Genomic DNA, 249630 nt, shown 5'->3' on the forward strand with positions numbered 1-249630 from the left:
CTTATTATCTGGAGTTGCTAATTATACAGATTAGCATCTTATCTTACTCTCTTGTTTTACTTAAATAAAAGCATAAAAAGGCTAGAGCTCTTGATATCCGATAAAACAAGACGACATTCTCAATCTCTCATATGAACGTCACCCTTGCTCGGATAGAGGGACAAGAATAACTTTATTCTCAGGTTAAGATCAGTTTGTCTCTATAAGGTACAAGTACACAGCAAACGTGACCTGGTCGGAGTGAATTTTCCTTGGACCGTCTAAGATGCACTGATAACGTGGTAGCCTAAATAAACCCCCATGTTACTGCCAAATTGATCTTCAGGCAATCAGTCTTTGGGGATAAAATAACCATTTTAATGAATTAACAAGCTGGCTCTAGTAGCGAGATGTAAAAGATACTTTCTTCTGGCATCAAAAAGATTGGTCAGCAAAAGAAAGCTCTTCTACTGATAAATGCAAAAACGGTTTCATTTTTCATTCCCTCCATCTTCATTATTTTAAATACTGAGCTTTCACAATTTTGTGACCTTCCTTTTGCTTCATTTGTAAAAGACGCTATAAAATTGATTTACCAAGAAAGATTTCTAATCTTTAGCCCAAACCATTTTGGGGAGTTTATTTCCTTGTTAGAGAACCTTTCCAATTCCTTTACAGAAGTGGATTTTTTAAAGCAAATACTTGCTATTGGGATCCAAAACCTGATGTCTAGAGATCCAAACAGTAACTCTCATTGCCTGTTGATTTCTACTCCTTCCTTGCCTTTATCTGTCAGAGTTGGCATGTGTTCTGAGGGAACATAAACTTACATATCCAGGTTTCAAGCAACTTTTATGTCAGTGCTGTTCTTCTGAATTTCTCTGCAGAATATCACATTAGAATAACGAGTACGTTTACTTCCCCCCTCCCCGCTACTTCATATAAAAGTTGGTGACGTCCGCTTGCTGTTCGTTTGTAAAGCCGCCGGCACAGGCTTTCGGGCGACCCGAAGCCGCAGCTGGCGCGCTGACGGATTTTGTATTTCCTGAAGCGTGCCATGGCGTGGCAGGCTAGAGCCATTACTGACATGAGCTTTCCTAATTGGGGCAGAGGAGCGGGAACACCCTAGTCCTTTCCTGCTCTAATCTCGCAGACTGAAGGCTTCACTCCTGCCATTCGAGCCAACGTGCTTGTATGATATCTATGTTCCTATACGTAGGAAAACATGCCTTTATAAGAGAATTTGCCACGTGCTGTACCTTCAGGTCACGAATGCATCATTCAAGCTAGAGAATCCCAAGCCTGAATAAACTTCCATCAGTTCAACCTATATGCAAACTACGGGCACTGAAAAGATGCACGTTAAAAACGTGGAGACAGCCATCCAGAGAAGTCCAAACTATCCATTAAGTTGTGCGTACTCCTTCAACTACAGAGCATGCGCTCTCCCGCCCCGCCATACGTTGCAAACCTTTAAACAACGATCAGGAAGAGAATCACCAGCACCAGTGGCGTCTTAATGCTCAGCTACTACGAATAAATAATATCAAGACCCAGACTGAATGTTTTCCTGCATTAAGAACAGATTTGAAGAAAGATGGAGAGACTTCTAAAATGTCATAGAGCTCCCAGAAGAAGTTTTGCAGAAATTTCTTTTTAATGTACTGAAGAACAAACTTTATATCCATTTTGCAGTAAGTAGCAGCAGCATGGAAAAAACACCACACTAATTTCTCTATGGTGATCTACCAGGAAAGCAGTATAGTCCTAAGATCAAACAAAATGTTTACTTTCAAAAACAGACATGAAAGTTCAAAGTCAAAGGAAATTAATAGAACATAAGATGAGCTGAAACCTAAGAATAAGCCATCCCTATTCTTAAAGCAATATTAATCAGAGAAGGAAATTCAATAAAACCTCTAGGATCAAGGAAATGTGTTTCCCTACCAGCTGAAAAATCTTACAGCATCGTGCAGACCTGAAGTGCATTAAAATACACAATTCTTACTTCCTCTAAAAATATCTGTCTTTGAAAGCCAGTAAATAACACAATTGTGAAATAGCCTTCAGTTTGAAAAAAACTCCATACTTTCTAAATAAAAAAATTTATCCTTTTTCATTCAGCTCTATTTGTATGTATGTATGTTATACAATGACCTAATGCTATAGATCCTGTAAAAGTTATTTTTAAATGTGAATTACCAATAGCTTTCTGCTTTTGGTGGTTTTTGGTTTTCAGGGGGATAGGATAAGGAGAAGAAGAAAGGTTATTCTTGGTTTCTTTCATTAGTTAGTTCTTTCTGCAGAATTACAATTTTTTTAAATGCTCTCATTGACATAACACATTATGAAGCATTGTGCTGTGAAGTGTAACATCAGCTTGTATCAGTCACACTGCATTACTTTACATGCCTAGCCTAATGTGTCACTGCAGAGAAACAGCAGAAACATCCTATATAACTGAAAGCGGCAATAGCTTGCTGATGAAAATACTGTAAAAAAATTTTCGTACATAGATATACTGCTTGTATAAACATGCTCAAATTCTGAAAGGTAACACCACTTAAGCGCAATTTCCCTGGGACAGTAGGAGGTTATCTGCAGTACAAATGCCACCAGAAAAAAAAAAAAAAAAAAAAAAAAAAACACACACACACACAAAAAAAACATTAAGCAGTCTGTATAAAAGGAAGCATCTCCTGCGGCTATTTTAGAAATATCTGCATATTGAAAAGCAGCTTTTTACTGTTCATGCAATCCTCTGATGGTCAATTACTTTGGAGAAAAAATGCTCCTCTTACAGATAAGTCTATCAGCATTTTGCTTAGAAAACCTTTTTTCATGTAACAGGAAATATGCTTTTCCTGTAAATTTGTAGATAGAAGGAAAACTATTTCTGGATTGGCTAACCCTCTCTTCCCCTCCTCCTGTCCTCACAGGCTGCAACAGGATTTATTTTTAGTTACATTTTTTCATCCTCAGTCTACAGCAAAGGATATGATTTAACCCTTTCATAGTTGCATATTTTCAAAGAAGGAGTAATTATTTTCTAGGCACACAAGTTTTAGTATTTTATCTACATACCATTATATAGATAGCCAAGTTCACGGACCATGCTCTTCTTTCAGATGAATACACAGAGTTACTAAAAATTTTTTTTAAACAAAGGTAAGTTACTGTCCTTTGGTTTAGTTTTGATATGCTCTGCTTTGGAGTTGCATTACTGATTGGTACTGATTGAAACAACATTTGGTGATAATCAGTGATGAGCAATGAAAAGCTCTCTCAAAACTCAGGTAAAATTAACAGACATGTAGGAAAGGGATTATGTTTCAAAGCGTCAAATAAGTTCCTCAGTGAGAAAACTACGTATCAGTTTTCAGGACTTTGTCATAAGCAAGGACTACACCTCCTTTTGTAACGTGTGGTTTTCCAACAGAGATGTCTCATTTAAGCACGAAGTCATATAGAGCGCCGTTTTATTTCCTTTCTCTGTTAAATTTATTCCTCGTATGTTTATATTTATGTTTCTATTCTTATGCACAACTCCTGTTAATAAAAAAACTTCAATGAAAGTTAAAAAACATCTCTGCACCTATTAAACAGTGTTGTCCCTTGCGGTAGGCTGAGGAGTCTGGTCCTGTCTGCTCACCTAAACTAGAGCAGAGGTGGTTTCCCAGCCCACTATTAGTGAGCACGTTCAGGATTGATTTTCCCAAAGAGACTGCCCTCGGTTCTCACCCATCCCACGCTTCGCTCCAGCAAGCCACCAGGAGACATTTCAGGTCCGTAAGAGCAGGAAGTAGCAAAAACCTTTCTTACACACAAGCAAAAGGGGCTGAAGCAACCAGGGAATTCAGACATGTTCTTTAGTCTGAATTTAGACAATCTTCTGGCTTTTCATCAAAATAAAGAGTAGAATAATTGCGCTATTTTAGATAGAGTTATTCTATAAGCACTTGAATTGTAGACAACTGTTCTGAGCACGGATAATGCTATTGCTAAATACTTATTTACTGTCCCATTTTTCATGGGGATAGAATTATAATTATAGCAGCCGGAAATTTTAGCAGGGGAATTCCGTGATTATAACAATTCAGACTGTGGCTGACTGGGAAACACAGATTTTGACTTTTTTAGGTGATTCAGTTGTCTTTACCCAAGCTACTGCTGCCCTCGCATAATCTGGTATTGCCAGATGCACTGGTTGGTAAGGGGCTCGCTACTGTGGCTGGCACAAGCCCATAGTGCTGCAGGTGTCCCTTGCAAGGGACAGAGATATTGGTCTCTCTTATCAGTTCATCGTTACTACACACTAGTGTCTGATCCTCTCAGAAAGCGAGTGCGTGCATGTATACATAGCAACAGTGCTTCATATTCTAACATACAGCTATTTTTTTCAGTCTTCATAAACAACGTGCGCATGTATCTTTTTCTCCATTTCATTTGCAGTTAATTAGATGTAGATAGTGAAAGAGTCCTGGCTGGGAGGAGGAGTGCACCTAGTGTTTTACTTTGCCCATCACTCCAAAGCTGCTTTGTGATGCATTCCTCCATAGAGGCAAAACAACACAAATGAACTTTTTACTTGAAATTTTATTTGACCTCTTTGCTAATTAGTGCATACAAAAATGTCAGTTTACCCAGGGGCAACAGTAACCCAACTAACAGCTGAATTACCAGAAAAATGTTGCTGTGTTTTCATTCCAATGTTTTACTTCAGTATTTTACTTTGTGTTTCAGTATATTTTTACTGTGTTTTTAAGTCGTCTTCTCTTGTCAATTCTTAACCAATTACTTGTCATATTCTTTCCATCAATAGTTCATTGAGAAAGTTATCCTAACCAACATGGTAATTACTGTGATCATAGGGGATTTTCCTATGTGGTCACCAAGGACAGCATGATTTCTTGTATACAGGCATAGCCTGGCCTGCCCTGAAAATATGTTGTGGAAAAGTGTGACAGTAATTTGACAGAGAGTGGAGCAATTTTTCCCATAAGAAATCACATAATAGAGAGAGGCTGTGAAAGCAGAGACTTAAAAAAAAAATATGCAATTTAAATATGTAGGAGATAATATATTTAACATAAGACCTTTCCTATTCATACCCCAATAACATTGCTCAAAAAAATGAGACTTCTATAGCATAAATGTAGAATAAATGCAAGAGGGCTGCTGGAGCACAGCCACAGAGAGGATGTTCCATGGATTTCAGCTAGCATCAATGTAAAATGTAAATAATACTGTTGAAAAATTTAAAATACTGTACTATATGCTGTATTTTTAGCAGGTGCTGGCATATGTACTTGGCAAGTGTATTTTTAATATGTACTTTAGCATAAAGTTTACATCTAGGAAGTTTTATGAAGTAAAGATGGGAAAACAGAGCAGTAATAATGCAGAGCAATTCTTTAATTGCGTGATGATGAAACTCTGAAATGACCGATAGACAAGAAACTACAGTGTTATTGTAGTACTTCTGGTTAAGGCTTATGAGTGATACTAGTAATAGCCAATAGTCTTCTCAAGAGAGAGAAATGTAGTAAGTGTGACCTGGAAAAGTCATTTTCAGTTATTTGCAATAAAAGATGCAGAGAAATGTTTCTGAAAGTAAAATATTAGTTCTGCTTCATTAGCATTTCATGGCACAACATACACAGCTAAAAGACATATGGCTTTCAATTTTTCTTACTGGTTCCTTCCCCAAATCATTAACATCCCTATTATTTAATTATCTGAGTAATATTTAATTTTAACTTCATGCAGGAATGTTAGGTAGTCTTTCTTGTTTTGTTTGGTTTGCTGTTTTTTAGCATATGGACTCATAACTGGACTACTCTGAATGGGCATTTTGCCATGAACTTCAAAGTCATGTCAAAGTCAAAGAACTTAATTTGTCTTCCGCTGATAAAAATCAGAGGTAATGTCTGGAATAGCTGTACTTGCACTTCTGTATTCCTAAATCAGGCACTATATTGTTTCATCTTCTTTCTGTACCTGGCCCAATTGCAAATGTTTTCTCCACAATTACAACGCTAACCTCTATAATTTTAAAAATGGCATTTCCAATGTCATCTGAAGACAATAAACAACAGCTAAGAAAGTCAGGGGATTCAGTACACAGGCTTTGCATCAGAAGACAGATTTTCAAAATTTACTCAATTATTATTCTAAAAGTCTGCTTAATAGAATACTCTAAATCCTAACTACTTTAGATGAAATACAGCATTTAATAATTTGTCAGGGATTTTTTTTTTTTCTCTTTTAACACTAGTTAGCTCAGAGAAGACACACTCCTCCTATTTCACCTTTCAGGAATCAAATGGATTCTTCAATTTGTGGTTCCCATCTGAATGTATTCGCTATAAAATCTGTTTCTTAAACAAAAATCTTGGGGGAAAAATATTAGTTTGGTATATTGTAAGAACAAGGATTACTGGTGGCATTCCAATAATTGTAACTTCCTTTGTTCCAGGCCATCTAAAAATGCAGAATACAATCATTCCTAATCTGAGCATCTTTCAGATAAGAGACTTCAGGTAAAGAGAGTGCATAAAGTCAGGTATTGAACTGAGCATGCCAAGTCCCACGCTGAATGCTTTAATCCCATGAATGACCATACTACCTTTCTTGGTAAGAAAAATAAATAAATCTGTTTCAAGTGTCAGAACGTCATCTTATAAAATCACCTGATGGTCACTTTCATGTTTCCTCCCCACATGCCTAGGCAAGCAAGTTAAGAGAGAAGTAGATGCGTATCAATTATAGATACAATGTGTTCATAAGCTGCATGTTACTTTCTTTACTTTTCAAGGGTCTGACCTAGCACTTCCTAACAATACTGCATGAGTGAATCAAGAACAGGTTAAATTAAAATATTCCATTGAAATCAATATAATAATAAATAGTCTTTCAAGACACAGACTACAGAAAAAAGGCATTTCTTTTCCTTTGAAAAATGATGTGCATTTGGCCTAGATAAAACTATGGAAGCACGTATCAAAGTAAATTGAGTGATATATACTCAATTTCATATAATCTCTTAGACTATTTTTCCATGAATTGGTGCAGCTACAGATATGACTGCTTAGCAGCAGCAAAAAATTCTATTTCTGGTACATTTTTAACGCAAGAACTATCTGTTACACAGTGTAAGTGGAAGAATGCATAATCGACTTAACAGCAGATCAAGACCATTAGCATAGCACACACTTGAATAACCAGTGCTTGAAAGGTTTAGTGCCTTGGGCCAGGAAAAAGGTACAAACTCTAAATTCTACCAATGATGAAACAAGTGACAAAGAATAATAGAGAGAAAATAATTAGGATCACTAAATGATTAACCCTTGGATATTTAAAATGCATGAAGGCTAAATATCTGTTATGGAACATACAGATGAAGTTAAGGATAAATAAAATGGCTAACAATGCTGCCACAGTACATTTAGAGCACCTCTCAAATACAAAATTTTTATTTAAAGATAGGGTAAGACTATGACAAGTATTGTTGGGAAGTGGTGACAGAGTATTACCTCTCCACCAAGCCTCCCTGCAAGGTACCTTCACAGAGCCCTAATGCAAATATAAGATACGTGGACTAAGATGTGAACCCAGTCATGTCAGTCAGAATGTGGAAAATCCCTGTCACTCATATGGGTATGTAGCCTATGATGAAGACATCTAAACTAGCTCTGAATTTGTAGCAACCTCACCCCATCAGTACAGAAGTGTAAGCCAATTAATTTCAGCTTCCTTCTAAATTCCAAACTTACCTTTTTCTGGTATAGTACATTCATACAGCAGGTAGGTGCACTTTGTCTCAAAGTATTAGTGAAAATTAACAAATAAAACAGAGAGTCCAGAAAGCATGAATTAAAAAGCTGCAGGCTCTTCACATACTTTCATATCTTTGAAACCATAAAAATGTCACTCTTAGGTATCAGAGCACACATCCAAAGCATTCAAAAGCTCCCCAAACTATTTCTGGCCCTCAGGCTAGAAGATGTATTTGTTATTTCTTTCACCTATGCTTTCCTTTAGGCAATTCAGTTCTGTGCCATCCGTTCTTGTCATTTTTCATGATGTTCTTCCCACCTACTGCTTGACTTGATGATGGCTAAGCTCAGGTAATAGTATCTGCAAACGAACAGCACTACCTAGGAGGAATAGTAGACACAAGATGTTTATTGCTGTAACAACTTTCAAGTGATATTCACCTGCTATAACTCTGTGAAATTATTTTACACACAGCTCCCGAAGGAATCTGTCCTCAGTGAAGAATAATTTGATATCAGTCTTCACACTTCTGCCTTCAGACCTTTGTAAGAATCATAGACTAGAAAACTAGATGGGAAAGAATTTATAATATCTAGTTTGATTTCCTGCGTATCAAGAATTCACCTAGTAGCTCTTGCAGCAAGCATGAATTTATAGTTAAAGCAAATATTTTAAATCTGATCATGACTGAAAGAGCAGAAAACTGTCAAGAGAGGGAGAATCCATCATGCTCTTGCACTATTTTTCCAAATAATTAATTTCTCTCACTGTTACAAAAATGCAGGTTATTTTTAGTGTTTGACACAGAATCTACCTAACTGTTTTTAACTGATGGCTTCCAATCATTGGAAGCTGAATTAGGCAAACATCTAAGCAAAAAGATTTTCTGCTAAACAGGCAAATGCTTCTAAAACATTTGAGGCAAGTAAAATGATCTACAGAAAGGCTGTGCAGCTCTCATCTCAGCAGGGTAAATGTTTAAGTAGAATGACCAGGGAAAGGCAAGACTATTCATAAGGAGGAAAGCAAAAGGGTAAAAGGCAGACTAGGCTACTCTGAAGCCATCTCTCATTATATGGAGACACTTTCTTGCAGGAAAGGGGAGAGAAGGGAATTTACTATCCCACAGTACAGCAACAGAAGCAAGGTTGGGACCTGACAACACCTCCCTGACTCCCACATCGTTCACTGGACCCAAACAGAGACATCATTAGTCTTCCACCTTCCCAACATCGTCATGAAGGTAGAGTGTCTTCAAAATGCTGAGATTCCCAATGTGGAAAGTAATTTTCTTTTTGTGGAACAAGAGGGCAGAGGCACTCCTCCTCCTCTTTTCCTTCAAAATGTACAGTCCTGTTAACAAGGTTAAGGGAGCAGACTCAAAAAAGCGCATTTATAATGTAGAGTTTTAATGATATTGCACCTTGCTGTCCTGATGTTCTGCATGGGACAAAGTCTAAAAGTAGAAGGTCCTTGGGATGAGCAGAAACTGCAAAAAACACCAGCAGGAATGGTGCTCAGGCCTAAACTTTTTCAGCAGCACCACTTTCCACTACAAATGAAGTGCAAGAGTACATGGGGCAGCTGAATTCCAGCACTGAAATGGAAAGCATTTACCAATATACTGATCTTAAAGCAGATGATAAATACTTATCTGAACAGTAGGTCTTCATAAAATTAATAAAGTTTAATATGTATAAGCTTGTTTGTTTTTAACAGTATCCGAGTTTTGTCCTGTAAGCCTTAATGATTGGAAATTCTTTCACTATTTTAGCTCTGGATGATGATTTTTTCAGCTGTTGTCACAGGATCATGACGATGCTAGCCTTAGTGTAAGTGGAGCTGTTCCTCATTTCACAGTTTAAAATTTATCATTAGTCAACTCAAAAAATATGTTTAAATCAAATTCATTAATGACTAGAATTTGTAGCTGCACCTAAATTGAACGTTAACCAGTTGACTGCCTGTCACTAACTTGTTTGTAAGGAAATTAGAAAGAAAAAAAAAATGTGTATAGTTTATTAATGACAATTCATATGACTGAATTGTTGACTGCTAAATTATATGCAGGTATTTATGGAATAAAAACACCTAAATATCCTGCCATTTTCCACTCTGCCTTTCCCAAAATGATTTTGCTTTTATTAGCTGAAATGTATGCTTTTTATTTTTAATTGGCATTTACATATGTGCTGACACACACACTTCTCTCCATAAAGTAGGAAAGTATTTTTTTCCAAAAAGACTAGAAATTTTTTTCCTTCTTTCTTTTCTCTTTTTTTATCTTCCCTATTTCCCTACCTCTATTGCTGTTTCTGAATTGACTGATAGCAAGAACACAGAATTCTAAGTCTGTCAGTTCTTTCAACATCAAAAGGCAATGCATGAAAGTTGACAACAGTTTTCTTTGATAATTAGTAACCAAGAATGAAAAGTCATCTGTCAACATTAACTGAAATAATTTCATTACTATTATTTGTTATAAACGTGTGCCAAGTCATGTCATTGCCCATTTATAACTTCCCGCCCCAATTCTCTAATTCCTCTAGCATCTTAATCTCTAATACCCCTAATATCCAAGTCTTTAATATATATATATCTCCAGCATATAGTATAAAAAAGCACACAGTGCTTAAAAAACCCACTAACTTATAAATACTATTTCCTTGTTAACACTACGCTGAAAAATAAATAAGTGTCTAAATTCAATTTCCACACGCTGAAAATAAGTTCATATGGTATTTTCGTGAGAAGAGACAAAAATGAGCTTGAGCTCTAAAGTGTTTTTTAAATTGAAATCACAACATAAGATAAATATTTAAGTCTAATGAACTTGTTCTTGGACTTTCTTGCATAACGTTGCTATATTAAAGTAACTGGAAGTAAAGATGGAGTTATTTAAACTGTAATATTGCAGAAACAGAACAATAGTAAATTTCAGCCATTTTAAATGTGTTGTCCGCCTCCTTCCAAGAGAAGTCTCATATTTGCCTAATATTTTCCTAATATTTGTAATTAAAATTTTACTTTATCTATATGCATTTTAAGATCACTTAAGCTGTAAAGAGTTTAGGAGCAAATGGGCAAGTAAAAGATTGTTGAATCTGAATTAACCAGAATATCGTGCAAGGCAGTGGTCAAAATTCAGTGACAATTAGACTTTCAGTTTAAACTGTTTTTCTTGAGAGAGAAGCAGTGTGGGGTTCTGAAGTGGTAGTTAGTTTGGATATAACTTTGTCCTGGTACTCTTACCACTCATGTAACTCCTTCTTTCAAGACCTACTTCTGGAAAAAATCATTCAGGAAAATTTATTTCTAGCCTATGTCTGCAGAATACATAACTCAGAATTCCCTATGACAAACACACAAAAGTATGGAAGTATAAAAGATTTTGTTTTGTTCTATGCTCACCGATATATATTAAAAAAAAAAAAAAAAAAAAAAAAAAACTTCATGAATATTGCAGACTCTGAAACTGTGATCTGATACCAAAAAGAGAAAACCTACCACTTTGGCTGCCATTCAGCCATAAGGATAACACGGTGCACTGTGGAAAAAGGTCTAAAGGGAGCAACACCCTCAAAGACAAAAATAGGTAAGAGGACCCATAGGATTTCTCTACATAACAACAAGCAACCTAAGTGGAAGATACTCGAAATGAAACGTGCTTAGTTCAGAAAAGTCAAATTACATATCTTTTGTTTATTGCAATTTAAAAACCAAAAACTTTCAACTTTTCATAAAATTTTCTTTTCTTTTTCCCCTACTTTTTGCTTTAAAATCCTTGGGATAAAAGTTGTACAACTCATTATTTGTTATTTTTGTTATTTTAATATTTTTCTATTAGCATTTTTTTCAAAGCAAAGATGATTACTTACTTCATGGATGTGATCAAGTAGACTATGATCTCAATGAAAACTTACTTATATAAAAAGCTATAGTTATGTGAAGAGACTGAAGGAAGTATAAAGATAAAAGAGGCAGTTCAAATATAGTTTAAAGATTATAGTTTTCACATTTCAGAGTCAAGGCCTGAGGGCTAAAACATCTAAACATGCTAAAAATGGGGAATGAACATATGGGGGGAAAAACACATCAGCAAGTAGGAATGCTTAGGGAAAAAATGGAGAAAGGACAGCTATGTGGGCAGTGTGGGGAAAAAAATCAAAAAAGAAAGAGAATTGCCTACTATGATTTTTTTCCTGTTGCAGGTGTAGGAAATTGGATGTATACATAGCCAGGAAATTAACAGTGAGAGAAGTGAAAATATCAAGCAAAAAATATGAACTGATAAAGGGTTACAAGTTTTTCATCCAGAAAGGAACTTCCCACAAACTCTGAAGTTTTAATTCTAATTAGCCAAAGGCCAGCAGATTGCTTTCTGTATCTTTATTCCATATTTTCATAGAATGAAAACGAGAATATTAATGCAAACACAGATGGAAAGCTGAAATAAAACAAAAACATTTAACTATGTTGATTCCTTGCTTTCACTTAGTAGATACCTGATCTCAGCAATTCCTAATCACTGTTAATGCATGTAAGTGTACATGTTTACTCACATTAGTTCTCTGCTAACAGTAAAGATGAGCTATATACATTATATTCAGTCCTGCTTCAGTTTCTAATCAGACAGCGTACAAAAATCCTCATCATAAGCCCAACAAATACACATATACGTATATATACATGTGTATATATATTTCTTGGGCTTATATATATTTATATATATATATAAATATATATATATTTACACACACACACACACACACTAATTCAGAATATCTACAGGAGTCAAGTCTTAAAAACATGATATCAAAAATTAAACCAGGAGAAGAATAAATTCAAGATAAGGTTAGAGGATATTCTTCAGCATTGCAAGACAATTCTGTGCAACAGTCAATTAAAAATTCAGAATTAAGATCTCACATGTGATTCCTGAAGGAGTTATGCTATCAAAATTTCATGTTGAAGTGACATTTTCATTCATGCTTTTGTTTAACTGAACTGACATCTCATACTTCTATCATTAAGTGAATAAAATACTGAATAAGGATAGAAATATAAGAATATTATCAGGATTTTTTTTAAATTTAAATGCAAACCTGAGAACATACAGTAACAACCAAACATGGTAGTGAAAATGATTACACTGCTTCTCATATGTACCTGCACTATTCTGCAGTACTTGCTTTACCTGTATATTCTTCTTTTCACTGACCATCTACTAATGCTATTAGTTTAAAAGAGAATTTAAATTAGTTTACATGAGCTTAAATTAGTTTAAATGTCTACTATATAGAAAAAAAATGATTTTATACAAAACTTGGAATTTACACTGAACATAAGAATAAAATAATATTCTTGTATAAAAGCCTCCTTCACTGAATTTAAAGATGATTACAGGAATTTTCCGCTTTTTAGGTTTTATATAGTTTGAAGAAATGAAGTAAAAGCCACCAACGTCAACAGACCGACCTGTCCAAAACCAGAACTGTGTGTTCTGTCTGTTTAGCAAAGGAGCTCCACCTTAGCCCAGTATTTCCAGAATAGTTACTGAGCAATAAGCAACCAAGGCTTAGTTACACCCGACTGAGAGCCAAAACAGTCACAAGCTTTGGTAGGGTTGCCTCACTTGGCCACGGATCCTAGAAGCGTCTTGACCACATGCATGACGTTGGCCTTGGAAACATATTAGCCTTCCGCACAAAAACCCTTCCAGAGTCCTAGGGAGCCCGTTTGCCAATGATTTATAAAAACCAAGATACTTTCACCGACATATTTTAGATTCAGGCGAGTCACTTCCCCCTCCCTCCCCTCTCGAGACTCAAACCTAGACTATGATCCCCTGTTATTCTTCCTGCAAAACCAGAATTTCATATTTTTTTTTCTTCCAGAAACATGCTTAACTTCATATAAATGACAGGTATATCTGTAAAAGTCAAAGCATTCTTTTCTGCAAATCTCCCTTCTGTCTGTTACGGAATAATCTGAATTTCTTTCTTTTCACATGAGAGCTCAACCTTACCTACCGGGTACAGACTGCATTGTACAACATAGCTCTTCTGCTAAGTACAAAGGGTTGGATTCAGCTGAGTCAGAGGCATAACCTGCCTCTCATGGATGCTCTAACATTTTGGAGGTAGAGTCATTACTCTTCCTGGCCCAGCAAATTACACAATATAAGACAGATAAACTTCATCAGGAAAGGCAAGTAGGAATAACAAAAATGGTGAGTTGCATCATTTTTAACTTTTAAGTCTGTCCAAAGTTAAACTTGAAAGCTGAGCACTGCTTTGCGTTTATTTTAAATGAGAATTCACTGAGTCATCTAATAAGCATCGCTGAATTTTAACTGATGCCAAAGTTGTTTCTGAAAATCAAAAAATCCTGCAGTATGTTACTGTGCAAGTATGTAGGCAGACATACGGAGAAATCAACAGGGCAGTTGTAAATCCTCCTGAAGTCATTGCAGCTTTTCTGATTTATACCAGTTATAGACAAGGGAAAATAAGAACGGCTTTCATCAAATAAAACTGCTATCAATTGGATTTTGTTTTTCCTGACAACTAGTTTCAATATGTTATTGGTTAGATTATCATGACTTAGTGAATTGTTCAAGATGCAGATCTATGTATAAAGAAAAAGAGGAGTTCCACATATTTTCTAGAAATGAATTCTCACATACAACAGTGAGATTGGTACGTAATAATTAAGTAATAATGAGCACTTACTTTAAAAACTTGCAAAACTAATGAATTTAAACATCATTAAAACAAGCTTTCTTGAGAAACTGGTCAAACTGGCACATACTGTCACAAGAATTTTCTCAATTTTAGTCCTATTTACTTGTCATATTATTTAAAAAATTCATTTGTTGTTGTACCAAAATAGATGCTAGCTTGTCTAAATAATTTAATCAACAGATTTTAATTTATTTAAATAACTAAGACCATCTCAGCAGTTTTTTGTTGCTTTACAGCGTCTGTGAGGAGATACTCTGTGGCTCTACAATTTGCTTTGATTCAATGAAAAATTTGGAAAATACGTTTGAATATATTTGTTAATGCCACATCCCCTCTGCATTATTTTCCTTCAAAAGGCAAAATTCTATCAACTTGCTTATTGATAGTTGCTGACCATTTTTTACAGTAAACACAGAGGTACAGTCGGACAGCTATATTTTTTATATAATTTCACCACACAGATAGTCCTGTAGAATTGTGGCCTGGCAATTTGCTACGTTCCTGTTTTTAGCGTTGCGTGAATTGGTCCTAGACAAAACCTAGATCCTTTCCAGACTACTGACTCCCAAAGGGCCGCCAGCAGATTTGGGAGCGTTTGCGTTACCCTTCTTGCCCACTTTAACTCCGACACCCGTGGCCGAGGCTGAGAGTTGTGCTGTTGGAGGCGATGCGTTTTTCTCGGGGGCGAGATGGAAATCGTCCTCTCATACCGCACAGGTTGCCGAATACAATAACTATCACTTACCCCGACGGTTACTAAGAGCTGAGCCAATGAAATGAAATGGAAAAACAAACATTAAGAAGCTGAAAAACATCACAGAACAGGAATAGATTATGTAAATAAAGAAAACAGCCTTATCACCAAAGATGACTGCGGAGGGAAATAAATATATTTTTGATATTAAAAGAACATGTAAAAAAACCCGCAAGCCTGCCATACCTATGGATAGAGTTCAGAGGGTGAAAAATGAGGGTACACCTGCAAATACCAGCATTGCAGCAAACCTCATTAAACTTTTCTTTCAGTTTCCATTAGACACAGTAAAGCTTAATACAATCACCAGCAACACTAGGCTAATTGTAACTGTGCGGATTACCTCATATTTTATCCACTAGCATATGCTATTTTCTTGCTTCCTACCATAATTGTAGCTTACGACATATTCTAGAAAGTGGCTGCAAGCATATACTCTAATGAAATACTTTCATTTTTAAGCAGTACCTCCATTTTGTCAATCTTTTGGTACATGAAACCGGTAGCTTTATAAAGGTCTCTACTTTTGCAAAAGAGAAAGCAAAGGGTTGATTACCAAGTGCTGATTTATGACAGCTCTAACAAAAGGTTTCCACAAATGAATTTCAGTAAATAATTTTCCCTATTCAGATGAGAAATAGAAAGAACAGAGGAATAAGCCTAAGCAAACGCACAGTAACAGCAGGGGAACTGTTATATCTCATCCCGGGACGGAGGCTTTTTTGCGGCACGCTTCCAGAAGCGACAACGTTTGGGCTTTGAGGGTAAACCCCAAAACCACGTATTTGAGATAGATTCAATTGCTGCCATTGACAAACTCAAAAACTCATATCCGTTCTAGCAGTGCATATGAAAATTTAATGCAACCACAGGTAACACAGCTTCTCCCACATTCTCATCCTTCTTTTGCCAAGTGACATTTCCTCTCGTTTCTTAACATTACATCATTTGCTGAGACAACTGTACCTCTGAATAATGCATTTTAACGAATCTATATATAATTTTATTATGACCAATTGGCAGTGCTCCACTACCAGTAAACAGGATGGCCAGAAAATTATTCTCATTTAAGTGAAAATAGAGATTATTTTGGATAACCTTAGACATATGAGGGAAAACATCAATTATCATGGGATTTAGGTTAAAAAATTACTATCACATATCCTAGATACTTAAAGCTTTCACTGTTCTCTACCATCTGTATCTCACACTTCCTCACACATGAAAGAAATAGCATTTAAACTATATAGTAAAAAAATGGAAAAGGAAATTTATCAAAATATAAAATACCCATATTACTTCATTACTGGTACCTCTGTCACACTCATGCACACAGTGAGAATGAACATTAAGCTGCTCTGTCATACCTTTTTTACCTTACACCGGTCATTAAAAAAAAAAAAAAAAAAAAAAAGAGTAGCCTAGGTTGCTAAGACAGATCAGTCCAGAATCTATGATGCTCGCACATCTCAAGAAATTAGAATCCTCAAACCATCACATTTTCACTGTGGAAGGAAGTCCTTTCACCTTTTGATTCAGTTTTTGATTTCACAACAGTTCCCACTACAGGATTTAAACCAAAGTGGAACCTAAAAACACAGCTATAACATAAGGAAATATTTTATTTAGACAAAGGCTTGAAAAGATAGATGTATATGTATATATAGATAGACAGGATTAACTATGAAATTTATTACATTAAAAAAGCTATTGCGGTCAGGTTAAAATGTAACAAATTGGATCACAGTATCCAAAGATTTGACTTATTAAATGACCATGAAAAGGCAAGATAGAAGATGAATAAATTAAAGTTCATGACTTTTAAAAGAAATCTATCTGAATCTATCATCTATTCACCATTAACACTGTGCTATGTTTATCTTAATAGCTAACAATTAAAGGGGAAGATTACTTATTACTTGTTAAGAAGGTGGTCGTCAGGGCCACCAAATTTACAAATTTGTCAGAACTATTAATATAATTGCTTGAAAAGTCATCTTAAGATATTTTATGTCTGAAATAGTCCTACTTTTTAAATATAAAATGCAACAACAATAAACTAGCCCTCAATAATCAATCGCTTTTTTAAATTATCAGATAGTGATATGATTATCTAAATACTTAATATAGTAAGAAGGAAAGTCATCCTTTAATATAATAGCTATTAAATTTTATATAAGCAGGTAGGTGATACATATTATCTAATTTATTGGCCACTGACAAATTAATTTCTTCATGGAAGACACATTCAGCAAGAAAATCTTTTATAATCCATAGAGAAAAAGGAAGGCAACTTTCTCGTTTGGATTAGTAAAATACTCCAAGGATGAATAAACAACACTATAAAAACATTTACCAGTGTGAGAAATGCCCACAATTCATGACACTTAGGGGTATGTCCGTATATCATCTCTGAAAACTACTGATATATGGGGAACTTGACAAATGAGGTTACTGATCAAATAATTTTCAATAACTTTTTGGAAGTTACTGTAGTGGTGCCTAAGAGATAATAAAAATGTAAGACCAGGAGGCAAAAAACCCCACAGTATTTACAACTAAATTTTAGCTGCCTGTGATATTGATTCTTTCTGCATGTTTTTCAGTTCAGTTTTCATTCACCAAAATTGTGACTGCAACAAAGGAAAGTTCAAAGTAACCCAGGAGAATAAATATGCCTCCTTACCCTCCTCTTCTCCAAAAAAAAAGTAGTTTACAGGTGTTAGAGTTCTCCTGTAACACTCTGTCCCAAGTACATAACGCCCTTTTCTTTATACGAACCACAGATGTTATATGAGACCATACAAGCAACCACAACAACCAGTCTAAAAAGTACATTCCGGCCCAGCATCCTGTAAATAACAGTGGGCAAAAGGGGTGCTCAGATAAATTTTAGTATTCTTTTCCTCTACTTTATCCAATAGTGGGCAAAAGGGGTGCTCAGATAAATTTTAGTATTCTTTTCCTCTACTTTATCCCAAATCCTAGAAAAATGGGTATTTTCTTCCTCTAAATTCTTTCAAAATTTCTTCTTCATTTGAAGAGCTAATTGGTTTTATGCTCACAGTGAACCAAAGAAGGAAGTTTGTGTGTAGACGTGTGCAAGCAGAAAGAGTAAGAAGATGAGAAGAGATCAGAGAGTTGCAGCCCACTAAACGCATTATAGCAATTGCAGCAGATCACAGGTTTCTTATTGGCTTTGCAAGGCCTGGGGACTGAGGCTTCTCAGGCTCTGTCTGAGCTTGTCTCAGCTTTGTTTTGCCCGGTTTAGCTACTATTGCTGGTCCCATTCTGTTAGTCTAATTTAACTGGCACCAATTCTTTTTTTTCCTAGACCAGCTGGCTATTGCCTAATTTGTTCAAGTTTTTCTTATCTTTGTAAAATCATATAGCAAGGACATAAGTTTTGTACAGATATAGTAGTTATTGGTTGCAAAATTAAATATTTAAGACAATAGCATAATAATATAGTATAATATTATATAATATAAAAGCCAAGTATGGAAGCAAAGGCCTTGAATATAGGAACGAAGGATGCAGTGCAGGGAAGCAGAGGCCCTGGATGGCAGGGAAAAGGGCAGACAGCAGTACAGGAAGCCCCAGGGCAATAAACAACTCACCAGTGGTCAGTTAAAGAAATACAGACCCAGGACACGGACAAAACCTGCATTCGTGATAACAAATAAGGTACACAGCATACATAAAACGTGCCCCTTATGCTAAATTGGTATGCAATGCGGACCTGCAGGCCAACAAAGAAAAAGGAAAGTATAAAAGCAATAATAAAAATAGCCCAGACTGAACCCTAGAACAAGGCAAGCATCAGCGTAGCCCTCTTGGCAGAGACAGCACAAAAGCCCCCGCGGTGAACACGGCAGCCCCCCACTCGACTCACGACACTGACAGCTCCCTCCTTGAGGAAGACTGGTGCTGTCAGCCTCGTGGGTAAGCATAAAACCAGGGGAAAGGGAAAAAAAAGTAGATATTAGTAAGCTTCTAAACAACAGTTTTTAACCACATTGCTGATAATATTGTTTTGTATTGATTAGATAATTTGGACTGTGAATGTTAGCAGTGCTGTAACTGGACTAATCACAATAGAGTTTTGCTGTACTGTACTCAAACTTTTAAGATTTTAATAATATTAGCAATAATTTTTGGCTTCCTGTATAAGGTCTGTTCTCTGTTCTGCCCATAATGACACAGCGAGTGCAAAGATAAGAGTTTTCTTATTTTGCTTTTGAGAAAGTTATCACATCAGCTGCCAAAGCAGAGCAGGCTGTTGTTTTGCCATTTGTGCTGTAATAGAGGGAAATACTGTTTCACGTATAGTTACTCTCATTGACAATTGAATTTTTATTTATGACTATCACTCAGCCAAGATTTATATTTCAAGCCAGCTGGTTAAAAGTTATGCCTATGAAAATAATCAAAAGTTTTATGATAAATTGTGATTTTATGTAGCTTAGAGCCATAAGAGAAGTAACTTCATCTACATCATAAATGGAGGGCAAGGCAGAACCAGAAATTAAACTTCAAATTGCTTATTTTCTGGTACATTGCCTTAATCGCAAGATCTTCTCTCTAAGTTCAATATCTGATAATAAAAGATATTTATATAATATGGATTTATAAGCTTCATTTGTGATGATTAGTCTGTAGCTAAGGTACAATTATATTGAGCGTGTCTTAAGCAACATTCTGACAATTTGTTTTGAAGTTCATAGATCTTTGTTATGCAACAAGTTTTTTGTTTTTTACTAGTATAGACTATTCAAAATCTGATCAGCAATGAACAGATATATTCACCTATTTATGGTATATTTCCATTTCTTGGCTGATGAAAGTCAAACATACCATCAAAAGTTTTATCACAGAGATATTTTCCTTTATAGATTCAATTTTCAGAGATACCACATTAGGACCAAAAGCAAATCTGATGAACTTTTTTGCCACTGACCTCATTAGATGGAATATTTATACAAATTGGATCACAAACTTTGTAATACTTTGAGGCACTCACACTTGCAGACACATAAGTACATTTTACAGACAATGTCCTCCAAGATCTTTACTTTTAAAGCATTATAGAAAGTTACAAAATGATAACTAAGTTTTAGCAATTTAGTTTTACTTGCATATAAAAACCAAGAATTATCTGTTCAAAAGATCCTTTCTCAAACACCAAAAATATTTGATGCAGAAAATAAATGCCTCTGTAGTTAATCGGTCTATTCCAAATCCCTTAAAACAGAGGACCCGGGGTCAGTAACGACCCCTATCAGGAGAAGGGCTGAGAAGAGAAGTGAGAGAAGACATGAGAAGAAGAGAATAAGCAGCAAGCATCACACTTAAAATGCTTTAAAGCGATTATGTCAGAGCTTTTAAAACTCCTTTCCACACCTAGGAATTACAAAGGTTTCACGTTATAGACACAGGATGAAAAGCAAAATCTACTCTTTGGCACACTCCTTTCAGAAAATTTATCTCGCCTGTCTTATCAGCTCTGGAGCTGTAAAGAGATCTATCAGCCCAAATCTTCAGGCTGCTTGAGAGTATTTGACTATAATTCAAATAATAATTCAAATCAGTCATTGATTTTCAACTCTGTAGGCACTGCATGTTTGTGCTAGTTTGGAGATTACTTTTCTATAATATCATTATTTGCAGAATATATTGATTACTGTAGTCATAAGTACTGCAAAATGGTGACTGCAGAGAAAATACATGCTTATGGCAATAATGTTGTTAAATGCAAATTAAAATTATTTTTTAGTAAATTCATTAATACTGTCCTTTTGAATTAAGCTGAGCAGAGTCATGACCCAGACTACAACGAACACCATCTTTTTCTCCAGTTTTAATAACATTTAAATATTCAGGAGTAAGAAACATAGCATCCTGTCAAGAAAATAAATTTTTCCTTAAGCATGCTATATTTACCACTACAGGGGAGCTCTTTGTCCTTAAAGGTCAAGACTTTTCTAGGTCTTAAATAACAGCAGTAGACCTAAAATTAATGACAGAAGTACAGCAGCTATGGTAAGTGGCATAAAGAGGCAGAAGATAATTGAAATAAATTGGAGTAATAGTTTTCTTTCCATTTAGTGGTGGAGCATTTCAAATGCTAAAATAATATTTTTGTTTTGTGATTTAAACTTTTATGTAATCTGTTAAAGTATATTGACCTAGAGAGAAATACATTCTCATAATATCTTTTCATCTTTAGAAATACAATAATGAAATCAATATAAAGCTCTTAGGTTATCATGGACAAGGGCCGATTCGAAGAACACTGCAGGACAATGGGTTTTGGACACCGAACTCTGTCAAGTTATATGCAAGTTAAAGGCTTCCCTATTTCGTTTCCGTGGATTTCATTTATATTATGAGGTTATCCACCTTATTCCAAGGTTATTTCAGCTCCTGCTCAACTTTATGTATCCAAACAGTTCTACACTAAGGTAAATGTTCCAGATTTGAGGCTTGAATCTTTTTGATTACAGTTTTAAGGTATGTTATTAAGCTCCACAGAATAAATAGCTATCAGTTATTCATACAGAGTGTCATTTAAACTGTTTTTGTTACAAATTACAATTTAGAGCTTAAAAATATATTGGTTCAGTGAAGAAGAGATCAATAACAATTACACAAAGACAATTAAAAGACTGTTCATCAACCATAAAATGGCAGATTTTTTCCAGTTGTTAAATGTAATTCTGTTGAATAGCTAATGAAAATTGGAAAGCCTCGGTTTTCTATTTTATAGCGCCTTCTGAAGGCTCTCACTTTTTGATTTTGTGAAAGAAATGGAACAGAAAAGCCTATGCAACTTATTGCACTAAACTTTTCTTATTTAGTGCTGCTGCATTCTAAGGAAATACAAGTAAGATGAGTTTAGCTTAAAGACAGGAAAAGCCCATCATAGGGTCTTATCTGAAAAGGCAAGAATTCATGCAAAATCTGTAGAATAGCAGAGATTTCTGTTATTGTGGAAACAGTCATTAGTTCCAAATTCAATTAGCTTTTTCATCTCCTTCTGTATGTGCTAAACAAATACTCGATAGTTCAAGTTTCTATATGGTTGAGGCATGGAAGATGAGATAATTACACCCCTGTATAAGAGCCCTCGTGTTGCTACCAGCACAGGCAAGTTCAGGCAACCATTTCTTAACTACTTCCAAATTTTTGTCGTAAGATCTTTCCCAGAGAAGCGACAAATATATGTTCATTTAGATTCTGTTACATTACTACCATATTCAGTTTATGTCAAAAGTTAGTTTCTTAACATTAATCCTAAAATATATGGTAATACATGGTAATACGTAGGAAATTAGAGGATGATATAGCCAGAAGACAAGAAAATGAATTTATACTCCTGAAGGTCCATGCAACCATGCATTTTTTTCTGTTTATGATGGTTTATGCAAATACTATTCTATAATCTTTACTTAGAAAAATCCTTTCTGTAGGTAAGCAAAAGTGAGCAAGTAGTTTTCCCTGAATACAAGCTGTAAGATAAGACTAATAAAATTGTAAAATACAATACACTTGCATTTTAAAAGTACACTCAACATATACAAGAATATAATACTATTCAGTTTAAAGTGTACTCTCATCTAGCTGCAAGTTCAGGTGACTACTTATCAGCCTTCCTCCTACTCACTAAAAGCTGTTTTGACTAAGCAACAAAACCTGCAGCAAATAAATTTTAACACATGCTTCATAAAAATGATATGGAGCCAGTACTGTATTCATTTGCCAAGAAGAACTGATAATAATGAAGAGCCAAAGAGATGCCTGTGGGTAGGCACCATTGCTTTAGATTAGAAAATATCTCCAACCTTTGTCAGTTCATTTTATAATGTTTTTCATCTCCTTTTGACTTTGTAGAACTGGTTATGGATTCTTTTTTCCTGTAAAGTTATTTAATTTTCATAAAGTGGTCCTCATCTCTGTTTAGTTTTATTATTCATTTTATTGTCTTTAGAATAAGTGGGTCTCTTTTTTTGCTCCTTTTCTGTCATGCCTTTCGTTTTTTTGCCATATTTATGGAGTAGACAGAATAGAACACAGCATATCAGACACAACCACAAGGTGAATTTACATAATAACATGTACCTTTTCGCTCTCTTGTTCACCACAGTGCATTGAGCAAATGCTTTCATTAAATTATTATCAACGAGGGACATGTCTTTTTCCTAAGAGATCACAATTAATTTAGTATCCTTCAATGTGCAAGCATAATTCAATTGGTTCCTTAAAAAAAAGAAAAAGAAAAGAAAAAAGAGAAAGAATACAATTTTTCAGAACCTGCTTTAAAGGCATTATCTGGGGCCAGAAAGGAAATTGGCTAGAAAATGCTGTAATATTTGACAAGTTAAGTGCAATCTTTTCTCAGCTTCAAAATGACATGCAAATTGGTCCTTCCTTTTGGAAAGACGGTGCATTATCAGCACCATCGCAGCAGAGGCTGCTGAGCCGAGCTCCAGTCCCAGCACCTTCCGAGGACGGAGCAGCCCACAACTTCTCCACACGTCTGTAAATTTAGCTGATCCCCAAGCGGAAACGTTTCAGCCCTGAATAGCTTTCACACGGCAAGTCCAAGCTTCTCCCTGCTAGGCCACTAAAGGGCCTTTTGGTAGGATGTAGAAGCTGAATTCAACAACCTGGGGAATCCCTTAAACTTCTACGAAAGATTTTTTCCTACATCCTCTCTTGCATCACCCAAGTGACCTAAAGAGAAATGTCACATGCCCTAAAGCAGCCTCCCAAGTGTTCTCTGTTCAGTCCTAGTATTTTATATTTGTATATTCTTCGTGTACTTGTAGATGCAATTTCTAAGCATTTCCTACAGAAAGATGTGCTGTTACTGTTAAACTAATGGCAATTATTATTTTTTATTAATAGAACTGTGACACAACCAGGTTCCATCAGGCTGACTATCTGTAGATTAATATCCCTTCTTTGTAGGAGAAATCATAGATTCAATATTCCCTACCTACTGTTAAATGATCTTACCTTGCCATCTTTTCCATATACATTTTAAAACAAATTTTTAGCTCAAAAATCCAAAAGATGTCCAGTATTTCTCAAAGATTTATGAATTATTCTAAATGATGGAGAAACAGTATCTGAAATTATTTCTGAGCTATTAACTACCAATTTCATCTCATACTATAAATACAGTATCTTTAATACATACATCTCCCAAGGTCATATGTATATATCTGCTTATATTAAAAAAAAAAGTTAAGAAATCTACACGTTTCTGTATCCATCAAGGAAAAACAATATTTTTTTACCAAAAGCTATAAGAAAGGCTCCATTCCAGCCATGACTTTCTGCTAAACGAACGATACAGTCTTCAGTTCACTTCCTTTAATGAGAATATCCCTCCTTCTCCACATCCCACGTCCACTGAATTTGTCTAGTGTGGCTCTAACAAAAAGTGACACTGAACTAAAACACATTTTACTGAAACGAGTAATGGCTCTTTTTTCCCCAGAGACTGCAGCTCATAACAGCCTTACTGTACTGCTGAAGGTTAAAGATGACATGTTAAATATGTGATTTTTCCAGAGAACCAAAAACCTTAGAAATCACATCTGGATTTCTTTGATAACGATTGCTTTTATAATTGGATCATTGTATTACCCTTATGTTACCGTTTGCATTTTTTTCCACTCATATATGTCCTTTTCCCTTCCTACCTTCTTTTAATGAAGCAGTTTTGATAGATTAAATTTGTAAACGATCAACTTCTTAATGGAAATATAGAGCTAAAAATCCAACCAGATACGTAGGCACTTTCCAGCGTTCTAATAGAGTTTGCCAAACTCTGGAAACAGACTTTCCAGACTGAAAACGAATTCTGTCCCTTCTGCCAGCAAGCGTACTGGCACAAGGTGGTGACTGTTTACAGCAGTGCTGGAATCTGTGCTACAATTTTTTTTTTTTTTCAAAAATAGCAAAAGTTACTTGCTTGTAGAAGGTTTTTACTTTTATTACCTTTGCCTCTAATTTTCTTGCTTCATAATTCATACGGCCTCTGATACTTTTATGTCAAGGGTACGCACCTCAAATTAAATAAAAAAATGTTACCAAAAAGAAAAATATGAAAATATTCTCACTATCACTGGGCTTGGGTTTTTAAAGAATAATTACTGTAATGCTTTCTACTTTTCTGATATGTGCCATATCGTATTTAAATGGTCACAACACATTCCGTAATACATCTTTATATGCAGCAGAAATAAAGGTTCATTTGCTTGCAGGAAAAAAAAAAAAAAAAAAAAAAAAAAAAAAAGTAGCTTATCCTCCTGAGCATGAGCAGGCATAAGTGTATTATATCAAAGACTCACGGTTACTGCTATCAACATTCATGAAATAGAAATCATATTTCAGTTGTCGAGTCCTACAATTCCCAATCTTTGTTCCAGGACAAGTGATCTGTGATACTTCTACAAGTAGCATAATTAATCAAAAATCCCTAGTTTAAAGTCTTTCTTTAACAACACGTTAGAAGTATCATATAATTTTACTAAGTGACAAATCTAAATGCTGCAAAGCATAATGAGTGTGAGAAAAGGTAATCTGGAATGTCAGGCTACACACACATTTGACCTCATTTATATCTGTCTTCTATCTAGCTCAGATAAAGCACATCTGGCATTTAATATTTTGTGCATGAAAGTCTTGCTGAGCCTCATCACAACCAAGTGTGTCTGATCCTCTCTCTCTGCATGAAGCATGTAGTAACAGCGTGCATCAAAACTTAATAATATTTTTTCAGCTCATAAATGTTTATCCTCTTCCAGCCACTGATGTATTTGAAATACAGGTGGAACAGCACTACAAGGATCACACAAATAGGTGCCAACACTTGAAGAAAGCATGCCTTTTCCTCTTTAAACTGCCATCCAAAATGTTTAGATTTTCCTCCCATATAACTGTAGAAATCACCTGAAACACATAAGCTTGTGACGTCCCTAACAACATTTGCCCTTGTACACAAGGGCAACACCCTGTTGGTCTCAATTACAGTTTGGATATAAAGCATACGAAGCTACAAGCCCACTTCCAACCTTTAGAAAGCAAAACCAGGAATTCCCTGGAGAGAACAAGCATTTTGTGATAAGAAAAGCCCTCACCAACAGCCTCAGCAAGATGACAATTCCAGGAGCAAAAGCAATCCTCTTCTGTATACAACGACCAGATCCACAAGGTGTTATAAGACCTTACTTAGGACATTTTTAGACCTCGCCAGGATGCTTTCGGTAATGTTACCATGCTGATGTTTAAGACTCAAGGAGCAGTGTTTGCTTGCTGCTTTTTCCACCTCTCCCTCTCCCCACCACTGTTTCCCCACTTTCTGCCCTCTGCTTCTCTGCTTACTTCCTACTACCACCACAAATACATATACGTAGGGAAGAAGAGCGAGTGAGCAAGTATGCATGTGTATATGTACTTACACATATAGATACAGACACGCATATATACATTTTCTGCCTCTCCCTGGATCTGTTCCCTTTTGTCTTTCTCACTTTCTTGCCTCCAGGGAACAACTTTGGACATTTCAGTAAATCTGTTTCTCCCTCAAACCTTTTCAACAACCTATATAAGATTAATTTTTTCAGGACAGCTAAATGACTCCCTGTGTGTGTACAATAGGGACTTAATTTGAGATATCTGCTTTTTATCAGAAATACACAACAATATTTATTTACACTTCACTCTTTTTCATTTAAGATAGCGCCAAATCAAAAAAACAAATTTAATATACTTGAGAAAGTAGCTCCCGTAGGAAGTAGGTACCCACAATAAAAAGGTAAAGCCTCAATCAATATTAAATTTTATGTCTGTCAGCTTTCACGCTTTAACTTGTGGGTTTAAAATTTAAAAAGCTATGCTAGAATGCTTCACTGTAGAACCGTAAAGTCAGCAGATCAAATAGCAGGAAAATATGTTTCCAAACCAATTGTTTCATTTCAAAGAAGATAGTTTCTCAAATTACATTACAAAAAAATCAAGTATCAGTATATAGTTTTGCAAGCTATTACTATTTCACGGAGTTTATTGTTGAGATACTAACTGTTTCTGAGGACACCTACTTAATACTTTTCAGTTTCCTATTCAATTTGCAAGAGATGGTAAAGTACCTTCTAGTGGATGGGCAGTGGAACGGAAAAGGTGACGTTTATTCTGGCCCTGACACAAACAACAGTTCTGCATGCATTTGTGCCAGCTCGCACAGAGGCGAAGCCTGCAGTGCAGAATTTGTGGTTAAGTATTGCTTGCAGACGCTCTCTTCTCTCCTATTACTCTTTGGGGCAAATCTGAGCCTTGACTCTGAAGTCTAAGTGATAATAAGTCTATCCTAAAGGATATATTTACAGATGCTAAAGCAACATGAGTAATAGAAAACATCTTCCTTCCCTCCCCTTCCAAAAAGGGCTCCTTGAATTGAATTCTGTGGTTCGGCCGCCTTTCACAGGCCACTTACAGCCCTATGGCAGCCAAAGACCCTAAGGAAAAAGAAAAACAAAGTGTAGGAAGCTAAAAGCGAACTCTTTACAGCTTTTAGGAATACCTTCTAACCAACTATACCTTCTTCGATCTTTATTTTTTTATCATCTTTATTTCACCTGTTCATTATACTGTAACAGGAAAAAATATGTTTATTTTATAAATTAGTATAAAGGATCAGAAGAAAAAAGAAACAAAGCACTTTGAAATTTGCTGTTAAAGGTCTGACCATGTATAGAACTGAAGGGGGCATCAGTTAAATGTCCTAGACTATATACACTACTTCATTACCTATGATATTGTGAGAGCATCACAGAACGGAGGATAGATAATAGATGACTGAAAATTCAGTATCATCAGAGTTATTGAACTATTTGGTGTAAAACCCAATTACGTGGTTACAGACTATTTCAAACTTGGAATTCACTCTTTATAATTCACTTTCTCTGGAAGTCAAAGCCAAATATTTTTCGTTTTCTCTTGGACTATTATACGTTTTTCCACCTGGAATTATCTCATCTTTCTGTTCTGCTGATCATTACACTCAGGAGTACTTCAGTCAGGACTTCAGCTAACATCCCATTGATCTTTCCTGATTTTGCTCCTCTGTGTTGTTAGGTTTATTTTCTTTTTGAGATTTTTTAAGATGACACCTTAAAATAGATTCTATCATAGCAGGATAACTCAGTCAAAGTGCTTTGGAACATAATGAGAAATGATTAATGCCAAACAAGAAAACATTTGAAATACATTGGACAGGAATAAAAACAAAAAATAGTTTCTTTACTATTGAAAACATACTATGCAATAAAGTTTTTTAGAAGGATTTCCTCTTTAAAAAATAGAATTTAAAACACGGCTACTGCAATGTTTCAAAGTCGCTAAATGCCACCTACTTCTATATGACTGAAAATCATTTATGTTACAGAAAGTTTAGTCACAGTTTGTATAGAAAGAAAGATAGCTAAAAAATCATAAACTATTTGAAAGCACTCGACTTAACTCTTGTTCCCCTGGTAGTTGGTTATTGTTATAAACTTCACAGTTAATTGGAGTTTTTCCATAAACTTAAACAGCATTAGGATTCATCCTTTGTATACCACAATGCTTTCTTTTCCAATGTAATTCAGCCCAAAGCTGTTCCTCAAAGAGGACAGAAAAAACATATAGGACTGTATTTGCTGCTGCTTTAGCATGTGCAAAAGGAAACAGCAGAAATTCACGCTTTACTTCATGCAGCCTCATTTGGAAGTAGAAGACACTAGTCATTTTGTTTGGAATAAACAGCAGAAGGGAATGTTTTTGATGTCAGAGTTACTTAGATGCATAGTCCTACTTAAATCAATATGAATTAAGCATCTAAATATGCTATTTGTGGATCTGGGCCTATGTTACTTATATATCAGAATAATCAAGAGAGATTTAGTATGCGTGGTTTGCTTCCCCGAAGGTTGAGCAAGAGCTATGGTCAGCCAGCATTAGAAATGACTCGGGATGAATGGGTAAATAAAATTTCACAGATCTGAGCTTTAGAGGACTGAGGCATTTGCACAGAAGGGCAACCCTTCTGTACCGATCAGTGATTCTCCCCTATCCCGGTTGCAGCAAGCTTCCTATGGGATTTACTGTGTTATTGCATCTCCATCTGCACTGGTCTCCTACGTCTTGAGAAAGCCGAAAAGTGCAGATATGAATGACAGTAACACTAAAACTCTAGTTTTTATAGGAAATATTGTCCAGATAATAGCATCTGGCCATGCTCTTATTATTCCACAGCTTCAACTACTCTAACACTAAGGAATATCCATTACACTGATATTAACTTACTTTTCACCACTGTCACAGATAGAGCTCCCCTCATGATCAAGAAAGGTAAAATTCAGTAATGAAAAAAGTTGTCCTTGTTTGACTACATTGTGTAGTTTTTCTGTTAATTGCCAACTGTAGATTACCGACTAAGCTATTTTACATGACTATCAAATATTGTGATTTTGACATCTTATTTGACTTAATTGGGAAGTACTACAATTTCAAAATCCTTTTCCATAATGCAACATAGTTTAATGTTAACTATTATTAACTTTGTTATTTAACCTTTAATATTTATTTTAAATTATGATTTTGTACAAGGCATTAATGGCCCATCTTAAACCACTCACTCCAACTTCCATGTACTACACTGTAAATGGAGTGATTATAATATGAAACATTTATGTTGTCATCATATATTTTTGCAGGAAATCAGTTCAAGTTACTGTGGCATTTTCAAAGAGATACATTGCGTCTTTGTGATTCCTGTACTTATAAAAGTATCCGCATGTCCCTTTAGTACTTTTTTATCCCTTCCACTCTCACAGCCTACCACGCTATCCAATAACCTGAGAAAGCTGAAGCCAGGCACAGTCCGAGTTTTCCATGCTTCTCCTCTCTCCCATTGACTTTGACATCCTAGAGCCAGGGCTGTGCTGAAGGCAAAGAGATGAAGCTTTCCTTGCTTCTGCAAAGCCATCTGCCATACCCCAGCCAGCAGAATGGTTCCAGGTGGCATGCAACCTGGTTAAGCCAGGCCCTCTCCAGCTGGATAAACAAATGAGATGTTTATGCTGGGAGGGATTTTCAAGCTACTCCACAGATGACTGTTCAGCTGGAACCCGCTGCCTCTTCACTGGTGGAGCTGAGACATAAGGCAGAAGAGCCTCCATCTTCCTGACCAGTACTGCTTAGTGTATTTTGAAGCTGTTTTAACATAGAATTCAGCTACACAGTGCAAAATGAACCTGTTTTACAAATAAAGACTAAAGTAACTGTACTCATATTCCTTCAACAGTTAGAAAGTTGTAGCAAGACCATTCTGCTATTCTGAAAGTATCTAAGATGCCTAAATCAACTTGTCAAGGCTATGTCTGTTCTAGGCACTCAGATTGCTGGTTGAAACATTAAGTGGAAAAGAGGAGGGAATTCTCCATGGGAAAAGTAGCAGAAACATGCAATGTGGCTTTTACTCTGGAACTCTTAGTCAGTATGATGAATACTTTTATTTTCAGTAAAAGCTATAGGCTGATAATATGGTGTTATTTGTAGTGATTCCATAAGCGAGTTTGCTACACCAGGAGGTCTGGTGCAGTGAATATAGGTCAAGGATAAATTAATGGAGTACTTTGAATTTTTGTGAATATAATGTACTGGCACAAAGGTGGAGGTATTCCAAAAGATAATAAATGTAGAATGCAAGACAACATGTAAAATGCAACATATTTCAAGTGACATGAAGAGCTAGGAAAAAGAAATCAAGAGACAAGCCTAAAGGAATCAAAAGGGAGAGAAAAGAAAAATCATTTCTTTTTCTCCAAGCAATGAGTTTCAGCTTAGCTTTTGCCAAAGTCATGATCATTTAGATCATCTTTTTCTTTTATCACATACTATGATAGTACATGAAAGTAACATTTATTTGCAATCTTAGTACTTGGAAGAACAGAATTAGAGTAAATGAAATCTTCCTGAATAATAGTAGGTACTTAAATACTACTGCTGTTATGAACTCATTATCTAAGCTGCTCCTGATGCTGATTTGCATTACTCCTTATGAATTTAAGTTTCTGTTGGTTCAATTTAAAAAAAAAAAAAAAAGGCATATTGGTAGAGAGAAGAGAAGGATACTGCAGTACCAAATGTTATTTGGCCTAGCTTTAGTTGTGCATAATGTAAATTACACCAGGTTTGTACACTGCAGATAAGTGTGAAAGCTCTGAAGTTTTCTATGGTGGCAAACAAATGTTTTCCATGTTGTTCTCAAGACCTCTTGAAATATATAAGATTTTTGTTAGGGTTTTTCCAGTTGCCATTATGCACTGAGATAACTGTCAAAGAGTCCAGGATCTCTTTCCTAAGTTGCAGCTCCTAGTTTGAACTCAATGTTTAATATGTTTTAGATTATTTTTTCCTAGATGTGTTAGTTTATATTTCTCCAAGTCTGGCTGCCCACCAATTGCCATCTAGAATAACTAAAGGCAGTTTTTCTTCTTGAATACTAATCATTTTATATAAATGGATGAAAATAATCGAGCCACACTTATTCTCTTCCATTCAAATTCTAAGATAGTATAAAATGCAGGTAATCACATAGCAACAATATCCTACATTTTCCAATTTACTTTTCCAATATATTTCAAGCTATGATCACAGAGTTCAAAAACTTTTCTAAATGTTTGAATTTAAGCAAAACCATGTAGCTCATGAGCTTTATATGCCATTAAGTTCCACAAATGTGCTTCCTGATTCAATATTCGTACATTCTTTTGTATTTTTAATTGCTGCAAAGGCAAGGAAAGCCTGGCCCACTGGAGAGGTGAAATAAAGCTGTACTTCAAAAATATCAGACACAGCTTATTCTCCCACTGGTTTGTTGTGATTTTTGGGGTAGGTCAATTCTGTGTTGCATTCAGACTAAGCAGTATGATTTCAGTTCTACCTCTAAGTTCAACCATGTATTAGTGGATCTATAAATTCAAGTTGGAAGTGTATAAAAATTTATATCCATGGGTATTAATAACTTATGTCTCACCATAGCTTACATTTTGGATGAGATGTGCATGCAATGTTTACAGCTTACCTACAAAGTACATAATTCAGAGGGAGACAAAAGATAAAGCAGAATAAGTGATAGAATGAAGCAAACATACTAATGAGGAAAAACTCTGCTCCAGAACTGGAAGCCTTTAAAAAAAAAGAAAAGAAAGAAAACAGAACAAAAATATTCCCCACGCAGCCAAACTCTGTTTACTTGGGGGTAGCAGTCACTCCTCACTAGCATTCTATATTAAGTATTATGCCTGCAGTGTAGTACCTAACTCCATTTCAAAATGTAGGGATTAAAACACTAAGTGAATCCAGTAATATAATCCTAGTAAATCTGCTGTTGTGTATACTGTACTGATTTAAATTGAGGTTTCAAATTCCTTCACAGCTGCATAACTCATGCTCCATCCCACTTCACACTTTGACCCAATGAGCCTGCATGAAAAAGTCTAAAAATTTGCTTTATCTTAGAAGACACCTGAGGAAAGATTATGCACATGTGCAAGCACACACACAGATGTGTGTAAATACAAGTCTGATACTGCAGCATAGGAGCTTAATGCAGGATTTCCAGATGTCATTTGCTAAGGCACTAGCTTTTCACAGTGGCAGTGGTGGCAACAGCAGCAGCAGCGCAGGAGCTCTGGTTTGGGGTTCATGCAATATCAGGAGGAGGCAACTCAGTTTCTGCCCCACTCTACAGTAGGCTGAAAACCATTCATTGTACGGATAAGGTGCTCTAGAAGCTCTGATTTAGCCGTTCATTTTAGCTGCTTGGGATATACACTTCCTAGTTCAAGGACTGGCACTTGCACTTGACAAATAGGTCCCTGAAAGTCTCTGAATTTGGGAATTAGGAAATAACTCAGTGTCTTGTGCTTCATGTGTGAATTGATCCTGAATCTTTTCTGCAAGCCTGAAATTGAAGCTGTGATTGATGATCAAAATAAGACACAGAAGCTTCTAAGCCACACTAAGCTACAAAAAAATTCAAATGAATTTGTTGAATATTTTTATTATATATAAAATATTAAAATAGTTAATATTTTTATTCTTGAACCCCCAAACACTGATAATTATAATGGTTGAAGGAAAAAAAGATGAAACCCAATGGTTCTGAATGAGTTTATGAATCTAAACTAAGTGTTTGTATACTAAGCACAACAAAGCAAAACTAGCCAGATTATTTCAGTTCCATTAAAGATTCTGTAACAGATTAATTGTTCTGCACAAAATCAAAATGATTCAAGGCTTTTGGATTTGATTCTCTACTTTGAATAAGAAGTATTAAAGTATCTTTGAGAGGCAGAATTGCCACCGGGGAACAACTCCTTCTTCTGAAAGGAACAGCTGGGTTGGAAGCAGCAATTCTGGCTCCTTTGCCCTCCTGTCTCCTCTCTCCCCCAAAGCAACTGGAGCCTTCTGGACACTTCTGGTCCATCTCTTGGCCATGAAGGACTGTTTCCCTACGCACAGTACAGAACCAGCCAGATTTCTATTTTACACTTCCAGAGTCCACTAACTAGTTAATAGACTTAGTATAAAAATCTAAAATTTTTTTTCCTCTTAAGTGACAAGACTTCTGTGGGCAAAATTTGGGGCTGGCATTAGACTAATCCCTTTTCTGAAATGTAAAGGCCACATTGATTGAGAGGACTAACTGTAAATCCACCCAAATAAACAAAAATCCTCAGAAAGTGTCACATGCAATAAATTTTGAGCCCTTTCAAGGCCAATCCTCAAATGAAAGTTTGTCTAGAAGGTTATCAGATTTTACTATTGCTTTGGGACTCTTAACATGAATTATGAATTTCTAATTCATTTCTTTCTTTCCTCTTTCATGTTTGGGACTTCACATATTAAAAACCTGAAGATATCTATGGCTGTGCAGCAGGTAATGGCAACAGCAGTTACTACCAAATTTCATTGCACTGCTTCTTGTAAATGTGATTAACACCTACACGGAAGTTTTCAAATAACTGACTGGAAAACACACTGTAACATGATACTGTAACATGTACTGTAAACCTCATATAATGAAGGAAAATAGATTACAGGGCAAATTGTTATTTGAAGCTTTGCTGTAACTTGCTAAGTTGGGGAGAGGGGATACCCAGAAGGCTAAAACAAACAAAAAGCCATCCATAAAACTTGTGCACCAAAAAAAAACCCCCAAAAGTCAAAAATGCCTAAAGATGATCAAAATGAGAGAATAGCTAGTCCAATAATTTTAATCAGTCAGATACTATACTGAAAGAATTACACTTCTGAAAATGGTCATGTTTACTAAGATAATGCCTTTCTGAATTTAATCACAAGATAAATGACCTCATACTATTCATGAATTCTAAAATACTTTGGACATCACTCTCAAACATTGCCAGCTGTATCTAACAGACTGTAATTTAACATGCTTAGGTGGGCAAAGTTAAGAATGTCCAGTACCAGCATATGTCTAGTAAGAGAGACTAAAAATAAATGTATTACATTTCATTTTAACATGTTCCTATATAAAATATTTACATAAATAAAAGTTCAAAAACCTATCATCCCAACCCATAAAATCTGAACACAAGATTTTGTGCAAAAATAAATCTGAAGTAGGTGGACACAACTATGCCAATTTTACTATCAAAAAAGCAGCTTTATACACATCTTCAGCATTTTCTGCCTGTTGTATCCTTTTCTACTTCTTGTTTTTTGGACTTGCCTTGTACATACAAAGATGTGAAGGTTCAAGCATAACAAAATACACAACAAAATTGACCCCATATCCTGAATAAAAATCTAAATAAACACTATTTGCTAGGATACTATTTGCTGAACTACAGTTTTGAAATGCTGAAGTGAGAGAAATGAAACCTCTAACCAGTCATGACAGAACAACCAAGCCAGCATCATTGCCAAGATGCATTTATCAATGTATCCTTAATGATATTTTTCACCAAATACCTAATTTGCTCTTCCTTTGTGCAGTTGCTTCTCCCATCCTTCCCACACCATGCAACTATTAAGATATCTAGACATTCTTCTGAACTTCCACTGTTGTTACTGTATCAAATTTAGAATACTCTAGATTCTCATCTTGCAGAGCTACGATCTTCATGGGGATCCCATCTGTTCTCATGGAAACTCTCAGCTTTGGTGGGATTGCTCACACAACTGGAGTGCTGCCATAGACACAGGCTCTGGCAGAAAGACAGGCCAGAAAGATGAAGTAGAGGAGTTGCCTTGTATGTGGTGAGCCACAAGGTGTGGGGCTCTGCCTGGGGATGGACGATGAGTCAGCTGAGAGCTTATGGTCTGCCCTCTAATCCTGACCCAAAGTGGGTCATGATGTAGTAGGTGTCTGCTACCAACAGCCTGATCAGGAAGATGAGGAGGCCATCTTCAGATAGCTGGAAGAAGTCTCATGTTCACAGGCCCTGGTCCTCATGGAAGACTTTTAAAAAATCTGATAACTGCTGCAAGGACAACACAGAGCACAAGCCATCTAGGAGGCTTCTAAAGCACATTGATGACAACGGCCTATAGGAGACCAGGAAGCTGGCAAGAAGAGATGCCCTGCTAGATGTCATGCTTATAAACAAGAAAGAAGTGGTCAGAGATGTGAAAGCTGGGAGCAGCCTTGGCTATAGTGACCATGGAGTTGAGGATCCTGAGAGGAAACAAGGCAAATAGCAGATCACAGCCCTGGACTTAAGGCAAGACAACTTTGGCATGTTGAGGAATCTGCTTAGAAGAATCCCATGGGATACTGCCTTGGAGAGCAAAGGGTCCAGGAGAGCTGGTTGATTTTTGAGGATCACCTCCTCCAAGCATGAGAATGATCCCAGTGAGTGGTATTAGGCTATACCAGACATTCTAGAGAAGTCCAGAAAACACCATTTGGCAGAAACAGAGAATACAAATAAAGAGGAACAAATACCATTTGAATGGTCTAGGTAGTTATTTTCTTAAAGTGACAACCCATCTCCTACAGAGATCTTAAGCCTAACATTTAATACTTTAAAAAACAAAACAAGATCTTAGAAGATAAATTCTGTTTTTAGAAATCTGTGAGTTAACAGAAGGGACTAAAATGCCAATTTATATCACATTTCTGCCAGATGCAACAAGCCAACTCACAAATAATCAGTAAATTAGAGAAGATAAGTCAGCTAAGGCAACCCAATCCTATGAGCATCAGCACAGAGGCTTGCAAGGTAGCAGGAGCAAGAATAGACTAAATGCCATCCAGAGGGGAAAAACTTTAGCTCTCAGTGAAAGTGTCCCTAGCTATTATTGCAAAACAGTAAAAAAACCTGCCATATTAGCCAGGTGAAATACGCAGCAATGAGTTATCAATGATAATATTTTTCAAAGATCATATTCTTTGAGTATGGGCTGTGTTGCTTGAAGTCTGCTTGGCTGGTCTGGGATGTCAGCAGTAATTTTAGAAATTGTCAGAGAAACCAGCACAGGAATAATACAGATATCCAAAAAATTGGATTACATCCACTTATAATACTGTTGGCTCTGAAGAGATGCATAACCTAAATAACAAACAACATTTCACACATTCAGTTGAGTATAAACCTGATTGAGCTGAATAAACTCCTGAAAACCAGGAGGGCAACTATTATAATTTGCAGAATACTTAAGTCAAAATGCCAAAGAGTTTATGTTCATTTGAGTGATTAATACCAATTACAGCAGTCTTGAAACCCTCCTGAGACCTTATTACATACACTTGTTCTATAAATATTAAGTATGAAATATCTACCTATGCACTTACCTAGGTATTGCTGAAAGTTGAAGCACCTTTAATGAAAAAGCATTGCATAATACACTGATCAAAACACTAGCCATGGAAAGATGTGCAAGTCTGCAACGGTAGTGCTGCTTACTACTAGAGGAATGATTTGTCCACAAAGGCTAGGTACCTAAACATTCATTAAAACCCCTAAAAGCCTTAGATATAGGAAACAATATAGAGCATCTAACAAAAAGGAAAGGAAGCGTCTCAGTCACCCTGGTTCAGAATCCCTAAGAAAATAAGTGTAAGGAGCCAGCCACAGTAAGGTGCAGGACTTTAAATGACCTCTTTCCCCCTCATTTCTTTTTCTCCAGGTTTTCAAGGATAACTCTTCCAATCCTTCAGTGCCTCAGAATCATTCATTCAAACTGAAAAAGTTTAAACTAATAAAATAAACATGTAAGACCTGTGAGCACTATGGGAGAACTCCTTCTCTAGAGTCTCACAGTTATTTTGCCCTCGTAACTTAGCTCTGTTTTTTTTTAATATATATATATAACTGTCTACATTTTTAGTATTCAGTTTTTAGTATTGAAACATTTGCATTTAACTGGAGAGAGAAGGTAAGTTATATTATACTGTAAGTTTAACTATTCAATTCACAAACTTTTCTAGTCCTGTCTGAATATTGACTGATTTTTGTTATTTGCCAGTATTCATTTATTTAAAATATATCAGTCTCAAAGGCTGCAATAGGAATCTAACCACCTATCCTGGCTAATATAGAAAACATGAGTGTGGGGTCATACAGGTTAACATCAGAGAAGTTAACAAAAATAGATCTAAATTAAATAACAGGATGCTAGTTGTTTTACTGTTCATTCAGTCAGAATGAGTTGATTCTGCTTTTTTACTCACAGTTTGTGTATTATTGGTTGAGCACAGTCCATCCTGCCAAAAATGGCACAAATAGAATCGATGATCAACTTAAATACTTATGTTTATTGTGCTTCTGGAGGATAATTCATCTTCAAAAGTTAGTTCTCTTATCTTCCTCTAGGAACTTAGGGGAAAAAATTTCAGTAAAGGCTGGTCTTTTTTTTTTTTTTTTTTTTTTTTTTAAATATGTGCTCCCTTAAAAATCCCAGTAGTCATGTCAGTAATATGCTCAAAATATACCGTTTAGCAGTCATTTTTTCTATTTTGATTTATTCTTGAATAAATCTAGATCAGTCATTTGTGGGACAGGATGAACCTCCAATCTGCTCTTTAATGCATAGCAGTCCACGTCTAAGACAACTGCAGTACACTGCAATGGTGAGAATTGGAAGTAGAGACCTAAATATATGCAAGCCTCCCAAACAGGAAAAGTTTACTACACTTAGTCGCGGCTTATCACTTCAGGATACACTCAGAATTATAATGAAAAAAAAGAAATCAAGTTGTTATTGGCTCTGAGCTTTTTAATGTGTTTCAAATATCTGTTAGAGGAATACAATTTTTTTTTTAATTTACCTTAGCAAGATGAAAAAATAATAAAAGTATTTGCCAGTCTTGCACAGGGATAGTCATTTGTTCAAGTCTCTGTACAGTTGGAACATTTAAATACATTACATATATCACCATGACAAAGAACAGATCCATTGCTGGGGGAAATACAGTAACCTGAAAATAACATCAGTTTGCATTAATCTGTCTCAAGAGGGATTTTCCTGTCTCACTTAGTGGCTTCAAAGGGAACTAAGCTCTGTAGGGAAAAAAAAAAAAAAAAAGTAAAAGTAATTTTCATAGAAGTTGGTAATTCTGAGCTAAATATAAAGCTGGCAGTAATAAAACAAAAAGCAAGGATACTCAGTGAATATTTCAAAATCTGACATTCAAAAATAAAAGTTAAAAAAAACACTCGCATCCTTTCATGGATATTTTCCTTAAACAACTTAGACATCTATATTTCAATTTTATGCAATTTTGAAACATTACAAAAATTTCATATAAAATATATTTAGAGGGGAAATATAGTATTACTAGGCTATATCAGAATCCAAACAAGTGATTTTAGTATGAATTATCACTAAAATGAGGTATCAAAACAAGAACTTGAATATATCGTAGCAAGGTTATTTCTTTTCACAGCATAACAGATGTATGTGTTACAGGCATTATTAGATTTTGTGGAATGGATTAGAATTCATGAAAAAATTGACTGCCTACATGAAAAAAGCATTTATTAACTGGAATAGTTTACTAAGGATCTTACAAAACAACTAAAGAGATAAGGTGTAATCATAAAAATTAGTATGTGTTCTTGTGCAAAACATTAATGACTAGTAAAAATATCAAGTACTCAGAAGAAAATGTTTCAGTTTTCTAGTATTGCTTTTACCACGTCTTTTTTATAACTTTTTGCACATTTCCTTTTGCTGAATCTCAAAAGGAAACCACCCTAAGCACCCATTATGGAAGGCAATGAAAAGCTGTTTGACATTCAGTTTCACATCACCTCCTAGCAAAGAATTGACACAGCAATTCTAAGCCTTGACAACTAATGCTGAAAAGCAATGCTTATCAAATATTTAAGGTCATCGCACACCAAGCAATTGCGTGACTGTAGAGTCTCTAAAGAGCGACTTCTATCCATGAAACATCCAGACAAGACTTTTACAAAAAACAGAACTAACCAAAACACTTATTCTTAAAGCTGGAAAAAAGTTCTTTACATTAAAGAGGTGTTCTTTGCTACCCAGAAGGTAAAGGAAAAAAGTATCAACATTACAAAAATAATTCAAACTGATTCAAAGTGCATAATAGCTGGAATTATGTTAGAATGTGCTGCATATCCAATGTTAAGTTCTCTCAATTTTAAAATATCACCTGAATTCCAGTAAGAAATCATTTTTCAGGGGCCTTTTCAACATCTGTCTTATTTATTCCTAAACAGCAGACTTTGTATATCTCCAGGTTAAAATATCAAGTAGTTATCTGACTGATAAGAAACTGCCAATTAACAAGTAGCACCACATATCACGTGCAAAGTTTCTCCAGAACAGACGATCCTCAAAAGTTCAGTTTCATACTCCGTCAAAAGATTTGAAAGAAGCCATTTTGAGCTCAAATCAAAATTCCTTAGAACCAGATCCAGTAAAGGACTGTTATTCCTCCCCTCTCTGTCCAAACATCCACACCTTGTACATCTGGTCTGCAGAGTAAAACTCAAAAGTCAAAAATAAGGATATATCTGAACTTGTCTGCATGGCTTTGGGCTGAAAAAGACTACAAGAGCTGATATAATTCTTTAAGTGCTATAGGTACAAACTGCAGACATTTTCCATTTTTGACTGGCTTGTATACACACAAGCACAGATGTCCATACAACTCTCCCTTTTTAGCAACCAAAACCCTAACATTTTAAGTTACCTGCTTAAAGAACTGGCTATGTAAAAATCAAGGCATCTCAAAACATGGTATCCTGAGGCTCAAAGAAAGAGTATTAAAGGTGCTTCCACATGTAGATGCCTGTGTTGCATCTACTGATAATGTTGCACTTTGTTCTGTGCATGCATAGGGACTCCCCAATACACACATGGTGAGTCCATTTTTACCATGCATAGGAGGTGCAAACCAGGCTTTCTTTTTCATACAAAGAGACAGTGCTTCCCAGAGTCTTAAGATACCCTCAAGATGCATCACCTACACTAAAATGGTATTATACAAGCTACAAAAAGAAAAATTTCTTTATTCTATGCCCTAAGCAAAGCAAAAAACATTGTTTTCAACGTTCTAGAATTCAGCATCTATCTCCCCAAACTGCATCTTCAGACTGTGACAAAAATTAATTATTTAGTATTTCAATAAAGACAAGTCTTCATTTTAGCATCCATAATGCAATGAGTAGTCAAAAACAGGGAAGATTAATATTAAAGATCTCGTGTTTCCATATAATTGGCCCAAACCAGCAGATGAAGTTCAGTTACCTGAATTCCACTTACAGTCATTATCTTTCCACCAGAGCTGAATTACTTCAGAAAAGTGAAGCAACTTAAAATCCCAAGGAGGCACTGTAAATTCATCAGCAGTTAGCTTGGTAATAGGTACAATATAGACTGTAAGAAATCACAGTTCCAAGGTAATTGCCTAGAAGGCAGTTTATATGAAGTGATTCCTTTAAGAATTGCTCAGCAAATACTACCTTAAAAGCTAACCTGGATGAATCAGAGCTGGAATACTGAATGTTTCCATGGATCAGCTCAGAGTCACACATATCAGTGGTTGAGGTGATTACATTACTAATTCATATTACAAGGATGACTTACTTGCTGGGTAAATACGAGGTTTGCTGTACTGTAACTTCAGTATGTCATACAGACCTTTTTTATAGAAATAGATACTTTATATAGATACTCTGACTCCTGCAACTCAGAAAATTAGCAGCTTTTTCTTGACCATTTATTCTTTTGCCTTGATTATAAAACAAATCCACACTGCTGTTGGAAGCTGTATTTCATCAGAACTGCCTGCAGCAAAAAGCAATTCAAAGGCAATTGTTATAACACAGAAGTCAGTAAAAAGTCAGTAAAAAGAATTTCTAAAAAATTCTATCTGAAACATTCTTATGCTAAATATCATCCTCATGCTTAGGCTTTTCTGTCCTGCACAGGGATTTGGCATGCAGGATGAGGACTGTACTTCATGGAAAACCTAAGTCAAAGTAAGTTTTTTGTTCCTGTGTAATAGTGTGGTGTCTGACAAACACCATTTCTCTAGAAGGAAAAGCAGAGATCACATGGGCAGGATGCCAGTTTCCCTGTTTATACCACCAACAAAAAAGCAAGTCTTGAACAATCATGTGCTCTGAAATCATTTGCCTATCTGAAACCAGGGAAAAAGGAAGAGATGCACTTGGCTGCATTACAAACACAAACTCGCTACAAAGCTCAGCAAAACACTGGTCTCACGCTGAACTAACCAAACACAGTGCCGATCAGCAAGCATCATCATTCAAATTCTTTAGGTACATATTAGTAAGCATGGCAGATTTTTGCTATATTCCTGTTTGTCAGAAGGCTACAAACCTGTCCTCTAACATTAAGTACTGCTAGAGTACTCCTGGTAAACAACTGGGGAGTTACTCAAACACTAGCAGATGGTTAACAAAAGTTTTTCTCTGTAAAATAATTTCTCTGTGATGCACCAAATCTATTAGTTTACCCTCTTTTGAGAATAATTATTCATTTTGCACCTTACAAGCCCTTTTTTTTTCCACCTTTCACCATTACATTTCGCTTTACGTCTCACTCAGCTACTAGGCTGTGCTGGGTGGCTTGATACTGCAAACCCTCAAAGGCCCCCCAACCCACTCAAGAAAGTGGATGCTCCATGCACAAAAACATTCTTTCCCATAACTATAAAAAGACTTGGATATTTTTTCCCCCCATAGAGGAGTTTAATATGCACCTTATGACAAAGTGCACAAGCAGATATCTAGTCAGCCAAACCAAACTGGTAGTCAATGCACTCAGGGAACCTCTGTGCTATCGTCTGAAGCTCAATACCACCACAGTTATCTTCAGTTCTAATCTTATTCTACAGGAGCCAAACATTTTTCTTTTTCCCCTAAAACAGAAAAAATTCTCTTAGCTCCTACAGCTAACAAGGGTTGGCCTAACTCAATATGTAGAGGGCTTACTAGAAAACAGAGGGGAAAATATCCTGCACTTCCATCTTCCTTAGCTACCTTTCTCTCTCCTATTTCTTTGTACGCCTCACATAGCACTAACAGTCCTCACCTTAACTGCCTCCAGCCCCCTTTTCCTCTCCAGTGCTCAAGTATCCACTTCTCCCACTCTCACAGCCCACCACAGCCCCCTGACAACCCTTTTAAAAGGTTGTTATTGGCATTTCAGGGACTTGCAGCTCATTACACTACTCTAGCCCCACTCAGGATCTACTGCTCAGAAACCTGCTGCTAGTTATCAGTACAGTTCTATTTATCATAAGAATAGTATGTCTGCCTGACCACTAAATTGAATACTCTGCTAAGTAGGAAATGTGGGTAGTTTCATATTCATGCCTAGCCCATGCCATGCAAAAAAAAAAAAAAAAAAAGTGGTGGCACTAGGAGAGGGATTTCATGATTTACATGATGGAAAAGCAATGCTAAACAGTTTGCTTCAAACTATTAATGATATTCAAAGTTATAGGTGATTTAAAGAGCAGTAAACATTAACAGTCCTGTGCTGTCTCCTGCTGCAATCAATGTCAAAGTTTCCAGAACAAAGTAACCCATTAACATCCTTGACAAAATACCATTGTCTGAATCAACCCTGCTTTTATGTGCGGGTGGCACTTGATATTTGAAGTTAAAAGCAAACAAAAAAAGTCTTCCACAAAATCACCATGAAATTCGTCATGCAGTTTTTGTAAGATTTTTAATAGTGGAAATAATGACTTACACATTACTCTAGTTTCTATTAAGCTAAAATGTCATGTGATAAGCTATTGCCACCTTTTTTCCCAGCCCATTTTGTCTGCATTACACTTCCATTAAAATATGGTAGCCCATTTTCCTCCTTTATCAAAGAGCATTAGCTCTTGCCTACATATTTTAGAAGAGAAGACTATAAGAAAATAAAAGCTGCCTAGAATAGAAGCCCAGATACTATTAGAGACAAAATACTGAGCTATCCAAGAAGTTGATGCTTAGGGTAAAGAATGGGAGAGGAATAATGATACTTTCCTTAAATACTTTCATCCTCCAACTGTTCCTGAATCAGACAATTTGTATGTGCTTGTAATGCTCAGTGAATGCATTTACCAAGCAGTTATCCACCCTGCCCTCAAAGCTTGTGTAAACTTTCACATCTATAGTAAACTTTTGCAAGGAATTTCAGAATTATGCTACCTGTTGCATGAAAAACCTGTCATTCATTACTTCTTTTGAACCCGTCTCCTGTTGCCGTAGTTTGATGGGTCTAGAGTTTGTTTGTTCAGGAAGAGATAACATCCTATCCATCCTCTTCACCACAGCTTTTTGACCTTTTCTTCATTGCCCCTTCATCTGACTCTTTTCTTAAGGTTGAAATCTGAAAGTTGTTCTTTGTACAGAGTTTGTTCCAAAGCCTTTGGTTCCCTGTTGAACTTCTCTGAACCCTTTGCTATACTACACCCATTTTAAGATGAGCAGCTGAAACCATACAGACATCAGCAAGTGACAAAGTAATTCTCTTCCTTTCTTTCCTAAAGCATCCTAGAGCTTTCAAGAGCTTTCTCTTTAGCTGTAGCAGTCTGTTAAGCACCTGTAGATATACCTATCCACATAAAAAAAAAATCCTTCTTAAGTCACTGCTCTTTCCTTGCACAGTGGCTGCATTTTGTCTAAGCTCCTAAAAATTCTTCCTGATTTTCTGTCATCTTTGCTACTCTTGAATTTTTCTACCTAGTCTCACAGAAGACTGAGCTGAAAGAATATCAGCAAAGGAGTATTTGAGAGATAAAGTATCAAAACTAAGTTATTTACTTTTTCTGCCAAAATACTAGACTTTTTGCCTTTTGCCATCTTCCCTCAGATTAGCATTACCTGATTCGCAAGGACATTAAAAATGGAAAAGTACTATCACCTTTTTGGATGAACTGCCCGAGTTTGTACAAGCAGCTTAGTAGCAAACTGAATGGGTATTATCTACTTGTGAAAAGAAATTATGAACTACTGACTGCAGCCAGAAGAAGCAGAAAAAAAGCACAGTCCCAATACAAAGCAGCAGTCCTGTTTTGTGGCACAAGAAGGAAGTCATTTGATAGCTCACTATGCTCCAGTGGGCTGTAAAACGCTGCGAGCGCCTCCTTGACTCTGTAGAAGAGGTACAACTATGGACTGGCAAATACATAGTGAGGCTGCAGAGGAGAAATATGTGTATTATAGAACACACAGAGCAAAACAACATACAAGGGCAGGAGTGGCCACAAGAGACATCCATCCATCAACAAAACTGGTCAGACAAGATCAGCAGAGTAGGTAAAATTCTTTGCAACCAGAGGACCCCAACAGGGAGGGACATTAAATCATTCAGTGAAGACTTCTGCAGCTGCTTTTGCTGTATAAGATATCCCAGACATCTCATACAAACACAAGTCAGCTCTGGCACTGCTCAACAGGTAACTAGATGACAATAAGTGTTTAGAACTTCTCGCGTAAATACATGTGAATACAAGCTATAATTGTCAGTAATATACCCTCATTGAAAGAAAAGGAGTGAAAGGGCCCAGGACTCTCGTTTTCTCTGTCAAAAAAAAAGAGAAACTGTGGCCACAATTGTTATGATACCTACACTTAAGAACTTGAAAGATGTCACTTGAAAGATGACAAGTGGTCTCACTAAATTTTTCATTTTTACAGTATTATCATTTTAAATTATCAAAAAATATAAGTTAGCACAGAACTTCACTCATACATTATAACACGTAAAATAAAATATGGACTATAACAAATTAATAACAAAACTTGTAAAAGCTACAAATAATTCATGCTCAACTCAGTAAATTTCCTGTCTTTTTTCCACCAAAAAAAGGTAACTTTCCAAAATGTTTGGATTTCTTAATGTAATGCTTTTTTGATCAAAACTTCGATTCCCACAAGATTTTTTTTTTTTTTTTGGGGGGGGGGGGAAGTGATGGGGGGAATACTCCAAGTGTTTTTGAGTATTTTAATTATCTATGTAGATCATCATATAAGCAATATTCTATGAAAGCACTCAATTCCCATACATACTCTCCAGGACTCCTCATGGACTTGCAGAAACTACACATACACAGGAAGTATTTCACACAGCAAGGTAAGCTTCAATACCAGTTGCACTATGTTGTTCCTCTTTTCTACAATTATTCTCTCCAGCTATCCTCTATTATGAAACATTTTATTAAAAAATATTTTTAAATATTAAAATAAGTTAATATTTTGGTTAAAATGGATCAAGATGGACTTACTTTCAGAAACCCTTCAGAGCCTAGACTTGTTTTCAGACAGAGTACAACTTCAACTTTACATTTTTTAAAAATGTAGTTGCATAACACTGAAGGAATAAATCCTGGCTATGATTTCAGATATATCTAAGAGATGGAAACTCTGATTAAATTTGTCAAATACTTTACATAAAGTACATGCTATTGAAACATGAAAACACCGCGGTATTAAATGCCACAAACCATTATAACAATTGGATACAATTTAAGTTCCTCTACTGACTCAAATCCTTCCACATTTTCTAGAGTCGCTATCCTGTAAATATTAACAGGAATAAACATCAGCTCTCAAAAGACCTGAACAAGACCCTAGACTACCACCCAGAGACGGTCTGTACCACCAGTAGTAGAAAATCAAGACTGACATTGCTAGTTAGCTAAGGAAAGCTGCAGCAAAAGCCAAATTGCCATTGTGCTTTGCCTCTGACAACCCTTATCGAATAGGCATTCGGGGCAAGACCGAGACAGGGGAAGAGTGGAGAGAGTAGTGACCAAGATTAAATCCAGGTTCCCATGTCTTAGCTAATTCCTCTTACTTTTTAATAACCTCTTCTGCCTTGACAAACGTACAGACTGTTCCTTCCCACTGAGGTCGACAGGAGTTTCAAATACATCACTCGGCCCTTAGAGATCATTAATTAATGTACAAAGTAAAAGCACGAGGACAGTGTTCGTTAATCTAAGGGATAAAGAGTAGGTCAGTGTTCAAACCAACACAGCAGTAACAATGGATTTTGTATTCATGTCAGTACTGCATATATAAACCTCAGGGAAGAGCTGTCATGGTCTGCTTGTCCAACCGTGAACGCTGGCCTCCTCGAGCTATGTTTTGAATAACTGTCACAGAGGAGCAAAAGCTTCTTATATAGAGCCTCAAGGTCTCCGACTGTTTAGTCTATCGTGATGGTGAAGACTCTGTAGAGGTATTTTATGTGAATCACATTTTTAAAGGTATGCCTACATGATTTTGCATAAATATAATTCCATTTTACCTTGGTGTCAGCAAAGGCCATTTCTGAATCACATATTTCAAACAACTTCAGCTATCTGAAGGGATTAAAAAAAAAACACAACAGCATGACCTACAGAAAAGCAATTAAGTCTTTAATTAAAAATTAATACTATATATAATTTTGAAGAAGAGTTTAATAATAAATTTTAATACAACTTACCAATTATAAAACAGTCCTTGCATGCCAAGTCTCCCCAAAAGATTTATCATCTCTAGTAAGGAGAAAACATTGAAGATTGACTAGTAGCTAACAGATTTGAATTGAATACTCATTTCAAAGCTCTGTTTTGGTGCATCATGTAAATTAATACAGATCCACATTTTACAATAAAGAGTGAAAATTCACTGCTCTTTATACAAAAGCCTGAGAAATTGCATTCATTTTAGGAACACAATAAGATCCTGGACAATTAAAATCAGAAGAATTGGGCTCTGAAGCTGCTCATTAACCTCTTGGTGGCTTTACTGGCAACCAGCATCAGAACTGTCTTTTATATACCTTCTAACACAGGAAGCCAACAGCTCCTCTTCAACCCTACACACGTTTCTCTTCTTTAGAGAGCAATCAAAGAGATAGGACAACCAAAAAGCTTCAGACTGAATACTTAGCATTAACTCCAGGGCACAGCCTAAATTTGGCAACTTGAAAGCTGAGAATTAAGATAAATAAGTGATAAGCACTAAACGTAGAGCATATTACCATACTGTGAATTAATCTTTTGCTGTTTTTTGAAGAGTATTTGAGTCTCCTTTCCCTCAGGAGGTTGCTGGCACATGTAATGACCTTCAGGTTAGGATTCCCTCAAACATTCCCATCAACCTAAGTTAGCTGTTCTGAAAATACATATGTGTGTGTGTATATATATATATATATATATATATATATATATACACACACACACACACTACACACACAGACTCTGAATATCTACATCTCACTCTTATTTAAAAGAGATTTTCCATTTTAAATGAACCTCATAAAGGATGTATTTTATGCTCACTTAAATTCATCATGCAAAATTTATAAATAAATTCAAATGAGACAGTAAAATGAGAGCACAGTGCCCACTTCTATTGCAGCCGTATCCAGAAAGAAAACCCTCAAAGATACCTCTATTCACATATTTGAAGATATTGTCATAGAAACAGTACTTTTTCCTTCAGTTGTGAACATTAATTGCTACTGCCTAGAACATTGTTCATACTACTTGAAAGTATTCTGCAAAATAAAAGTATTTTTTTAATATAATCTTGAAACACTGTTAGTGTTACCACTAATATTTACCCTAAAAACAGTCTTGAGCCTGTAACTTGACTGTTTTAAGTTATCTTTGTCCCTAGTAGATATGACAGCGGGAAGGTTCAAGAGCTGTCCAGAGCTTACATTTTTTTCCTGCCCACACTCAGCAAGGATGCCAGTATATAGATCCAAGGAAAGTTTTTCAAATTAATGTTTCAGCTGCTTCTGACACAGAAACAGCACTCTCCAAAACAAAAGTGCAGATTACATTGTTGGCAGGCTATTCTTCACTGCTGTGGTCAATGATTAATAACCACCAATTTATCTCCTGAAGCACAATTTTTCTTCCCTGTATCTATTTTCTAGTGATCTGATTCCTTCCAGACCTTGATTCCAAGCTTATCAAAATAGTAATGCATAGATTAGACTCACTTGCATTAGTCCTAGTGTCCCTATTGCATCTACTATTTTTCCTTTTTTTATTTTTTTGTTATTTTTTTCTTTCACTCTACTTTGGCAATTCTGCCTCCAGTGGCATCTGCCTGCGCATTGCCTGTACATATCATCTGAAGTAGGAATCATCTAGCAACAGGCTCTTATCTAAGCCTAGGGATACCTGTGCACAGCTTGCTTTTTTTTTAAAAAAAAAAAAAAGCATTTACAAAGTTTAACTGCTACAAACAATTGAGATGCACAGATCTATACATACACACACAAGCTGAAAACTAATGGTTGACAAACTATATACATATATACACATTTAGTCGCAAACAAGTTTTATTTAGTTATACATATTTTCCAGAATATAAGCATTCTTCACCTGCATATTATAACAAACTGCTTGCAGACTGACTATTCCCTCCTATGGCTGCCTCACCGTATGAGCTCCTCAGTGTACCGAGTTCTGCTTTAACTACACTAAGCCATACAGGAAGCTATTCTAATACTTCGTATACACAAGAACACCACCTCTTAGCCCTCATTCCCTCTCGTTTTCTAAAGGGACAGTCAACTGTCACTGCCAAGTTTTCATAGAGGCATATGTTAGAGATATAGGACCCGTAGTCCACACCAGCAAGGTACTGGTAAAATACTTAGTTTCCTTGTCCAATAGTATAGCTAGATGCTGGGCTCTAACCCCGCTGTCCACTCATTTCATTTACACAGTGAAACACTTGGCTGATGAATCATGACAAATTCTAGTCTCATCAGTTTCTCTCTATATTTATATATAAATACACACACATTTCTTCCAAGGAAACAGTGCTTTCTCAGGTGGAAGCCACCACAATCACCTACAGTTCACAGTTACAGCTAAAGGAGGATTTGTTGGAAGCAGCAATAACTGGAAGCAACTCTGAGCTACTACTCACTATCAATACTTTCCTCCCTCCCCAGTCCTTGTGCTTAGGGATAGCCACGTAAAACAAAACAAGATAGAAGTCAAACAAGCATTTTACTCCTGACACTGTACTGCCTGCATTGATTATCGCTGTATTGCTGCATGTCTCAATGGAAAAAACAACAGGATTCTGAGAAAATCCACCAACACTTTGAAAATAAGTCAAAACACCAAGTATGTAACCTCCAGTGCCCAGGTTCTTCTCTATAGCTTTTGAGATCTTCTCATAGGTGCACCATCATTGACCAATGACACCAATTAGGTGTGGATCACACCTAACAAAAGGGTGCTGGACATGACTGGGACACGTTAGGAAGGCTGCATCCTGCCTGAGGAAGCTACATGCCAAAGTAGTCCAATGTGACTGACCTTGTTATATAACCAGGCAGAGCTTGAAAATAATATAACAAGTAAATAGCATGTGGCAGAAGGTATGATAAATGCATAAACAAGAAATACAATCAGTATAAAAAGTACATAATCTCTTTGTGATAATTTGTGAAGTAATGAGCAATCAAGCAAACAAATATAAAGGGAATCGGCTAAGCCTACTGGACCACATAAAGCTGTTATTTGTCATCTGTACTAGCAGTAATCTGTGTCAAGTCTCTGCTTCATAAAAAAAATATGAATCAATTACTGAGCTAGCAGGATCCCTAGCAAATAAGAGGGGTAGATTCTGGTGCAAGAAAATACTTATAGCGTGGGTCCATCGGCTTAATGGCTCAATAGCAAGGAATAGTCAAAAATCAAAGGATGAAGTAGACTTCAGAAGAAAAAAAGCAGGCAACTAACTATTTACTGTTAATAACCACAGATCTATTTTATGGAGGAAGACCTTTAAAATGCACTGCTTACATCTGCAATGTAACAAAGGTACAAGGTAGCAAATTTTTGAAGTACATGGATGCATGTGGAGACTATTGTACTTCACGTGATAGAAACAAAGCAAGCAATTTTTTTAAAGAGGCCTTCTGTTATCACAAAACTAAATGCTATGGACTATTTTAGTCATTTCACTGGATGGTTCAAAACCAGAACATATGAAATGTTGAGTTAAAATGGATAACCCTTAAGAGCACTACCAGCACTTGCAAAAAAAAAAAAAAAAAAAAAAAAAAAAAAAAAACAATCAGAAGACAACCTTGAACAGTCTAATTTCACAAAGTTTAGAACTTTGAAGTTATCTTTAATTCAGAAGTCAACTTCTGATGAACCTCTTGGCTCAGAAAAGCTTCAAAAAGCAAGTGTGTAAACTTTTCCATCTGGTAAAAAAGATGTCCTAATATGAAATGATTAGCTGTTGAGCATCTTTAGTTTAAGCATTCTACATACTAAAGAAAACAGAACCAGCTGCAAGAATCTTGCAGTGTATTTTAGACATTCACCTGGAGTGAGTGTCTGGAGAAATATAAGACAAGTATATTATTTAAATATTCATTTGGCAGATCATCTTCCAAAGGCTTCTCAGACAGCTGCTAATCCTGCAGAGTCCAAACTTGAGACCACATATTTACCCAGCTTTGAAGTCTGCATTACTTTTTGCTTCCTGATATGGTAAATATATCCTCCAGGGATTGTAGGGACACATTGACTACAAGAAATTTAAGGAAAGTATTTAAAATATGAATCAGTTATTATAAGCAGTGGGGTTTTCATTGTGTTTTTGCTTTAAAAATAAATGAATTTATCTGCTTCAAAACTAGTAATATTTCTACAGAGTATGGGGTAGTTTTATTTACAACTCAAAGAAAATAAGGAAAACAATGGAAAAGGTTTCAAGCTGTATGAGTCACTGAATGATGAATGCATATTATTGTCATCCTTACTTCATAAGAATTATCCAGCATACAGTTAATGCTACCACTTACACGGATAAAATATTTTTCATCTCGATTGCACTGCTTAAACTGATCAAAGTGATAGTATAGTTAGTAGTATGAAAAAAAAAAATGTTCTCTTATATAGCAGTCTCTTTGTAATGCTTACAGATAAAAAGGATAACCTTTAGAGATAATCCTTTCCAGTCAGGAGCTCTTTCTTAGCCAAGTCTTTTTTTTTTTTTTTTTTTTTTAAAAAAAATCATGTTCTTACTCCATTGTTTACTTGCATCTCAATTTTATACTAAATTCTATTTTATTATTTGAAAGTAAGATAGAATTTCAGTGATCACATTGTGCGTGGTCATTGTTTGGTGCAAGACAATACTCTTTAAAAAAAGCATCAGGAAGATTTCTGGTCTACTAAGAGTTAATATGCGTTTACAGGAATGAGAATCAAATTCCAAATCAAAGAATTTCATACTTTATGGTAAATTTCCATTTAGTGTTATTGGAAATACATATTATGTAGCTTAAAGCTAGAAAGGCAGGCAACAGTAAAAACACACCAGTAGATAAGATAAAGTCAGGTCATTGACAAAAGGAAAACAGTAGGGTTAGATGGAATTTAACAAGCTTTAGACTTTTGAATAACTTTCACAAGGCTAATATTTAGCCTCAAGAAAAGCAAGTTAAACAATTCCTATACTGCTACACTAAATATTATTCAGTACAGAGACAGTAAAGAGGGGAAAAACTGATTATGAATTTGTTTTGTACCAACATTCACTGACAACAAGTACACAAAGGAAAATCAATATAAAGATAATGACTGAATAAGTATAATCACATCTTGCAGAGCTGTTTAATGATGACACGTCAATTCATCAGTTTAGACAAGACAATCTGTGATACAACACAAGGACGCACAAAAAAAAGGAAGAAAACCCCCTCTTGCTCTACAACCTTCCGTTCTGAAAGAATGATTCTCGGAAAACAAAAAGAAAAAATAACCACCAAAGCATGAAGATATAACTGAATACATTTAAGACTCAATAGTATATAAATCAGTAGCCTGTTTACTCTGGCACCACTTCAGATAGTGTCAGGTAATTCTAAATAAAGCCCTTTTTTGCTTTTTCTCCATAATGTTCAAACACTATAGTCTAGGAGAAATATTGCAAGCATCTCATTTTACTACTTTCTTACAAAGTGGGAGGTGGGTATAAATAGAAAAAAAAATAAGTTATTCTCTAGAAAGGAGGCTATTTGATCCAATTTGTTAGAAATGGTATGTCATTAATAAAATATATATAATACGTACATAGATATGTACACATCAAGAATAGAAGTTATTTTTCTGGCATTATTAGTTCATTGACGTTCAACTGAATTACATTCTGTAAGGTTTTGCTCAGTATTTATATCATTATTACAGCCCCCAAAATAGACTACTTGACACTCACAGATGTCTCATAGGCTGCATATCATGCTTAAAAGCAGCATATGTTTAAACAAGCACCTTTTAATTAGTCAATCATCAATTAATTGATAAAAGTTAGCCCTACAGCTTATTGCCATTCTACTATTTCCAAAATTCTGTTCCAAAAATCATATTTTTGTTTTTTCCTAAAATTTTAATGACTAGGAAATCTCCCACACACATTATCATTGTAAAGGCATTATAAAGAAAAAAAGAATTTTCTTATAGAAAGAAACAAAGTCAGAAATCTGTTCTTGTCAGAATTTGTTGGCTACGTTTGTCATAAGGAAAAATAGCTCAGCATAGGTTGCTTTATTGCATGAGTGCTAGGATATTAATTACCCCAAATTTAAACTCTAATAAAATATTCATACTGCTTTGCATGGGTAGGGAAATAGGCAGAGCAGAAAATTCTGCCTATGAACGTTATCTAAGCTTAGTTTAGCACAGGGGCATTCTTTAAAAATTTTAATCCTGAAATCAGTGATCAGTTGAGTACATGAAATATTAACCGGGGGGGCAGGGGGTGGGGGAAGAGGGCAGGGAACTTTCTTCAATAGAGTTGAAGAAATTGTTGGACCTCAAGATCAATATTTATGATACACATGCAAATTTTCTAAACAGAAACGTTCAGATACTTTGAAACTGAGTGAAATAGGATTGATTTTAATTTACATAATATCAATTTTGCTTTTACAGTCTAATATCTCTCTCAGGGAGAGTTTTGCTTCAGCACAATTATGTCAATAGCTTACAAATCAAGACTTAGCAAGCAAGAACAATGGAGATTAAAAGAACAAACATTTATTTAGCTTACACTTATAATAGTTCTCTATGACACCAACCATCAGGAGAGCAAATTGTGATCTCCATTTTGCATTAATAGGTGCCTTACTGTCACCAGTTTCAGAACACAGTACGTTATTTGACTTTATTCACTGCTTTACCATCTTCTAACCAGAAGAGACAACAAACCAGGGTGGCTGCATCTAAAATAATTTTTGGAAGGGAGCTCCGTATACTGAAGTAGGGGCTGGAGGAGAAGACAAGACAGAAGTGGAGTTGAAACCAAGACTTAAGCCAGGAGCTAGCTCAAAACTGGATTATACCACCAAAAAAGAAAAGAAAAAGAAAATGCTGAAGGCAGGTCTCGTTCTCACACGCCTAGGCCTAGGAATGTAGGTGCTCTGCTGAGCCACCTGATTTGGAAGTCCACAGTACTTGCATGACCAGTTATACAGCAAATAAAGCAAACAGTTAAACTAGTGATGACGGGGCAATCGTTCATCCAGTTCAGCTGGTAACACCTCTGCAGTTGCTCAGAAATCCAAAGGGTTACCTCCATGAATACAACCAGCAAAAAATAGTTTGACTAGATCTTGTTCATACTATGCTCCCACACATTGTTGTTCAAAGGATCAATGTACTGACAAAAATTGTTGACATATTGAACTGTTTAAGTCAACTGCATAAGTACGAGCCAGAGGACTCCACGGTGACTGCTGAGTGCTTGCTTTTTGTAACACTCAATAGCACAGACACCACGTAGCTCCTTTCAACAAGCATGCAGGGGCGGAAAACAGTTGATGCCCAAGCTGGACAAAAGTAGCTGGAAAGGTCATATTGAATAAAAACATGGTTGTGTCATATAGTATCAAAATCATATGACAGAATGAGGAATTGTCAAGTCAAATTAAGTCACAAGATGTCTCCATTGTGAGGACTTATGTCCAACAGTACTGCAGATCAGATGTTTCTGAAGATTTTCAAATACTTGCCCACAGAAACTTGTACAATACACTCACAAATAGAACTTCCTTGGTCATTCCTACAAGCAATACACTACTGTCTGAAGTCACCACTAGCTACTTTATGTCCTACATTCAATATCAGTCATTCAGGCTTATGGAAAGATCAACCGCTAATAATAGCGCAACTTAAAATTCTGCATTCTGCAGTTCAGGAATGGTTGTCTTCCCCTTCTCCTGAACCACTTTTCAACTATGCTCTTCTGTGTGCTGTAAGACAGCATCTCAGTTGAATCCTCTTATCTGAATGAGGGCAGGGGAGGGAACCCATGCCAAATGTCTACCTCTGCTGAACCCAATATACATTAAAGGTTGGATCCATCTCGCCCACAATTAATTATTTAAAAATTGAGTCCCTACTGCAAGTTGATCAAATAGTGGAACAAGACTGGAATTCCTCAATTCCTTGATTTTTCACAGCCTAATGTCCTTCTTTATGGTAAATTAACCTTCTGAGAATGCTTCTCTCCTCCAGTTAGAGAGGGACTAAAACACAAGCTTTGATAAGACCGTTAGCGTTCTGATGGCTGAAGTCAGAGAAAAGAAGTCCTATGCACAGTACTCATAGGATAAAACATTGGTGCAAAGAGTTGCTGAGTAGAAAAGTGAAATTTGCAGATGATGCAGAATTTGGGAGCAACAAACCACCCAGCAGAGGTCTGAAAATAATGGTAGGAAAATGAAACAAAGTTTAATAATTCATTTTTCCTAGAAGACCTCCCAAAATAGGTCTTTTTGTTCATCAGAAAAAATTTCTAAGGCAGCATACAATGAGAAATCTCAAACTAAATTATTTACCTGTTCAGATTTGAAGTTTTCCATTAGACCATGATCGTTTACTAATAAAATTTGTCTTTTCACTAAACTTATTTCCAGTGTTGAATATTGGAGGGCAAATATAGTGCAGGTACATCATTTCCAACCTCCAGCTTGCCTTTTTTCTTTTTTTTTTTTTTAAAAAAAAAGTGATTACAATGAACTGGCCCTAAGGTAGACTGTCTACACAGAGGAGAACACCACAGGCATTTCCAGACAGTCATGCTGAATTCACTACCTCAGACAACACCATTCCATGTAATTTTGTTATGGGTTACCACTGTGTTTCTGGGCATGTAAACAATAGCATAAAACTAGAGGAATGCAATGGTAACTACAGATCTGTACATCTATAGATTTTAGGGACACTTTTTAGTTATACTGGCCTCCTCCTCTTAGTTGTAACACAGGATTTGTAAACATGAATATTGCTTATACAATGAAGAAACACCACGCATTTCTGAAATGGCACACAAACACCTGGGAAAATGAAAGCCATGAAAGCCCAGAAAGCTATTTAAAATGTACACTGTCACACATTTCAGTATTCTGTTTCTCATGAAAACATGTTGCCTTTCTGCAGGATATTTATAAGGCATCATTAATTGTCATTTCAATGCTAGGGCATACAATATTTTCAAGTGGTTGCTCGGTGGCTGGATCAGACTTTGCTCATGCTAATCGCCATTTAAAGAGCCTCTGGGGGATGAGGTCACGGTCTCGGCACATCTGATGCGACATGAAAGCATTTTCTTCCCTTGTCCAACCGGCAAACGCAGCATCTATTCTCATCCTGGGATAACCTAGCAACAGCAGCATGTTCCCACATGACCAAAAAAGCACAATTAACTCCCATTTCACAAGGTTTACGGCTCAGCAACCTGCAGTTTATTTCAAATGCCACGGCATTTCAAAGCTGTTTGAGCAATTCTGATTGTTATGCACACTCTTCTTTATATTTAAAGCATTCCAAGATATTAATCAACTCTGACCCTCTGAATAGCTACTTACTGGATTGTTTTGCTTTTCTAAATGAGTAGTTTGTGCAATTACTTTTAAGAGTCTTTTCTCAGGTCCTTAGGTATTTTTAGGTTTTACTTTAAGTCTACATTCATTATCAGAGGTAAAATTGCCAACTGTCCACACTGTTTGTGAGTTGGTGCATCCTCAGAACATGGCAAAGGAAAGGGCACACAAGCCACAGAGCAGCAAAGCTTACACTAGCCAAACTCATGTTGTTGAAAGCATAGATAAAGCTCTTTGGCATCACCAGCCATTTGTAGTCAGGTTCCTCAGTCTTCTCCCCAAATCCCACCTGCTAAATGTAAGCTTAGGTATCCCTGAGTAGCTTTGGCTTCAACAGTTTTGTGCTGTTCCCAGCCATGTTACTCCTGCTCCCCAACACAGGGCCTCAACAGCAACTTCAAGTCTGCTCACAACTCATAGTGAGCCAGGAAGGACCTCTGGCCTGATAGATGGGCCCTGGCTGAAGGAAATTATGCAAAGATGAAATGCTTTTTGATTCCTAGAACAAGGAGAAAGCTAGAGAAGCTGGATGGGTTCAACTCTCCAAGATTTGATATGGAGAGAAAAGCAGTGCTAGCAAAACTCCTGAGAATTACTAACAGCAAATACAACAATAAAACACTTCAAATCCTTTATCTTTCCCTATTCAAATACAAGATATATGGGTAAACTTTTTTCCAGAAAGATATTTACATTTTCCCAATAGAGGCTTTGAAATAATAAAATTGGTGTGCAGAACACAATAACAGACCGTTCAGTCAGTCATGTTCGAGAGTGAGACAATTTACATTCAAATTGTTTAGGAAAACACATTAATTGACAAACTACTACTGTTGAACTGACAAACACGTTACAGTAGGGAAATGTTTGAGCTGCATGAAGACAAAAGTATGGGTCACAAACTAAGCATGCCCATAGCAAGTGAAGTGAACTGCAGGCTATTTGTGCTATGGCTGCAGCCCCAAAGGAGTATGCAGAATCAACAGGTGGAATCTACCTGTACAGGAAGCCACTCAGATGCAGGCTGATCTTGGAACATCCCAGGTGTTTCTTTGATGTTTATAGAAGAGTCCATACCAGAATCCCTTATGCAGTCCAATATTTTGTCCACAGGAGAAAAATGGAAAGACAAGGAGTGCTAATACAGATGCGGGTTATTTTTCTTCACTTTTGCTTCACTAACTATGGTTCCAGAAGGAATGGTGATTGATATTTATACTTCAGAAAACCACAGTGATAAGGAGCCAAATGCTCCACTAGTCTCCCCAGAAGATATGTCCTTCACCCCCAGATGACATTATCACATAGGCATACAGGCACAAGCATTTTGCAACACTGAGGGGTGGAGGGAAACAGTTGCCACATTTACTTCAGTCTAAAAAGTATTGGTACAGACAACATTTAGTAATTTAACTGCTATCATCATTTTGATGCAGCTAGTCTAGTGCAGGAACAACCTTTGAAGGACTGCTCTGTTCCCTCACCTCTGTGTAATTGTTGGAACAAGGACATGAAGTCTCTCCTTGCAGAGCATAATCCAGAACAAGAAGCTGCAACACGAGCCCACAAAGCCCACTCACAGCAGACGCCCCCGAACGGCACTGCCTGCCAGCAGCCTGTGTGGGCTCACAGCCACCTCTGCCTGCTGATGTTAGCCTGTATCTTATTAGATAAAGTAAATGCAACTAGCAAGGGCTGGTAATATATTAAAGTGTTGCTTTTTATATTAGCATCTCCTTTAGATTTATAACAGTCTAAACATTGGCAGCGGATTAGCGCTGGCCCACTACAACTGCCAGATTCCAAAAGAAGGGATCTAAAATCCCATATTTAACCTCTTCCATATTCTTCCAAATGCAACACCTCACATTCTCCAGAAATCAAAATAGTAATCTATCTTTTTTCCTCCTTTCTCATCTCAGTTTTCTTCCTTTCCTCTTCACACCTTTTGCAAGAGGCTAAGATTTTTCTTACATTTAAGAAAGTTTGGCTCAAAGAGAGCCCTATGCATAGAAAGTGAAAGCCTCATCTTGAGGTTGGACTTTTTTTTTTTCTTTTAAAAGTCAGAACTGCCTTAGTGCACTTACTTGAAAACTCTTCCTAATAACTATTAAATATCTATTTGACATTTATCACTTTTTTAGATAAGCCTGTTTTTCATATCCTGATATTATGCTGATGCTTTCTTAACAATCACAGCTAAATAGTTAATCCTTACTTTCTCCAAACATAAAAGTATATTCCAGCTAACATGATACTAAAAAAATTACAATAATTTTAAATCATAAGTTCCTGGTAGAACATAAATAGTTATTAGTCACATTATTACAGCATTAATTTTACTCTAGCGACAATGTCAGTTCTGTTAACTGATGACAATAATTGAAAAGTGTAAGGATTGCTTCAAGTTAGGTTCTTATCATGAATCATCCTTAACAGAAAATCAAGTATTCAGCTGGTATTCACTTGCCCAAGCAAAATATGTTACACTTGACAGCAATAAAAGTGAGTGTAGACTGAAGATAGTTTAAATAGTGTACTAGATAGTTTAAATAATGGGATATTTTAAAATAGGCAGCCTACTTCTTACATACCTATAGTAATAAGGCATCTGGCATCAATTTCAGAGTTAATAAAATCCCACTAAGTGCTTTCCTCTCTCTAAACTTCTCAGATTTTGATTTCATTTGGAAAACACCTAAGAATACTCCCATTTTTCTTCCAGTCTGCAACTCCTTATTTAACATTTAAAATCTCAGAAGCACTGCTGGTTTCCTGGTCTTGCAACCAATTTGAATCAACTCCCACTAGTGCAACTTTTACCACTTTAGATTTGTAGGAGGAGATAGTATAGTTATTTTTCCCTTCTATCAAAGCGTTAGCCCCCAAAACATGTACCTAAGTCTTTCCTTTTTCTTTTGTCCGTGAAAAACTATGTGCAGCAGAAAAAGCAATAAATGTGTTTTTACTTGTCATTAACTTTATCATAACTAACACAGGAAGAGTCTCTATTATCATACTCCTTTTTGATTATAGCTATTTTGCAATGTTTAGGATCCTCCATTTAATATAGGTTATATTTACAATATAGATGTGAATACAGGAAAAAAATCATTACAACAGTAACGTCATACAGACTCTAGATACACTTAACAGTCTAATATCTAGGTAATATTCATATATATGAGGGACATAAGACATCATATGGCAAGAGACAACTAGATAAAATTGTGAATTCAATAAGGCTAAACAATTGAAAGAGTCAAAATTATTTTCTATCAGTTTTCACAAGTCATGTGTGATCAGCACTTTACAGAAGACAACTTTAGCTTTCTGTTACTAAGGCTAGTATATTCTCCAATACACTCTAGCAACAGGACATAAGTTAAGAAATAGTGAAATGTTGCCATTAAAGGTTGATTTTCCTAACTTCTTCAGATCAAGTTAATAATATGCACATCTTGCTGAGAAACGACATCATGCAATTACTGAAAAGCGTTAAATAGCTACATTCATTCTCTAACTCATGTTAAAAAACGCATGCAAAAAAATGGCACACGGGCAGACCTTTCCAAAATTACTGTTTTGATTACATTTTCTTGGAGAGGTGGAAAACACCATGAGAGAACGAGACGCTGGGGAGTGAGGCAGAGCAGAGATCAAGTGAACTGGAAATCAGTGGCACTATCAAATCCGTGCTTCCATACAATTGCTCCAAATAGCTTAGCAATTTTAAAGGTAAGAGTGCCATAATTTAATCAGGCTACTAATACAGCTAAGAGTATTCAGGTCACCTGCAATCCACTAGAGTCGCTTTTCTAGAGGAGTAACAGATTAAGAGTCAATAACATTAATCAAAATGTTTCACTTAACATTTTGATAACTAATTTGCATATAGCAAACTACATCTTATATACAAATGATGCTTCAGTTTATTACCTTTACAGCACACTGTGAAAACTCTTTCTAGGATTTATCCTACACTTTCTGATTTAAAAGTGCTTCCAAAGCTCTACACCTTCCACAGTTAGGTACGTTTCAAATGTGTTGGTGATGAAGCCCTTTAATCCTACATCATCATTGTCCTAAAATAAATAAATAAAAAGTTTCAAAGGACAGAGGAAAAGATATTTACAGGTGGGTTAAAAAAAAAAAACACCTACTCTCTTGATTAGTTTAAGCAAATTATTCTTTCAAAATCTCATTATACCCCATCTCATTCTCCTAACTTTTTACCTTATTCTTTGCATTGCCCTTAGTTTGGTGGCTTTTCTTTTTCTTTACTATAAGATTCTCTACAATTATATTAAAAGGGAAGATAAGGAATGTCTCTTTACAGATCAAGCCCAATTCATTCAAGATCATTTAAAACATTGAAGTTTGACCTGTAACTATAGCATACCTAGAGTAGGCCAATTAATAAAATTCACTATGTCCAGTAGAGTTTTAAAAATTAATAAGGTCAAACCCAGCCCTCAAAAAGCCTCAGCTGTCACTGAAATTCACAAGATTCTTCACCAGAAATGAATAAAGCTCAAGGCAGCATCACAGAAAGCATCATCTAAAATCTTCTACTTTCCATGGAGAACTGTTAGAAAAGTGAGAACACAGTTACAGGAGTAACTTGCATTTATATCACTGATATAATACTACTCATTTGATCTTATTAATAGTGAATTTCTTCAGATGCTAGTCATCTTCACAAGGTTTTTTCTTTTTCCTCCCTTAGTATAGAAAAAAGGCTGCAGAATCGTGGATTTACAACAACTGCCCTCTCCGCTCTGAAAACCAAAAAGCATCTTCCCCCCCCCCACACACACACAAAAAAAATATCACACCTAAGTTCTAGCCATGGAAGCAGTCACAGTAACTACAAGGAAAAAATAAGCATTTCCACAAAAGCATACCTATCTATTAAAGCTTTTATTAAAATAGTTGCAAATGTGAAATGCAGCTGCAGAGCAGGTAGCTGGATAACACACAGATGCTGGACACAGACATGCTGCTTTCTTCTCCTCAATTCTTAACATGCAGCTGTAACTACATTTAACAAAAAGTCTAACAAAAACCATCATCCTAGACACTAGATTTCAGAAAAAGATGCATTTCAACTCTTATAAAAATAAGAATACTTCCAAAACCATCTCTAACATGTTATATGGATACATTTTTCTGCCATTGTATCTGACAAGGGAAAAAAAGCTGTCATTGACTTAATGACTGTTCTCACCAGGAGCACTGACAAACTTGTAGTCCCTCTTTTGAAATGAAACTTCAGCAAAAATAGGTATATTTTTGACACTACAGGAAACTATCACCACAGATGGAACGAACATTGAGCTCAAAGCCTGGGATGTAACCCGTTTCTTTTCTGTAGACAATGGGTATTTTCCCATTTCGCTGGCAGACAGTCAGACTCGTGATCAGGGCAGAGGCGACATGGCAGCAGAAAGCGCACTGAGCACTTTGATAGGGTTTTTGTTCTTATAAAAAAAAAAAAGAGAGAGAGATCTTTGTGTCAGCACATCATTTATGCCCTCTCCATAGGGCAACACTGTATCTACAGTCCTTTTCTGCTAGTCAGCTGTTCTGGAGAGATGAGACTTGGGGATGGGGGAGGACGTCAACAGAAGTCGCAGAGATTGCGGCGCAGACCTACCCGAAGGTAGGTGCATCACCGTAACTCACCCTGAGCTCAAACTAGAGCTCTGCACGCAAACAGTTTCACGAGAGCTCCACGCACAGCAGCGCAAACAGCTAGCGGCATCCACCAATTCCAGTCTCTGCTATACTTCCCCAATAAAAACATCATTTCTTGAAATAATCATTTTTAGTGTTTGGCAGCTGTTATAGTTTCAATATTAACCCTCATATCCTAGCTAAGCAATTTGGTTAAACACATTCAGACACATTAGCATAATTACTAGCTACAGCCCCTTTCCTGCAAACAGCTGCAGATAAAAGTATTTTAGGTACTGCTCAAACACAACAGGGTAAAGTTATTCACACTGGTTAGTAATGTCAGGATGAAGATGTTTACTTCTCCCAGACCATACTTCACACATCTGAGCATGAGGGATACATGATGATCCAATTTGAATATATCATAGAATCTAAAAGAAATTTAATTGCCCAAAACAAAATTTTGCTACTACAGTAAAAATAATTTGAGTACCAGCTGCAAAATTCTAACTACTTAAATGTGCTCCTTACTATCTGTTTAAGTACTTGCATGTTCTAAAATTAAATACATAAATATTTATTCTATTAAATTAAATCGTTTGTAATAGACCAGAAAAGATGACAAATAAGTTATATACTACTTAGCTTACTGTGAGACTCTAACCTATAAAAGATGAGATGTCATTTTTCTGCTTAGGTTTGCTGGGAACAGTATTGGAGATAACTGTTAGAAAGCCATAGAGTATGTAAAGATGAATTTACAAAGTCCAATATGTTAATGCACTCATTTTCAAAAGAAATTACATCTTCACACTAGGAAGACACTTTGATCTACAAGATGAGATATGGAAATAAAAGTCCACAGATCTATTTCTTTCAAACTCTGAAAGGAGAATGAGTATTATTTGATAATAGAAGACTATTGCCACAAAACCTGCCATTTTCCACTAAGATCCCCAAAAGCTTTGATTATTTTCTTTCATGTAAGCCATAGAAGATACCTATAGATGAATAAAGCAATAAGCTATAGTACTATAATTTGTTGAATAAAACGTAAGGACAAAAATCTCTCTTCCAAGCCTTTAATATGTTTGCGCATCAGGCAACCAAATCTATTGGTAAAAACAAAAAAGTGAAAACTGAAGTGTAAATTCTATACTAGATGAAACCAATCTTGCAGTTTCTAAAGCAAGCATTTTCAAGGAAAGGGAACCAGGAAAATTGTTTCTTATTTTCCAAGAGAAAAGTCTTAAATTATCATACCATTTTTATTTTTGCACTGGTTAAAAGAATTACCGAAATTGTAATTGAAAAGCTTTGTCATCTTAATGACATAGAAATTAGACCAGATAATGGAGGTTAATCTACACCTGCCAAATAAGTTAGGGAAATAAAAGAGGATTTGTTTTGGAACCTGGATCTATGAAAATAGTTTTCCATAAGAGACATTCTGCATACACTGTGTGTGGGGCATACGTAGACAAGAGCAGGCTTCCTTCCAGCTCGTGCTCTTCACACTTGTGTGCGCTTTTATACACACACTTGCAGTTCCTCATTGTAACTCTTCTTCTATGAGATATTGGAAAAGCAAAGTCAAATTCTGGAAAAATCCCCTAAGACATTCTAGCTACAAATGAACCACAGGGGATTTAACCACATAGGTTCAGTCGTCACTGTTGACTCCACTGTCAAATAAGAGGAGGCTTATTTGGTGAAGTAAGCTGACTTTGCCCAAAGCAAGAGCAAAGAATGGACATCAGATAGGGCTTTACTGTTTGTACCTTTAAATAACATTGCTGCTCAAAAAATAGGTCCTTAATAACACGAATGCTTTAAAAGCTGTTTAATCAGAAGTAAAAATAGTACTTTCTTATAATATCAAATGGTTTGCAAATACTTTATGGACTTTCAGAAAGTTTTAGCAGGAAGTACAGGTTCAGTCTCTGATGAGTTTCTTTTTATTCAAATGCAAGACAAAGAAAGGAGGCAGATTGAAAATCGCAAAACCATACCCACTAATACTCGTTAACCTCAACCATGTTAAGCCCCAATCACATACTCCGATTTCACCTTTAAAGCCTGAACAGAAGTAGTAATGAATCAAGGTTTTAAGTAATATAGCAGCATCTAGTAATACACACCTTATTTTTAAAATCTGCTAGATAAGAATTTGAGGTATTCTCTATAGGCACAACAATTTTATTACAGAAGAGCAGATACTGAATGAGCAAGAGTAAAAAGAAGAAATCTGTATAGGATGTTTAACTAATGCAAGTGCTCAGAAGATTAGAGAGATCACAATACTCTATTTCCCATACAGAACACAACTTGATTTACTTCTGTCAAGCTTTCATTCTTTGTAGATTGTAGAGCTTAGCACTGATGCCTTGTTTGTTATCATCTCCACCTTTAAAGCAAAGAATGCAAAGACCACAACTCCTCACCATTTAGAGTTCTTCAGAACAGCAACTTTTCTCCAAAAGGGGCTTTTGATCTTGTTTTCAATCTCTTAGACATTCTGATAAACTGTAAAAGGGAATTCTATTTACAGAAGAGTAATGAAAAAATAAATATCTAGTAGGAAAAATGCATTTTATTAGGTGCACTTTAGTTTGGCATTAGTAATACAAACTCCTTTTTACAAGACAGTCTCTATTCTCAAAACACTGATTTTTTTCAAAAATAGAAGATATTATTAAAAAGCAGCAAACAGCTTCGAAAAGCTCAGAAGTTGGCTTTCTTCTTCAGTGACATCTCTAGCAGCTTTATCAGAAATACCTGCTTTTTTGGGGAGTTGCATTTTGAATCCTAGGTTGTGGAGATGAGTATTTTAAAGCCCCAAAAGAAAGTTTAGTTCTAACAGCAACCCATCATTTGTAAATTTTGGTGTCACCAGGTATAGAAGGAACCATCAAGTTACCTTTCCTAGTAAGGCTTTAATAGCTTCAGAAACTTCAGCACTGAGGAGGAGTGAGGAGACACAGCAAGGGTGAGCTAACAAAGCGAGAAGAAAGCTTGCTTGTGAACTGGCAGAAGCATTCTAGCAAACTAAGAATTGGCTTGAGATAGTCACTTATATTTACCTACATTTTCATGGAAGAAGTTCTGAAAAACAAAACAAAGCAATCTATTAGTTAAAAGCCACGCTAACATTGCATTGAATATTCAGTTTTCCTGTGTTTATATTGTTACAAAGTTTAGATTCATGTTATTTAACTAATAGCCTTTAGAGTCATTCCTGCTATCTACTTAGTCCTTGGCCATTCTGTCTTTAATAGCTGTACAGAAGGCATTAAATTTTCCTCAAGCAAAACTACGTACCATCTTCAGTATCAGCTATATAGCTGTAGCTATATTTTTACCCATTTAACCCCTTTCATCTCTTGAAGATATTATATATTCAATACACAAAATTAGCTGATACAAACATCTTTACAGCTGGAACAGATCTGTTTTCTGCACTTTAAGCAGCATATAATTTTACCAAATTTGTTGCAGCTGGAAAAACAGATGTCAAAAAAGTGTTTAAGTAATTTTATAAACATAACTAGGTTTTCCTAGGTTGATTATATCACCTGTGGTCTGCAGACAAGAGATGTATTTTACCCATACACACTTTCATCAGCCTGAGTTACGGAGAACAGAAAAGGGGATCCACACAGCAGGGATTTAGTGGCACGTTATGCACTGCCACAGCAATAGCAGAGGTTACACCAGAAGTCCAGCTCATTCTCAGAATTCAATTGCGTTCCAGCAAAGGACTCGAAAGCCTCTCCCAGGGCTGATGTAGCTTCTGTTTCACCCATACAGTATGAAAAACCTAATTAAGTTACATCATTATGCTCCATCCTGATGCGTCTACTCAACTCTGTACTAACAGATAAGAAAATTTTTCTAATGAAAAACCAAATAGAGGAAAAAATTCAGGAGGAAAGTCAGACATTGTTTCTGAAAGCAACAACAAGAGACCGTATTAACATCTGGAAAATGCATTGTTTTAGCTATTCAAGCATAGAATAGTTGTGTGGAGAAGTCACTCAGGCAATTTTAGTCATCCACATATATTACTCTAATTAAACTTCTTTTCAGAAATATAACAGCATAAAAAACACAGTAGTCCAGTACATGCTGTACAAATATCTGTTTGAGCCAGTTGCTTTCTTCATTAGCCATATGATAATTTTCATTTTATAATTTCAGCCCATTCCATACAAACACAAGATTAGTGGCTTAAATAGTCTTCCAGGTGGATACTGTGCCATTTAGAAAAAGAACCAAATTTTCTAAAGTTTATCCATCTACACAGAGAGGACAGATGAAAAAAAGTTTTTTGGAAATAATATTGATAATACTACTAAAAAGAGATTAATTTCACAGCATTTTGGTGTTCTATCAAAACCGATCGTGTGCATTCCTTAACAAGCAATGAACAGCTGCATAGAAAAAACATCTTCCTCCAAAGGTTTCAGCTAAAACTTCATTGCAGCAACTGTTCTGTAAGATTCTGTTTACACATTTAGACTATACATTTGATGACAGGATTCGTTCTGTAGACAAAGTTCCACAAGAAGAAATAAAAGAGTAATGCAAAACAGTGACAGAATCCCTAACTCATCCTCATTTACCTGTTACTCTACCATTAACCACAGGAAGAGCTCTGGTTTTAAGCAACTACTTACTAAGTGAGAGTAAGTAAAGAGTGATTATTTCACATTTTATGAAATAGGTTGAAGATGGTAGACTAAAAGCTAAGTCAACTGCATTATTTTCTCTAGTCTAGCAATACACAAATACTACTTTGTGAAATTTGTCCCTCGTGATCCAGTATCACAGTTGTATTAGATGATGTGTCAATGCTTATTACTAGGAAGCAGTCATAATTCTTAAATGGAATCAATGTCTGGGCACAAATCAGTAAGTGTTCACATTAGGGTTTCATTTACAGACTTCAGGGCTTACAGTGCACGTTTGCTCCGACGAGGGCAAGATTCCTTTAATATTACGTGCACAGAAGACGCACAACAAAACAACTCTCCCCCAAAACCTCCCATACACAGAAAAAAGGTCTTTGTACACTGCTTTCCAAAGTTACACTAAGAAGTAGTATTTTTGAGTCAGTATGTTTCTATAAAAACAAGAACTTTAGAATCCAAACAAAGATTCTCAGTATAATAAAGTAACTTGATATATCCAGTCTCCAAAACAGTTACTTTGGTGAGGTAGGAGGAGATATTATCTAATCTAGTCCAGCTAAGTATTTAATGTCTCACTAGAATGTGTATCTTGACCATTATGACAGGTAAAATTAAGTCTGAGCACATTATAGAGTATATTGCAATTTCCTCCATAACAATCTAAATGAAAATGCCCCAGAAATAAAACAAAACTTTGTATATATATTATATATTATCATGGAAATACTTGAAATGGGAACAATTATTTTTATCTATTGATATGTTGACAAAACTGTTTGATCATAAAATGCTGACTTCAGGAAAATAGTGGGAATATCACCAAGATAAGCACTAACCCTAATGGTTAGCTAATGGTAGCCATGAGGACTGAACTTGCAGACTCAAAAATCACAAGAGTCAAACGATGCTTTTGCTGCATGAAGATTACTAGGGGGTATATAATTGGACATTACTAGTTTTGTTAAAACTAGGACCACCACCCACATGCAATCAGGATAAAGATGTGTCATGTTTACACCAGTCTTGGACAGCTATGAATCTACTTGTGCACACTTGCTCCCCTTTATTCCACTAATTTTAAGAGCAGCCTAAGGAAGGGAAGAGCCTGTTCAAACAGAGGAAGAAAAAAAAAAAAAGAAATCAGTTTTGCTTGCTACATACAAAGTTATGACCATAGCACAAGATTAAACTGTTTGTAGGATGTTTGTCTTGCATTGGTTTTTAGTCCTGGATAGGATTTCAACCCAGAAAATTATATAAAGTGCCTTTTCTTCCCATGATTCTTAAGCTACTACATCATCTTCTGCCAGCAATTGCAAACAAATACCCCAGTCACACAGTCTATTTTCAAGGCTCATTTATGCTCAGCAACAATCTGTCCTCTACAGCAAGCTTTAAAGAGCAAATGGTAGTACTCTCAAAGATAAGTTCAGAGTTTCCTACTTGGAACTAAAACAGAGAAATGCTCAAAACCCATAGCCAGTCAGTTGCCAACACACAGACATCCAAACCAGCATAAGATTTACAGTGCTGGAAGATCAAAAATTAAGGACCACAAAACAAAAATGTCTTTCTCCTTAAAGTTAAGGCTATTTTGCATTTTTCTGTATTAATCATCTCCCTTCCTTCATATCACAACTAGCAATTACCATGTTGCCAGTTTGTCTAATGAGAGGGAGAGCACACTGTCATGGGAGCTAGGTAGCAAAAAGGAGCTTCTCGAAGAGCTCCACCATAAGATCTGCATTTGTCTTAGTGCCTCAAAATCATGCTAAATATCAGCATTAATCACGCATTCCTCCGCCATTCCTGTTCTTGCCATCCAGCTAGTCCTGCTGTGTCAGGATGTTGTTCAGCTGGGCAACTTATTTTCCCCATCTCTAAACTCCAGTCACTTCCAGTGACTGAGGGTTCAGTGTATTCTTCAACCCTGCAGCCGTACTAAGGCAAGGCTGGCAGGACAGTGCATACCTTTCTGTCCAAGTTTCATGATGCTGAGATACAGGAGAAAGCCAAGAACAAGCTAAGCTGTAGAAGTGTGGGAGCTACCCTATATCATGGATTCACCCTGTCCTCTCTTGGGCTAAAGAAGGGACAGCCAACACTATTTCCCCCTTCCCCTGCTTCCAGGTCCAGAGAAGTAACAATGTAAAAAGAAGAGCTTCCACGGAAATAAATAACCTGCTGCATTTATGCAGCAAAGGTAGATTTTACAAGTTACCTCATGAAATCCCAACTTTAATAAAGGCTAGTCTTCAAGGATAAAACTTAAAACAATGCTCAGAGGAAGATTTTCCAGCATGACTGTAAACAACACAGACTAACTTACAAATAAGCAATAAGGTCTCATTAAGAGAATGTCCAAATCTGCACCGAGTTTCGCTATGACAAACTTTACCCTAAACTCATTTATTTTACCTGAGACATGTTGCAATTTACCCAAGCAGGTAATCATTCTTCTGCTTAAATGATGAGTCAGCCAAACCTACAGCAATGCTTTATAAACCTGCACAGCACAATGTTGCTAAATGCCTCATTGAGGATAGATACTCTGCTGTATTTAAAGTTATACAGACTAGTCGGATTTTCCTTATCTATTTCTAAACTGCTTATTGCACTTCAAAGAATTCAAATGTACACTTACAGGTTATCAGAGTTTCAAGAGTCCTGCTTTGTATTGCTTCAGAGTCAACAGAGGAAAGCTATTCTCTGCTACCGGGAACTATCAGTTGTGGGAGGGAGGGGGAAACAATCTAAGAATATTTAAAAACATATTCCATACATTTATACATTGTACTCTGATCATCACAATAACCTGTGTCTAATATCAACCTGGGGTGGGGGGGAACAAAAACAGAAGTAAATACATAAAAAAAAACAATTAACACTTCCTTATGTTTCCTTTGAAATTAAGGATATAATTTCAATTAAAATATTTCATACAACTTGTAACATTAAGGCATATATTAAAGTATTAATTTTAGATTTAAGAGGTATTAACAAAAAATTAAAAAATAAAAATAAGTTTAAAGGTTCTATCAATCATTTTTGTTAACTGGAATTCACACTTACTTTGGTCTCCCTAGCTCATTTACCTGAAAGGACAGGGGCACACTACGGGGTGGGGGAGAGGCCTCATTGAAGGAGGCCAAGGAGAGGGAAGAAAAAAAAGTCTTAGTTGAAAGAAATAAGAACTCTGCATTCACCTTGAAAAAAGGCCATGGGGTCAACACATTCATTTTACCGGGTGAACGTCCTAGTTTGTGTTTCAGATAATAGAATGGGAATACAATTCATATTCCCCAATTGACTAGAATGAGTTCTTTCTTCACAAGAGAAGACAGCAGGTTTTAGCCTTCCAGCAGCTTTTTGTCTCCCTTCCTCATGGGGGTATTGAGAATCGCAAATACAGTATTAATACTATCATCAGCCGCTCTCTCATCAGCTTTGCCTCTCTCCAGTAAGCCCTCATACAGATACACTGAAGACTCAATAAAGTCCTTATGGGACAAACTTTACTGTCTAACAAAATATCTGAAAGTCATACTTAAAGCCAATAACAGTGCAAATCTGATGAGATTTTTCACACAGTCATAATTTAAAGCAAGTTTTTTTGGCGCTGATCTTATTAATACTGCTTACAAAAACTAAAACTAAGAATTCTATGACACAACTAAATAATATGTAAGCAAAAGAATAAATGTAGGGTGACACTGTCAATGTCAGAAATTAAGCATCACCCATTTTGACAAAATAATTACATATTCTGTGAAATAGGTCTATTGTGTTATTTCTAGATAAATTTTAAAGTCATACTGAATACCTTTGAATATAAAGTCAATTCTGTAAGTTTCCATATTTGTGAATGGAAACAGTTATTCCCTGCAATAAAAATGGTTATTTTTTTTTTTTCCTCCCCTATCTTAAGCTTCCCACTCTGCGGAGCATAAAAACAGGAACTGAATCCTTCTAACAATGCAACTGTTTGAGCCTATGCGTAGTTAAGCAGTAGAAATAAGAGTCTCCAAGCATTTGACTGCTTCCTCTACATAGCAATTGTACCAGAAATCTTGCACTAGACTATACTGGTGTCTTCAATATTTTATTTATCACAAAGTAGGAGAAACTGAAATACCCCCTTGAATTTACTTGAATTGTTTAATGTTACTTACATTTAATATCAACCTTATTGGAATTATTGATTTTTGCAGGATCACCTGCAAAGTTGGACATACTTAAATACTTTGCTGGTCTCACACCCGTCAGCAGAGTGAATGTTAGTTCACTTTGTACAGTGTTCAACATCCAGGTCATGTGTTTTAGAGCTGCCAGATCTAAACAGACTTGTATTTGTCCAATGATTACTTTAAAAAAAAAAAAAATCCCAGATGAATTCATACCTTCAGAAAACAAAGAATCCACAACTTCCCTTTGCATATTTTATTCTATTGATATATTAATGTTGAAAAAATATTTTTTCAAATGTATGGATTTGTTTGCTAGCTTTATTCAACATCCATTTAAAGTGTGAAAGCAGAACAGCTTTGTGATCTAATATCAGTTTCACTCGTCCTCCACACAGCTCTGAGAAGGTACTCAAACCCACACAAAATTCACTGTTTCGACAAAATTTAGTAAGCTGCATAATACGAGCTGCACCATATGTTCATAGTCGCCGTAACTTAACATGGCTTTGTCTGAATGACTTGTCTTAGCTAGCGCTTCAGATTGTCATTCCTTTTACCGGTTATTTCCAATATTCTGCATTTTAATCTTTTCATATTTACCAGCAGTTGTTTTACAACTACAGAAGTATCAAACCAATTCTGATCCAAACAAAATACCATCAAAAAGTAATCCACAGTAATTCAAGTGAAAATTCCCTATTGACAACTTCTTAAGAGAAGGATGCACAAAATGGCAAGGAAGGACATAAGTGAAGAAAGTAGAAAAACAAGGCCAGTACCATCACTGAGGCAAAGAGTCATTAAACCAGCAACAAAACATTATATTCGTTCCACTGATAAGGCACCTTCAAGCAAGTATGCATGCAATAAAGTGCTTTTTTCTTTTTTTCTTTTAAGGTGGGGAGGGAATCAGAGTACTTTGAAAAAGGAAAGTCATCTCTCTCTTGACCTTTCCAAACTAGTTGTTTTTATGACGCTAATAAAGCACACTATATAGACATATTTTCTACATTACAAGTCATTCCTATTCACATCAGGGAGACTTCTCTTGCATTTAAAAGGTACAGAGGTGCTTATGCACTTTGCTGAATAGAAGCATCAAAGGATTTTTTTAAGGTAGGAGCAACAAGTTGTTTCTAGCTCACATGAAAGGCACCTTTATGTATGAGGGGTTCTCCAGAGGTTTAAATGGAGAAATGAAGAGATGTCTTGTTTCCTAAATTCCAGGGGGGAATTACTGCAAATGGTAGGGAGTAAAAGTTGATATTTTATAAAATAAAAAACACCTTCTATGTCTCATTAGCAACTATAAATTGCTTTAATTCAAAGCTGCATATCAGTCTCAATTTCAGCAGAAACTTTCCCATTTAAAAAAACTCTAAAAAAAAGTAGATTAAAAAATAAAATCAATATTTGCCTACAGATGCAACTCAGGCAACCACTGTATTTCCAAATAATCACTCAGCTTCAAAATTAACATTTGAACCCATAAACTGGACTTTAAGTCTTAACTTCAAAAAATATAAAAAATTTCTTTTAAAGCTTTATCAGTACAACAATCCAAAGTGGCAGTATGCTATACGAAGAGGGAAAGGAGATGGAAGTTCCAACAGAGAGTACCGAAAGGCAGTGATTACCGGGGGGGCGGGGGGGTAGATTTCCTTTCCATTGATTCCTTCAGAATTGTGAGAGCATACCGGAAAAACATGCACCTTTTTCTGCCAATAGCACTTCATAAAGACTGAAGTAAGCATTTATCCAGACTACAAAACAAATGAGGGGGAAAACAGTGACAAACAATCCTTCAGCAATATTCCTTTTAAGTGTTTTTCTGAAAGAGTAAGCTGATTACAACTGTTAGTTACAGCCATATAGCTATTTTGGTTAGAAGATCAATCTTTTTATTATAACAGTAAGCATTCACACGTTCACAGTAAGCATACTATCATATGACAATAGCTTCTGCTCACTGTAGTTATTCTCCTCCCCTACTCAAGGCTTCTATAAAAACTGTTCTCTCTAGTACTACAACTCTTCTTGCAGGCATTAGCGTAACTAAAGCAATGCCTTCAGACTTCATCCATATATTAGGTCTATTTTTGTAACTGGCTGGCTGGCCACAGAGTGGTCACGAGCTAATGCATTCACGCAGGACTTGGTCACTAGTTAAGAACTGCCTGGAAGGCACCAGCACTACTTTGGATAACATCTTTTAGTTTCTCCATAAGTCACATCATTGTAAGTTTTGTGCAATGCAATAGTATGCAATATAGCTAGTCACATGTTTTAGGCATTTAGCTCTCTGCAAAAGGCATCTTATGCATCAGAAACTGCAAGAAAAAAGGGAGTCTCCTCTTCAAATTCTCAAATTTTTTTTTGTCCCTGTAAGATCTTTCATCCAGTCAAACAAGAAATTAGAGATGTGCTTGGAAACATCAGAGCTGGCCCTGACTTTTGGGTGGACAGCGCCTGTCCTGTCTATACCCATGATCTGTCATTAGTACCAAAAACTCAGATTTTGCCCTTCAGCCACTGGCCAGTGGTCCTAACCATGGTGCAAAAAAGCTGCTCTTTCATTTCATCTTCAGATGAGAAAAGAACCAACTAAAATGATTTCCCTGCATCTCCTATTGTAACAGAAGTCTATTTAGTTAACATAACGTGGATTAATGGCTAAAAATGAGTTTGCCATTGTAGTAGACGGTAAAAATAGACATATCTTGCCTTATAAAGGCTAACCAAGATGAAACACTGCTATTTTAGTCTAATGCTGGTGAATATAAGCAAGAACTCATTATCAGACCTCAGGTTAGGAATATGGAGTACTAGTGTCGCCTCATCTTGCCAAGATCTCTGTGGGATTTTCAAACTAGTTTCATGATAGGCTAGGCTGATCTACCATATCAAAGATTCAATGATATGTCATGTAAAGGAAACAGCTACTGTGATATAAGAAACTCTCCTTTTATCACATTAGCCTATTTTAAAGCATTGTTTCCACTTGAAATGATACTGAGAAAGACTTCTTGCCTGAGGTAATGTGAATATTTTACCTTATAATAGCATGAAGAGAAACATATAGCACCTTTAACAGCAATACTTCTTTACTACCAAAGAAAAAACAAACAAGAGCTGCAAGCTATTTACTTTGAAAAGGCAAGGAACCATAGCAGTCTAGCAAAAATAGTGTAGGAAATAAAGTAACATGCTAAAGAGGTTAGATTTGAAGAGGAAGAAGCAGAGGGTCAGAGGGAAGAAAGGCATGCAAAGAGCAAGTTCCTCAGAGAGACTAAAGCTTGGTTAATCCAGGGTAAAAAAAAGTCTCCATGAATAAAATGAATTTTTAATATAAAAAGTCATACAAGACTTACTAAATAAATGTATGCAAAGATTTGCTGTAGGGAGGTCCTGTGTTAAATAGCTTCCTGTTTCTCACAGATTACTTGACTTCAGAAAAAAAATGCTACATGCTTTGGAAAAGTAAATCAGGCTGCAGTGAGTGTCCAAATACTCTAAAGATACAAGTGAGCGCATAGGAGTGTGTGATGCTCCTACTATTATGGATGACTGAAGCTCTGATGTGGTCCAAAGAGTCCAGATTTCTCTCCAATCTCTAATGTGCATGAATTTGAGTCTGCAGAGGAGGACTTGCTCTGCTAAGAGCTCTGATCACCAGTGCATGCCAGGCTTAGTGCAAGGCTCTGGTTTCCCTCCAGGTCATGTTACCCAGCTAATCCACTCATCAGGATCACACTGCTCTAAGTTTGCACCCATTCAGGCCAAGTTGCAGCCCTAAACCAGTTTCTCCCATCTGATCTTCTGTGGCTTATTTTTCCCATAGCATATAGGCAGAAATGTTTTGTTCACGTTTATTTTGTATTAAAGCAACATCTTTCTTTCACAGAGCTTTCTGTAATGACATGGCAGAAAAGGTCCATTTGCCCCATCCTAGATAGCAAAAGCACTGGATCTGTGAAGAATCCTTCTCACCACACTTCAAGTATAGCTGGATAAATATGCAAATTCTCCTTTGTTCCTTAAGCTTTTAGTCATCTGAGAACACTTATAAACTCCCCTCACTAGATTTGAGATGGGAAGAAAAGTTGTCTTCTGAGCTACTGGCTGAGAGTTATAGATCACATAATTCAGGATTTGAAAGGTTTAATTTCTAAGGAAAATCTTTCCCAGAAAAACTTAACATACCATTTGATAACATTATTCATTCTTTGCATTCCTCAAGTTTCCTAGAATTTCCTAAAGGCTTGAATATTAAAAAAAAAAAAAAAAAAAAAAAAAAAAAAAAAAAAAAAAACACACACCTCTAAGATGATAAAATCAGAAAACTTTAGAGGCTGAAGACAAGGACAACTCCCTGGGTAACTGGGCAATGTAGACTGATTCACAGCAGAGATTTAAGCCTCTAGGGTCCAGGAGAGAAGCATTAGAAACACACCATAAGTGCTTAACAATTACTGTTCAGTTTTGACTAGTCTGTATTTATGCATCTTTCTTTTACATCTTTATATAATACAGTTCTGGTGAGAGGAGAAAAAAAGTAGTGCTTTGTTTTACTTCCTAAAAATGGTCATGGTAAAAAGCTTTTCTCCAGGTGGTTAGATTTTGTTTGAGGTTTAACATTTAAAGAGTCAGTTCTAAAGCTCTTTGTCTCTCAACTTCCTGAATTAGTTGATTTGACTGATTTTAGTTAAAAAACAATACTTAAATATTTAAAAATCCAAATTATCAATAGATGTATAGAATGTTACATCATAATATCACACAAAGCACAAGCTTTCCAAGTCACTTCACCCTCATTTACACCTTTTATAATTTTGTGGAGTAGGCCCCACAGACAGATATGGAACCTATAATGTCTCTTGAATAAATTTAAGAAAAATCTGTTTTTAAATGTGGCCTGCTGCTCAGTTTGGTTCTCCTAAATAATAAACTTCAGAATTTCAGCTAGGAGTATTTGGATGTGGTCTCTTCATTTTTACTGTAATTATATCACAAGTCTTTAGCTATAGGAGGAAAGCGTTCTTAGGTCACATCTAGTGTTTTTAGTTGAACTGAAAGCTCATTACGGCAGTCTCCAAGAATTAACTCTTGATGTAATCTTTAATTGGAAGGTTCTCTTTCACACACACACAAAATCAGAACAATCCCAATTCAATCAAATAGTAGCATTCATGTTTAATGAACTTCTGATGGAAGCCTAAGGAGGCTAAAATTTAGAGGACATGTTACAAGAATACAGCAGTCCAAGAACCTAGAAAAGCCCTAGCAAGTCAAAACAACAGAAGTTCACTGCTGCCCACTGGTGGAAAGCATAGAATCTTTTCCTAGTTGTATTTCATTTTTGAAAAAAGTGAATTCTAGTGATGAGGATACGCAGTTACAACTTCTGCATATAGTACATGTTGTAACTTACAATGTTCAACTAGCCAAAATAGAAATAAAAACACAAGTATACAACACAAGCATACTTCATTAGCCACACCACAAATTCAAATCTGATGTTAAATTAACACTTCAAATAGTCAACTCACATCTACCAAAAGGGGATATTTTCTTGATAATTAAGAGGCTGAAAACTGAAGCTAGGGTAATAGCAGTAATACTCAAGCCATGCTCACGTGCAAAAACCCTGAGGTTTAAGGATCTATCCCAAGACTGCATTCAATCTTTGATTAGAGCAAGTCAATAGGACTGAGATACTATGGAAATCTTAGTTTGTTCGGAGACTACAATAAAGTAACAGTAGTAATTAAATTGACCTAAGTTTTAGTATCAAGACAAAACACGATTAAAAACAATTGAAGTGTACTGAAATTGTTGTTCCAACTTCAGTGCTAATTTCTGAGAAGCAAAGCTACTGTTTAAAAGCCAAAAAAAAAAAAAAACACACACACACATGTATTCAACTGCAAATGCCAGTCATACACAATCTGCACTTTAAGCAGTCTGGCAAATTTTGTGTTGTGATATCACCAACACTTTTGGAAGCCTCACCTTACACAGCTAGAAGAATCAAAGAACATTTCAGAACCCAAGTAAAACAGCATCTTCCAAGAACATAAAATGCAAGTTCATTCTTGACATTCTAAGGATCTTGACATTTTATAAATGAATAATTCTTTACAAACATACTAAGCTATTTTCTTTCTAAATATAATTAGACCAGAATATGTTGCAATTTACAGTGAAGATTTTTTAGTGAAGAAAAATGTGAAAAACTGAGCACAACTGAAGCCAAAACATGTTTAAATAAGCCACCTTTTATGCTGTGGTGAATATTTTTACATTCATAGTTTGTTCTGTCCAGGAAATCCACATTCCATTCAAAAAGACTCAAGTGAAAAAGCAGTTGCTTAGTGTTTGATAATACTACCGTTGTACTGTTTCTATTCACTAGTATCATATTACAGAAAGCATAAGACCAAAAGAAGAGATAGGCCCAAAAAACTGCTACGCATCTTTTGCTTTTGAGGTCATGCAAAGCAGTCGCATAATGAGTTGGTTTTGGTAGGTACAAGTACTCTGCAGCATACAAACTGGTATCATAATGCAAGAAACAGCATCCAACCATATTGTTGGGCAGTTGTATTATTCCAGACTCTAGATTTAATTTGTGGGTATAAATTCAAACATTCAAGTAAATAATTTATTCACTTTTCCACGATAAAACTGTCACTAGAAATTATTAAGTGAAACTGTCAAATATAGTAAGGTATCTACAAATCATTATAGATTTATGTACCCACAGAACTTTGGTTTATGCAATTTAGTCTTCTTGCACATTAACATTCATAACACAACCAAAGATGAAAGGCACCAAGTAAAGCAATGTAGCAATGTTTCTCTGCGTTTATGGCTCAAGTTAGAAGACTTGTAGTCTAAAGTAAAGCTTTGGAGAGTAGTTATTATGGCCACTTGCCTTAAAAACACAGTCATCACTTGGAGCAGGTTAGTAAAGGAAAAGGACCAGAAACTGAGTACAAAGCAAACATCTATTTGCAGAACTGATTTTATTTGCTATTCTTCCACTTATCTGCAGACACATCTCAAAAGCCACACATGCAGCTTGGCTCCTGGCGTTTTTCCGCACCCCCATGGCTTCCCCTGCTGCTGTCACTCCTGCAGCATCCCCCGGTAACACCCTCGGGTGCTCCAGCTGCTCTCTACTGTGAGCACCCGCGTCCCTTCACGATCCTTCCTTGACTTTGCACTCCAACCCAAGTTCCTTCTAGGTTGATCTCCCTCTTGTAGCATCTGTCTTTCAGCTCTGCATCAGTCACTGATGTTTTCTGGATTTCTTACTTCATAATAACCTGAGGCTTGCAGCTGCTCCTCATAAAACAACCTCCCCCCCCCAAACCCTCATGCTCCTTTCCATTTCATAACGTTATCGTCCCCACCATTTTCAGGAATTGCAAAAAGCAGCTTTATTATTTGTTGTTCTGACAGTTCTTTAGTGAGATACAGGTAGAAGACATCACCTTACGATCTCTGAATTGATCTTTAAATGCTACAGAAAGACCTGCAAACACATTTGCTAGCAACCTATAGATTCAATTAACCTGAGTAGAAATGCTTCCTCTGTGCTACTGTTTTTATGACTGTCTGAAAGCACCTTTTACATGTAGAATAAGAGGATAGCACCAAGTCTTCTGAATTATTCAGTTTTACTGATCTTTTCCCTAAGATCATGCATTCTTAGACTGATGAAAATAATTGTTTTAAATTAAAAAGCTCAAAGAATAGAACTTATATGAAAAGGACAGATGTCAGAACTTAACCAAGCTGCAAACTAATCTCAAAATACCAAGTATTTGCTTAGGCCGAAATGGAAAAAGTCTACACTTATTTCTCATATCAACTCTATTGTTTCTACACTCGTTTTCAGAGATAGGTAGTGAAGTAGAGAAGGAACCTCCTTAGAAAAGATGATCACAAAATAATACAAGGCTTTTTAATCTGACGCTAACTCATCACTAATACAGAGAATAGTGTATTATTCTCTGTATAATACAGAGATTGTATTATACAGGAAAACATTTCCATACATATGATTTCCATACATATATTTATATCCGACCTCATTTAATAATCAAATGATATGCTATACAAAACCCTTACACCTTCAATTATGCACAGCAAATGCCTGAGAGGTTTATTAGCTGAAAACCTTTCCATGATGCTGACTTTCAGATGAACATATAAGGTTAAGGGGGTAATATAAGGCTGAGATTTCAGAGAAGTACAGGGCTACTGAAGTTGAGTTCTGTTATTCAGACATTTACTCTAGAATGAGATTTGTTTATTCTTATTTTTGAGAAGAAATAGTAACAACAGTGTTTTTTCTTGAAAGCTGCTGGGGTAGACAGTTTAAGATTAAGGAAAGAAACCAGAGCTACCTGAAAGATTAGGCATATCTACATATTATATTCCATAGACCTGGCTTGCACATTAGTATTAACTACAGCTAAAATTCATCAGTGTTTAATTAGAACTAGGTTTTCTGTTTCTTCAGTACTATTATTTCCCAGCTCCACAAAATTTAGATTTTTTACAGTTTGTAAAATGAAATAACATACTACACTTGCACAAAAAAAAGTTTCCTAAGTTATAGGAAACAGTTCACAATAGCATTAGCATTAATACAAATGCATTTAAGAAGCCTGCACATCTGACAAGTTTAAGTCTTCTATAATGTTCATTCTTTTAATATTTTTAGTTCCACCTTCAAAAATATATCACTTCTAGATTAAGATTATATAGCACAGGTCACTAACATCTGGTTAAATTACATCTTGGAAGACCTTGTCAGTACCAAGTTAAGCTCTTAAATGAGATGGAAATATAAAATTTTCTATCATTAAGGCACTTTGTCCAGTACAGACCAAATGGAGACATCTATATGCTCCAATACCAGCTCTTACGTAGCAAAAACGCACACACAAACAACCCGCAGAACTACGCACACCTCTACCTTCTAGTCTTGTTTTCTTAGGAATAGCCATGCAATGACAGAAAAGTCTTTAGGAAGGGTAATGAAGCGTAAATACAATCAAAGTATCTTGAAATCTTCATTCTAAGGTGTACTGTTAAATATTGTCCAGCCAACCCTCTACATCACTTTTATCCATCACATAGGAAGCCTGAAAACAAAAACATTAATTTCAAAGGCTACAGACAAAGAGCAAAAGGAATTACATTAAGAGAAACTGCATTAAGAACATTAAAAGCAACTGTATTAAGAGAAAGACGCACACATTCCCAGCTATGCCCTTAATGTATTTGTTTCGGGACAGAAGAAAACTCCTCCCTGAACTTACGGTATCTATGTTCTGGCATGTGACCATAAACTTGCCAATATAATGTTCTCTAGCCTCATAAAGACTGTCACTGAACAACAGGAAAGCTCTGAAGAAACAGAGTATAAGACAGCTCTTATAGGACTTCTTGCTCTCAGATAGGACTTCTTGCTTGTTTTAAGCATAGTTTAAAAAAAAATCCACTGACAAATTTCAAGCAATGTAAAACCAAGTTATATAACTAGCTATTACTTTAAGCCTGAAGTTCACTACTTTCATAGTTCTTGTTACTCAGTTTCTCATCTTCCCCACCACTGTCCACAACTCTAGCAAAACACAAGAGTGGCATTTTCATAATGGTGTGCACTATGTATTCTCTCCCCCCTGCCCCTGCCTCAAGTAGGCCCTCTTGCACAAAACAATCTTTTTTTATGCTGCACATATTTCTTCCTTAGTAATAGATGAAGACAAGTATCAGCCAGGGAACACTAGAGCGCTGCCTTGCGTGCCACCATAACAGATAAGAACAAACACCGAAAGCAAGAAGCACACATACATTTAAGCCCTTCAGCCTTAATTTCCACAGAAACCACATCAACATACATGCTGCAACTTGAGCACAGAGCTAGCTATTTACTAGATGCATTCCACTACATAGCAATTAACTGAAGTGTTTACCTTACTGGTAGACCAAGCTTTTAATCAAAAATTTTTCCTAAAATTACTAAGAGGAAGAAACAGAAAGCAATTCCCACTCCAAGTACCATCTGTTATGGTCGAGTCAACATCATAAGCAGAGCCAAAAAGCTGTTTTTTGAAAGCTGGAACCTACCAACTAAGAACGTGATGGCAGCATTTGGTTTAAAGCTTCTGCCCATCAGTTTGAACAATTGTCTTCTGCAAGCTTAAGGCCCCAATGAAAACATGCAGTTTTCCATCACACATAGGTATAATCAATTAACAATGGTACACGAGCTTCTTTAAGCACAAACTGATTACTGTTTTAATCAAAGGGAAAGCTGTCTTCTCCAACAGAGCACAACTTTTCTGAACACTGACTCCATAAAACTAGGTATCCCAGAGTTTATGCTGAACTAACAGAATGAAGCCACAGCTCTACTTTGAGTTATGCTCAAGAGCACAGGTGGAGTCTCCACTCAGTTCCTTGCTCCTGTAAGTCATAAGCAGCCATAATTTTCCTCTTTGAAAATATGCTGAGGGGAGGGAAGTCATTTGCAAAGAGAACAGGATTTTTTAACTCCCCTTTAAAAAGTTTCCATCATCAGGGACCTGCTCTAGAATCTTAAGAGATAGTAGCGCTGAATTTTCCAACAAGATGCTCAGAGTAGCTTTCTTCAGTTCCTGAGTTAAGATGTTCTCTCCTTCCTACCTTGTATCAGTGTGATTTATACACTTCCCAGAGTGTCTGAAAAATAACAGCCCTCACTGCAATATATTAGGAAGAGCTATTGCTAACAATACTTGCAAATCTGATGATTAAGAGAAAGGCATACTAGACTCAGCTTCCAGATTTCAGCTCCGCTAAATCTCTGCACAAGAGTAAGGTTAAGTCTTGCATTTTCTCAGCTTCAGATATTATTCATATATTCAAACATCACTCACTGAATATATTCTGTATCAGAGGCTACACAGTATTCTACAGAAAGCTTAATTTACATCAAACTCTTGGAACAGATCTAACTTGGAAAGCGTCCATGTGACAAAATCCCAAGGAGGGTTACCCTTTATACCACAGAGCGGACGTTATGCTAAAGACTTGCAAAATCGCAATGAGGACTTATTTCAATGGCCGATTCTATCGCATGTACGGTATGCTGCAGGCTGACAACTGATTTTATGCACATACAAGTCTCCAAGCTAACAAGGAGACAAGAACAGACAGACTTGCCAGACTTTCTCTTCCCAAATGTTGCTGAAAATAAAAGACAGATAAAGCAAACCAAAAGAATATACCCAGTCAGCTATATTTACCAGAAAAAGAGAAATTAGCAAGGGAGTAGGGGAGCAGCAAGAAGTTGTATATATAAAGATGCCTTAGTTTTTCCATATACACTCTAAATTTAGTCACAAGTTCTCAGATTAACAGCTGCTGCCTGAAAGTAAGGTAAATAAGTTTCCTTCACCTGTTGCAAAATCCCTATTTTTGTATCCCATTTATTATACTCCCACTTCATTCACATTATGAAATCAGTAAGAGATGAGATGAAATCTTTACTTCAGTAAACCTTTACTTCTCACAGAATATACACAAAATGATCTCTTGCACACAATTCTTTCTTCCTAATACAGCTTTGACCCAGTGTAATACTTTAGTCTACCAATTAACACATATGAATTACCCCTTCAGTAATATGTAGATAACATCTGATAATGCTACAGAAGTTTTAGCTACTAGATTACTACGTATTTACTGTAATGTAATTATGACTTGATATTTTTAGCTGTTCTTGTGCTTCTGCCACAAGGAAATGTTCCAGAAAAAGAGCTAATTGAGTTTCACTGAAACTGTGTGTATTCCATTAACAGAACCTACACTTTGTTTTCTGAAATGCGTTTGCTGTGCCTTGATATCAGTGACAATTATTCAGGTTTGAATTTTGAGGTTTGACAGACCACGGCCAGATGATCTTAGATGCAAACTAGTTCCCCTTCCCTTGAAGGCATTACTAATGAGCACTGAAGACTATGGCAGTTCACTGAACTAGTATGAAGCAAGGCTCTTCTGGTAATGTTTTGGCCTTGCTTTTTCTGCAAAATACAAGTTTCATGTTTCCCTTTCACAATATTAAACACATTATCAAACTTAAATTTGGTAACATTAAAATTCACATTTGAATACTCTAAGAGCCAGGAATAATTACACATTTACTTTGCTGAACATAAGATTGCACTAGGCAGTGAAATCCATAAAGTCTTTATCCTGTTACCAATAATCAAAGAGAAACATCTTAGACAAAGTCCAGTTTTGCACAAGTCTACTATCAAAAGGAACTTCTCTATTCAACTTTCCCTTCTAGAACTTTGTATTTAACTACAAAATGACACTCAAGAAATATTTACTGAATAAAGACAAATCAAAATAAGCAAGGGGAGAGATATATCAAGCAAGTATATGCATTATAATTAACAAAGGTGGGATTACACATGGGTGAAAGGAGCATACTAAGGCAACTTTGAGTCACTAGGTGATTAAATTGAGATTCACCATCAGGAGCAGCAGAGGAATACCACAGTCACTTTGGCTTTATGTCATGAGCTCACTATTGACGAAGGTACAGTGCCCTTTCTACTCACACTCAATATTTCTGAGCACACTTTAAATTGGTATTTATAGATGATATCAGTGACAACAAAATAGAAGTCCTACAAAAAAACAAAGTCATTGATTAATATCATGTCTTTATAAGCAGATATGCTAACATGTTTTTCCTATCAGAATCCACTCTGGTAGTATTCCCTCCCATTCTGCAGATTAAGCATTTTGAATGGAAAAGCTTTAAGCTTCCAAAAGTAAACTGGAAAAAGCTATTTACAAACACATAAAAGAATTTGAGGACATGGCTAAAAAAATAAATAGAAGAAACACACCTACCAAAACAGGGAGGAACTGTCAACAAAAGCAAGCAAAACTCATGTCACTGAGTATTTTGCAGGAAAGTATAGAGAAAGACTTATTTTGCTTTTCCTTTTGCACCACCAAGCCAGATCTCCCATCCAGCCTGCCTAACAGCAAGGAAAGATGGACTTTTCTGTTTCTATCTTTGCTTCAGATACACCCCAAATAAGGCAAGATGGAGAGATGTCTGGACAAAATCTACTACTGCTTTTCAACCAGAAGCCCAAAGAAGGTCTTTTCTTTGGCTAGTCTGACCCAAGATCCTTACCCTTAAACGATACTCTTCCAACCTTTGTTGCATCAATCCTGATTAGACATGCCTTAAAGGAAGTGAACCATCCAAAAAACATTAAATGATACTTTTAGAGTATGCCCAGAAATACTCAAAATATATCACAAAACTCCTCACTTCTGCAATATTAATATGCAGTATTAATCACACACAAATTGAATTCCTTAAAGTTTAGACTGTTATGCTGACACTTCCTACCTGTACTTTCTATCATGTTCTACTTAGAGACACTAAACTGAAGCCTCAAATAGGTGAGAAAAAAAAAATCCATGACCTTACAGAAAATAAATAGTTAACATGAGCAGACTTAAAGCTCAAAAGGAAAAAGGAAGGGCACTCTTTTCTCCCTGAGCTGATAAGTGACACGCATGGTTGCAAAGCTCATAACTAATCTCCTTCTGAAGTTTGATAGTAAAAATAGACTAGTTCAGTTTGTCTGCTGCACATAAAATAGCTAACTACTGAAAAGACTACAATGTATTTTTTCAGTTCTGATATCACATCCAGAACTACATATGTGATACAGGATTATCCATATGCAAAGTTGAAAAAATAAAGATATTCTTCTACTTACAGTTTTATAGACCTGCAGATCACTGTTAGGCAAAGTTAACAACAAGTAAACCATCACAAAATGAGATTAGAAACTCATCTTAAAAAGGCAGACAACCCAAAGCCCTTTGAAAAAAGCCTTAGCTCACATTAACAGTATCCTTGTACGATTACCCTCCGATCATAGAAGTAAACAGGAATCAAGGCAAGTTTCTAAATGCACACATTCAGGTATTTCAGAAATAGATGCAGGGACTCCAGTTAAACTAAACTGAACACAAACTTTGTTTTTTAGCATCCACATGTTTACTGTAAACAAAGGTTAAAATTTTAACTCTGTAAGACTACGTGCAAAAGCTGATGTACCCGCACACTAACACTGCACCATCCTATGCATGCTGCCATGGTATGGAGCCTGTCTCATTATTCCAGTTCACTTCAGCAAAGAAAAGACACTGTTGAATATACAATAAAAGTTTTTAAAGTCCTAAGCCTAACCAAATTTCCCATAGTACTATTTAAGGTCAAACATGCTCTTCGCAATAATTTCTCTTTTTCCAATTATCCTTTAAAAACTTTAACAGTACTTTCCTTTACCTCAGGATAATCAGCATAGGAGAAAGCCATGCTCTAGTAACTCCTAATAATCCCTACCAACAGGAATCTAACCAAATTCATGCCCACACATCAGTGCTGAATGGTGATTAAATGGAAGGAAAAACAGCAGTAGACTTGGGCAAAGTATTCATAGTAGGTAAATAAAAGCCATGCTTCGTATTAGAAAGCAGTGTGGAAGACAAAGGCCTGCATTTGTTCAAAATATAGATGCTCCTGTGAACACAAGGGAGAAGAGAAAGATGTTTAAAATTTGGAAAGGTGGATAAGATCCAAAAAGATATCTGGGCAGAAGATGTGCAAGAGTAGTGTAATAAGACAAAGGTTGTTTCACTGTGCAGCACAGGGAAAGGAAGCTTTGGTCTTCATACCTTTTTATTCATCTCTTCCACCAAAGAGCATTAGACAGCTAGAAAGTATATTCTCCCATCATGTACACTACTGCAGCTTTAGTCTGGAAAAACAGTTTTAGGCCATCTCTATAGTTAACCTTACTGTACTCTGATGATGTTTATTGTAAAAGAAAGAATGTTTTCTCTTGAACGTACAAGCCCATGAGAGTTTGCCACTTGTTTCTTGCTTTATCATTCAAAATGAAACTACCACTTTTCAAGTTTGTTTTACACAAGAGTGAGAGAGGAGGGTCAGGAAGAAGGAAGATGTGGAGAAAGTGTTTATCCAATAGTAATCTAGTTTCTAGATCTATCCTCACATTTGTCCTACAGACATCTGCAAGAGGGATAATAAGCAGAACTGATTGAAAAATTCCAGATTCTCTGTTCATGTGTATTTTAACACCTAATGTTCACCTTAGTCCTGTTCATGCTCACTTCTGTCAGTCTTGCACAAAATTAAGCAACTGAATTTAACAAATGTCAAAGTAAACAAAATTAAAAAATAGAGGACAGTTTTCTATGTCACAAGTGACTTTTCTAACCACTGGGGCAAAGGATTGATTGGAGAAAATTCCACTTTATATATACACATATATAATATATATGCATTTTATTATATATTTTATATATAAAAAAATATATAAAAAACCCAACTTGTGCCTTTCTGTATTCCATGCACAGCTAGGTCTATTAAGGCACTTGAACTGGAAAGTATTGCCAGAGTTAAGGAAAAATAGTAATCAATATGTTTAGCACAGTCCTGAGAAGTACTTAGGAGAGCAAGAATCAGAGCTACTCATTTCAGCAACGATTAAGTATTTCTGTATATTTGCATAAGAAGGACTTTATGCCTTTCAATCATTTTAGTGCTAAAAAAGATACCAGTGGAACTAGGTAAACTTCGCAGGTCACAAATTTGACCAGAACAACTTCAAAATCTAGATTTTTTTTTTTTGGGGGGGGTGGGGGGGGGAGATCTGACCAAGTAGTTGTTATATTATTGCTATTATACTACATACCATTTGGATACTCCCAATATGATAAAATTGGACACATTTCTCCCTCCCCAATACAATACTGACCTGTTTAATAATAAGCTATTTACTTTTATTCATTGTATTTGGAAGTCACCAGAATGTATACTTCATGTAAAAGTAGTTTCAACACTGTCATTTATGGCATTTACAAACATAATGATTTCACAAAACAATAGACCATTACATACATTTCAATTAGCTCTGAGATTACCAGTGAATAAGCCTGAACCATTCGGAATTATTACAGCAAAATCAGCAATAAAACAAGACAGATTTTTGTAACTATCTTAGAAGCCTGATGTATTTCATATTACTACACTCCAAAGCTCTAGAGGAATTGCATATTTGCCTACTCTTAACAAAATTTAGTATTTTATATGTAATTATAATACAGGTATATCAAAACTGTACATAGTTTGCGTAAAAGTCTGCAAGAGTTAGTAGCACAACCAAATTTGACTAGAGATTCATCAGTTTTGTGCAACAGAAGGTCAGATGGAAGCAAGGAAAGACTGCATTTACAAGCATGTTTTAAGAACGCAGGCAGAATATCAACTCTGAGATAAAATAGACTGCATGTATCTGGTCCTCTAAGTTTTTTTAATAAAAACTCCCTGAAAACATTCTGGCAAAATAACTTCCAGAAGCAGCATATTCTCTGCTCCGTCTCATCCCTTTCTCACCAGTTCCCTAGGGTTTAGCAGTCTGTCAGAAACCATCTTGTCTACAGAGAAAGACTCTCTCTTCCCTTCCATAAAATAAAGACATTTTTGAGTCAGGCAGGTAGGTTAATGCTTCTGATTTATTACTGTTCCAGACATTCCAGCCTTTAACCACCGGTAGTATCTAGAAAGCAGACTATTAATCTACCAGCTTTATTACCAGCAGAAGAATGTGGTCAACACTAAGCAGCAGTTCAAGTTATTTTTCTTAAGTCTTTCTTTCCAACTAGTTTTTGTTGTTTCTTTCCAACTTTGAGTTATTTTTTAGTAAGACTTAATTGCTTGGTAACCCCATTGGTAGAAATATTAGCCCGAAGAAAGCTGCTCCCCTACTCAAAGCCATTACAAAAATTGTTTTCCCTCTCTAATACGAGGACTACCCACAACTGATCTGCCACAAGCTTCTTACACTTCAAATTGATACCCTCTCAAATGGTTAACTAGTTACTAGAAGTCTTAGAGGGCTTGATCAGAAGCTTTCATTATTTTTCCTTAGAAAGTACTCATGAATTTCAAAAAATAAACAGATAAGTGTTTAGTAGTAGCTATTAATATACAGTGAAGACATTCTTCTCAACAATCAATCAGTGAGCCTGACTCATACTATATATTCCTAGTAGAACTTGCCTTAGCTAGCAGGATAAAACTAAAAGCAACTGCTTTGTATCTTGTGTATTCATGCATTTCACTGCAACATGCCAAGCTAAAGTTTAGTCAAATAAGTGTTCACTGAATCCAGTATTTACTGCAAAAAAAAGTTGTGTGCAACTGAAATGCAGTGAGTGCTCTAACTCAAAATATTTGTTGGAAGGTTTAATTCTTCCTCACATACAAAACATTCCTGCACTCTAGCTGTATAAAGACATCTTCTGGAAAAAAAAGAAGGATGACATCATCATAAAAATACGTAATATTAAATTTAAAATCCTAAATACAAGTTATGCTTGCAGATTTAGGGCTGAAAAGCAGGAGTATCTTGATGCATTTCATCAGTTGTCCTAAAATTATGTCACAGTGAAGCTTTATCAAGAGCAAGATTAAAACTCAGGAACTGTCAAGAACTCCATGTATAGTTTAGAAGTTACACAAGGTTTCCCAAACTATCATAAAAAAAAAACACTTCCATTTTTCTTCTACAAAGAGTGAATGATTTAGTAGATTAAGCATCAGGCCAGCAGTTAGCCAGGTGTCATTTTTAAAGATATACAGTCTTCTCTGTTTATTCTATTGGACTATAAGCTATACATCACAGAAGGACTGCAAGGGTTTACACTGATGAACTATGTAGCAGCACTTAAAAGCCAATCTAGATTTTGCTGTTGTAATGGGCACACCTTTTAATAACTACTTAGATTCCACTTCAAATGGAAGGCAGTCCTCTTCAGTGCAGATCTACATCATCTAGCTGGAGAAAGACATAGCAGATATTTCCATTTTCAATCTGCCTGCAGCAAGCTATAAAACTCCCTCTTCTCCCCCTAATAAGGGCTGTGACCTAGCCTTGTAGCAAATTAGATCAGGCAATACAGAGAGACCATGACATTGTCTGCCTGACATACCAACCACATTTAATAACCCATATTACAGTGAAGTTCACTGTGCTGTTGTTGGTACCCCTTCAGATTATTTTGATCAGTCTGGATAAGATTAAATACAAGAATACATATATTGATATTTCTCTCCTTCTCCCTTTACTATAAAATGTAGCTCTTGTTGACTCCATTACTAGTTCCAGGGCTAAGAAGGAACAATAACAAATGCATATTCTAGCCAGAAAGCTGGTATGACAGTAAGTTACTGGTACTTTGAAACTAGGTAACTGTGTAAAAAGCCTCCTAGTCATTACTGTAGTATTTACAGTTCTTAAATAGTATACCTTAAGGTTCTGTTAAGATCAAGGCTTTTTAGTAAATATTTTGTCTACTCACTACAAGGTAACAGAAGAAAAATAGTGCTCTCACTGCTCTCATTAGCAGTTAGATATTTACATTTTTCTATTTTATTTTCCTGAAGAAACCCCAAAACTCTTATTATTGCAATAAATACCACTGATTTGCAACAACAAGGAGCATCTCAAACAGTTCAGGTTGGAAATGGTAACTGATTCTCTGAATATTCGTTTTGATCAAATACAGTAGCCACAAAAAGGTAATACTGTACCAAGATTCTTGCATGCAATAACATCGCTAAGGGCAATGCCGTGAATAAAGTGGCTTGCATAAATCCAGTTGCAAAACAGGCCTTACTTTTAGGAGCAAGTATGCCTGAGCTTGCTTATTAATTTGTTTACAGCTATATTCTATTTCATTCAAATCAATAGTTTAATATTCAGATACACAGATACAATCGTCATTTCAACCCTTTCCCTTCTTTGCTCTGTTAAAAGAAAAACTTCTGAAGGAAGTTTCCAAACCACAGCCTGCAAGCTTACGTTTCATGAACTTTTCTAGCTGCAAGATCCTTTTATGATTTGCTTCTTGCCAATTTCAACACCACATGGCACTACTCTGACCTCAGTGAGATGACCCAGAGGCTAAGTCTAAGTGCAATCTATTCTCTGTATCCAACACACCTCAGCATTCTGCTGAGAGCAAGGAACCTACTCCTTTAGACCCCATCCCCAGAGAGAGCACACAAATCACCACCATACAAACCCAGTAAAATTTCCACATAAAGTGAAGTTGCTTAACAAAAAAAAAGAAGCAAGACTATCTTCGTTGGGTTTTTTGTTCAAAAGAAATTTAGTTTTATTCTTAATAGAAGATAATTACTGCCATCTTGATAAAAAGCAGTTGACTGTGGGGCTGACAGAGCCCCACCAGTTAGCAGTCAAAACAGACTCCTCGCCTAAACTTTAAGTGTTGTTTTTTCAAGTTTAACAGCAGCCACACAAATTTCAGTTACCTAAAAAAGTTACCAGCAAAAAGCTAGATCAGTATCAACATGAGCACTTTCACTAGTATCACCATGGCGGTGATTCCCTTTTCAAATAAGGGACAGAATTTGAAAATTAATCAAGCACCCTCAGACTGAGCACCGATTCTGCTGAATTCTTACAGCTCTGAAGAATGTCAGATGCTCTGGAATTGTGTTACTTTTTTAGCACATCACAGGTGTTATCTTTTTGCAACAGTATGAAAGTTGTCCAAAGTGCATTCCTCCTCTTCCCCTTGCCCTCCCATCCCACAAATTCTTCATTGCACAAAGCAGATATTGATAGAGTTGTAATCTTGCTACTGGTCGTAGGACCCACTCACAGATAAAAGTTCTGAAGCAATCTAGGTGCATTATACTCAAATCACAAAATATGAATAATTCCTGATGAAATGAGGGACTATTTTCTAGACTATTTTCTCCAGCTAACAGTCTGCTAACATTGGGAAGGCAAAGAATCAACAGGACCGTGGAGTGTGAACTGGATTAATACTAGCCTCCTGCGTCTAAAGATGTGTAAGGAAAAAGGCTTTTCCGTTTTGCATCTTTCCCTTCATACAGGCATGTAAATCTAATCACAGTAACCTTACATTTGTACTCACTTTTGACAAATGGCTAAATTTAGTTGTCTATTTCTCTTCAAAGTCAGAAATCTAAACAAATGTCCGTAGAACTGAATTCTACTTCGTCTGTATTTTACATTCTGCACATAACAGCAATGAATATACTACAGAATGCTAGCAGAAACTAAATGATACAAATGTGCAAATACTGAGCATCCTTCAGTCCAGCAGTATTTTTACATCTGCTCTAACTTTTCAGTTTACTTCCTCAGGTAGCTCAACAGCAAATATATTGCATAATCCTATAATCGCCTGTATCTATTATTATGACTTTATATATGCTTTGTTGTTCTAGTTTGAGCTTTGAATGTGAAAATAAAATCAAAGCAATTGAGTAAATGTGCTACAAGAGGAAAAAAAGCAGTGGACATAACTTTCAAAATACTACAAAAATTATTGCTCTAAAGAATAATTGTGCAGTTATTTGTAATAAGTGCATCAGCCTCAGTGCAGCAACAGCACAATATTTTGCAACACATAAGCAATGCCTCAAGTTCTGTGGCATCTTGCAAGACTTCCACTGGGGGAAGCGTGCCATGCTTACAGCAGTATTACCAGTTAAGAATTAATTGGAATGATAAACAATCACTTCCTCCTTGGCACTGGAAGGACCTGGGGTACATAGAAGTATTTAAACTAATTGCTTTATTTCCCATCACTTCGTAGTAATATTATTGCCTATTACCTAACGTCCTTGCTCCCAGACCAAACAAAGCCATCGTGATAAGACCAGAGTTTTCACTCCTCGCACCACAGCAGGAACAGAATGAATGACGTTGCTATTCGCTTCCTTCTCCAGATAAGATATCAAAAGAGCTAGTGTAGGACCACTGGGTCAGACACCTTCCCTAGCCCTGCACATTGCTTTTATTCCTCTTCCCTCAATTTCCCCACCGCCACCTTCTTCCTTCTTTTTAATTAGTTTTAAATGTGCAGGTCAGTACTCAGGACAGAAGATATCTTCACAGAGAAGAAAAAATACTGACACAATGTAGCCGGCACATACACCATCCTCTCCTCTCCCCCTTCCTAGCGTGAAGGGCTACCTCACTGCCACTTTCAAGCCACAGCAGGCCAGACTGAGACGACCACCTCAAGTTTCTCTTCCAGTACAGCAGCCATAATAGAGATTATTATTAGAATTATGATAGATTATGAAAAAATATTCCTTCTCAAGGAGAGATGAGCACAGGAAGTAGCATCGACAGCACTGATATCTTTTCCAAAGCTATCTGTCCTATAGTCTTAAGGACTTTCCAACCAGTAATTCTGTCCAGTAATTCAAATCATCACAGAATCCTCAGGCATCTTCCCCACAGCCCTGATCCACCTTTCCCATCTCATCTCTTTTCAGATCTACTAAAAATAAGCATTTTTTCTGTTGTCATCCTACAGGCTAAAGCTCAGTTTCAAATTAGCACTGGTTGTATTTGTTACTTCCACAGACAGCAACAGTTGCAGGGTAAGACACTAAGCTAAACAGGGAGCACACACAAGTTTCATTGGCATAACAAGGTGGGGGGGGGGGAAAGAGTTGGTGATCTTTGCCTGTCTAATATGAGCAGTCAAATTCCTCAGGGAGAGGATTCTTCTCATCTAAGCCAAGCTATCTCCTTCCCTGACTCTTCTTGGTTTGATCTCCAAGGCTGTGATCCAATCTTAATCATCTTGAAAAAAATTTAAAATGTGGGGGTGTCCTCTCCAACAGGTCTTATCTCATAGTTACCAAGCAACCCTACAAACTACCGTAAAGAAAGAATACGTTGCAGCAAGACCCTTTTCAGCCCCGTTACAAAAGGATCTTTCAGCAAGAGCTAAAGCTTTGCATTTCAAATACTCATGTAAAAAATACACTTGCAGCCTGTAATGTTTTTACAATCCTTTCAATGAAGACGCTGTTCATTTGTTAGAACATCATCTCCCAGGAAAAAGCTTTAAAGCAGCATGGAGAAAAAAAAAAAAGAAAAAGAAAACAAAACATGATCAGAGGAAGCATCTCCACTGGCTGTGAGAAGCTCCAAAGTGATCTGTCTGGTCATAAAACAAAATTTTTTTGAAATTCATTAAGTCAGACACTATTAGCCCAGTGCTACAGTTCTGACTCTGGCAAAACTGTCACTGACATCAGTGAAAGCTCTGCCTTTATGGAAAAAAAAAAGTGAGAAAGGATTGCAGGAGTGGAACCCAGTTGTGTTTCTTTTCATTACCATCTTATTTCACATGTAAAGAAAGCCCATTAAAATCAGAATGATATTCTGTTCTAAAAGAAAAACTGCACATCCACAGGAAAACACAAAAACATAGTATGAACTGTAGTGGAATTTTACTGTGGCCTTTGTTTTAACTTTAAGTTGGATGTCAGAACAGTGCAGAAATCAACATATATTTTCTTTATGAGTGTTGGCTTCTCTCAAAGTGATTTATGAAAACAGATCTGCTACTAGAAGTGCTGTAGGGTAGACAGAAGGTTGTAGGGAAAAGATCAACACACTAAAAAGGCTAAGAAAAAATAGGCAAGGAAAAAAGCATTTAAGAAAAACTTGTATAGGAGTATGCAAGCATTTAATAATTTCTGCAAAATCTCACAAATGCTAAGGAACTCATGCCATTTATATTCAGTGGCAAAGAAAATTCCCTGTAGACTAGTAGTTATAATCAAAAGGACTTCATTCCAAAACCTAAGCCAAATCTAACTAAAAATTTGCCATGTCTAGTTTACATTAGCATTTACAGTTAGTGTAAAATTACATACTGCCTTATAAAATGAGGATTATAGATTAAATCCATACCACATATGAACACATCACTGCACAGAATTTAATGTCACATGGTCTTTTTTTAGTTAAAAACCAATAAATTACATATGAACTGGAATTTCATAATTGTTCACAGTCTACATGGAGCAGAATTTGGCTTTTCCTAATTCAAAGCCTTTAAAGTGCATATTTCAAAACACGAGTTTATCTTATTCACATGACATCAATGGAAACCAGCTTCAAAAAAAAAAAAATCTACCTGGAAGTATTTTGACTTCTTGGCTTCTTTCACCTTAAAGGGGAGGGGAGAGGGTAGCAAGAGAGAGAAGGAAGAATCTTCCACTCTGAGACACCCCAGGAAAGCCTATCTTTGATATAACAGTTCAGTAATTGCTCCTGAGTAGCAAACATTATACTACTGTTGAAAACACACACACAAAGATTGTATTCTCCCCACCACCACTAACTAGATAGATTTAGATTCCTCCTGGACAGAGTTATGCAGGACTTGTCTGGTAGAAGATCCATTGAATTTACCTTAAGCTGTAATGCAACTGCATCTGTGCAATCAACATGCAACTAGGAACTCCTGAAGCAGAGGTCAGGCAACTATCATTTTTGTCCCTCTAGCCCAGGAAAAGCACAGGGGTTTTTTTTGTATTATGTTAACATGTGCAATTAACTTTTTTCTGCCTCCCTTAAGAGAGGGAAAAGACATTGGTAGAAATACTTGGCTGGTTTGGAGCACACAGCCACTAAACTGTTGTAACAGTTAATTCTAATAATTCTGAATCACATGGAGTTAAATAGGATCCCAAAAACATTATGATTCACAGTTCTGGGAAATCATTGGGTTTTGCCTGCATAACACGGCAGTCCAGGGCTCCCATTCTGGGGACAGGAAGGCAGAGGCTTCAGTTACCCAAACAAAAAGTTGCTTCAATTTTGTTAAAAGTCTTGCAACCTGGAACTACGGTAACCCCCGCAGTAAGTTAAGACTTACCAGAGTTAGTCATTTGGTAAGCCTGAGTCCACATCCCTGCTGGTGGGAAGTCATTCATCCACAAAACTTCCACTTCTGTTTAAACAGTACAGATGCTAGTTAACCAACACCCTTGACCACACATCCTGCAAAACATATTGGAGAAATCACTTCAGATACACCCAATCCTTTCAAAGGGATTTTACAAATTCATAGCACATTAACAGCTTTCCTGTTACAGACTACTTCAAAATTGGCAGTTAGGCAACTTGACAGCAGTGATCTCAAGCGTCATACCATATGTCAGAAGTTTGTTAGAATTAGAAATAACAGATAAATGCTTACTACCTCCAAGATGCAAAGTTTTACGTGCAGAGAGAGCTGGTACATATGATTTTTTAATAGATGTTGAAGAATTCTCTCCAAGGCCTTTGTGAATTTTTGTATTAAGCATGACACCGCATGCACATACGCTTAACCATTCTGAGAAAAACAAACAACAACCTAAATGCCTTCCCTGTATTTTCCTCTCATTTCCCTCAGTTAAGGGGTTAATGTAGTGAGAATTCTCTTCACAGATCTCCTCACAAGCCACAAAAAAATTGCAGCACTGTTTCATCTTCAGGAAAAAAAGTTCTTTGAAGATGGCAGTTTTTTTTTTTTTTTTGTACAATCACATCTGCTCTTTGCGAGGATAATATCAAGTAGCAGTCGTCTTAAAGAAAGTATTCTAATGCCTGCCTTCAGTTGCTGTTTAACTTTTTTAGGAGGAGGGAAAAAAAAACTATCCAATATTGAGTGAAAAGACTACAATACAGCAAAGTAAGGAACTAGTCTGTTTATGCACATGTCTTTCTTCCAAAGTTTGATTTAGAAACACATACAAACTCTTGCAAGTTCCTCCACAGGCTGCCTCTGTGCTTAACAGAAGTAATAACTACACGTGTCAGAAGCGAAAGCCAAAAAGAATCTTCTTTGTTTCTTCACCTTCTGTTTCCCATTGAAGGGAGATAAGACTTTAAAGGAAAAACTACAGAGAAGACAAGTTATTTTCTGGTCAGTTCACTTTGGCAAGCACACAGACACTTGCTTCATGCCAGTTTGGTGTTCTCAGTAGTCAGTGAGAGAACAGCACAGCTTAAAGCAGCTTTCACAAAGCAAGCCTGACAGAAGTACCTGCAGAACCATCTGCCACCATCCGCAGGTTGGAGAGCACAGGTAGTGGGATGGTTGGGGATTTTTTTGATGCTTACCACTAAGTTTATTTAATAGATTTCTCACATCAAGCATATCTGTACACTTGCAAAGTTTAGATGTTTCTAGAAACATCTAATATCCCCCATAGCATAATAAGGTTTTAGATAGAGTTCAAGATAGAGAAGTCCAGCAGCTAGCTTGGCAAGTAGATGAGTCTAGAGCCTTTGACATCTCCTTTAAGGAGGGAGATTTTTTCCCCCCCCCTAAAGACAACACACAGAGGGAGCAGGGGAGGAGGGTAGGGGAGGGAAGCTTGGCTCATGCCAGACTTAACACTACCTAAAAGAAGTTCATATCATTAAGAAAGTTTTTAATGCTTTGCATTTTTCCTTCCCTTGCATGATAATCAAAGGAAGTCTCTCAGAGCAGAAGGATATCAAGAGTCTATTCATACCAATTTATACAAATGAATAATGCTTCAATACTTTACACAATTAATAAAGCAAATCCAGTTGAGAACATTCCACTAGACTAAGGAAGTTTAGATACTATATGTAAAACAATTCCACTGACTACTCAACTGGCATTTACTGGAAATTCATATAATATATGCAGACATAAAAGCCCTCAAGTCAGATTTGGGGATACTGAATTATTCTTATGGGAATAGACTGTGTTTTAGATTCAGATGAGAATTCATAGTAGAAGTAATGTAATATCTGAAGACTTAACTGTGAATCCTGAGCATCTCATTGTTAAATAGCTTTTTATTTCACAGGCTCTTTTGAAAGGCAACCTCAGGCTTTACATAGACTCATACAAGTGATCTCTTGTAAGGTATTTCAATTGCTACTAGCCAAAGTTCACTCTAATTTATGACAAGATCCCATTAAAAAAAAAAAAAAAAGGGATATTTCAAAGCCATTCTCTTAAAAGAAATGGAGGAAAAAATCCTCTAGCTCCAGCTGCAAACCACTAAACACAAATTGTTCAAAAGTGACCTTGACAAGAAGCATCAACATAAGCAAATGGTCAGCACAAACCCCTGTACAAGAGTTGTGTAAAGACTTTCACACCAAGACATTCGTATCTCTTTGAAAATCCCCCATTAATCTTTCTTCAATACTCAGAAAAAAACAACAAGCACAGAGCTTGAAACATTTATATGCAAGAGCCATATCTTAAACAAACAAAACAAACACCTTGAACATAATGCCAGAAGAGATCTGCGGGGTATTGCAGTCAGGAAGACTGCTTACACACTCCTGCTGACACAAGCTCCTCGGGAATGGCTTATTTTCTGAGGAATGTTTCAAAGATCTCACTTGTGCCTGTCTTATGTCCAGAAGAATAAAATGAAACCCAAGAAACCCATTTCCAATCTCTATGGGTCAGCAGGAAGAATTTTGCCAGGTTCCAAATGCCTTGGGGCTTCCAAAGGAAGCATAACTCTCCCAGCTCAGTTCACTTTTCTTCCTTTGACTTTGCAAGATGTCTGCATTATATTTAACTTATGGATGTCACTGCTATTTGCATTCCTCCCACAAAAGATATTATGGTTACCTACAGCCAATAGCCATCGAGGAGCTCTGTTATCAACTCTAATAATCCAGTTCTTTTTTTAATTTTACACTTGTTTCACCTTAAGGCCCTCACTTATTCAAAGCAGGCTTCCACAGGTATGTAGAAATGCATGACAGTTAGAAAGCGTTTTTCTGAAGTACTAAGCCAAAACATATACTATCTTCAATAAAGAGCATTATGAAACAAGAGTCACACTGAGCTGAAGGTCTTTTCAAAGCTCACTGCTTGATGTTACTTCTTGGCAATGTTAAATACAATGATTGAAGCAAAAAAAAAAACCCACACATGCACTGTAAAAACATAATTACTCAGATTGTCTGCTGTTGTACAACTGCCAAGTCTAAATATATTTCTAAAGCCTTCCTCCTTTCTCTGTACCCCTTACAGAATTCTGATTACATAGTTCACAAATACTTTGCCTGATATTTTAACGTTGAAAGAAAAAAAAAAATAACCATCATAGCTGAAGTCAGTATTCCTGACAGGTATTCATTGAAATATTTCTGAATGCAAATCTCACAGCTTATTTTTAAGTGTTCTCCAAGAAATCTGTATCTTCCAGAACAGCAACAGCATACTCTCACCACTGTACAATTTTTGTGAGATACTGAAATAGAGTGTTAAACAGGTAAGCAATTTACTAATGGCTGAGAAAATGTAGAATTGAGATGCTTTAAAGTCAACTAGCATGAATAGCTTTGGATCCATTTCATACACATCTTTATATTACCACTACTTTGTGAGTGCAGCATATAGGCATTTTTTCTCCAGTTGCAGAAACAGTACTCCTGACCTGTATGAAAGTTTATCTGCTACTGATGTTGCCAAACATTGTTTGGACTAAGTAGCAGTAACAGCCTTTTCTTAGATGCATAGCTGCTGTATCTACTGAAAAGACAGCTGAAGAAAATCCTTAAAAGCTGTTGTTGAATGAGCTATTTTTTTGCTAAGAGTTTTCTATATAGCAACCATACTTTAGATCTTCCTCTAGCAGAGATATCTTGGCATTCGGGTAAATTGAGTAATGCTTCCAGCTTGTCGAGTCTAGCTAAATATCCCATAAGTAATCCCTCACAAATGCGATCTAGAATCCTCACTAGAAGTGCATTCAACAAGCTGGCCTGATCTCATATCCATGTTCAGTCATGCCAATAAGCAGATTTAACAAAAAAAAAAAAAAAAAAAAAAAAAAAAAAAAAGAGAGATCTCCAATTCAGGTTTCAGAAAGAAAAAATAACAGTATTACTTAACAGATTTGAAAATAGCTATACAGACTCTCTAAGTTAGAGAACTCCACCTAGATTTCAGTATGCATCCTATTCCAGTATCTCTTACTAAAATATTATTCAGATGATTTTAAATATTACAGCAGTCAAATAGCTGTTATTTTTTTAAATAACCAATTCCACAAAATACATAGTTTCCTCTGAGAATAGCATTAAGTTTTGTTGACTGATGTACTTCATTTCATTTCCCTAAGTGGGCATGAAGCTGTGGCATAGATTAAGGCAAGAAAAGAACTGGCATAATATCAGTTCTAATTTGTATTCTTGAAGTCTGTTTTTAACTCTACTGAGCCACAGCTTAATTTGCTTTTTGCCATTAGTGCCTTTCTGGTTCCTTTACTAACAGGCCTTACACCGCTGGAAATCCTACCTGGGGAACTGACATGCTACACTTGTAATGCAAGGCTGTTCATACTGCACTTTTTCATTCAACTTTCTCTTATTCCCAGAAGTAGTTCACAAAAGCCCACCAAGCGTTACTCACCTAGCATAGACTGAATTCTATATATTCACACCTCAAAGCATGAATCACTCTACCTTATCACTTCTGTATATAGACCACAGTTTCCTATCAATAATTATAAACAATTTTGAAATTGGTCTGTCAAGGTGTCGTCTGTACCCAGAGCTTATGCCCAGTAAAAAGACAGACATATTTCTCATTCATCTCACCTATCTTCAGGGCCAACATACAGGATTTTCTTTCACTTTTCATCAAAACTGTGGCAAGCTGCACCATTAATGAGAATTAACAAGGGAAATGCCATGAAAGTTTTTTCACCTTTGATCTTAATTATGCTGTTTTTTCCTGCTTTAACATGGATCAACCTTTGCATCTTTCCAGTGATCATGACTTTGCTTCCCCAGGCTGCTAACATCTGAAGAAAAGACAATATGACTCACAAACTCTTGCACCATTTCTTTTGCAAAAACGGGATATAATTGAAGCAGTTATAATAAATTTATCTTATTAATTCCTATCTCTAGAATTGTGCAGGGTTCAAAGTCAGACTCTGGTATCACAAGATATACTAAAAGTACACTTTGAAAAGCAAGGGAGATGGGGAGAACAATGTTTTCAATTAAATTTGAAAAACGCATCTGTATCTGTAAATGAAACATCTTTCTCTCTCCAGAGAAAACTATGTCAGGAACATCAACCAAGATGAAGAATCAGGTATTTTCGATATTCCAGTCAAGATTTATGGACAGTGTATAAACATAACTGAGACATTGTCAAATGAAGTTAGCCTTTTGCTATGCCCCCCCCCCATAAGAGTCATGTGTACTAACTGTTCTGACACTATTTGATAGAAGTCTCTCCTATTTCTGCTGTAGTTTCAATAGACAATGTATTATGTCCCCACTTTCCTGCTTCCCATCCTATACAATCAAGGTAAGTAAAACAGTATTTTCATCCCTGACCTCTTCTAGAGAGGAGGCCCACAGCTGTGTTAAAGTAACAACTTGGAGATGAGCTTCTGCACCTGTTTTGTATTTTCTTCCTGGTCCTTCCTATTGGATATCACTCCATTCAACAAGTCCCATAAACTGAAGTGGGTATTTTAATATTCTCAAAACTATACTATACACATTTCCTATGTTGAGCAAATATACTGAAGAACTATCCCACATCCTGCATGTGCCATCTCTAGAGGGGTACACCTCAGAAGGGGGAGAGGCTTGTGCTGTGAAGTATGTGAAACAAATCACCTGAAGAAGCAGGTGAAGTCTCATTTGTTTCCATTTTCTAATATAAAGTGTTCCTTGTGCAACAGGTCCCATGCACATCTCAACATTGCTGAAAGTTTGAACTCCTGAAGACTTGCATAACATTTTCCAATTATATACACCTTTAAAAGTGTGATGCAATTACCTCCTCCACCCTCCCAAAAGAGCAAGGTTAGGAAAAGCTTCATTAAAAGAACTACAAAGCAATTGCATTAAGTGAATCAACAAAGCAGGGGAGAACTGTGTAGGACTGCACCTCTCAAACCTTTCCCCTCCCTCAACCTTTACACACAGGGTAACATACAATACCACACACAATAGCTCAACAGAGAGTAGTACCGCCTCCAAAGAAATCCTGTTGCAAACTGTTGAAATAATCATCCTCTCTCTCCCCTCGCTGTATTTATATCAAGTTACTCTTAAGCAGAACACACGTGGACAGGTGCATATGCAGCGGAGGAAGCACGTGTGCACGTACACACACAGACCGCTGTTCTGGTCCCATAACTGAAGTTCAGGCCACATCCTGGCTGGTCCTAGGTAAGCGCTTACACTCTCATATCACATTACTATTTGGTTGCATCAGTTCATAGGACTGCTCTCTTTATCAGCATTCATTTCCATATTATTTGCACTCAGTTTGGAGGAATAGTCATCTTAACACTCACCATTCGGAGTAAAATGAGAAAGGGAGCAATATCAAACAACTCCTAGAAACAATTTTAACATATAGGAACAAAACCAATACCAACTTAGGAAACATTATAGCTATCAGCCATACCACAAGCCCTTTTCAGAACGTGGCTCCTCTTAGAGGTACCTTGTATTTTAGTGATGAACAGCATTAGCTAGGTAGTAGCCATTACATAAGGAAAAAAGCAAATATCAGCTCAAGCTTCAGGGAAGATCAGAAGACTACACACATCTCATATCATGAATTAGGGATATTAAAAATAAGAACTTAGGTGCAAGTCAGTAGAAGCCAGGAGGTAGAATGATTTGAGAATTAACACAGTGAAACGAGTAAGTAGAAAAACAACAGTATTGCAGAAAGCTCGAAGATCACCAGTGCCTTTCTCATGCTCCTGGCCAGCCTGTTCTTAGCAGCACAGCCTCCCACAGCTGTGCTTCCACCTCACCTCCACATAGTAGGCTCCACGCTGAAGACTGCAACAGAAAGAAAATGCTACACGAAAGCAGAAACATTCTCCAAGTTCTTCCAAGGAATAATAATAATACCCAAGAGAAACACAGAGGAAACTTAAAAAAAATAAAATAAGTGTTTTCTGAAATCCTCCAGAACCAAAACCAAAATCTTTTTTTATTATTAAAAAAAAAAAAAAAAGATTTCAAGGCATCTCTAACAGTTGTCAGGGAAAGAAGTTATCAAGGAACTATAAGAAGTTAATTTCATCAGGCTTCCTGACCTCAGAAACATTACTAAACCTAGTAGTTCCCTGCACCTAAGAAGTTACCTAATTTTAATTTAATCATTAATTAAAATATTTAGCATAAGAAGAAAGAGAGAACAAATAAAGAAAGCTACCTCCTCCTAAGGCAACTTCAAAGAGCAATCTTCCAAAGGAAGTAATAACAACCACCACAACATTTCACTAAGAAATGAATGCAACATGGAAAAAAAAAACTTAAAAAAAAAAAAAAAAAAGAAATCTTAACAAAAAAAGCAGAGGTGAAGAGGGAAAACCTTTCAATTAATTACCTTTCTTAGGTCTTGAGTAGCTGTACTCCAGCAAGTTAGGACAGCCATAACAACCTATCTGACCTACCCCTTCTGAGGTAAAGAAAAGAGCAGCAGAAGCAGCTGACTCCAGGTTTTCTTGGTTACCTTGTTAAGCTTGAGTAATTTAATTCACCTGCTGAATGCCTGATGCCGTTTACAGTTACACCAGCTTCCCCCTGGCATGTGAATTAGAGCAGAATGGTGGGGGCTGTGTTTGGGGACAGTCCACCTAAAAAGACTAACTCTCCCACCTTCCACCCCTCTTTCCCTATCCCCCCCCCCAACTAAAGCGGTATTACTTGCAGGATCACTCACATGAACACATTATTCAGACTCCTAACGTTGCTCTATATTAATGCATCACTTGCTGCAAAAAGAGCTTAAAGATTAACAAATCAGGTGTGTTATGGCAATATATTCTCTGCATAAAATTGCACTTTACCTACTACGTCCATTTTACAAATTATTACAGCTTGCATTCTGAGCAAATGAGATAGCTCAGTTGCTGTAGAGAACAGTAAGGGAGGGTTTCACTTAGTTCTGTTGTTTAGTTTCAGGAATAATGTTCTTTTGTTACAGTTCTTGAAAGAGCTTTCCAGTGCAGATTCTTGAGTAGGCTAGTGAAAAGGGAAGGCCAGAAAAACAGACAATTACAGCTAAATGCAAATGATCCTGTGGTCCAATTCCTTATAAACTGGTCAAATTATGTAGTTAACCATTCACTTCACATAAAAGTAATATATATAAAAAGAATTTTATGTAATGAGTTATGCTGTAAAAATTCATTTTCCAGCAAATTAATTACCTGAAAAAGCATTTGGTCAAAAGATATCAAAATATAAGTATTTGAGAAGAGCTACTCAGGAAAAAGTGGATAAAACTAGTTTGGTTTTCTGACACAGCTCTGAAAAACAGTTTTGAATAGCAGTGTGTATTCAAAGTCTATGTCCAAAAATCCTTCTTCATTCACATGGCCAGTACTAGGAGATTTAAAAATCTGCACACTCACCTGGACTAGTGAGAAAACTGGTGTCAAGTACGGCTAGGAATCCTGGGGTGGACAGGTTTTATTCCTTCCTTTCACATACTCATGCTGTCACTAGGACTGCTGAATCTCTTTGTGGACACAGAGAGATGCTTATTTGAGTGTTTGTTTTTTTTTTTTTTTTTTTATTTTAAGGACTCCAGTAGAAACAAGGTTAGTCCAACACCAGCAGGTTTTGAAAATGTCATATCTACTCCCTGCCCTAAGCACAAACATCAATACAGCCTCAGTTACCACGCACCACACTGTGGTGCCCTCATAATCATTTTTAGATATTTACAAGATCTACAAATATTTTCAGCTGCATTACTAAAACTAACTCAACCCAAACTACATTTTACACATGCAATCATATTTCTAACATCAAAATCCATGAGTTAATTTATACCAGTACAATTTGCTTCTCTAAGTTAATTATGTATGCAATTAATTTATATTATTAATTTTATTAATTAATTCCGTACACAGAACTCTGTACACAAACCTATCTCACAGGCAAAAAATGTAGCGCTCAAAAAATAGAAGCTTCACATTGGGAAGATGGTAGGCCAGTCTGGATGTTTCAGCACTGCCCTGCTATGTTTACAAAGAGTAATTAAATAAAAAAGGCAAATGCTCACTACCTAGCAGGAACTGTCTCCCTTGGGGCTTGAGCCAGCAAAATATTAATAAGGCTGCTGACTCCAGTAGAACAGCTCACTTGCTTTGAGCTAAACACAGTGTTTAATGGATTGAAGCCTTGATTAATAAATGGAGCTAATAACAAAGCATGAAATTTGTTTGAAAATCTTGATACCTCTGTGCACTATGGTTCACCAGCATTTTTGCCCACTTTTAGATCAGTTTGTTCTCTTATTTTTCGAAAACAAAAGATGAAAATACTAAAATACTAGATTACTATTGAATCTCATCAGCAAATCCTACATTATAAGCACATAAAGAAAAGATGAGATTTTGCTTCAAGGCACTCAAAGACACTATGGTAAATACAAACATCTCAGTTCCACCTCAGTATTTCTTTTCAGTGGTGCCTACTTATAGAGAATAAATTTACCTTCTACTTACATCCTTTCTTAGTTGTCTTCATACAAAGTGAACACACAAACATACATTTTGTAAACACCATGATTAATATTTAACAGTAATTTTATATTTAGATATTAAACAATTTAATAGTGGTACTTTTATGTATATACCTGTTATGTACATGCCTATGAGTTTTTTGCTTGCAGTTTCTGATCTGTTCTCCCTTTGTTATTATATTTTCCAAATCATGCTGTAAATATATTTTATGTGGTATATTATTACCCTAAAATATACCACTGCTATTCATAATAGATCAGCTCTAGTAGTGAGAGTAAGGTATAGATCATCTATCTGTGTTTTAATTTCCTACTGCTGTGATTCTTCCCAGGAATTAGATTCGCATGTAGTTTAGCACAGATCTAAACAATGTGACGGTTAAGAGCATCACTTACCACTGGAACTGGGGGACTCCATCCACACTAGAGAACTAAGACTTAAGAATCCTTCTTATGCTTGGGAAGAAAAATTACCTCAATAACATTGTGTGCAATATGTTTGTCATATTTCCATTTGTTAAGATATTGGTAAATTAATTATCCATTAAGTTACTTTGTATGCACCTAGAAATTAAATGCAACAGCCAGCAGTTAAGCAAACCAAACTAACAAATCTACTTATTTTAGTCACCTCAAGTCTTGCTTGTGAGCTAATATATTTTGAAGACTATTCCATTACAACCTTGTGGTCAGCACCTGTATGTCTTACAGAGAAAACTGGCAAAAGCTCTTGAAAAGACTCCCCACTTCTTTATTTTCAGAGACTAAAATGTGTTGGTAAGCCTGTTGTTGCTTTTTGAGGTACATTGAACAATTGTATTTTCTTTTCAGTGACTGTTACTTACATATTTTAACATTGGCCCTTCTATTTCAGGCTTGCTTTTACCACAAAAAAATCTATTCTATTTGCAGCTTTGTATTTAATAATAGGTCAAAGCCTCTGGGGTTTCACACTTGAATGAGTTACATCCTGGGGAATCCTGTTTACAGAGAAAGCCCAATTAATTAACATAATCAAACATGTCTCAGTAAAACCAGGATTTAAAACTACAGTGATGTCATATTCCATCACAACACCCTCTTAAAATGCTGGAATGCCCAAATCTGGCAATATGTGTGTGGAAAAGACTACATACATGAGATCTTTATTTCTTACCATGATGATATATGTGGTTTTCAGCTCTGTCAGCTTGGAAGCCAATCTGACGTTTATAAGGTCATTTATTATTTTTGTACGAAAGAAAGTACTTTTAACTTTGTAGCTCAATACATCATGGTAAAAAAAATGATTTTAAAGATTCACAAGTTTTATCATTGGAACTTACATTTAGTCTGAACTCCTGAATGACAAGGCTCATCAAATTTTACTCAATGGTTTCTGGATCAGGACTCAGGACTTATGGTTGACCTAGATTTATAGATCTTGAAGACTTTAAAAGGTTCTACTTGTTCCTTTGTTGTTCAAGGGTCTAATTGCTTCTGTGTAGGATTTTCTCTATTCTGAATTCATCTTGTGTCAGACTAAATCACTACACCAACTTATTTAAAGAATTACCTCATAACCTTTTTTTCTCATATAGATATGTAAAGACACCTCTAAATCACTCTGCCTTTAATAGATGAAATTGCTTTAATCTGTGTGAGAAAGGTATCTCAAACTGCAATGTTCTTGTAGTCTTTGCAGAAAACTTTCTACTGAACATTGAAAATGTGTTCCAGGGTTGGGCACACCAAAAATGATAATAATACCTTCTCACTAATGGTATAACTGGATTGCACCAGAAAAAGACTAGAGATACAACATGCTGATTATGGCATTTAGCTAGGATACGGATAACTCTAATACACTTGTTCAAATGAAAGAAGAAGAAAGACTGTAAGTGAGATGCTTATATATTGGCTAAGTGGGCCAGTCTTCAGGGCTATCAGTTACACTGTGTTGTTAGACTAAGTATTCTGTAGTGGAGAATTAGAGATTGACAGAAACTAACACATTTTGGTGAAAACTTCATTTCAGCATACCAGGGTTTTCAATTTTGTACTTCAGTTAATTACAAACATTGAAATAATTTCTGACTTCCAACACTACTGTAAGTAAACTTACACATCTCAGCTTTTGTGTATATACACCATCATCGTGTTTTGAAGAGTGATATTTTATGATGTTCTTATCCACATTTGTGGGGTCTACGCAAATGAACAGCATTAACACTTGAGACAAGGTCATATCATGGTCAAACACTATGGATTTCAGTTTTAAAGTGGATGTTCAGACAAGTCTCACCTTTCAATTCACAAAACTTAATAGAAGTAGCAAGAGATACGATAAAGTTCTCCTAATCACTGGACATAGCAGTGTGTTCAGCCTTGTATAACAGTAGGTAAGTTTTCCATAAGTAATATGGAAAGAATAAAAATCTTGTAATTAAAACAACAGTGAATTAAAGCACTTAAAACAGAATATCTTATCAAAGCTTTCAATTAAATGTTAAGCATGCTTCTATGCTTCTAATCTCACTGAAGACAACAGCGTGCGTTTGAGTGCTTTGTTGAACTGGAACTTTTCATAGTCAAACAGGGCTGTTTGAATCCACTCAGAAGAGAGTATTTTAATATTCAACACTACCTGCATGGTAACTTTCCAAAGCACTGTAATCTTAGAAATAATTAAAAACTGAAGGCAGCATTTGTATCAAGGAGAAGAAAATGATGCAACAGAGAAGTTACCACTTAAAGCACAAGCATGTGTACGTTTTACCCAAACAGATTTCAAAAGTTTGAACCCTGCATATCTAAAGTAGAGCTTATATTTATAATTAATAGAACTGTTCATACTGGAGAACTGGAGAAGTCATGCCGGTAATATTAATTAATGGCATCATAAGAAAAATGCACTTGCCTCAGTGCCATGGGGAAATATAAGACCAATTCAATGTTGAAATATACAATGCACAAAGATAAGACACTGCCTTGAGAAGCAGCTTCACTAAATACTTATTTTAAGGGAAAAGATGAGAATCAACTGTTCTGAATGTACAAAGGAAGTACATTGATTCAGTACAGCACCTTCATTGCCAAATTGACCTTGAGCAGATAGAGGGATTCTTCTTTTTTTAATTATATTTTCAATTGAAAATTTAAACAGATTCTTGTCATTGTTGGCACCAGGGTGAGGAGTAGGGAGGGAGGAAAGGACAAGACCAAAAAGGTAAAATTCTTGCAAAGTGGCCAAGAACCTTACAGTACTGAATAGAGAGAGTCCCTGAATTGGTCTTGTTTTACAGAACCGCTAAAACAAAACTTGAGGAACATAGGAAGCAAGTTAGCAACATTCTAGCATCTTCTTCTGCATATACTTGTTCTAGTATATTCTTATTTATATGCTTGATGCCTTACAAAGAAAGCCAAACTGGATCTATATATGTGACAGGAGATATTATTTAGTTATTATGCTTACTAGAACAACCCCTAGAACAGTTTAAAAAATAGGAGTATAGTGAAAAAGGAAAACATAGGCTAAGGACTCAGTTGAATGCTACGTGTGGGACATTTTTTCTTTTTGGAAAAAGAAAAGGCAGTATTTTTGGAGGTGGAATATTTGACTGCCTCTAAAGATTTATAATGAAATAAACTATTTCTAATGCATCTGTTATCTGCAGATATACACAATGTATAAAATCCACATTTCTTACTTTTTTACTACGTCTCCTTTACTCCGTGGTCTCTTATCTCTTAACTCTCTTTTTATTCTTGGTAGAAGTTGTTCTATGTTTTACTGTTTGTCTTTCCATCTTCCCTCTTCTGTAATGAGTTTACTATAATTCCTCAATTTCGGTTTCTTTTACTCTTTGCTCATGTTCCTAATTTTGCTGAACCTTTGTCTTGTCCCCATGTTTCCCTCCCTGTTGTAGCACTTGCACTTCCCACGACTTTTTAACAGTTTAAGTAAGGCTCAGACTGAGACGATCATGTGGCCGTCAACATCAGGGGCTACAGGAAAAGGTAAGCCAGTAGATGCTACTGAGACAAACACTAATGCGAAGATATGTCCTGCCAGAAACATTTTCACATATCCAGAGAACTGTCCCTAAACTGTTTCCAGAATTCACCTTCTCTTGGCTCTCTCAGGCAGGAGGTAGGTGTTCAAAGGCTCCGTATCCATTGGCCTTATAAAAGACCTTTGCCATTTAGGCTCAGGAAGAATATCTCCACTCTACAGTCTCAGACATATTTTTCTCTTCTGCCCCATTCCAGATATGGCCCTTCCTCACACACCTTTCACCTTCCTTCATGCACAAAACATACTGATTTCTGCGTGATTTTCTCAAACAGTATTTCTCAGTATGAACTCATACATCCTTATCCTTTCTAAAAATGCAAGCAGCTCCTGGCTTGCATAAGATTTTCTTTTTGGTTTCTCTACCCACAGTCATGTCACTTCCCTATGGTCACCAGTACTTGAAAACTCATTCTCCTTTCCTCCTTCCTCTCCCCAGGAATAACTGTCCTGTTCTCCTATAATAGTCTTTCCCTCACTCCTTCCCAGAATCCCTTCAGGTATCCTCCCCAGGCAAACCTTCAAACACTCTCTGTTTGCAGTTTCCCTGTCAGTCAGTCTTATAGTACTAGATCTTCTCTCTTTCCACCAGGAGAGACAGAAGATACACTTTTCCGGTGCCCATGGGCATGTCCTTTCAAAGAAGAGTAAAATATGCAGGTGTTCCCCAGCCCCCCTGTTTCCTGAGAGGAACCATGTCACCAGTCCAACAGGAGAGGCGAGGCAGGAGAGCCCCCTGTTCCTCACCCTTTCCCCGTCCCAAGCCTCAGTGAATTCACCCCAGCTCCTGAGCCGTACCCCCCCGTGCGGGCATCACCCCCGACACACGGCGCTGTGCTCAGGAGGGAACCCGGAGGGCCGGGGCTAGGTGGAGCACACAAATTGACGAGGAGCTTTGCTGGCGGAGGGCCGGGGGTCCCGGCCGCAGCGCCGGTACCGCGTGCGAAGGCGGGGGCGCGGAGCGGGGGGCGCGGAGCGGGGGGCGCGGAGCGGGGGCGCGGAGCGGGGGGCGCTCCCGCTCCCCCCCCACCCGGGCTCAGCGAGGCGCCCCGGGCGGGACCGCGCCGCGCCCGTCCCGTCCCGCCCCGTCCCGCCCCGCCGAGCTCCGCTCCGCTCCGCTCCGCTCCGCCGGGCGCCGCGGCGCTGGGGCGGGCGGGGCGCTCCCGGGGGAGGCGGCGGGCGGGCGGGCGCTCGGGGGGCCGCGGCCCGGCTCCCGCCCGGCCTCCCCGCCCGCCGCCGGCAGCCGCGGCGCCCCCCGCGCCGGGCCGTGCGGCCGGCGGCGGGGTGCCGGCTGCTGGCAGCAGCCGGGGGCAGGCGGGCGGGGGGCGGGCTCCCGCCGCCGCCGCGGCTCGGCCCCGTCTCGCCGCCTGCGATCAGCCTCCCGCTCTGCTCCCATGCGGAGCGGCGCGGCGCGGCGCGGCGCGGCGCGGCGGGGCCGGCGCGGGAGGGCGCCCGGCGCGGCGGGGCGCTGGGCGGGCGGCGGCCGCCGGAGCTCTCCAGGGTGCTGGGGCGCCGCCGCCCGCGCCGCGCCGCCCGTGCCCGAGCCGGAGCCGGTGCCGATGCCACGGACACGTCCGCGCCCGGGCTGGCCCGCGCCGCCGAGCAGCATGGCCCGGATGAGGTACCTCCGCGCGGCCGTCTCGGGATTTTATCTGTGGGAAGCCGCGGTGCTGCTCAGGTGAGTCCGTTTCTCCGGGGTGCCCGTTCCCCCGCACGGCTGAAACGCCTGCGACTCACGCAAAGCCCCGCCGCCGTCACCCTGCGTTTCCAGCCTCCCCGCTGCTGCCCGGCTGCCTCCGCCGGCTGGGCTGCGGCCACGCAGAGTTAAAATGCGTGGGGGCTTTGCCTCGCGAGTGACTTTGTAACATCTCCTTGCCTTGAATTCGGTCTTGCGTTTTGCAAACCAGAGGATGTGTGTCTCCTTCGCTGGTTCACAGTTAGGGGGTCTCCTGTTTGATCGCTGGATTTTAATCATGTTTTCAGTAGGAAATATAACATTAATGATCTTGACAAGTCTTCCGGTGCAAAATAGCTGTATGCATAAGTTACAGATAATAATCTGAATTGTGAATGTAGAGACTTCGGTTATTACGATCAGCTTTGGTCAGTAAAAGGAAATGCAGGGATCATATTAGGTCAGAAGAGACTAATGCAGAAACAGAAAAAAAATGATAGATGTGTGAACAGAGGAAATGGTTACAGAATTTCTCTCAAGAGGTTTAAGTACAAAGTACCATACCACTGGGCAGCCTAGGATTTGTAATCTGAAAGATAACAATACATCCATAAACTATGGCTCGGAGTAGAAGATTGGAGTTCATAAGCTTTTTTCTTCTTTCTGCCCAGCACACTTTTTCTAGCTAAACTAACGCTACGATATCAATGCAAGTATTCTTTTAATACAGAATCTGGCAGTGTGGTGATAGCAGGCTACAATTAACTTAAGTACTCTGATCATTCTAAAGATGAGGGGAAAACTTGGAAAAAAACCCAGACATGCAAAAAAGCAGACTTCAGTGTCATCACATATTCATTGCTGATGCAGAGTTAACCACGCTTGTTATCAACAAACATTCTAGCTCTATATTATGATAAATAGATTACAGCATATATCATGACACTGCTAGATTATTTTTAAGCGTCATTCTGTTGCTTGATAAAAATAAAAAAGGAAACTAACATTTGAAAAGTGCTTCTCCAGAGAGAGTTTTGGGATTATTCAGGTAAGGCATCTATAACCACAAATAGAAAGTTGAAGCAGCAGTGTGTATTGCCTCACAACGATGGCACACCCTGACAGGCAATCATAGGTTCAGAATGAATCTTTTCCTTCTTTTTGAAGTTAGTTTAATGATCTGTTTTGTATCAACATATATAACGTAAATAGTTTCTAGCGTGATTTTACTGTAATTGTTGCAAAATAAATTTTAAGGAAATGGGTCATATGGAAAGGGATTAATTGGCATTGGGAGGAAAGAGTAAATGCACATATATTACACTTAAAATTTTCTATTTGCACTGAATATTTTATGTTCAAAGTAGAAGACCAAACCCCTGTAGGGAGACTGTAGGGAGCACATGCAGTACTATACTATTATTATTTTACTACAATGTATTTACAGAACCTATTTTTCCTTAGGATATTATTTAAATGTCATCCTACTGTTGAATGATTAGTCCTTTCTTTTAATAATATAAAGATACACAGTATATTCCAAGGGGGAGGAGTGAAGATTATAGATTTTGGATGGTATTTTGCAATACATAATTGTTGACTAACATTTAATTGTTTCAGAATGTATACTGGCATTTTATTTTGCACAAATGCAAATCATTTTGTTCAATGTTCAAACAACTGTTGTATTACAACAACCTTATGCTCTTACATTACCACTTTCCACAAAGACCACAGTTATTTTGCTCATAGATCTAGGAGTACACAAACAGTGTTAGAGAAAGAATTCAGGAAGCTGCTCAGAATCTACATATATCTTTGATATGTATCTCAGCATAAAGACTGCTTGTGACTTTAGGTCTAGCAATACAAACTGAGAAACCTGAGGAAAGGCAGAGTCAGTAATGTTCATTCAGATCCACAGAGGTCTCCATGTCCAACACAGCTTGAAAAGTATTTTAAAAAAGTTAAAATACTAATGCTTGTAAAATTCGCAAGCTTCTTGGGGGCATTGATCCTAGTTATCTCCAGCTTTAAGCCTTGTGTAACCATTACACTAGAGCAGAGTGAACAGGGAATAGTAGGATATCACTTCCACTCTGTGTAAGACACAGACTCCCAGCCTTCTGTCTGAGTACCTACACAACACCCTCAGTGAAAAGATAGAGGTAGCAGGAATTCCTAGGAATAACCAGACCATAATTTTTTTCACTTGCTCAAACATTATGGAAAAGATAACAAATTTTCCCTGATATTCTGCAATATTAAAAGCTCTCCTACTCTTCATCAACAAGCATTCAAGGTTGCATGAGAGGACTGAAGGACCCTAATAGGGAAAACTTTCAATTCTTATCCAGTAGCCGTGAGACTGTTTAAAGAGATTCTTTAAATGTTATGCCTGTGAAGAAAGAGGTTTAATTTTATTTTCAGTACAAGCCAAATGGAAACAAAAGGTCTCTTTTTTAATACAGATTATATAATTATGGGCCTGTTGCTTTAATCAGCAAAGTCTCTGGACTAGCATGCTATGCAAGAGGAAAAATACCTGATATTTTTGTTGAATTTTTTTTTATCTTGTATTTAAATGTTCTTCAAATTCAATTGACTAAAAGGAAGTATATTTTGGGTGTTGCATGACGTAATTGTGAGTTTGATTTCTGAAAAACATTGTAGGGAAAACACGCTCAATTGTATTTCAGAATATTGCGCATACTTGTAGTACTGTATCTTAGATTAATAACATAATAATAGATTAATATATCTTAGATATGGAAACAAGAAATTAAACAGATAACACTATTATGTTTTCTAGTAATATACTTGAGGAATTGGAGAAAGGCTATTATCAGTCCCCAAAACAAGTAGTATGAAACATTACTGTTCATTAATGACTGCTAGCCCCAGCCCCACTGTGATATTAAGAAGTGGGAAGAGATGCACAAATGAGGATAAGGGCTAGGAAAAAGAATTTTATGGAGCCTGAAAATAACTATAAGTCACTATTAAACAAGGAAAACAAGCACTTTGAATTTGAAATTGTAATCACCTCTAAGACTGAATATTCCTCTAAGTTTTTGTGAAAGTAATAGTATTAACACAAGTTTTTCTGCATTTCTGCATTTGCCTGGATTACTGAGGGTAAGTTCCTATTTATAGAGCCAATACAAAGATCATATTTGTGAGTCTTAGGTGACACAGGTTGTATTTGTGAGTTAAACAGTTTTAAGACAGCTCTCAAACTTGCATGGGTTCCAGCATAGCTCTGTTCAAACTACTCCATCAGGGACTTTACAGGGATGCTGCTTTCTCCTTAAGGACAACAGAGACATTTTATGTGTGGACCTGTGTATGGGGAAAGAACAGGATAGGAAGGTAGGTGGCACTGTGGAAATGCAAAATAGATTCTGCCTGTATGATATTGTTAAGGCAACCATATTAGCATTACTTGCACTAAGATTCATGCTACAGTTAGGTTTATCACCTCTTTCCTCATTCCATTCAGTAGCCTATACTGGACGGAACAATATCTCAGAGACAGCTAACTACACTTAGGGTCTACATTCCTGTGGGAAAAAAAATCTCCATGCAACCTAACTCTTGTCTCTATGTCTGAGCTCACAGTTAGTTGGTTTTGAAATTATTCTTGCATTGCATTGCAAATTGCTAACAGATGAGTAGCTTTAAGAAACAGAAGGGAAGGTACTCTAACCCAGCAGCAGTTCCTTTCTTACAGAAATAATGAAGGAAAGAGAAACAACAGCTACAAAATACTCTGTTAAATCTGAGATGTCATCACAATCATCTTTGGAAAGGAATTTTTTAGAGCTTCTGAGGAGACTTCAGCAGCACGTTAAGATGTGAGACATTATACCTACAGTACTATTCCAGCAATAAAAGTCTGCTAAAGCTAGAATGTGAATAGGATAGTGTGTGAAAGAAAAAGTAGTAATTCAGGATATGGGTACAGAAGGAGACTATACCTTTCCTCTGAAGCCCAGCGCCATTTTCAAAAGATAGTTTATATGGAACAAATCAATCAACAGATTCCAGGTCCCTTGATATGTGTCAGGGAGCAGCAAGGGCAAGCTACTCTGTAAGGGAAGAGGAGCTGAGCTGGGAGTCAAGAGTCACAGAAAGCAGACAGGAGTAAATTTTACAGCCCCACAATATCTCATCTGCAGCAATGAGGCAGGTCCAAGGTCAAGGTAAAAAGTCAAGTCAGAAGGTCAGAGTCAGGCTCAGAATCAGGAAGGTGATAGACCAGGTACACTGTAGCCTGAGCAAAGACCAAGAGTGAGTCCCGGTATCCCTCAGAGAAAAATATAAAGAAAAAGGGGGTGGGGGGAAGAAAAAGAAACAGCTCTGGCAAGGGAGGAAGGGGTGAGGCTTCTGACAGCTTTTTATCAAACTGCTCTTCGATTCAGAGCTGGATAGCTGCACTACCAGAGCTGGCACACAGCCCAGGTAGCCCAACCCCTGGGATGAGGGGAATGAGCTCAGAGCTCTTATCAAATGTCAGGAGGAGAGCATCGGGCTTCCCATGCAAGATGTGCCCACAGGCCGGTATTTGAAATTCCAAAACTCAGACAAAGTTTTATCATAAATAAGTAATTCAAATTCTCTTGTACTTCAAATGGACCAGTGAAAATACTGAAATCCCTTTGTAGCAGAATAAGAGTTTTGTCACCAGCATTAATCTGATCAGGACTTTTATTACTCATTCCTTCTTTCTATTAAACAAAATATATTTTCCTAAGTGACCATCATTTTATAAGTTTGAGGAAGGAAAAATATCTGTAGAGTTTTGAGCTTATAATGATTTAAGCTGTAAAAAAATAAAATTAAATTACAAAGCAATCTCAATCCAGAACATGAATCTTTCAATTCTTACTGTCCTAGTGACATTTTCTTACTTTTCAAGCCCTTCTAATTCATCATTAGTGAAATGATTCTAACAACTGAAAGCCAGTGATATTTTGAGATGAGCACTGTACTACTCTACGATAATAAAATAGCTGCAATAAAATAGCTCTTCTATCAGATTAGTCTTGTCCAGCTATCTTAGGATTCATGGCAGTTTGAGAAAATGAAAATTTGTATAAGATCGGACCCTCTCATTTTAACAGATAGAAAATACAAGCTTCAAATCACTGTACTGAGTATTATGTAATAATAACTATATGGAACAATTCCTACAAATCAGCTTTGCTCAATTAGTAACAGAGAAGAGTCCTTCTGCGTGGTGTTGCATCTTCTTTTTATATTTTTCCTACTGATCCTCAAGATATTTATTATAAGAATCAGTAAAAGCAGATAGAAGCAAGAAAGAAGTAGTTTTACTGTCACTGAAATATAGTGAATAAATAGAATAAATATATTATGAACAGATGGAATAAATGACACCTTTTTGAGGAAGAGTATCAGCTACCAGCAGAAAGGGAAAATCTCAGAGAGCTGGAAAAGATACAGCCAGAAACTGTGTGTAACAAGAATGCAGGACCAAACTACAAGAATGGGAAGGGCATCAGGAAGCAGAACAGTCTACTCAGCAGTATAGAGGGAAAAGAAGGGGACAATCTTTGAGACTGGCCATTTTTTTCCAATAGAGACTACAATCCACTATTTTTTATGGCTTCTGAAACAATAGGCTCCTACCTGATCGATGACTGTAGATGTTTGTCAATATAAATGATAAGTAAGTAATAACAAAAAGGAGAAAAAAATGCAAAAACAGACAGTATGTCATTATAAAAGAACAGAAGAATGTATTAAAGGAAATTATTGTTACTTTTCCAGTCAGCTCTCTAATTAATTGCTCCAAAATTATCCAACAGCAAATAGGGTAAGAATTGGTCCACACTGCAATGAATTTTCTATATAATGAAAACTTACTATACAATTTTCCTGCACTGCATGGTTATCTTATTATTGCCCTAGCCCTAGAATAAATGTACAAAACTGAGTAGGGACAAAGAAAGTCATGGGTATTAACAAGTATTCACTCCCCTAAAGAATATCAGTCTTTTGTCAATATTATTATTAAGGAATATTTGGTGTCGTAAAACATGAGCTGAATGTAGATGCAGAGGAGAGCACATAAAATGCAGAAAGTTTGAAGAAGACCCCAAAGACACTTGGATACATGGGAAAATCAACTCAGTGAAACATTACAGTGAATAGAGAGCCAACACGAGTACTGAATCATCTTATACTGAGAGGTTGAGCTTGTTGCTATTAATCCATACGTGAGTCTTACAGTTAAAACTAAAATAGGAAGGGTATCATCAGCAAAATCAGTACAGCTGTTACATTTACAAAAGCAAACTAGTTTTTTTTTCCTTCTGTCTGATTAAAAATTCAAGCTGCAATTATGACTACATACCCTACTGTCTTAAGATTTTTTTTTGTGGCATTCCATCTTTGATACAAGAACTTATCCTTATTCAGCTACAAGCATTGCATCTTGTCACTTGTGCCAGTCTCATGATTTAGAACATCATGAGTAATTAAACATTAAAAAAGATACATTGGCATATGCTACTCACTTCACTATTGCCCAAGGCTTCACAGACTACATACAGTTTGCAGGAGACAACACCACACGTAGAATTTATTTCCAATTTCTTGTGAAAATGCTTTTTTCTTTCTTTCAGAATCTTGAAAAGTGAATTATAAACCCAACATAATCTAAGTAGCATCCTCTTTGAGGATTCAGTTATTGTAACATGTCGTATCTGAGATATGATTATGAATTGACTATTTAAAATTTGTGTAATTTTTAACATTCACTATTTCACAACTAACCAGTCAGCGGAAACATGTAGTAAATTTAGTTATACCAGCATGTGTCTTCAGAAGATGATAATTTTTAATTATTATTACTTTCAATCCATCTTAGTGGGTGACCGCAGAGCCTAGGGACTTTTTCTGGAAAAGGTTGGCTTACAATATTCTGCAATGCAGCAGGCCTTGATTATTGATAACATATTTAGATTTTGTCCCTTTAAGGCTTTCAATCTCATTAAGTTTTCAGTATTTCACTGTCATTTATTAGACTCAGTAATGCACAGGAGTTGCCATGCTCTGGCTCTATGTAGGCTATGACATACTCATCTGAAGAGACCAACTAAACTTCCAGTTTTGTGAACAACAAACTTGCTGGCTAAGAGTGGCTTTCTAGATAAATCAAATAAATGCTGCAAATTGGTAACCTGCTGGCAACAGTAGCGTTAAAACTTTACATTTTATGAATGGAGAAGTACAAATTTTGAAATCAATTGTGATTTACTGTGCCTCTTTGAAGAAAAGTTATTTTAACTCTCTTTTAGGAAAAATCCATTTTAATTGCCTTGTGAATTTATTTGGTACAGAGTGAAAAAGATATTGTATATAAAGAAAGTGTATCTTTTTCACTTAAGTATAACTATGGATCCTGGACATCTTGGCCATTATAATTCCCATTCTAATCTGCCTGTATTATAAGAGAATTGCCCTGGGGAGAGAGGCATCGAGTAAAGCCACAAAACCAACTTGAAAGTTCTGTGAAAGCCTCCTAATCACCGACAACTAATTTAGGGTCAGTGACCAAGGACACAGAGACGTCTCCCAAGTTTTCCTTGCTCCTAGGTGACTATATTAGCCCAGCTGGGTAGTCTTAGGCTGCAGCATGCGAGAAGGTAGCCCACTGCACAACTAGTGCAAGATCAGAGAATTATTATGTGGTGCACAGATACCAGTCCACCCTGCGTCCCTCTGCTACAGTCATATATTTTATGTAAAGCACTGACTTCAAATGGTTAAAATATGACTGACTGCAGTACTGTAAGTTAAATTTTAATTTTGTGCCTAAGCCTCTCTATGATGCCTCCATGAAAGCATGTATTTCTTAGCGATCTTTTCCCTATTGCTACCAGGTCTGATGCACTACCATTGATGCCATTAGTAATGGAACTAAAAACAAAGTGGTCAGATTTCAGCACCACATCTGGACTAGATCCCATAAAATAATTTTTGGAAAGCTAGAGTGTTTTTTTCATTGTTGCATCTGGAAAAAATAGTGTTTTACATAAACCTTTTTTTTTTTTGAAAACAGAAAGACAAAATTTATCAGATGTTAGTTGTGAAAAATAATTTGCAATAGTTATAGTAAAACAAGCAAACTTCTATCTGTTTTCCTTCAGCTTTTGCACACTGAAGATCTGGTTCTTAGCTGTTTTGAACATGATACTGCAATTTATTTTTACATAAAGAGAATGTGAAATGCATCCACTTGAGACAGTAATACATGATTACAGAAAGTACAGCGTAGTAGAGAACTGGAACTAATGGAGACATTTGCATCTAGTTTCTCCTTACTTATAGGGTAAAATTGAATCTCATTATATCAAAACTTATCCTAAAATTATAATGCTGTGCAAAAGAACTCTTAAAATCTCTGGATATAAGAGTACTCAAATTTTCACCTGAAATCAGTGTGAGGACGAATGCACTTATTCAGATTTCCTAAAAAAACTGCTCAAGTAATAGTTAACAGAATGGCCTTTTTCATCCTTTTTTTAATAGTGGTTACTCCTTCGGGTGATGAAGTGTCTTGTAGGCAATAAAGACCAGAACACATTCAAGTATATTTTTCCTTCACCCAGCTTATTTCCATTTTTTTTATATGAAGTTTAGAAGACTGAGATGACAATCAAGGAGGCATGGTATACATAGCACAGGCAAGACTAGGATAGCAAATGCATAGCAGATGTGTATCTGGAAGGAATTTTAAACACCACTTTCTGTGTGTGAAAGAGCCACCACTGTCTGTGTACGCATAGTGGACCAAGATAATTTTGGTGGAAATATGAAAGGCTAATAGCAGTGTTTTTTAACCTTCACGTTATTTTCTCTGACTTATTCAGTAAGGAATATGCTTCAGTGCATGCATTGGAAACACTAGATTCTGTCATTTTGTGGCATGAATCCTGCCACTCTGAGCATCACCCTTAAGTTCAACCCTGTTGTCGCCTTGAACATTGTATACTGGAGGACTGTAGTGTTGATTCTGCGTATAATTAAGAAAAAGGAAAAAAGCTACTTCATTCATGTAGTGCACATACATTCACACACCTGACTGAACATCAACATTACTGTTTCATAGAAAATTCCAAAATTCTGAAACGGTTTTGTTGCTTTTCCAATGCATACCGTGAATTTTAAGTTGTGAAAAGCAGGAAGAATCTTTGCCAATGCTGTGGGAGAGATGTTCAAAGACATTTTTGAAGACTAGAACCTGAGACCCCACCTTCGACACTTTTAAAGATCCTTCATGTGCAGTTCCAGAGCAGCACTAGAAAACTGACCGATGCTGAGTGCATACAAACACCAGACAAGATCCCACACAAGCCTGCCTACTTTTCCTTAAAACTGCATTGAAACAGATATGCTTCTGCAAAACTGTATTTAAACATTCTCCAACTATAAATATTTTTCCTCATTCGAAAATTCTTAATAGTAATAACATAATATTACTCTATAGTTAGCTGGCTAATCAAAATGAACAATTTCATGAACAGTATTTTGGGAAAGAACTTTATATAGCCCTGAGTTATATTTACTGGTAAGTCTTAATTTGTCTAGGCTGATGTTGCTGTTGAAATATTTTATCTTAAGGTGAGTGACTCTCCAAACTATATTCAGCTTTCCTCTAACTTATATCCTATCAAACTTATATTGGAAAAAAGTGTCATCTTCTAAACAGCTATCTGACATGCTCACAGAAGATATAGGACAACACTGTTGTACAAATACAAGCAGAACTTCCCTAAGGCAAACGGAATAGTGTTTAGTTGAATTATGCTTTAGTTTTCACAGGCCCTACAGCATTAGTTAAGAGCTGAATTTTTCTAAGTTTGATAAAGCCCTGTGCTTTAATTCTATTATAGGATTTTCTATAAGGTTTCTTGTGGGTTGGAAAAAGAATTGTTTGAGAAGGAAAACATGAAAAAATCCTGCAAATTCCCAAATGTTTTCAGTTTCATTTATGGTTTTCAACTCATAAAGGTAGATTTTTAAAGCAAAGCAGAGCAAAGGGAGGAACAGTAGTATGCCTATGCAGTTGTAAATGGTCATTACTGATGATTATCACACGTATCCTTTTTCTGCAACACACACCTCGATGGGTGTCGTTCCTGATTATACTGAATGACACTACAGAACCCAGTAGATGCAGAGTAAGCTTATGGGGCAATGGCACAGCAATAGTTAAAAATCTAAACAGTAAATTAGAACTTGTAAAACTAGCAATTTGCAGCTGCATGAGTTAGAGGACATTTTGAGACACAATCAAAATACAGGCTCAACCAAGCAATTATAATCTGTAAAATTCTTCTTGATACTCACAGTCTGTTCTTAGATTTGGAAAGAGTTTTTTTTGGGGGGAAAAAAGGGTTTATAGACCTTATCCAGGCAAAAGTATAATTTCAGTCAATTCTCCTTTCATATTAGTGTTGTCTTATTGATATCAGTTGAATTATTCTTCATTATGGTGGTGAAAGACACCAGTCAGTTCCTGAACATATTCAATCAATTAGAGGAATCGTGCATTAATCATAAAACCAAATGTAACTGTTCAGCTCTGACAAGCATCCATGCTAGGATATCTTGTGTTACAAAAGATAATACTGTAAAATTATTTTATTTAGAGGTTCCTGAAACTATCCGTTACACCACCAACTTCTCTCTATTGTTTAGTTAATATGCATATTAGTTAATATGAAAAATAGTCTTTATAGTGAGATAGTAATGCAAGTTCAAACTATGATAAATTGGGGATTTGTGATTTCTATTTTCAAAGAAATTCCATTCACTTCAGTTGAGTATTATCTGTCTAAGAAAAACCCAGTTATTTGAATTTTGGGAAGTTCAGATTACCTTTAATTCAAAATAAAAGTTGACAGAAATCTAACACCGTCAGTCTCTGGAAGAGTCTTGATTTAACAATGCAATAATAAGGTTTTGCTCATTACTGAGGGTAAAGGTTGAAAAATATAAACTGTCTGAATTTGAATATTTGAAACATTCTTCTGCTCCTTTTTCACCTCTCTGGGATAGCTTTTTCCCCAAAATGTCAGTAGAGAAATATTAAGAAACTATAAGACACTAAGACCTGAATTTAAAGCAATTATGAAAATCAAGTACACAACAGGCATAAAGAGACTATTCAGATACGAGGCAGTTCTGAGAAAATTATGAACAAAGATTAGAGCCAGAATTCATAAAATATCTTAAGAAGATTCAAACGTTGCATGGCTAGATTTGGCAATAATAAATTTGTCATACAGACGAAAATGAAATTAGAGAGACAATCTGTAGTTTAATGAATCCACATCTAATTAAAGTGGAAAGCCATGTCTGTATGTTTATGAAAAATGCTGACAATCAGTTTTTTTCTTTATCCTAAGAAATTTTTTTCCAAAGGAGAAAAAAAGCATTGTGCATACATATACATACACAATCACAAACACCATCAATTATGTAGAAATTTAAGCCTGGTTTAGAATATAAAGCCCTTTGATCGGTAGAATGAGGATCAGGTCAGTGACTTTAAAAGACTTTAAAACCCATTATTCACTAGTCTGCGTCTCTATTAGAAAAAGCTGAAGCATACTACAGTGATTCAAAGCTTTTTCAAACTGCAGTACCTAAAGTAAATATGCTTATGGATATTATATCAGCTTACTTTCATTGCAAACAGAGCTGAAGAAAGTCTGTGGGGCTGAAGCAACTCTTACCTGTATTGAAAAATAGAGAAAAGAATATTATGCTACAAACTAATCAGCAACATCATAACAAAATGAAGGTAATTAATCCATTGCCTAACCTAAGAGCACTAAAATGCTGTATTAAACAGAATGAAACAGAAAAATGAAAAAACGAAATCTAAATCTGAAGGAACAACCATTTTTATTAGCTGCATTGAAATGCAATCCCATATATTTTTTATGCAGTTCTCCTTTCTAACCACTAAAATAATAAAGAATAGACAATTACTGATCTTAAATTGGCAATTTACTGTTTGTTGCATGTAAAGATTTGCCCTTTGTCCAAAACATCTCTAATCTCTGACTCAATCCTACCTATCTCTCTGGCATTACATCAAAAATTAATCTGAGTTATTGAACTTCTTAAAAATAAGAGGATAAGAGGGTCACTAGAAAAATCAAAGAGTATGAAAAATCAGTGAAGAAACCTAACCTGTCACAATAAATGTTTAAAATTCTCCCGAGGAGTTTTGTTAGAAAACAGCTCTTCAAAATCTTATTGGCAATAAAACGCTTCTGCTTCTGCTGTCGAACTGACAGTCTTTTCTCTGACAAATGTTAGTTAAGAATTCTGTGTTTGTCTCTGAACTAATGAAATCATCATCTAAAACATCGTAGGATATGAAAATCTGCATTTTCATTGCATTAGGTACTGATGACTTTACGAATAAGAAAAAACAAAAGAAATTTTATCTTTAATTAGTGAGCAATACATTACTGTGGGAAAGACAGCTGGAATCTCAGTCATTTTTGAGTCACTGCAAATTTAATCTTTCTCCTTCATTTGGCATTGTTGAGGTTTAGTACATTTTACCCTCTTCCTTTATTTATTCTTTCACCAGTGTAAACTCATTTTTCTTTTTTTGATTCCCCAGGCTGAAATTAATTCATTCACCAAGAAAGCTCAAGAAGAATTATTTTAGTGCTGGAATAGAAAGGAGGAGTTGGGAGAAGAGAATCTGTCTTCTCTTAGCATAAACCTTGAACTATAGAAAAGGGTCAGGTTACCTAATTCAGGTAACCTGGTTAGTTGCCCGGGGTTCACAATACGGCTAGTGAAAAGAGAGTGATTCATCCAAAAGTGTTTCACACAAAGACCCTAATTCTGAGTCTTGTCTTACTCTTTCTGTGTGAGCTGCAATGGACTGCAGTGACAGCAGAGTCTGTGGGTCGCTTCCAGGACTAGATCCGTGCAACTGTAATCCTCTGACACGGCTCCTAGCTTTCCAAAACAACTTTGACTTTTTATTAATCAATAGCAGAGGCTGTTCATCAGCACAGGCTGCTGGCAAACAGCCTCTAATAAGGGCAGGCCATTTGTCTTGCATTTACTCTGAGGGATTTTAATTTTCAGTAGAGTTTACTTTAAAATTTTGCTTGAAATTTTGATTTTTTAAAAAATATTTGCTTTGAACACATTTGTGCCTCTCCTGAGCTCCATTCCACATTGTTTGCATCATCAGTAAATCTTTCAGAAGTTAAACTTGTTTATTCAAATCAAAAACAGTGAAATACATTTCTCTTCTGACACAGCTGTTTAAGGTAACCAGCTTAAACACCTCAGAAGAGCATTAGTGTCATGCTACTTGACTGAGCAAATGCATTTTAATGACAAACTGTCCAAAAGCTTGGTATTTTTGGCAGGTTTGGCAGGCTCAATCTTGGAATAATATTTGCAATTTTTACATACTCTGAATTCAGATCTATTTAGTACTTTATCTACTTTAATTTGCAGATAATGAGATAATTAGTTTAATTCCCTTTAGAAAAAAATCTTACGCTTCTGATCATTTAAAATACAATGTTCACTTTTCACATTAATCTTACCAAATACTTTCTATTAATGGGTATAAATTATACAGAGCAGAGTCTAAAGACTGTTCTCATATCACTGAATCTTACTGCTGTAATTTTCAAAACACAGTGTTAAAGTATTTTCAGATGATCGGGCACCAGGTTTTTGAAGATCATTTTAGTTTAGCAGGCTTTGTTAATTAAACAGTCATACTGAAAAATTCTTATTTTAAAAATAACAAATTCTATCACCATTTACAGCATTACTCACAGCTACAGAATCAAGGGAAGTAGTCCTGAGATTAAATCACCTAGCCATTATTATACTCATGAGGTGAACCAGTGAATAAGTACCAATGCAGATTAATTTGCTGAAATGCTTTTGCATATTGCTGTTTGTGAGATGCAGCAGAGCACATAACGGCTGGCTGCAGTTTATGCTTTCCTTACGAGTGCGTAATTAATTTCCTTGAGCTGCCCTGTAAAGCTTTTTAATGTAACATGCATTAAAAGGATTCAAACATCAGCTGGATAGTACCACAAACACAAGATCTGATTGCTCCAGGGGTTTAGCCACACTTGCTGTCTCAGAGAATAAGCTAAATAATGAAATAAAAGCACTACTGGACCATTGCAATGCATGAAAAGCATCATAAAACGGCACTGTAGCATTCATTTTAAGATAAAATACAAAATTTTATTTTGTATCAGACCATCTGAATGGTCTGTATTTGAAGTGCTGATGGAAAGAAAGAATTATTATCATATGAGAAAGTTCACCAAGCCAAAGATGACAGAAACTTGACTTTCAACAATGATATTAACGTAAAATTTTCAAGGTAAAATATATAGGTAGTCTACCTGTGGAAGGAAGAAAATGAACATACTATCTAAGTCAAAGGTAATTTATATCAAATGTTTTCAACATTAAATTAGTGAGACCTTGCAGATAACACTCAAAATAACTTGGATAAACTATGGCACTGCTCTAACTTATACTTGGTAACATCTCTGTAGTAAGTGTCTAGCAGAAAAGATCATTACAGCACACTATACTCATTTTTCATCTCTGTCATCCTCCTGTACCAGCAACAAACTGGGAGGAGTCAGTGGACTGTGTGAGATAGAATTTCTTCCTTATAAGCATTCTTATATTAATATTCTCAGTAGCCCACTACCTCTTTTCTTCAATATTCTCAAATAATTGGTTACAATTTTAAGAGATGAAACAACATACTGAAAGTGATTAAAAAAAAAAAAAACTTGAAGATGAAAAGTTCAAAAAGTTTTGACTCTATCATAATATTTGATGGGAGAAATCAGTGAAAATCGGTACTTTCAGTAACACAACAGTGACATGAAAATCTGAAAGTCAGTATCATTGAAATGACTTTCCAAAACATGACTTTAAAGAAAAAACATACATATAAAACATCTTCATTTGTAGAGTCCCTCTCCTTTATTTGCACTTTCAAAAAAACAGGCACTATTTTGCAACAGACAGCAAATGAAAACTCGAGAGTACGCATGCAGTCGTTCTTCAGAAAACACACGGAAATAGTTTCTGACTTTTGTGGCTCTAAAATCTTAGAAAAGAAAACACACTTGTTTGTGGAGGTTATGAAATTCCCTTTGAAGAGTTCTTCTTCAATCACTTCTTTTGGAGGAAAGGAAAAGAGTTAGGTTTCCTTTTTACCAACGTGCCTACTTTATACAGAATTTTACATTGGTAAAATTCATGACAGCTGTTTTTTCTTGCAAACTGAATTACCAGTGCTGCTAGATGAGATCTCCCATTTAAAGTGTGTAGGTGGTGGGTGCTCTTGCTACATAGTTATCCTGACTATATATTTTTTTCTAGTTCTGAAATCGTAATCATATTAAAAAAACAACAGTAGCACAAACGTCCTCACCACAGAGATTAAAAGAAAACTGAATCCATTGCCTGCAAACATAGTCAGACCTCTCATAACATCATAATATCTTTATCAAGTTTCACCTTGAAACAGGGAGGGATTTTGTATCCCTACTCTCAGGGCTAGACTATTTCTGAAGTGTTTCAACGGTTGCAAACCTTTTAATTTACAATCTAAATTTATTCTTGGCCACTTTCCATCCATTTGTTTTTATGACAATGTTATCATTTAGATGCCAAAGTTATCATTTAGCTTAAATTTCTTTCTTCTTTGCAGGTACATGCCATAGGTAGCACATTAGCTCATTCTTTCCCTGAACTGGGAAAGTACTGATTTTTGCACTGGCTGTAGTTTGTTAGCAGCTCAAGTACAGTTTCCATTCTGGGGCTTAATTCTGTGTTAAGCAGGGAGGTGGAACTGGTACAAGAACTGCAGAGCAAGCCAAATATCCAATAATGAAAGGAACTGAGCAAAATGGACCAACATTACCACTTGTAACATGCAACTCAGGTTACAGGTTACTTTACCGGTACTTGAAAGTCTGCAACCCAGCCCCAGGGCAGAATATCTCTGGGAATATACCAATATATCACTTTTCAACTTCTTCTATTACTTCCCTTCCTTATGCTCTGCAAGTCCAGAATGTGCCTTTTGCCTCTTGGCAGTCTGAAGATTTTGGCATGAGATCTGTAACATCTACTCCTAATTTACCCTGCTTTTTATAGGTTTTCACCAAGCTACCCATATATGAAACACTTTGTATTTGGTTAAATTGTTTGTTCTAGAAAGTCATACTGTCTTGACTGGTACAGTTTCTTCTATTAAGTTACCTTTATTATTAAAACCGTGTGCCTAAATTCCTATTTGAATTTGTCTGTATCTCATTGATTATTCTTTCACCTTTCTTCTTTAGATTAAATGTCCAGTACTTTCCACCCTTTGAGGTATTTATACACTTCAATCATGTTACTTTTCAGTCTTCCTTTTAATAGCTAAGCAGGTTGGGCTCTTTGTTACTGTAAGGAAATTTCCCGAGCTCTCAGATCATACTTTAGTGGCTTTGTTCAGCACCTTTCCTAATGCTTTAATGTTCTTTTTAAAACTTGGACACAGAATTTGATGCAATGTCCCAGAGCTTGTTTCATTAATAGCATATAAAATAATAAAGTGACCTTCACGCTCCTACTCACTCCCACAGTCTTTCCATACTCTTGCATGACGCTGTAGTGCAGTGAAAACTTCACCACAGCAGTGCTGAGCTGTTCAACACGAATTCTGAATCCCTTTCCAGACTCACTCCTTTCCTAGGTACAGTCTCCCACTCTGTAGCTGTGGCTCGTATTCCCAATTCATATATCTGTAAGTATTCTTATTCTCTCTGTTTTAGACTATTCTGCTTAGATGGACTTAATTTCAAAGACTGGATTACTTCCTTGCCCTCGTCAGGATTTATACCTCTCTCAATTTTTTGTGATTCTTAAGTTTGAAGCACCAATGACTTTATATTTTATTTCTAGATCACAGATGACAATGTTGAATATCGTCTTTACTACAGCTCCCTACAAAAACTTTTTGGCTAGAATTTAAAATGTGGGTATATTCTACAGAAGTCTGTGTCTTGGCTAGGCAAGGTGTTTTCTTAATTTCTAGGACATCCCACTGTAAATGTCCTCAGCTTGAGCTGACAGTTCCTGGCTCAAGTATAACTTTTGGCCATGCACTGTTACAGGCCTGTGACATCAGGAAGTTTTCTTATTTCTGTCCATTAAATTACAACTTGATGACTTGCAAGGCATGAGGCAAAGCTCATTCCTCTTCAGGTTTTAGGCGAGCAGCAATTTAACAGGCAGAATAATCAAAGGACAACAGTAATTATAGTCCTGGTGATTCTAATTTTCTGTCAATGCCTCTTTCTATATGACAGGCTATCTTGAATAAAAATTTTCATTTCTAGCTTTTGATGGTCTAAATAGAGCTGCTTATAAACAATTTTTTGAATACATTGTTTGACAACAGAAAAAATGGAATTTTTTTTGTCGCTTTTTGTCCACTACTTTAATTAATAAATTTCTTTTCGATTGTTAAGCATGTTTAATTTAACTAGGTTTAAAATGTTTGAGAAAAAGAAATAAAGTACTGGTTTGAGTCTGAAATTTGAAAATGATTTAAATCCTTTTAACTGATAGTAATATTTACCAATAACTCACAGGATAGCCACAATACAAAAGCACTATGGTAGCTAGCACCCTTGTTGACAGCTTTTCCTGGTGAAATATGAATAGACCAGAAGACTGGGAAGTTACAGTTTCTCTCCAGTAAAAAATTTAGGCAATGGGAAATCCTCGCTGACTTTGCCTATGAACAACTGTGTACAGTTTTCCTTCTTGGTAATTTAAAGCTGCATAATTAATTGCAGCTTTGTTTGGTGTAGTTTACTTTCGAATGCACCACAGGATATAAGTTTTGATGACACTAAATTATAGGAAAACACATGCACAAAATTCTTAAAAAAATGCAACAGGTCACAGTAGATTCCCTCCAGATGTGCAGAAAACTGTTCTTGGAATAATACATCAGTTGTGTGCAGTGAAAAGAAAGGTTATATGCAGAACGTGGGGGTTAGGTTCAGCTCAGCTGGTTAGAGCGTGGTGCTGCTAATGCAAGGTCGCGGGTTCAATCCCCGTATGGGCTACACTGAAGGTTGGACTAGATGATCTTCAGAGGTCCCTTCCAACCTCACCATTCTATGATTCTATGAACTCCCATTAACACTAAAAGAAGCTAACGTCATACTTCATGAAGCAGTGCAACCTTGGGCACCTAGCCCAGCCTTACCTTTCAGAGGTAATGTACAATAAAACTGAAAAATCTTTATTATGTGGAATCAATTTTGATGATAATTTGTATACAAAAGACCAGTACTTTGCCAGGTAGGCCTTCCTAAAATCCACCTCCATACTGAAGGTTGACTATACCACCAAGTTTTGGTCCTTTTTAGTTAGAAGAGTATTCCACAAGTCAGCTCAGATAGATGAAAAAAATATTTACCCAACAGCTTCTTGAAATACATGTTTTCCACTAAAGAGAATTTGAAAGGGTAGAAATCTGCAATGCACAACCAGCTTTTACGCAGGAACACCAAAGGAAAATTTTCTTTGAAGAAAGTTTTAGTTACAAATTATGGCTGAGATTTCTAGAATAAACTTGATTATACAAAAAGTATTAATTACCCTGAATATACTTTTTTCAGAAGCTGGCAATGAAATTATTCAAGCTATTCTTAAACTTAAGCTGACTAATTATATTAAATATTTAATATTTAATATGTATATTAATAAATAATTATATTAAATATCTAAATAATATCTAAATAATCTAAATAATATCTAAAATAATTATATTAAATATCTATCAACAATGCCATGATGTCACAAAAAGGCAAAAACTACCTTGGGAAAATCAGTGGTCCTAACAACAATTATTTTTTTCTTACTCAGCATTAGCTAATGCTAACATCTAATAACCTTAATTTTAAAACACTGTAGTCCATGGCAGCCTTTAAAAACAATAACAACAACAACAACTGCAATTACATAAAGATTCTAGAAGAAGTTAAGAGAAGTGAAAAACAAATTTTCCATTCAGAGAAAGTGATCAATGTGGAAGCTGACAGGTCTACCAGTATAAAAGAAATAGCTAAGCATGTCTATATATATGTCTCTACACCTATAAATATCTATTTATATGTCGGTGTGTGTACAGGTACTTGATTCTCCATAGCCTTGCAAAGAGATAAAGTGCAGTGAAGTAGGTGTAATTGGGTTTTCTCGTTTTTGTTTGCTTTATAACCATGTATAACCTTTTACAGAAATACAAATGACTCCGAGTTGTAAGACAGCAATGAAGCAGACCTGTTTAAAAGATTTGATGAAAACAATGTCAGAGGCCAGCAGGAACAAAACCCATCCCTGTAAATTTAAATTGCACTAGGAAAGGAATATGTTGAGTGCTTATTTTATCAGAGATAAAAACCTTATCCAGCCATAGAAAGAAATAAAGAACTAGGTTAGCTAATAAACAACACTAAAGCAGCATCTTTACAGAAACCAGACATCAAAGTTTTACAAAAAAATTAAAAATATGCAATCAACATCCCAAAGAATAGAATAAACACTAGGTAAGCAACCAGAGGGATAAATGTATTCTTTAACTTTCTAGGTTTAGTTAATATTACAATTAAAGTACTTTATTGCTGACCAAAACAGAGGTTTCTATGTCAATATGTGCAAGTCCCCCATGCTTGTTGCAAGCAACAGTTAGTATGAAAGCCTCCCTTCCAAAAAAATATTTTTTATGGTTTAAGATATTAAATCCAAATTCCAATTTGAAGATAGATTTTTTAATGTACCTTCTAAATAGAAGTTGCCATAAAACAGTAACTTTCATGTCCTGAGTAACCCATGTAACTAAAAAATTAATTTTAATGGCTGAAAACATTTATTTAGATGACTGACAACATGTAGCTATGTAGCCATGTAACCATCCAACACACATATGTATCAACAAGAATTTGAAATGAAAACATCTGCTGCAGTTTTTGGAGAAAAAAATAGCATTCTCAGTCTGCATTAACATGGTGTGTGCATACAAACATATATCTACAGAATTTTTTCATTTCTGAACAGAAATGAACAGAAATTATCTATTGTTAATTAGCAAAATTCGGTGCAAGTTTTTAATGATTTAGAAAATTCCTACGGCTTTTGCATTCTTTCCTATGTGTAACTCTAAATGAGGGCATATTTAAATACTTCTGAAATAATTAATTGGCATTAGTAGGAAACAATTGTCTTAAAATCAGGTAAGTAAAAGAGATCTGCATCTTTCTGCAATAGATTTTGACTAGATATCAAAATAACGAAAAGTTCTAGCTTTTCTCCAGCTCTTAAAAGCATTAATGGTTTTAGTTGCACAGTGGAATACGATGTTACTTGCACTATTGCATATATATACAGTTATTAACTGTGTTCATTTTTCAATGCATTGCCCAGCACTCAAGTAAGAATTCTACAACAACAGGCTTTTTCTACAAGACCTTTTTCTTAGGATCCACACGGTTGATCTCAGTGCTGATATTCTTCTCTCTTGACATGTGCAGAACACACTTTAGAATGTCAGTAGGAGTTCTGCATATGTGTGGCGAGGAGGCTATATGAGATGACATTTGCCATGTGGCCCTGAGATGAAAATTTTGCCCAGAGATAGTTCCTCCAGAAGTTTTTTTTTTTCCACCATAGTGGTCATTTTTGTCTTAGTGGAAAATGAACTTCAAAGATAATGTTAAAGAATGCAATTTGCCAAGAAACTCTTTGGTATCATATGTATAAATATCACCATCAAACATTCACTGAAACAAAAAAATGGTACTGGTAGTACTATTCTATAAAAGATTATTTTTTATAACATAGGCTGCTATTACATCACACTCAGTTAAACAGACCAGTCTTAGAGCTGACTCAAGTTATGATGTTCCACACGCACAGCTATTAGTGTAGATGATGGAACTTTTTATTTCTGCAATTCTGTATAAAGTATCAATTACTGATGACTGAAAGTGTATTAATATCCAGAAGTCTTGAGGAAGTAACACCATCCTATCAACATGCAGCTTAGCAAAAATGTTTAAAAAGATATAAAAAGAAATTACTATTTCTATATAAATGAATTAAATTATTTTTGCTATTACTATTTTTAAAGCATAAGCTGAGTAAAAAGACAATTTTAGCTTTGCTGTTTTCTTGTTCATTCACTATTAAATAAAGTGATTGTGAAAATTTTAATTTTTCTTTAAAAATATTTCTAATGATTGTTTTTTTCTTACTGTTAGCTTGGTAGCCACAAAGGAAACAGACAGCGCAAGATCTCGTAGCATGCCAATGTCTCCATCTGATTTCCTGGATAAGCTAATGGGTCGGATGTCAGGCTACGATGCAAGGATCAGACCAAATTTCAAAGGTAACTTCAAACCTAACCTGTCACATAATTCTGTATTTCTTTCACAGAAATGCAATTTCTGGAACAACTGTAAAAAAAGGAAAAAAATAAGAATCAAATATACTCTTATTGAAAAAATGTTACCTTCCTTTCCCTATCTTTGCTATACATGAACTTCAGTCGTGACATACTCTGCTCCTGTCACTTTCACAGCTGGCCAAATCACAGAATGGCTGAGGTTGGAAGAGACCTTTGGAGATCATCTAGTCCACCCTTCTTGTTCAAACAGAGTCACCTAAAGCACCTCTGTCACTCTCACAGGAAAGAAGTTCTTCCTCATATTCAGGGGGAATTTCCTGTGTTTCAGTTTGTGCCCATTGCCTCTTGTCCTGTCGCTGGGCACCACCGAAAAGTTTGTCCCCGTCCCCTTGACACCCTCCCTTCAGGTACTTGTACACACTGATAAGATCCCCCCTCAGTCTTCTCTTCCCCAGGCTGAAGAGGCCCAGCTCTCGCAGCCGTTCCTCATAAGGTAGATGCTCCAGCCCTCTGACCATCTTCGTAGCCCTATGCTGGACTCTCTCCAGTAGCTCCATGTCTCTTTTGGACTGGGGAGCCCAGAACTGGACACAGTACTCAAGATGAGGCCTCCCCAGGGCTGAGTAGAGGGGCAGGATCACCTCCCTCAACCTACTGGCAACGCTCTTCCTAATGCACCCCAGGAGACCATTGGCCTTCTTGGTCATAAGAGCACATTGCTGGCTCATGGTCAAGTTGTCATCCACCAGCACTCCCAGGTCCTTCTCTGCAGAGTTGCTCTCCAGAAGGTCAGCCCCCAGCCTGTACTAGTGCATGGGGTTATTCCTCCCTGGGTGCAGGACTCTGCACTTGCCCTTGTTGAACCTCATGAGGTTCCTCTCTGCCCAGCTCTCCAACCTGTTCAGGTCTTTCTGAAGAGCAGCACAGCCCTTGGGTGTGTCAGCCACTCCTCCCAGCTTGGTATCATCAGCAAACTTGCTGAAGAGACACTCTGTCCCTTCATCCAGGTCACTGATGAATTAAACTGAACAAGACTGGCCCCTGTACTGACCCCTGGGGAACTCCACTATCTCCAGGCCTCCAACTAGACTTTACAGCATTGATAATAACCCTCTGAGCTCTACCATTCAGCCAGTTCTCCATATGTGCTATGAAGCTTTTCCTTTAAGCAACCAGTCATTCCTCTTCTAAGTCATCTATCATGGTGTTTCCATCTTAGTTCTTGTTCAACGCTGATTTTTTTAGTTTTTTTATATCACTAGGTCTCAGAAACTTAAGTAGTTACGCTTCTAAAGCCACGGTTATTTGCTGTTCCTGATACTCTTTTTTTTTTTTTTTTTTTTTTTTTTTTACAAAATTTGTCTTATTCATAACTAAAGCAGCAAGTAGTTGGTCAAATTATTTCCTCATCAGTAAACATTTAAAAGTCAATACTGTATATATATATAAACTTATTATCCAAGATTTAATGCAACTGAAAGTTCATAGCTTTTAATAGGTTAGCAGTGCTAATATTTTTCAAAAAGAAAAAAACATGCACTAGAGATCTAAACATATCACTAGAAAAATTGACACTGTTGATTAATACTCACCATGACTATACAAAATAACTCCTTTGGACAATGCCACCCAGAAACACTCTGAAGAAAACTGCTGTGGTGAGCTTCTGGAGGAGTAGGGAAAGTTTATGTATTAAACAATATTTGCACAGTAATGTAACACACTATTTCCAAAATGACTTTTTTGTGTGTGGCATCTCTGAAATTATTTTTGCTCCTTTTCAAAGTTATCTTGACTTGTTCCCACATTATATTCCTTAGAATGTAAACTGCAAGTTCACTCTAAGGTAAAGCTGTGCTGGGCAAAAGAAGACTTCAGGCAAAGTCTAAGCACTGTAGTTTTTCTTCTTTCCTTTTTGGGTCTCCTGAAGTCCTATGAACACGTGTTTAAAAACAAGGTGCTTACAGCTTAGTAGTTCATTTGGGGATTGGATTTTGGAGCTTGTCATGGACACCATGCAATCACAATCTTCTGATGAGGTTACAGTGAAGAACAGGCAGATGGTTTAGAGATTAGTGGATTCAATATAGTGCTTCTTGAATGTATAATTCAAGAGACTTTCCTCAATTCAATGGCCTTGTTTTGTAACCGTTGAAATTTAAAGAGACAAAAACCTAATTTGACATTGTTCTTTTCCAAAAAGTGCACATTCTTAATCTTCTAGACAGCTATGCATTTTGAGCAAATCTGCCTAAAATGATTCAGACCTATCACAAAGAATAGGTATCTCCTTAAGTGACTTTGCCACTTTCTGGCTAGTTTTATTAGTCCTAGTACAAGTACTGGAACTTTATGCCTTCTTGAGTTTATAATTTATCCACAGTTTTAAAGAAACAGAACAAATATTAATAAGAGATCTCAGCTCATCAGCCTCCACCCAACCATTTTATTTGTTATTCTCCTAAAATTCGTATGTAACCAACATTTTTAACTACCATCTTTTGATCATAATTAATCTTGGTAGGTAACACATAACTATGTATTTTACCTGAGTGCTTTGGTTTTGTATAAGCAATACTGCCTATCTGTAACCACTCAATAGAAAGAATAGACTAAAGAGAAGACTAGTGGTATTTATTTAGCTATGGAGGAAAATACAAATGAAGAACTGTAAAATCTTTGTTCCCATTACAAAGTATTTTTATTTCCTGTAAATCAAAACTATATCAAGATGCTTCTGCTACTTAGATAGCCCACATCCTAGACCACTTTTTCTCCTTAAAATATGAGGAATACTTCACTGTCTTTCAAATTTGGACCCAATTATGTAAAAATTATCATTGACTTGAGTAAGATGTTCAGGATTTTGACTCTTAAGAATAGCTTTGTGCAAATAAAAATATGAAGGTTGTGTTGCAGCTCTTTCAGGAACACAAGAATAACCTGATTTTTTACTGCTGACACCTCAGGAAATTTTCTAGTAGTAAAATCCAGTCAATATAGTGCCATATTTCAAATAAAACTAAATATTGAATTCCTTCATATAATTCTGTTTCAAAGAGAAAACGTCAGCCATACATTACTCAATAAACACTTCTCCATCATGCTTAAAAAACATTGTCACCTGCCCCTTGACATTCAGTAGAGGGCACTTTGAAAACATGATACACTGTCAGCTATTAACATTTACTCTGATCTCAATACAGATAATCATGCTTTACTACTTTCAAAATCTGTTAAATCCATTAGTTGAACATGCCATCTGAAGTGAAGCCACTGGTACTAATACCCCTGAAATATTTAGGGTTAGGGGACTCTGCCCCAGCTCGTCATTAATGAATTCTTCGTTTCTCACGGTGGCTCTGTTAATTATGCTGCTACGTGAAAGGTAATCCCTCACAAATCTCCTACTGTTATAGGAAAACCAGAGAAAAATATGTCTAGAAAGAGCTGAAAGGTACAGAAAAGGTCAGAAAGCCAGCATGAACAACTTCCCGCTTTCCCAGTAACATTAACTGCCTTCTACAGAGTGCTCCCATGAGGATAAGCACCCAGACTGGCCTCCCAGTTCTGCTACATGTCACAGTATAAAAGTCACCTAAGCATGTCACGGATTCCCAGAAGCCACCCTGGAGCTGGCTGTCGCCTTTGGAAGCTCTAATAACAATAAACTCTCTGGAAAGACGATGTACAAACAGCTTCTACCAATTATGGATGAAATGGGGGGAGATGTCCACCTCAGCCTGCATCCTGTCTGTCAGTAAATAACAAAGCAATATGAAGGTGTGACTGCAGCAGACTTAAGCATATTTATAATAACTTCAATTTAATGACTGCAGTTGCAGTCACAAAGAAGTTCCCTGGAAACATCTAAGCTAAAGGTACAGCTTTTCTTGCTGTGCAATCATCCCTTCCAGAGTGACGGCGGACAGTGGCCCTCCCAAACCCAGGCAGCTGCAATAAGTCTATCGATCTGCGACTGTAGTACTGACAGGTCCTTCTCTTTTCCACAGTTTCTGTTCAAGGACTTGACTTGTTCTATTTAGATAGGATTAAATCTGACAATTTGGCAGTTTCCTCAGAGAAGCTTCTCATTTTATTGTTTATTTGAAAGTGAATTCAACAAAAAAAGTCTCACTTTTGTCTTCTCAAACATAGATACATAGATGATTTTTATACATATGATTTCACATGCACCTAGCATAATCTGGCAGAGTACAATGTCATGTCTACCCAGCCAAAAAAAAAAAAAAAAAAAAAAGCTATGAAGAAATATTTGGAACTTCTTTAATTTCCCTGAGGTAGCTTTTCTGCAGAAATGTTCCTATCTAATGCCTGCTTTCCCAGTGCTTAAATAAAATATAGGAATATCAGTCCATGAATTGGTTGGACTTCTTTTTTCTCACTTTTAATAGAAATATCATTTTCTATTCAGCTTACAACTACTAGTAAACCCTGTTATAATTTGATCTATTGATATTTCAGTTAATATTTTCTATTGATATATCTACTGGTTTGATATAATATCATGGTTAACGAATTGGCTCATTTTATTCTCAGTACATGATACAGAAGAAATGTTATATTTTTAAATCTATACAGTCCAGACTGTAGCCTTTGGTAACAATCAAATAAGGTGGAACTTTTGAGATTTATATAGGAAATTAGAAAATGTTCCTTGCCTTGGTATTGGCAAACAGTGGTTAGCAAATCACTTCTTTAAGAACTTCTTAAGCCAGGACTTACATATAGACCATTAATTTAGAGAGGTATGTTCTTCTAATCATTTTTGGAAACTGTTTATACTTTGGACTTTACAGCATTTTATGGCAATGAATTCTTCATGTTCTATAATTGTGCTTTATTTGTTTTGAATCTAGTGATTGAGCATTTTACTGATTTTATTGCCATGTGACATTTTGAGAAATGGATAAGACAGACATCCAATATATCGCCACAGTTTTGTAGATACTTATATCTGTCCCTCTCTCATCACATCTCTTTTCTAACTTGCAGAGTCTTTTCCTATCTATGTATTTTTTTATGGCAGAATTTTAGAGAGCTTGACTGCCTTCTTGACATCTCTTTTATCCTCTAATATATCCTTCTGAGGTGGTCTGAGGAGAACATTTGAAGTATTCAACTTCAGGATATATTTGTTACTTGTATTTTTTTTCTATTTATTTGCATTCTCCTTTCTTTTCCATTGTTACTGAGAATGTGTTGCTGTTTTCAGAGAACTATCTTTAATAAATCTAGACTCTCCCTCCTGCATGGAAATCATTTATTTAGGGCTCATCAATATGAACGCGTAGTAAGGATAATTTTGCATTTGACTGACACAGAATTTCATCAAATATTTTCTTGCTCAACAATTCAGTGTTTTGTGATTTTTCTGCAACTCCTTGCAGCCAGCTTTATATACAACTACCCTAAATAATCTTATATCAGAAGTAAAATTTTATTGCCAGATAATTATCATTGAACTGCAAAGACCAGCAGAGATCCATGGGGAACTCACTACCAATCACCTTGCACTGTGAAAATTATCTATTTATTCCTAGAATTAAAATAACTTTAAAGCAAAAGGGCATAAGAGCAATGTCTGTCACCTCATGAAGACTAATATCCTCAAAAAGCCTTTGAAAAAGACCTTGAGTGATTTTTGAAAACACAATAACTATTTTAATTAGATTATTTTTGTCCACATGCTCATCAGTGCTTTCCAAGGACTTCAATATGTTTGAGAGATAGTACTTCACAAGAGTACCATATTCATCCATATTTCCAAATTGTATTATTTCTCACCATGTCTAACACTTTGGCTGGTACAGCGGTTAGTTTCACAAGGACATAGCTCCCAACATCATCGCTGGCGTCTTTTTTCTTTTTTATTTCATTCTACAGTTGCCAGACACAGCACACATTTCTGCGGATACCAAAACTAGCACAGACGACAGGTGACTCATAGTGATTAGTATTTTCACAGTTTCACAAAAATTTTTATAATCTCTGGCTCGGTGTTACCCCATGCCAATTAGCTCGTGTTGGCTTGGTCTGAAATACCTGCCACAGTCTTCATAGACATCTTCCACGAGAACAGCTCTGGCCTTGGACACTGCCAGCCACCAGAGACAAGCGCTGATGCACTGAATTCATTCTGTTTTTCTCCTCTGACCTTTTTTACTTTCATGGATACTTTTATGTCTTAATAATCTTCTCTGGAATTCATTTCCCAACTCTTGGCAGGATTCCTATTTTTAATGCCTTATAGATGGTTATGGTTGCTAGCTTTTCTGTCTTTAGTGAGTTTAGTAGTGAGTTTCACTTTTTTTTTTTTTTTTTGGGGGGGGTGGGGGGCCTACATTACTATAAATTTACTTGCCTCATTTCATGTTTTTAATATGACTCCCAGAACAGCCTCATTTATGCTTCTAATTGACCATGATTTCAGGGAGTTCATTTTTATTTTAAATCTCTCAGATGTCTGCAAGCTGCTTTTAGTTTCTCCTGTCACTCTCTTTTTAACTACTATTAATCATCTCTTTGTAATGCTGCTTTTGAAATTAAGCAACAGAGTTTCAGAGATTTAGGACTTTTTTTAAAAAAACAACAACTATTTTTATCAATACAACATTATATCCACTTTAAAATAATATGTTGTTTTAAAAACAACAATACCATACTGAATTTGAAATAAGTACTACAGTATAAAGGTCTCAGAAAGGAAAGCTGCCCTGCAAACAAATCACCTAACACAGCCTGTGAGAACACATCTCTCACTGTCAGGTTTCTACTGATCTCTGCCTTTATCTCACCTGCTTTTTCTTTTTCCCTCGATCCTTTTCAGCAATTCTTTCCCAATGTTGTCAGTGTCAGGCTTTTACTCAATTCTAAGAAATACTGGATATGCTCAGCATCTCTAAATAATTAACCAGGTATCACCATAGTGTCAAAGAGACTGCAAAGTGGTGCTTTCTTTCCTGATAAGTTCACTTCATGTGTGTAGTGCACTTTATTTGTGTATTGAAATGATAAAGGTACACATAACAATTTTTTTTGTTGCAATAACCATAGAGTACTTCAACACAATTAAAGCAGCTGGACATTCCAAATTGTGTCTTGTTGGCAAAACTGTTACTGAACACAATTCTGCAAATACTCAGTGCCACAATAAACTTTGCTAATTGTGAAGCATCAGCAGCGACATAGTGGCTTATTACTTCAGTGACGTTGTAAAATAAATATTACATAAATGTTTACAAGACCATTCCTCAAATTCCAGATATTCCAGAATTCATTATTAGCAACTGCCCACAACTGGGAAATGAAACCAGCCTCTTCAGTGTTGAACTGCATTAATGATACAAGAATATCAAGGTACAGGGGGGTGACAGAAAAACTTATGGTGGAAAAAACTTTTCATTGTACATCGACTGAATTCGACCTGAAGTAACAGCGAAATTATCGTGCAACACCACAATGCCATTTTTACAGAGAGTTTCAGATAAGAAGCAATTTAAGAGCTCTTCCATGAAGGCATGGTTCATTTTCAGGTGTCACAAAGACTACTCTGCCGTTCCTGATGCTTCACAAACGCGGGGTACGCCAGCACAACGTTCGTGGTAACAGGAAACTCCGCTTAAATGGCTTCTTAGTCATTTTGTGGATATAAAATAAGTGATAATAGAATTCTAAGTTATTCTCTCTTATCCACATTTGTTCCTGTCAGCGGGGTAGAGATAAGGCCAGCAATAATGTATTTCTGTTGCCATTGATGACAAGTAGCATTAAAAATAGCAGCTGTCTTGAGTGAAAAAGGTCACATTTCCCCCTCATTTTTGTGAGAAGTGACATAGTTGTTCACTAAAACTCCTATACCAATACTTTTGGCTATATATTTCAAAAAATTTGCTCACTTTTGCATAGCATCCCCTTGTGCAAATGAACTTGTTTTCATTAATCCTGGAACTGGCTAGCAAGCAGTGCACTTTTGAGAAAAATCAAGAGGAAAAAATCTATTAATTATTAGAAATCACTGAATTTCATTTCCCATTAAATAAGTCCTGAATATAGCATTATTTCCTCCTAATTCAATGAACCTTTGTTTCATAACAGCTTATTGAGTTAATTTATTTTTTACAGTCGCTCCATAAGCAATGATGCTGGAATAGGGACTGGTGTTTTTTCTTTTGCAGGCCCTCCAGTTAATGTCACATGCAACATATTTATAAACAGCTTTGGATCCATTGCAGAGACAACCATGGTAAGATATTTTACCTCAAACAACATTTAAAGTTCAAGTTAAAGAAAATTCAATGAGCTCAGAAGCAAGTTAGGGCTTCTCTTCACTTGGAACTAAAAAGAGAAGGAAATTTTTTCTGACACAGCTATAAGCAGAGAGTGAGAACATTTAATTTGGCAATTTATTTTTCTAAAAGAAAATACATCACCATCCTAATGGATACAGCAGTAAAAATAAAGACTTTTTATTTCTCCCTAAGTTTTATTTGATAGTTGTACTGAATTCATTATTTACAATCAGAAAGGTATTAATGTTCGATAGTATTCCATCTCTCCAAACTCAAAACTGTCAATCAATTACATCACTTTGCTAAAAGTATTTATAATTTCATTACGTATATTGTAGACTGGGATATAAACTTTTTGAAAAAGCTCCTTCTCCACAGAGATAATGCATACAGACAATACAATAACTAAAATGGAGATCTGACACGGTCTAAAATTTACTCTGAATTCTCAGACTGCGGTAAATTTAAGTGGATTGCACACTTTTTTTAGATATAGGTATAATTTGGCTATTAAAGGGGAAAGCCAGAAGATATAGTACAAAAACACTGGAGATTTTAAAGATACAAGGAGAAAGAGATGTCAAAATCCAAAGATAGTAAAACTAAATATTTAGCAATGAATCAACAAAGGACAATCTTATTTAATAGGTAAACCATATCTGTTCATGCAATAATGAATTTGAATACCTTGGAGCACTGAGTTGCTCGCTACAGTTTGATAAGAGAGCAGATATAAGGATCCCTTCTCCATACAAGTGCCTCACTTTGCTCTGTAAAAAGTTCTAATCTTAAAATAACTACTGCAAGTGATTAAGCTGCATAGCTGCAAGACCATCAAGAGCCATGATTTATTAGATGAGATAACATATTTTGGAAAAAAAAAAAGTAATTAAATGTGTTTGAAAGCAGTTATAGAGTAATTTGGAGACAGAGGGGGTTAACATATAGAGAGACAAGGAAGAAGCTACTGGAGTCTGTAAGATCCAAATATAGTAAATGCTCAGAAATCCCAACAATTTCAGAGATCAGGATACATAGTTGGAATGACAGAACACAGATGAACTAAAAATGATTGGTATAGCCAAAAAAAGAAGATAAAGGAATAATACTGAGCAAAAGCCATCCTTATGAATTACTATTAGTAAGAGCAAAACTGAAATCTTTTAATGTAGCCAAGGACCTGCAGTTAGGAAATAAAGAACAAAAATTCAGAAAGTCAAATATTTAGCACCTCTATCACAAAAGTGATACTCATAGCTGCCTGATCCTTACAAATCTTGAAACATTGTGGTAGATGCTACTAAGAGAAAACTACAATTCTTTCTGGGTAGAAAATTGATTTAAATTAGTATTTCAGCTTGGGTGCTTTGCCAGATTGCAAATCCCAAACAGATTGACATGGCATCCAAGGAGATTTATTCAGGGCTGTTCAGAGGATTAAGCAATACCCACACAATTAGAATAGTGCTCTACAGCAGCTACTTTTTAATGTCTGAATGCACGAATCTGGAACAAAGCGGAAGAGAAACCACAGGGTCAGTAAAGTGGAAAGATTCAGCAATTAAATCATTATGAAAAGGATGTTTGGCAAACTGAAGTTGCTGCTACATAAAGAATTGATGGATCATCATGGATTTGGAAATAAGGTGCCTGAGTTCACATCAGGTGTATTTTCTTAAAAGAAATCAGAAGTGTAAACATTTCCTTCCAGTACAATTTAGTAGAGTAATCACTTTGTAAGTCCAAACAACACTTCTTGTATGTATTTATACTTAGTATTACAAAAGAATGACAGATTTAAGCAAACATATATAGTATATGCGTATGCTTCGGTATATTGCTCATCTTATGTACTTTGTGTACAGTAGTACTTTCAATTTGGAGAGCTAAATGATTTCATTCTAAAAAAACAGGCCTGCAAGCTAAAAACATAAGCTGGCATCTGAGCTGTCAAACTGCACCTGGCCTTGGCAAGCCACTTACTTTTGACATCTGTACAACAAGTAGAATACTTATTGAACAGCTTAACAGTATATTTTGGTAATTGTAAAAACTTTCTGAAACCCCTACCCAACTGCTAGCAGAGTGCAAAGGAAGCTGCCTTTGATCTTTAGGCTGAGCAGGAGCGATTTTGTGAGTGGGTTTTAGTGCAGTATATGGACATCATACACAGTGGTTTGAAATCAGAAACCAGAACGAGGAAGGCTGATTAAGTGCTCAGGGGGCACAGCTCTCTGAAGGGAGCGTATCCAGATGTGAGCAAAACCGTGGCTTCTTCTGGCGCTGGCACTAGCAGCGTTTATGATGGAGTTGATATCAGTGAATAGCTGGCTTGTTCATTTACTAGAAAATCCTGACCAGTTCTGCCAGTATTAAAGAGATTCCTTCCTTTACACATAAAGTACCTTACCTCTAGTCAATCAGATCACAACGTTTCGTGCTGTGATGTTTCCTCTATGCTGTGGGGGTCTGGAAAATCACCTTCCCCACTTCCCCACTTCCTCCACTGCAGGATTTTGCTCGTAAATGAAATGAACATCAGCTGCCCGCCCCTTGGTGTGGTTTCATCACTTCCATTTTAGCCTTACCAAGAATTTATTTTACATTACAAAATATTTACCTATTTATATTTTGTTCTACGTTGCCTTGAAAATAGGCTGATAAAAAACGTTAAGATGTACTACAAACTATGTATCCTTGACCTGATTTCTTAAAAAAGAGCCTTCTCAGTAGGAAGAATATTCGGTAGAGTAAAAGGAGTTTCTATATATAATGAGTGCCTCTAAAGATAGAAATTTAACCCGATATGTAAAAAGTAGTTCGAGGTAGTACTATGTTATAGAGAAAATATCAAAATATGACCAGAATCATGGGACTTCTAATAGTATCACTTGCATTTCAAGTCTGGACAATTCAATACAACCTTGATGCTAGGACAAATGCTGACTTCATGACATTGATATTCTGTTTATAACGTATTCACTGATGCAGTTCAGATCAAACTTTTGCTTATGATCAGCAGCTGTTGAATTCTTAAGAAATTAAATCTGGCTTTTTAAAACAACAAATACTCTTGCATAGGTATGAGTTTTTGTTGCGTAGTTATTAGTTTTACTTCTCTGCAGCACTGAAAATAAATGGTGTTTGAAAATGCATGAAAATCTTATTTTATCAAGTACAATAAAAACATTTTGCTTTGTGTTATAACTGAATTTCTGCATTGCTGAACAAAAGTCAGTTCACTGCACTTCAGTATTTTACCAGTGTTATTTATTGTAATCCTTAAAATTCAGGTAGCCATGTTCTGATATTTATTCAAAGTCATAACACACTGAACAGCTTATTAAAACAACTTAGTAGACTCAAAAATGATTTTTATATTGATCTTTTTTTCCCCAAAAACTGTACACAAAAGCATTTAAGTAAGCAACACGCAAAACCAAACCTAGCCATTAACCTTGAAGAAAATCTAAGTTTTAAAATTACCAACTAAACGATATGCATATTATACATTAGTTTTAAAGAAGTCCCAGTATACCAGCCCAGGTTCTTCACTGTCATTATAATTGCTATTGTCACTGTCATTTTTCCTCTCTGATGAGCAAAATCTTTGGGCTCCCTCTGCTGCCTCAGTTATGCATAACGCAGCAGACAGTTTAAGACAACAGGTTAAAAAAAAAAACAAGATTGACTGCTAAACAGCCTGGTACTAAATTTACACTACTGAACTTCACTGATCTCAATAAGGAAGACCAGTTTGACATCATGCAATGGGAACTCACAGTGTGCAGCAGGAATCAGCCCTCTGTCAGATGGATTCTCTTGGGCTCATCCACATCTATTTACTGTTGTGAAGTTAAGTCACGAAGGACAGACAAATCATTAAGCAGCTTAATTTGACTTGCACCTTGTTACCTCTTTAAATTGCATCTTACTTTTTTTAAAAAAAAAATCTTTAGAATACAGGTTACAGTCATTTCATATTACTTTTCTTTGTCTCAAAAGACAAATCAGATGGTTTATACTGTGAGAAAGGCAATTTACCAATTTACCTCTTGCTTGGAAGCAGTGATTATGTTGAATCTAGGTAATTTTAAGCAATCATATAGTGATCCTAATTTATGACATGTACGCTCTGAGGATGTAGAAAGAAGGAAATCACATAATTTAAACTCTCTATAAACAAAACTTTTATAATCAGCATCACTTAGGGTCCACTCTTGCCAGTCTTCCTATACCACTGGGCCTAACGGTAGTTCCAGGTCTGTATATGTCTTGATGATACTAACAAAGTAAGGATTTGACCCTCATTGTAGGCAACACTCATTGGTTTGCATTTACAACGGAAAACTTAGGTCTCTAGACTTTCAATTTTTCCATGTTTCTACCTTTTTTTTACCCACAGATTTACAAGCCATAAATAACAATAACGGATTAAAGACATTTGGAAAATCAGAATAAAATGGCCATGGCACTAATTTAACATCTAAAATTCAGATAGATAACAAAATAAGTTGCTTTTAACTGAAGATATTTCATGCCTACAACTGCACGTTACTGCGTGCTAGATAGTTGATGTTCATTCCTACAACATGCAGTAAGTACAAAACTAGCTACACATTTTTTACAAATTGCTGCAAGTTTGAGGTGAATTTTGCAATTTCTTCTCTGTCTCTCTCCTTCTGTGTCTCACCTCAGTCCGACAAAGTTGATTTTCTAAGTTTCAAAGGTCAGGAGCAACATTTTGATCCTAATACAGTATTTATTACTGAATTAAAACAGCATTTACTAAGTATGTATTAATACACTTAGCGCTGAATATGTGCTGAAAGTGCATTGAAAGGGACATGGAGAAACCTAATAGCAAATGACATCAGTGCAACCAATTATCACATTAAAAAGCCTATGCCTATTATTTGTTCCTATTACATTTCCGCTGACAGGTATTTCTTGACTCAGCCTGCAAAGAGTTGTGTTATCCTGAACGTTGTTATGAAGCAGGTGATATATCTTTCTGAGTTCCTAGCAATAATGAGATTATCTTACCTTTAAAAATAAAATGGGCTTTTAACCTACATTAACCCATTTTTAAGACATCATAGTTATTCTCCTTCAATGACTCACAGTTCTTGAATTTTATTACTTTCATCTTACTTCAGATGAGCTCTTCTATTTGTGTTCTAGTCTACCTATTCTAGGTTGTCTTAAAATATAGCACTTAAAAGAGTGTTCACCTATATACATTTCAAAGCGTAATGCTCAAGAGGTTCACCATATATTTTTCTTAAGTGAATGTGGCAGAAAAATCTACTTTGTACAGTTCTTCTCTCAGATGAGTGAACCTGGAATAAGGACCATCTTGCAGTTTTGAAACAATAAAAACATTGAAATATGGCTTATTTAACATGATCTGTGCTATCATGAACTTGCCTTTGCCACCCTGAGCCTAGGTCATGGAGTCAGGAGTACACAGAAGTCTCTCAAATTCTACTAGGTCAGCAGCTGTCCAGGTAGTTACATGACCAGATTAATTCTCACAAATCCCCTTGCTAAACCAGCTCAATCTGCATCATATTACCATCCCTGGATACTGCATATATTTTTCATATTATATACAAATTCTGTGGAATGCAACCAAAGTGTACCTAAAAAAAAAAACCCTTTACAACTCATACAACATAAGAATTAGCAAACAAATAGAAATATTTGCTTTTAGAAAGAAAAAATTAGTTCTCTAAGTGGGAAAGGGAAATACTGTTTTATGCAGTTCTGCTATGAAACTTTTAGCAAACACTAGAATAATCTTTTGGAAAGAAAGTTTGGAGGTGTGTGCTGGAAGGCATCAGCCAGTGGCCAGCACTATAACAGCATGAAGTGTGATGAAGCAGAGAAGGACAAGAAAATGTTAGTTGAAGGTAGCATGGCCAAGTCACATCTGTTTCACAGCAAGTTACAAGGCAGTAATGAGATGTAACATAATACTAATTGCTTGCAGTAGTTGATTGAGAGTGACTGCACATTTCTAATGGGTGTTGAATAGAGAAGATATTTTCAGGCACCTCTGATGGCAGTGGGATAGTTATGAAAATGCAATTTGCCATGCATCCTACTGGCTTCCTGGCTACAAAACATTTCAAGGTACTGCAAAAAAAGAAAACAAAAAATTCTGCAACTCCAGATGCACTACATGACTCTCAGTGCTGGGTAGAAGGTTGAGTGTAGAAGATTAGCGTAGGGAAGATGCATCGAGATTGGAAATGGATGCAATCTCCGTTTGTGCTATATTGGTACAGGTGGTACAGGACCAGTTTATTAAGAATGAAACCAGGAGACTTGTGCAGCAAAGCATGAGAGTCAAGTATCAGATTTACAGAGATAAATTGTAGTACAGAGAGCTGGAATAGCAGGAACCACAGTAGGATGGGTTAGATGAGGAGGATACACACACAAGAGGCTAGTAAAGATGTCGCATATAGAGGTTATCACATACCAATAACTGATACTTGGAATCAATTCTGCAATAATCTGGAAAAATCAGTTTCCTTACTAACAATGAAAATCAGCCTCATGCAACAAACTAGAAGTGAGGAAAAATAGCCTCACTGAATTTATCTCCTGGCCTCTGGGAAGATAATGAGGATGCATGCAATATTTCATAGTTTTTCCCGTCATTTTCTTACTGTTATATGATATATTCTTGTATTCTTTCCTGGCATCTATATTGGACTTCTTGCTCAGAAAATAATTCCAGTCTTTTGGGCTTCTTATATGACTCCAAAAAAGTAACGAAAAATCTGTCCAATTTTTCCTTTTTGCTTCCTTTGATGCTTTATAAATGATTCAGAACAAAAGTAATAGACAAAATTTGTGTTGAATCATTCCAGAATTAAGTTCCAGGAATCTGAGCAGCAAATGGACTTTGCACTGAAGAAAACATCTTTGACTGTTAAATTTGTTCTATGTTTGCAATCTTTTCCTGATTAGCAGAAAGGTTGGAAGCATTGACTACAGAAAATGGCCAGAAGCTTGGCCTTTGGTGGAGCTGATGGCCTTTGCAGAATTGATGGCATATCTCTACCCTTGGCCTTGCAAACCAGTGGCTTTCAAAGTGTTTTCAGAAGCAATTCTCCAGGGTGTTGTTAGGGAGCAGTAGTGTTCATTCCTTGGTTAGTAGAGTGTGATTTTGTAATTTGAAAAACAGGTTTGGTTAAACAGTTTCCACATCTTTCATATTTTTGAATGCCAGTAGATTCAACATGAATATATAGAAAAGTAGAAATATAAATCATGAATAGGGACACTTCAGTAATAAGTCAACAAATAAGCTAGCTTTTATAGAGATAGATATTAGGTTAATCGTTCTTGGTTGTCGCCACACCACATCAACACACCAACTCAAGCCCAAGTATTAGATTTATTTTGGACAGCATTCTGAGGCCAATTTATTTTGAAAGCTCAGGAAATATAGCACAATCTTACATAATAACAGAGTGCATTTATCTAATTAAATTCTATACTGTATTACAGCAATATCTTGCTTTCAGGCCTCAAAGCCTGCCTTTTCTAGATGTTATTTCAATGATTTACGAAGAAGGGAAATTTCCTTTATGAAAGGAAATTATTATTTCAGTGAGCTTCTCTAGATTGGCTGTGAAGTTACAGTCTAGAATGAATGCTACTATGGTGATGAAAAGTTGCTTGAAAAAGTTTTGGATCCTTTTTCTTGTTTTTGATTAAACGACACAAGTCGGTTGTTAGTGTACATTTTCAGTATTAATGGAAACCTAGAAGTGATGCAAGAACTCAGAAGGACTCTTCTGCATCCTAAAGTGATGCATTGTGTCACTATATTCTGTGCATGGGCAAGTCATAGGTATGAAATAGAGTATCTGCTGCTAATATATAGTATCTACAATACTATAAGCATCTACAGAATGTAGATAGTAAATATCTACAGTAAAGAAGTTCAAACCAGCATTTGCACAGAAAGCAGCTATGTAATGGGTACAAACAAAACAGAGCTGGGGTCCTACTGCAAAAACACATGCCTTTAAAACAGAATTTAGAAACATAATTTACCAGGAGGCTTTCACATTGAAATACTAATACTGTCTTTTCAGTTGTTGTGATTTGTAAACTAGATTCATTTTTGTCATTGGAACCCACAGTTCCGTTCAAGCTTCTTTGGAAGAGGATGAATCGCAATACATTTCATATTTATCCCCAAAAAACTCAGTGGCTGAGTCACAGCAAAGTTCTGTAATGTTTTGTTGCATTTGGAATTGAAATTCAATGAGATCTTTATGCATTAAGGAGAAGAAATATCTGAATAAGAAATAAAGACTGCTGGTTTCATTTAACTTTCTCCACTGATATGAACAGATCTTTTGAACTATCTTAACACCCAATCATAAGGGAAAAATGCAACTAATTTCAGACTGTGTGATGCTGTCAAGTTTTCAGACAAAACTTGTATTATTTAATACCAGCAGACAAAAGGCAGTCTGTCAAGTTTCTCAACACATGAAGAGTGTTTCTAAAGAGTAAACTACATGCAAGACTGAGCTCCTGTAGAGAAGCTGCAGGTGAGACTACCATCAAGTTTTCTCAGTTCAAAGTGGACAACTCTGCTGACACTACTTTTGTAGTACCTGAAGATACTGTTCCATATCAACAAATAATTGAACAAAACCACCCTCAGATTTTAAAAAAAGTAAACACTGATGGTTTCTATTTCTTAAATTCTGGCAGGTCTTTGTCATTCATTTTGTCCAAAGACTATAATGTAATGCATAAAAACTTGGGCATTTTTTGATGGTACATATATAGTTTATACCCCTAACTGCCACACAAACTTGAAAAACATTCCACTATCTCTGGCCTAGTGCTGAAAACCAAGTGGTTGTATATCCACTTGTTTGAGTTGGACATCCCTTACACACAATCTTTTTATCTCATTTGAAGAGGTCTGCAGGTCTTTAGGTCTAGATCAGCAGCTGCTTTACCTACATCCATCTGATCCCATTCTAGCAGTGCTAGATGAAAGTTTGTACCTCCTATAGCTTTTTATCTGTGTTTGCTTCCTTTTATTCTTCTTCCTCTGATTGCACTTTTTAGCTTAATTTAAGTAAAAAAAAAAATGTTATCCTATACAGCAGTGTACTATGAAAGCCTATGGCATTACTGCATTCTCTCCAGCAATTTATTCCTTATTTTTATATTAGGATAAGTCTTTTTACTCTGTTTGTATAGCACCTATTAGGTCAGCTGCTGCTAAAAGACCATACCCTGTGTATAGCAGTTACAGCATTTCCCACACTGGGCTATGAAGGTAACTAATTTGGAAGCTGAGGTCTACTCAGTTACTACAATACCAGGATACGTGAAAATAAGATTATCATTTAATTCTTGTATTATTAGTCAGTGATTAAAAGTATTCAACTTTATTATTTAACAGATCTTTGTGGTGTCACTACATAGCTCTGATCACATTATATGATGTGTCACATGATGCATCGTGTGTATGATTATTACTGTGTGACACAGCAGATATTTCTTTAATTCATAAGGACACAGATATCAATGTAAAGGTTATCTCTGAAAAAAAAAAGAAAGAAAAATCTCTCTCTCTCTCTCTCTCTATATATATATATCAATATACATAGAAAGGGACTAGGCCAAGGGAAATCATTTTTCTACCTCAGGATGTGTATTTAGCTAATGGAAAATAATCTCATCGTGATATATTGGGATATTCCCTTAATTCCAATTAACACTAATAGGAGTTAAGTCCATAAATCCCCATCTATCAGTATGAGTATAGTCTTGGGCCTTCATTCTTGCATAAATCTGCAATTTACTAAAATTCCATTTCCAGAAACAAAAGCTACAGTAACTTTAGAATAACTGTAAAAATGAACCTGAACTAAAAAATTTTCAGGTTGTTGTCTTTGTTCCCAGTTTATGTTCTTGATGTATGATATATGTATGCTGGAAAAACTCTACAGTACATACACTGTACATTAAGTGTTATCTTTAAGATTCTTACTTTGCAAAAATTTGAGTTATTTTGGCATCATTTTAAAATTTAACTCTTCTTTCACTCTCAGTGAGCATTTTTAATTACAATAACCAAAGTAACCACTCAACACGAAAAAGCTGTACACTCAGACTTTTTATACTTCATATCCACACAGGAAAAATGTATCCTAAATCATATCCAAGAAGTCTGAAATGATTATATAATACTTCTAATATAATAGTAAAATGATACAATTTATTAAGAGCTTGTAAGAATTTTTTTCTAGATAGTCCTAATAGCTTTGTTTCTTTTTTAAATAGAATAAACTATATGCTAACAAATATGGTTATCACCATATTTACCAATATGATCACAGCAAGATGTCGGTTGATATGCATTTTTCCCACCTTCCCCTTCCTATATCATAACTGAAGTTACAACGCTGGTGCCCGATCTTCTTTTTTTTTTCCCCTAAATCCTGCTAGATTCTATTGCTAACTTTCTCAGTGCTAAAACTCAGCTTCCCTGAGGCATTTTGGTTTCTTAACAGTGCAAAGTAATCCTTACAGCTTCAGAATCTGTCTCACCTAGTGTGTAGTCCTCAGCTGCCCCAATCATATCACCCAGCACAGAAATCTTGGTTCTGTGCCTGCTGTCACTCCCAAAACACTTTCCTTTGTCCTTAAAGTTGGTTAACTACGTTTCCCAGAAAGCGCTACCCAATTATCTAGATTCACCAGGCAAGTGTCTCTAGTCTGCCCAGAGACTCCTACCTTCTTCAGTTCCTCCAGATTACAGTTAATCCCATTTTTAAGGCATTTTCTGGTGGAGATTGTGAGCACCTGTGATCACATTTTGATCAGATATTCTATTACAATCATAGGGATAGTGAAAGTGATTTTTTTAAAAAAAAAAAGTGTTAATAGTGCAGCTAAGTGCTGAATATGGTAATTTAAAAAAGTGTTTACTATTTCTTCTTTTCCTGTCTTTAGTGATAAAACATCAATCTTCAAAAGCACTTCCATGAAATCTGAATTTACTCCCTTGCCTAAAAAAATAAGCAGTCATTACACTGCTTGATCTTTGAGTCAATAGATGTCTTTGTGAATCAATAGATTTTCAAAATATATTTGTACTGGAACATACGAAAGCTAATTTATTGGGTTAACAGGATTGGTTAAAGATGAAGATTTCTAGTCTGCTTTCCAACCACGAACACTCTGTGTGCTACAATATGTAGAATCTCTAATACTCCTTTACCTGTCGTATTTTCTTTTAGAGATTTGAGTTGAATGAGGATTTAGTAACTTCTTGCGACTAAAGCAGTAGGATTTCTAACAGGATTGAAAGGGTACGATACTGAAGATTTCATGTTTCTGGGCAATAGCTCCCTATTTTGAAATGTGTTTTTCATTACTTATAGGAGCAATGCTACGAAACAGGGATTACAAACCTGGCTACTCTAAGTTCATAAAACTGAATGTATGAAGTATGGAAAGCATTATTACAGATCGAAGCATATGTATTACAAGTATACACTTATACCTTATAGTGATTAATTCTTTCAGTCATTTTGGATAATTTTATTGCAATATGTACACTAGACCTTATAACGTTGCAGGATTGTTACCCAGATCAGCAAACTGGACGTAAAATGTTTCTGATCTGTGCCTGTGACAACAGTTCTGGTAGGACCACTGAACTACAAACCAAAGTATTTGATATCTATGAAAATTTGATTAGGATTGGCTCTTTAGTGAGATGGTCTTAATGATCTCTAAGATTTCCTTGGATACGTTTCACTAAGGAAATGAAACACGGGATGATTTCAAATATACGCAACACATTTCTAGTAAAGATTTCTACTCATGTTTCATTCAATCAGTCACTGAAACCAAAGCCAAATTCTAAGTGCTAGCATATAAAATTTAACAACAACTTTAAAAAGCCATGGAATAGGTAGCGTCAAAAGTCATCTGAACAAAAGAAGCATTTCAGAAAAAAACAAATTTTCACTTTAGCCAGAAATACCTTTTGGTGTTGGAAAAAAGGCGTCTTCAGGGACTCATCACTTCTCTGCACAAAAGAATAGAATTTTTTGTTAACTGAGAATACTGTAAAGATCAACAAAGACAGGTTTAGTGCATGATATTTGTTCATGTAATGGTCATGTACATTCTCATCTAATCCTTTATACTATTGCTTGAAAGTGAAAACAATGTAAAAGCCCCTGAGCTAAAGCTTAAAAAAAGTCAGTTAACTTGAACAAATTGACAAATGTGTTTTCTGCATAATGCAAAGGAGCAAAGAGCATACAAGTTCCATTAAGAATGGAAGTCATTATGTTCAACCTGTAACTAACAACCAGCCTATGACGCTCAGTAACAGCTGTAGCAAAGCTTACTATACAGTATGTCAGTACAGTGTTTAATTTTTTTTTTTTTTTTTAGAGTAGAGATCCTACATGTTACACTAGGTGATTTGGCTTTTGATACAATGATTATTTGTGGGTATAGAAGCTTAAATATGGCCATTGCTACTGACAATCAACCAGGAGAAAAAAAACAACCAAAAAAAGTAAAACTAACTAACTCAGGGACAGATCATCAAGAAGGATTCAATGAGTCAGAAAAACTCTTTATCGTGAACAACAGTATCTACATTGCTCCTTGTAATGAATGCCCTACGGATATTCAGCACAGAAAAGCATGTTCCTAGGGATGTTTGGCATTAGTCAAATCTTGTTACTCTGACACAGATTTGGCATGTCAATTAAAATTAATTATTATGTGATCAATTTAAATCATAGATAATTCATCGTTAGCTTTTGTGCTAAATTTCTGAAAGATTAACAAGTTATAGTTAATGGTGGAGCATAAAGTCCACTGCAAGTTTCTTTCACTCATTAACTGAGCTTCTGTACAGTCATAGATTGCTACATGCCTGACTACACTTCAGATCTGTAATAATGTAAAGAATAATAGGGAACAGCCCCAACACCTGCAGGTTTTTTGCAATAATAAATCATGAAAAGCGAATAATAAGTGAAAATATCACCAATGTTTACTAGCACAATAAACAAAAGAAGGAATCAATATCCTACCAACAGCTTTCTTATTTGTGGCTTATTCCCTAAACATTTTGTTGATTTAAGAGTTGATTCATAACTTGGCCCAACAGCAGTAAAAGTTTCTGCACTGGAAGCTGCGATATCAGTAAAGAAGCATATATATATATATACACACACATATATACACACACCATATATATATATATTTTTTTTTTCTTTTCTGTAGTAGAATCTGAGTAGTGAATGATCTGTTAAACTTCAGGAAGAGTTATTTTGCTTACATAGAAAGACCTAGTGCAGAGGAGAATGATCTGTAATTTGCATTTTCTGATGTTTTAGGGATATGCTGGAATAAACTTCAGGATATCTCAAGTTATATACCAGACTGAAGATACTTTTTCTTCATAAAAACTATTTATGTGATGGAATTACCATTTCTAAAGTGAAATTATTCATTGCTACTGGAAATATTTCTATTGAGCAATCATTTGGAATGGGTTAACATACACCAAAAAACAACTGTTCGCAAAATGTTTTTCATATGTTGGCATTGCTAAAAGAAATATATTCTACTTACAATACACTGAACATATTTAGTAAAATATTCTCCATTTTGCCAGCATACTTTTAAGGGTACATTTACATTTGCAGTAAATGCAATACACTGTAAACTCTCTACCGCTTTCTTTGCTAAAAGTTATAAGAAAATACTTCACTTTAAAATGCAAGTACGTAATAAAAAAAATGGTAACTCAGGTAAGCTAATTCAGGTACCTCCTTTCTAGAGTATACAGTTCTTCCTACAGGAAGAGGACATTTTGCAGGGAGAATCACTTTTCTACTTCCAGCACTTTGTCCTTTTCCCAGTCCTCCTACAGGAGCTCTCTTCCATGCTTTTCTCAATAGTGGAATAATTAGCTGGTATTCATTCTTTTTAACCAGTTAAATGCATTCATAAGAATAGGGGTTTCTTTACTTGGCTTTGGTCTGCCCTGCTTTTCTTTTTCCTCATTGGATCTTATTAAAATAAATAGAATTTTGAATGCCAAGAGCAATGAAATAAATACCTGCTGGTAGAAATAAATATACATTGGTAGCACCCTTCGAAGCATTCTCACTTTCTCATACTTCAAGGAACTGAGTTATTTAATTGTGCTTGGTTGTGCTTAATGGTTACGACTGTATAAATTGGCTTTTAAAAGTGGGATGCATATCAAAGAAGGAAACGAATATGGAAGCAATGCTTCAAGGCTTAATCCCTTTAGGAATTTTGGTTGACAAAATCCAAATGCTTCAGAAAATGTTTCTTCTATTTGGCACCTAACTATTTCAGTAGCTGGTGTGAACGGAACAGAGCCTTGGCTTCCTCCCCTGCTGATCTCCTACTGAGAGCCACGTTACCGCTATCAGCGCATTGCCCATTCTCTCTATGCTGTTTGATAGCTGGGTAGCTGCAAAAACCTTTAGTAAAGGTTAGCCTTCTTTTTCAGGAAGTTAATGACAATTGCCAAAAAAGTCAGGGCTCAAGAGAAAAGCCTTTTCTTTCACTAAGGACAATTCTTAGTTGGAGCTTATGTAAAATTAAAGGAAGTTTTCTCAGATTAACTGACTGTAGTGAGTTAACTTCCACACCCTCTTCTGAAAGACATTAAAGATTATTTTATCTAAACATAATATCTGCCTGTAAGGGAAATACTGTCCATATTTTTCTGTGATTGTAATTGAATAAACTTATGTGATTAGCTATAATGTGGACTCTTCCTGTCCTTCTATAGAAAGCATAGGACTGCTTCTGATGCGCAGGGTTCAGATGCGTATATAAACTGTGTACATAAAGCTGGCAATTTGAATTTAAGGAAGAACTTTTGGCTTAAATGTAAGATTTCTGCAAGATTATGAGACCAGGAAGCTATGGCAAATGTATTCATCAAACATGTCAGTGAATAGTAGAGATTCAAAAATATTTCACAGAAAAAGTTAAGTGCATTTCTTTGACAGTTATAGACCATTCACATATTTTGTACCACACAGCTGCCAACTCCACAACTTCAGTATGAAATGCCACTGCTTTTATTTTATCAGCCATACCTAGTTGTTTTGGGACACACAAGAATGACTCATAGTGAGATGACTTCAGGCAGTTTTCAGCAAGTAAATGTTTCCTGTCTAATGGACAGGTGAAGAAAGAAAAATCTCCATACTAAAGGTGCAATAATTTGATGAAAATGCTGTTCCTTTCCATCTCTCTCAATTGTAGCTGGCTGGATAACTGCAGAGTCCTTAATTGCTTAATTGTTCATGCTCTTCTATTCAATACTTTTTGTTCCCAAGTGAGAAGAAATGTTAGTTAATTAAATAAATCAGCATGCGCGATCTCCTGAGCCACCAAGACCACACTCTCCTATCATAGACACGATACACGCAATCTCTAGTGTTTCTTTATTTTGGAGAGCAGATAGTTTCCCTTTCCATTAATTCTCATTGAAAAGCTGTTCCGAAATTTACTGCTCTCACAAGATCATACATTTAGATCCAGCCTAAATTTGCTTGTAATAAGGGATGTTCTTGTCCTTTGGCTTAAAAGATTTTCCTCCTTTAGTAATTACCCTTCAATACGTTTAGAAATACCAATCGTGTTGTCTCCTTATTTTTGTAATAGCTTAAAGAAATCAAGCTTTTCCTTTCTCCTCTCCTAGAACTAGCTAGCTAGTTTGAATCACCCTTTTCTGCGCCTTCTTCTGCATACTCTTTTCTTGGAATACGCATGACTCCAGATGATGCCTCACTGTAAATAATCGCTAATCAAGGCATTTCAAATATTAAGCATAAGAAAATACAAGGAAACCCTTCAGATGTTATAGAAGCTATATTTACATCTCTCAGATTTCAGTGTGACTCTCAGGGTCTTCTCCTACTCTGCCTTTGTCATCACATTGGCAACCAGCTTGCCATTTCATGCATAATGACCTATAGATTAGAGGGACTTGCTTAAACTTACATACTTGAGTTCCTATATTTAAGAAAAATTAATCAAAGGCATTAGCTGAATAAGCTTTGGATCCAGCCTGAAATTTTCAGACATACAAGGGAAAACCAAGGAAACTCCATCAATTTACTCAAAGCAATTAGGTTACCTAAAGTGTAGCCTTAGTGCTTTGGGCCAGTGAACAAATTTGAAATGGAAAGATGCTATTACCACAAAGTCCTAATCAGCCACAGGGCATCCTGTCTAATTATACTACTCAGAGCAGCAATAAAAAGCATGTCAAGTTTCATATTTTTCAGAGACTAAGACAGCAACGTTAGCAAATCTCACCAGTGATAATTAAATCTATTAATGTGTTCTGTAACATACCAGCTTTTCATGTATAGGAGGAGAAAGGAAACTCATGAGAGATGAAAACTAGGACAGTCTCTATCCATTAAGTTTCCATATGATGCCTTTGCATCGGCATAACAAAATCAAACTGTTCTTCAATTTTTGAAAAATTATCTCTGTTATTTTCCTGAAATAATAAAAATCAGTTATTTATAGCTATGGTAAACTAGGAGAGTGTATGTTACAAGGGAAAAGCTCATACTAGAAAATGAGAGGTTAAAAACCTTAACCTAATGTTTTTATTCTCCCATAGTAGTAGCAATCTTAGTATTACACTGGATTGTGCAGCATTCATCTGGCTCAAAAAATAATTATTTTCTGTTTTCCTTTCCATGTTATATACCTGTGAAATTATTTTTAAGTCTATCATTCTTTCCCAGAGAATTAGATCAAGTATATTAAAGATAAAGTAATATTTTAAGGTATTTCTGAAGAATAAAGGCCAAAGATGTTTTTCATTTAACCAAAAAACAAAATGCTAAAAAGCAGCAATACATGCATTACAGCGTTTCTGTAGAGGCTTGGGTAGTGAGGAGGTTATGCTGAAATATGAAGGCACATCAGATACAGAATTATATGAACCACCAGCACCTCTCTGAGGCCTCCACTGATACTGAGCAACTTACAGCATTTCTTGTACAGCTTTTTTTTTTTTTTTTTTTTTTTTTTTTTTTTTGAGGGAGAGGAAGAGGAGCAGAAGAGGCAGAGGGATGAGAATACACACAACTGTCTGAACAAGTACTCCCATTCCCTATCGGCTGATCCACAGCTTCAATAAAACAAATAGTATACTATAGCTGTAAAGTTATATTTAGTCTGAGGTAGCTCTTCAAGACATTGGTTACTTGTTTTAGGCAAAGCTTCTCTTCAGTCTTAGTCTTCTTCATATTAACTTTCTTTCCTTATAATGTTTGAATGATTTAACTCATTCCCTATCTCCCCATTCCTCTAGCAGTCCTACTAGTCCTAGTTCTGCCTTCTGCCTTCACAGAATCAGTCAGGTTGGAAGGACCTCTGGAGACCATCTAGTCCAACCCCCCTGCTCAAGCAGGGTCACCTAGAGCACATTTCACAGGATCACATCCGGGCAGATCTTAAACATCTCCAGAGAAGGAGACTCCACAACCTGTTCCAGGGCTCTGTCACCCTCACAGGAAAGTTCTTCCTCATATTCAGGTGGAACTGCCTGTGCTTCAGTTTCTGCCCATTACCTCTTGTCCTGTCACACGGGACAACTGAGAAGAGTTTGTCCCCGTCCCCTTGACACCCTCCCTTCAGGTCCTTGTACACATTGGTAAGATCCCCCCTCAGCCTTCTCTTCCCCAGGCTGAAGAGGCCCGGCTCTCGCAGCCGTTCCTCACAGGAGCCTTTTGCTGCAAGTCACCCTGGTAATCCTCATTCCTCACATCAACCTCCACATGAAAATCTCTGTTGATTACATCTGTGATAATTTCCTAGGCTTATGTTCAGGCTTATGTCAAATGGAATCGATAGCAACAGGCATAGGATATGGAGAGCTCTCACCTTTCTTTTTTTTTTTTGGGGGGGGGGCACGCTATTCGTCTGCACATGTCTGTGACGCACGGATACGGGACTTAGCTCTTGATTGTTTTTCAAACACTTGCCAATAAATGTAGTTACTAAAATTCGTAATTATCTTTTCTATAATTTTCCTGTAATTTCACAGAAACTTCAAAAATATCTGCTTTCGATGCAATATTTTATGACTTTCCTACAAACTCTTCCCATATTTTTCAAGTCAAGTTTTTAATGGACATCGACTAAAAATGAATATTCTTCACAAGAATAATATCTCACACAATGCTATTAAATTTGCTTTTAGAAGTGTTCTTTGCAAGTCCAGAAGATTTGCATGTTAGAATTCTGCAGCAAGCTAACACTAACAAAGCAAGTATCATTTAACTACATTTTGATAGGACAAATCTAAATTTCACTTAGATATGTTAATTTCAAATTATAATGGCACTTGGAACTGAAATAGGTAGAATTCTGGAAGATTTTTCATTTTTTGATGATAACGTGATTCTTTGGTTCAAATGACAGCATTCAAAAATTGTGAAAGTAGTTGACCTGCAATATTTGAATGGAGGCCTTGTTTTGGAAATTTGTATTTACATTTCTACCGCTAGGATCGGGAAGGAGTCCACATACAATGAATATTAAAAATGCATGAACATCCCCACAGATGATTACTCTAAAACTGATGCAAGTGAACAGAAATCATATAGCCATACATTGACGGTGACAAGCACACTGAGGTAGCCATAACAAGATTAAATTTTACCATGTAGAAGATCAGCTTCTTTACATTCTATCTGCTGTTTTATTATTATATCATAATTAAAAAAATTCAAATATTGATTCAAATTTATAGAATTGTTATAAGTATTAGTTAAAATTATAGAGCCTTAATATAGAGTTTTAAGCTAGGAGTTGCTGAAAATCATTAACCTTTAAGTATAAAAAATTCTTCCACTGTATCAGAAAATTTCTAGCCATGCAATCATTAAGCTTGTTAAGGCCTTTGTGGAATTGGAAAGTGGTCTCTGGTAAGATTTGAGAAGTCAGGTGTGCAAAAGGTTTGGAGTGAGTGTTACTAAGGACTGTTATCCAGATCATTGTACCTGCATTTAACAGATATTTATAGCACTGAGCTTAGAAAAAAAATGAAGCCAGAACAGATGAAAGCAGTGGCTTCATTATTCTCTAAACACAGATGTGCAGTATTTAAAATATAGAAATTATTACATCTTAATTAACATAGCAGACCAACAAAACATTTTCACTTCAATGTTGCTTTCATTTTTATTCAGATATTACACATATAGTTTGAGCTATGCATACTTTCTTAGCTCAATCAAGAGAGGTTTTTAACTCGACTTAGCTGCTGAGGCAGTTTAATGCTAAAAGTTTTTGTTACAGTGCCTAATCACCCACCCCCCCAAAATGAAATTTCAGATTAAATCAGTTGTGTTTAAAACCTTCCATTAGCTTCCCACTTTCTTCTGCGAGTCCAGAATGACAGATATGACAATTCACGGAAAGGAAGCAGAGCAGGTTAGTTTACTATAACGGAAAAGTATGTGCTCCGTAAAGTTTCTAATGGTACACAAAGAATGACCACAAGAAATGACAGCTCATACTTGGGCTATGTTACACTGGGTAGAAATGAGATTAGCTGAACTGTAGTTATTTAAAATGCTTTACTTGTTGCCTCTAGTTAAGAGGAGAAAAAGTCAAAATTACTGTTTCTGCCTTTCAACAGCTAAAGCAGCGATGGCTGTACAGTCTGAGGAAACGGTTGCCTTTCTGGCTGTAGTGGTCATATAGGAGGAAGATGGCAGAGGCGCAAGTTGTTTGAATAGTATCAATTAATTTTGAATGCAAGCCTGACTGAGAGAAAAAATAAAAGGAACTAGTTTAAAAAGGTCTGCCATATTGATTTCTGTATGTGAGGCACTCACCAAGCTGGGAAAAATACCCCTCATGCTGAACTTCTTGGATGACCATTCAAGGGAAATTCTCAAGAGGAGTAAAATATCTGTTTAAAAAGTATACTATTACATTAACTGTTGACACAAGGTCAGTGGTAACTTTTCTGTTGTATTCTTTCCGAAAGCAAAGGACACAAAATATTCTTGAAAAGCTGTCTGCTATGTCAAATATAAGAGTCAAAATACGAACAAGCATAAGAGACGAAATAAGAATCAAGAGCAAGTGCTATAACTAGTGCCACCCTGTGCTTTTTCAGGGAATAATAGTGAGAGATAACAGAACATTGTCTGTACTAGTGAATTCTTTCCAAGTTATGAAAATCATAATCCAGAAGCCTATTTCAGTGAGACTTAGGCACATAATATTTGGAGGAATTGTGCCCAAATTTCAGTAAGGCTTTCCAACTATATTTTCTATAACATACTATGGGAATATAGCTCTGTGTGTCACTGCAATGAAGAATTCAACATATTCCACAAATATTTTAGAATTCATCGTGTCTCAGAAATTGCTAACAAAAATATTAGTAAAGAGCTCCATGACAGTCTCAGCCTCAGCCTGGAGAGCAAAGATTAGTTCCTAATCGCCCACTTTTTGGTTTTATTGAGCCCCGTGAAGCAGATGAACAGTATCCTCACCCTCTTAAGTTTATTCTCTGGCTATGGGAAAGAAAGCTGGACCAAATGCAGACCCATAGATCATTTTCATTCTGCAGAACCAGAGCACAGCAGCTGTACAGATGATGGCAGCCTTCAGGTTACAGAAGCAAGTGTGGAAGTCACCACTGCTTAAATGATGATTTCGCTCTCTCTTCAGAGTTATTTGAGTTAGGAGTTACCCCTCTGGGCAAGCAAGTAGCACGCAAGAACAATAATCCTCTGATAAGAGAACAAATCAATGCTAGCCATTTAATTCTGTTCTGTGTTTGCACAAAACAGTCCTACTTGATTAAAGCAGTTAAGCTTTACGCTTGCACTGTATAATCACGAGCTGAGACAATGAATATTTGTCCTTCATGCAGCAGTAGCCATATGTATCTTTCTTTTTGACAGATTATGTTTTTTTTTTTTTGTTTGTTTGTTTGTTTGGTTTTTTTGGTTTTTTTTTTTTTTTTTGGGGGGGGTTTTTTTTTTTGTAATGAATAATGAGAGTCAATTTAAGTTGGTCTTTTCAGGGTAGAGAATAATGAAAAAAATGCTTCAATACAATGTAACCAGGGTATTTTTTTACCCTAAGGGCTGGAAGTCATTTAAACCAATAAAATTTGACTCGTTTAGGACTTTTGCAGCAAACTGACGTAGAAAATAGCTTAATGTAAACTGTGAGAGATCCTTCCATTTCTCCTCTATGTTTGCCATTTTCATTGCAGTCTTCTGCTATGTATTTCTCAACTGTTCTCTTTACACATATGAGAGGTCCCTTACTCCATAAGTAATCTCTTTCATTATTTCATCACATATGGAAACAAAATAGATAAACAGATAAACACTTGATGAAATGAATTACAAGGTAAAACTTGGGTTTGGGTAAAGTCTAGATAAAGTCCTAGCGATGACCCAGGTTTAGGGCTAACGTCTAACAGCTCCGCATGTTGGAGTGGGCAGCGGAGTCATTGCTACTTTCATATCCTGTTTCTTCTTGGACTTTTGACTTTATATAGGAAGGCGGAAGAGTCCTTTTACTGCATGCAAGACACCGGCTGCTGGGTTTTATGAACACCAAGGCCCAATCTTATCTTAGAAGTTTGATTTTAGCTCAGAAAATGCAGAAACTTGTTTCTACATCTGTACAGTAAAAAGTTCTGGCTCTGGTTTCGCCCTGCTGTGATGCTTATGAAGAAAGAGCAATATCTACAGTTTCTATTTGGAATTTTTCATGGCTCTTGAGGCAGTCACTAACTATGTTAAAGAGGGAAATTTCTTTCAGTCTCTTTCTTCATTTTCTTATCTGCCAGCTTCAACTAGCATTTGAGTGGATGAAGATTAACAAATCCTATGCTTATAACATTTAATGCAGCGTGGAAGAAAGTTTCATTTGGCCTCATAGCCTTTTCTCTCTATGTCCAAAACAACAATCTGAATGAATTTCATCCTTCAGGTTTAGTTTTTCCAATCTGAATGAATTTCATCCTTCAGGTTTAGTTTTTCCACTTATATGCTTTATCTATACAATTTATAATAGGTATGAATACAAAATCCTCTACTGCGAATTTCTCTATATGATATACAGTATTTTATGACTATCAAGCAACAAATGCGTGAATAATATGTTTTCAATATATTTGGCTACCCTTACACAAGCTGAATAATTAAACTAACCCCAACAGCAGGATGCTCAAGACAAAGAACTACTACTCATGAGTAAACATTGCATACTGAGGTTCCTATTGTCCTTTATTAAACCCTGTTAGCATTATTCTCATAATTATATGGCTGCTTGTTGCAAGTTTCATCAGATGAAATACTTGTAAAATACTGATACCTGTTTTGGAATTTCAGTGGTACCCATAGTTTCTATAGCAATAGGAACTCAACTAGTTTTTATAACTATTAATAGCTGTTACCTGTAGCTATTGCTAAAATTCTATGGCTCAGCATTGAATATTTCTTTGCTTCCCATTCTGCGTCAAAAAGTTCCCTTTCTGAAGCTAATATTATATTTTTAGCATTAAACTAGTGATGTTATTTACTTAAATGAAATTCAGCAGTGTCAGGTAAGCTCTGATACCCTGCTGCATTTTCCTTTTTGCACATATCAACACGTTCTTTGTTTCCATTTTATTTTTATCTTCTGTCAGCAACTTGTCAACATCTGCAGTAGTGCAAATAATGAAAAAAAATCATGCTGTGACCAACTAAAGCATAACCCATATAGCCTTATGACTAGTCTCTCAGATCTTGATATCATTTAGTGAGATGTTAATCTTCACTTTTACTTAAAAACAAATATTTTCATCCTCCAGAGTGGTAGGTTTCAGTAAGGTGTCCAGCCATAAGTGTTACATATTGTCTCTGATAGAGCAGTTCCAAAAGTTTGAATCACTCCACTCATCTTTTCTATAGAAACACCCTTCACTGAGACAGGACTGTCCATGGAAATTAAGGCAACCCCGCTTGAATGTACACTAGCTTACCCATGATATTTGAACAGTTTTTGTCTTCCTCATACAACTGCATGGCAAAGTACTACTCATAGTTTTTCCTTTGCCTCAGTTCACAATTGCAAAATTATAAGGGGTGTATCTAAAATCATACAAGGATTGCAGAAAAAAGATTTAGGGTCTCCTTTTAGTGGGACAGGCTCTCACTGCCTAAGAGAGGGAAGTGGCAAAACCTTTGTCAGAGTTGAGCAGAAAAAAAAAGTAATATCATAAAACTCATTCTATGCTTCTGTTATTTCTCTCTTAAGACAGAGATACTATAGGGGTAGAGTTATATAGTGTTACATGAACTGTACATGGAGCCTGGATTTCCTTACCTGGATGATTTTTTTCAATTGCCCTGAAATGCATCTTTATTTTTATCCATTGTGTCTCCACAAATACAAATAGGTATCATGTTGGCATTCAGCAAAATAATTCTCTTTGTCATCCACAGATGGACAGGGGATTACATGGCTAAGAAATGAAATAAAAGCTAAATCCCTATGCTTGATAAAGCTTTGTTTGTTTTCTCTTTCATTCAGGATTACCGAGTGAACATCTTTCTCCGTCAGAACTGGAATGACCCACGCCTTGCATACAGTGAATATCCAGATGACTCTTTAGACTTAGATCCATCCATGTTGGATTCAATTTGGAAACCTGATTTGTTCTTTGCTAATGAGAAAGGTGCCAACTTTCACGAAGTTACAACAGATAATAAGTTGCTGCGAATTTTCAAAAATGGAAATGTACTTTATTCCATCAGGTGAGTCTCTAATCAATTTTTTTTATACGAAGCTTAAAAGTGTACCTACTGTTAATAAGCTGAAAGAATTGTTATTGGTTATCTTCAGTTGTTAGTCATACAGAACCGTCACTAAAGTGAGAGTTTTGAATAATGAATTTTACCATCATTACTGTTCATTAATATTACAATAGAAAATGATCCTATCCCTATTAGCTATATGCATAATAAAAATAAGAAAAGTATCACCCCAATTTTTTTAAAAAAAAACAGAAACTAAGCCCATTCAAGCTAGCATATTTGCACAGATCAAATTCTCCTGGAGTACTGTAATCTGAACAGGCCCATGTACAAGTTCAAGTTCTTTCTTTCACACATTTCCAATGGCATGATGATCTGCTGTTATTTCTCTCACTATTTTGGGTATAGCATTTGCTCTTCCATACAGAAATGGGACCTGTTTGAGAAAGTATGAGATTTAAAGAATAGCTCACTTATTGCTGGGGGTAGGGAGGAGTGGAAAGGAAATTTTGAAAAAGTTTTAAGAAGCTGTTAGCAGCAATTATATATAAGTATTGACAAAATCAAATTATTCTACCTCTTTTCATTTCTCTGCTCCCCACTTCCGTTGTATTAATACAGAAACCAGTAGGCATTCTTACTACTATCTCGAAAAACCTGATCTGATGAGAGATGCCCTTGTTACAGGCATAGCAATGTCCTGTGAGACTGGATTTAGATTTGGTATTAAAACAGTGAACCACTTGTGCAAAGTGTTGCACTTTTCAGTTTGCACCCCAAGAGAGGAAAAAAATATATATAATAAAAAATAAATTAAAAAAAAGATGTGCCAGGAGCATGGGAGTCTCCTTCCTCCCATGTTCCAGTGCAAGTGGACAACATCTTGTCAAGCTTCCACAAGGAGAAAGGATATGGCTAAACTTCCTAAGAGCACATCATATCCCAAAGGAGGTCAGTCTGCCAGTCTGAGGAAACAGACATTCCTTAGTGTCATAACATGCATTCTGGCACTAGGAACTGATAGAGAACAAGCAAAAAAGGCTCCTCCTCTGCACCAAAGTAAAAGGCAGAGCTAAATCAATTGTCTCCACATTATCTGAGTCGCTCCCAGAGGCACTGGCAGTTCCTATCGCTTTGCCCCACATTGATCAAACAATTCCGTCTCCTTGCCCCACTCCCTCCAAATATGCACGGCGCACAGTAGAGATGCAACCACTCTGATGTAAGCTTGGATAGCAACTTCAGTACAATGTTGACTAAGTTCATTGTCATATGTAACGGAATATAAACACACGCAAAACATTATCGTATAAAATTTATAAAAAACAAACGTTGACTGTGATGATAGCAGATGCCAGATAGCGCTTGTATTTCTTGTGAAGCCAGAATGCTTATGTTGCCATAATTTATTTAAGAATATTACTAAGAGGGCCAATTTCTGAAAGATTTAAAATTATATAATTGGCATGCAGTTGAGTTGTGAATGAGAGTCAGTTTAGCTTTTGATGAGGGTAGACATGCAAATTGGTAAAGAGCTAACATTAACAAAAAAAGAGGGAGAGAAAATGGGAAATTTCTAAATTATTGCTTTTTCTTTTTATTTCATAATTTTTCCTCCTCCCCCAATTGCATCTGAACAAAATATTCAGACAAACAGTGAGAAGTTTCAAATTCCTGCTCCAATAAATACTTAATGTAAAACACTACAATATTTATTGAAGCACAAAGTGGAATCGAGGTGTCTCTTCTTCCAGACAACTTGCCACATTGTTATCATAGATAAATCCGTTATGTGAACCAGTGTCTACCTGTCAGAATTTGGGACTATTTCAGTAGGAGGTGACTACTTTCCTCCTTTGACTCTCTCCCTCCAGCTCTGCCATTGGCAAGCTAAATGAGTTATAACAACAAAGGAAGCCTTGAAAATGGAGAGATGAGGCAAAAGAGTGAAACACCACAGACATGCTTCTGTGCATGCACCGGAGAATGAATTGAAGAGAAGGGAGCAAGAACACTGCTATTCTAAAAAAGGCTTTATATGCAAGGAACTGATTTTAGGCTACTCAGATTTTTGAAGGATGCTATCAGCTAAGCTAATAGATGACTCCTGGGGAAAACATCCATGCCAGGCATTCTCCACCAAGAAGAAAGGTGCAGTCATGACCCTAAATGATGAGAAGGCACCTACCATTTCTAAACATGCCCAGTGAAGGAATGTATACACCTTAACCTCATATGTTCTTCTTTCTCATTTCTCTGAGACATGTCACACTGAGGATGAATTAGTGTATTGACAAAAAATGTAAGAATATCTTATTTCCTTATAGATTGCAAAGCATTCAGCAAGAAATATCATGGCTAACACAAAACACAGCTGCCATTCAAAATTACAGGCATATTTCAATCTACCATCAATACCCTAAAAAGTTATCTTAAACCTTTATGCTGAAAATATAAGCACCTTATTTTAGGACAATAACACATAAATTACTTCACCAGCATGATTTGCAGCTGACATCTACTATGAAATTCTTGTAAATCTAGGTAAATTCTACGCCAAGGATTTGAAATACTGTAAAAGTACAATTCTGCTCTAAGGCAAAAAGCATGCTGTTGTTGCATTCCTTTAGACTGTCCCATAAAGTCAGGCAACCCTCCTGAAAAATACATTTTTGTGAAAGTCTGTAATAAGTTGGCTTTCTGCATTTTTCCACAATTTTTGTCATCATAAGCTACAGGAATGATATGGGTTCATCTAGTATCTATTCCTTTTCAGAGTTTTTTAATGGAAATTTGTGTTTATTTCAGTTTCTAATGACTCCTGGTGTTGTGACACACACTGTGCATATATACGCTATATTTGTGGTATATTTTTAATACATGTTTTGTGTTCTTTCAGATTGACTTTAATACTGTCCTGTCCAATGGATCTCAAAAATTTTCCAATGGATGTGCAAACTTGTATAATGCAGCTGGAAAGCTGTAAGTTTGAGCAATGTATTCTCCTATAAATCCTTCTGCAGAGATTTCAACAGCCACTCAGGGGATAGAAAGATACCCAGTAGTGAGAGCAGAACTAAGCTTTTTAAAGTAATCACTGATTTTATCAAAAGAACTTGTGAAGCATAAAGATACCTTTAACTTTACTTGCACTGACAATCCAGTTTCAGCTAACTACAAAGCTACTACTAAATCTAAGTACTCAGGGTCTAAGCTTACCTTTATACAAAATTTATGCATAGAGTGATTCTTAAACTCTTTCCTTTATTCACACATCCATACCTGTATGTGATCGGGGGGGGGGGGGGGGGGGGGACAGTGATATAGGAAAGGGGAAAGGGAGTGATTTATCTGACTTATGTGAGCAACCTGAAATCCAATTTTTTTTTTTATATATACTGAATACCTGGTCTTCCACATGCCTCAGTGTTAGAGCTGCTTATCTGTACTTTTCATATGACCATCTTAGGAAGAATTGGGAAGAGGGTTTAATGCAAAAGAGAACTGTAGAAAGGTTATAGTGCGTGCATTATTTTATATTTATATAAAATAATAATACACACACACACATTTTACACAGCCTTCACCCCCTCATTCCTCCCTCTCAGCCACGGCAGCACCTTGGGTTGGTGGAACATCCTCTAGAAAAATCACAGCAAGGACTGCAGGGCCCTCACGTATTGTGCAGCCAGGGATCAAACGATGATCTAGCCATCAGCTGTAACACTGGAGTGTTTTAGCATCCTCAGAAGGCTGCCTGGGCTTAATATGATTTGTAGTAGTACAGCTAGCTAGACATTGAAAACAGCTAGCACAACACAAACAGAAAAAAAAAAAAAGATTCTGATGGACTTCTAACACAGAGACTGTCCCACGGTTTGCCCAAAGCCACTGTTGTATTCTCAACAGGAAAAGCCAAATTACAACTGTGGATGATATAAACACTCTTTTTAAAATCCTATTTGTATATACAAATATCCTGAGGAGAGCAGAGGGGAATATAAAACCAGATAAGAGAGGACAAGCTTTACAGAATTATCTTCCAATGAAGAGTAACACCTTATATGTGAAACAAAGCTAGCATCTGCTGACTCTACCCACTCTACATTGTGCTCATCTACCTTGAGATGTCCTTTCAAACAGAAAATAAGATAGAAAGCATACAGAAGTTATGCTATTTCAACGCCACCATGCACAAAAAGACAGAGCATTTTTGTCAAATGTGAGGATCTAAGCTAGCACAGTATGTGTGAGGAAGAAGGCATTAAATTCTCATTTTCCCTGTGATATGAGATGTCCGGAATTGTCTTTTCCCCTTAAAATGAGTTCCTTAGCAAAGAGATTCTCCTAATGGCGTGGAAAAAAAAAATCAAACAAAAATAAGTGCTGTCTGAAAGATTTTGGTGATATTGGAGTTTGAAAATTAATGATAGGAAAAACAATCAGGTAAATAATAAGTACTCATCTTAATGTGAGATTTTTATTTATAGTAGGATCAATATATAAAATATCTCAGAAAAGAAGTTTCTGCACATATAATGAGCATACTGGATTGTTTGAACTATATATGATGCATTCCTGTTCTGTAATCTGATTAAAGTATTTCTTGCCTTTTCAAAAAAAATGGAACAAAGTAGGGGCAGAGAGAAGTGGGAAGTGAGAATATATCAGTCAGTATGTCAGAACTGTTTGTTGTATGGATACAGTATGCTTTTACAATAAGTTACAGGGTGAGTATGAAAGCCAAATCTATTTTTCATTACAATGGACATATGGTAATATTGCAGAGCAGGCTTTTAATATGAGGTCAGTGGCTGAATCTGACAGCAGAGATTTTCTTCACAAAAATTAAACAACAGTTATTTGCTCCAAATGTGAAGGAATTTAGAGGAATGTTATATGTTCATCATTTAACCAAAAGTCCACATTCAAGAGAGTATTCTACATATAACCAATGTCACCTTTATAATTAAGGTGACTAAAGAAAATGTTAAAAGGAAGCGGTTGTATCAGAGTACGTCACATATGGCAAGTACATTCACTCTATATCATATAGTTATGTTTCAAACAGAAGATATAATACTTGACTGAACAAGAGAAGATATAGTTTTTAAGAAATGTGTTTAGAAAGTTACAAAATAGTTGCTTTAACAACTTCATAAAAACTCAGCTGCATTTTTCTTGCCTTTCAGCCATTTTAAGGGCAGGTCATACAACAACTGAGCATTCTTGAGCAAATGAGGCATCTGTGCTGCCTTGCAGGAGCTGACAAATTTCCACAAACTGCACCATAGGGAACTAATTCTTATTAGTTGAATAACATTGTAGACGTTCTACTGTATTTTCCAGCTGAACATTGTGCACTGTAGTCTTGTTTTTAATCATCTGGTTCAATGGGGAGCTCCTGCTGCATATTCATATAGTGGAGAGAGGCAATGTTCACAAAAGAGGAGCTTAGCAAAATACAAACGAGTGTTTCAGTCTGAGATACTGCAGTAATATAGTTATACCTGTGAAATCAAATGTGATCCTTCTGTAAGTTAGAAGCAATAAAGCATTCTCTGTATCCCCTTGTCTAACTCTGTTTTAACTGTAATTCCAGTTATTGAAAAATAGGGACTATGGCCAGAGTAGCGCAAAATTATCAGGCTGAAATTTTCGCAACGTGTAGGAGCTCCGGCTACACCTACATGTCTGCTAGCAGAGTGCAGTTTAGCATTTTCTCATGCTTATCCACTTCATATCAAGTCTCCCGAGGTAAGAACTGAAATAACCCAAAGAGCCTGCATCCATCCACGAAAGAGACTCTTGGGTGGATGCAGGCTCTTTGGGTTATTTCAGTTTCTAGGCTACAGAGTCATACGGTCGTGCGAGCCTGTCGTACGTTCTTTGGTGCTCAGTGAGACAGCTTGAACAGGGGGAGTGAAGCCAATACCCCGCTGGTTACTGCGCCGTCCAGGGAAGTGGAAGGTGTGGGTTTCAAAAATGAGAACACAGATCTCTCGCATTCTGGGCAAATAATCGAATCATCAAGGTATTCCATAAAAAGCAAATTGGTGGCAGGAGTGAAATAGCAGCAGCAGTGCTTTCAGATGTCTCTCTTTAAAGTGACCATTACTTCTGTCTTTTGCACTGAGCACCAGTTTGGGAAGGCTATTGTACAATTTCAAATTTCCACTATCTATTTATTTCAATTTCTTTAAATTGTCTCCAATCCTGGAAGTCTTATTCCTGCATGTGACACTAAGCAAATTTGTTACGTAAAAATTACTCATCTTTTTCTTACTCATTTTACCATCATTCTACGCTGTAGTAGAGTAAGAGTCACAGTTACTTATAAAGGACAGACTGTGGGTTGTACCTCTGCCATAAAATAATCTGGTTTATTAACACATTCTCCCCAAAGCTTTTCTCCCCAAATGATATTTTGATTTTTAACCAGCTCTTGTATTATCACATTACAAGGTCACTCTAAGCAGCTGGATTTGCCCCAATCATTTATATAATACAGGGTCTGAAAAATATCAAAGTGAATATATCTTCTGTTTTTAAAGGATTTCTTTTACTAAATGATTTCTTAGCAACTAAAACAAACTATTTTCATACCTTAGGAAGCAATTGAAACTGCAAAAGTGAAATAATCTCTTCTATATTTGTGCTTTATGCAAGGATAGTCCTTGGGCATGTGAGATAAATATATATTTAGCTGCCATTTCTTTATTTTTTATTCAAGTGGAATAAAACTAAAGTTATTTCTGTGGCCTATCTCTCAAGAAAAAAATGTTTTTCTTTCATATGTTACAGCCTGTTGTGCGTCTTTTTAAATTTCACTTTTATCTTAGTGCATCCCCTTATTCATATATTACAGTTATAACTATCCATGCAGTTTAATACTCCTAGATTTTCAAACAATACTACCATGAAAATATTATATCAGTTATGAAAGAAGAAATATTATGAAAAGAACCTCTTTATGCAACAGAATACTTCATTTTGATGGTTACAGTCTCTAACTTTTAAAAAGAGTGGCCTTACCCCCATCCCCCATTTGATTTGTGGGGGATTTTTGGTCTTTCTAGACAATCATCTGTCTTCTGGCTTTTTTGAGGAAATTCACTCTGTGCTATATGATGCTACTCCCTGATGCTACTCCCTGAACAGCGCAATTTCTTTCCTCCCAGCCTCTCTCAAACCGTGTGCATGAAAATATCAGTAAGCAGGCCAACAGCAGATCCACATTTCAGGCAGGGGCTGAAATTTCACTTGGCTGCTTTCCCACGACAGCACAGAGGTGCTGTAAGAAAGGTAGTAGAACTGGACTGTATTTCTTCCCCGGCAGGGAAGCCAGTGTGCCTACCGGCGTGACAGTAACCACGGGCACACTAGGTCAGCGCCTGCTTTTGCCTGAGCCCGTGGGAACTTCTCCGACTTCCATTTCAGCAGCACGGAAGTCGCCAACACCTCGCCCTGTGGTTTCCACTCTGCAGAAGGGTGACTTGGCTCACTGTATGTCCGAAGTGAGACCTCACACACAGCTAAAAACAGCTAGATGTCTGCAGCCTTCACTTTCCAATCTACACAGGAAGAAAGAGCAGGAGTAACTCTACAGCTGCTGATGAGGCCACAGAAGCTTTAATATTAAAGTGACAGCTGAAAGTCTATAGGCTCCAGAAAGGAATATTATGTTGGAGTGATGTGGGAGACAACTGGGCCTGAAATGTTATCTGAAAGGCTAAGAAGGACAAACCTGTAACTCCCAAGGGAGAGATCCTGTCAGAAGGACGTAGAGGGCAGTGCAAAGGGCTGACCTTTGCAAAGCAGCTCAGAAGAGCACAGAATTAAATCCTGCTTTCCTTGAGCTCCAGCACAGACTTAACCCTCAAATGTAGCACAACTGATTTCTCAAGCTAATATTTTTAATGGCTAAAGTGCGTTAGAAGAATATTTGCTGTTCTCTAGCTGAAGTCAGGCAATCTGCTGGGCTGCCTAACAGAAAGGTAGTAAAATTACTCCAGTCAGCACGACTGTAGCTCTTGCCTCAGCTAGATACCTGAAGAGCTGCTCAGTTTACTGAATAAATCCAATGATACTCTTGGATCTATACCTTAGACAGTAAATATATATATATATATATATATATATAAAAGAGGAATGGAATTTAGATAAATCACTAGAAGAACTATAAAAGCAAATGTGTGGTCAAACCAAGTTCTGTTGAATAAAAATGCTAGGTATCTAGTTCAGTTGTTTCATGCCATTTATGTCATGAACAGAGAAAAGGAGCTGGGTTCTAATATGCCTTTAGCTAGTGCAATAAGACACAAGAAAAGAATAGCTTTTCTGGAGTAAAATAGATTGAGTAGAAAATTTACAGGATGAATTGATATTCAACTAGATCACAAGTTTGCTTAAAAATGTTATTCTTCATGGCTTGGAATGGTTCTACAATGATGGTTAAGATCCTGGAAGCATAAGTGAGAAAAAAAAATCTCGGAATTGCCAAGACAATTCTGATTCAAAGGCATGGAGACTCTGAAGATCAGAGAAGTTGCTTGTGTTGAATAACTAACCATTTTTATCTGTAATGGAGTAGTCCCATGGAATAGGCAGGAGAAATGTTAATACCTTCAGGATTTTTCAATAATTCTTCAAGACATATTTGTTGGATGCCCACTGTCTTGCCTATGACACTACTGGGATTTTAATGCCTAAAGCTGAAACTGAATTAGCTGAAATAAAACCTTCATATTTTCAGTATGCATACATTAAACTGATATGAACAGCTTGGTTTTGATACCTTCTATAGAACTACATGGATTGATATAGGCTGAATGGACATTTTAAGGTGAGTTTTGTTCTTATGCTTCAGAACTGGATGAGCAAAAATAGTTACATGTATTAATAAGATTAATAATAATATTAAGAATAAAACAAATACAATTTAGCTTTTTCTCCAAAGATTTCTTATAAGAGTGTTGGTAATAACTTGCCAATACCATTTTGGAAAAGACAGAGTATTCTTGGGAAAATAAGAGAGCAGAAATTGGCTTCTTCATGGACCTGCTTAGAAGAATCTCATGACATAAGCTTCTAGAAGAAAAAAGGGTCCAAGAAAGCTGGTTGATATTCAAAGATCACCTCCTCCAAGCTCAAGAGAGGTCTATCTCAAAGAGGCCAAGAGACCTGCGTGGATGAACAAAGAGGTCCTGGCAAAACTAAGATCATTAAGGGCATTTCTCATATGAGGAAAGGCTTAGAGAGCTGAAACCGTTTAACTTGGAGAATAAAAGACAAGCTGGTGGATCTTTTTAAAGCATTTAAATATCTGAAGAGAGAGTGTAAAGTGGATGGGACCAGACTCTTTTCAGTGATGCCCAGCTTGAAACACAGGAATTTACATCTAAACGTAAGAAAAACATTTTTCCTATGAGGATGACTGCATACTGGAACAGGTTGCCCAGAGAAGCTGTGGAGTCTCCATCGTCTACTCAATAGCTGTCTGGACAGGTTCCCAGGCAACCTGCTCTAGGTGACCCTGCTTGAGCAGGGTCCCTTCTGACCTCAACCATTCTGTGATTCTGTGAAGTGACCAAGAGAATGATTTAGTTTTCCTTCTTACAGACACTTACATTGTCTTTCTATTTAGAAGCATTTCAGCAGACCAGATCCTTTCCCCACCAACCCACAAAAATCTCTCCTGCAACCTGGAATGCCTCCTGAAAATACCCTAGCTAGACAACCTTTAATGCTTTCTAAGGAAAGAAGTGGACACAAAAACTTTTTAGTATATCTCTTTTGTCTACTTTTTGCCTAGAAGTACTGTATAGCATTAGACAGATGGATTAGATGAAGTGACAGTCTGTTTAATGTCTGCATATTCAAAAGCTCTCCCCAACTATTCCAGACACAAATATTGACAACCACATCTCAAGATAAGGCATCGGCCTTGTCTTATTCATCTCAGGTGGAGGTCTCAGTCTGCCAGTACATGCCTTATGAGCTAATTAGCTGGAATTACTTCAGGCTCCTCCTCAAAGTTGTTTCTTTATAACTATTTGCAGAGAGGCAAGAGTGCCCTGAGGACATTGTCTTCAGTCCTTTTCCTGTAAACTTCCTCTGACAACATTTCTCTTCTGGGATGCTAGCCTTGCCATATTATTACCGACAGTTTACCATATGATTTTGCATACCATATGTACAAAGACAGAGATTTGGGGTTAGAGCAGTGTAAGTCAAAGGGGTCACTATTAATGTAACCTCATCAGTAATGTAACTTCTGAATAGTGTGTTCAACAAACCAGTGTTGTTCTCTGCCATATTTGTGTGATTTGTAGATTTGTGATCTTTATAAATTAATACTTAAATGATAGATAGCTGATTGCATTAGAAGTCAGCGGAACATATTGATTCTATCTTTTTGTCCATTCAAGCAGAATTCTTCTTCTGTTAATACTAAATAGATACTGATATCTCACATAGCATCAGAAAAACTATTGTGTACATTGCACAGTAGTCGCTTACAAAGCATCTTGTAGATATCAGCAAAAAATCTCCATTAACTTCCTAAATAAAAAATTCCTGTTATATTTAAGTTATATTCCATTCACTATGAAAGTCTTATTTTTAAGTCACAAGTGTATTGTGAAGCTAAAAGCAGAATGCTCAGTCAGTCAGAAAGAGCAGGAGAAAACAACTACCAGAGAGTCATGAGCATCAACCCTAAAGAACCAGTAAGACTCAATAAATAATGTACTTGCATTACAGCAAGCACACTTGACTGTCTTGCATACTTTGAAGCATTACATTTTATAGATAATTTTCTATTTTTTCTTGCACACAAAGAAATCTGAACTTCTCAGTGAACCAATAAATTCCCTTGTCAGACCTTTTAAGGTATTAACACGTGTAACTTTAGCTAAGCCTACTGTCAGTAAATAACTCCTGGAAGGCTTCAACTAGCCCTCTTGTGGAAGTAATTTGCTATTATGTAAATGTGATTGCTATATGAAAAAAAATGTAAATTACATTAAATTATTTTAGCTGTAGTGTTAATTAGGAAAACATGAAAAATTCATAACACCAGCTTTTAATCAGTGAAAGTTATGATATCAAGTAATCCTGTTTGGATTAGGATATTACAGGAACACATGATACTGCTGCTCCCAGGGCTCTTGCACAGTAAGGAAGAATAGTTGCTTCAGGACAGATATTTTCTTTGTCATAGTCTTTCTGTACAAAAAATGCACCCAAATCCTGCCTCCTTGTCACACCAGAAACAAAACAATTGCAGGCAGTTTCCTTGTTTCAAAATCTTTGGGCAGGGAATTTCACACTAGGTTCAAAACTTGAAGGTAAATACATCCAAGAATGGGATATCTGTGAATCATAGGTAAAAGCTTTGCCTTTTCTGAAAAGTAAGAGCAAATATCTGGACAGTAGCCAGATAATAGTGAAAATATTGCAAATCACACTCTACTTTAGCCACAGTAGCTTGTTTGTGTCCCCTAATGTACAAAATCTGATGTCTCTACTTCTTTCAGGAATGTATCCTTATGCATTTACAGTCTGCAAACCCAAATCCTACCATACCACATTTTAGAGACAGAAGTCTTTACTAATCCACCTAATTTAGTTCTGTTAGATGTGGTCCTACAGACCACTGTGTCAGGTGATTGTCTCCATTGCTTTCAGCTGTTTCTATAATATTAAAGGGTCACTTTTTCCAAAAGTGAGATGTAGCCTCATACACAACAGTGTAGTGTCTGACTTACTGTTGTTTTTTAAAAGAATATATATTATAATGTAGTTACTTGGACCTTCCCTTATAACATCAATCACCAATAATAAAAATATCTGATAGCAATTTATTTTTGTGACAAAAAACACCTCTCAGTGAGGGGAAAAAAAATACATCCTTTTGAGTAAGAGAGTGAGTATTGTGTTGGGCTGCAGGAGATGCAATTAAATAAAAGATATTTCTGTTCTGTTCACAAAGCAAGAGGAAAAAAGGGTGGAGATACAGTAAGACTGAATAGCAAGACTGTTATAAGTATTAAGGATAACCATTATACAGCAAAGGTTTTCACAGTACACAGGTGAACTCAGAAATAGATTCACAGTTTTTTTCTTCCAGACACACAGACTGTGACTCCCTTTGGTCCTGCACACCAAGTTTTCTTACCATGGAAATCAAATATGATGAGAGCAAGAGGGAGAAAAGGGAAATATTTTACACTCAAGTTTTACTCCAAGATGAAGTTAGGATTCAAGAGCTGAGAAGTACTTCTATCTACTTCAGGATAAGCTCTGTAAGTAGACTTACAGAGCATTTACACTTCTGTGTAGTTGATAAAAGGACTTTGTCTTTGGGTCATCTCTTTGTATACTTTTAGAGGTGATCAAAAAAGGGGGCACTGAAATTATCCACCTAGACAAAATACAATGCTATTAGAAGCATAGCAAATAGGTGATTAAATACTGTTTCCTATTTTTGTAAATTCAAACATGACAGATAATATACAGAACTCATCACTAATTAATATTTGGCATAACTTTTGCAGAATAGCAAGTGTTGGAAAAAACAAAAACAAGTATCAGCAGAGAAACAGGGCTTCTACAGGCTAAGCTTGAAAAGCAGTGCAAATGACATGATTCCTGATTTTGTGACATTGCTATGGGTTGGTTCTTCTAGCTTCATCTAATTCACGTTCCTGGATTGTGCCAACTGTCTTACCAGCCACTTTCTGTGTGTTCCGTATTTACGGACATAATAAAGACATCATTATTTTCCTTCTCCATTAAAATCCCTAAAGAGAAATGTCTTGGTTCTTCGTAATTATTGCATACATCAACACAGTTCTTAGAGATGTTAAACAGATATAACAATATCCATGCACAGCACAAGTTTGTACTGGTAATTCCACATCTGTTCAGAATAATTTCCTCACATTTCAGGCCTGCAGTTTGCTAATAAGCTGATCTGACCATGCAAGAGTTCTTTACTGCTCCATTTGCACAGTGATAACCGTGTAAGAAAACACAGGTTCTCTAATATTTTATCATGTAAGCCATTTGGAAAATACACACAGTATATCTTTAATCTCTGACAGCAGACTAATATTAGCAACAGACATTTAGACTTTTACTTAACATTACCCTACTGAATGATATTCATTAAATTGCTTTGAAGATAACGTACATATGTCAATCAGCTAACTCTAAATTAAAAAGCCTAGTAAGAAGCAAAAGCTTAAGTGGACTTCAGCTTCAGTATTTCTGGCATTTAGTCTGAGATATTTTGCCTTAATTTCATCGTCATACCTTTTGGCACTTTCATCAAAAATTAAAATTGTGGATTAAACCTCTCTCTACTTACTGGTCAGTAGCAGGATAAAGCATTCCTGAGATATTCTATTTGACTACTTATGCATATATCCACCCAACAAATTGTCACACTATAATTGTTAGAGTTACAGGCACAGCTGTATCTTTTTACGTATAAATCATTTGTTTATTCAGGTGTTTCCACTTGCATTTGCTGCAGTGTTTTCCATATTCTATTGCTCCACATTCAAGCTTGTTATCATAAAATACAAATAGTAGAATTCACCTCTTAAGCTGTAATTTTCCACAGTAAATATTTTCCATAATGTTTATACACATTTTTTATCCTGTCCACTGAGTAACTGATTTGAAAAGAGAAAGTTGCTAGTTACATTCATCTAACCACACTGAGAATCTATGATTTTCACTTACTGTGATGCCTTAGGTTTTACTCTTAGGATACATACATAACAGATAAAGACAGAAAGTGTGACTAAGTTAATGGGCCCTTTCCTCCTCCTTCTTTTCTTTTGTTCACTAAAGCAAAACTAGAGAAAACACAAACAGGATATCTATCTCACTTACTTTTGATATTTACCTACAACTAAACTTGGATTTTTTTTTTAATTACAGCTGTGTCTGAGACATGCTCAGCCTTAGTCATGATCTTTATTGCTGTGACTAGTGTTATTCATACATGAAGAAAAAGCACACCATTACTTATTTCACTCATCCGTCTTTCCTCAGATAAACAGTTGTTTGTTTTATGCAGACAATGGAATGCTTTAGTCCTCTTCATTTTTATTCCTGTAAAGTTCATTTCAGTAGTGGATGGCTGAGTGTGTTCTTTTTTTTTCTCTCTCTAGATGAATAAGATAAAAGTAATTCAGTGGAGATTTGCTTTGTTCAAATATGTAACCAGATTTCCACTTTGCAAATATAGGCCTTAGTACTGCATATATATATGTATGAATGCCATATACAGTCCCACTGAACTCAGGCAGTGGCCTCAGGATTTTAAAGTTATTTACATAATTCTAATACTGTAAACATTTAGGATCAGAAATTGTAGGATCCTAGATCTGAAAAATAACACTCAGCTGCTCTTGAGGCTCCAAACTTTTGTCCTTGAGGCTCCAAAATTTTCATTAGCAAAGCTCCCTGCACTTCGGCTGCTTGCTGCACACATAATCACCCAAATCCTGATGGCACTAAGCACTTTCATGCCTGATCCCTATCAGGATCATAAGCCTCTGCTTATCTTTGTTCTTGAGACCGACCCTGAAGGTAATTTCAAAAGCCGCCACGGTACCTCCCCATGCTGCAGGGAGCCCAATGAAGGACACTGATTACGTTAATCAACAGAGCTCCCAAAGTCAGGGGGCTGCAGCACGGATTTTTAGCTCCATTGCATATATAGTAGCATCACAGGCCTAATTTATAATAGTATATATACTGTGTATGGTAACTGCTAATCTTTTAATGGCCATTTCTGGAGATACGCGTTTTTCCCCCTTATTCATGGTACATACAACTATACAGCTAGCATTCAAAGTCATTTTCAGTGTTATTCAGCAGTTCTTCACAAAATCAATTAAGAAACAAAAATATTTGTCTTTTTTGAAATATTAAGAAAATACAGTTAGCTCTATTACTATGGATATTCATTCTGAAAAAAATCTAACCCAGAGGAACAATGTGGTTTTAGCTCTTTTGTGCAAAGATTATTCTGGGATTGGCCTAGGACATGAATTTCCATTTCTTCCAGCATGACTGACTTAATTCTTACAAATTCTCTGATTCTGCTCTACATCTGCAAGTGAAAAGATATTTCCCACTGTAGTCTTCCTTTTCTCCATGCCAACAAGAGAGAACGATATAAGAGAGGAGAATTTCTTGGAAAACAGTTTATTAATTTTTTGGAACTGCACCAAATAAGGATATACTTTCAGTTAGAAAATCAAGGATACCTGCCATAGTTGAGACAGCTTACTACCCAAAATTCAGAAACAAGTTAGAATTATCAAACAGTTTCATATATTTATATAACTTAAGTTTTCCTGCTTCCCCCATTACATGAGTATTATAATATTTTAATTTCCTTAATTCACATTTAATAAAGGGCCACAAATTTAACAGAGATTAAGCTGCTTTAATTTAACACACACAGTAGAGATAAGATACATATCCTATTACTTTTGGTTTTTTGTTTTCTTTGAGTTGAACATAAATTCACATCTCCATTAGCTTGTTTCTATTTTAAGACACATTTACTGCATAAGAATGAACTTACAAAATTGAAATTACTGCATTGACTGCCAAAACTGTATTTTGATATTTTAAATGCAAACACAAGAAATATAAACTACTACATCAGCACTTTGCATATGGTGTCATTATTTTTAATAGCAGGTACCATGTAAGAATTAGTAGCTGCGGTAGATAATTAAAATTAAAAACACCCATTAGAGATGAGTGAATCTGATTTAGTGAAATACATTTTGACACAGCAGTTGTTTCTTGTCAGTTCAATGAATTTTACTCAGGGGATATCACTTCTGGCTATAATCTACATGCTTCAAATGATAATCTGCTTTACACACAACTGCTTTTTGTCTGAATGTATGCAAAGTTTGATAAGAGCTATACATTACAGTTTTCATAGTTTATGGCATTTAATAGTGAATATTAAAATGGTATTGAGAATGTTGCATATTGAGGAAGACAATAAAATCATTTTTTTCATATACATTTAATATATTCATGGAATTAATTGTATAAAACCTAATCTTAATGAAATACTTGTTCAAAAGGATGTAGTTTCCTTTTTAGCATGCTCATCCAGTCCCAGCAAAATACACAAGTATGTAACTGACAGTCATCCTGAGTGTCTATCAATACCTTGTATAAGATACTCTCCCAAAGAAACATAAAAAATCTAGAAGCACAGAGAGGTGCTGGGCAGAGTTTTAAATCTATAATCACTCATTGTTAATTGACAGATGTGCTCAGTACAGGTACCTCAGAAAGGATGAAGTGCGTCTCAGTGTATCAGGGCACTGTTGCTGCGTAGCATCCGCAGGTGTACTCAAAGAGTAATGAGATCACTGCATATAATGGGAGAAAGAGTTGTGTGTACAAACATTCAGTTCCTTCACTGAAAACCCAGGATTCCAGCATTTGTATTTGTGGGCAGTATTTGTGGGCAGTGTTACTCTTAGGAAGTTCCGAACACTACCCTTTGAATATACTTTTAGCCTTTCAGCAGTTTCTTACTGAAAGGTTAAAAGATATTTCCAGTTAGCATTAGGTTACTCTGATCCTCTTTTTAGCTTTGGAGTAAAGCAGAGAGAAAATGTAGCAAAGATGCAAAATGAATGGGCAAAAGCTATGTAATACAGATGTAAAAACGACTCTATTCTTTTCCTTCCATGTTTCAAGCTATTATATGTGGTTCAAGCGTACCCTATGTGGTTCTGGCTATTACAACAAGAGAAGCTATTGAGATGTAGATTTCAATTTTGAACTCTCATTATTGTCCAAATCCATTAGATTCTGAGCAAGGCTTTAATGAACCCTGAATGCGAATAAGAAGCCCTTTTCGCTTGTCATAACTAGATGGAATTTAGTCAGGAGAAGTTTGGAAGAGGGTGCCAAGGATACACTGGAAGGTTAATACTTGACATATTCAGAGAAATCAGAGCTATTTTCCTCACTGCTATCCCATCCATCAGCTGGGAGAGGGAAACAGGAGGAAAGACTACTTGCCCTTTCCAAAGTCTAGTCTTTCGCCACTGCTTCTACCAGAGTTTTACAGTTTTATTTAAGCATAGACACTCAAGCATGGGGTAAAGATAAATGCAGGAATTTAAATATTAAAACCAAATGTCAGCTAATATGAGAAGATGATTACTTTCAGTTGTTCTTTCTTTTGTACAGTTTCAGAGAAAGTATTTTTTTCAATTCAACTAACTTCACTCCTGCAGAAATTCTCATGGTTTTCTCTGTAGGATTTGTGCCTAACTTACTTCAAACTCATAAAACTATAAATAAAACTTTGAAAATACACAATTTCACACCACATAACTTGAGAAATAGATTTGAAACGGAAGGGCCTGTTCATAGGCTGAGGAGAGTAGAGTTTACAAAAGCACCCAGGAGAACACAACGTTTAGTTCATTTTGGTCTTTTTGTTAACTCTGCTACCAGACTCTTGTCTAATAGGATTTCACAAATGATTAACAAAACTGGCTTTTTTTTTTCCTAGATCAGTATGGTTTAAAATGGCAGATAATGTTTTTGGTTAACTTTTAAAAGGAGACCTGCAGTATTTTTTTCATTTTATGACATTTATTTATATCATTGCTATTTGGATGTTTCTGTTTTTACAGTTTGTGTCTAGAGTTTATTTGCCTTTTTCTCTCTCTTTTTTTTTAGTTGGATACACAATGAATGATCTCATTTTTGAATGGCAGGAAAAGGGAGCTGTCCAAGTAGCAGAAGGGCTCACTCTGCCACAGTTTCTGTTGAAAGAAGAAAAGGATTTATGTTACTGTACCAAGCATTACAATACAGGTAGGAGAGCATTTTGGTGATTAAAACTGGAAAGATGTTTCCTGCTATTTTGGAGAGGTTTCATTTTTAAACATTCTCCCTGAATTCACATGAAGATTAAAACAAACACCTGCTTTTTGCAGGATAATGCAAAATAAATAAAATAACTGCAGCAGGGAAACAAACTAGTAAGCTTAGAAAAACACGTAGCTGAAATAATTGAGAAGCAATTCATTTTTTTGCTTTTTTTCTCTTTGTTTTGCTTCGCAAGAGGTGCCAAGGCCACGTCTGTACCGTGGGATCCGAGGCACTGCTGGGGTCCTGGCATTTGTACGCTCGCAGCGAGCTGTCCTGGCTTTGTCGGGGGACAGCACTCGGGGCTGTGTCCTATTGCAACCCAAATTCAGGCAAAGTGCTTTTCAACATCGAGTTTATCACAGCTGCCATGATACCCTAAGGGAGGAAAATGATCCCTAAACACTACTTAGAAAGAGGAGGTGTTAATATTGACATTTTGAAGTGTTCCCTGAAACAAATTGGAAATACCTAACGTGCACCTTTACTGTACAAATACTAATATCTGGCTAATCCTCAAAAAAACTTCTAAAAATGAAGATATATACCCTATAGGAGGATAATTCTTTCACTCAAACATCGCTTTGTTAATGAGAATACTGAAGTTAACATTATCTTTCTTTTTTACCATAATCCTTGCAACAAACAGGAAAGCAAACTTTATTTTAATGGTTTTTCTCTGTCTCTTTCTAATTATACAGGCAATCTCTGCTTCATATTTAGGCTTTCCTGCTTTTGTGCTATTTTAACATGCACCAATAACTGTACTTCTATAAGCTGTGGTAATTATATTATTTGAAGAACATTCTTTGTAAAACATATCCTCTTCAGCTTTCTAAAGTTCATTTGCACAAGGTCAAACAAAATATTAATATGTAACAATATATTAAAATATCTTAATATGGTCAAAATTAGAACTCTACCTCTTAATTTAACTAGCTCCCCTTTATCGCAGTGAGGACGAGTGAAACATACTTTGACAGTTTTCTCTGAGAGTTTTTGTTAAAATCATCGTATTTTAAATGTTTTGATGTTGACTGAGACTTCATTTTTTCAATGTTTTTAGCCACTACCTTTCTTTTTCGTAACCTATGTTCCAGGCCTGTGTATTTAAGATGGAATTAATTTTGCTCTAAGCAAAAGTGGGAAAACATCCTAGCGCAAGGCGTAACACGCTGGCCTCCACGGGTTCAGCTGACGTCTCCTGTGGTTGCCGTTACGGCCCCAAATTGCAAGGGGAAGCGGGAGGAGCAGATGTTGGTGACAGCATGCGAGGGCTCAGGACGGTCAAATCGTGCCTGCGGGCAAGCACATGCGCTTATCCCTGTGAACTGCTGTCACACTGAGGTGGAAGACGGGATTTACTGTCGTAACGAGAGGACAGCATGACGAACCACCAGTCCATCGTGTTTCCATGTTGCTTTGGCCGAACACGGCACTTCTGTGGCCAAGCAGGCGCTCTGAACGGTCTGCGCCGACCACAGCCCCTGCTTAAAAACAGAGTTGGGCCGTTCGTTTTGCGTTTAGAAAGTAAGACTACTTACTCAGCCGGGAAGCTTGGCAGCCTGCACGCCGTCGCCCGCCGCGGGCTTGGGAAGACAAACGGGGAGACGAGCGCGCAGCCGGGCACCCGCGGCGCAGGGGGGCACCTCGCGAGGCGCGGGGCAATGCCCTCGCCGCGGCAAGCGCTGGCAGAGGCGCCGGGTTCGGGCCAGAGAGCACCAAGCCCGCTCCCCCCTGGGGCTCCCGGCGGCCCCCAAAGCCGGGCAACGCGGCGGGCAGAGCCCACGTCGGTCACGCGGGATGGCGTCCGCTGGGGCACCCTCCTCTCCAGCGCAACGCTCTTGTTTTACGCTGAGGCTTTGGGGGGTTGTTTTCTTAATTCATCAGTATGAAGTTAGCTTCATCAAATTAGACTGGTTTGGTGGAAGTGCCTTTGGTTTCTCTGTTAGAACTTGTTTTATTAACTACTCTGTGTAGGCTAAAAAAACACTACGTGTGATATTAAAAGACGACAGCTCAGTGTTTCTTTCCCTCTCTTACATCGTGCGAGCAGGTGATCACTAATACCCTTTCTCTAAGGCTCCCAAAATGAGATACCGCAGATGATTGATATTTCTTTAAGACAATCCACATAAAACAAAAAACAAATCATTTTTTTAAAACAAAAATAAGCCTGTTTCTCTGGCTCACAGGAGATTACCTTAAAAGGGATTCTTAAAAGAGTGCTAAGCAGTTGCAGTTGGTATGCAGCCAGTGCCCAGCTAAGCTTTCATTATGAATTTAGTTACCGTACAGGACAGAAAGCTTTTCTGAGATATCCTCTAAAACAGAAAAAACAAAAGTCCCTGTGAAACAAATCAACATGATGCTTCAGCACAGTATATGAAAACTTATCAGGGCACATCTTATCAGTGCCTTGTACCCAACTGAAAGTGCCTCTCTGTAACCTCAGCTTGAAAAGCAAACTGCTTCCAAATACAGGGACGTAACTGCTCACAGCGTAACGTCTCGTCAAGTCTTACGCTGTAAAGTGACGCAACAACATTCCCAACCCCTTCAGCCATCCTTGCATTCGCCAGCGTATCAGCAGGGACAGATTTGGGATGTGAACCAAAATCATAATAACCAAAAAACCCACAACATGTGAACCATTCACATTACAAGGATGGTCTTGCTTTACCAATTTTTTTCATTCACTTCCTATGCCACGTTGCTCTCCTGGGCTTGTGTGCAACACCCAACTATAATTTCAACGGTGGGTACCTATGGCTGCAAAAAGCAATGGCATGAGTTCATACATCAAACCATTAGCAAGCAAAAGCTAGTAAACACCAGCTAAAATACTCTGAATATTCTGAATACAGACAGGTGTGACTTGGCTCTGTATAGGACTATTTTTGATACCTCTTTATCTTTACTATGGCAAATCTGCTTGACTCCAGCAGGACAACATCATCTGATGAAAAAGAGACCGGGATTCTTAGCCTTGCTCCTACCAAAATTTAACCATTCTGTTTTGAACATTTATTGAACAAAATAACAAAATATCACCAGCTGTCTGGAAATAAAGACCTTACATCTAGCTGTCCTTACTATCTAGATTGCTAATAGATTCTCCTCAGCTTCTGCTTCTCCCCTTTCTGCTCTTCCTAAAGCGGCACAGCACATGACTAACTTTCCACCTTGCAAGGATGCACTGGTGACTTGTGTTCAACTTGGTATCTCCCAGGCATCCAGTCCTTTTCTGCAGAACCCCTACCTGTCCAGCACATCCCCAGACTGCATGAGGTTACTCTAACCCTGGTGCAAGACTGTGACTTATTTTTGCTGAACGTCATGTGATGCTGCTGGTCTGTTCCTCCAGGCTGTGGAGGTCCATTTGAACAGTAGCTCAGCCTCCATTCAGAGGGAGAAAGGAATTGTAAGTGTGGATCTATGCAGCTGAAAAAGGAATAGCTATTCTTTTCCAAATAATTTTCATCTTTCTCTTACTGTAATCACTGATTATCAGTCTTATGCCAACAGCCAGCTTTATTACCTGCATTGGAATTTATTTCCAAGAAAGCTACTTTCCTTCCTGAGCAAGAACTTATGTATCCTGTAAATTATGGACAGCACTGATAGCCCACTTCTTTCACAGACTCTGTCTTGAAGAAAAAAAAAAGATCGAACATTCCTACAGTTCCTTTGTGAATCTTGGCTTTAGATACACAGACACCAGCCATATATTTCAGAACTTGGCTGGTTCTGCATTTCAGACATTCAAAAATTATAATTTCTAGCCAGGCTGTGTGATCAAAGGTTCGGTCTGAATGTTTTATGATGAGGAAAAGTCAAGTATTTTCCAAGCAGTTTTTAACAGCAAAATATACTGAAATTGATGTTTATATTCCATTGCAAATTGCAAAGGTTTTCTGGAGACTGCACTTACTATGTGTTTTTTTGTTACTTTATCTTCTTCTTAGAGAGGTATGAAAATAATTTCAACTAACTTTATTTATATATAATTCATTTTATAGATACAGTCTCTTCAAAAACCTGCTTAGCCACACATACCACACATACATACTTTACGGAATAGACTGTTTGTTTAAGAAATTTCATAAAGGGAAGGCAAAAGGGAAGAAAATATTTAGCAATATTTCAGCAATAAGGAAAGCTGAGTGCATCTCAAATGACTGTGTAACATTCTGAGGGGAATCAAAAAGAAGTCTTTTTACTGAAAATAATAAACACAGCCAGACTGCTCGCCTAATGGCGTCTGATAATGACTCAAACAGGAGAGAAAATAAAAGCAGCAATATCTGGCTCAAGCACTGATCATTTTTGATGTCAGAAGAGTAATTCCTGTCTTTTCATGGCCCCTGTCTTATTTCATTCCTTCCCTGGATTACAAAAGATGAAAAGATACAACACTGACCACTATACACTGCATAACAGACACAAAAATCAAACACATTTGTCAGCTGGGCATAGCTGTACCTGTGCCACTGTCTATCCATCTACAGTACAAACCATACGCCATTTTATTAGTATAATAGTTATGCTAATAAAATTTAGTTTATTAGAAAGTTTGGAAGCTTGCTAATAAACTAAACTTTGGAAAACAAGTAAGAAAACATTTTCAAAAACAAAAAGGCTAGCCAGCCAAACTTCCCTGTTTTTTGAAAAATCAAGAAAGTGCATATTCCTTTATCCCATTATGCAAATAAACTGGTCACTCTTAAGAACAGTACAGAGCCAACAGGTTTTGATAATTAGGAAAATGAAAAGATCTCTGTTTAAGTAAATTTCTAAAGAATTTTGGACTTGATGCTGATCAGTATTTTTCACATATAGTGCCTACTTTCCTCTGAAAACTACTCTTTTTTTTTCAAAAATTGAGCTGACAAAATTTTAATTCTAAAAATCTGCAGTTTTTCCTCACAGGAGAGTCAGTTTATATATTTCATGTTCCTTTTTCATGCTATCTGGTTGAAATTATAGTAGCTGCTCAGTGTGATACATAAAATAAGAGAGGTGAACTATGATCTTATTTTAGCACTTGCAGATCAACCAGAAAGCACATCACAAAAGGGAGAAGGAAAATGCTAGTGGTCTGTACATCATCTCTTTCATGGCAGCACAGTGTATCATATTGAAAATACTCCTGTCTTCAGTCAAATAGTTACTTTAATCAGAAAACAAAATTGTCCTCAGAAAGAGGTATCAGCATTAATAGCTTTACAAATAGAATGCTTCCCATTTGGCATTTTTTTCATTAATTCAGTTTCTCTGAGGACATTTGAAGCAAATCCCCTCACTGTTACTAAAGGCACTTAGGAAAGCCTTCTATTGACATAATGAAATATTTGCTTTCAGCACAGGGTTGATATAAACTTCATTTATTCAGCTTTCTACTACCCAGTATACTAAATGTCCCATCACAGGATCAGATGAGTGCCAGAACTGGCCTTAAAGAAGGGTTGGAAAAAATGTCACTGAGAGTAAGACTATGAAGGCCAGCAGCTAGACCATATTTGGTTGCAGTGTAAGTGCCTCCCACCAAGTGTTTTCAGCATGGATGTCCTGCTGTAGACATCTGTTTTGAATAAATACTAGCCTTTTTTTCTCCATATAAAGGTATAGTGAATAGACAAGAATATTCAAAGCATTACGATAACAGCTATTGACAGAGAATTTGGGACTCCCACATATCAACATTAGAGAACTCTGAAAGTGCAGCAGGCACCTTACACCTGCTCATACGAATTGTGATTACGCAGTCAAGCAGCATCAGGAGAATTCCAGTTATTCAGTTACTTGGCCTGATGCTCCTGTTGCGACTACCCTTACAGTGCATTAGAAATGTACTTTCATTTAGTACTATTTCTCCATTTAAGCTACAAGTACAGCCAAACAAAAATCCGATAGAATGACTGGAAGATACATGGAAACCATGGCAGCCCACTGCTGATCTGACGTTGTCACCCAAGACCACGCGTAAGGGAGGAAAATGTACCACTGTCTGCATTTATACCAGCATGTTCATTTTGTATGCACAGGTACAGCACTCAAGAAGGCAGCACTTTCGGTGCCTTTATCACCCTTGAATCCCCAGTTAGGCTCAGCTTACCTCTATTTCAGGAAATAAACGTCCTTCTTTTAGGAAATCCTCTCTCTACTGCAACGGCTATTTTTCTTTGTATTACAGAAATCTGTCCATTTTATGGATTGTGTGTACATCTGTATTTGGCTCTAGCCTGACTGAAACTAGTGTTATGCCTTAATTGGTTGCTCAGCCTTGGGCAAAACCATACTACCAGAAAGGTTTCTTATACTCTTCCTAGCCACTCTCCATGAAATTTACAGTGCATATCAGAATGAACTAGAACTCACTTTTTATGTCGTGAGAATAAATTATTAGAGCAGTACTCTTACCTGCTCTTCTATCTCCTTCTCCAGCAGAGATATCTGCATCTGATGACTCAGTCTTGGACTGATGTCTGAGTATGTCTCTTCTGATGCATTCAAGCATCTAGTCAAATAGTTTAAATCACAGCTTGCTTGACTTTGAAATGGAATTCAGGAAGAATGGGGCCCACAATGGGATGCTGGTTTTAGCTGGGAAACAACAGTTAACAGCACAGCCTCCGTTAGCAGCTTCCTGGCTGAAGCTTACATCTCCTGGTATGAATGTTTCTCCTCTATTTTACTTCTTCACCCAAGTTTACGCTCAGTAATGAAGGGCAGAAACCAACATCATCTGTCCACACTTAGCCCAGCAACTGCTGCAGCCACACTGTTGAGACTGACTTCTGCCTTTCTCCTCTGCTTCTTCCACTAGCGAGAAATCTAATAGTCAGCACCGGAACAATGTAGAGAAAAAGTGGCTGCCTGGGTAGCTGCTGCTTGGGAGTTGCCATCTATTTGCAGATCAAGCTAACCTTTCAGTGTTACACTGGAACATAGTAGAGGAGGAACATAGTGGTCTTGACTGGAAAACAGCAACTACAACTGAGAGGCATTTTCCAAAGCTGATGTAATTCCACCAGTTCCATATCACTAACTCCTATTTCTGGCCTTTTTATAACCCCACCTCTCTTTTTCCTTGGCTGCTGCATTTTCTATTTGCAGTCCTTTCACTCAGAATCTCCTTCACTTAGGATTCTGTTGCCCACAGCAACATCCTTTCACGTCCACACTTCCTCCTGAGTTCAGACAAATCTGACAAATCTGCAATTATATAAAAATAAACCACATCAGAGCTAATGTATTATTTATTTCTCGTGCTTTAGGATCACTGTATTTTGTACTGAGACCTCTGTGATAACTAAAGTCCACTTGAATACTCAGGAAAGAGACTTACATGTTTTATCCCACCTTTCTATGGAGTACAAGGAACGTACAAGCAATAACCTATAACTGTTGACACTCTATTTAGGCATACATTATCTGTTCTAATGCTCCTTGTTTTTTCCTCCTAATTTGTTCTGAAAGGGAAACATGAAGCCCTAGCCCCGTGCAAATGTTGCATGCTGAATTTCAACCCCTGCTGATGTGGAGTCATATTAAAATAAATTGCAAGAGACCTACATTTGATTAATACGTTCCTGTCACTCCTTACTGCTATGACTTACTGTGATGTACGAGGCCTGTCTTAATCTACCTGAAACTGGCTTTCCTAACTTCTCTTTTTCACAAATCCCTGATCAGCTATCTTAAAAATTAAGATCACATGCATAAACATTATAAAAGCATCATTTTAAATAAAAGGTTCTTTTTTGTGTTTTCTAGGAAGGGTTATAAAGTTTCATTCCTACAGTAAGAACAAAGCATTTTACAGCCACATACAGCCAGTAGAACAATAGCCTGTCTTCATCTAATTCAGATATTATAAACATGAAAATGACAGTTCTGAGTTACGACTGCTAATATGACACATAAAACAGGTTAGTTTTCTTTGAAGCTCCTTCTTACATGCCAAGAAATGAACTGTAAGGAGAAAAAAAAATGGAGCGTTATGGCAGATGGTATTGAACATGTGTGGGAGAGGTTCCTTACTCCAGGTAAAGAATACAACCTGAGAAAAATTAATAAACTGCTGAGAAAGCAGTTACTAGTTCTGTAAAAGACCTTTGAATTAACAGAACAAATGTCACAAAAAAGAAATCGTCACAGTAAGGACGAGCTTGAAATAAGAACATTGTTTTGACAAAGGCCAGACAGTGCAGAACTTCAAATAGTTATCTGCAATGCACCGGCCTGCCAAATGAAAGAATGTAACGTAGCATTTTGAAGAGATAAAGTTGGAGGGGAAGGGGAAATCCTGGCCCTTTCTGAAATAAACAGTAAAAATTCCATTTGCTTTGTTAAACCAGGACTTCATTCCTTGACTGAAGAAGAGAGAAGTTTTGAAGCTGGAGCAAGAGATGGTTAAGCCAGGGTTTGGGCCACAGATTTCAGGAGTGCAGGAATCAGAAATGCAGGCAAAGAGATTAGGAGTGAAACTAATAATTGAGCTGGTACATAAAACTCCTAAGTTATATCATGCCATTTTAAAATTGCACTTAACTGAATTTCACAACCACTGTCTGTCTAAACATGGATATTTTTGAGTTACTTAGCAAAATAAAAATTTCAAACAATGACAATTGCTATGACATCACAGAAAAAAATTATAGCTTCACAGGCTCTACTATTAAGAAAATAGCATGTTTAAGAAATATAATTTCAGCATTTATTATGCTTAGAATAAAGTCATTTTATCTTGGGTTTATTAATCTGAAACCCATTTCTGTATTACAAACATTACTGTCGCAGTACAATATACAATGTACTACATGAATATAGGACAAGCTGATAAATCTGCCACATTTCACTAGCAGCGTTGTGTTCAGCACCAACACTGAAAAGAAAGAAAAAACTAATGAATGCAGATCAAGATCTACAAAATACACTATTGCTTGCAGGGTGAAAAGCAATCCAGATGAGAGAAAATGGTTTTGTGAGTTGTGGCACTTCTATGAGCAAACAACAGATTTTTCTGCTCTGTTACAGTTAAATCAGTGGGAGTTGCTGGATGTTCAGTACTTGGAAAAATTAGGCCACTCAATCAGTTTCCTGAAGAAGCCTAATTCCACATGCTCTATTTCTGTTTGAACCTCGGTCACTGTGTTTTTAAGTCAGAACAATTGGAATGGGGATAAAGGAGGATATTTAGAACAATCTCCTAATGGTAACCTAATGCCCACACTGGTCTTATGACATTTTCACCCAATTCATTGCATTTAAAAAACAAATTGAAGCTTAAAATTGAATCAAGAGATAAAGATCTTATACCATGGGAGAGTAAGCCTTTTCTCTGCAGACAGTAGTATTTCCAAACTGTAAGTAGGATAACAAACATGATCCCACAGAGCAATTTTCCTGTGTCATAACAATCTGTGTTTCAGTCATTTCTTTGATTTTATAAGGACAGAAGGGTTCCTGAGCTTATTAAATTCTTAAATTTTCAATTTCTCAGTCTCTTTTCTTTTCAGTAAATACTCCCTTTTTAGTGGGGAGCATATATATTACAAACCACAAAAGAGAAATCAAAATATTCGTCATTCATTACAGAACAAATGTATTTGACATTGGATAAATTCTTTTGAGTGTGCACAGATGTTGACAGTAATGAACATGCTATTTCTATTAAGTATTTTCTTCTTTGTTATAACAAGGGAAGTTCACATGCATTGAAGTCCGATTTCACCTTGAGAGGCAGATGGGCTACTATCTCATCCAGATGTACATACCAAGCCTCCTGATCGTCATTCTCTCGTGGGTGTCGTTTTGGATCAATATGGATGCGGCTCCAGCCAGAGTGGCTTTAGGCATAACAACTGTGCTGACCATGACAACACAAAGCTCAGGCTCACGAGCATCACTTCCAAAGGTAGGCTGGATTTCCTCTGTTGGCACTGCAATAGTACAAAGTGATAACGCTATCTGACTTATCATCATCCTCTCAATAGCTGCTCTGATTATTAGCACATAATTATTTTTCGAAGGAAAGCAGATAGATCACTTTGAAATATTTTGGGGCTTTTTGAGCCACCAATGAAATATACACTAATTCTCTCGTGACTCAACTATTTAGGCAAGTTCATGTCTCCTACAATTCCATAAAACTCAGCAAGGGATGAAAGCAGTAATAGAAAATAGCTATTCAGTACTGCATAAATGCTGCTTGTTAACCTTTGATTGGCTTATCCTTTTCTGTATCCCAGTATCTGACGATGTGCTAGCAAATATGATGACTGAGTTTCTAAGGGTCACAGATTCTGACCTGCTCTTAGTCATCTTACTTACCCAGAAATTGCCTACATTATGAATTTATCCACAGTAATTAATGTCTGAATTATAAATGTAGTCAATTCCTCCCCCTGATTCTCAAAACAAAGTTGTTTAACTATCCATAGAACAGCTGTTTGCATCCAGCCTGCTGTTCTAAGGGAGCAACTGCTACATCTGTTTTTTATTTTGATTATTCCCTCAGTTTTACTTGCTTACAATACAGCATACCTGCTTGATAAGAGTGAATGAACAAAAACTTGTATAATCCTAAAACATCTAAAAATACAAACAAATAGATATCAAAGTCGTGGAAACAGTCATACTTGGCCATTATGTAGTGCTGAACCATGTCATCTGTCATGGCTGAGAATGTAGTATACCAGATGGAGAGACCAAGTATCTCAATTTAATGAGATAATCTCCCTCTCAATAGGAAACCTGCATTAACACCACAAGAAGTAAAGACTTTTGCTTTATCAACATTTTAAAAAGAAAAAAAGTGAAGCTAAATATATTCCATACAAGTGTATAAAGAATGTTATATTTCTGGGATTAACTTTTTGAGTCTCCTGACCTGTCATTGCTTAAAACATTTTCTTCTGTATTTTAAGGGGTATTACTTTACCATCTTCGTGTACCATTGCATTTAATGGAAATAAAATGTATACAATAAAAATACAAGTGTTATGATTCTATATTAGCTTTAATATTGTATTTTTACCTTGGCTGAGTAGCATTTTTTCTAACTAAAACAGATAACTCTACCAGGTGAATAAGCTTTGCATTTCAAGCACATTTACTCTGTAAGATCCAAATGTAGCATCAACAGATGAGAAAATGGAACACTGTAAAAACTCGGAGAAGCAAGAATATACCAACAGTTTACCAAAGACAGATAGGGATATTTTTGTCATATTTTTGAGGCCTGCTGCCAGCTATGTTGGGTGAAATGATAAAGCTGTTGCACACAGATGTGCTTTATCTTGTAAAGGATATAGCTCTTGCACACTGCGAGGGAACAGAACTTACGTTCCCAGTTCAGATGACGTCCTGCACTTTAGTTTCACAATAATGAAGGACTGCAGTGAGTTTCTCTATTCTGTAATTGATTTTTCATACTTTTACTGTGTCAAAATTACAGGCCTAGTTTGAACCCATATCTTTGATTTACCATGCTTATAGTAGGAAAGAATGAACATAACCAAAGTTCTTCATCTACCTCCCTTCTTCAAGCTAATTTCTCTGCCAGGAGCTTTAAATCACTCTTTACAATTTCCAGTAGTCCCACTATAAGCTATTCTCTAATTTGTTAGTGTCATTTACATGTTATATTGGGAGAAATTGAAAAAACAGGTTGTATTTTTTGTGGATTATTTGGTTTATGACCTACAGTAAACTCTTAAGAAGTAAATGAGGTAAAAAATGAATATATATTTGTGAGAGACTACATTTAAAAAAATAAAATTTAAGGTGTACAGATTGCATTGTTGACCCTCTTATTACCTAGCTAACTTTCATGTTAAGTTCTGTTTGATCAACATAGTCTTGGGATCTGGAGTATTAATGCACTTCCTCCTAATGTTCTGAAATACTAAACTTCACATCTGCGTTTTTAACATTTTCAGTCTTCTGCTCTATTTTCTCCATAGGTGTCATATGTCAAAGCAATTGACATCTGGATGGCTGTGTGCCTGCTCTTTGTATTTTCTGCACTCCTGGAATATGCAGCTGTAAACTTTGTGTCAAGGCAGCATAAAGAACTTCTGCGATTCCGCCGGAAGAGGAAGAAGAACAAGGTAAAACTAGCAGTATTAACAACTTTGAAAGAGAGTCAGAGGAATTGATTTATGCCACAGTATAGACTTTACTTGGTAAACATCGTGCTGCTTAAAGTGGCTATATAAATAAAATGGCAGCGCAGAATGAAATCCACTCTAGGCAGAGGGTCACTACAAGGACTACGCACTGCATAAATCCAGCTTGAATTCTCAAAAGAGGGATTAAGAGGGATTTAAATGAGGCATGGGCCATGTGGGAGCCATCTGCACAGGCATGAATTTCACTCTGTTAGAAGAGTCAGATCATTTCTTTGGAGGATGAATGTTACTGGTGCATGCAGCATTTTGTACTGCATTGAGAATCAACAAGTAATTTCTTAATTTGCTTCTAGAGTTCAGTTCAAAGCCTTAACAGCTGTGTTTTATGTAAATATTTTTAATATAAAAATCAGTTTTTCAATTATTTTATTTGTGGAAGAACAAACATTTTAGTTTTAAAGGCTAACTGAAGATGGTTTTTTTCCTTCTGTCATGTTAATTAACTTTAGTGTAAATTGTTCATACAATTAGTAAGAAACTTTAATGGAGCAATGGTTATTAATATTTATTTCACAGCTGAAACTGACTACTTGTAAAATATGTCACTGCTAATGTTGCATAAAGTCAAGCAACAGAGGCTACAAATTTAAATTCTGAAGTCAGCTAAATCAAGCATTGAGTAAAGTGTTTATGCACGGCTTTTACTTCAGATTTTTCCAAGAGAAAATATTTCTCCAACCTACTCGTTAAATAGGTACCCACAAGTGATGTCACGCAGAACCTTTCACTGGCTTTCGGCCGCTATCTAGAATATTGCTATGGATCAAAGTGTGGTTGCAGCAAGGGGTGACATGCGACTCAGCACAGCCGTCTTCCACTCCTGAAGACTTACATCACTTTACTTTACTTGCTCGGTGCACTGAGACACTCATCTACCACAGCTTAGAGGATGGTCCAGATTCCGTATATACCTGCTTTCAGCATCTGTCCCTGTGAAAAATGTGCTCCCCTTCCTTTTAGCTGGCAGCAGCAGAAAACATGCTTTCCAAGACACGTGGGAGGAAAGCGGTGTTTTTGTGACAGGGTGTTTATTTCTGAAATATGGCAGCTCTCAGAAGGCTGCTCAAAGGTCTGGAATGTGGGAAGGGGCCAGGCAGAGACGGATTGCTGGGCAGGGGCAGGTGCACCAAAACCAAGGCTTCGTGCACCAAATATAAACAGCTATGTTGGGTAATACATTACGTGACTACACTTTTAGTCTATCCTTTTTTTTTCCACCACATACCATAGTGATTTCTGGATCTCAGGCAAATTCACTTTATTCAGCTCAAGAGATGTCATTTCACTATCCTGAATACAGCCCGATTATTCTAACCACAGGGCCAGAGCCTGGCAAGTGCTTTCTCCTTTAGAAGCAAAACAAATACCTTTCCAGCCCTCTTTTAGCAAGATGTCAGACTTGTTAAAGATACTTCTTCAGCAATCACAATCAATCACATTTCACCTTAGAGGTATTTGAGGAAGGAGCTACAGTATATAATGAACTTATAAGAGAAGCCTGCTTAGAAAAAGTATGCAGTCATCACATTGTATCATGACATTGTGGTACAAATTAGCAGTCCTTGTTCTAATTTTACACTTCCTTTGAGAGTCTTATAACTTCCTGATAGGTTGCCTGCTAGACTCAAATAAAATTAAAGGATTACAGACTCCAAGGCCTATAGTATAGCATCAAATACCCCCTTAGATACTGAAGGATGAAGACATATATTTCAATGATATTCATGATAATATTAACAGATATATAGCAGGTAGAGAGAAATCAATGTAATGATACCATTTGTTGGTTAGCTAATCAAGTGTTCTACCATTATAATATTTCCTTCCTGTACTCCCATATTTTTCCTTTAACTAAGTAGAATCCAGATTTTTCTTGTTCTTTGCATTGGAATCAATGGAATTAATAACAGAATTTATTTACTTGCTTTCATATTCTCAAGGCACACAATGAGAAAAGCAAAAACAAAGCGACTTTTACAGACAGCTGATCTGTCAATTTTACCTTTTCTACTTTTACTTTTTTACTGTGATTTTGAAATATTTACTTGGAGCAGACTTCTCATTTATTGTGTTTTAAAATAACATTTGCTTTGGTATAGAACTAGTATTTATTTTCAGCAATGACACAAGATAACTTGTTCCTTTTCCTGCTTTTTATCTTTTTATGTTTTTTTTTCTTTTTTTTTTTTTTTTTTTTTTTTTTTTTTTTTACATCTTCAGTAGTTTGTATCTTACCCACAGAGAAGTTGCAATGAGCTATACTAACTCCAAAAATAGATTAAAAAAAAACTTAAGAACTGGATAAAAAAAAATCCATCTTATTAAATTTTCCATTTTTTTTCTCTTTCCCTTCTCCCTGGATAATCAATTCTGCATCAGAATAAAGCCAATGATGTCTTGAAAAAATTCACTTTTCCAAACACCAATTCATCCTGCAAGAGCAAATAACCTTGTAGCTAAGGCACTCACTCCGTTATGCCTGTCATGGCATAGCAAGAGTCTTGACACGAGTTTCCTACGACCCAGGCGAGCGTATTGAATATTTTGAGAGTATGTGCTTTTTCCTCCCTGTTTCATCATGAGACAGTTTCCTCAGCATGAGCTTACCTAAAATTGGTTTGTTGCTGCGCAAGGTTATGATTTTGACAAATAGACATTTTTCTGACAAAACTAACTTAACTGCAGGGTTCTTGTCTGACTCCAGTCCTGTGCAGAGATGGAGTTCCCGAGCAGAAGTAGCCTTTGAGAATCTACCCTCTCAGGCTCCAGAACCAGCTCAGCTAATTTTTTCTCTTTTTTCTTGATGTTTTATTAAACCATTGCTTGCCCAGCAAGTATACTAGAAACACTGCAGTATAGAGATTTTCTCTCTTCAAAAAATTTGGATCATACCCTAAACCCTCTGGTATACAAATACTGATGTCTTACGGATTAAAGTAGGCAGTTTAAAGCTAGCTTTTCTTACCACAAATGTTATTATTTGCTCACCATAATTTCTAACATGAAAACCAGGCCCTAGGATAGTAAATCAAGAGATTTATGTTGCCTTCCTCTTTTATCTTTTTCAGTCAGTTACTACAGCTTATGATTACAAAGTTTTGTATGTTTTTGTGATTCATAAATAAACCCTGAACTCATGCTGAAATACTGCGAATAGCCACCGATTCTCAGGAATTAGATTCTATTCAGCTTCTAAAATAACAACATCTAAACTCATTTGACCACAAAAGCAGAAGGCATGAAAAGAAGTTAGATAGAAAGACTGAGTTTAAAATAACTTTCAGAGGCTTCCTTAAACATTAAATGCTTTTTATTTTCAAAGTGAAAACTGCCATTCTATTCAGTATTTATGTCCAGGTAGATTAGAAAAGTAGTTATGACAACTTAATACACTTTTTCATTCTATATATACTTTTTCATCCCCGGTTTGTGATATCAGTTATTCTTGCCTTAGTACCTTGTTTTTGCACCTATTGACTATCATCCTGTTTTTTTTCAGAGTATTTGTCCAAATCGACAAATTCAATTTTAATACTAAACATATCCTCAAATACATTTTCAGTCTTTCCTACCCTGATGTCTTCCACAAATTTAATCAAAACTAAGGGTTATTTCTTCTCATAGCTAAGGAAAAGTATAGGAGAACTGAAATCTCTCTCTTAAAAAGTATATATTATCTAATTTGAAAAAAACTTCTCTAAGTGATTATGATAAACAAAATGAGAACAGTTGAGATTTAGGAAAAAGTATACAGTTCTACAAAAAGCAATTATCTACTGAACCACATCAAGACTTTCATGCATCCAAAGCTCATCCATCATCACTATTTTCTTTATGCTCTTTCCCCCTTCAACCACTGCATCCTTCTTATTTTAGTTTATTTGCAGCATCCCTTCCTGGATGGCACTAACGGTATGACTGCACCTTCTGGCTACTGTTTGTATACTTGTAACTCACTCAAGGATTCTAAATAATTTAAAGGCAAATTTCTCTTAAGAGGCTGAATCCAATGCCTACAGAATTAACAAAAATTTGTAATTGATCTGAGGGAGTCTGTGATTGTGCTACACATACAGTAATAAATAAAAATAATTATTGCAACATAACATGCAAACTATTCGTTGCTGTTTTCCAATAAGCATCACAACCAGTATAGGAGATTTTTCATAAAGTGTCTGGTTTCTTTACATGACTAGCATAAAAAGTCCTGAGAACAAGGAAGTTTCAATTCTCAATCTGCAACTACATCTGGTAGTCATTCATCACATGATCCATAAATCTTTGCTTTGTTTGGGAAAGAAATTTAGCCAGAGAACTCATCAATTTCACAAACACTGTCTTCCTGATATGCTGGAAATATTCTTTCAAAATGAATAAATATTAATTACTCATCTAAAGTTACACTGTCTTAGGTCCTTGAGAAAGAAAAAACGATAGAAGTCATACAGAGATACCGAAACATATTTATGGACATTGTTTTTCTTGGATGCATTTCCACTGTACAAGAAACAAACATTAGTTGTATACATATACTGAAAAATACTTACCTTTTAGTGTAAAATATTTGCTTTTCAGGAATAGTCAATCTTATAATTCTATTTTCAAAGAGCTAAAGATCAAAGCATCTTTAGTGAGGAAAATAGACATGCAAACTAGATTGATTTAATGGTAATCACACGTCTTTTCTTTTGTTTTCTTTTTGGTCAACCCATCCGTTTTGATGAAAGTATTTTGAGGGAGTTCTTGATGGAAATGAAATGAATGAATCATTGCAGCATAGCAATGGCTTGAGATGTGCAGGACGTATAGACGGGACTTTGCCTCAAATCTACAGTACAAATTTAAGGGTAAACTATGTAGAAGATGTCCCATTTGTCATAATGTGATACCCAGTCATTAACAGAGGCCCTGTCCTTTTGTCTGAACTAATGTCTTCCCATGTGGACTCCATAAACCTTCATTACTACCTGTATGTGATGACGTGAAATGTTAATACAGATACCTGTCTTGTTAATTTTGTAATCCATATTGATCTTTTAAAATCCGGATTAAAATATAAAATTAAAATTGTACTTTCTGCAACTTCAAAGGAATGCTGACATCAGTTCCAGGAGAAATCAGCTAGTACTAGATAGATATTCAAAACTAGAGCTGTTTGCAGTGCAAAACAATCCAATAATGCTTTTCTTCTCAAAAATTAACAGTAAAAAAAATAGTGTTTAAACAACCAAAGCTAAGGCATCAAATAAATCCTCAACAGCCTACAGTCAAAAGGCTACAAGAGATATTTTCAGCAGTTATGCATGTTAATTCTCAAGAAAAATTAACTGTTAAATTAAATTATTAAATTACAGAAGACAGCATAGTCACGAAAATTGAAATCTTTCTCTTATTTTATGGCTGAATATTTTATATAACAAAGTTGATATGAAAAATAAACCAGATGAAATTATTTCCTTCAAGATGCCAAAAAATTCTAATTTTCTAAATAAAAAATGTTATCTAAATGTATTAATAGTCTTTATTATAATTTTAATAGAAGTGATAAAATATTTAAATGCATCTGTACACTGAATAACATTCAAACTGTTAGCTGCTATGCAGCGTGTGTGAAAACCGCATACTAAAACTTCACTAAAATCTTTATCGATAATAAATACGGTGTCATTCAGTTGCTTTTCCTTAGTGATGATGCACTAAAGATATACGCAAAAGGAAAAAGCTTACTTATAACATCTTAAGAGAAAGCTTTCACCTCGAATGCAACGGGCTTTTTGAGGAAGACATTCTGCTGTGGGCGCGCAGTGTCAGGATCCGCAGGATAATCTCAATCATTAGATAATCTCAGCAGCTGTGGACTCAGACACCTGTTTTCAGGCATATTCCTAGGCAAAAAGGACTCTAGCCCAGTTATTTTAGGAAAACAAACGGGGTATCACTGTCACTTTGTACAAACGGCGCTGAGAAAGCGCTCAGAAGTTAATTTCATCAGCAACAGGAGCCGCATCGCACCTGCTGTGCAGACACACAACCGAGGCCAACCTAGTGGTTTTTCAGCATTACCGATCTGCTGGAAAACTTGCAGGAAACCGCCGCTCGGGTGGCCCGGCTGGGACCCGCACGGGAAGCCGCGGGGGCGCCGGGCACGCTCCCGGGCTCGCGGCGGCGCCCCGGGGAGGACGCCCACCTCACGGCCTCACAGCGCGCGCGCGCTGCCGAGGCGCCCGCCGCGCGGCTCGGCTGCCAGCGTCCGTTAAGCGGAAACGCCCCGGCCTACCCTCCTTCCGAGGCGCAGTTCTGTGGTAACTAGTCCTTTGCTTTATTCACGTCATCCAAAAATCATCCTATCGTTTCGCATTTCTGTTGTTCATCGCCATATTTAAACAAGCCAGTGCTTTTTCCTCCTCTTTTCCTTTCATGTTAATTTTTCATTACTTTTGGTTTTATAGATGTATCCAAATACAGGTTAGAACCACAGTGGTTTCAGTGAACTACACCAGTTCTAGCAGTTTATTCCATTTACATACGTGAAAAACTATGTCAGTGGGGTGATAAGTAAGTGCAGCAGTACTGAACGCTCATGCTGTTTGCCAGCTAATTCACTTAAAATAATAATTTATTTGCATCTTCTTGTAGATAATTGATTAAACCAATATTAATGACAAAATTTCTTGGATTTTTTAAAAGAAATTAACAATATTTTTCATAGCGATTATCACTTAATCATAACTTTAGGATGTTTAAAATTAATTGTCCATTCCAGAACACTTTCAAGTTTTCCAAATGGCACTGGTACTTTCAAAATGCGGAATTTGGAAGTTTGTATTTAAACAGGAACTGGTAAACAATTCTTTTTAAAAATGTTGATTTTAATTCACCTTAGGAAGAATTGTAAAATAGCAACATTTCTCATATAAAATTAAAATTGACTGCTGCTCACTTCTAACTTTTTAATATTTATGATAATTATTTTCCAAAATAGTTCAAAAATAACATATACATAATACTTTGTCATACTTCATAAAAGCCTATAATCCTTAAGAAACTAGGTTAAATTAGACTTGAAAAGAAGGAAACCTTAAATTTAAAATTAGCCCAAAACCATGAATGCCTTCAAAATCTTAGCACTATGCTTGGGTACCATAGATAGTGCAGGAATACTCTGGGATATATTCAGATCCAATCTGGGCCTGGCATTTCAGCTTATTTTTTATTTATCTATCTGCATTTCTACCTCCTTTGCAACTTGAGAATACCTCTAACCAGGCAGAGGGAGGTATAAAATGTGTCTCCTGATGGAAGCCACATTCTTGAACCCCATCTTTGGAGAATATGTACATCTTCAGGCTACCTATTTTTGTTTCTGTGAAGTGTGATTTAAAACCAGGTTCAGTTTTCTCTTATAGCTCCCTGAATTCAGAGAGTCTTTGCCAATTTCCCCCTGGATTGCCAGAATAAGTTAGAAGAAAAATCAGGCCTTTACCTTTCATTCACTTTCTTTTAAACTAAGACACTTTACATACAATTCTGAGGTATGTGCAAGGAAGTGTAGAAATCAGGCATACAAATGATTAATAATATTAGTGAGAACTCTGCCTTGCTGATCACCACATGTTTACCAAATGTGACCAACATTACTATTTGCACGATGGTTGTGTGTCAGGGCCAGGAAACCATTTTGTTAAGTAACGCACAAAGTTAATGGCTATTGCCCCAAAGACCATGTGAAATTTGCCCAGTTGAAGACTGCAGACATCTGCTGTAAATGGGGAAAACCAAAACCGATCTGTAGTTGTGTGCCTGACTGCTACTAGATTACTAGGATTTCTTTTTTCTTTAAATAGATTACAGATTCCATAAACAAGTAGATCAAATTGGGCTCGTTGAAGCGGCTGCAATAGTTTTGACAGAGACATTGGTAGGGCCAGAATTTCAGCAAGTTAAAGTGCAGATTCAAGAAGTCCCCGAGGTAAAGGTGCAGCACTTGGTACTTAGCAGCTGGTAAGATTTCTATACATAAAAAAATCTTGCTTTTTTTTTTCTTCTTGCAACAGGATGATGATGTAAGAGAAAGCCGGTTTAGTTTTACAGCGTATGGAATGGGGCCATGTCTGCAAGCAAAAGACGGAGTGACACAAAAGGGGCCAAACAACCCTGTTCAAGCTGCACCAAAAAGCCCCGATGAGATGAGAAAGGTATTTATTGACCGGGCCAAGAAGATAGACACAATTTCCAGAGCCTGTTTCCCATTAGCCTTTCTGATTTTCAACATTTTTTACTGGGTAATTTACAAAATCATTAGGCATGAGGACATTCACCAATAACAAGATTAAGGCTTTTAGCACATACAGTTCTGGCTGGCGTGTTCAGCAGGAGGTTTTCAGATAGAAATATGCACAGGAGTCATCAGGAAAGCTAAAGGCATTGAAGGGGCAAAAAAAAGGATCCTGCAAGACTTGCTTTACTAAGTCACAGTGGAATGGAAGAATGACACCCAGAGAAGATATGTCTGCTATTGCAGTTTCTACATCAAACTAAATATTATCAACTTTTTCATGGTAAATCACTCTCTACTGAAGCTTTACTGCCAAGTCTTTATACATACTGTTACATAGTGGTATAATTGTACAGTACTCTTTGACATTCCTTTAAAAAAAAATTTAATTCTGGTGTATTTTTCATTATAAAATGGGTCTAGAACCGCCCCCCCACCCAGTATTAGAGAATTATTAGAAGAAATCCCATAGTATTAGGGAATAGATTCGCATTTGTAACCCTTATTTCAGTTTTGCAAGATAATGACAAATTACTGATTTGAGTTTTAGAATTTAAGGACTTTTTCTTGTCTTAAGAACAATATCTGTGGTTTTGCAATGAGCACATATGATGCATTTAAGTTATATTATATATTCAAAGTAATCTATATAATAGTTCCACTGTAAAATGTGCATTCTCAGAAACTGCACAAGGTACTGCTGCCGAATAATCTTAATATCACTTGGAAAATATACTACAATTTGTCACTTAGTGTAAAACCTTTTTTTTCTGTTTTATTTATCTACAGTTACACTTTGATAAATTGAAACTTAAAATCTTTATAATCTTTTTTTATATTTTTGAAGTTTTTTCCTCAATTGATAACAATTCATACAGCTTTGGAGATAGACAAACTGCATTAAAATTTTGCAATGCTCCATTTTTAATTCAGTGCAAAAGAAACTTGTTATAAAGTTAAAAGCAAAGAGTCATCAGCTCTGCTGAAATATTAGGAGGATGAGTATAGCTGTGGTCATGTACTTATATCTCCTATATGTTATGTAAATCTCAGAAAAATTGATACATAGGTATATGAAGTTCTCTTTCTCATTCTTTGAAGTTTATTGACATGACTTAGATACTGGTTAAGTAGTATTTCAGAACTTTGAAAAAAACATGCAGTTTTAAAACATGAGAAAAGATCCAGATTTTTCATTTTAATTATACTTCACAGTAATAAATAGGGAAAATGCTATTAAAACTATTAAGAGAGATTTTCCCCATGTAGAGTTACATAAGTCACATTAGTTGCTTTTTTTTACATTATCACACAATAAATCATATTTATTGCATAGTGTATAAACACTCTTGCTACTCTTCTCTATTGAAAAACAAAAACATGCTAAGATATGGAAATGCGAAATTGAGAAGTACTCAATACTTTGAGTCCAGTAGCTGAGGCTATTTCTCCTTGCAAAATGCTTTTATTTTGACCTTGTTTTAAATTTTTGGTTTGTTATTGCTCGGAATGCATATACAAAAGCAAAATACAGCTGGAGGCAAACATCTGGTGCACTGCCAAAGGCATACTGCATATGAAGTAACAGAAGCAATGTTACCCTCAACTGAGGATTATAACATCGCAACCTTGGGTTTGGTTGAGTCTGTTGTTTTCCTCCAAGGATTAGAGAGATTTTAAATAGCAATTCTCTGGTTTTGTTGAACTATCTCAGGAAGCTGTGTAATCCTCCCTTACTTTAAAGCAGTATTATTTTACAGTTTTGATTCATTTATTATATGAAAATAATTCAATTCATTTTAAGTAATTATTGTTTGCACACATGGTTATGTTTTTAATTCATATACATTTTCCAAAAAAATCCTGATTGCTAAAGAGTGCCTATGCTGATCTGTATGAAGAGGTACTGTGAACTAATACCTGAGCTTTCAGTTGTTATATTTGTGTCCCTCAAACTTGCCCTGAACTGTATTTTATAAAAGGGGGTGTTAACCTATTTTTACTTTCAGTGAAATCACTAGTATTTAGTTAAAGGATATTTGAAGTACTGGATCCATAATCAAGAGGCAAGCATAAAACATTACATGAACTTCAAAGCTTATCTCTTTTCTTAACATTTAAAATAGCTGGCTTCCCTCAGTAAGGAGTTCTTCACTGAAGGGATCAGTAGATAAAAAATGCTGGCCTGAGACATAACTCTGAGTTATTCTGTAACACTTCACTTGACTGCCTGGTTCACCCTGCCTCTTTGCCCGTCATTCAATAGGCTAATATTACCTTGCGCAAAGTCACGTGGCAAAGAAAAAGACGAACGTCAGTTAAGATTACAAAAGACTTCCAGGCACAAGTACCAGCTGTCCACTAACTGACTACGGGAAAAGCCCCAAAACGCCAACAGGCATGCTTGCCCTCTACACAGAGCTAGAATCAACAGTTTTTGTCATCAGCTACGAAGGTTAGTGCGGGAGCCGATTCTTCTCTAACTATCAAATGAAGCAGCAGGGAATTAGATGAGGAAGCTGCAGACAGAGGTGCTCTGCAGCATCTATCACGCTGCAGCATCTCCGCTACAGTCCTGCGCAGGGAGCAATGCAGAAGCAGAAACAGAACAATCAAAGAAGTGATGCTTGAGGCAGATGCTACCTGTAGGGACTTCGCCTACATCTAAAACAGGCTCCATTCACTAGGATGGAGTAGCTAGTTTCCTCGGCTGTCCTGTGCGGCTTTGCTGAGGACCTGTACTGAAGCATGTCCTCGTAGGGAAGCTTCTTGTACGCACAACCCGTGTGATAGGCAACAGCCATCGCAGCCTGGACCTTGGTAATTATTCACCATAGGTGCAGGCTCTATGCTATTCAGGTCATGTTTTCATGGTTGCCATAGGTTAGCACTTTAGCTTTAAAAAATAAAAACACTGATGTTTGAAGAGCCATGAGATGCACTAAAACCAGAGGCAAAGGCTCTAGGATCTGGTGGATTACTTCAGTAGCACAACTGCCAAAGAGCTGGCACAATTACCACAAAGGAGAAAGCCAGAAGCTTCCTTACCACCCTTGCCCAGCCCCCAAGTAGCCCCACCACAGGCATGCCAGCTCAGACGGAAACAGTATGCGCAGGGGGTACAGCCTTACCCAAGACAGCCGCTGCAAAGTGTGCTTTCCCTTGGGACAGCAGTTTCTGGCTGGGAAGAAGCAGACATGACTTCGTTTCCATGCCACCTGCTTTCTGAACAGGAGTGGGGCATGGGGACAGGTGGAAGAGCTGGGGCTGTGCATAGCACAGGGACCGTACGGAAAGAGAGAGCCCAAAGCAGTGCCTGGAGCCTTTCACATGACTCCCTTCTTCCTGCACTAAGGATAGATATGTAGTCCAAACTTTGCTGTAGTCCAAAGTTGCTGAAAAAGGATAAGAGGATGCTTCATAGATTCAGTAGTTAAACTTACTCAGCTACCACAGACGTCCTCTAGAAACCAGAGTCTGGTATTATGCAGACTTCAATTCTGCATAATAAAATGCATTTTGTTTTTAAAATCATCTCCAAATACCAATAAAATACCTTGCCAAGTCAGAGTGTTGGTTTTCTTCCCCTACAATGTTAGTGGAAGGGGCTTGAGATAGACAGGGAGAAAGATATGTTTTACTATTTAAAATTAACTTTATTTCAAGATCAAATTAACTCTATACTGTCCCCACATTCTGTTTTAAGGAGTCTCGACTGAAGACGCTCATTACTGTTTAAGCAAGCAAGGGGAATACAGGAACAATATGAAATTTGGGGTTTTTAGTTCAATAACATATATTGATTTTCTTCAAATTCTCTTTATTAAAGCTTGTTCCGTAAGCTTTTTTATAGGCTGCTTTATAAGGAATCCTTTCCGAAGTGTGAGATATGATTCTGTTTAATCGCTAGAAAGACTTACGTTTAGGTGATTCAGATGTGCACTTTACATTTGAGGAATAAGGAAATGCTTCCACTTTGCACTATAACCAATTACAGAACTGTAGGTTGGTAATGTAGATAAAAATACAGTGAAGATGAAATGAATATAAAAATCTTTATATTTATAAGAGTAGGGAAAGATTAAAAAGTCTTCCTTAACTTTTAAAAAAATAAAATGTATTCTTTTTTAACAATAATTTTATATTAGATGGAAATGAATTTATTTTTACGGTACCCAGCCCAAATTGATATGGTTGGTTGTAAAAGGTGATAGATATGCTTTACGTGCAACTTCTGCTCTCATTTGAGCTATTATTGGAATTAATCCAATCCAGCAGAGCAGAATTTGGCCTTATACTGTGAAACTGCCGAGTGAGGTAATGATTCCTACAGGACCCCTGTAAGGTAGTAAAATAATTCTATCCACATCCCACTATATAATCATATGGTTATTTAAATGAGAACAATATCAGATCATCATAGCATTTTTAATTTTCGAGACCACTAGGAAAAATCTAAATCACGAACTCAGCTACGTGTTAATAATAAAATAGGCATTCTGTTTTGCAGTGGTTATGGAAAAAGGTGCCTTCAGGCAACACACATCACCTACAGTAGTTACTGAAATATTACCAGTTCAGAAGGCTTGTGGAAGCAGGTTAGATTGCTAGAAGCAGTGGGTTAAACGCCAGAAAAATGTTGGCTCGTCCTGTATTCTTGACATTCTTGAACATTATTGCACTCTTCACTTTCATCTTTGTGAAATATGCAAGAAACATTTCTTCTGTTTGTATTTTAACGTATGACAGAGTGATGTTAATGGATGAAATGGACTAAAGTTAACTACTGATGTTCCACGAATGTGTAATTGTGAACTGTATTAAAAGAAATTGTGCCATAAGCTTTTGACATAATGTTTTAACATAATGTGCAGTAGCTTGTGTGTTAGTGATCTCAGCTTTTTAAAGGCTACAGCAAGAACAAAAGATATGATAGTGTACTAATAACTTGTCTGTGATTTTTAAACATATTCTCCTGCAAATTCCTTCTAGACAACATACAATGGCAATTTCATCTCAAAGTACTTTTTAGTAAAATTCTATAAATGTGTTATGCATGGATTTGACTAAATTCCTTTTCTTGTATTACAGTATAATATTGCACTTAAACTGACATTCTCTGCAGACAGAAGTGTTAAAATATGTGCAGTTTATGGTGTCAGTCATGTAACTCTAGATATTTTGTTCAAAAAATAAAGTTAACTTTTTTCAGAAACTATATAATTACTTTTATGACATTTTATGCAATGTGTTTAAAGTTACAGGAGGGATTATCAACCCCACTGGAAGAAAGAACGAAACCCTCATGAATATTTAAGGTATATTAGTGTTTAAATATTGCAGGATTGAAATCTTGAAAGAGAAGGAACTGAGAGCTTTAAATTGTTTTATTATTCAGAATAAGCTTCAAAATAGTATAACTGAATTAATGAAAATATATAAAGACATGTTTTAGGGGAGACTGCTGGAGGATGGTAGGCTCTCAGTAAGAAGTTTGAAGGCAGAAGACTGGCTCCTGTTATGAAAAAAATCCCATTTTGAAATTTGAATTATGCAGATAAGTGTCTATTTAAATAAGTACAGCCACTCCAAAACAGTCCTGCTGGCCTTATTATCAAAAAGGCAAAAAAAAAAAAAATCATTTGGAGAAAAATGGCCTTATGGAAGCTTTATAGATATGCCGCCCCAAATATTCTTTGAGAGAAAAATCACTCTGACAAAACTCAAGTGAAGTAACACAAAAGAACTGCTGCAAAGACAGGCTGCTCATTTGATTACAGCGGTGTTAACGTGCTCACAGAGAGCACGCAGAATGGGTCATCTCGGTAACAGCCACGTACCACCGATGCTACTTAAGCTTCTGGAAACCTTGACAGCATGCTTAGAGTCTCAGCCTAGGTGCTTGCAACTCCCCACCTATAACAGAAAGCAGTATCAGGTCCCTCCTTTCCGCTTGCTTTTCAAGTCAATGGGATACAAAAGCAATAACCGCAGCATCTTCTCACAAGAAGTATTTCCGTTATGAGCTACTAATAACTTGGTTTGACAACATATGGGATGGAGCCTTACGAAAAGGCAATGACTTAGACAAACAGCCAGAGTAAAGAGCGCCCCGGTAGAGACTGCACGGAGCTGCTGATGGAGCCCCCACACAGCCCACAGACCTGCAGGATCAAACCCCAGCTGTTTATGCCAGTTGTTACTCTATGAGGTCTGTGAGGGCTTTACCACCTTTTCTTCCCAAGAGCAAATAAAACCTGGTACCTTTGACCTTGCTCATACATATTCACAAGCAACAGTAGCATAAAACTACTACAACAGCAATGTTTTCTCGCTCAGGTACACAGTTCCCAGAGCATGAGAACTGCAGACACTCATTTGAGATGTGCAACAAGCAACTAAACAAAAAGCTAATTGCCAGGCAATGTGATCCCAGAGTCACAGAAGGAAGCAATAATAGACCTTAAAAGGATCAATAAGTGGCTGTGTTGCGTAAACTATGCAGCCCTTTCAACACAACATTCTGGAAAAATACAGATATTATATCAAATAATAAACTTACATTATTAATGCACAAACATGAACATGGATCAGATTAGACGATCTCCAAAAGTCCCCTCCAACCTCAGCCACTCTGTGGAAAAGAGGATACTGTTTGTATATAGCTACCTAATCAAGTTAGAAATGAAATAAACATTTAATTCCATTTTGTCCATGCAATGGATTTTATTTCTAGTATCCCTCTGTCTATGCAAGAGCAGTAGTGAAAATTATGTTTGCTAGATATCATTTTCCCTGAACGAGTCACTATTTAATGAATTTAAAATCCTGGAAGACAATCCAAAGTGGCAAAACTAGAAACAGAGGAAAAAGTTCAACATAGAAATAAACCAAATATTTCATAATTTGAATAAAATACTTCCAAACCTTTAATAAACAAATATCTAAATTTTACACTAAATTTTTGTCCGTGTTTATACAACATTTTATTTCCTTTCTTAACAAGACAAATAACACACCTGACTCCTTCTGAAACCCAGCAGTTACTTCATATATATTTAGCTCTACATAGAGCCATTCTCATTATGCATGATCAGTAGAAATAGACATGCAAACAATTGTTTTTAAAAGCACATGATACTTTAACCTGCTTGCCCTTGCATGAAGTAGGAGTAAGCCTTAAGGAGGTATATTACTACAGAATAAGTCTACATGGTATTAGAATTAGGTTGAACTTACTTAAGGAGGAGAATATTGGAAATGCTTACATATTACACTTAATAGTATTATACTTGAAACAGGGATTTTATCCTCCTCTCCCCTCCCCCACCGCAATTCTTTGCTTTATTATACCGATAGTATCTTCATTTCTCAAGCAACTGTAAATTGAACCACAAGATGGCTCTCTCTCATATGAATTGGAGGATGTTGTAGACATTTGCATTTTATTTGAGGAGATAAACTTCAGCAAAATGCATTTTTCATGTGTAAACTCCAAGCACCGACATCCATTATAGAAGATCAAAATTTATAAAGGATAAGTACTATTCATGCTACAAATAACATTTCATTTTTGAAAGTGATGCAAACAATTCAAAGTGATACAGCTGTCTTAAAGAACATTAACTGAGTTCTTAAATTATTAAGACCAAAATCCAGGGAATTATGACTAAATACACATATAAAAATGTAAAAGTTTGTGTCCTGGATATTTTATTAAATAAAAATAGCATTTTAAAACAGAAATCAATCATTTACTTTTTTAAGGGACTAGTTGATCGTCAACTACTTATTGCTACAGATATGACTTCCTTAAACAGAAAAGGATACTCTGTTCCTGAAGTCGCTAAGGTGAATTGCACTGTTACTAGCAAGTTGTATGTAGTTAAGCTATAATAAATGCAAAGAGAAAGAATATATAGCTTTCACTGAGGAATATATTATTTCGTATCATCTCATATCTAAGATGAGGTAAACACATATACTTCAACATTGGTAAATGATGCAAATCCATAACTTTGTTTACTTTGTGACAGCTTGTTGTGTCACCACCCTCTCCCTCTCCTGGCAGACTTCACCCTTTCGTGTGTCCACCAAACAGATATGGAAACAGCAGTAAGAGTACCCTGAACTTTGATCTGAAATGATCCTATGAAGATGTAGTTTACCATTAACATCCATTTATTGTTTATCCCTAATCGCTCATAACAGTACAACAGATAAGGAAAAGGGGAAAACCTTTCAGCTGTAAACAAATGTGGTCAGAAGTAATACATACACAATTTTGTATTACCATATGGTTTTGAGAAAGTAACTTTAACATTGCAGAATTATTCCATTTAAGAATTTCATGGACAAAATGGGTCACAACTAAAAAAATTTACCCATAGACTATTCCATTAACACCTTCAAAGGTGTAGTAGCTCCTTTTCACTAACCTCAGATTACTTAAAGCCAATTAACTTAGTTCATGAAGAGTTTTGAGGCAGCAGCAAAACAGATGCTAGGTGAGGGAACTGAAAAGAGGTAATAGTTCTCTCCCCACACTCCCTTTCTATCTTTTCCTCCCTCCAACTTTGTGTCTCACAGCAAATCTGACCATCTGGCAGGATGAGACCTTCTTGAAAGACTTCACCCAGTAGTTACAGTAGTTGGTCAGGCCCCACCACAGCTACTGCAGCAGTAGAAACTCAATGTTCAGGTAAGGTCCAGATGGCATCAGATCACTCCCTTTTGTACTGCACTACTCTTATTGCTACCTTTTTATTAACTTTTATTTCTCAATGACATCTTAGAATTGCCTCTCTGATTCCAGAGACTGTACATTCCTGTACCACCTTCTGAAACAGAGCTGTGTATTGAACTAGTTTGCTGTCCCTGCTCCCTTTCTAGTTATTTTTCCCCTCATATTAGAATCAACAGAGCTACTCAGCTTGCAGTACAGCTGCGTTGTCTTTCAGACAAATTCCTACTACCTACATCTACGACACACATGCTTGTGTTTCCACTCCGGCTCTCCCCATACGGGAAAGCGTGGCCCCTGGTTAAGATGCAAAACTACCCTCTTCTCTGAGACCCTGAGCAATCACTTAGGACAAGAGCTATGCAAAAATTTAGGTGTTTAGATCTCCTCCTTATCTCCCTCCTTCCTTCCTGTGAAGGAACCTAATCCTGGGAAAAGCTCAAACTCTGTTTTTAATATCAGCATTTCCAAGGTGTCTAAACGTCTTCCACTAACGAGCACCTTCTTCACACTACAGAGTTTCCAGGCATAGAGCTTACATCAAAAATCTTCAAAAACTGCATTTATGCCTCCCCTTGTTTCTCCTGAGGTGCACAGCTCCTTTGGGATGTCAAGAGATTGTCCAGAAATCACTGTAAACACACACGTTCCTACACACTGTCTGCTCCTGCCCACTCTCATCATCTCTACTGAACTTCTGCTTGCTCTCATACAACGCTATCACACTTTGTAATGCTTAAAAGATGGCTACAGAGTAATTTCAAGGCACAGCCAGTAATTACTGATCTATAAATTTTTACAAAGTTATTTAATCATTTTAAAATTTAAACAGAATGTTTTTCTTGTAGCAACCACAGCAACATATTCCGTATGAGTCTTCTGGTATGTGCAGAACCATCTAAAACAAAAATATTTTTCTAGTATGATAGAAAGTGTGTACGTTTTTGTTGTATATATAACAGTCTCCTAATCCAGGGTTAGATTTAAGCCTTCAAAAATATCATTCACTAGTAAGCATGCAAGTCCAATTTGCTGTCTGTCCTTACAAGATTTTACATGCTTCAATAGCAATTTACTTATGCATCACAGCTTTGCAAGTCCGGATAGAGTAGAAGTATCTATGTCCACTAAAATGAACTGTGTGTACAAACTCACAAGCTATTTTTAAATACTCATATTAAAACAGAACAGGATAAAAATGTTATAATGTCACTGATTTTTATGTTAGACTGTCTTATCACAGCATGATCTAACTTTCATAAAAGGCACTGGGAAAACTTAGTCACAGGAAAAACGATACAGCTCTATCTGCAGCTCTCTCTCCTGCGCTGGTGCCTTGGACGTGCCCATCCAGACATTCTAGAGCAAGCAGAGCTTGTCACAGGAATGAAGACAAACTTTGAAACTTGTATTGCAAGACACTACCCATACTGAAGTGTTCTAAACGGTTTCTTTATTTTTATTTTTTCCCAAAGGACATTCATTTGATACTTCAGGTGCCTGTAAGTGCACTACACTGCAAAAGATATGTAGGTGGACAATTCTGTTAGAAGTATAATATCTTTACAGAAGTACATGCAAAATGTAAAATAATTGTGTCCAAAGTTTTCCATTTATACTTCAAAAAATATATGATCTTGAATATTTTTAAATAAGCACTTCTTGAGGAAGATGCTACTAGGCTTACTGCTAGCCCCTATTAAAAAAAGCATTAAAAAGTGGCATAGCATAAAGTAGATTGACTATTGTTTAACCCCCTACAGAAGAAAAGGCTAATATGTTATAATCTGAAGCCTGTCACAGTTTTTTGAGAAGAAAATCTGTGACAAAACAACAGGCTTTTTATTTGGTTTATTCTTACTTTCAGAATATTAATAATATTTTTCAACTCTTCCAGTTTCACTGCATGTAATACAGCTACCTGAGGATTCAGAGAAGTCTTTTGGGGAGTAAGTGGCCCTAATGTCATCTCTGAGTAGGAATCGTGGAGGATGTTAAAGTCTTATGAATGTTACAAACTATGCTTTCCCATCCTATCTTAACCTATATAACCTCTCGAAGAAAAAGATACCATCAGGTTTTCCAAACTGTCTAGACAATAGTTTCAGATCAGTGAATGACAGAGTTTGTTCCGATTGTGCAACGTTCAGAACCTAATATCCTTAATACAGTTTTAGTGACTGGAGTTTCTGTAAATCTGGTTTGAACAAGAATTTGCTGTCAAGCCTGCCTGAGTAGTTCCCAATAGTCCTGTTCTATGGATCTGCAGTTAATGGAAAAACGTCCAAGGAAATGGGATCAGGCTGACCTACTTCTAATAAAAGACTGTCGTTATATATCTTATTGTAGCTGGAACTTTAATTATTACTTTTCCAAATGTAATTGAATCACTGCCCTTGACATAAACATTTTATAAATTTTCAATTTGCTTCAGATTTTAAACAGATGTTCTGAACTCAAAGAGTTAAGCCTAGAACACTGAGTCCTTTCCAAGGTTTAATTGTTATGTGCCTGTGACTTAATTAGATATTAAAATAAATTCTGTTCATAATGAGTAGAAGAATCCAAACTGAACTTGAACATCTGAACTTGAACATCTCTAGAAGTATAATTGCCATCTTACCACCCTTAATTCTACTGCAATTCAATCTTGCTCTGTCTGAAGCAGGAAGGAATATTCCTATTGAGCTGAGCAGTGGCTAGGAGAGGCTTCTTGAGACTTAGAGTCATACATGTGTAATTTTGATAGCTTAAATGATGCTATAGTATTTTAGATAGTAAAAAAGAGGAGAAATTCCTAGAGAGGGCAAGATTATAATTACGCAACATCCAGAAATATTAGAAAAGTATTCCTTCCATTGCACATCTTTCTTCCCTCCTCTATCCTTCAAACTTTAAGATTCTGAGGATGAAAACCTATGGAATAGGACTACATATTTTTATTTGTGCCATTCCTAGACAGAAAATAAATACTTAGCATACAAGTCAGAAGGAAAGCAGAACTTACATATTCTAGCCTTAGATGCCTTATTTGAGTGCCTAAGTGATCTGGAAAAGAGCATTTCTCTTCATTTCTGCTACTCAGAGGGGTTCTCAAACTATTCCCAATGGTTTATGACTTTCGTTCCATTCCCACTCTATGGTCAGGAATGAAATTTTCTCTATCAGCATTTTAAATCGTGGAGGAGCCCAAAGGAAAAGATCCGTGGAAAGTAACCTTTGTTTAAAAGTAATCTTTATTAAAACCTTTGAGGAAGGAAGAGAACTTCAGAATCTGGATCTCTCCTCCAAACTGACATATCAAGAACAGAGCAAACTATTACTGTTCTGAGTCCAAACACATAAGCTGTCTCCCTAGAGTTTCTGTGATGACAAAAGAGGGAACAAACTTGCAGAAGTGATGAAACAGATTGTACTTGCATTTCCCCTGCTGAAGAAACCCTCTTGCACTTTTCTGGAAAAAGGTGCAAAGTCATTGATACCTAATTTTTGTCCAGCTTTTCTATATTCTGTTTCTAATTGATATATATGAAATCTCCAGCCCCAGTGCTCTGACTACTTTCTTAAAATACATTTTTAAACTTTACAAAGCATATTCTGCTCTCAACACACACACACAGAGGCACTAGCAGGCTTAGTGGTCCAGTGTTCAGAGGTTTAATGTTGCATATGAAAAAGATCTGTTTGAATAAGTGACTGAGTGAAACTCTAAATAAAAATTCAACTCAAAAAAAAATATATCTAAATGTTCCTTTACAGAAATATTTCAATTTAAAAGGAACGATGGTCTAATACCATTTGATCAGAGGCAAATTCATATATTCATTCACTGTACCTAAAATTTGCATTGTAAGTGAAAAGAAAATCACCAGGGTAATAGGGACTTGTGCTTTAAGATAGAATCAGCTATGTATGTCTGGACAGACACTTGTCAAACCTGTTTTTAAAGAACTTAAGTGATTTTAACTCCACAGCACTCCAAGGCTTTACTCCAGGATTTCATTATTCTGACTACTAGAAAGATTTTCTAAATACATAAAACAATGCCATCTTGTTGCAGTTTAAGGATATTATTTTCATTCTCTGCACAACAAACAAGGAAAATAACCTATAGTAAAGAGGAAAGGAGTAGTGTGTGTACCATACGCCTTATCCACACCATGGTGTGCATAGTTTAGTCTTCTCTTCTTTAGGACAAAAGAATTCCAGCTCACTTATTCTTTTCTCACAGCTCACATCTTCCAGACTTCAGATCGCTGTCACTGCTCTCCTCTACGTGCCTTTTAGCTAGTCCTCGTGCTATCTTGGAGAGCAAAACACAGAACTGGACAAAGCATTCTAGCCGAAGCCTTACTATTGCTGAGTGGAGCAAAGTGATTACTTCACGTGTTTCGGATGTGAGTGTTCCATGCATACGTTTTCCTTTTCATAACAGCATGCCCCTGTGGATTCATGGTCAGCGTGTGAGCAATACTAATCCACAGATCCTCCTCTCTGCACAAAGGCAAGTTAGCCTGTTCTGCTTACTTGAGTAAAACCTTGCTCTTGCTTACAGTGTGAAGTGACATGAAAACAATGTAACTTGAATCTACTCCAGAGAACAAGAGGCCCTTTGAAAATTCCTCCCCCAGCTTCACCAAAGCTTCCAAAACGTTTTAAGACTGTCAGGGTTGGTAGAGCTGTTCCCATCGCTCAATAATAATGAACTATCCCTGCCACAGCCGAGCTACACATTATTCATACGCTGTAATAATAGTGCTTTTAAGGAAGAAAACACAAACATTTCTAGTAAATATTCACTTGGTACAATCTTTTGCTTTCAGAAAATAAGTAACAGATTTTTCCATTCTTCCTTTTTCACATATACACTCACAAGCACAAGCTAATTTATCATATAGAAAGCAGGATTCTGTTGCTGTTTGTGTCTTGATAAACTACTCTCAGGATATCACTGGTGCCTGGCGAGGAGGACTTTCTGCTGTTGAAAGGAAAATTTTGTGATAAAAGTTGGAGGAACATTTTAGGTGTAATCTCCAAAGTATTTAAGCTACAAGATTGCAACACCATTTTGGAAAGATAATATCTGCAATAGCTGTTTAAAGCGCTTACTTATTTAGTTCCTAATCTTACAGCAAGGAGCTTATGCAAAACTATTGATTTTAATTGATATATAGAGGATCACAGAGAGTCAAACTGCAGTGTCAGAGTCCAATAAAACAAATAAGTTACCACTCATTCCATTAATCTGAAAACAGTTGAATTATTCAAAAATTTCATACAAATTGAAGTTACAGGTTTGCTTTAAACAAACTATCTAGGTTTATTTTTTGATTACTTTTGGAGAAATATATGAGAAATTCAGAGTAAGCAAATAAATGAGAATACTATCAAGAAAAATGGTGATTTCTGTGGAATAATTGCAGAGTTTCTATGTTCTGCTACTGCCAAATCAATTACATCATTTGTCAGAAAGGCAAAATCTAACTGTTAGGATAGGCACCTTTCTCTGAACATGTCATTTGTTCTCTAGTTAAACAGCCAAATTTTACACTTTTCATCCCAAATTGTTAATGTTACAACTAATAAGGAAGAAAAAAGCAATTCCTGAAGAATATCTTCCAAAGATCAGATGATGGACAGCTCAGGTACTTATTAGTATTTCCTGTATCAGCATAAATGTTTTGTATGATTTTAATATCAAATTGCTTTCTACTGACAATACTGGGTTTATTCACCCATTCATAACTTAAGATAACTTCTGATGAAGGCTAGGAGTTCCCTAATCTAGTATGGTACAGATTCCCTGGATAGTACAAACTATCATTATATTATTTTTTTTCCAAAAATATGTAGATTTTCTGAAGTATATTTTATGGATTTCTGAGGCCACAGTTAGAAAATCCAATAAAATCTGTTTTCTTATAGAGGCTACTTGGTCAGCATTTTATCTAGCAGGCTAAGAACTGCCTTAAAAATATCTAACAAGAGAGAGTTTACTGCTGCAATAAAAGACTTCCGTGACAATCCATAGAAATGGTAATATAAGGGTATAACTTGTGACTAGCAATGATGAGAGATTCATATAAAGAAATGAAATATTAGTCTTTCAGGAGGCTAAGAAACATACCATCATAAGATAAAGATAAGATGAGCATCATCCTATCTCGTAAGGGAAAGGACAGAAAATACCTATTTCCAACAAACAGTTGATATCAACAAATAGTTGATAGATGTTATGGATTTTGGGGATGGCTTTCATTCCTTTGGAGGTGTTGATGATCAGAATATAAACCAGTATTTCAGTCTATACTGCCTAACATCTATCTCCCCACTCTTTCATTAATGAAAGTAGTTCCTATCCCAATGGTGCTCCAGGGTAATTTTGCTTGGGGAGTGTGGGGAATTAATACTCAAGGCAAGCATGACTTTTTAAAGTGTCACAACCTCACCTGCACAGAATTGTTTTAAGACAAAGAAATGTTGTGGCCTCTTTACATTTCCTCTAAACGAGATTCAGACATTACCCCATATTGGAAGAAAGCATAACACTTTTCCAGGATTCTTTGACTGAAGTCCCTAGCTTTATCTTGATGCTATTTGCAAAACTCAGCATCATTTATGAAAAGACATCTGGATATGCTGAATGCAGAAGACTTTACAGAGGTAGGATTCAGGAAATTCGTAGTATTGCCACAGACAGCTGTCTTTAAAGTTACTTTTCAATAGATTATTCTTAAAGAAAAAGTTATTGAAGTTTTTGAATAACTGTAGTAACCTAAAACGTATTAACTATAGCACAAAAGTTAGTATCCTTACAGCTAGGTTTACGATACTTCTAAATTGCCTTCCCCCTTCTCTTCCCTCCTTCTGGTTGTTAAGGAAAACATGACCAGAATCAATACTTATTTTCAAAGGACATTTTTCTCTGGACTTGCCAAACTATTCAGCATGTCAACAATTATTACAGTTATTTTAGACAGCACATGGAAAAAAAAAATCTAGATAGCCTTCCAAAATCCTGAAGTGTCAACAGATCCAAAGGTTTCCTTTGATATAATTTCAAACATCTGAGAAATGTTATTAATCCAATGTTAAGGACTCCTCTTACAGTATTAAAGAGGCAAAAAGATACTAGGCCTGATCCTCACTGTACTTCATATAATCTAGTTACTAGCTGTGTAAAATGTGTAACCAACACGATGCTAATTTTAGAATTGAGAGGTAGGGCAGTGAAATATTTCATCTACCAAAGGCAAGCTCTTTGGTGTCCGTTGCAGGCTGATTTCATACTAGCTCACTCAGGTTCACTGAACCAGGTTGTGGGAGCAGGATATTTCTTCTGTAAAGTGCTTTCTAAAGAAAAGACTTCAAATATTAATTAGTGAAGTTGAACATTCCTCCTGCTTCCCTCTTCCACATGAATTGCATCTATGATTGCTGAGTGAGAGAGAGAATATCACGTTGTCCATCCTCTGGGAAGCAGAGTAATTGGCCATCAACAATATATTGAGAATTCTGAAGTCTTAAGAAAATTCACTGGTTCTTTTCACCTGAGTTTATTTTACTAACAAGACTCTCTGTTTTAAAGGAATTTATCAGTTGTGGAAAGAGCTACAGCTCTTTCTGCATGTATTGTGGTTTATGCTTAATGATTGTTACGATTTACTAGATTTATTGAGTTATGAGACAGCATACTATTTAGGGAATGCTATACCTACAGAGTAGAGAGAACAACTTGTTCCTTTGAAAGGGGAATGCAGATAAAATGCATTGTAAAGTATGATAGGAAGCATTCCCCTGCCTGTGCTCCCACACACACACACACACACACAGAGTCCAGCATCCATGTATTCTCATACCTTATCCAAGAAATTGCTGTTTCGACTTTGCTCTCTTACATGCTTGCGATAGTATAAATGACTTACCCAAATACAAGCTAATAGAGAAGGAGGGCTGGTAGTGCCTGGGGACAAGTCTGGCACAGATCCTTTAGCCAAACAACTGAGAGGGTGTTGCTCAGAAGAAACCTCTCCGAGGACTGGGAAACAATATCTACTTGGGAATTAACTGCAACTTCACAGTAACTTTCTTAATAACTATAAATAAAAGGAGATAGAGCAGAGAGAAAGAGCCATAACTGGTTGAATTTTCACATAAGGGTGAAACAACTATTACTCTGAACATAGAAATTCCCTGGATGGTTCTAGGCTCCTGTCTCACCATAGCTGTTATCGAATCATATACATACATAGTGCTGGTAGCAAAAACTCTAAGTAGTAGTTGCAGTCAATTAAATTACACTTTACAGCTGATGCTCAGTCAATCTTTTGACTTTTAAAGGCACAAGGTGGAGTGTCAGATCAACACCAGCAGTACACACAGTTTATCGCAGCAGTTTCTGTAACTCTCTCCATTAGTGTGCAGCTTAAAATTTCATTTCACAACTTCTAAATACTGCTATTTGGAAATATGTAAAGCAGCTTCTATAAACTTCTCAAAAACACAGATGAAACAGCAGTTTAGCTGGAACACAAAGGGAACAAAGTCAGAATGGAAACAAGATGACTGCACAAAAGTCCTATCTTTAGTGGTAGAATGGGGATAAGAAAGTTCCCCACAACTAAGCTGCAGTATACCTTGCAAAAGGAAATAAAACACAGAGCAAGTGTGTATATATGCATATATGTATATATGTATACATGCATACAAAAATATATTTTTATATCTCTATCTATAGGTAGTAAATATATAAAACATGAAAGATGAAAGATTACAGATTAATTAAAGATCAGAAAAATTCTAAATATGACTCCCCAAACTGAAAACATATTTAGCCTCAGTTTTTGGTAGGGATAATAAATTAGGTTATAAAGAGAAAGGTAAGACAGATAATAGGAATACAAATATAGAAATGGAAATTACTGAAAGAATACTCTAAAAACATCTTGGTTTTTACACTGTGGTTATTACTGGAAGAAAAACTGAAGGAATCACATATACTCCCACTCCAAGTGGGAGGCAAGATAATTCCATCCACTAAATATAAAAGAGCTGCCAGAAGAAACTGCATGTACAATAGTTATCATTTTTTAAAAAGACGGGAGCAAAAGAAGCGGAAAACTACTGGCTTGCAATGTTGACAAAAGCACACCTAAATCTAAAGCAGACTCCCTAAAGAGCGAAAAGACAGGAAAGTAATTGAAGAAAACAGGGTGCTACATAGAGGAACAAAGATAAATCACATCAGGAGCTGTGATCCATTAATTTGACGAGCTTCGCTTCCAGACAAAGGGAAAGCCAACCTCCTCTATCTCAACTTCCATAACATGGTGCCCCAGGGATAAGTATTTATTAAAATGGAGGTAGCAACAGGAACTGTACCACAGAGTAGTGTATATGGCTAGAAGGAAGTGTCTGGCAGAGTTTAATATTTGTATTGAATAGCCTGGCACAAATATGTCCTAGTGAAATCAGCTGTTAGCAGAACAACTTGGCAGGTGTAATCAGTATCCACATAACAAAGTACTAAACCATCTTTTGTATTCAGGAGTAGAAGGGAGAGGAAATTCAGTAGAAGATAATGGAAAGAAATGTAATTAAGCTGTAAACTGTGAGCTGGTCAGCCACAAATGCCCAAGAAAAATGACCTAATGATGATTATGTGTTTCATGCATTGCAGGTGAGAAAAATACAAATGTTATCCTATAATGCAGCAGCAGTTATACTTTCATTAGGAAAGGTCCCATTCAACAGCCTTGGAACATTTTTGAACACAGGTGTTCAAAAAACTAAAACAGATTCAGAGGAGGACTATTGGGATTACAGAAAGATTAGGAAACCTTTCTTTCACATGAGAAGTACATTATTTATTTATTTAATCTGGTAACAAAGGCTGCAAAGGGTATGTCACTGGTGTCTAGAAACTGAGCGTATCCTCATACTCCTGGTGAGAGATGAACCCCAAGAACAGAAAAAGAACTCTTTAAGCAAAGAAAGACAGTCTAGAAAATAGAAAAAAGCTCTAACCTAAAGAGCATTCCAGTTTTGGAACAGACTTTCCAGTGAAAGCCTTCACAAATAGAGCTGCTTTTATGGAACAGACTCTTTGTCGTGGCTGCCTCCAGCAGAATGGGATTTCACTTGATTACCAAGTAATTTCCTTCCAGTCCATTGCTTCTACTATGGTGCAAACACACATGTGTTTGCTAGAGCTTCTAGCATATAGAGCTAGTATATATCGCTAAAGCTTCTAGTATATAGGGAATACCTGTTACTGTACAAGGCATTTTACCCATGACACTGTATTTAATTTGGCTGTATTCATGTGAATGGTAAGTAGAGATATGTGAAAGGTTGAGCTGTTATAATTAAACATTATAACCTCTTGCCACTGCAGAATGAAATATGTACTTTGGGTGTAGAGCTCTGAGTCATTATTTTTATTGACTTTAAGCTGTTATACAATATTTTTATTTTAGATAACCACAATAGGAAAGTAAGAACAAATGCATTTTTCCAGGAACTAGTTAGAATCTAGTGTACCTTAGTACACCTGAAAACTGGTATATAATTCAGGGGCGACTCATTAGGGCACCAGCTCTTGAGAGTATGTTCAATTCCTGCTCTGGCATAGATTTCCTATCTGGTCATAAGAAAGCCAAGTATAACCTATTTTTACTGTTACTACCTCAGGCACAGTATTGATGGAATTACTAAAATCAGTGCTAACTTGCTTGCTCTACTGCGCACAGTACAGTCCTCAAGACAGCACGATATGCAAAATTAAGTCAATCCAACAGCCCACTGATGGCAGTGGGTGGTCTCATTTTTTTCCCCAGGGAGGACACAGAGTGCTGCCCTCTTCCTCATACCCTCACTCTGTAAGCCAGTTTCGTTCATTAAGCTGAGAATTATTTAAGTTTTTTCAATAGAAGCAGGGAACGTACAGTCAACTCTAACAGCCCAGAGTCAGAAGCATGGGAGACAAGGCTACAACATCCTTCAGGATAAAGGGTTCAAGTGTTTCAGTGGTCTGAAACTGTATCCACAGTCTTCCAGAGAGATGAAAAATCTCTTTGTGATGGTCTTTCTCAAGAGAAGTAACATTTTCTCAAGCTTCTGACACACAATCGTTGCGGCAGAATGCTCATGAGCAAGAAGGAGAGATGACCTGCTCAGGATAATACCTACAAATGCATTAATTTACATTTAATACTACTACTAAATTATAAATCTTTAGATCAAGACATTTTCCAAATAGGTAAACATACATATGTATTTGTGTGTGTGTGATATGTGTAAGTAAAGACTGAGTTACTCTTTCTCTATTTCAAAATCTATGATAAATATTTATAGCTGTGGCATTGGTGAATTTCTATTCTAGAAGGTGAAAGAATATACACAAACTTTTTTTTTTTTTTTTTTTTAATTGCTTGGGATTGGATGTCTTGTACTGGCAGGAAATTCTGATAAGAGAAGTTAGTGTTGGGTCAGTTTAAAAATCATGATTTGGTAATATTAAGGTACCTACCTTAATATTAACGACAAATAACTAATCAATTATCACATAATGCATTGTTTACTTGCATTAAAACAGTCATTCATCTACTTATGGTTATCTACATACAGTAAAAGATTCATTCCCCAGTCATTCCCTATGTGAGCCAATACAAATCTCTAAATGAAGCTAGATGCTTTCCACATTTTTCTATGTAAAAATCACTGTCAGCTTTCAGTTTAATTTACAGGGTAGAATGATTAGTGACATGCACTTATTCAGTTAATTCATATTTTTAAGAAATAGGAAAAAAAAGGACAGAAAATATCTCTGTTTATTACTGTAACATTTTTAAAATTGATGGCTAAAGTGAGATGCCTGCTCTCTAACAAAACACCAAAAGAGAAATAACCCGATGGCTTCTGAACACTATCAAATCACACTATCGACAAGAGCCATTTTCCTTATTGTAACTAGGACTATGTCTATAATCCTAATTTGTTTTCATTTATCACTTTAATTTTCATAGCTCAGCCTCTATATATAGCAACAACAACAATTTTCACGGTCTGCTTTATGCAGCAGAGTTTATTAAAAATAGATATGATTATTCTTGAGTAATCATAAATAGCTGGCTTCTCTCACAGGCCCTGCTATGGATGATGCCTATGCAGTTACTGTTCTTTCAGGTTTAACGACAAGGAATTGTCCTTGCTGCAGAAGACAGTCAAATTGAGCAGAACTACAGAACAGAGCTACAGGCACAGCACTACAAACAAGGAAGCTGACTCCCAAATTTTGCTTTCCCAGACTACATAAATAAACAGGTATATTTAAACAGGTGCATTCATCCCAACAACTGCCTCCCTAATAATAATAAAGCTTATTTAGACTACAGACCAAAAAAAGGCAACTGCATTCACTGCATGATAATGCAGTGTTTCCTGAATATTTTAAAGGAACAAGAGAAATTACTATATTGTAGACCAAAAAGGTTCAAATATACATCTTTTTGTTGAATGAGTTGATAAAAAAGTATAGCATCTCTGAGGACAAAAGGAAAGGATCACTTGTTTGATTTTTTTTAAATGAACATGTGTTGATGAGAGAAATTATTTTAAAATTTCAAAAGAAAAACCCTAAAGGAGACCAACAAGCACAAGACCTTATACTGAGTCAACAGCAGCATCAACTTCCAGCCTAAAGGTTAAGTGATGCAGTGATAATACGAAAAATGCTAGCCTCCTATAAAGTTTTAACTAATTGCCTTCATCTGTGGTTTTTGTGCTCACTGGTATCAGCAAAAGCAGCATGCTTGGCCACTCCAAACACAGCATTCAGGGAAAAACCTGGTAAGCTATAAACAACCTTCCATTACCTTAACAGTGACCTGCCAGACGGTTACCTTGCATTGAGTAACACTGGATTTTAAAACAACATTTTCATGAGCTGAAGCAGGAACCACTGCTTTGAACAAAACAAAAAAATCCACAACTGTTTTTTTGGAGAAAAGAGGCTTGACAATATAGTCTTAAAAGTTCTCGACAGTCTCAAGGCTTCACAAATTTCTTCACATTTTTAAGGTACAGTATAAATGCAGACTGGACCAGAGTCTCTTACTAACAGTTGGACACTAACAGATCCCACAGATCCCAGCAATAGATCACACGTGTCTTTCTACAAGTAGCCTTTGGAAACCCTTCATCGCTGCTATATAAATTTCATTCTCCATGACAAGATTTCATTTCTATTTCATAAATTTAATCCACCTCCTGAATGGAGAAAAGATTGCTGCTTTAAAAGGCCATTTAAGAAATTGCCTATGGATCAAATCTGAATAGATTCCAGTGTAAGCTGGGTGGATTTATCTGCATTTTTTCCTATTTTATTGATAGAACAAATCCTCCCACTACAGACACTGGCTATATAGCTTCCATATGCCTTTACTTAAAGCAAACTCATCAGTTTGCTGTTCTAGTTCACCCTTTTAAGTTACTGCTTTTACTTACGACCAACTGTTCCTTGCCAAAGTATAAAACGCTGTCTTTATCTGGAGTGCTAAAATCACTCATCACCAACGGATCATGTTGTGCCTGCAGATTAAGCCATGCTTGTGTGCTTCAGCACACAGATTGCAATCAAAGTTCTCCGAGTACCATACATTTCCATTTCCCCTAAGCTCTCTAGTATCACATTCCATAGTTATTTTTGTTGAGAGGTTTCCCGTTGTGAAAGGAATTAGGTGAAAAGCACTAGCTAGTTGTGTACTGAGGAAACACTGTTGTGCTTTGTTATGTGTCAGAGCAGATGGAGTCAAAGCTCATGACTTGTTCCTAAGAAACGCTGGCTGAAAATGATGGAAAACGCAGATATAACATCTCCTTTTATAGAGTTCATAACATGTGGCCTGAAATTCTTCTATCATCCCTTTATGAGTGGAAAACATTCCCCTCCTTCCTTCACTAGATCTACTCTAAACTTCCAGGCTGTATTTTTTTTAATCTTAGAAGATACATAGAAAAAGATAGATGCAAATTTCTGCATAAATTTATGCTGTCTACAGTCAAAATAGCTTCTTCTTTTAGTTCTTCTTTCACATGTAGTCAGTGGTGAGCTCTGATCACATGTGACTTTAAAGAGTTGTATCTCATACAACTTCCCTATCAGCATAGTCACAGCTAGTGACTTTTACTCTCCTTTCTCTCCTACTATTTTCAGCTGTATTCTGAGCTTGCTGCTGCCTCCTCAAACTACAACACTCAAATGTGAGGTTGTTTCATGAATATTTTTATTATTTCAAAGCCATTCCTTTTTCACATCTTAATGAAATGGAGAGGTTTCAGAGTGTTTTATGACCAAAAAAAAGTAGAAAAGAAATCTCTTTTCTCAAAATGGCTGAATATAAGTACTTGTGCAATTTTAGAAAACCACTTTTGATTTGGCACGGTGCTTTAAACCTTGTTTTCTCACACTTTTGGTGATTGCTTTTCAGAATATTCAGTACTGACAAGGGGACTGCTTCCACTGCGATGTTCTATAAGATCTCAAATAGCCATTGTGTGTGGGGGGGGGGGGGGGGGAACATATGGCTCAAATACCTTGCGTCCTTAGAAAATTTTGAATATTGAAAGGAACTCTTCAGCTAATTCAGAATTCTTCAACAACTTTTTCCTTGAAAAATTACACATTCTGGAAGAAAGCAGCAGTTTTTACTGATCTTTTTCAGTCCTTTCATTTTTTTTTCCAGTATTCTCTTTATTTATTCATTAATTTTACCCCAGGAGACTCTGAATGAGCTCCCTTCTCACCGACTACAAAAGCAACATTTGCCAGATTCTGCAGGAGTCTCTTTTGAGAGAGAATGTACTTGGTGTACAGGAACTCCACTTGTTCACTTTTTTCTTTTTGTTGAGGTAAACAAAATACAAATCTAGTACAAATGAGACACAGATCATTTTTCTTGTGAACTTTTTTCTCCTGGATAATTCCCTTAATCAGATCCGCCTGTTTGAACTACTTGTCAGCTTTGTGTCAGAGGGATAACGGACTGCTGTCTCTCATTTGATCCCGTGAACTCAAAACTACCTAAGAGGCAGCTCTTGGTGTCCCCTAAATAGTCATCCCATCTGTGACAAATACAGTACTTCATATTGTCTAAGAGGGTGGAGAACACACTCTCTGAAAATTCAGCTGATGAAGGAAGAATATGGTATATGCATACATATATATATGGTATATACATGAGATTTTGCAAATTCCTACACTGTTATACATATTCTTATGTATGGTATGAAAATAAGAAATGTAGTAAAGCTCATTGTTACATGTTAACTTTATACCCAAATTTGCCAAGAATTTTTCTAGTTGACTTAGAAATCTGTCAAGCTATCGCCCTGGAAAACAGGAAATTATAATGTTTTCTGGTGGTTTTCTTCTTCCTCTGAAACAAAAGTAAAGAAAATTTTTCCCTGAACTGTTATATGATCATAGGGACCATAGGTTTCAAGTCATATTTAGTTCTTTTTAAAGCACGTGGGAAATTGATTAGTGATATGCATGACAGTTTATCAATAAACTAAGATACACTATTTGGTTCAAAACACCTTCAGCTCCAACATTCATCACTCACCATTGCTGAAAATACTTTGTTATAAATATCTGTATTTGCTGCTACTAGATGAAGAAATGAAACATTTTCATCACAACTGATGAAAGTAAGCAAGCAGATGAAAACTTAATGCAATTTTCTGTTTTACAAGACAGTGACATAAATGAGACCTTATCCATATTAAAGGCATCTTTGCTTGGGCATGGCATAATTCAAGATTACTTCAGGTCTTATCAATCTCAATGATAATTATAATGACCAATCTGAGTATTGTTGCTACCATTCAATTCAATTTTTTAAATAAATTCAGTAATTTCATATGGGCATAATATATATTATAATTGATCAGAAGGTAGTTCTGCTACCAAAGACCATAATAAATATTTGTGAAAAACAGACTTTATCCCAGAGATAGGTATTCTCCCACTAAAGAAAACAAAAAAAAAAAAAAAAAATCTCTTAACTAGGCTCAGAGGCTGAAATTTGACTCAGAATACTCTGCTAGATCTTTCTGGTCAGAGCTGGAAAGGCCATATTGAAAGCTATTAATTATTTTTCAATAAGAAGAAAAATATGTTTTCTAACAAAAACCTGCATGAGAAAGCTGTTTTTAGGGCAGTGTGCAACTATTCTATTTTTTAGACTACCCATAACCATAGTTCTGTACATAAGGAATTATCCTTTTGCATAAATTTCATCTGCTTAACAACACAGATGGCAGAAAGAATCTACCTCCAAGGTTTCACTTGAACCCACAGGGAAAAGAACTCATGAAAAATGATGTGAAATAAGGTCTATGCCTCTTATACTTGAGAAACTTCAAAATAATATTTTGAAACAGGGCTGAAATTATATTTGCTTTTGGTTTAGTTGATATTAATTATTAAATACAGATCTAATGTTTCTAAAGCAGAGAAAGAGGATGTAGATATAACAGAGCCACACTAGCTTAGACCAGAAGTACGTGTAGTCCAATAGTCCGTTTGTGATAGGGGCCAATAGCAGGTGCTTAGAGAAAGAGTAGGAACAGGAACAGGAAGGACATATATTTTCTGTGAGTATTCTTGATGGCCAATTGTTTGCAAATCTCCAAGCTGTAGGCAATTTCTGTATACTTAGAAAATTCTAATGGAGTTTTATCCTGAAAGCTTTTCCAAGCTTTCCTTAGACCAGATAAAAATTTTGTTATCCAGGGCAATTGTAGAATAGAGCTTCACAGTTTAACTATGCATTACAATCCTTTTGATTGGGATTCAGAAGTTATGACTGATTGTGAGACCAAGAGTTTCTTAGAAAGGATTGTTTCCATGATAAAACATGTGTTTGGTGACGATTTTGCTGCTCAGCATTCACAGATGCAAAAAATACTAAATTGCAGTAACAAGCATTGTTTGATTATTTCGGGTCACTTATTACAAATATTTGCAAGTCAAGAGCACTGAATTGCTATAAAATAAAATCAGACTTTTAAGATGATTGTCATAGAGAGCTATCTGTAGCAATTCTAGAGTTGCCTAGGAAAAATTGCAAGGACATATTCAGATTGTGCTAGTAATAAAAATATAAATTCCTTAGGGATTGTGTGTATGTGCTCTAGTAGCAAGCATATGAAAAATCTCGTATCATTGTGTTTAGCTGTTAATGTCTTCAATATGCACCATTAGTGACTAGTAGCAGGCCATGTGCTACAATTACAAGCTGATTTTGTGTGTGAGCTGTTTCTCCCCCTCCCTTGAAAAAAAAACCCTCAGCTTATGGAAGATGTGTAATACATTTGGAGGGCGAAAAAAACAACATCCTTTTTATCTACTGCAATACTGCATGTCTAAAAATTGTCTACCCATAAGTCCAGCTCTATTTTGTAAGGCAGAACAAAGCAAAATATTGCAAGGGAAAAACACTTGTTTCTCATAAAACTTCATTCTTTCTTTTGTGGCTGGTTCTAGTGTTAGCCCCTCAAACAAAAACATATGGTTTAATCTCTCTATATTAAAAGCATTTAAGAATACAACAGAAAAAATGCCAATTCACAGTGACACTAAGGTCACCGTTATCTGAAATTACTAGATATGCTCTAGTTTCTAACTTTATCATCTGTAAAACTGCCAAAATACACACAAGTTTTTCCCCCGCTCAGAGTTCAATACAGCAGTGTTGTTCCTACTGAAGAAAGCTACGGAGGTCATGTAAGGTCTTAGATACTGGCTCAAAACATGAATATGTCAATATCACATATTTTTTTTTTCTTTTTAGTTTGTTTATACAGTCACAAACCAGCCAAACAAGCCTCATGAGTCCTTTCTGAAATTCCAAAGATATCATTAAAAGCAAGAATTTTCTCCAAGTCTTTCGTTAAAAACCAAACTGAGGCATATACAGTCCATCTAGCAAACAAACAAGCCCAGAGTCACAAATATAATCAGACCCCATGCAAATTCGGATCATCTAACTTACTGGGCAGATTGCGAGGGGGAAATGAACTATATGCAAGTTCATTTTCTATTCCCTTCGCTCTTCTTACAGAGATTCCACAGTGATTCAGTCTCACATTAGTATTTAGCTATTGCACAAACTAAATGAAACTACTGGGTATCACATGAGCTAGATTTTTGAAGACTGGGTACAGAACTTTAATTTAGAACATTGTCTCTGCCACTGAAGTGATATACGACCCTTAGCAAGATAATTACTCTGCATTTTTCAACCTGGGATGACTATGTGAACATAAACATAGCCTCCTACATGGAAGAAGCCTGTTTATCAGGCATTTTGACCAAGACAGATAAGGTGTTCAGACAGTTTTCAAAATAAGTTTAACCAAGAATTATGGAAGAACTCAGTATTTTATTTAAATCTTCTCATTTTTGCTTTATAAAATAGCTCATAGTGCTGTATTTTCAAGGAAATCATGAGGAATCCAGAGTAAAATTTATTTAAACCTTCTTTTACGCAACAAGGCAAATCCAAAATGAAAGGTGAGTATCCTTATTTTCTCTACAAGGAGTGATCTACATCCTATCAGCATGATAATAACACAGCAGACTGGAGCAGCAATGCAAGCAGAATCAGATTCTGCTCATCTACTCTGTTGTACAAACATACTTCTCCAAGAGCTATTGTGAAGTTAATGTGGCTGGAGTTACCAGATTTTACAGATAAATAAACTGATATATGGTAGAGAGATTACTAACATTTCATCCTATAAAACAAGTTAGAGCAGGTTAAACAGCTTGTCTTAGATCACATCTTACTATCACCAGAATTAAATGTACTTGACTTTGCAGTCCTACCTTAGCACACTTCTCTCTCTGTTCTAGAAAAGAACTTCCATAGATTGAGAAGAGACAGAAATATCTACTTTAGTTTCTACAGTATCCTCAGGAGTATCAATCTTCTCTACTGCTAGCTTTGCATAGATGCCCCTTGTGTGACATGATCTGGATTAAAAAATATATATATAATCAATCTCCTGAAGTGTTCCATATTTTCTACATTTCTTGTCTTTCTTCTTTGGTCAGAGCTAAAAGCCCTCTGTATCCTCGTAAAGTGATAGGGAGTCAAAACATTACTCAAATTAAATTCAATATAAACAGGATTGATTCTTGAACAAGCAATGTTAACTATGTCTTGTATTCACTGATTATTGATCTGATAACATGAGATACTTTCCAGAATAGCTACATCAAAACTAAGATGGATCCCTTCATTCAGGAAACATTTTGTTATACTAAAGGTTACAGTGCTAATTAAAATGAAATGCATAATTAGAGAACGGACAACAGACTGACCTGCTGCTGTGGAACTACTAATTCAGAACACATTGCCTGCAAGAAAAGAGAAGAAAAGAAATCAATTTATTTAATCTCAAGACTATAAAATGTTCTCTTACAATAAGTATGAAATGAATTTAATAGCAATTGTTAATTTATTTAATAGCTTAATTCTTAGTTATTTTTTAAACACACCCCTTTTCAATATATTATATTAATTTATACTGAATGATTGATACTCATAAGGTGAGAAAACAAATGGCTAAGTATCACCTCGTTCTTTTGAACTGCATTGTTTAAATATGTCTGTATGTTTATATATTTTATACATATATATGTAAAAGGTACAACAAGTACCTTAGCTATGTGAAATCTTTTTTATTCCTATAGACCCACAGGAGACTTACTTAGTGAAAAGTCAAAAATATTGCTCTGTATTATTAAGACAGCGGAAACACATAGGCTGTGATGGACAAGTTACCATCACATGACATAGAAAAGATACAATGTGATTAACAGTTTCTGCCAAAAATACCTGTCCTTCCTCCAGACCAAATGGCAAGAGAAGGATCCTTCTCTATTTTTAATCCACTGATGAATCCCCTGCTTTTCACAGTCATAGTAAGCAGAGTTAAATGTGGTTTCCCTACATTGTTTGTTTTTTTTTTAATGTAAGACCAAAAAAGAAAAAAGAAAAAAAGAAAAAAAAAAAGAAAAAAAAGAAAAACCATTCATTATATTAAAGTTATTGCAAAATAAGTTATTATCTGTCACGCATCAGAAAAAAATTATAAGATTAATTACAGCATGTTCTAGCTACAGCATTGGGAATTTTGCCCTCTGCTAAATTTGTTTTCAGTTAGCATTCTTGAAAACAAGGACAAAACACTAGTTGATGTTTAGATACTGGCTCCTATCACTTTTCTTAACACCACTAGCTATGTTCTTTATCTCCCCTGTGGCATTATTAATATTTGCTCTTTAGGCTCTGCAAACTTTCCCACCAACATGCACATACTCAAAAAAAACCTAACTTGTAGAGCAAGCAAAAGGAAAAAGGGGGAATTCCTTGCTAAAGAGAAAAACATTAGCTGACAAAAACATACCTTACACTACTCTGTAAGCAAAAACTTAACAGAGCTCTATCTTCTACAAGTCTTCACTGCCAAGCAAGGGGGTGAAGGGCTGGGTTTCAAATTCCAAAATTTAAGCTGTAAGTCGCAAAGCACTTCGCAGCGGCTTGGCTGCAGGCAGGCAAGTAGTCCAAATGACTGCAGGCTCTGCGTGCCCGACTCTTCCTGCAGCTAGCAAACCCTTCTGCAAGCACGGAAGCCATTTTTATGGGGGCTGTGCCTTCACCGGGCAATAAGGCATGTCTTCACCTATGGTAACAAATGCCTAATAAATTCCTAATGAAACAGGCAATTTGCAGCTTTCACACATTTTCAACTGAGAGATGAAAATGCTAGAGCAAAGGTCCAACCTGATCTCTACATTCATGCTGAACTTATGATTGATTTATCTTCAGGAGGACTTTGCCTCTTTCTGGTAATCTTAGTCATCATGTGCTAGCTAAATTGAATAACAAACATCTTGATTCTTTGATGAAAACAAGATGTATGATATAGCTCATCCCTTTACCTGAGGTCTGAATTAGGTCTCACCTGAAAACAAAGAAGTCTACTAATGATTACATTGAGAATAGTCTGGCGATCTTTCTCATCTCAGTGTTATAAAAGAAGGAACTATCTCAAACTGTCAGTACGCAAATCACTGGTAATGACCCTCCAGTGCGAGGAGGCACTGGTCCTTTCTCTTTGACCATTTTTTGCAAAATCTGCAAATTAGACTGAGTTGTGCAGGGTTTTTTCAAATAAAATAATGTTACCTGACCAGCAGGTTTGTATTACTGCAGTAAACTAGGGTTCAGGTGACTTACCTGAGTTTCCAAAGAAAACATATACATACAGTGTTCCTAGAATCCTTGAGTCTGGATTTTTTTTTTCTGTAAATTTCTTGTTTTATTACTTTGGAAAATGATGGTTTGGCAGGTTATTTTTGTTAGTAGGGGTGGTTTTGGTTTGTTTTATTTTTGCATTTAGCATTGCAAATCGATCCTGAAGTAAAAGCCCAGGAAAGGCAAGAGTCTTCAGTTTTGCCTTTAGGTAAAACAGAATAGGTCAGCAGTATGCCTTTGGCTTACATCATTTTTCTTTATATTTATTTACTAAACTAAAATTCCTTGTCACTGCATGTATTCTGTTTGTAGTAATTACCTGGCGGTAAAAGCTTACTTTCCTTAATAAAGAAAGCCAGCCTAAGGTTTTTGTAATTATGTTTTGTGGAGTGGTGGTTGCTTGGAATTGGTAACAGTGTGAAGTCTGATGCGTGCTCTGGTTCCTATCAGTAGTCTGAAACTATATTGTTTAGTAAATACTAAGAAGTCCCTTTTTCCCTTCCAAGAGAATCTAACATGGAACCAAGCTAATGTCTCTGTTGCTTACAGATAAAGTCCCTACCAGTTCATGCCTTTAGCTTTGTTGTGACTAAAAGTTTAATGCATCTCTGCTCCTGAAGAGAGCAAGCAATGTCAGTATAAACATAAAAGAAGCAACCTCACATAAAAAATCATATGCAATAACTATTAAATGGATGTTTTGTGTATAAGTTTAATTAACTTCCAAGTTTGTCCAGTAATGCCCAGCATATGTACACAGTATGTTTCTTATTTCCACCTCTATCTAGTAGTATCAACTTTATTTGACACTTTTGTACTTGGTAATCTGTTAATCAGAGGGGTTGATAACCTGGTTGTAACAGAGGACCAACTTTGGACAAATATGTTAAGATTTCCTGAGTTTCTACAAAGTGACCACTGAAATGTACTAATGAAGTCACTAACTTTATTTGCAAGAGTAAATATAAATAAATAATAAGCAAATAATGTAAGTAAATAATAGGCCAGAACTAAAGTACAGAAGACTATAAAAACGGGTTCAGAGTAATGTTACCAGCCTAAAACCCTTATCCCGAAAGACGAAGAAAGTGCCTAGAGAGAGGCAAGTACAGTGCAAGCACAGGTTATATTTCCCCTAATATTTTCCTGTCCTTAACTTTTTTCGCTTTAGCAGATTTATTGAACCTAATGTAGTCTGTCTATTTAATAACCTCTCTCAAGTACTTGGACCTAATTTCTAAGTACATTTTCAGTTGTCTTCATGAGTATATGTTAAATTATTGCACGTACATCAACCTTTAGCAAAAAGTTCCAAAGAGGTACTACCCCCCTGCATGAAGAACCACTTCCTTTCGTTTCTTTTGAATTTGATTTATACTAGCTTCATTCATCAGTTCCTAGTTCTTGTGCTGTAAGATACAAGATCTGAGAAACAGTGGACAGTTTGCCCCTCTTCAACCTCTCCAAGCAAGTCACGATTCTGTAAAGCTGTCTCATATGCCTTCCCAGTTATCTCTTTTCCAGTCTGAAATCATACATCATTGCCATTCCATACCTTTGATCATCCTTGTCCTCCTCCTCTGTATCACTCCAAGTTCTAATGTAAGCCTATATTCTACTCTAGCGAGATGAGACAGAAAAGGCACACGTTCCAGAAGGTGAACCAGATTTACACAGTGGCATAGAGGTTTTCTTTTACTGTTTGTTCTTTTTGCCTTTTGTAATAATTCTTTATAATCCTTTCCACCTACAGCTGAACATCAAGCTGCTGTTCTGACAGAACCTTTTATCACAGCCCCAGGAGCTCACTCGTGAGCGGTAACGGCACACCTTCACACTGCCCATTTGTATGTGAAATTTGGATTGCTTTTGCCAGTGTGCATCATGGTGTATTTATCTCCGCTGAACGTTATCTGCCACTTACTTAATTACATAGTCACACAGTTTTGTAAGATCCTTTGGCCATTCTTCAAATGCTCTACTAATAATATCATTTGCAAACTATCTCATGACTGAAGACATGTCTCTTTGTTTGAGACTATAAAATTTATGCCAAAAATGAAACCAAAAGTAACACAAATAAACTTAAAAGCAATATTAAGAAAAAGCACATCAGGAGAATTGTAAGCCATTCACAGTTTTCTCCTTGGCAACTCTGCAGAGGATTGGAGGTGATGGGACTAAAACTGCTTAAATAGCTGAAAGCATCATGAAATGATAAAATAGTAAAAGATTTTGCTTTCCATAGAAGCAGAGCTTCTCAAAGCTCATAACAGTCTGAAAGTTATCATAATGAATATACTGCCATTTTGACAAGGTCTTCAGAGTAATTACAGACTACCATTTTCTACATATAGGAAAAAAGCAGAATCACAGGTATGCAAGAGGCAAGAAGTTATGCATTCGGAGATATCAGAAATGATGCGGTCAGACAAAACTAGCAGAAGACTGTAGAAAAGGCTGTCACAGATGCTGATTTGAAATGGAAAAAAGTAGTAGTCCTTAGCAGACTCTTGCAAGCCATGGGCACAGAAATGTCAATCTTTTCTCATTCTGACAATTTTTGTCATCTCAAAGCATCCCAGAAAGTATCACAGCATTTGCGAGTCAGGGGGTACATCTACAGTGGCAATTTATTTCAGATCGAAAATGCCCTTGTGAAGCAAATCTCTCAGCTGTCCTCACTTATTACATCCCGATTCGCATTGCAGAGCAGTCTCAGAGTGTGTGACCTGGTTTCTTTTGGATGAGACTGAGTTGCAGTGCAGGACTTCACCTACTGCACTTCCACCTTCTGCTCTTAAGCTGCTAACAGACATTCAGTTCACAGGAACCTGGCATTAATTTGAAGTAATTTCCATATCCCCTCCCAAATACCTGTTGTATGGGTGCTCTCTGCAACATCTGTGTCATCATATCTACTCCCAGCAGGACACACTACTTGTAGTGTGTTGTAGACGTAGCCAGTGCAAAACAGACACCAAAAGCTCACACTGAGAGGAACAGTACATGTGTGTGGCAGCATAAGTACTCGGTTTTGTTTAGTCAGCCTTTAGAGCAACGTGCTGTAAAATTATAAAATGAAATAATTACACTTCCATATGCAGAGCCGAACAGAATTTACCCGTAAGAAGCCTAAATATGTGGATAAATTTGAATCTACGTTGAATGTTGAGCCTGCATTGAAAATAGAGGACTGCTGAGTAGGAAAAGATGTTCGATAGGCACAGCTAATCTTGGTTTTCCCTGCTGTTTATATCCAAAATTGATATTGGACCTGAAGTTAAATTTTTCTCAGTTCAACTTTTGAATCAGATGCCAGGTCCCATCTAATCTGCTGTTACACTTAAAACAGATGAAAATTCCAAGCCGAGTCACTTTAACACCATTCAAGATCAAATCTTGAGCCCTTTGTCACTCCTTTGTCAACAACAGTATGAGACTGAGAAACTGCAAAGCCTTCAAATCTAATATACTTAATACAAGTGTTGTGTATTAAGGCAGGCAGCACAACCGAAAAATTCACTGTGTGATTCCCAGAAGCTCTTGCAGGCCTAGGAGAATGCCAGCACAGTGCATGCATCAGTTAGTCACTCTTACCACATGTGGCCAGAGAAATAGCCTCCAAATTGTACCCAAACATCTGGTAAAGGAAAGTCACAGCCAAAATGTACATTTCCACAATGTTACAGTTTAGTCATGGCTAAAAAATTGGAACTTATCTTAACTGCAGACATTTTAACAAGCCTATCCTAAGCATTATTCCATTCACTCACTAGCAGATGTTTAGCACAGCTCCTTCATGAAAATGGATTTATTTTTCTAGGAAAAAAAAAGAAAGAAAAACACCAATATTGGCAAGTCTTTTTAAATGAGCAGTCTGATAGACTATCGAACTCCTAAGGCAGCTACAAAATAGATAAAATCTAACTTTTGGAATAAGAGCCACTAGGAAAGTGTTTCAACAAAGCAACAGTGAAACATACGGCGTTATTACAGATGCTCACACGATAGCTGGGGACATGGTAATTACAGTGTCAATCAAGGCAGAACATGATCAGAAACAGAAGAAAGGGAAGGCAAAAATCCAAGCAGAAAATATTAATTTAATTCAAGTGAAGGCTAAAGGAAGGCAAACACAAAAGGAATCTAGCCAGATGACAGCAAACATGAAGGCTTCAACTGTAGCAAACATGAAGATTTGATTGTACAAACATCTCTACAGAAGATCCTGGGGGTAATTAGGCTAACCACAGAGGGCACCCAAGGGAAGATTATTCTACTGAGACAAAAAATTGAATAACAGGATAACTTGGCAATGGTCACAGAAACATGATGGAGCACTGCAGCAACCAGAAAGACTGCTGTTTTGTTCCACTACTCCATAACCCACTGCAGTGCTTTCTGCTCAGTAAAGGCAGAACCCACAACTTGAACTCTCCTATCTATCTTATCATGTGCTCTATACTTCCAGACTAATTTCACTGGTCTGATCATCATGCAGCTGGACATGTGAAGATAAATTAGGAATTTCCTTACTACAAGACCAAGGCCCTTCTTCACAGACATTGTGAGCCCTCATTGAAAAAGACCAAAATTTTGTTGAAAATGAGACAGAAAACCTGGCTATGATGTTTGCCAGTAGGAACTATAAGGCACTTTTGCTTGAAGAGCAAAAAATAGGACAGACACAATAGAAGGGCACTTTGCTGTTAGATTCTCATGAACTACATCTAATGGATTACTGTACAGGATGACAAAAACACTGATCTATGTTAGTAAGCTCACCTGTTAGACTTAAGACAAATTAATTGAACACACAAAAGGATGTACACAGAAAAACTTGCAATGTAAATCTTATATAAAACTGAGGATTGGCCGTTGGCCAGAGGTCCCAAATTACCTTGACATGTGAAAAATACTATTTTAATTCAATAAGGATTATTCACAGCAGATGATGGCATATGCTCCATCATCTCTATAGTTATATTCAGGCTTTCAAACCAGAAGATCTTGTACTGAGCAGATGATGTATTCATTACCTATAACTCAAAAAACAAATTAATTTATAGATGTATCAGAAGTAGAGGGCATTAAATCAAAAATCTGCTATGTTACAATGAGATTTCTAATTAACAACTACAGAAAGCAATAGGGTTTCTTCCAACTTCTGCAACTCTTGTGTTTAGTTCTCGTGGAGAAGCTTGGAAAGCTGCTCCACAATTCTCCCAGTTTATTTTCTGTTAAACAAGTCAGTACATTCTATCACTGTTAACTTGAACAACTTATTTAAAAGACAAGGCAAGGATTCCTATGAGTTACTAAACAGCTGTAACTCAATTTTAAATGGATAAATTTGTAGTGTCATAGGAAGTCAAACTTATTCATTCCAGGTCTGGATACTGGTAATTCCCAAAATGCTATTGAGATGCTAAAATCAGTGCTTCCTGAGGTGGCTGCACAACACGAAGACTCCTAAAGCTGAGAAGTGCATCACTGACAAGAATTTATTGCTTTCCTGAACGCTTATTCATGAGCAAGGCATGAAGAATGACTTGACATATGCTACTGTGATTCACAGTGCCTTAGAGAATTTACATAAGAGTGAAATATCTGCAGGTATAAAGAAGTACTGTGCCAAGAAAAGCAGCCAAATGGTGGAAATTAGATGATTATGCCATGCAATGTCAAGACTAGCACGACAGTTTCAGGCACAGTATTCACACCCAGACTGAGCCAGTGATGAAGACTGAGCTCCAATGGGTTAAGTGTTATCAGTCTCTAACCTACCCAGGTATAATCAGCAGGTTGTCAGAAATATGCCTCAGGCCTGATGATGAGGACATTATTTATCTGAGATGTTTTTAATGGGAAATGGCAAAGGTAGTGTATTGTGATACTATCTCTTTAAATTAGTCATGTATAATCATCAGAAAACTCCCATTTGGGAGAGGTCTCTCACATGAGGTGGAAACTGGCTCAGTGTCTGCAAGCCTGGAATATCTGCACAAGCCACTGTCAGCCAGTCACTTTAGAAGAGCTCTGGTTGAACGTTACATTCTTGGGCTCACTGTATTTGTCCAGTCGTTAACTGGAGGGGGAATAGATGTAAATCCACAGCAATCCACAGTGACGGAGCTTCAAGGCAAGGATCTAAACTGGTGTCGCTCTCAAGAGCTGTTCCTATGCAAGATTGCCACTCACTCAGCATCAGAAAACTGACAAATTTCTGGTGCCTGCCCTTTACAATTACTTGTAACAGTGAAAGCACAGTGGAATAAATAAGATAAGCATTTAATCTATTATGGGCCCCTTACTGTGTTTGCACTGCTTGCGTATATTCCATTTTGCATTGGTTTTGGTCTTATTTTCTGGGAAAAAAAAAAGCTTTTTATTTGATACAACATGAATTTCACATAACTGCATTGCAATTGGTCCTATAATATGGAGAAATGAGCAGACATTTCTACTTTATTCCTTTTATTTTTTTCTTTTCAAAGAAAAGGGGAGGAGGGAGAAGGCATAACCTTTATTTCTTCAGGAAGTAAACTGCTTCCTTGGTCTTGGTGAGATCTGGAAATTTTCCATGTCAACAGAACACTTTACTTTCTAGCACTAAAAGAATATTTGCAAATTTCAGTACTTAAAGTAATAGCTTATTTTAACTGAGTCTCTCTCTCTAAAACATGTTTAATTTTTCCATCTCAAATAAAATTGTATCATTGACTGGATTTTTCATTTAAATATATCTTATTTAATAAACAGAGATAATACCGATCCAAAAAGATCTGTGATAATTCTTCTTCCTTGCCTAAAAAAAGGAATTCAGATGCTTTTCTTTCAGTGAGCTAAAGAGACAAAGTAGGGGGCTAATATTTATGTTCTTTTGATTTTTTTTAATGTTGTTACCACTGTCTTAGACTAAACAGAACTGTTTTATTTCGAAGTAGGAGACCAGGTATATTTATTTTAAAGAATTAATGGGACTTTTGAATTGCTTTTAAGAAGGCTGACGGGAGATACAAACATTAAATAAATATAATGAAACATATCTATCATCTAAATAAAAACAAGCTAGAAAAATAGTTTTGCACTGTTTTGATTTAAATATTCATATATGGGAAAGATGTTAACTATTCAAAATAATTAATGACCCCATCATTTTATTGTCCTTCATATTGTTCTATTTCATTTCCATTTCCACATATTATTCATAGGGAATAAAGGTATATTATTTATTCATCTATATTTCCTTTTCAGCGACACACTTCTAATATGTTGTAACATGAGCTATCAGCACATTTTTAATCACTGAAGTGAAAGGGAGGTCTGCCCTTAAGAAGTACCATTGCTGAACTCCACATTAGCTTTAGTGAGACTCCATCAAATATGTTCAGTAAAGCTAGTATGGATCATGGTGCAAGATGATTAATGGAAACAGTTTAAACAGTTATCCCTCATAGCTTTTGGTAGTTTAGATATTTCATGTGCAAGTATTTTAGCTGTTGGCAGCATGTTTTGTGTGCAGATGTGATTTGGACGAGTCCTAATATGTATCACATTGGACTGTGTGTCTATGTATGATTATTGACAGAGGAGAAGTGATTGAGCCCATCACGACTTGAAAACATTTCTGAATCCTGTGTTTTCTGACTTTTCTTCCTCCGAAAGGGCTCATTTCAGCTGATACCTAAAAGCTAAAAGGATCAGAAGGGGATCATTCTGAAGGTCATTAGATGTGCTTACAGCAGAACTGCCTCTTATCAGCAAACCCAAACTTGTCATAAAACATAAAGTCTGTTTCCACGTTAATGCAAAACCACAGCTGTCAAGGTGGGGCCCTTCTTTACTGCTTCAGCTCTCCCCCATAAGTGTGATTTATGTTTTTCTCAGTCTAATAGGTTTCAAACCCACATTACCTAACTTCCTATGGGGTTTTCAAGTGAGGAACTCTCCATGCCTCTTGTTCAAACTTCCACTGAGAAGAAAAAACTGAAGATTCACTGCACTTGAGGCAGAGGCATTTGCCCAGAAATGAATGTTTTACAATAAATAATCTTCAGATAAAATATATCAAATGGCTCTGGAGTAGAGAACACAATGCAGGATTCTACTCGTTTTGGTTGGAGCCAAATCACTAAGCATAATCATGAAGGCAACATTTGCTCACTTTCTCTGGTCTAAACAGAAATTAAAATACTCTCTGCTTTTTTGACCTCATATATCTGAAAAGGGGCACAATGAATGTGTCATTCCCTTTTCCTATGAAAATAAGAAAAATTTTCAAGCATTTTAGTTATAAATTCTTCCATAAATAAGGCAGAAGTTAAGATAGCTTGTTTATGTCATATGAGCACACTGCTTTTCTCCTAAAGACATAAAAAGAATGAAATTTCAAGTGTTATATATTATGGCCTTGAAGGGTACATTCTCTACAATTTTAGATCCACACATGAAGTCTGCTGATTTTTTTTTCTGTTTAGTTGGTGTCAGTTCCATAATCTTGAATTCACAGCAGATGGTAAGCAGAAATCATGATTTCTTTTCTTTGTTCATGGTGATTTTGTGTCACCTTTCTTGGGAGGACTTCTAATTACTTCTAATGTATCAGGCAAGTACATAATCTTAATGGCAAGTTTAACTCCAAATATATTACATCTAGCTTTACCTGTTTCTCTACAGTACAGAATATTTACACATATATCTGCATCCAGGAAAATCAATCACATCTTATGAAAAATAGCAGAAACACCAAGAATTACTTGCTATTAATTAACCTCAGGCAATTTATTATTATTCATAGCTTTTCTCTTACTCTTTCACATCTTTTCTCTACTCGTGCTGCATACCAAAACATTCCCCTGTAAGTCTGTCTCCCTAGAGAGAACAGTTTTAACTCCATACTAATTCATGCCTTATTGTATATGGTGCAGCAACTTAGAGCATGCTTCTGTTTTTGCATCATCATCATTATGCATAAGGCTAGACTAATTACAGATCAACCAACATGTACAAAAATGGCATCAGTTCAGATACTACAACTGCAAATGATAGTCTAAAGAAGCCAAAAGATAAGTAATATGTGCTCAAAGGTCTTCAACTTACAGCAACAACTTTCTACAAGAGTAGTTTCGTTGAAATGAGTACAAACTGCTTATATACTTAAGTTTAAGCATGTGCCTAAATGCATGCAAGATCTGCTCCTTAGAACATTTCAAGTAGCTTCATGTATTAAATGGGTATTAAGAGGATCCCTTGGTTTTGTTCCTGAGGCAGAAAACGTTGTGACCTGTTAGGATTACTTGACAAGCCAGTCACGGTTTCCCAGTTTATAAATAAGATTGATTACAAAATTCTTTGAGATCTGAAGATAAAAGAAGCATTATTCTGCTAATATTTGCATAGTACTTCAGACACTAGTAATGAGTATTTTACAAGAGTTTAATGTAAAAGTTTTGCTTTAAAATTTATTGTACCACATTGATTTTCAAAGTAATAACCATGTGAGCACTTTTTAATCATAAAAATTTACACCAAATTCTACAAGAGTTTAATGTAAAAGTTTTGCTTTAAAATTTATTGTACCACATTGATTTTCAAAGTAATAACCATGTGAGCACTTTTTAATCATAAAAATTTACACCAAATTCTACTTATAAAGGTGTGATTCTGTAATCTTTTTTTGAGGTCAGTGGAAATGTTCCAGACTTAAATTACTGCAAATAAGAACAAGAGTTTGGCTCCATAACTTCAGCCACCATCAGACACATTAAGAAGAAGATGAGAAATTCTTTTTATATATAATTTTGCTTTGGAAAGAAATATATATGGGTATGCCTTGTCAACCTGCCAGCTGGGGGAAGTATGGCCATTTATTTTCAGCCTTGCAAAATCAGGCTGATAGCTTTGCCACAGGGGACGAATGCAAGCCTGAGTCACGGTTACAGTATGCTGGGGAGTGGCTGTAAAAAAAAACAGTGCGCTTCGCCATGACAATATTTGTTGTTACTTTTTTTGGGGGAGGGCAGATTTGCAGTTTTTATCTGCAAATGGGTGTGTGCCTGGCATAGCAGCTGGGGAGAGTCCTCAGCGCCCATCTGGTACCAGCTTAGTAACAGCGAAAACAGACAACACCTGTCACTGGAAATCACAGGTTATCTGGATGAAGTTATAGGAGAACCCTGGGACCCCAAGAAAGTCCCTAAAGCACCCCAAAGGATGATGCTGTTCACACAATTACAAGTGTTTTCCAGGTTCCTGACTATCAGGCTCCTGGGCATCTGGAAAAACAGCTCCTGGGCAAGGTCATGCACATCACACACGTACACACGCACACACGCAGTAAAATCCACCGTTAGTCAACCACCACATGGATTAAACCAATATCCGGACCCCAGCTCCCTCCCGACCTCCACCATCGTTCTCCCCATGGAGACTCTCACCTTGGCAACAAACCAATCCCTATTTTTTTTTAATGATTTCCACTATTAGTAATTCCTTATTCTTCCCACTGCATTCAGCGACTGGGGCATAATACCGATACGGTCACATACTTGTTACCTGTTTTGACATTTTCAGTATTGTGGGCTAGTATAATACTAAGGCCCATCTCAGGATTAGGCCAAACATGTACTTGTTTTAAAATGCTAAGAAACGTTTGACAAATCCCGTGTGCATACCTGAACAGTACATTCTGCATTTGCCTGCCTTCTTAAAACCTATCCGTAACAGGAAACTGCTAAGCAGCCCTGTAAACACTGTTGCAAGCCTGCAAAGGGCTTTTTTTAAAAAAACAAACAAACAAAAAAAAAAAAAAAAAAAAAAACAAAAAAAAACCTTTTTTGCTTTTGCTTCCCCCCGGGGCTTCAGGGTTTAACTAACAGATGTTGGGTTTGCTGAGATCATACGTAGAGCACAAGGCAGGTGTCACGAGGCGAACAGCTTGTTCCTCCAGGCTGCAGAGGCGAGCGGGAAGCTCTCCCCAGTTTGTCTCACTAAGGCTTCCCTTGGTAGCACATTTGTTCCGTATTTCTTTGGTATTCCGCGCTGCCAACAAACACCTTCTAGCATGACTCCTCGCAATAAATCACCTTGTGAATCAAGACACTTTGAATAGATTTTAAGTTGGAGACTGCCATCTTACTGACTCAACAGAAGCTATTTTTCACCACGTAGAGTCCACATATCCCAAAGTAAAGTCTACACGCCAAAATTCAGACCTGATGCATTTCAGCTTAAGTGCTATGATTTACTTCCCCTGTGAAGCTTCTCAGCTCTCATACAAGGAAGCATAAGGGTACATGTAAGGAGAAATTCAGGCTAATATGACCTCCAGTCTCTCTTATTTGCTTTAAGCTCTTGCATGCAACAGACACTACCAGCTTCCATGAAATCCCTCGGAGCTCTTCTGAGTAGGGTCTGGACACAAATTATAGAAGAATTACACTTTCTCACTTCTGTTCCTCTTTTTCTTTAACTCTTTTCAGTTCTGCTCTTATTAACCTTTGCCATCTGAAGAAGAGGGTAGAGCAAAAAAAAAAAAAAAAAAAAAAAAAGGTAGATGAAAAAGAAAGGCAAAACACTGCGCACTTGTCAGCTTCAATAAAACATTTCTTCCTGGGCCCCTAAAATGATTGCTGGGAATTCAGTTTGCACTCTACCTCCATGGCACCGCCAGGAGGGCGAGCACAGCAGGCACCACAGAGTGTGCTGGGTACTTCATCTCTTCATCCCCTGCCCCTGAACAGAATAGGAGCTGAAATAGTTCCTATTTCTGCCTAGCCAAGGCAGCACAGTAGCAGCAGATCCTCCTTCCCTTCGGCTCTAGACTGCATTTCCTCCAGGTTTCCCTTGATTTCCTTTCTGCCCAGAATATCTCTCCTTGCTCCATTTTAAGAGCAAAGTTGGCGTTTTGTCATTAAAGCAGTAAACTTTCTAAAAGGGCTTCTCCATCAAGGTCCACGATAAAATTTCCCATACTTTCTTGATCCCTGGTAAGTGCTGAATGTACTGCAGTTAACTGGAGCTGCCTATGAGCATGCATCTCCCATAAAAAACACGTAAAATTTTAGAAAGCACAGTACTAAAATGAACTTTAAAGCAGCTTCAAGGGCAAGTACAGCCCTGAAGCAAAGAGTGGGGAGAGTAACAGACTGTTCCCTGGTTTATGTCACACGATGTCAGCTTCCCTGCAGCAGAGAAAAGAGAAACATGACTTAGATGCTGCGCAACATCCCAGTTTTGCACCCTGTATCTTCACGGAGGGTCCCGGATCAGAGAAAAGCCACAGCGTAGCGCTGAGATCACACCAGGGGCCACCACTGCAGCAGGGAACTGGCAGCCTCAGTTCAGGCCTCAGCGGATTCACATCTGTGCACTGCATGTGCCAGATCCCCCCAGGAGGTGAACACTGATCTTTCAATTTACTGCTCACGCAAGGAAGATCGAGCAACTGAAATGGATTTTCACCTGACATCTTTGCTTTCTTTCCTTTCTCCTACCTTCCTGTTCTGGTTCCCAGTTTCTCTCTGTGGGACCCCAATTTGGTCAGGCATGATAAACTAGGATAAAATATGTTTAAACCTCTAAGTTGTTTGTTTCAAAAGATTTCAGCTAACTTTGCTTTTGCTCTTCAGTTTATTTTTGCATTTTTCAAAATATTTATAGAAAACCATCAAAACCACTACCATTGTAACTAATGAGTTGCCAAAAGTAAGTAGGACAATATATTTCTTTCAATTTTTGATATGATGTTCTGTAGAAACAAGACTTACATGACTGTAGTGTCAGTATGTTTTTGTCTGACTAATTATTAGCTTTCCCTAATAATTCTTGAAGAGTTTAGCAGATTTTAAACAAATCTGATAGAAGGGTGGAGGTTGTTTCCATGAAAATAAATAGCCAGGCAGAAAATATAGATAGTACAGTTTTTCAAATTTTGAGAAAAGATACAGAGTCAGCTGATGCATTATGAAATACTAACAAATCCCAATGGGAAAGAGATCTCAAAATATTCCTGTGATAGGAAAAGTTTTGGTCATTTTCAGAAACAAAAGAGCCGACTGCGAGGCTCAGATCTCTTAAAAAAATAGGCTAGTCCCTGTGATCATGGAGCTACCTGGTCCAAGAAACCACAATATTTTCAGGAGAAGGTAAAAATACCTAGCACTTTTTTGTGAAAACAAGTTTTTTGAAAGTAGTCAACTCGTGCTGGACAAATCAAGCATTACTGTTTGTGGATGTCTAAAAAACTAAATTTATTTTGCTTCTTTAACCATTGGTTTATGTCCAGCATAATATAATGTTTACTGAATCAGCTCTGCTGGATTGTAAATCATGCAGGGCAAGGACACAGTTTAATTTTTGCAGAGTGCTATTCACCTCTGAATTAAAAAAAAAAAAAATCATGAGATTGTACTGCATGTTAATTCAGGAAAAGCTGGGCTTTAAACCTTTATTTTCTTCAGGAAGAGCATTTAATTTCATCTAACTGCACTCTTCTCAATAGACCTTATATCTTAGCAATTTTTTATGCCAATTTTTTATCCCTATAGATCTGTTTCCTACAAAGGTATCTCAGAAAAACTCTTCAATAACTTGATTTATTTTTCCTAAGTATATAATGCTGTTGGCAGAACAGAGGCTTTACCTACCAGGACAATATTACAACACATGTCAGTGCATCTCACCTTAGCCTACTACATAAAAACTAGGTGTTTTTAAGTTCATAACCCCTAATGTTCTTCTGCAATATATCTTGGGCAGAGCTCTAAAACTTTCCTTAGTGACAGCCAAAAGTAAATAATCTGTTGTAAGTGATGCAATTTTCAAAGCTTCTTTATTTTGTCTTTGTAAATGTCATAACAAAGCTTGATAGCTGCTTTTATAGCTGACACCTCACAGAATCCCCGCTGGCAAAAATAATTTACTCTTTTTAGAAATGTGCTCATTATCTACAAATACCAATGAAGCCATGGGAAGATTCCCATGGATTCCAGTGAACTTAGGGTCAGGTCACCCACAGATTAAAGTGATTTAAGACTCATTGGAATTATTAAAATAACTTAATATGACTTAATGTGCAGGCAGATCAGTGGCAGATTAGCAAGTAAATGCTGCATCAAATCAGCAAATGCTGTATAATTGGAACATATCAGTTTAAAATGAATGCTGCAATGTTATCAGTACAGAGGAATTCAGCTTCTGTCAGTTAAATTTTAAGAACTTAATGGGAATATGTGCTTGCAAGAAAGCCGTTATACCTTGACCCTTGCTAATGCAGGCAACACGACACTCATTCCATAAACCATATTTATAGGGAGAAAACTGGTGCTAGAGAAGTATGCTAGACTAGGTTTTCTACTGCTTTTGAGATATTTATGTTCACTCAGAGGTGCAAAATCCTTTACTTCAGGTGTACACTGCTTGTCTTTGGAGGAAGGATGTGGCCACTTGAAGAACACTTTTAATAGTTAGCAATTTTCTTTTAATATCCAGCTCAAGATTATTCAGGGTCAACTTATATCTATTTGTTCTTGTGCCAACATTGTTCTTTAACTTAAACAGTTCTGTTCCCTTGTGGTGTTTATCCCTGAGGAGAGCAATCTTATCCCTTCTCAGCCTTCCTTTTGCCAAGTTAAACAAGTCACACCCTTCCACCTTCCTCTCATTAGTCAGGTTCCCCATTCCTTCCGTCCCCCAGTGATGGAAAACTAATTCTCTGCATTGAAGTGAACTAGATTCAGCTCATTTTCTTGCACGTGTGTGACCAGAGCTGTGACTCTCTGCCAGTGACTTCTCAAGACCTAGTGCCATTGAATTTCTCCTTGACTGTCTTCCTGGACTTCTGCAGAGGTGTATTTGCCTTTTTTCATGGCTGCATCTCATTAACACTTTAGAGCTATCTTGTGATCGTCAAGGATGCCAGGTCTTCCTCCTCCTTAACCATTTCCAAGTAAAAAGATGCAAAGTTACAGCAGACCTTTTTACTGTCAGCACTCAACCCACAGGTCGTAACCCTTGATGACACTCTGTACAGACAGCATTCTTTACCAAATTTCTTCTGGACAGATTGAACAGTAGCAGGAGACGAACGTGCGTGGGTAAGAGCTGTATGAGCTGTTAAATGGAATGAAGTGTCTAAATCTGCTTATTTAACCGCAACGGGATTAAGGTTAATGCTAGCTCATATAAACACTTAGAGGGGAAAAAATAAACTTAGTAGCATCCAAGTGCAGAGAAAGAAAAACAAATATTGTAAGTCAATGCACAGTGGCCAGAGTCTTTTTTCTAGTAAAACAGCTTAAATTTGGTAGGGATTTTGGCAAACATTGAAATACTGAATACAGTGAACTTACTAAAAATTCTTAGTATTTTCATATCTTGGAAACAAGGAAAGGATGAAAAGAAATACATTTTTTTCCTGAAATTTGAACATAGGAGTAGTTAACACGAGCCTGTTTAAAGACCACTCTCTCATAATTAATCGTGAAAAATGTCTTCAAAACTTGCTAACTACTTGTATCTCCCATCTCCTACATGAAACATTTGTACCAGTGGAAAGTGCTTTCCATCTATCCTTGCAATCAGTATTAACTAAGTACTGAAGTGAAAAGGGAACCGAGGTGCCCGTTGTTACCATGAATGTTCCAATGACCAAATTAGAGTCACTCCTTTGGGGGTTTTGTCTCTCATTATTTTCTTTCCGCAGTTCCCACAAGCTAGACACCTACAGAAGTAGTTAAAACAGCCATTCAGCACCCACGTAGTCATGATACTCTTTCAGGACGTAAGAGAAATGATTTCAAAATCCCTCAGACTGAACAGAAAACTAAATGCATGAGTTTATGCCTGAATACTGTAGGCACCTTAAAAAGAAAACCCAATTTTTCACTGTTTTTGTGAGTATACTCTTTCCCGTTCTTTGCTTTTCTGACAAAACATGAAAAACATTTCTTTTGAACAAAATGTTTTGCTAAGGAAGAGGACAGGGCAGAAAGCAAGGATCAAGCTCATTTCAGCACGGCAAACCAACAAAATATATTTCGATTCAGTAAAATCCATGGTTTTTTCTTTAAATTTTCTAGTTCAGCAGCCAAACCAGACAACTGATTTTTTTGCTTCCTTTTCCATGTTTTAGTCACTGCAGCTTCTTGCAGCTGCATTTTTGACACTTTGAGAAAAACTTCAAGGTCTGTCCAAGGGCCGAGGAGCAATGACTCTCTCAGGTGGAAGTACTGTTGCTTTTTAAAGGGGAAGTCTGAGCTTGATCCTGAGCTAAATTTTCCCTTACCTTTAGGACCTTAAGTGCCTAACAAGTAAAAAAACACTCTGTAATGCCTTGTTTCTTATACCAAAATGTTCACTGCTGCCACCATCGAATACTGGTCTTTCGATCTGATCCTGTGTGGAATTATGTTATTATGGTATTACCTATGATCAAGCTATGTCTCAGGCACTGCCTTTAGCTCTCTTAAAATTCTAGCTCATCAGCTATAATTTACACAACAGCAATTCAAAGGCAAGAAGATTGTTGTTCCTTGTGCATTCTTCAAATTCAAGGGTAAAATACGATCAATTGAGATTGACTGCTTTTGACAGTTTATACCAGAGGAAGTTTAGACTTGCATTTCCCAGTTCACCTCCTGGGTATTTTCTTTAATTCAGAAAAAACTATTGGGTGATATAACTCACATCACTGAAGTAACATTCTGCATTTATAACAACCCCAACTTCTGTATTCAACATGGCTTTTTGTTCAAAGCCTTTTTGCTCAGAATTATCGCATCATTGTTTCTGGCTTCTTTAATATATGGTCCTTCACTCCTGTAATTCC

At 36.5% G+C, this 249630-nt stretch overlaps 1 protein-coding gene across 2 annotated transcripts; it reads left to right on the forward strand.

Moving 5' to 3' along the window:
* Window positions 1-110425: 110425 nt before the first annotated feature.
* On the forward strand, window positions 110426-202770 carry GLRA3 (glycine receptor alpha 3). Of its 2 annotated transcripts, XM_062574674.1 has the most exons (10): window positions 110426-110544; window positions 131943-132070; window positions 140287-140354; window positions 164071-164294; window positions 167194-167276; window positions 182055-182192; window positions 191954-192168; window positions 194219-194365; window positions 199174-199293; window positions 202501-202770. In XM_062574674.1, the coding sequence occupies exons 1-10, from the start codon at window positions 110426-110428 to the stop codon at window positions 202768-202770; spliced, it is 1512 nt and encodes a 503-aa protein (XP_062430658.1). The 2 variants fall into 2 exon arrangements, with proteins under 2 accessions (XP_062430658.1, XP_062430659.1); XM_062574675.1 differs by lacking the exons at window positions 110426-110544; window positions 199174-199293 and having other exon boundaries at window positions 131986-132070; window positions 194219-194374; window positions 202453-202770.
* Window positions 202771-249630: the final 46860 nt, after the last annotated feature.

This window comes from Rhea pennata, chromosome 4 (assembly GCF_028389875.1).
Source record: "Rhea pennata isolate bPtePen1 chromosome 4, bPtePen1.pri, whole genome shotgun sequence".
Taxonomy (NCBI): domain Eukaryota; kingdom Metazoa; phylum Chordata; class Aves; order Rheiformes; family Rheidae; genus Rhea; species Rhea pennata.

What these genes read in the sequence shown, in the direction of transcription:
- GLRA3 (XM_062574674.1), top strand. Translation starts at nt 110,426, where the DNA reads ATGCCACGGACACGTCCGCGCCCGGGCTGGCCCGCGCCGCCGAGCAGC. An exon ending in TATAATGCAGCTGGAAAGCT is followed by an intron (nt 167,277 to 182,054) that starts GTAAGTTTGAGC and finishes CTTTTTTTTTAG; the next exon opens with TTGGATACACAATGAATGAT. An exon ending in CACGAGCATCACTTCCAAAG is followed by an intron (nt 192,169 to 194,218) that starts GTAGGCTGGATT and finishes TTTTCTCCATAG; the next exon opens with GTGTCATATGTCAAAGCAAT.